This window comes from Urocitellus parryii, chromosome 6 (genome assembly GCF_045843805.1).
Source record: "Urocitellus parryii isolate mUroPar1 chromosome 6, mUroPar1.hap1, whole genome shotgun sequence".
NCBI classification, from domain to species: Eukaryota; Metazoa; Chordata; class Mammalia; order Rodentia; family Sciuridae; genus Urocitellus; species Urocitellus parryii.
Window position 1 is genome coordinate 116,760,746 of NC_135536.1, and position 211,517 is coordinate 116,972,262.

The 211,517-nt window shown below is 37.7% G+C and overlaps 2 protein-coding genes across 6 annotated transcripts; one reads left to right on the forward strand and one right to left on the reverse strand.

The window, feature by feature from the left end:
- The first annotated feature begins 9,057 nt into the window (after positions 1-9,057).
- On the forward strand, positions 9,058-117,028 carry Rec114 (REC114 meiotic recombination protein). Of its 2 annotated transcripts, XM_026387650.2 has the most exons (6): positions 9,058-9,216; positions 37,257-37,346; positions 98,855-98,938; positions 107,452-107,661; positions 112,159-112,245; positions 116,181-117,028. In XM_026387650.2, exons 1-6 carry the CDS (start codon positions 9,058-9,060, stop codon positions 116,343-116,345), a joined length of 795 nt encoding a protein of 264 aa, XP_026243435.1. In that variant the 3' UTR covers positions 116,346-117,028. The 2 variants fall into 2 exon arrangements, with proteins under 2 accessions (XP_026243435.1, XP_026243436.1); XM_026387651.2 differs by lacking the exon at positions 98,855-98,938.
- Positions 97,993-183,798, reverse strand: Nptn (neuroplastin). 4 transcript variants are annotated; one of them, XM_026387647.2, is made up of 8 exons: positions 148,822-149,163; positions 143,771-143,942; positions 139,491-139,585; positions 127,579-127,715; positions 125,883-126,156; positions 118,845-118,866; positions 117,995-118,069; positions 97,993-98,321 (listed from the first exon to the last, which is right to left on the reverse strand). In XM_026387647.2, exons 1-7 carry the CDS (start codon positions 149,147-149,149, stop codon positions 118,009-118,011), a joined length of 1,089 nt encoding a protein of 362 aa, XP_026243432.1. In that variant the 5' UTR covers positions 149,150-149,163; the 3' UTR covers positions 97,993-98,321; positions 117,995-118,008. The 4 variants fall into 4 exon arrangements, with proteins under 4 accessions (XP_026243432.1, XP_026243433.1, XP_026243431.1 ...); XM_026387648.2 differs by lacking the exon at positions 97,993-98,321 and adding an exon at positions 116,448-117,464 and having other exon boundaries at positions 118,845-118,854; XM_026387646.2 differs by lacking the exon at positions 97,993-98,321 and adding an exon at positions 116,450-117,464.
- Positions 183,799-211,517: the final 27,719 nt, after the last annotated feature.

Sequence of the window (211,517 nt, forward strand, 5' to 3'; positions counted from 1 at the left end):
CATAAATGGGAGTTATATCATTTCTTTCTGCAAAGATGCTCTGCCTGGGGAGAGGTGCCCTGTGGCTAGGGTTTTACCCTCACATTTTGAGAGGGTGTTCTGTTTATAAACTTTCAATTAACCCATCTGTTTTCAGCCTCTCACCCCACTCCTGCCCTCTGGAGATACAGCCATCTCTGCTGACATTTTGGCTTTTTTCCAGGGTTCCTCCTTCCCCCTGAATGCTCCAGGCTGCAGCTTCCTCTGCTCTTCTTTATCAGTTACCTTTCCTCATATAGTTCTTAAAAAAATACTTTAGACCTTTATTTTATTTACTTATTTTATATACTGCTGAAGTATAACATCATAAAGAAACATACAATTCTATGCAGTTGCTCATCATTTGCAAAAGCTATATTCTGTAAAGTCACCACGAACACTGAATGAGTGACGGCTGAACCATGGCTCCAGGCAAAAAATAGGATCAGGCTCCTACAGGCCTCTGGTCACATTATCATCAACCAAGCCACATATGACCTTGTTTTATGGGCTTCTGTTTAATGACACCACGCTTAGTATCTATGTGGTTGATTCATTAACATCAAACTTACTGCCAGCATCACTGTAACTTCTGCCTGATTAAGACTTCACTGTCACACGCTTTCCTGTGTAGGCACATCACAGTCTTGTACATCAGACCACACTTCAGCACTGTGATCGGTGTCCATTTTAAACAATGGAATCGTTCACACACACACACACACACACACACACACACACACACACACATATACAGGCAAGAAACAAGCAAATAATCCCTTCCTCCCCGCAAACAACATAGTGCTACATAGACTGTGAAAAAGACATGGGTTGACAATATGAGAGCTGAAACAAACGGGCAGAACGTCATTTTATCTGACCTCAGCTGGGAACATGTGTGATGACTCAAATGTTTCTCCTCACTGTATACGTCTACAGATGGCCACCAAGCTCACTAAGTATTGGTTTGTGTTTACAAATGAATATTAATGAGTAGGTAAATTTGCCAATACACAATCAGTGGATAATGAGTAGTGATTATACATAAAATAAGACTTTTTGCAAAGATAGGGTGCCGGGTAACAAGGACACAAGTCAAGAAATATAACATTTCCAAAATCTCCTTGGGCTCTCTTCTGAGTATAACCTCCATCCTGATTTTTTTTTTCACAGTACAGCATTGGAAATGAGTGTTATGCACTCATGTGTGTTTAGTTTCTTTTTTCAATGTGATGTTATTTACTATGTAGTGAAGTTCATACTAGTATTGGTTGTTTTAAAGCCTTTCTGTTCGTCTGTTATATACAATTAATTTGTGAGAAATGAATTTGTATTCCTATTTTGCTTCTGATGCTCATCTTTCCTGGAACTGTATTTCCTCCCATTTTGGACTTTTGAATTCCAGGGTCATTTTAAGTGGGAAGCTTTCTATATTTTTCCATCTTTCTTTACTTTCTATTAGTGGAGTAGTGCACTCCTGCCTCCCCCACGTCCTCCAACCCCATCCAGAGCTAAGTTCTATAAGCTGTTTCAGAATACCTCTTCTGCTGCCACGCTGGGGACAGTCAGTCCCAGGCCCTGTAGGAGGTTTGGCTCAGGTTCTGCTCATACCATTATCAACATGTCTCGTTCAGCCCCTGTGTTCCTGGAAATAACTCCACCGAGCAGTAGGGTGGCAGCCTAAAAGGGGTATCCACTCCAGCTCCTTGGCTTCCTGCCGAGGGCCTGATTCTATTCCACGTCTGGTATGGAGCTCTTTGTTTCCTGTTTTTCTGCCAGAACCTAGAATGACCCTGGATTCCTTTTTGCACACAACTGTGGATTTCTAGTTCCAGAGATACTTGCCCTGTCTTTGATCCCAGTTTTCTCCTTTGGGTTATCTTTTTTATATTTGACCTGTCATTGCTATGTATCTGGAGAGAAGTTATTGAAGAGAGAAATTAACTATATAATGCTGCCTCAAAGTCTGTATTGCTTTGTTTCATCAGAGAATAACAAAGCCACTTTTATCCTGAAATAAATAAAGTGATATTCAAGAATCTCCACCTATGTGGAAACAATCCAAATGTCCATCAACTGAGAAATGGATAAATGTGATGTGGTATATCTATTCAATGGAATACTAGTCATCCATTAAAAAGAATGGATACTTATTCACCCTATAACATGAGTGAACCTTAAAAATATCATGCTGGGGGTGGAGGGCTGGGTTTGTGGCTCAGTGGCAGAGTGCTTGCCTGGCATGTGTGAGGCACTGGGTTCTCTTCTCAACACTGCATATAAATAAATAAAATAAAGGTCCATTGACAACTAAAAAAAAATATGCTGGGCTGGGGGTGTAGCTCACTGTAGAGTGCTTCACACTTGCCTAGCATGTGTGAAGCCCTGGTTTCAGCACTGGCACTGCAATCATCAACAAGAAAACATTATTCTAAGTAAAAGAAGCCAAATATAGAAGGCCATATATTGTATAATTCCACTTATATGAAATATTCAGAATAGGTAAATTCATAGGAATAAAAAGAAAATTGGTGGTTTCCAACAGCTGGAGAGAGGGAATTAATGGAACTGACTGCTGATGGACAAGCGGTTTCTTTTGGGGGTGATGGAAACATTCTGTAACTAGATAGTGGAGATGATTGGACCATATTATCAGTGTAGTGAGTATACATCGCAATTTTACACTTTAGGAGAGTTAAAATAATGAATTTTGCATTATGATGAATTTTACCACAAGAAATAAAAGAGATGATCTACCCTTTTGTATACCTTCCTAACTGCTCATTTGAGTTTATCACTCTTCATTTGCACCAACACAATCCTGGTTCTTATCTTTATTGAGCATCTTTCATATTATGCTAGGAATTATTTTCTTTGTGTATGTTCCTCTATCAACCCGGAAGCATTTTCAAGAAAAGACCTGCAACCTATTCAGTCCAAGAAATCTTTGCTGAATAAACGAATGAACAATTTAGTCAAACTGACATGACCACTCCAAAACAAAACAAAACAAAAAGTCATTCTTCCTCTGGGTCTCTCAGTTTGTCCTTAGAATTATCTCTTGGGGAAAGGATTTTCATTCTGAAACATGGTGATGCCCTCAGAGGCAAAGCTTTAAGTTGAGGAAACAGTGTAAGCATCCCCAACTATTCCCAAAGGTCCCCTAAACTGAGTTCCCAAGTTCACACAGTTCTAACCTAACATCAGCTAGAGGTATAGTCGCAATGGCTTCAGGCTAAATTATTCAAAGGGTTCCCAGCAACTAAACTCAAAATGCTTTTGCTGAGTCACTCTCCAGCACAAAGTCTTTTCTTTATGATCTTTCATCTGTCCTCTGAGGGGTAAATTGCAAATTTCGCAGCCTCACTGTACAGAGGTGGGCTAAATGATTTCTCTAGGGTCAGGCAATAAACTATGTAATAAAGGATGCATCAAATTAGAAAAGATTTCTAGGGGGTCCACGTTCCTGTATTGACCATGTCATTATAACTGCCAGGGTTAGACATTCCACACTACCAGATTAAGGTTTTGAGACACAAAATTTTCTCCTTTAACTTTAGCATCAAAGCATGAGGATATAAAGATGGGAAAGGGTTATTAACTATTTCCCTGTGTTAGTCCTTTATGCATGTAAAGTGATTTTTAAATCACCCCTTTTCTCTCATTTGCAGTCCTTTCACTGAAAGAAAAATTGGGAACCTACCCTGTGCCAGGAACTTGAGATCGCAACATAAATCAAATACAGTCCCTCTCTTCAAGGTGTGAGTTCCTAGTTCTGTAGGATTTACTTCTGATGCCAACCCACCTTTGTAAAGTGTGCTCCCAAATTTACCATCTGGCAAACAATATTTACTAGCTTATTATTCTCTGTGCTTTTAATAAATGGGAAAAGTCAGCATTAATCTCTTTTCATGTTGTGCCAATGAACAGCGCAGCCTGTGGACAAGTTGGGATTTTCTGTATTGCATAGAAATCCTTTCAATTACCTGCAATGGAGCAGCTGTTTTTTGTATGTGAAAGATAGAAACAAAAATAATTGCTTTCTAGCGTGAGTATAAGTTCCATGGGAACACCCCTCTATACACAGCAACCCCAGGTCTGACAGCTCATCTGGCTTCACTGATGCAATCAGGAAAACCCCTCAGTCCCCCATAGTGCTCTGCAGTTCTCAACCACTCTGTGTGCTATTGCTGAGGGACACAGGAGGAAGAGTGAAGGTGCAGATTCCTCTGTCATTCAGTCACCTAGGGGACCCAAGGAAACAAGAGCCATCATTTCCTTTACTGACTCAATAGCCTAGGGATGGCTAGGGTCCCTAATTTGCTTTGAAAGAGACATGCTAGGGTTTCAAAACCAGTTCTGCAGTGTCTTCCTGAAATGATGCTGATTATCACCTTCAAAAGAGAGTTACACAGTAAAAGGATTTTGGACAAAAAAAAAAAATTTAGGGAAGTAAATACTTTTTTTTTTTCTTTAAACTTCAGGGGCCAGTCCCCCCCCCCCCTATCTGGTAACAGATGTTTTAGCTCAGAGTCACCTGTCATTTATTAGTTTGGACCACAAATGTTGTTCTGTTACTGCTTATCAGCAAGGCATGGGAGGGTCTTCTTTGGATGTGAGAATGACTTCTTCCTCTGAATGCCTTTTGCACCGCGAGCTTGCATGTAACTATATTAATCTAAATCTTCCCGGGGCAAGGACTGCTGGTCTTGCTTTTTACCATCTTAGTTTATGCTTCCCCAGAAGCAGATCCTGGAAGAAGGATTCAAGTGCAAGTAATTCATTTAAGAGGTGATCAAAAGAAAACTGGTAGGGGAGGGAGGCAAAGAAGGTAAGTTAGGAAACAAATTAACAAACCTTCTCCCCAAACCCCTACCATGTGGAGCTAAATCCCCCTGGGGTATTCTGGAAAACAGGATATAACAGAAACCTCAGGGTTACTCCACTTGAGGAGTGAGGAAACTGAGATATTTATATGCCAATTTCCATCAGTAGTTGGCTGAAGCCTGATCCTATGACACAGTAAGTGACTATCCATATGGAAAGTATTGAATATCTGTCCTTACTTCATTCCACACAAACAATTAAAAGCAAGAAGGAACATATGCCTAGATGTAAAAGTTCAAAACATGAAGTTTCTAGAAGAAAACTTTCAAAGAATATGTGTACAACTTTAGAGTCAGTAAGATTCTTTTAGTCAGAATGTAACATGCACACACACACACACCAAAAAAAAAAAAACCTTGACAATTTAAGAAAGTAGTTCATCAAAATTGAATATTTGCTTTTTGCAAAACATTGTTGAGAAAATTAATAGGCAAATCAGAATGAGGCAGTATTTTTATTATAAATATCTAACAAAGGACTGTTATCTAGAATATATAAAGAATTTTTACAAATAAATAATGGTAAAAGATTTGAAAACATTTCACAATCTAAGATACACAAATGGCCAATAAGCCATCTGAAATGGAACTCAACATGATTCATCATCAGGGAAATGCAAATTAAGATCACTATGAGAAATCACTGCACACTCACCAGAGTGGCTAAAATTAAAGATGACAATGCAAATGTCACCCACTATGTAGAACAACTGGAACTCTCATGTTTTGCTCATGGCAGTACAAAATGGTACAACCACTACCGGAGAACTCTTTGGAAGTTTTTTTTTTTTTTAATAAGAAATTAAAATAAGAAATAAGAAATTAAATATGAATCTTTCTAGGTCCCAGCAATTCCATTTGTATGTACTTATTGAAAACAAATACCAGTGCATATCTACAAAACAGACTTGTACAAGAATGTTCATAACAGCTTAAATAAAAACACATTGGAAAATAATACAGATGTCCACCAACAAGTGACAAGCAAATTGTGAAACAGTCATACACTAGAATACTATTCAGCATTAAGAAAGAATGAACAGGGGCTGTGGCTCAGTGGTAGCACACTTGCCTGGTATGTGTGAGGCATTGGGTTCGATTCTTAGCACCATGTATAAATAAATAAAAAAATAAAGATCTATCAACAACTAAAAAAATATTTTTTAAAAAAAGAAAGAATGAACAATTGATACAAAATGAATGCAGCTAAAAGAAAAAAATTACACTGAGCAAAGAAGCAGATATAAATGGGTACATTCTGTATGGTTTCAAATATAAAGACCCAGGACAGGAAAGCTTAACTATGTGATAAAAATCAGACAAGTGGTTGTCCTTGTTGAGTCGGGGGTTAACTGAAGGGAGGTACTTACATGGAAATTTGGGGGGTTTTAGAAATGCTCTATATCTTATTTTGTATGATGGTTACATGAGTGTACATAAATGTCAAAACTCATAACTGAGGCTGGGGTTGTGGCTCAGTGGTAGAGTACTCGCCTAGCATGTGCGAGGCCCTGGGTTCGAGCCTCAGCACCATATAAAAGTAAAGGTATTGTGTACAACTACAACTAAAAAATAAAAATCAATAAAAAATAAAAACCATTAAAAAAACTCATAGCTGAACATTTGAGATCTGTGCTATTTATTTATTTATAGTGCTGGGGATTGAACCCAGGGCCTTGTGCATGTGAGGTGAGCACTCTACCAACTGAGCTATATCCCCAGCACTGAGCTTTGTGTTGTATGAAGTTGTACCTTAATAAATATTACAGTTTACTTTTTTAAAAAGAATGGATATTGAACATTAAAAATATGAAGTGATTTGTTAAGTGTTTTCCCCCACCCCATCCCACTCCTACAGTGTAAGCTGTAGGAGGGCAGAAGCTCTGTTTTATTCTCTACAGTATCCCCAGTGTCTTGTACATTGCTTAGGTCCCCTTGAGGGTTGTTAATATTATAAATTTGTATGAGCCTCCGTGGACTGAGCAGTGGCTTTATCATATCTCCCTTTGCAGACATTACCTGTTCTTGGCAGACACTGGTGGCCCCAGAAGCTTGAGTGCAGGTGCATTGTCTAGGAAGAGAGCTTGCAGGTGGGAACCCAGCAGGGCCCTGGGTGTCCTTGGGCACTGACAGGGTCCCAACTGTGAGCACCATCTGCTCCTGTGAAGGGTGTCTGACAGCAGCTGCAGCCCTGGACCTGGAAGGTGAGTGCCTCTGAGACCCAATGTCAGGCTCCCATTCCCATCCTCCCTTCCTATAGCAAGCCCATGGAAAGTCACTTTAACCCTGGAAACAGAAAATATCAACACATGTACTACTTTGCAATCTACCAAGTGTTTTCCCATGTATGTTCTTATTTTATCCTCTCAATGACTCTGAAAGATTAGTGATTTAATAACCTTATTTTACAGAGAAGTTAAATGACTTCTTCAAGGTCACACAGCTGGCAAGTGACAGACTTGGGATTCCAACCAAGCTTTTAACCATGTCCTACTATATTAAGTACAGTGTTGCTGTGTCATTTAAGGACCTTCAGAAGAACTTTCTGAAATCTGACTCCTTCGGTAAGCTTTGCTGGACTAATGAAAAGATAACGAACTCCCCTTGCCTTTAATCCAACTTATTCCATATGCCACTGAGCAATTAACTGGACTATCACTAGGATAGTGTCACTCCCCTGTCCATATTTTCCACATTTCTCACTACCTACCATGAGAAATCCATGCTCCTTAGCTGCTGTTCCATAATCTTTTGCCCCAACTCGCCTTTGTAATCCCCTCTTTCTTAAAAAAAACAGTTTTATGTTCTTTCTAGTTATGTCATTATCCTCATCTCTGCACCTTTGCTCCTCACCTCCCCCTGCATCAGGAATACCAGTTTCATCCATCCCTTGGGAAATCTCACCCTTCAAGTCCTAACTCAAATACCACTGCATTCCCAGTTGGTAGATTTTTACTTTATCTGAATCCTTAGAGTTCATGAACTGTCAGGTATCATTATGTTTGTACCTTGTTTTGTTTTCCTATTAGATCCTGAGGTCCCAGAAGTGAGATGGATACCTTACCCCTTTCTATAACCAGATGCTGACTGACATAGTTATTTGCACACTGTGGATACATGATGCTTTGTAGAGTGAATAAATTACCACCTTCCCAAACATTGTCTATGCATTTAATATACTTTGGTGTGCATAGTTTAAAAAATAGTTTGTATTTTATCTTATATTTGGTTAACATAGCCTCCACCCTCTGTATACTTTGCTTCTGACTTGACACAGACTCTATGAATGCCTAAATTCTTTGCAAGTTGGGGTTGACACTTGGGAGAAATTGTAGAATTCGCAGTTCTATTCTGGCTCTGCCATTCACTCACTGTGTAACCTTGCATAAATCACGTCTACTCTCTGGACCTTATTTTGTCTCCCTCTATTCCACGGGGGTAACACTCCCCATTTTGCTTCTTCAGTTCACCACAAGGTTATTGTAAGGTAAATGAAATAACAGATGTAGAAGTGCTTGGTCCACTATAAATCACACAGAAATGTCGTTTAGTTGCACCTGCTGCTTTTGTTGCGGGCCGCCCCCTACCCATCTGCTACTTTCTTGGGATGAAAAAAAAAAAAAATGACAGTCTGGGGTAGTATTACAGGGGGAACAAAATGATGAGAAAATAAATCCACTCCTTGAATGACTGGTAGAACTGGGGCTGTTATGGTGAGGCCGGGATACTGTCATCTGAAAGGCTGCTGCAAAGAGGGAAACCCTTGTAGGCAGCCTCAGGGATGGGGCTTGGTCAGGGTACAGCAGTTACGAGGAGTCAGCCAGTTTGCAAAATTTCCCCAAGAGTCAGAGCTGCTGGACAGTGACATGGGCTGCCTGAGGGAAGGTGAGGGCCCCATTCCATTGCTGCAGCCACAAGACCTACTATCATATAAGTATCACAACCTGCCTCAAAGCAGAAATCGAGATCATTTCTGCTGGGCACGTATGGAGAAAAGAGACCCTAAGGCCTTAAGTACCCGCTAGGAGAGCATCCAGAGCCTGCCTATTGGCTTCTGCTGAGGGGAAGGGTGGGTCTTGGATTGCTTCGCTTTCTGATTGGCTAGCTGTACAGATTGGCAGGTCCCAGCAGGCTATGCGTGACAGACCCAGACATGGCGCAGGCGGGAAAAGTGGCCGTGGGCCTTGGCCTTCCCGGAGGAGAAGCTGCACAGTGGCCACTGCAGCGGTATGGCCGATTCATGCTGTTGGGTACCGGAGAGCCACCTGGTCCTGGCTCAGAAGTTGAGCAGAGCGCTTCCACCACGTGGAAGGTGAGGCCAAAATTCAGGCATGGCTGCCTGCTCACAACCCGGGGGAGACAGTACCATGACCAGTGGTCGCAAAAGGATAGGAGGAGAGGACACAGAAGGACAGGCATGTTGAGGAATGGGCAAGCCGACAGCTTACATAAGATGTGTGTGTAGTAATAAGCATAATTGGAATCCACTATAATCTCAAAATAATTATGCAAGGGAATAGTAAACATTCTTATATTAAACAAGTTATTGAGCTTCAGACATATGCTTAGACTCTATTCAGGGTGCTACGGTTCTAGCGATGAGCAAGATATAAATGGCTTCTATCTATGTAAATTATGGAAGTGAAGTTTGAATCATCCATAACCAAGTTGTCATGCTCTTTGATACTCAAGCACTCACACAGGACTAAATTTGAATTTTAGCTTCCTATGTGCGTGTATATGTGTGCGCCAAGCCCTGGCCCAACAGGTATTGACCCAGGGCTTCCTGCCCTGCATGCTAAATGCATGCTTTACCATTGAGCCAAATTGCCAGTCCCTGAGTTCAAACTTTGCCACTAATTTCCATGTACTTGATTAAGCCACTTAATCTCTGTATCTTGTTTTATCCTAAAATAAAAATATCTTAATATCATCTTAATAACAGAGAAAATAGATAATAGATAGCAGTCCTATCTTATAGGATTGTTTTGAGAATTAAATCACTAATATACATCAATCACCTAAAATGATGCCTAGTATATATTAAGTTTTCTAAGGGCTTGCTGTCATTATTTTTTGGTCTGGTGGTATGTTTTAACACCATCGATTACCTGTCATTCAGTTACCGTGGTTTGATTGATTGTTTGATGTGGACCCTGGGGTTTTGGATTAAGGACACACACTTGTACAAGATGTGTGTGCATGTTTTGTGTATTTTGGGCAACGGTAAGTAAAAGAAGAAAACAGATATTCTAGGTAGAAGACACAACATGCGGAAAGGCTCCACACTTGAAAAAAAAAATCTCAACATTATAATGTTTAGCGAGAAGGCCAATAGGTGTTTAGGAAACAAAGGGAATGATAGCATGAGGTGAGGCTTTCTGTGGGGGCAGGCAGATGTCTTGTGAATATTATCTAAAAACCAATAAGAAACCACTGAAAAGATTTAAGCAGGAGCATTTTCATCTCAAAGATCACTCTGGCTGCAGTGTGGGGGAATATGAGTGGATTCAGGTAGGTCATATAGAATATTGTTGCAGTGTTGTAGAGCAGAGATGGTAATGGCTTAGACCTGGGGATGGCAGTAGAGATGGGGAAATTGGGTATGTATTTTAGAGACCAAAAATGATAGGATTTGATGATGAATTGTATGTGAGTGGTGAAAGTAAAGAACTGCAGTGTTTCTGGCAGAAGCAACTTGGTAAACTGTTGGGAAAGAGAAGCAATGGGGGAGGAACAGTGAGGGAAAGATCCAGGACTTCGATTTTGAATGCATTGAGTTTAATGTTTATTAAGCACCCAACTGTAGGTAGTTGAATATACTGTTCTGGATTTAGAAGACAGATCTGGGCTAAAGAAGTGAAGGTGTGAGTTAGTAGCATAAAGGTGATATTTATAGCCTGGGATCACATGAGATTCCAGAACCAAACCCCAAAGTAGTCCAACATCTGTAGGTCAGGTAGAGAGGCTATAGCCTCCAAAGAAGATTGACAAGGGACAGAGAGTTGGGTAGCACCCAGGAAAATAAAGGTTCATCAATGCTAACGAGTTATGTCAAGGAGAGAAAGACTGATTAACTTTGTTGAATGATGCTGCAAAATGAAGAAAATAATGACTAAAGGATGTCCATTGCATTTAGCCCCATGATGGCCCTTACAGTCTTTGCCAAGAGAAGCTTCAGTGGAGTGAAGGGAGTAGAAGCCAATAGGAGTGGACTGAAGAGTGAGGAAATGAAGTCAAAGTACATAGACAATTCTAAGAGGTTTGGCTTTGAATGTGAGTAGAGATAGGGCATCACTTTCTAGAATATTAGAATAAAGAGCTCTCCTAAAAGCTTGAAATCAATAGACCTATTAAAAAAAAACATTAGGGCTGGGGATGTGGCTCAAGCGGTAGCGGGCTCGCCTGGCGTGCGTGCGGCCTGGGTTCAATCCTCAGCACCACATACCAACAAAGATGTTGTGTCCGCCGAAAACTAAGAAAAAAAAAATAAATATTTTAAAAAATTCTCTCTCTCTCTCTCTCTCCCCCTCTCTCTCTCAAAAAAAAAAAAAACATTAAATACCTAGTTGTGCTCTCGTGGAACTTTGTGTACTGAAAAATAATATAGTCTGAAAATACAAAAATGGATGAGAAAGAGTTAAATTCAAGGATGATGGATCTATAATTGAATTTTATAAAAAGCTGTGTTTGTTTGAGGACATATTTAACTTTTGAGACTGCTCCAATAGGTTTTTTAATAACTTAAAACTTTTTAACCCTTTCTTCTAAGACATCTGGTTTGGGTGCACTGTCTCTGAAGCTGGGTAACTCTTACATTGCAAACCAGAAGCCATGGACATTTGACCATTTTAAGAAACTGATTGTTATTACATTTGTTTCCCTTTGCAAAGCTCTTCATAATTGTTTAGAAGGAACAGCACTTTTCAGCAGTTTTCAAATGTTTGGCATGAAGCCATGGCCACAGTGACAAGAGATGAAGCTGGCTTTTGCAGAGCTTTTGAAAACTGAACATTTGTACCTTCCTTTGAATCTGTGCCGAACCATCCTGCCCGCTGTGATCAGTTTCAGCTTAGGTTTGTCATTTTTTTAAATGAAAGAGAAATAAGATTTGTTCTATTTTATGGACATTGTGACTGTTGTGCAGTAATAATAATAAAAGATGATGCCATCTAAAGACCTGTACTCTCTCAAGTCCCATGTGAATTTCTTATTTTAAAAACATGTGGTACCTGCAGTAAAAATATATGTTAGGTAAAGCACAGAAATATATTATAGTGGAGGATAGAATCATTCTGATAATTTTTTTTGTAACTTTTTTCTCTAAAGAAATTTCGGGTTCAACCTTGGATAAACCTATTTTGAATTTTTTCTTTTTTTCTCCCCAGATTATGGAGAAAATCTCTTCTCCTGGCTCTGTACTATATAGTTGCTTAATTACAGAGAAGACTTTCATCACACTGGCCACATGCTAAGACAAAAATGTCAACCCAAGAGAAAAAATGAATAGTATAACAAGACTATTAAGACTTGAAGTCCTAGTTGAGGGATAAGATGAAGTCTGAGATATAAAGATTCATACACACACACACACACACACACACACACACACACACATGTGTATATATTGATATCTAGCATATATATGATTTACTTCTCTGAATTGAATTATTCTTATTAATAAGCAAATAAACTTTTCTGACAGTTAAAAAAAAAGGTGAGAAAAAAATACCCCACAACAGTTTACTGTATTGTGCATAGAAATCATCTAAGGATTTTGTTAAAAATGCAAAATCTGACTCAGTCAGAATAGATTTGGTATGGGGAATAGGATTCTGTAGTTCTAACAAACTCCCAGGTGACAATGATGCTGTTGGTTTGAGGACCATGCTTTGAGCAATGGGGGTATACAGGACCTTGGATGAAGTGGGAAGCCATGTAATAAAATTAATTTATGGAGTTAGGGTAAGTTAATCAGATTCATAGTGAATATGCAGATATTTTATTAATAAGGTTAATATTTAAACCATCTGAAGTCATTTAAGTGGAATGAGCAAATGAAATACAAACTTGAAGTTGATTTTTGTTCCTTACATCTGTTGGCCCAGCCTTTCTGAAATGATTATCATAATAACAGATTGGTCCATTTTATGTATTTTATGGCTGAATATAATTTAGTCTACTAATTTGAGAATAATTTTGAAAGGTGATGTTAATTGCAGGTTGCTTTTAAATTAAAATTTTACCATGTTTTTCAGGTTCCAAGTATTCCTCAGACATGCCCTAATTGGTCGAACCTGACAACTTCTTAAGATTATTTTTTCCTTTCAAAGAGAAAAAAAATCATTCTTTAATTTTTATAGGAAGAACTTAAAATAATTGCCCTACTTAGAAATGAAGAAATAGAATATGAAGTTTGTACTTAACTTTTAAATGTGGGTTCAACATAAGATATACTTTGGGTTCCTTTTTTCCCTTTTGTATGCCTAGTGTCTGTAAACTACCCAGCAAATGATAGGCACTTAGTAAATGTTTTTGCATGTGTGTATGGTAACTTTTCTTATGATAATGTGATATTATTAAATGATAGTTACTATTTATTGTTTGTTTTGGCTTATTTATTATAGTAGCCCTGTGAAGCAAATATTATCATACCCATCTTACAGATAAGTGAACTAAAACATGGAGAGGTTCATTGGCTTTTCCAGGAATACAGAGATAAGTTGGGAAGAAATAATTCAGATCCTGGTTTTCCTGTCTCAAAAGCTTTCGCTTTTAATTATTATGCTGCTTGCCTTAGAAGTGTTAATATTTCATATGGGGAATAGCAGTGAAATGATGTGGAGGAGGAATTTTGAGATTAGCACACAGGGTGAAAATAACAAAGATGACAATTTTGTGTTTGTTTATAAGGAAAATTTAAGATTCAGTAAAATTCCAAGGAAATTACTCTTTAAAATACTAAAATAATAGTTCTTTGCATGCCTGATGACTTTTGATTGGATCCCTATTGTGAATTTTTCCTTGTTGGGTACAGGATATTTCTGTATTCCTATAAATATTCTTAAGCTTTTTTTTCTGGGATAAGTTACTTGGAAACAGTTGGATCCTTTCAAGTCTTGCTTTTAAACTGTGTCAGGTGTGACCAGAGCAGTACTTGGTCTAGGGCTAATTTTTTTTCCCCATTCCTGAGGCAGAACTCTTTATTCCACTCAATGCCCCATAAATTAAGAGGCTTTTTTGTACTTGGTGATCAGAACAGGTTTTATTCCCTGCCCTGTGTGAGTGCTAAGGATTGTTTCCTTAAATCCTTTCAGTTGATTCTTTCCCCAGCCTCTGAGTTTTCTCACAAATAAATGCTTATCTGTACTCAGGTGAAGGGTGGAGCTTTACAAGCATCTGAAGTTCACTCTGAGTGCCACTCTCTCCTATCTGATATTCTGTCCTGCAAACTCTAGCCTTTCTGACCTCCTTGAATTTTCAGCTCTGTCTTCTAAACTCAGGGAGACCTTGCCAGGCCATGCCTGGCTTTCTCCTCTTTACACTTCAACCTGGAACTATGATGTTACTTGGTGATATAGTCTTATGGGACCACCGTTTTATATGTGGTCCATGTTGATTGAAACATTGCTAAGCAGCCAAGATTGTATTAGAGGATTCAAGTTGCAGGATTACAAGAATAAGTAGGACCTGATCGCTGGAGCCAGGTACCCAAGGTGGGCAGACTTCTTTCATCAGAGCCTCTCCGGCTGCTTGTTGGAAATGCAGCTTCAGGTCCCTGGGCTAGACCTACTGAATCAGAGCCTCTGGAGTGGCTCTCATGTGATTCTTTTGTACTGAAGCCAGTTCTTATGCCCCAATTCTGAAGGAAGGGTGGGGAAAGAGGGAACAATTAACAAGGTAGTACTGATGTTACAGCCAAAATGCTATGCAATTTATATTTTCTTAAACCTTTTCCCATTTATTTTTCACAGATCTTTAAGTCTTATGATATTATAGACAAGAAGCTGAGGCCCAGCTAGGTTTAAATAGCTTACCAAAGGTTAACGTAAAAAGTGGAACTGATTAAAAAACTCCAGTCTTATTTAAGCCAATCCTCATTGTGCTCTGTGCTGCTACTTCCTATGTTAGTTTCTTCTCTCATAAGGATGTAGAAGTCTCATCAAGAATTATTATTCTTTCCCAGAGCATGCTTTAATTAATTAATTATTTTAAAAAAATTTATTATTTTTGGTACTGGGGATTGAACCCTGGGGGCACTTGACCACTGAGTCACACTTTATATATATGTATAAATATATGTGTGTATATATATATATATTATATATATATATAATATGTGTGTATGTGTGTGTGTGTGTATATATACGCACACACATATATATACATACACATACACATACTATATATATATTTTTTTTTCTTTTAATTTAGAGATAGGGTCTTGCTGAGTTACTAAGTGCCTTGCTAAGTTTCTGGGGCTTGCCTTAAACTCAAAAATCTTCCTGCTTCAGCCTCTGGAATTATAGGCATGCACCACTGTGCCCAGCTTTATTTTTAAGAGTTAGGTTATATTTTATACTAGTTAGGATTAAGTTTGGCTGTTAGTGACAGAAAATGCAAAACAACAATTAAGTAAAATGACCGTTTATTTTCACATTAATCCAGAGCTTGTATGACAGTCCAGTGTCAGGAACTGAGGCTCCTTCCACTTTATTCTTCTGTCATGCATGGCTATGGTCTCATAGTCTGAGACAGAATTAATATTCGACATCTTATGGAGGAGCAGATGAAGTACATGAAGGGTACACATTTGTGATCTCTGTTATGGTTTGAATATGAGGTGTCCCCAAAAGTGCCTGTGTTAATTCAGGAGGTAAAATGATTAGATTATGAGAGCTGTAATCTAATCAGTAGATTAATCCATTTGGTGTATTAATCATTTGAAAGGACTACTGTACTGAGTGGTAACTGTAGGCAGGTGGGATGTGGCTGGAGGAAATAGGTCTCTGTGGGTATTTGGGGGAATTATATCTTGTCCCCCTGGCTCCTCTTCACTGTCTTCTTCCCAGCTGCCATGAGCTGATTGCTTTACTTTGCCACACTCTTCTACCATACCATGATTTTCTGCCTTACTTCATACCCAGAGCAATGGAGTTAGCCAACCATAGACCAAGACCTCTGAAACCATGAGTCCAAAATAAACTTTTCCTCCTCTAAATTGTTTTTGTCAGATATCTTGGTCACAGTGATAAAAAACTAACACAGTTTCCTAAGGAAACTGTAGGCCACCATGTGACACTTCCTCCTACAACATAGTTGCCAGAACTTAGACCTATGGCCAGGCTAGCTACATAGATAGCTGATGTTTGCAGTCTGTATTCCCTGAGGTCATGTGTCTAGGGAAAAGCCAGGGGTTCTATTAGCATATAAGAAGGAAAAAAACTGATAGTTGGCAGTTTGTACACATCTTTTTCTTTTGAATCTGGAAACTACTAAGAAATGAAGACATTCATGGAATTCCTGATTGGAACTCAAAAAGCATTTTTTAAATTTTTTTTTTATTTTTTACGTGTAGTTGAACACAATACATTTATTTATTTATTTATTTATTTATTTATTTATTTATTTATTTTTATGTGGTGCTAAGGATCGAACCCAGGGCCTCACACGCGCTAGCTGAGCACTCTACCACTGAGCCACACTCCAGCCCCAAAAGGCATTTCTAATAATAGTACCATGGCTTGGATATGGTTTGGGTGTGTTCCCCAAAGGTTGATGTGATGGAAGCATGGTGCCCAGTGTGGTATTGTTGAGGTGATGTTACCATTAACAGTTGAAGTCTAGAGCATGGTAATTAAGCTATGGGGGCAACAGTCCCAGAAGGGATTAATGCTTGTCTCACCCAGTAGGTTCTCATGAAAACTAAGATGAGGTCATCCCATATGCTTGGTCCTTTTTGCACTTAGCCATTTTTTCTTTCTGTTTCTCAATTGTTTTATAATGTGGCCGAGGACCCTCACCAGAGGCCACAAGGGGAGCCACCTGATCTTTAGAGTTAGTTACTTTCAGCCTCTCAAAATATGACATAAATAAAACTTCCTTATAAAGTACCCAGCCTTGGGAATTTTAATATAACTACATAAAATGGACTAATAGAAATAACCCTTATTTAGTGCATAAGTACTGTAAGCAAATATTTAGCTTAGTGCTTGGCAGATGGCCCCAAAATATTATTGAATGAATGAATGAATCAAAATCAGGCATTCTGCTAAGCATCTGATCTCACATAGAAGATTAGAAGATTATCAGATAATGCTATAAGGTGGATATTACTATTTTTATTTTACAGATAAGGAAATTAATTATTCTTCTATACAGCAAGGCTGGGATGTGCTCCTAGGTGTATCTAATTCCAGATAATGTCTTTTATAAAGTGGTAGTTATTACTGGTATTCACCAAATATATTTAGATAACAAATCTCTTACCTCTGGAAGTTAAGTGTGTCATATACCTGGTTTTGGCCAATGAAATCTAAGTAGGATTAGTAAATATCTTGAGCAGAAGTTCATGGGCAGAAGCTTTAAGAGCCAGTGCCCAATTCATCTTGTTCTTTTCCTTTGGCAGATATAACTTCTCTGTTAGGTTCTATACTGAGAGTTATGGGCAGCATGAGGTAGAGAGTGAAGACAGGTAGAGTGAGGATAGATGGGTGTGTATACAAGAAATAAACCCGCTTTGTGGGGGGGCACTAATTTCTATAGCATATTCCATTCTATACTGACTGATAGATACAGAAAAGTATTTGTGTATTTGTGGTTATGTTCAATTGGATTATATGTCATATGCTTTGTAGATTGTACAGACTTTGGAGGAAGAACCTTTAAGCTGATGTTCTTTTTTTCTTCTATAATAGAATCTTGTTTGTTCCAAAGCACCAGTTTATAAGTACATATTTCTACCTTGGGGTCAGTGTCTGTTCTTGTCCTTCAAAAACAAAAGCTTAATTTTATTGTGTAACAGACATAGTTTTCATAGGCGCCATGGCTTATTTATATAATATGATTCAAGGTAGACAAATAGAGTGAAGACAGTTTTCAGCTTAGTGGTTTATGGAGTTTGAGGAAGTTATGATTGAACATAAGGCTCAGTAGTATTAAAATTCATTTATTTTTAGGATTTATCCCTCACCTACAATGTGTCGGACACTGTCCCAAGCTCCTTAGAGATAGTTAAGCCAACAACACTGAACTAGGCAATTAAGCTCAGGTACCTGCTAGTGTGGAATATAGAGTGCATCTCACTTTGCTAGCGATAACACTGTAGTTGAGTAATACATTAAAGTATTTGTTTACATGATTTAGAAATACAATTTGGATATTGGGACTGTTGAGAGCTTAAATGGGCTTTGTGAATGAATAGAAGAAAGCACCTATGAGGATAGCAGAGGTGACTGTGAGAGTTGTAGATACTTAGGTAGGATAGGTGTGCCAATGGGAAGATCTACTTTCTGGTCTAATTGGTGATTTTTGTAGAATTTATTAGTCTGGGAAATTATATATATATATATATATATATATATATATATATATATATGTGTGTGTGTGTGTGTGTGTGTGTAAATGTATGTAGTTATTTTAGTTGTTGATAGACTCTTTATTTTATTTATATGTGGTTCTGAGAATTGAACCCAGTGCCTCACACAAGCCAGGCAAGTGTGCTATCACTGAGCCCCAGCCCCAGCCCTTTGTCTGGGAAATTTTTAAGGATGTTTTGAACATATTGTAGAAGTGTCCTAAGATTATCTGTTGTAGAAAGAATACTAATCAAGGGTCCTGGATTGGCAATTTTAAAAACATAAAGAGCTTGCCTACTCCTAAATTGCATGGAAAGTATGTTTAGTAGATACATAAGTTAACTCTTGGAGCTGGGTTTAAAAAGACTGCTGCTTTCATGATCTGAAATCTTAGGGATATGTGATAAAAGGAGGGAAATCATGCCTCATTCTTTAGGAATATGAGATCATTTTTGTAGATTCTGAAAGAAAATTCACCATGTATATGAAGTTACTTTGGGGGTGCTGGGATGGGGAAGGTCTGGGGGTTATTGCTCTTGTAATTGTTTTCATTAATTACTGTTAAGACTCTGCATTTTTGTGAAAATAATTTAAAAAGCTGAATTTTACAGTTTGGTAATGAGTACGTAGTGGGAACATGCTTGTTAGCATAATATACTCCATAAGTTTGCTGAAATACATTTGAGACTCTTTAGCTACCAAGAGTCAGTGGGGAAGCAGTTAATAGCCTACTTAGTAATTCTGCATATTTTAAATATTTTTAAAGGCATAAATCAGCAAGTTGGGCCAATATATAAAACTGTGACATTGTTTTTGTGGGGGGGCACTAGATATTTAACCCATGGGTAGAACCACACTCCCAGTTCTTTTCTTTAGTTTTTGAGATGAGGTCTTGCTAAGTTGCCCAGGCTGGCCTCAAACTTGCAATCCCTGAGCCTCAACCTAATGAGTTGCTGGGATTACAGATATGTGCTACTGTGCCCAGCAGCTGTGACACTTTTTGAGGGGTCTTTAAAGCAGAAAACAAAACCCTTAAGTACATAATCTAATTCATTACAGTATGAAGTATAGTCTATTTTAGCTGTTCATGCAGATATAATTTACTTTAGGCTAAGTATATTTGAAATACTTTTCTCTATTCTCAATGGAGTTATTTTTTTAATGTTCTTTTCTCATGTTTATTTTTTCCACATTTTTATTGGTGCATTATAGTTGTACATAATGATGGAATTTGTTGTTACATATTTGACATGCACATACTGTAACAATATAATTTCAACAGTATCACTCCCCAGCACTCCCCGCTCCCTTCCCACCTTTTACCCCTTCATCCCTTTCCTCTCCTGAGCTACCTTTGATTTTCTTTTTTTTCCCTTTGATTTTCATGAGATCCACCCCACCTTTCTTTTCCTTTTTCCTCTGTAGCTTTTGTGTATGAGAGAAAACATATTCCCCTTGATCTTCTGAGTTTAATTTGTTTCACTGAACTTATGGTCTTTAGTTCCATTCATTTTCCTGCAAATGACATAATTTCATTTTTCTTTATGGCTGCATAAAACTCTGTTGTGTGTGTATACCATATTTTCTTTGTCTCAATGGAGTTCTTTTAACATTTTTTGTTTCATTTTAGATTTCTCTTATAATGCTGTGTACGCAAATACATGCATATATTGATGAGAAGATTCTCTGTTTATTTAATCAGTGTATAAGCTGTGCACTGTTTATTTAATGTATAAGCCTGTGATAGACAGGTTCCGATTTATATCTCTGCTATTATGTTAATGGCAAAACAGTGCAATAGATGGATCAGGTTGATGCAAATCATAAACTGTGTTTAGGTTAGCAACTGGAATGAAGATGTGATTGTGATTCTTGTTCTCTGTTATACCTTAAAGTTAATCTTTTTTTTTTTTCTGTTGTAACTTGGTCTTTAGGGATAAACTTCTCTTTGAACTTTCATATTGCATTAATGTGAACTTTCCCATGAAATGTTAAATTATCACTCATTAAAGGTATTTCCCAAAAGTCAGAAACAGTTTTACCCTCTTCAATATTTGATTATGTTAGGTGTCCTAATACTGGAAGTTTTCTGTAGAATTAGGACATTACACTCAAATCCGAAGTGTAATTTCCTTGACCTATGTGCTAAGCTGAATATTTTCCTTAGCCTTGATTTCACCTGGCCAATAAAGAACATGGAAACCTCTTGTAACATTTCATTCTAAATAATTTCAAGCATAATTAGAGTTGGAAAGAATAGTAGATTGAATATATAGAGATATGTATGACGTGTGTGTGTGTGTGTGTGTGTGTGTGTGTATATATATAAAATTATCCAGTGTTATGGTTTGAATGTGAGGTGTCTTTCAAAAGCTCATGTGAGAGACAATACAAGAAGATTCAAAGAAGAAATAATTGGGTTATTATAGCCTTAACCCAATCAGTGAATTAATCACCTAATAGGATTAATTGAATAGTGATTGAAGGTGGTAGGGTGTGGCTGGAAGAGGTGGGCATTGATGGTGTGCCTTTGGGGTATATATTGTATTTGACAAGTGGAGATCCCTCTCTCTGTTTCCTCATCATCATATGAACTGTTTCCCTCCACCACACTTTTCTGCCAAGATGTTCAGGCTCACCTTGAGCCCCAAGGAATGGAGCCGCTATCTTTGGACTGAGACCTCGGAAACAGCCCTCAGATAAACTTTTCTTCCTATATAGTTGTTCTGGTCACAGCAGTGAAAAAGCTGACTAAGGGTCTGGGATTGTGGCTCAAAGGTAGAGTGCTCACCTAGCATGCATGAGGCACTGGGTTCAATCCTCAGCACCACATTAAAAAAAATAACTAAAATAAAGATATGTGTTCATCTATAACTAAAAAATCAAATATTTTTTTAAAAAGAAAAAGCTGACTAAAACACCTAGCTTCAAGAATTACTAACTGATGGGCTTGTGGGCTGAGGAGATCTGGGTTTGATCCTTGCACCACAAAAATAAGCAAGACATCCCACCAAAAACCAAACAAAATAATGATATTACCCTTGATAACAAGTCCTTATCAAGTAATCAGTACTCCAATTTCAAGTAGTCTCTCATGAGTGTCCTAATTCTTTAAACAGGTCCACACATTGTGATTGGTTGGTGAATTTTTTTACTCTTTAGGTTTTCCATTCGTCTATTTCCCCCACTCTGCCTCTCTCCCTTCCTTACAGTTTATTTGTTGAAGAAACAAAATTGTTATGAACATTCTTAAAAGTCTGGATTTTACTGATTGCATCTCTCTGATGTAGTATAAGGTGTTCTTTAGTACTCAGAATTTCTTATGAAAGGTAGTTGAATCTAGAGGTTGATTAAGTTCAGGTTGATTTCTTTGGGGCAAGATTACAGATTATGTTGTTTGGTTTCCTTCTGTTAGGAGGTATGTAATGTATATATCCCTCTTTTTTTGACATAACTGTTGATGCCTACATTAATTAGGAGCTATAGAATGTTGATGTAATTTTATCATTTTTCTTCATTTATTGCCTGGAATATTTCTGTAAAGAAAAACTTCCCCATATCAACTGTAGGTTATCTGGTGGTCAAATTGGATAGGAGAAGTAAAATAATGCTTGATTTTTTCCTTTCATTTACAGGAAACAGGTTAGTTCCCTAGAATCTGTTAGCATTCAAGTAGGACATTTTTTTTTAATTGGAAGCTTTTAAGATCTTTTCTATGCTTGGAATTCAGGAATTTCATCAGAATGTGTCTAGTTGTTGATTTTTCTTCCACCCTATTAGTGACTGGAACTTGACCCCTTTCCATCTTCTTTTTTTTTTTCCAAATATGACTGTAGGATTTCTTTTTTTTCTTTTTTTAATTGGTTGTTCAAAAAATTACAAAGCTCTTGACATATCATATTTCATACATTTGATTCAAGTGGGTTATGAACTCCCATTTTTACCCTGTATACAGATTGCAGAATCACATTGGTTACACATCCACGTTTTTACATATTGCCATACTAGTGACTGTTGTATTCTGCTATCTTTCCTATCCTCTACTATCCCCCCTCCCCTCTCCTCCCCTCTACCCCATCTACTGTAATTCATTTCTCTCCCTTGATTTTTTTCCCTTTCCCCTCACATCCTCTTATATGTAATTTTGTATAACAGTGAGGGTCACCTTCCATTTCCATGCAGTTTCCCTTCTCTCTCCCTTTTCCTCCCATCTCTCATCCCTGTTTAATGTTAATCTTTTTCTCATGCTCTTCCTCCCTGCTCTGTTTTTAGTTGCTCTCCTTATATCAAAGAAGACATTTGGCATTTGTTTTTTAGGGATTGGCTAGCTTCACTTAGCATAATCTGCTCTAATGCCATCCATTTCCCTGCAAATTCCATGATTTTGTCATTTTTTAGTGCTGAGTAATACTCCACTGTGTATAAATGCCACATTTTTTAATCCATTCATCTATTGAAGGGCATCTAAGTTGGTTCCACAGTCTAGCTATTGTGAATTGTGCTGCTATGAACATCAATGTAGCAGTATCCCTATAGTACGCTCTTTTAAGGACTTCAGGGAATAGTCCGAGAAGGGCAATACCTGGGTCAAATGGTGGCTCCATTCCCAGCTTTCCAAGGAATCTCCATACTGCTTTCCAAATTGGCTGCACCAATTTGCAGTCCCACCAGCAATGTACAAGTGTACCCTTTTCCCCACATCCTCGCCAGCATTTGTTGTTGTTTGACTTCATAATGGCTGCCAATCTTACTGGAGTGAGATGGTATCTTAGGGTGGTTTTGATTTGCATTTCTCTGACTGCTAGAGATCCTTTCCATCTTCTTAAGTCTCATGTCTTTCTACCATTATGGGATAATTTATTCGGTTATTTGTTTTATCAGTGCCCTTCCTTAGTCTGTTTTCCTACATGCACTTTAGCTCTTGTCATTAACATTTGTACTCCTGGTTCTGAATCTTTCATCGAGGTGAAGGGGGAGGTTACCAGGGATTGAACCCAGGGGCACTTAACCACCCAGCCACATCCCCAGCCCTTTTCTATATTTTATTTAGAGACAGGCTCTCACTAAATTGCCAAAGTCCTTGCTAAATTGCTGAGGCTGGTTTTGAACTCCGGATCTTCTAGCCTCAGCCTCCTGAGCCGCTGGGATTACAGGCACATGCCACCGTGCCTGGATGTTTTCTGAATCTTTGTTTCATGTATCTTACATTGTTACACATGGTTTCTTCTATGTAGTTTTGCTCTGCATTTCTAAATATTTCTTCTACTTGATCTTTCAGACTATTTATTTGGTCTCAGCAGTGTCCATACAGTTCTTAAGTATCTATTGATTTTTTTTATCCATAAAGAGTAGTTTTAGCTCTAAGATTCTCTTTATGTGTTATTAATAATAATTATTTTTTGATTCAAGCTGTTGATCTCCTCCAGTGGTTTTCCCTTGCTGTTTTATGGCTCTTTGACACTGGGCCTCAAATCTTTCAATGGATACTTTTAAGTGGTAAGTATTGGGAGATGCAGGAATCACAGTCTTTTGGGCCTTCTGCAGAGGAATCTAATGTTGGGAAAAGTGTAAACAGCAGCCATACCCCAGAGAGAAACCCCAACATGGCGTCTAAGGACTTCTTCTTCCTACCTTCTTCTTCTCTGCAGTGGCGCGAAAAGTTCCCGCCCTTGTGAATTCTCCCGCCGGCGCTAAAATTTTAAACCTCGCTGGCGGGAACCTTAGCCCCAATGAGAACTAATTCCTGGGCGCGGGAACTGATATCTGGAAGAACTTGCCAATAAATGGGTGTCCTGCCATTTATCTAAGCCCTACCATCTCCCCTTTAGTTCTATATAAGCACACAGCTTTTTGCAATAAAATTGGAATTCTCCCGGCGAAGTGTCTTTGCGTGGGGATTCCTTTCACTAAGGACTTGGGTTAAGTTATCCAGCTGTAACATAACTCCTTAGAGACCGGTAGACCAGTGGGCAGGCTTTCCTTAGAACTACAGCATTGTCTTCTACAGGGCTCCTTGCTCAGGTTTCCAGGGCCTCCCTTGTTACAGATGGGAAAACTTTATACCAGCTGCTTTTGTCTGGACCCTAAGATTTCATTCCACCATTTAGGTCCACTTGATGCTGATCTTAATAACTGACTAAGGAGAAGTAACTGGTATTTTGATTAGATTGGCAAAGGGAAAACCACAGAGATGCAACTAAGCTACCATTTTTCCTGAAACCTTTAAAATATCTTTTTCTTTCTATGCTGGGGATTAAACCCAGGAGTGTTTTATCACTGAGATACATCCCCAGTTGTTTTTATTTATTTATTTTATTATTGAGATGGGGTCTTGCTAAATTGCTGAGGCTGACCTTGAATTTGTAATCCTTCTGCCTCAGCCTCCCAAGCCACTGCTATTATAGGCATGTGCCACTGTGCCCAACTCTCTTAAAAGTTCTTAAGTTAGACTTTTTGAAATTATATGAGTTCACTATATAGACTCTTTGAATAAAGTATTGCAGAAGATATCTGAAAAAATAGTAAGCCTAGACTCCTTTTCTCCAGATATCTGGTTAACTCTCTCCTGCTTTGAGGTCTTTGCTAAAGGCTAACCTTCTCAGTGATGCCTACTCCCCCCTCCCCATTTATATTCTAACTTCTGTGCCCTGTCTTTGCCTTCCAGTCCCCTTACTCTACTCAGTTTTCCCCTTAGTTCTTAGCATTATCCTATATGGTAGATTATTCATTATTTTCAGTGATATGCTTAGAACATCTGACACCCAGAATGAACAATTTTTAATACCTTCCTTCCTAAGTGAAATCATTTTCAGAATTATGAAATTAAGTGAATAATGACATTCATTTATTATACAGATAGTGAAAAATTTCTCAAGCTTTGTTATAATCATATCAGTTAAATATATAAGAAAAAATACATATTATAGTATAAGGCAGGGGAAAAAATCATAGCTAACTAAATTAGTGCAACTACTCTGGAAAACAATATGAATATTCCTCAAAAAACTAGGAATGGAACGACCATATAATTCAGTATATATCCACTCCTTGGTATATATTAAAAAGATTTAAAAATCAGCCTACTACAGTGACACAGCCACTTCAGTATTTATAGCAGTACAATTCACAATAGCCAACCTTTGGAACCAACCTAGGTGCCCTTCAACAGATGAATGAATAAAGAAAATGTGGTATATAAACACAATGAGGTATTATTACTCAGCTACAAAGAAGAATGAAATTATGGCCCATACCAGTGAATGAATGGAACTGGACGCTATCACTTCAGTCTCTTTTTCGAGACTGAAGTAAACCAGTCTCAAAAAGTCAAAGGTCGAATATCTCAGATATGAGGAAGCTAATCCAAAATAAGGACAGTGGAGGAATAAAAAAGAAAGAAAAAAAAAGGAAGAGAGAAATTTCATCAAAATGGAGGAAAGATCAATAAAATAGATGAAGGGAATCGAGGAGGCAGAAGAAAAGGAAAGGGGAAGAACTATGGAATGATTTGACCAAACTTTTGTATTTATATCTATGGATGTGGCATGATGGGTCCCAACATTGGGTATATCTACAGGACACTAATTGAAAAAAAAAAACATAAACTGTAAATGAATTGAAGAGGGATTAGTTGGAGGTGAAGAGTGGGGGGAGGTTCTAAGGACTGAATTGGAGCAGGTTAACAAAAAAGAATTTTAAAATGTGTCTGGATGCGGTGGCGCATGTGTGTAATCCCAGCAGCTCGAGAGCTGAGGCAGGAAGATGGAGAGTTCAAAGCCAGCATCAGCAATGGTGAGGTGCTAAGCAACTCAGTAAGACACTGTTTCTAAATAAAATTCAAAATAGGGCTGGGAATGTGGCTCAGTGGTTGACTGCTCCTGAGTTCAATCCCCAGTACCCCCGCACCAAAAGAATTTTAAAATGCAACAAAAAACAAACCCACAACTATTTAGGCAATCAAATTACTTTTTTATTTGTTTGCAGTACTGAGGATTGAGGGTCACATACATGCCATGCAAGTGCTGCTACCAGTGAGACCCATCCCAGCCCTTTTTAAATTTTTTATTTTAAGATAGTCCTGGTGAATTGCACAGGCTGGCCTCTAGAAAAGCTAGGATTCTAGGCATGCACTACTACACCCAGCAGCAATTGTTTTTATTTACTAATTAACTGAACTTTGATTCTGTGGTTACAGGCTGATATAAGTAATTAATTGCCCATTAACAAGTGATTTTTATTTTTTAATAAAACTGAACATCTCCAAAAGTACAATTTAGGCAAATACTCATAAAATTACTGTTTTATTTATTTATTTTTTGTTTGTTTGTTTTTAATTTTTGAAACACTTAACAATATAGAAAGCATAAATTTCATTGTTAAAGGTATCATTCAAATTTAGTCAGATATTTTGAGTGTGAACTAAAATTTGCGCTTCACCAAACAGAAATATTATCTTCCTTTCTGCACTATATTTCATTGTTTTAGATTTAAAGCACAAAAAAAAAGTACCAAAAGATCCCATAAAATAACAGAATTAGTGTAGTCCAAATTGTTTCATGGTCTTTAAATTATTGTGCTCTTTTACTTTTTAAACCTACCATTCAAATGCAGAAGACTGTTAGTACCAAAGGATTGGAGAAGAGAACTGCATTCTAAGACAAGATTCTAAAAAAAGACTGGAGAGAGGTCCTTCATGTGAACCAGGCTCAGGTATAACAAAAATTCTGAACTACTCTTTAAACAAATTATGCAGCCAGATCTGCCTGGATGTGGCCAGCTCTAACTAGAAGTTGCCTAGGGAACTTCTGTGTAGAAAACAATTATGTAAGAAGCAATAATAAAAACCTGATAATTTGACATTTACGTAGTATTATTTAAACTCAACAGATACTGCAGCAGTTACAGTTGACCTTTGAACTGCCTGGATCCACTTATATCCAGATTATTTTTTGGAGATTTGTGACAATTTGAAAAAAACTCAGACTAACTATATAGCTTAGAATTATCAAAAAATTAAGGTAAAGTTAGATATATTATTTATGTTTAAAATATATGAAGATAATAGCCTGTTTTGTAATTTACTACCAAACAATAAGTGTAAAATTTTTAATCAAAATTTATACATACAAACAGACTGTATATGGCACCTTTCACAGTTAAGAGAATGTAAACAAATGTAAACATTCAGTATTAAATTAGTAGTGCATCAAATTAACTATAGTACATCCTGTACTACTATAATTTCATAACCACCTGTTGTTATTGCAAGTGTTCCAAGTGTCCACTTAAAACCCCCCGTGATGCTGATAATCTCTGTTGGAGCAGTCTGTCTCTCTAGTAAATTGCCTGTCACAGTAAAAAATCATCTCCTGGGGGTTCTCGCATATTTTTCACATTTGAAAATGATTATTGTAGTAAAAAGTGATTTCACAGGTTTTCCGGAGTATTTAATACATGTGACTTACAAAATATGTTAATTAACTGTTTGTTATTTGTAAGACTTAGTACTTCACTAATTATATTTATTGTTATTGTCTGTCCCTTTCTTTAAATCTCCATCCCACAATAGCTCCATTAGGGCGGGGAAGTTTGTTTTTGTTCCAGCTAGAATAGCATTTGGCATCTAGTAGGTGTCCAACATGTATTTGTTGAACTAACAAAGGAATGAATGAAGCTTAAGGTCAAAGGGGCTTTCCTTCTGTGTTTTTAAATTTTTCTGTCCCAAATTATTTTGGAGAGGGATCTGTACATAGTGGGTACTTTGTTAATGTTAACTGAATAAATGAAATGTTTGGTATATGGTCTCTTTGGACCCTAGCATTTCCACATAAGTTTTAGAATTAGCTTAATTTCTAGAAAAAGTTTAGGGTTTGATTTAGATTAGATAGATCAATTTGGGGATAAAAACCATCTCTACTACTACTTTCCCATTGCTGCTGTAACAAACTACCACAAACATCACTTAAAACAACACACATTAATTCGTTTATAGTCTGGAGGTCAGAAATCTAAAATGGATTTAATGGGGTTGAAATCAAGGCTGCATTCCTACTGGAAGACCACTCCATTTCTTGCTTTGTCCAAATCATAGAGACTGTCTGCATTCCTTACATCTGCCTTCTATCTCCAGTGTTAGAAGCCACATTTCTTTCTTTCTGCTTCTGCCTTTCCCTTATAATGATTCTTGTGATTACATTGGGCCCACTTGAATAATACAGGATAATCTCCCATTTTAAGATACCTAATCACATCTCCAGAGTTCCTTTTATCATGTAAGATAACATATTCACAATATTAGAACATGATACTTTTAGGGGACCATTACTCTTATCTACCAATATCTTAATATTACTAAATTTTCCTATCCATGTATTTGAGTTTTTAAATTTCAATTTTCAATGAGCTAGTCTTTCATTTTGCTCATTATATTTATCCCTAAGTGTGTGTGTGTGTTTATGTATGTATTCATGTGTGTATTTCGGGGGATTGACCAGGGTCTCACTAAGTTGCCCAGGCTGGCCTCAAATTTGTGATCCTCCTGTGCTGCGGTTACAGATGAGTGCCTCTGCACTGGCATATACTTAAGTATTCCATATTTTTGATATTGTTGTATATTTTAATACTTCTGAAAATAAATTCTATTTTTCTCTCTCTTTCTCCATTCATATATGTTTGTATGATTTTAATTATTGGTTTTATGCATATAGCCTTACTAAAATTCACTTACTTGTTCTAGTAAAATCAGTTGAATCTTCTACATAGACAATCATACATTCTATAAATGGAAAGTTTTACTTCTTTCCAGTATAAGTGCTTTTTATTTCTTGAATGATTGCATTGATTAAAACCTCCAGTAACGGGGCTGGGGTTGTGGTTCAGTGGTAGAGTGCTTGCCTAGCACATGTGAGGCACTGGGTTTGATTCTCAGCACCACATATAAATAAATAAAATAAAGGTCCATTGACAACTTTAAAATATTTAAAAAAATACAAAACCTTCAGGAACAATGTTAAGTAGCAATATTGAATAGAAGCAGATATTGATGAGAGCAGATATCTTGTATTATTTCTTATCATGGGGAGAAATCTTCACTATTAAATATGAGGTTAGGGCTGGGGATGTGGCTCAAGCGGTAGCGCTCGCCTGGTATGCGTGCGGCCCGGGTTCGATCCTCAGCACCACATACCAACAAAGATGTTGTGTCCGCCGAGAACTAAAAAATAAATATTAAAAGTTCTCTCTTCTCTCTCTCTCTCTCTCTCTCTCTCTCTCTCTCTCTCTCTCTCTCTCACTCTCTCTTTAAAAAAAAAAAAAAGAGAAGCAACTGTGAGATCATGGGGAGTACTTATCTCCTGTAAAGGATCTTGGACTCTACCCTATATGCAATGGAATGATAGAGAAAATAAATGAAGCATCAAATTAAAAAAAATAAAAATAAATATGAGGTTAACTATAGGTTTCTTATAGATACTCTGTGAGTTTGAAAATCAGGAATGGATGTTGGATTTTCATCAGATGCTTTTTCTACAATCTCATCTATTGAGGTGATTATATAGGTTTTTTTTAAAGTATGTAAACAGGTGAATGACACTGAGTTCAAAATGCTTCCGAATTTCCCTTTTAATTTCTCATTTATCTACACATTATTCAGAAGTACATTAGTTTCAAAATATTTGGGCCATTTTTCAGAGATCTTTGTTATTGAATTCTAATTTAATTCAGTTCTCAGAGAACGTTTGTTTTTATTTGGCTTTAATTGACAGAATTGTACATATTTATGGAGTCCAATTTGTTGTTTTGTACATATATATTGTATAATAATCAAATCAGAACTTTAGCGTATTCATACCTCATACATTTATCTTTTCTTTGTAGTAAGAACATTCAAAATCCTATCTTCTAGCTATTCTAAAATATTCAATGCAATATTATTAATTATAGTTATCCTACTGTACAATAGAACACCCGAACTTATTCCTGCTACCTAACTGTAACCTTGTACCCATTGGCCAGTATTTCCCTGTCTTCCTATCCCCACTTCTTTCCCCAGTCTCTGGAATTACTCTTCTACTATTTTTGTGAAATCAAATGTTTCAGATTCTATTATGAATGAGAGAATTTGTCTTTTGGTGCCTGGCACATTTCATCCATGTCGCTACAAATGACAGGATTTTATTCTTTTTTTCCATGCTGGTTATTTCTGGAACATACATTCATATGAGAACATAGCCAGTAGTGGGATTGCTGGATCATACATTTTAGTTCTTTTAATTTTTTGAGGAACCTCCTTTCTGCTTTCCATCATGACTCTATTAATTTAAATTCCCAACAGTGTACGAGAGTTCCTCCACCCGCCACCCCCCTCCCACATCCTTATCAGCCTTTGTTCTTTTTTTTGATAATAGTAACTCTTAGGAGAGTGAGGTGATGACCTCATTGGGGTTTTAAATTGTATTCTTCAAAGGATTAGTGATGTCAAATTTTTTTCATATAACCTGTTTGCCATTTGTATGTGCTCTTTTGAGAAATGTCTCTTCAGGTCCTTTGTCCATTTTTTAACTGGATTGTTTGCTGTTTTTGCTGTTGTTTGAGTTCCTTGTAGTTTGCAAATATATTCTCCCATTTTGTAGATTGTCTCATCACTCTGCTAATTGTTTCCTTTGCTGTGCAGCCATTTCTTACTATGATGTAATTCCATTTGCTTATTTTTGCTTTCATTGCCTGTGCTTTTGGGATCCTTATCCTATCTCAGACCAGTGTCATAGAGTATTTCTCCCCTTTTCTTAGTAGTAGTTTGGGCTATTACATTTAAGTCTTTTTTAATGTTTTATTTTTTAGATGTAGATGGACACATTATCTTTATTTTATTTATTTATTTTTATGTGGTGCTGAGGACCGAACCCAGGGCCTTGCACATGCCAGGTGAGCGCTCTACTGCTGAATCACAACCCCAGCCCCTATACTTAAGTCTTTAACCCATTTTGTGTTGATTCTTCTGTTTTTTTTTAATTTTTTTATTTGTTCTTTTTAACTATACAAGACAGTAGAATGTGTTTTGACATATCATATATACATGGAGTATAACTTCCCATTCTTTGGTTGTATATGATATGGAGTTCCAAATATTTATATATGAACATAGGAAAGTTATGTCCAGTTCATTCTACTATCTTTCTACCCACTTCCTTTCCCTTCATTCCCCTTTGTCTAATCCAGTGAACTTCTATCCCCCAACCCTTATTGTGTGTTAACATTCACATATCATTTTGGGGGGTTGGCTTATTTCATTTAGCATGATAGTCTACAGTTCCATCCATTTACCAGCAAAAGACATAATTTTGTTCTTTTTTAAGGCTGAGTAAAATTCCATTATGCATATATACCACATTTTCTTATCCATTCATCTGTTGAAGGTCACCTAGGTTGGTTCCATGGAGCTTAGCTATGAGTATGTGTGAACCCTTTTTCCCACATTCACACTAAAATTTATTGTTACTTGTATTCTTGATTATTGCCATTCTGACTGGAATGAGATGGAATCTCAGTGTAGTTTTAATTTGCATTTCTCCAATTGCTAGAGATGTTGAACATTTTTTCATATATTTTTTGAACATTTGTATTTCTTCTGTGAGGTGCCTGTTTGGTTCCTTTGCCCATTTATTGATCGGGTTATTATTTCTTTTTTAGTGTTAAGTTTTTTGAGTTCTTTGTATATCCTGGAGATTAATGCTGTATCTGAAGTTCAGGTGGCAAAGATTTTCTCCCACTCTTTTATATATATATATATATATTTTTTAATTATAGTTGGACACAATATCTTTATTTATTTTTATGTGGTGCTGAGGATCTAACCCAGTGCTTCAACATGCAAGGCGGGCACTCTACAACTGAGCTACAGCCCCAGCTCCAGATTTTCTCCCATTCTATAGCCTTTTCTTTGTTGTGAAGAAGCATTTTAGTTTGATACCATCCAATTTATTGATTCTTGATTTTACTTCTTGCGCTTTAGGAGTCTTGTTGAGGAAGTTGGTTCCTAGGCTGACCTGATGGAGAGTTGGGCCTACTTTTTATTCTAGTAGGTGCAGGGTCTCAGGTCTATGTCCTTGAAACACTTTGAGTTGAGTTTTGTGCAGGGTTAAAGATAGGGGTTCAATTTCATTCTGCTACATATGGATTTCCAGTTTTCCCAGCACCATTTGTTGAAGAGGCTATCTTTTCTCCAAAGTATGTTTATGGTGCCTTTGTCTTGTATGAGATAACTGTATTTAAGTGGGCATGTCCTGTGTTTTCTCTTCTGTTTCATGGGTCTTTATCTCTGTTCTGGTGCCAATACATGCCATTTTTGTTACCATAGCATTGGATTATAATTTAATGTCTGGTGTTGTGATGCCTCCTGCTTCACTTTTCTTGTTGATGATTGCTTTGGCTATTCTGGGCCTCTCATTTTTCCACATTGTTTTATTTTAAAATTGCTTGTGTTTTTATATTTAAAACATGTTTCTTTCAGGCAGAAAATAGCGGTCTTGTCCCCCCCACCCCAATCCTTACAACCTCTGCTTCTAGTTGGGCTTTTTAAATCATTTGCATTTATTGTGATTATTGATAGGGTTAGGTTTAAATTTATCATTTTGATATTTGTTGTGTAGTTATCCCATCTGTTCTTTATTCTTCTTGTTTTTATTTTGCCTTCTTTTGAAATGAGTATTGTTTATAATCCCACTTTCCAATTATATTTTAAGGATATTTAAATAATTAATTCTCATATAATTACTCATATAATTACTATTTCCAGTATTCTTCATTCCTTTACAGAGATCTCAGCTTTCATCTGATATTATTTTCCTTCTTCCTGAAGGATTTCCTTTAATGTGTGTGTATTTGTGTGTGTGTATGTGTGTGTGTATTTTTTTTTAATCGAAGATCTGCTGGTAATAAATTCTTTCTGAAAACGTCTTTGTTTCCTTTGAAAATCTTATGTTTTAATTTGTTGTCTTCATTGGGAATTTCATATTCACTTTTCCAGTCAAAAAAGCATTATGTGCTTATTAGATACTTACGGGTATTAGGTACCTATTATGTTGCCAGGTATTCTCCTAGACATTTGGATATATAGCAGTGACCAAATCAGGGGGGAAAAACTGTCTTAATAGAAATTAAATTTTTCTTGGGGTAGCAGATAACAAATAAGTCAATATAAAGTGAACAAAAAAGCAATAAGAGCTATGGAGAAGGGAATAGGAACATTCTGGTTGGGTTGTGGGGATTTTCATGGGCTAGTTAGGAAAACCACAGGATGAGAACAGAGAGGCAGTGAGGGTTGGATTATGGAATGTCTCACAGGAATATTAAATGAAGTGAAAGGTCACTACAGGGCTTTGAATCAGAAATGACTTGATCTGACTTAAGTTTTAAAAGGATTACTGTGGCTTCTATTTTGAAAATGAACTGTGTTGGAGAGTGGGAGCAAGAACACAGTGAATCAGGAGGCTGGTATAATAATCCATTTAGCAATGATGACAGTAATTCAGACCTGTGAGAAGTGGTTGGATTCTGGATATCTTGAAGGTCAGTGTGAAGGATTTGCTAATGGATTGGATATGGGTATGAGAAAAGGAGCAGGTAATGATTCCATGGCTTTGGCCTAAAGAAATGGATGGATAGAATTATTTTTCGAGGTGGGAAAACTAAGAGTCAGATGCCTGCCTCCACCTAGCATATGATGGGTACTTTTAAAATATTGGATGAATCCATGTATGAGGAGGTTATGAATTCAAGATTAGGGCTGTTAATTTTGAGATGACTGTCAGACCATTACATGGAGATGTGGACAGGGCAATTAGAGGTAACATTCTGGAGAGCAGGAGAGAAGTCCAAATTGGGATTCTTGTGCAAGTCACTGGTTGCCACTTGGAAGAATTATAAAATATTTGTGGAAGGAAAACTATCCCATTTATAGTAACATCAAAAAATAAAATACTTGAGAATAAATTTTAAAAAAAGAGGTGAAAGACCTCCACAATGAAAACTACAGGGCCCTAAAGAAAGAAATTGAAGAAGACCTTAGAAGATAGAAAGATCTCTTATATTCTTGGATAGGTAGAATTAATATTGTCAAAATGTATATACTGTCAAAAGTGCTATACAGATTAAATGCAATTCCTATTAAAATTACAATGACATTCTTCATTAAAAATATAAAAAGCAGTCATGGAATTTATTTGGAAAAATAAGAGGCCCAGAATAACAAAAGCAATCCTTAGCAAGAAAAGTAAAGCAGGAAGCATCACAGTACCAGATGGTAAATTATACTACAGAGCTACAGTAATAAAAACAACATGGTATTGACACCAAAACAGACATGGAGACGAGTGAAACAAAAGAGAAAACACAGGACATGCCCACATAAATACAATTATTTCATATTAGCCAAACACACCATAAACAGCTTTGGAGAAAAGATAGAAAATGGTGCTGAGAAAACTGGAAATCCATATGTAGAGAATGAAATTGAACCCCTATCTCTAACCCTGTACAAAACTCAACTCAATGGCTGGGGTTGTAGCTCAGTAGTAAAGCACTTGCCTAGCATGTGTGAGGCATTGGGTTTAATTCTCATAAATAAAGCACATAAATAAATAAAATAAAGGTCCATGGGCAACTAAAAGCAATATATATATTTTAAAAACCTCATAGTGGATAGAGGACATAGACCCAATATGAGAAAAAAATATTCACCAATAAAAACAGAGTGACAACCAGAGATATGAAAAATTGTGCTCAATATGTGTGATATGCATTCTGTAATGCATTCTGCTGTCATATATAACAAATTAGAACAAAAAAGAAACATACACATACACAAAACAGAGTGAAAGAATAAACTGTGGTATGGTCACTGAATAGTATTCTACAATAAGGAAAAAAAATGACATGCAACAGTGTTTATGAAGCCAAACAGAAAAAGTATTTCTGTATGATTCTATTTTTATAAATAAAACTAAAGTATGTTATTAGAAGTCAGGATGGACATTATTAGAGGGGAGGAGAATGTAAATAGTGGTTAAACAGTGCTGGGAGCTCTTCTGGAAGTCTGGTAATGTTTTACTTTCCCCTGGTAGTGGTGATTTATTTGCTTGATTATCCTTCATTGAGCTGCACATTTAGTTTTGGATACTTTTTGGCATACATGTTACATTTTTTTTAAAAAAATGTTAAACTGTCATGTTAATGTACCTCCTTGGGAAAAATCTGTTGTCTAGGCTCTAGTTTTCCAAGCTGTGCTTGAGTCCTGGCTATCCTCTTTCTAAGTGGTCATGAATTATAAAAGGTAACCTGTGTAAACTATGGTGGGAAGATTGTTCCACAAGTAACCAGGCTCCCAATACTGGGAAAGAGGCAGAATAGCAGTCACTGAAAGAATTAGTGCAGAGCTAAGCCTGATTCCCTTGACATCGAAAATTTTTATTATTAAGTTTGTGCTTTAAAATGAATTAGAACTCAATAGGAAATTGTGCATGGAAGTATAACATTAAAGCTCCAAAACCTGTATACATAACTATAAGATAGAGCATTATTACTCAATAGATTACAGGACATTATAAACATATATCTTAAGTTGGGTTAGTTATGTTAATTATTTTGCTCTTTTAGCATTAAGGTGTGCTATAATTTCTCCTTTATACAAAGATGTTTGTCTTCTAGTGTTTATTCAAACTATTAAAGTAACCTACATAGTACAGTTACTTAAGAACCAAATCCTACGCTTACATATGTATTGGTCATGTCCTCATTGATACTTCAGTTGCCTCAATTTCTTACCACAGTTCAAATAGTTAGCACTATAGACCAAATCTAACAATATAAAATTTAAGAGGGATAAATGCAAGGCCTTACAAGGTTTAAGATGAAAAAAAGGAAAAGTATAAGTTACCAACATGGGTGATAAATTTCAGGGTGTTAATTTATTTAAGATCTACCTCTTCAATGAGACTGCCCCTGAAAAGGTTAATGATTGTAGGCTGCACTGCTTCAGTAATAGGAGATAAAACTAGATCATAGCAAGATTATGGTAAATTTGTGGTATCATGTTTTGTGTGACATTGACAAACTATAGCTCATCCAAAGGAAGGCTGCAGATTTCAAGAGGTTGTGAAAAATGGATTATTTGGCTGAATAAACTAGGACCCTGAAGTATCATAACAACTTTATAAGGCATTATCTCCATTTTATAGAGGAAAATTGAGGCTCAGAGAGAATAAATTATTTATTAAAATGTATGTAATTGAAAAGTGGTTGGCTCAGGACCCAGATCTCTTTTTTTATAATTTGTTTATTTATTATAATTTGTTATGCATAGCAACAGAATGCATTTCAATTTATAGTACACATATAGAGCACAATTTTTCATTTCTCTGGTTGTACATAAAGTAGAGTCACACCATTCGTGTCTTCTTCAATAGATGAATGGATAAAGAAACTGTGGTATATATACACAACGGACCCACATCTCTTGATTATTAATCTGGTATTCTTTCTGTTTAAAAATATTGGTGTTTAATTTTATTTCTTAAAAGCTTAGCTGTTGTCCCAGGAAATATGAGGAAAAACTTGAAGCTATGAGGGAAAGGCTACAGATTAAATGAAAGGCAAGGGAACATTCAGGGTAGGGAGAATGTTTCTCATATTTTCTCTGTTTGAGAAAATAGTTGGATTGTTAGAATTATGTTTATTAGTATTACAGAAACATTTTTTTAAACATATTTTTCTCTTTTTCAAGGTTTTCGATTCCAATGAAGAATCTGGGTATCTTGTTCTCACCATAGTTATATCTGGTCACTTCTTCATTTCCCAGGGACAGACACTACTGGTAGGTCTTATGCCTAATTATTATGCAAATGTGTTTCTTTATCTTCTTAGTTTTACATTCATTTTTGTACCCTCAAACTTCTTCATTCTCACTGAAATTCTGTAAGTTCAACAAATTAAGCATTATCAAACATGCTATAACAGTAGAGAGAGAAATATACTGTATATCACCTGCTCTAAAGATGTTTAGGATTTAGTGAATCAAAGTATATCAAAGGATTGAGATTAACCACTATGATAAATTTTTTTTTAATTGGGGAGATTGATTTGAAGAAAGGCTAGATGTATAGAAAAGGCCAGAGGGCTTTCCAGGTAGGGAAAACAGCATATGCAGAGGGAATGGATTTGAGGAATTAGCTGAACGAAAACCAAGGATGTTGTTATTGATTGGTAGACTCCTCCAAAAAATTCTTATTTATGAAGAAGCATTTGTTCTTTACTCTGTGTATGTATACATTTTAGAAAATTTTAGAATTAAGAAATATGTGAAATAAAAAATAAGAATAATCTTGCTTACAAGTTTAGGGTTTTTTTAGTATATTGAAATAACAAAGAATTATTAACTCTTAATCAAAAAAATCATATAAGTAGGGAAAGGTTGAGGCTGGGGTTGTGGCTCAGTGGTAGAGCACTTGCTGCGCATGTGTGGGGTACTGGTTCAATCCTGGGCATCACATAAAAATAAATAAAATAAAGGAATTGTGTCCATCTACAACTAAAACTATTTTTAAAAAAGAAGGGAAAGGTTATAGAAGGATATTACATCATTTGGCCATGAATAATGTTTACATAGGCATAATAAATTCAAATAACAAATATTTCCTGAATATATACCTAGATGTAGTTTACTCAATTAACAAGTATTTATTGAACACTCTTGTACACTAGGCATTTTAACTTGGGAACTAGTGACATAGCAGTGAACAGTACAGACAAAAATCCCTGTCATTGTGGACTGTCGTCATTCTAGTGAGGAGAAACATTAATAAGCAAATAGGCCAAATATATTTAAAAGACATTAATTTTTTGGTGAATCCCTTACATGTTCTGCTCTGATATGATGGTGATGGTAGGGTATATTGTGATGATTCATCTTTCTACTTAAAGGAAATATGGCTTTATCCCTGAATGTGAAGTGACCTGCAGAGTCATCTTTGTGCTCCTCATGACTTTTAAACTGCAGTATGAGTTGCACTGTTTTGTTTTGTCTGCCACTGTCAGGGCCTGCATTCCTTGCACTTTAGATGTTTAATGAAGAATACTCCAGACCATAGCCGTAGGGATGCCTAGCACATCTAGTTCTCCCTTTCAGTGTTATAGGTCTTTGTTGAATGGTGATATTAATACAGCTTGACTTCCTCAGGATTGTCTCTGCTCCATCTTTTTTGCACAGTTGTGTCATTACAAAATGGTCAGAGTTTCTTTGTATCATATGTGGAATGATTTTTGCAATGCAGTTAAATAACCAAGTTTATTAAATTCCAAGATAACCACTACTGAGAAATAGAAGGGTAATTCTTAACTCTACAACTTGATGCATTCATATGTGCATCTGTAACTTCAATATTGAGTAATAAAAAATCTTGTACTGTTATGTGTAACTAATTAAAACAAAAAAAAATAAAAATAAAAAGTAAAAATTAAAAAAATTAAAAAACAAACAAACAAAAAAATCTTTAAATAAGCTTTTGTTTGTGTATGTTTTTATCTTTCTTTGGTTAAATGCCTAAGAAAGGAAGGTACGTACTGGTGGGTCAAATGAAATGTCTCTTTTTAACTTTATAGGAAAGTACAAAACAATTTTCTAAAGTTGCAGTTCCATAAGCACTGTGTGAGGGTTCTACCTGTTCCATATACTCACCAATGCTTGTTGTTGTTTTTTTTTTTTTTTAACTATTCTAGTACCCAGTAATATCTCAAGGTCGTTTTAATCTGTTTTTCTTTAATGACTAATGAAATTGTGCATCTTTTCATGTGTTTGCTTGTCATTTGCAGGTCTCATTGGTGCAGTGTTTCTTCCTGTCTCTTAACTATTTTCAGTTGAGTTGTTTACATTCTTGTATTCGAATTATAAAAGTCTTTGTTTCAGTTACACCTCTTTTTATCAGAGCATGTACTGCAAATATTTCTCCAGTTTGTGGCTGGCATTTTTATTTTTTAGTGTCTTTTGAAAAACAAGTTTAAAATTTTGAGGTTCATTTTTTTCCTGTTATGATTCTTGCTCTTTGAATGCTATTTAATCAATTTTTATCTACTCCAGGTTTACAAAGATTACTATTTTCTTCTGGTTTTAAATAGTTGTAGCTCTTATATTTAGGCCTGTGGTATATTATTAAATGTTTAGTATTATTTGCTAATATTATTTTTATTTTGTATAGAATTCTTTCCCTCAAAGCAATGTGACACTGATAAAAATTATTTTATTATACAATATAATCATGGATCTTAGGGAATTTACATTTTAAATCATTGAGTTAATTTTTAATGTATGGTGAAGTTAAGGATTTGGGCTTGCTTTTTTACATGTGGATATCAATTATTCTGGCAGCATTTATTGAAAAGACAGCTTTTCCTCCCTTGTTGAATTACCTTAGCACCTTTATTGAAAATCAATTTGCTAGGTTTATTTCTGGACTCTTTTCTGTTCTGCTGACTTATATGTCTATCCTTATTCCTGATTCTTGATTATTTTTGCTTTCTTATAATTTTTGATATCAAGTAGTATAATTCCTCCAATTGTGTTCTTTTTCCAAGTTGTTTTGGCTATTCTAGGTTATTTGTATTTCCATATACATTTCAGAGTAAGCTTTCCTACAGTAAAGCTTGCTGGAGTTTTGATTGGGACTCCTTTGAATCTACAAATCAATTTGGGGAGAATTGACTTCTTATTATTGAGCCTTCCAAACTGTGAACATGTTTTAACTCTCCATTTATTTTTATCTTTAATTTTTCTCAGGAGTGTTTTGTGATTTTTACACTACAGGTCTTACACAAACTTTGCTAAATTTGTCCAAATATTTCAATTTTTGTTATTGTAAATAGTAAAAATAGATATACAATAGTTTTTTGCTGGTGTGTAGGTAGAGACATGGGGTCAGTAAATATTAAAAAACCAGTTGTATCCTCATCTATTAGTTCTGTAGCTTTTATGTAGATTGCTTAGGATTTTCTACATAAATGATCTTTTGTCAGCAAGTAAAGAGAGTTTGACATTCTTCCTTACCAATCTGTGCACTCTTCTGACCCCCTCTACACTCTTTCTCCAGATTACACTGACTAGGACATCTTTTATAGTATTGAATAGAAATGGTGAGATTTGCTGGGTATGGTGGCGCATGTCTGTAATCCCAGCAGTTTGGGAGGCTGAGACAGGAGGATTGTGAGTTCAAAGCCAGCCTCAGCAAAAGCGAGATGCTAGGCAACTCAGTGAGACCCTGTCTCTAAATAAAATACAAAATATGGCTGGGGATGTAAAGAATGGTGAGACTTGACCTCCTTTCCTTGTTCCTGATCTTAGAGGGAAAGCATTCAGTCTTTTCACCATTAAGTATAAAGTTAGCTATAGAGTTTTTTGTGGATGCACTTTAGAAAATTGAGGAGTTCCCTTCTATTCCTAGTTTTCGAAGAGATATTATTCCCTCTTTCAGATTCTGATTATTTTTAAATAAAATTTGTGTATGTATTTAAGGTATCGAGTGTGATATTTTGATATACATTGAAATTATTACTATAATCAAGCTAGTTAACATGTCATCACCTGATATAGTTACCATTTTGTGTGTGGATGTGTATGGTGAGAATACTTAAGATCTGTTCTCCTAGCAAACTTAAAGTACACAGTATACTATTAACTGTAGTCACCATGCTTTACCTTAAGTCTCTAGAATTTATTCATCCTACACAACAAAAGCTTTAAATCCTTATGCCAACATCTTCTATTTCCTCTTTACCATCTCACCACCCCTAGTATTCACCCTTCTACTATCTATTTGTATGGATTCAACTTTTTTTAAAACATATTTTTAGTTGTCAATGGACCTTTATTTATATGTAGTGCTGAGAATCGAACCCAGTGCTTCACACATACTAGGCAAGCGCTCTACCACTGAGCTACAACCCCAGCCCTGGATTCAACATTTTTAGATTCCATATATAAATGAGATCTTGAAATATTTTTCTTTTTGTGTCTTGCTTAATTCAGTTAGAGTATGTACTCCAGGTTCATCCCCATTGTCAAAAACGTGTAAATGTATGCATGCATTACACTTTCTTTATCCATTTATCCATTGATGGACATTTAGATTGTTTCCATTTCTTGGCCATTGTGAATAGTTAGTGCTGCAATAAATGTGAGTGCAGATGTGTCTTCCAAATATCATTTCTTTAGATACATAGCTAGAATTGGGATTGCTGGATCATACAGTAGTTATTTATTAATTTATTTATAGAATTTTCATACTGTTTTCCATAGTGGCTGTACCAATTTATATTCTCAGCAACAGTGTATAAAGGTTTCCCTTTCTTCACATCCTTACCAACATTTATCGTTTGTCTTTTCAATAATAGTCATTCTAAGAAGTAGGAGGTGACACTTCATTGGGGTATTGATGGTCAGTTATGTTGACAACCTTTTCATAGGCCTGTTGGTTATTGGTCTTTGGAAAATTATCTATTCAGGTCTACTAAATTTGGATATTAATCATCCCCCAAAGGTCCATGGATTAAAATGTTCTATATTTATATTCTCAAATTTTTGTTGAAGCTGCACCTCTTTTCCCCCTCCCCAAAAGTCATTTATTTCAGGGAAACTGATGGCTAGGGCCCAATAACAGCTTTGTGTGTATGATAATGTTTTTTATAGAAATTCCGAAGTCAGCAAAGCTTTGGGCTTTCTACTTGGTCTTGAGTAGCTATTTAAACTTAAATATTAAGTATTCAGTTCTTAATGAATCAACCTTTATAGCAGAAGTACTTATAGAAGGTCCTTGTTCTCAAGAGTGATATTAGTGGGAAGTTGTGGAATCTTAAGAGGGGGGCTTAGTAGGAGGTCTGGTCTTTGGGGAAGTGCCCTTGAAGGGAATAGTGCCAGTCCCTTTCTGTTCCTCTGTTTTGCTTCCCAGCCAAGAGGTGAACAGTTTTGCTCTGCCGTGTGCTCCCACTATGATGTCTGGCCATAGGCCCAAAGCAGTGAAACCAACTGATCATGGACAGGAACTTCTAAAACTGTGAGACTATCGCATGTACTTATTATAGTGATAGAAAGCTGGTTTAACACAGGGTCTTTTGCCCACATGTAAATTGAATTATTTGTTTTTGCCATCAAATGAGTTCTATATTTTGGATATTGATCTCTTCTCAGATTTACGGTTGCAAATATTTTCTTCGTTTTGTAGAGTTGCCTTTTCATTTTGTTAGTTGTTTTCTTTGCCATTGTTTACTGAGTTTTTAATCGTGAATAGGAGTTGAATTTTCTTTTTTTAGTTTTGCTAATATAATTTTAAAAGTATTCAGTTCTACTGAATCAATTTTTAATGTAGAAGTACTTGAATTTTAAAATCATATATATGTGTGTGATTAAAAAGTAAGAATACATATTTAAGGGCTGGGGATGTGGCTCAAGTGGTAGCGCGCTCGCCTGGCATGCGTGCAGCCCGGGTTTGATCCTCAGCACTACATACAAAGATGTTGTGTCCATTGAAAACTAAAAAATAAATATTAAAAAATTCTCTCTCTCTCTAAAAAAAAAAAAAAAAAGAATACGTATTTAAGAAGTATTTTACTCCCTAAATTAAAGAGCAGCTTTTGTCAGTTCATATAATTTATTCACAGTATTTTCTGGGTTCCACAAAAAATCAACACATAGAAAAGCAAACACATTTGGATTATAACACATTTCAATTGTAATTTTATGCTGATATTATATTTACATATTCTTTCCCCTCATGCTAATCTGGTTATGATATATTTTTAGACTTTTTCTCATAAAAGGTAGAAACAGGACAGCTATGAAAAGTTTTAGCCACTTCTATTTTAGTTTGAGAATCTAATTTTTGGCATGGATTGAAATGTACTATATTTATACTAACAAATTTTTGTCGAAGCTGCACCTATTTTCCTCCTCCCAAAAAGTCATTTCTTTCAGGAAACTGATGGCTAGAGCCCAATAACAGCTTTGTGTGTGTGATTTTCTTTTTAAAACAGAAATCCAAACAGGTCAACAAGGCTTTGGGCTTTCTGCTTGATTTTAAGTAGCTATTTTAACTTAATTCCCCTTCAGCTTCATAGGGTTCTGATTCTACCTCCTCTGAGGCCCATGGGAACTTAATGCTTAACATATTGTTTACTAATTCTATAAGTTTCCATTTTTCTTATTCATTTAGTATCTGCATTCAGCTGGGATGTCACTGCTGGAGGGCATCATAAGACCTACCACTAGGCCATTCCATTGTTATTTATGTCAAAGGGTTGATATAGTAAGGAGGCTGAGAGATTGGTTCTGTATCTGTCTTGGACTTGGGCTCAACTGACTTCTCCTTTACTGGTCTTAGTATTTGAATACCAAGACCTTGGCACTTTGGGGCTTTTATAACTTTTTTTTCTGTTTGTGGTAAACACACATAAGATTTACTTTTAACCATTTTTAGGAGTACATGTCAGTAACATTAAACACATGCCTCATTGTGCAACCATCAGCATCATCATCATCTATCTCTAGAACTCTTTGCACCTTGCAAAATTGAAACTGCCCATTAAAAACTCTCTACTTCACCTCCCACTCTTGGTAACCACTGTTCTACTTTCTATGAATTTGACTACTCAGGTACCTCATATAAGTGAAATCATACTACAGTATTTGTCTTTTGAGATTGTTTTATTTTACTTAGCTTAGCATCCTTAAAGTTCATCTGTGTTGTAGCATGTATCAGGGTTTGTTTGGATTTTTTTCTGGAGAATATATTCTATTTTATTTAAATACTACATTTTGTTTATCAGTTCATTCATCAGTGGACACTGGATTGCTTCTACCTGTTGCCTGTTGTGAATATTGCTCCTGTGGACATGAATGTTTAAGTCTCTTTGAAACCTTGCCTTCAGTTCTTTTGGGAATGTACCCATAAGTAGAATTGCTAGACCATATGATAGTTCTATTCTTAATTTTTTTGAGAAGGTGCCATACTGTTTCCCATAGTGGCTATGTCAGCAGTGTATAGGGTTTCATTCTCTCCTCCTCCTTACCAACACTTGTTATTTTCTGGGTTTTTTCTTCTCTCTTTATGGGGCTGGGGGTGTAGCTCATTGGTAGAGTACTTGCCTAATATTCAGTAAGCCCTGGGTTTGATTATTAACACAGCAAAAAAAAAAAATTACAGTAGCCATTCTAGTGGGTATGAGATGTCATCTCATAGGTTTTGATTTGCATTTCTTTAATTACTGGTGAGGTCAGGCATTTTGTATGTGCTTTTTGGCTATTTATGTATCTCTAGAAATATACCTATTCACTTTTCTGATTGGACTGGGGATGTAGCTCAGTGGTAGAACATTTACCTAGCATGTTTATTAAGACCATGGGTTTGATCCTCAACATCATAAAAAAAAAATTTTGACTGGGATTGTTGAGTTGTGGGATTGGGACTTTTCCCCCATACACTATAATTACACTGTCATTTCCTTCCACACACATGCATATATACAAACATATACACAACTACTGAATATAGTTTTTTTTGGGGGGGGATGCTAAGTCTCTGTTGATCTTCTCCTGTCTCTTTTTTTGCCTTGGGCTAGGTAGGTGTAGGCTGAGCACTGTGAGCCTTTTTATAATTTTTTTTTTTTTTTAGGGAGGCCATTCTAGTGGGTATGAAATGTAGGGTTTTGGAAGTTTGGCTTTTCTGGGGCACAGAGCTCTAGACCTTGGTGTACCCTCTTCCAGTTGACCTTAGGTGTGAAATGGCTACTGTCACCTGCTTCTTTGCTACCAATTTGGCCTCTCCTTTTCTGGTGCTGGAGCTCCCTTCAATGGGCTATCATTTTTCCTTACATCTTAAACCTTCTTTTAAAAAGTGGAATAATTCAAACTCCTTTTGGGAGTATTTCTCCAAATTGAAAAACAGTCTATTCATCACCCTTTTGGGCTTAGAAGTTGTGAAGCCAAAGACTCAAGCCATGGTTCTGAAGATATTCAAGTAGAGCAAACTATTTCCCAAGACTTTAGCTGCTATTTCCAGCCACTCCTTTTTATCTCAGTTGGTTCCAATCCAGCTGGAGTGTCTTCACCTGAATAAAATTATGCCTGAGACACAGAAGTTAAATAGTCTCAGGAAAATTTTAATTCTATTTGTTTGGGAAACATGGGTCATCCTGGAAATTATGAGAGTCATGGTGTTTTGCTTTAGTTTTAGTTTCCCTTTGTATTTTTCACACCCAGCCCAAATATTCTTCTAAAAGAAATGCTCTATTTACCAGTAAAAATGTTTTATTCTTATTTATGTGAACCTTAAATCCTTCAAATACTAATTTTAATTGACTTAGTTTTTAAAAAGTCCATATCAGTCTCAATTTCAGAATTTTCTAAGAGCAGCAATTTAAAAAGTCATTCACACAGTTATTCTCTTTAAATTGGAACCCATCTTTTCTTTGGCTGCTTTTTTCTAAGGGATAAGAGAACACATAGCTCTTTATAACTTTGTCACCTCTTCTCACACTTAAAAACCACTGATATCAATTTAACTTCATTGTTTTTCTGTGTCTTGTTATCTTTCTTTCTTTTTTTCCTGGTACCAGGGATTGAACCCAGGGGTGCTTAACTACTGAGCTATATCCCCAGTCCTTTTTAAATATTTTATTTAGAGATAGGGTCTCACTGAGTTACTTTGGGCCTTGCTAAATTGCTTAGGCTGGCTCAGATTGTTGCTCAATATTTGATCTTTCATCTCCTGTTTTAAATATACATTTTTTCTGTATTTAAGTTTATATAGCACAGTTTCATATGGTACAATTTTGATTAAAACTTCTATTTCTAGTTTTGTTTTCAAAACTGTGTTTTCTCTTTTATTTTGGTTACAGAATTTTGACATAGATCCTGATTTTTTTTTCTCCTTCTCTTCTTCCTACTTCTATCCCCAATTCATTTCCCCCTTTTCTTTCTCCTACTTCTTGTCCTTTTTTTGTATTCATCCTTATACATGGAGACATCTCATCTAGAGAGACCAGAGGGTGGAATCATGTGCAGTAACCTCACTGTCCTTGAATATAGATAGATTTTCCTTTAAAATATTACAAAAGAGATCTGGTTAATAAAAATTTCCATTTTGTTCATCCAGAGAGCCTTTTTTGTTTGTTTGTTTTTAGATATATATGACATTGTATATTTTGACATATTTTACGTACATGGAGTACAATCCAACCTAATAAGGATCCCATTCTTGTGGTACATAATGTAGAGTTACACTGGTCATGTATTCATATATGAGCAAAGGAAAGTTATTTCCAATTCATTTTGTCTTTCCTATTCCCATCCCCCTCCCTTCTTTTCATTCCCCTTTGTCAAATCCAGTGAACATTTATTCTTCCCCTCCCTACCCTCCCTTGTTGTGGATTAGCATCCATATATAAGTCAGAATGTTTAGCCTTTGGTTTTTTGGAAGTGGCTTATTTCACTTAGCCAATATAATGAAATATAATATACTGTATACTCCAGTTCCATCCATTTACCAGCAAATGTCATGATTTCATTCTTCTTTATGGCTGAGTAATATTCCATTGTGTATGTATACCACATTTTCTTAATCCATTCATTTGTTGAAGGGCACCTAAGTTGGTTCCCTAGCTTGGCTATTTGTGATTTGAGCTGCTATGAACATTAATGTGGCTGTGTCACAGTAGCATGCTGATTTTAAGTCCTTTGGGTAAAAACCAGGGAGTGGGATAACTGGATCAAATGGTGGTTCCACTTCAAGTATTTGAGGAATCTTTATGCTGCTTTCTATAGTGGTTGAACCAATTTGCAGTCCCACCAGCAATGTATGAGTGAACCCCCACATCCACGCCAACTTGTATTGTTACTTGTATTCTTGATTATTGCTGTTCTGACTGGAATGAGATGGAATCTCAGTGTAGTTTTAATTTGCATTTCTCTAATTGCTAGAGATGTTGAACATTTTTTCATATATTTTTTGAACATTTGTATTTCTTCTGTGAGGTGCTTGTTTGGTTCCTTTGCCTATTTATTGATCGGGTTATTATTTCTTTTTTAGTGTTAAGTTTTTTGAGTTCTTTATATATCCTGGAGATTAATGCTGTATCTGAGGTTCAGGTGGCAAAGATTTTCTCCTGTTCTATAGGCTTTTCTTTGCTATGAAGAAGCTTTTTAGTTTGAACCATCCCATTTATTGATTCTTGATTTTATTTCTTACACTTCAGGAGTCTTATTGAGGAAGTTGGTTTTTAAGATGACCTGATGGAGTGTTGGGCCTACTTTTTCTTCTAGTAGGTGCAGGGTCTCGGGTCTAGTGCCTATGTCCTTGATTACTTTGAATTGAGTTTTGTGCAGAGTGAGAGATAAGGGTTCAGTTTAATTCTGCTACATATGGATTTCCAGTTTTCCCAGCACCATTTGTTGAAGAGGCTATCTTTTCTCCAAAGTATGTTTATGGTGCCTTTGTCTTGTATGAGATAACTGTATTTATGTGGGCATGTCCTGTGTCTTCTGTTCCATTGGTCTCCATGTCTATTGTGGTGCCAATATCATGTTGTTTTTGTTACTCTAGTACTGAAATATAATTTAAGGTCTAGTGTTGTGATGCTTCCTGCATCACTTTCTTTTTTTTCTTTTTTTTTAAGAGAGAGTGAGTGACAGAGAGAGAGAGAGAGAGAGAATTTTTTAATATTTACTTTTTAGTTATCAGTGGACACAATATCTTTGTTTTTTTTGTATGTGGTGCTGAGGATCAAACCTGGGCCGCATCCATGCCTGCTGGCATGGTAGACAGATCACCCCAATTGGAGGAGGGTCCCAGCCACCACCCGAGCCACATCCCCAGCCCCAGGAGACGCATTTGCTAGGAAAAGACATACATAGACTGAAGGTGAAAGGTTGGGAAAAATCATATCACTCATATGGACCTCGGAAACAAGCAGGAGTGTCCATACTCATATCAGATAAAATAGATTTCAAGCCAAAGTTAATCAAAAGGAATAAAGAGGGACACTACATACTGCTCAAGGGAACCATACACCAACAAGACATAACAGTCATAAATATATATGCCCCAAACAATGGTGCAGCTATGTTCATCAAACAAACTCTTCTCAAGTTCAAGAGTCTAATAGACCACCATACAATAATTATGGGAGACTTCAACACACCTCTCTCACCACTGGACAGATCTTCCAAGCAAAAGTTAAATAAAGAAACTATAGAACTCAATAATATAATTAATAACCTAGACTTAATTGACATATATAGAATATACCACCCAACATCAAGCAATTACACTTTTTTCTCAGCAGCACATGGATCCTTCTCAAAAATAGATCATATATTATGTCACAGGGCAACTCTTAGAAATTATAAAGGAGTAGAGATAATAACATACATCCTATCTGATCATAATGGAATGAAACTGGAAATCAACGATAAAAAAAGGAAGGAAAAATCATGCATCACTTGGAGAATGAACAATAGGTTACTGAATGATCAATGGGTTATGGAAGACATCAAGGAGGAAATTAAAAAATTCTTAGAGATAAATGAAAACACAGACACACATATCGAAATCTATGGGACACAATAAAAGCAGTTCTAAGAGGAAAATTCATTGCTTGGAGTTCATTCCTTAAAAAAAGAAAAAACCAACAAATAAATGATCTCACACTTCATCTCAAAATCCTAGAAAAAGAAGAGCAAAACAATAGCAAAAGTAGTAGAAGGCAAGAAATAATTAAAATCAGAGCTGAAATCAATGAAGTCGAAACAAAAGAAACAATTGAAAAAATTGACAAAACTAAAAGTTGGTTCTTTGAAAAATTAAATAAGATCAACAGACCCTTAGCCATGCTAAAGAAGAGAAGAAGAGAGAGAACTCAAATTACTAGCATATGGGAAGAAAAAGGCAATATCACAACAGACACTTCAGAAATACAGAAGATAATTAGAAATTATTTTGAATCCTTATACTCCAATAAAATAGAAGATAGTGAAGGCATTGATAAATTTCTTAAGTCATATGATCTGCCCAGATTGAGTCAGGAGGATATACACAACCTAAACAGACCAATATCAACTGAGGAAATAGAAGAAGCCATCAAAAGACTACCAACTAAGAAAAGCCCAGGACCGAATGGGTATACAGCAGAGTTTTACAAAACCTTTAAAGAAGAACTAATACCAATACTTTTCAAGCTATTTCAGGAAATAGAAAAAGAGGGAGAACTTCCAAATTCATTCTACGAGGCCAACATCACCCTGATTCCTAAACCAGACAAAGACACTTCAAAGAAAGAAAACTACAGACCAATATCTCTAATGAACATAGATGCAAAAATCCTCAATAAAATTCTGGCAAATCGGATACAGAAACATATCAAAAAGATCGTGCATCATGATCAAGTAGGATTCATCCCTGGGATGCAAGGCTGGTTCAATATACGGAAATCAATAAATGTTATTCACCACGTCAATAGACTTAAAGATAAGAACCATATGATCATCTCGATAGATGCAGAAAAAGCATTCAACAAAGTACAGCATCCCTTTATGTTCAAAACTCTAGAAAAACTAGGGATAACAGGAACATACCTCAATATAGTAAAAGCTATCTATGCTAAGCCTCAGGTTAGCATCATTCTGAACGGAGAAAAATTGAAGGCATTCCCTCTAAAATCTGGAACAAGACAGGGATGCCCTCTCTCACCACTTCTGTTCAACATAGTTCTCGAAACACTGGCCAGAGCAATTAGACAGAGGAAAGAAATTAAAGGCATAAAAATAGGAAAAAAAGAACTTAAATTATCACTATTTGCAGATGACATGATTCGATACCTAGCATACCCAAAAGGGTCTACAAAGAAACTACTAGAGCTAATAAATGAATCCAGCAAAGTGGCAGGATATAAGATCAACACGCATAAATCAAAGGCATTCCTGTATATCAGTGACAAATCCTCTGAAATGGAAATGAGGACAACCACTCCATTCACAATATCCTCAAAAAAAAAAAAATACTTGGGAATCAACCTAACAAAAGAGGTGAAAGACTTATACAATGAAAACTACAGAACCCTAAAGAGAGAAATAGAAGAAGATCTTAGAAGATGGAAAAATATACCCTGTTCATGGATAGACAGAACTAACATCATCAAAATGGCGATATTACCAAAAGTTCTCTATTGGTTTAATGCAATGCCAATCAAAATCCCAACGGCATTTCTTGTAGAAATAGATAAAGCAATCATGAAATTCATATGGAAAAATAAAACACCCAGAATAGCAAAAGCAATTCTAAGCAGGAAGTGTGAATCAGGCGGTATAGCGATACCAGACTTCAAACTATACTACAGAGCAATAGTAACAAAAACAGCATGGTACTGGTACCAAAACAGGCAGGTGGACCAATGGTACAGAATAGAGGACACAGAGACCAATCCACAAAATTACAACTATCTTATATTTGATAAAGGGTCTGAAAGCATGTAATGGAGGAAGGATAGCATCTTCAACAAATGGTGCTGGGAAAACTGGAAATCCATATGCAACAAAATGAAACTGAATCCCTTTCTCTCGCCATGCACAAAAGTTAACTCAAAATGGATCAAGGAGCTTGATATCAAATCAGAGACACTGCGTCTGATAGAAGAAAAAGTTGGCTCCGATCTACATATTGTGGAGTCGGGCTCCAAATTCCTTAATAGAACATCCACAGCACAAGAGTTAAAAACAAGAATCAACAAATGGGACTTACTCAAACTAAAAAGTTTTTTCTCAGCAAGAGAAACAATAAGAGAGGTAAATAGGGAGCCTACATCCTGGGAACAAATTTTTACTCCTCACACTTCAGATAGAGCCCTAATATCCAGAGTATACAAAGAACTCAAAAAATTAAACAATAAGAAAACAAATAACCCAATCAACAAATGGGCCAAGGACCTGAACAGACACTTCTCAGAGGAGGACATACAATCAATCAACAAGTACATGAAAAAATGCTCACCATCTCTAGCAGTTAGAGAAATGCAAATCAAAACCACCCTAAGATACCATCTCACTCCAGTAAGATTGGCAGCCATTATGAAGTCAGACAACAACAAGTGCTGGCGAGGATGTGGGGAAAAGGGTACACTTGTACATTGCTGGTGGGACTGCAAATTGATGCGGCCAATTTGGAAAGCAGTATGGAGATTTCTGGGAAAGCTGGGAATGGAACCACTATTTGACCCAGCTATTCCCCTTCTCGGTCTATTCCCTAAAGACCTAAAAAGAGCATACTACAGGGACACTGCTACATCGATGTTCATAGCAGCATAATTCACAATAGCTAGACTGTGGAACCAACCTAGATGCCCTTCAATAGATGAATGGATAAAAAAAATGTGGCATTTATACACAGTGGAGTATTACTGTGCATTAAAAAATGACAAAATCATGGAATTTGCAGGGAAATGAATGGCATTAGAGCAGATTATGCTAAGTGAAGCTAGCCAATCCCTAAAAAACAAATGCCAAATGTCTTCTTTGATATAAGGAGAGCAACTAAGGACAGAGTAGGGAGGAAGAGCCTGAGAAGAAGATTAACATTAAACAGGGATGAGAGGTGGGAGGGAAAGGGAGAGAGAAGGGTAATTACATGGAAATGGAAGGAAACCCTCATTGTTATACAAAATTACATACAAGAGGAAGTGAGGGGAAAGGGAAAAAAACAAGGGGGAGAAATGAATTACAGTAGATGGGGAAGAGAGAGAAGATGGGAGGGGAGGGGAGGGGAGGGGGGATATTAGAGGATAGGAAAGGCAGCAGAATACAACAGACACTAGTATGGCAATATGTAAAACAGTGGATGTGTAACTGATGTGATGCTGCAATCTGTATACGGGGTAAAAATGGGAGTTCATAACCCACTTGAATCAAATGTGTGAAATATGATATGTCAAGAACTATGTAATGTTTTGAACAACCAACAATAAAAATTTTAAAAAAGAATCATTATTTTGTTAGCACAGTATCAATTGTATATTGTAGTTATTTATCCACCTTCCTCTGCCATTGTTTCTAAGAGAAATTTTTTTGATTTCCTAGGTTATTGTTTGATATACTGCAAGATATACTGCACAGTTATTTCAAATGCTTTTTTTTTCTTTTAAATTTTTCTCTTTTTTTTAGTTATACATGATAGTATACATGATTGTATTTTGACACACTGTGCATACATGGAGTGTAACTACCCATTCTTGTGGTTGTACCTAATGTGTCCAGATTGATCTTACCATGTGTTGCACAAATCCTGTTAACACTTTTGTCATATGAATGGCATTCATTCCTAGTTCCTAGTATTGATACAGATCTCTCCCAATTTGTATTTGTTTTAGCATTTTAGTTTTGGAATAAAGGTATGAGTTAAAAGCCTCTGTTCAGTTTTTTTTTCAACTAAAATATTGTAAATAACACAAAAAATATGCCTTTTCTCTCTGTAGGGTAATGAACAGTTAAAGTTTTGCAGTTTTTTAGGTTAGGTTATCCATGATACCTCAGATGAGGTTGTTTCTGTAATTGGGTGCTCTGCTATCAGTAGGTTAGAATATCCAAATATAAATCAAGGACATTTATGTAGATGTAAATAATTCACTTTCTGTAGTGGATCAGACAAATGAAGCACTTTAACTGGGCGGCTGAAGTATAGATCTTTGACCTAAGCTTTGTCACACTAAGTGTTTCATGGAAAGAAGTGAGTGTATCTATCCAGCGCCACTGAGATGGTAATAGCTCTGATAAGGAATTCAATTATCCAGCCTGCTTTGCTTTTAAAACTAGAATTATGCATTGTTCTTTTGCACTTACATTGTGACCTTTATATGTTCTTCTTGTTCTTCTTTCATTAGGGACTACTTCTTGACAATAAATTTTGAAAAAGCTCTGTTATATATTTAGTATGAGAATCTTAAGCATGTGAACCAGTAATATTGACCATTTGATTTTTTCCCCCTCTCATTTTTTCTCTGTAAAGTGAGTCTTAACTTTGGAAAAATGCTTTTGCAAGGGTTCTGTTCACAAAAAGAGTAATTTTCACATTTAAAAACCCAAATGCTTTTTTCCTCCTCTTTTTTTTTTCATTTCCTAACATATTGAAGTCAAGCGTATTTGCCAGATTTTGTAGACTGTGTATTTTTAGAGCTCCCATTTAGTTTACTAGGTTTGTAGTTTGAAAGAAAAAGTGCCAGTTTGAGGCGAAATTCTGGTCGATTCCTGAAGGGTATGTTGAAAGTTGCATCAATATATACCTCAGTAGTTATCTGTGGTATGTTGTACCATTAGTGTCATAAACTGAAAGAAAACATTATAAATGTTAGAGACTTAGTGCCGTTCTTAAAGAGAAAAGTTTTCTTATTATTTTTGACTACAACAAAATAATTATTAGATTTACTTATATATCTTTTTACTCTCTTATCAAATTACATGAGAGCTTAATTATTTGATCATGTTCTTCCAGGGTTCTAAATTCCTTCTCTCATTAAGATCCCATAGAATTTAGGGTCTTTTTGAAAATGGACCATTGGTACAATATGCCTCCTCCCCCAGGATTCAAGTCTACACTAGTTTCAATTTGGATTAGCTTTATTTGTATTCTTTTAAAATAGTAAATCTTTTTATTATTGGAGAAAAGTCATTTTTAAAAAACATTAATCATTGATGAAGGGGAAATGTACATATTTTACTATGACTATTACTACTAAACTTTTAAAAACTTTAATATTTTGAAATGTTTACTACATCAGTGGAGCTTATTAGAGAGGCTGTAAAAATAATATAAGGAATTTCCATATATTATTTGCCCATCTTCCCAAATATTAACATTTAGCATAGAATAGTGATGAGAACCAGAGACAATACTATTACATTTGCCTACAGACCTTATTGAACTTTCTGCCATTGTCTTATGATCTTTTTGCTGGTTCAGGGTCTAAGTAGGATCCTATATTGCATTTAGTTTTCTTTTCATAAATTTATTTTTAACAGATACATAAAATATAAAGATGCTATATATTAATAAGCTAATGTGATGTTTTGATACATATATACATGCATTTAGTCTTTATGTCTCCTCAGACTCCTGCAGTCTGGTAAAGTTTCTTGGTGTTTGTTTTTTATGACCTTGAAATCATCAAAGAATACTGGCCAGTTATTTTGTAGAGTGTCTCTGAAAGATAGAAGAGATGTTCAACCCTTCTTCCTTCATCTCAGGAGGTTCATGATATTGATATGTCTTATTGCTGGTGACATTAACCTTGGTCACTTGTTTAAGATGGTATCTATCATCTTCCTCCACTATGTGCTCTTTTTCCCTTTGTAATTAATTAGCATCTTGTGAGGAGATATTCTGAGGTATGCAAATATCCTGTTTCTCATTATTCTTTTGCCCACTAATTTTAGCATCCATTGATGTTTCTTGCCTCCAACAGTTGTGCTCTAATGTATGCTAAATGGCAATTTTCTATTCCTATCATTCCTTCTATGTTTATTAATTGGAATTCTTTTTTAATAAAGGTCTGTCCCAATTATTTATTTTATTATATTAGTATGGACCCATGGATACTCATTTTATTCAATAGGCTACCATTCATTACTATCATTTTGCCCCTAGCATCATGTTATCAGTTATAATATCATGCTTCTTATTTCCCATGTACCATGAAATTTTAGGCAAAATATTCAACAATTTTTACCTTTAGTGCTTCAGTAGTAAAATGGGAATAATTTTTGCTCTACTGTACATAAAATAGATTTGTCAACTATAAAATGTGATACAAATGATAATATTGTCATTCTTTAGTTGCTTAATGTCTGTGGGTGATCAGAGAACAGAGTTTCTTTTTAGGCAAAGACTGGAGAGGTAATTCTTTTAGACACCCACTTGTTTCTGTAGGGAGGCCTAAGAACAAAGGTGGAGAGAACCAGGTATGGAAATCAGAGGCAGAAGGAAGCCAAAAGCGAATCTTAGCACGGGGAGTAGCATGCATTCTCACATTCTGCTTTGTGTAATCAATTCTTTGTGAATTTCCCAAAATATTAACCGACAGTAAATCTCATTCTTTGATTATATATTAGTTTTGAAAACTCCCTTGATCCATATAGCAAAATATATTGTGAAATTGAATGTGGCTTATAAAACATTAACTTACTTTTTTTCTGTACCCTAAATTGTTGTTTGGTTAGGAAATGTCATCTCCAATATACTTTATTAAGGATATGTGAAACATACAAAACCATATGGTGTTGTGAATGTTATTGTTCTTGGCTCTTTTCCAGTTTTGCCTTGTGAGCCTTCTTAGGTACCTACAACAATATTGTTTGTACAAGTCCTTGATGTGACTTTTTCTTATTAAGTTTTTGAATCAAAACATATATCCACTGCCCAAGATCATTTATTCCTTCACCCTGTTTGCTGTAGGTATTTAGAGGATCTATTGAATGCTAAATTTGTAATTTAACTTGTTTCCCACCCCCCTGTCTTTAGGGATGCAGGTTTTATTTCTTCCTGTCACAACAAGCAGGCAAAAAATAGTAGACTAAGCTGCTAAGTAGGTCGACCTGCCTGAGCACCGTGAGGTGGCAAATTCTAATGAGATTTCCTAACTTCAGCAGTTATCAGCAATGGGAACAGGGAGTAGAAATAGCAGTATTTGAACTTCAAATATCTAAGGAAGAATAAGTGAGTTTCCGCTTTGTTTAACATTTGTAACTGAGAAAATAGACTTCACACCATAGTGGGGTTTTTTCCTATTTTATTTTAATGAATATGACCAAATAAAGTCATGAAACTGGAGTGGGGAGAAAAAAGAACAGATCAGAGTGAATGATTATATTAGTGGATTTAGGCTACTTCAGTTGGCATCTGTGTGTTCTCTAAAATAGTAAAAGATTAGAAATAGACTTGCTTCACTCTGTGTATGTTCATAAAAGCTAACAGAAGGTATTAAGCTATTAAGGGATGCCATTTGTGCCAATGATTTTGAGGATGGATGTCCCCAAAAAGTGGATTTGTAAAATCCATGGAAACATCAAATCAATGAGAAATGTTGTGAATGAACTTCAAACTTTGGTCTTTAGCTTGGCTTTTTTCTTGGCCTTAGTTTGGAATTTCATATTTTTGTTGGTCTTGAACTGTTGACCTGTTTGCAGTATGGTGTTCAGCTGAATTCTCCCATGTCACTGGCCTACCAAGTACTTAAAACTCCCCAGATGACAACAGCAAGGGCAGTGGGCATGCTCTTGGAACACCTGTTACAGTGTTACTTCTGAATTAATTACTCTGATTCATTTCATTTCATTTAACCAATTGTGAGGGGCAGTGATTATGGAAAAAAATATTTTTAGTTGCTCTGAAGCTCTGTGGAGAATGTTTGAAATAGCAAAATTAAATATTTATTTACCAGAACTCAGTTTGACCATTTATTCTCTAATGTAGCCCTTTGTTGTAAATCTTTTAGCTTGGTTAACAAAGAACAACTGTAAGGTAGTTTTTAACTAATCATATTAGAACCAAATATTTTCAACACTGTTCTCTTCTTTATTACTAGGCCCTTATTATCTCTTGTCAGGGTTCTTTCAGTAACTGCCTACCGATCACTTTAATTTAGTCTGTACTGATATTTGAATGATCATTGTAAAATGCAAGTCCAGTTAGGTCATTATAGTTCCTCCCCACCCCCATGCTGTACTGGGGACTGGACCCAGGGAACCTCAACCACTGAGCTACATCTCCAGTCCTTTTTTTTTTTTTTTTTTGAGACAGGATCTTGTGAAATTGCTGAGGCTGACCTCAAACTTTCTATCATCCTGCCTCAGCCTGTCAAGTTGCTGGTATTATAGGCATGTGCCACTTTACCTGTCTGTTTATAGTTTCTTTAATGACACTCACTTGCCTTAGGCTAAAATTCAGCTTTCTTAGTATGGAATGTAGGATCTTTTTTTTTAAAATATTTTTTAGTTGTTGATGGACCTTTATTTTATTTATTTGTATGTGGTGCTGAGAATCGAACCCAGTGCGTCACACATGCTAGGTAAGCGCACTACCACTGAGTCACAACCTCAGCCCCCCCCTCCATTGGAATGTAGGATCTTAATGATCTAGGAATCTTTGGCTTTTCAGTCCAAAGAATAACATTTCCCCAAATGACTTGTGATTCCCTGAAAACTGTAGGTTTCGTTCTCATTTTTTAATGTTTCTCTGCCTGGAATTCCATTGTCTTATTGCTTACTTCCCGGTAATGCTTCAAGACACAATTTAAACTTCTAAAAAACTTTTTATTATGAATATCGTCAAACATACAAAAAACTAGAGAGTTTAATATCATAAAACTTTATGTGACAGGGACACAGCCACATCAATGTTTATAGCAGCACAATTAGCCAACCTAGATGCCCTTCAATGGATGAATGGATAAAAAAATGTGACATTTATACACAATGGAATATTACTCAGCACTAAAAAAGAATAAGATCATGGCATTTGCAGGGAAATGGATGGCATTAGAGCAGATTATGCTAAGTGAAGTTAGCCAATCCCCCCAAAAACAAAGGCTAAATGTCTTGTCTGATATAAGGGAAGTGACTCAAAATGGGCTAGGGAGGAAGAGCATGAGAAGAAAATTACCTCTAGATAGGGAAGAGAGGTGGGAGAGAAAGGGAGGGAGAATGGGAATTGCATGGAAGAGGGAAGGAGACCCCCTTCGTTATACAGAATACAGGTATGACGATGTAAAGGAAAAAAAAAAAGAAGTGGGTCACATTAGATTGGGTAGAGAGAAGTGATGGGAGGAGAGGGGGAGGGGGGAATGGAAGGACAGCAGAATAAAATAGACATCATTATTGCTGTGGGTACGTTACTACATAACCAATGTAATTCTGCAACCTGTACACTCAGAAAAATGAGAAATTATATCCCGTCTGATTCAAATACATGCTTTGTCAAGATCATTGTACTGTCACGTGTAACTAATTAAAACAAACAAACAAACAAAAACCCTTATGTGTCCATTACCCAATTTCCAAGTATCAACATTTAGCAACATTTTTTTTTCAATTTATCTTTATTGGAGCCCTCCAGGACTTCCTAAGCAAAGTAAGCCACTCCTTCCCTGTGTTCTCCTTAGCACCTTTACCATTCTGCTCTTACAATGCTTTGCTACCATTACCTCTCATTTACCTCTCTCTCCCTCTGGATTGTAAATCCCTTAAGAGTAGGTATCAGGCTCTTTTCACCTGGTGTTCTCTGTGTCTGGCATAGATACTGACACATAATAGATGCCTAATAAATATGAACAATGGGTTAAGCCAATCTCAAGCCCTCTTCATCTCCACTTGCTATCATCTTTTCCTCTTTGATTCCCAGAAATGGATACATAAAAATAAATGTGTTGCCCCAAAGAAGCCAGATACAAAAGACTGTGTGGTGTGTGTGTGTGTGTGTGTGTGTGTGTGTGTGTGTGTTTTATGTTCTCAAGAAAAGGCAGAACTAATCTATGGTCATTGAAGTCAGAGGTGTGGTACTTTGATAGCAGGTGAGGGTGGGGCACTGTTGAAGTGATCATGCATGAAGGAGCCTTTAAGATTAATTGACCTGGGTGATTGTCGCGACCCCTTGCCCGCAAGGAAGACGCAACTCAGGAATCTTCTTTCAGCAGTTTATTCAGGTCCTTGATACTTTTTCTTCTTTCAGCAGTTTATTCAGGCCTTTGTTTTGACATGTCTTTTAGCTTCTACTGCTACTCCTACTACTACTTCTACTGCTACTCCTACTGCCACTACTCCTACTACTACTACTACTGCCACTACTACTACTCCCGTGTGCCCCAGCCTTAATAAAGCAGATAAAGCCCCAATGCACAACTGCCACGTGGACTTTTCTCATAGGGTGCCAAGTCACAGCGTGCCAATTCATTCTGATAAGGAGTTGTTTGTCACAGACTACAGGGGAAACCAGCGCCATCTTGTAATGGCGGCCACAGTTCACAGAAACGGCTCACCACAGGTGATGGTTAAATATATGTGTATAACATATATCAAGTGGGCTGGACGCTGTGGTGCATACCTGTAATCCCAGTGGCTGGGGAGGTTGAGGCAGGAAGATCACGAGTTCAAAGCCAGTCTCAGCAATGGTGAGGTGCTGAGCAACTCATTGAGACCCTGTCTCTAAATAAAAAATACAGAATAGGGCTGGGGATGTGACTCAGTGGTTGAGTGCCCCTGAATTCAATCCCCAGTACAAAAAATACACACACACACACACATATGTATTTAAATGGTATACTTAAGATTTACTTTCCTTGTTATTTGTAAGTTGCACCATGATTTAAAAAACATATTCCTTTATTTATTTTCTTGTTAGAATCATCATTTTCTTGATAGCCTAAATTTAAAAACTGGGAGTAGCTCCAGGCTCCTTCTCCTGCCTCCTCTCCTCTGATGAGTCCATTTTGTAAATAGCATATGAATATTTTCATTCTTATTCATCCCCAGTACCTTTGCCCCTTAGTATGCAAACCAGCCTGTGAACTGGCTCACTTTGTGTAAGGTGTCCCCCTGCCTTAAGAGTTGAGGAAGGGAGTCATCTGGCTTACTATCCACTTAATAGCAGTTCTGGGTGGGACTTGCCTCAAAGGAGTTGTAGTTTGGAAAGGCAGTGATCCACATTGCTAATATAGATTATATGAGAATTTAAATCATGTCCACTAAGTCATATACATAAGAATATCCACATGAATAAGGATGACATTAAAGTAAAAAAACTTCAAGTACTATTTTTGTTAAGTGTGTGTCATATGCAGCACATTCATGAGGGTGTACTGTTCAATCTGGTCAAGTAAATGTTAATTGAAATTTAAAAGAGAGGGTTGGGGTTGTAGCTCAGTGGCAGAGTGTTTGCCTAGCATGTGTGAGGCACTGGGTTCAATCCATAAAAAATAAATAAATAAAATGAAGGTATGCTGTCCATCTACTGATAGACTCAGCCTGATTTTCTCTTAAAATTGGGAGCCATCTTGCCACAAAGCCATGAAAAGATAATTTCGGCTTTACTATAAATTACTGCAAATTCTGAACCTGCTTGGAATGCCTGCCCATGCCTTGAACTCACCCATGCTTGGCTCTCTGACCAGATAGCAGCCCTCTCTGAAACTTTAGTGACTCCTCATAAATCTTGGCCTTCCCTGGCCAGATAATGACCCTCTCTGAGGCTCTAATGACCTTCATAAATTCTGATGTTGGGGCCAGCAAAAATGTAAACTAGCCTTTGTGTTATGCTCCTCAGAATTTTGTTATCTGTAATCCTTTGTGTTACTTTCTGGGCTGCAAGAAAGCTGCGGTGCTGTCTTGTTCCCTCTGTTTTTGTTGGGAGAGGCAGCCCGACCGTCGAAATAATAAGCTTGCTTTAATTTGATTTTAATTAGAGTCAGTGGTCTTTTCTTGCATCCTGGTCTAACACTACAACTACAAAGTTTTTTTAAAAAAATTAAAATAGACAAGTTATTATTAAACATGGAAAGTGTATAGGACAATTTAGGGCAAAATACATTTTACACAAAGATTCCTTGTCATTTTCCTTCTACTGAAGGAAAGGTAGTGAAAGTAAAAGTCAATGGAAAGGTCCAAAACAGATGAGAATTCATCCTTTAAGGTTTTTCTAGTTTTATTATTGAGGAAAGACAAAACTGACTCACTTTTAAGAAAGTTTATTTTTTTTTATTCTTCAAAATATGTTTTAAAGAGCCAGAGAGCAGGTGATAAGATGCAGTTCAACAATTAGAGCTGTGGGTATTTAGATATATTCAGTTCCTGGATAGAGTATATTTTCTTGTGAAATTATTATTTTTAAAAATACATTTACTTATTATTTATTTGTTTGTTTTATGGGGTGCTGAGGATCGAACCCAGAGCCTCACACATGCTAGGCAAGTGCTCTACCACTGAGCCACAGTCCCAACCCCATGAAATTATTTTATTAAAATCATATTCTTGCCAGTCATGGAAGCACACATCTGTAATCCCAGAGACTCGGGAAGCTAAGTTCAAAGTCAGCCTCAGCAAAAGTGAGGCTAAGCAACTCAATGACACCCTGTCTCTGGGGATGTGATTCAATGGTCGAGTACCCCTGAGTTCACTCATAAAACAAACAAAGAAACAAATAAGTGAATGTATTTTTAAAAAATGGTACCAAAAAAAGAAGAAAGAAAAAAAATCATATTCTTTTGTAAAGATTCTCAGGATTTAAGAGAGAGAGTTCTGTTGTGAAAAGTATACCTCTATGAGTATTGATCCTAGTTAGGAGAGCCAGTGATTTTAGTTTTAATATAATATTTGTATACTTTATATTCTCCATGTCATTGTTAAATAATAAATCTTATGGAAAATAATGAAAATGTCAAAGATGAAGATTAAATTTCTATAGTAATATCACTTTATCACACTAATTAGTTTTTTTAGTTCATTTAATAAGTTTAGTACTAAAATTTGATCAGGGCATAAGTATTTAAATTTTTTACATTGATTTTTTTATGAAATCTTAGTCCATTTTTAAAGTACTGTTATCTCCCCCCCAACTATTTGCATACTGTTATTTGCATAAAGGATAATCTGTTCAAGAATCTAGTGGTACAGAAATTAAATAATTTTATTTGGACCATTTAGGGAATTATCAAGGAAGATTGAGGCTATTTAAAGATATTTTGTTATGAAACTATTTCAACAAAATAGCAAAAAAACATTATCTACCACCCAGCTTTAACCAACCTAATATTTTTCACCATGTGCTCTAATTCTTATTGAAGTGATTGCATTGATTAGAGAGATGTGGATTAAAATCCCATTGAGATACCACTGCATATCCATTGGAATAGCCAAGATTAAACAAAACCACAAATTAAACCTAAACATTTGCATGGATACAAACTTTACTGCTGGAAATGCAAAATGGTAACAGCCACTTTGGCAAAAATTTTGGCAGTTTTTTATAAAGTTAAATGTGTTTTTAATAATAAGACTTAGCAGTAAAGCCTCTAAGGTGTTTGTTCAAGTGAAATGAGAATGTATTTTCAACACAAGAATTGGTTTACAAATGCTTGGAGAGTTTTTATTCTTTAGCCTCCAAACTGGAAACAACCCAACATCATTTACCTAGTGAAGATATAAACACAACTGTGGCCCATCTTTGCAGTACTACTCAGCAGTGTAATACTCGGACTGTTGATTTGTCCAACAACATAGGTGAATCTTACATGCATTTGCAAGTGAAAGAAGCCAGAATCAAAAAATATGTACTGTGTCATGTCATCTATCTAACATTCTGGAAGAGGGCAGAAAAAGACAAGTAATTGCCAAGGACTTAGATTAGGGGGAGGAGTTAGGGATTATTGCAAAGTGCAGCAGGTAATTTGGGGGATGATGAGAATGTTATTTATCTTGATTATGGTGGTGAATACACAACTGTGGTTATTTGTCAAACTCAGAACTCGACACTAAAAAGGGAAAATTTTACTGTAAATTATACCTTGATAAATCTGACTTAAAATTTTTTCCTATCTTAAAGATATAACTAAAATGTCTACAGGTTAAAAAAAAAGCACTATGATGTCTTGGATTTGCTTCAAAATTGTCTTGTAGCAGAGGTAGAGATGAAATGAAATTATCCATGAAGGAAGTGTAGTTACATTAGTTACATTGATGAGTGCACATGTGTTTCTTTTATTATTCTCTCTACTTTTCTATGTGTTTAAAATGCCTAATGATATTTTTTATTGTTGTTAATCTGAAGGATGTAAAATGGAATCTCATGTTTTAAAATTTATTTTCCTGAATACAGTGGACTTTAGCATATTTCATATTGGCAATTCAGATTTTCTCACTTATGAATTGTTTTTGCATGTATGTGTGTCATGTGCCCATTTTCCTACTAGCTTGTTTGTCTTTTACATATTGATATTAGACCTTTATATATTCTGAATACCAGTCCTTGGGCAGTAATGTGGATGATAAATCTCTTTTCCTAGTCTGATTGACTTTTCAATTGGTTTATAATAGCTTTGCTATATCTTAATTTTAATTTTTATGTAGTTGGATGCATCTATTTCTTTGTGCTTTGTGTGTTGATATAGTGTTTCAGAAATTCTGTAGAAATATTTTCATATTTCTGTGTTTTTCATATATATGTTGAAAGAACGATCAAGACTTGCCATCGGAGAAAATGCCCGTTTATTGAGGCAGCTCTGCTTATTTATAGAGCGGGGGTGGTCTGACAGTTGAAACAGTTTACCAATTTAAAGGTTTTGGTAGCTGGCATGGGGTGCGTTCTAATTGGTGGGTAAGGATCATGAGAATCAGCAGGACTCACCATTGGATGGCTCTTCTTCGGGGATGGGGAGGTTAGTCTTTGAAGTGGGCGATTCCCAACATATGTCTCTATCCTTTCAGAATTTATCTTTGTGTATAGTGTATTATAGTGTTCATTTTTTCATCTGGACACTCAGTTGTCTTTACATTCTCATTTGCTATCAGTTTGGAATGCACCTTACAGCATTTCATCACTTGACTGCCTGATTCCTTTCCTGGATTAGATCCTATTTGACAAGAAGAGTCCTAGTCCTTCCTTCCTTCCCACAACCAGAAGTTGCTTCCCTTCCTCTTGGGTTGCTTAGAACTATTGTGGATGCCTACTGCTTTGGCTCTGCTTCCCTTCCATAATGGGTCAGTTATTATTTTTCCTCAAGAATAATACTTGGTGGGAGTTGAGCTGATCTATAATAAACTGTTTTAAATCACTTTTACTTAATAAAGCATGGATTGTGCACATTAATATGTATTGTGTAAAAATTTTCATGGGTTTTGTTTTAAGGGTTTCTTTTTTAGATAATATATATGTTTTATTGTAGTCTATTTTAATGTGGATTAAGAAACCCTGAACCTTACATTGCCTAAATTTCCCTGAACCTTATATTGCCTAAAATTGCATCCTCCTTTCTAGTAAGACTAGATTACATTCTTTTCCTTGTTGATGCAAGGTTCCTCTTGTACATCTGTGTTTGTTGTCTTCACAAATGATTCTTTTCTTCTCTCCTGCCTGTTGGTCTTCTTAGCTAGTCTGTGACCTCCACGTCTTATTTATCTTTGAATCCCATTTACTTTGCCCAGCTACTAAAATATAAGTGCCCTAAATAAGTGTTCATGGATTATCTTATCTATGATTATTATATTCTTCAAGTATCAAAGTTTTAAATTTTTTTCTATAATTTAGTTTGACACAGTGTTATTGTTATCCTACCATGTATACTCACAACTTGTTTGTCTCAAATTTGCTAATGTCACTAAGATTCTTATCAAGATAGGATTTTGTTTTTTGTCCTTTGGCTCTGCATGTAAAATTATAATTCATATAAAATTTCCTGGTTGCACATTGACTTTTACAGCTATCGAGCACCATGCTCTTAGTTTGAAAAGGTTCTTTTTATTTTTATTCCTGTGATGGAGCACTTGAAGAGGATGTGTCTGAGAAATGTGGTTTGTGCAGAGCACATTCCTTTTGAATCAACGAAGAATGAACATTCCCACTGCTTTTTCCTTTTTGTAAATATTTTCATTGATTTAATCATTTTATACAGAAAACCTCTAAAAGTAGAATTATTATTACTCATGGAGTAGGCTCCATAAATGAAAAGCAAGGAAAATTGTGTTATTTCTTAGAAGCTAAAAGCTTTATTTATTTATTTTTTGCATCTGGTCTTTTATCACATTTATTTTCTAATAATGGAGGATACTGAGAACTGAGAAATAGGGCTCTGAGTTGTGACCCTTCTTTTTTTTTTTTTAACTTTGCTATGTTGCCTTGATTCTGCTTTTAATGTCACTTATTATTGTCTAAGGTGTACTGAAATAGCAAGAGGTGGCAATTTACCTAACTCAGCTGGTTCACTGTGCTGTTATAATTACTACTACCTGTGAAATCTAAAAATTAAAAGTTTAAAAAGATGCCTGTGGTGCTGATATAATATGGTTGAAGTGCCACTAGAAATGAATGCAAGTGGAGCACTCTTTTGAATTTTTCAAGAATTAAATCAAAAATCGGTGTTAACTGTGAACAATGTAGGTATACTTGGTTGATAAATACTACTGTTAAATTCAGCCATATATATTTTCTATTCAAAATTAAATCCAGTTATTTGTAGAATCAATGTTGTTACAGTTGTAAATTTTTGGGGGGGGGATAAATATAAACGAGTGAGTGGGTTTCATAAATCAAAAATGTCTTATATTCCTGAGAGGCTAATGATTACACAAATTTAGAGGGCTCCTTGGAACATCAACAGTAAGACAGGTCTGAGACAAAATACTTATGAGTTTGTGTACAGGCACCATAACTTCTGACCTTATAAAGGATTTTTAAATCACCAAAAAAAAAAGATGAATAGATAGTGACCATATAAAAATGGTCTATCACCAAACTTAAAAAAAATGAAATCCATAATCAAACTTAAAAAAAAAAGTCTCAGGGTAAAAAGTCCTTTCTAAATCAGTCTATGAAAGTAAAAATTAATAAAGTTTGCCATATAAAAAATCAAAACCTTCTACATAGAGAAAAAAAACCATTTTAAAAAGAAAACTGATAAAATATTAACTTAAGACAAAGTGTTCATTTCTTGTTTATATAATGTCCATAAATCAATTAACTATAACCTAGTTAAAACGGGCAAAGAAAACCAGATTTGGTGGTACATGCCCATGATCCCAACTACTCAGGAGACTGAGGGCAGGAGGATTGCAAGTTCAAGGCCAATCTGAGCAACTTAGCCAGACCTGTGTCAAAATAAAAAATGACAGAGCTAGCTCAGTGGTAGATGGCTTGCCTCACATGCATGAGGCCCAGGGTTCAATCTCCAGTACTTGGGGGGTGGGGGGGGTGGGGGGTGGGGGGAAGCATACAAGGAGACTGTCTACATCAAAGGAGTTTGTGTATGTGTAACTAGATAAATGTATATCACAAATTTATAACCTGCTTATATGACATAGAGTATATGTAAGATATGTAAGGGCTTCACAAGCATTTGGTTTTCAGTGGTTGCCCTCAGGAAAACGAACTGCATGGTTGGAGGATAGGAATGAGAAGAGGACTTACTCTTTTGATTTTATATGTGTATTAAATATGAAATACTTATCTATTACATATACTACATTTAAATATATTTACCCTTATGTATATTTTTTATGTTAAAAGTCTAAAAATAATATTTAGAGCATAAAATGACTTTTTGTTGTAACAAAGAGCTCACTCAAATTAACAAAAGTAATAAGACTGGGGTAAATAAGCAAACACATATGAGCAAGCACTTACAAAAGAGAAAACTGAATGAGTAAACATATAGAGATGTGTTTAGTCTCAGTAATAGCCAGAATAAAGCTTCTTGGGAAACTGTTCTCAATCAGGTATCATTTCTCCCTATCACTACAGTATCTTGTACTTGCCCTTGTTGTGGCATTTAACATCTACTGCAATCACTACCTTGTTTGTTGTTTTTCCTGTCTATACCTCAAAACTACAAGCTCTTTGAGGTCAGAGATTGTGTCTTCTGTTATTTTCCCCCAAGTCTGCCATTGTTTCTGGCAACAGAGGGCTATTTGTTGTATGATTAAATGGATAGAGTAAATAGGAATTGAAGAAATTAAAATCAAATGTTTTCATTTGTTTAGTAAGGGAAAATTAAATTTTAATACACAGTGTGCATATTGATAAGAATGTGGTGAAAATATTATCCTTATTATTGCTAGTGGCATAATGCATTGTTTTTCTAAAATGTTTTCATTATTTGCTAATATTTATCAAGACCCCTCCCAGCAGGTCCATAGTTATCAACCTTTGACCTAATTCTATTTTCAGAATCCGTCTTAAAAAGAATAATTTAAAATGTAAAAATATATACATTAAAAAACATTCATTACAGTATTCTTCATAATAGGAATAAAGTGGAAGTATCCATAAGAGCCAACACTAAAGTGATGTTTTTTAAAAAGTTATTGGTACCATACGGGAGGGATTAAAAATTATAATCCTTACAAAAATTTAGCAGCATGAAGAAATACTTATGAAATATGTTAAATAAAGACAGTAAAATGTTAAATAAAGACAGTAAAATGTTAAAGACAGTAAAATTTAGAATAAACTTACTTTAATAAAAATAGCAAAATATAAAGAAAGACTAGAAGGAAATATTTTAAAATGAGGAAACAGAAAGGAATGCCTGTCTGTTATAACTAGAATATTTAAGTACAGTGACTAAAACTCCCTTTCTTAAAAAAAAAAAAAAAAAAAAAAGTACTTGGATAGGTACTGCCAATGTTTGCATTTGACACTGACAGGTTTATTTTTTTCTTTAGATATATCAATACTTTCAAATATCTTTTCTTTTTTTGGTTGAAGTCTGGGAGATTTTTGACAGGTTTATAATTATTTTATTTTTTAAAACTAAAATACTTACATATCTCAGCAAATATAGTAAGATCTTATTCTTACCTCATTGCTACAGGTATTGTCTTGATGATGTTGTTTACAAATTCCCAAGGTACCTTGACAGTTGACTCTTGTGGGCTGCTATCAACTGAATTGTGTCTTCCCCGAAATTCCTCTGTTGATAGCCTAGCTCCAGTGTGATGGTATTTGGAGGTATTTGGAGGGGTAATCAGGTTTGGATGAGATCATGATAGTGGAGCCCAGGATGAGATTAGTGCCTTCATAAGAAGAGAAGGAGAAGGAAATCTGTCTTCCCTCTTTCAGAGCACATACCCAAGAAAGGTGGCTGCCTATAGGACAGGTCATGGGTGCTCATCAGACATCCAGCCTGATAGCATCCTGATCTCAAAGCTCCCAGTCTCTGCAATTTTTTTGTTTTTTGTGTGTTTGTTTGTTTTGGTACCAGGGATTGAACCCAGGGGGGCACTTAACCACTGAGTTGCATCCCCAGCCCATTTCTGTATTTTATTTAGAGACAGAATCTCACTGAGTTGCTTAGGGCCTTGCTAAGTTGCTGAAGCAGGCTTTGAATTCGAGATCCTCCTGCTTCAGCCTCCTGAGTCTCTGGGATTACAGGTGTGACCCAATGAGCCTGGCCAGCCTCCACAATTCTGAGAAGTAAATGTCTGTTGTTTAGGCCATCCTGTCTATGGCATTTTGTTTTAGCAAACTGACTTAAATTGTAGGCAATTTTTCATGAATACAGAATGATGCTGAAGGTACACAGTAGCTACTTTTATATTTTGTCCACATCCATTTTTTAAAAATATTTTTTTAGTTGTAATTGGACACAGTACCTTTATTTGTATGTTTGTTTGTTTGTTTTAATTAGTTACACATGACAGTACAATGATCTTGACAAAGCATACATTTGAATCAGATGGGATATAATTTCTCGTTTTTCTGAGTGTACAGGTTGCAGAATTACATTGGTCATGCAGTCACGTATATACCCACAGCAATAATAATGTCTATTTTATTCTGCTGTCCTTCCATTTCCCCCTTCCCCACCCTTCCCCTCCCATCTCTTCTCTCTACCCTATCTAATGTGACCCACTTCTTTTTTTTTTCCCTCACATCTTCATAACTGTATTCTGTATAACGAAGGGGGTCTCCTTCCCTCTTCCATGCAATTCCCATTCTCCCTCCCTTTCTCTCCCACCTCTCTTCCCTATCTAGAGGTAATTTTCTTCTCATGCTCTTCCTCCCTAGCCCATTTTGAGTTACTTCCCTTATATCAGACAAGACATTCGGCATTTGTTTTTTGGGGATTGGCTAACTTCACTTAGCATAATCTGCTCTAATGCCATCCATTTCCCTGCAAATGCCATGATCTTATTCTTTTTTAGTGCTGAGTAATATTCCATTGTGTATAAATGCCACATTTTTTTATCCATTCATCCATTGAAGGGCATCTAGGTTGGCTCCACAGTCTAGCTATTATGAATTGTGCTGCTACGTTGATGTGGCTGTGTCCCTGTAGTATGCCGTTTTTAGGTCTTTTGATTGTAGTCCAAGAGGAGGAATAGCTGGGTCAAATGGTGGTTCCATTGCCAGTTTTCCAAGGAATCTCCACACTGCTTTCCAAATTGGCTGCACCAATTTGCAGTCCCACCAGCAATGTATGAGTGTACCTTTTTCCCGCATCCTCGCCAGCACTTGTTGTTGTTTGACTTCATAATGGCTGCCATTCTTACTGGAGTGAGATGGTATCTTAGAGTAGTTTTAATTTGCATTTCTCTAATTGCTAGTGATGGTGAGCATTTTTTCATATATTTGTTGACCTTTGTTTATTTACTTTTATGTGGTGCTGAGGTTCGAACCCAGCGCTTCGCACGTGCTAGGGTGAGTTCTCTACTGCTGAGCCACAACCTCAGCCCTGTCCACATCATTTTATTAAGAAGGAACAGAACATAACAGTTTCTACAGCTTTAAGCTATCAAGAAAATTAAGGTTCTGATTATTAATGTTTTAAGTTTCCGGGGAGCAGGGGATGTAGAGCAAGACCCACCAGTAACCTGATAATAGCTCACCACTAATGTTTATAGTCTTCAGCAGTCTAACAAAAGAAATAGATTTCCCTGGGAGAGTTAAAGTGTAAAAATCAAAGATAAGGAGATAAGATTGTTCCCAGGCTGAGTCCCAAAGAAAGATAAATTAAGACAGGCCAGCAGAACCTGGAGAGTGTACTAATGAATGAAAGACCTGAGGATATGAAAGTGAGACAGCATTCTGGGCCAGGTCTTACTTAGGCACTGTAAAAGATGCTTATGGCTCCAGGATTTTTGTTTCTTGAAAGACCACTCCTGTCATTCCCATTTCTTCCAACATTGCACTGGGGAGGAACTTGAGAGCACCTCACTGGGACAGAGGCTCATTCTTGTCCTTGGACCTTATAGGTCCTAACTTGCCCTTATGATTTTTTTGGCAGTTGATGATGTTCAAAAGTCTTTCATTTATCAAGTAGGTATGTGATGTTTATATACTTCACCTTTCCCTTGTATTTCTTGATAGGTCATGTAAAAGATTTGGTTTTTAATCTTGAGAGCAGTAAGACTTTAAACTGGGGAGTGCCAGTGCCAGGTATGTTTCTAGATATAAGCGGTATCTCTCTCTCATTGTATTTCTCATGGTAGTATGGGACAGAGGAGGAGTGGGCAGGAGGACACAAGATGCCTACAAGGGAGGCTAGAAAGAAGATGGTAGCTTGGATGATGGTGGACTAGATTGATTAAGGAGCTATTTAAGAGTGAAAATCAACAGGACTAGTGGCAGTTTAGAAATGAGAGATGGTGGGAAGAGATGTGTGAAGGCTTCTGGCTTATACAGCTCATCTGGAGGTGGCTTCCGGAATTCACTGAAGTTAGGATCTTCAGAGAAGAGCCAGGGTTGACAGCAGGAATTTGTGATGCCACATATCTGGTTTAGACCATTTGAGTTGGAGGTGTCTTTGAGATACTTAAGCAGGGATGTCAGTTCTACTGTCTTTTAACCATTAGCCTTCTTTGAAGGTCAGAGAGGGGTCTGTGCTGGAGACATGATGTGGGAATCATAGATTTAAATTGAAATTGAGATGGATGTGGGGGAAGATAATCTGGCAAAAGGCAAAAGAATGACCAAGAGAATGAGGACAGTAAGGAGAATAAGATTGCAAAGGAGGGAAAGAAGGAGCTGTCAGGAGTAGAGGAAAGCTGGGAGAGGGTGAGGATCATAGAAGCCAAAACCAAGTGTTCTGAAAAAGAAGGAGTGGTCAACTGTTTTCTCTTATATACAGTAAGAGAAAACAGTTTTGTTAATTGCTATATTGCTAAATGAGGAGGTGTGGAGTTGTGGAATTGGTATGACACTTGGATAGGGAAATATGGATGGATAACTAAGCAGTGAAAGAACTGAATCAGATTTTCTATTATGCTTCTTTAGTTATATGTTAAATTCTTTGAGTTGTAAATAACAGAAACCCAAACAGGTTCCTTTAAACAAAGTAAACTTATTCATCATGAAATTTAAATGTTCAAGGATAGGAGTGGCCTTCAACACAATTGAATCTAGGAGCTCCAACAATATTACTAAGATGTTTCTCTATGTCTCTGTCTGTCTGTCTGTATTTGTGTCTGTGTCTATATCTCTGTTTCTCTTTCTCTCAGTTCTGCTCTGCTTTCCTGTAAAGAAAGGTCTCTCCTGGTGGTCCCTGGCAACTTCAGGCCTATTTTATCCTTATGGTGAATAATTCTAGTATGAGAATGTCTCCTTTCTAGTTGCAGTAAATAGTCCCAGGGTTTATTTGGATTTTATAAATTTACATGCTTATTCATAAACTTAGTCACTTAAGTGAAAAGCAATTAGATATGCTGACACATGCTCACCTCCAGAGCAGGATTGGGTAAGGAAATAGCCTTGTCTGAATTATGTGAATAGTGGGAGACATGATTTCTCAAAGGAAAATTAGGATGTTGTTTCCAGTAGAAGCATGCATGAGAGGCAGGCAAAAACACCTGTTAGCAGTCTTTGGCCCAGTATATTGAACACCTGCTTTTGCAGTACACTTTAGAATGGATCTACCCAGTATCCGAGGCAGGAACATCACAAGTTTGAGGCCAGCCCTGGCATCTTAGGGAGACCTTGTGTCAAAAAGAAGTAGTGGGTGGGATGGTGGTGGCGCTGAGAATATAACTCAGTGGGAGAGTGCCCTTGAGCTCAATCCCCAGTACTGGAAGAAAAATAATAAAAATTACAGTGATTCTCTCATAAGAATTAAGGCTGGTAGCTCTTCATATAAGTTATAGCAGTATATAAATCCATCCATCCTTTCAAATTAATTAATTAATTAAGCAATAATGGGAATCGAATCCAGGGGCACTTTACCACTGAGCTACATCCCTACCCCTGTGGTTCCCTTTTTTTTACTTTCTATTTTGAAGCAAGATTTCCCTAAATTGCCCAGGCTGACCTTGAATTTACAATCCCCTTCTCTCAGCCCTCTGAGCAGCTGGGATTACAGGTGCTTTTTCTTTTTTTAAAATTTATTTATTTACTTATTTATTTAGAAGTTGTAGATGGACATCCAGCCCTTATTTTATTTGTTTATTTTTATGTGGTGCTGAGTGTCAAAACCAGTGCCTCACATGTGCTAGGAAACTGTTCTGCCACTGAGCTACAGCCCCAGCCCAGTATGCAGGTTTTTTTTTTTTTTTTTTTTTTAAGTTCATTTTTTTAATTTCTTTTTTTTTTTGGTTTAACATTTATTGTTTCTGAGTATATTTAAATCATTCTGAGAAATGAATATTCAATTTCTTGATTGAAAACTGGCATCTAACAGTGAAAAATAAACTTTTACATGGTGATCTGATATCAGTGGATTCAGTTAGAGGACCAACTTTATGATCGAGGTTACTTTGCTTCTTTATAATAGATCTTGTGTTTGGAGTTCTGCTTAAAGATGACTCCAGTAAAATATCCATCAAGATTACAGAATTTAAAATAAACATTATTTGTTTTTTTTTTTTTTTTTTTTTTTTTTTTATTGGTCGTTCATAACATTACATAGTTCTTAATACATCATATTACACGGTTTGATTCAAGTGGATTATGAACTCCCGCTTTTACCCCGTATACAAATTGCTGTATCACATCAGTTACCCTTCCATTGATTGACATATTGCCTTTCTAGTGTCTGATGTATTCTGCTGTCTGTCCTATTGTCTACTATCCCCCCTCCCCTCCCCTCCCCTCCCCTCCCCTTTTCTCTCTCTACCCCTTCTACTGTAAATCATGTCTTCCATTTGTATTCTCTTGACTTACCCCTCCTTACCTCTTATATGACATTTTGTATAACCCTGAGGATCGCCTTCCATTTCCATGCAATTTCCCTTCTCACTCCCTTTCCCTCCCACCTCTCATCCCTGTTTACTGTAAATATTCTTCTCAAGCTCTTCGTCCCTACCCTGTCCTTGTTTACACCCCTTATATCAAAGGAGTCATTTGGTATTTGTTTTTTAAAGATTGACTAGCTTCACTTAGCATAATCTGCTCTAATGCCATCCATTTCCCTCCAAATTCTATAATTTTGTCATTTTTTAATGCAGAGTAATACTCCATAGTGTATAAATGCCACATTTTTTTTATCCATTCATCTATTGAAGGGCATCTAGGCTGGTTCCACAGTCTTGCTATCGTGAATTGAGCTGCTATGAACATCGATGTAGCAGTGTCCCTGTAGCATGCTCTTGTTAGGGCTTTAGGGAATAGACCGAGAAGGGGAATAGCTGGGTCAAATGGTGGTTCCATTCCCAGCTTTCCGAGAAATCTCCATACTGCTTTCCAAATTGGCTGCACCAATTTGCAGTCCCACCAGCAATGAACAAGAGTGCCCTTTTCCCCGCATCCTCTCCAGCACTTATTGTTGTTTGACTTCCTAATGGCTGCCAGTCTTACTGGAGTGAGATGGTATCTTAGGGTAGTTTTGATTTGCATTTCTCTGACTGCTAGCGATGGTGAGCATTTTTTCATGTACTTGTTGATTGATTGTATGTCCTCCTCTGAGAAGTGTCTGTTCAGGTCCTTGGCCCATTTATTGATTGGGTTATTTGTTATCTTATTGTCTAATTTTTTGAGTTCTTTGTATATTCTGGTTATTAGGGCTCTATCTGAAGTGTGTGGAGTAAAGATTTGTTCCCAGGATGTAGGCTCCCTATTTATCTCTCTTATTGTTTCTTTTGCTGAGAAAAAACTTTTTAGTTTGAGTAAGTCCCATTTGTTGATTCTATTTGTTAACTCTAGCGCTATGGGTGTCCTATTGAGGAATTTGGAGCCCGATCCCACAGCGTGTAGATCATAACCAACTTTTTCTTCTATCAGATGCCGTGTCTCTGATTTAATATCAAGCTCCTTGATCCATTTTGAGTTAACTTTTGTGCACGGCGAGAGATAGGGATTCAGATTCATTTTGGTGCAAATGGATTTCCAGTTTTCCCAGCACCATTTGTTGAAGATGCTATCCTTCCTCCATTGCATGCTTTTAGCCCCTTTATCAAAAATAAGATAGTTGTAGTTTTGTGGATTAGTTACTGTGTCCTCTATTCTGTACCATTGGTCCACCCGCCTGTTTTGGTACCAGTACCATGCTGTTTTTGTTACTATTGCTCTGTAGTATAGCTTGAAGTCTGGTATCGCTATACCGCCTGATTCACGCTTCCTGCTTAGTATTGTTTTTGCTATTCTGGGTCTTTTATTATTCCATATGAATTTCATGATTCTTTTATCTATTTCTACAAGATATGCTGTTGGGATTTTGATTGGCATTGCATTGAACTTATAGAGAACTTTTGGTAATATCGCCATTTTGATGATGTTAGTTCTGCCTATCCATGAGCAGGGTATGTTTTTCCATCTTCTAAGGTCTTCTTCTATGTCTTTCTTTAGGGTTCTGTAATTTTCATTGTATAAATCTTTCACCTCTTTTGTTAGGTTGATTCCCAAGTATTTTATTTTTTGGGGGATATTGTGAATGGAGTAGTTGTCCTCATTTCCGTTTCAGAGGATTTGTCGCTCATATACAGGAACGCCTTTGATTTATGCGTGTTGATCTTATATCCTGCCACTTTGCTGAATTCATTTATTAGCTCTAATAGCTTCTTTGTAGACCCTTTTGGGTCTGCTAGGTATAGAATCATATCATCTGCAAATAGTGATAATTTAAGTTCTTCTTTTCCTATTTTTATGCCTTTAATTTCTTTTGACTGTCTAATTGCTCTGGCCAGTGTTTCGAGGACTATGTTGAACAGAAGTGGTGAGAGAGGGCATCCCTGTCTTGTACCAGATCTTAGAGGGAATGCCTTCAATTTTTCTCCATTCAGAATGATGCTGGCCTGTGGCTTATCATAGATTGCTTTTACAATATTGAGGTATGATCCTGTTATCCCTAATTTTTCTAGCGTTTTGAACATAAAGGGATGCTGTACTTTGTCGAATGCTTTTTCTGCATCTATTGAGATGATCATATGGTTCTTATTTTTAAGTCTATTGATGTGGTGAATAACATTTATTGATTTCCGTATATTAAACCAGCCTTGCATCCCAGGGATGAATCCTACTTGATCATGATGTATAATTTTTTTGATATGTATTTGAATCCGATTCGCCAGAATTTTATTGAGGATTTTTGCGTCAAGGTTCATTAGAGATATTGGTCTGTAGTTTTCCTTCTTTGATGTGTCTTTGTCTGGTTTCGGAATCAGGGTGATGTTGGCGTCGTAGAATGAATTTGGAAGTTCTCCCTCTTTTTCTATTTCCTGAAATAGCTTGAAAAGTATTGGTGTTAGTTCCTCTTTAAAGGTTTTGTAAAACTCTGCTGTATACCCATCCGGTCCTGGGCTTTTCTTAGTTGGTAGTCTTTTGATGGTTTCTTCTATTTCCTCTATTGTTATTGGTCTGTTTAGGTTGTCTATATCCTCCTGGCTCAATCTGGGCAGATCATAGGACTCAAGGAATTTATCTATGCCTTCACTATCTTCTATTTTATTGGAGTATAAGGATTCAAAGTAATTTCTGATTATCTTCTGTATTTCTGAAGTGTCTGTTGTGATATTGCCTTTTTCATCCCGTATGCTAGTAATTTGGGTTCTCTCTCTTCTTCTCTTCGTTAGCATGGCTAAGGGTCTGTCAATTTTATTTATTTTTTCAAAGAACCAGCTTTTAGTTTTGTCAATTTTTTCAATTGTTTCTTTTGTTTCAATTTCATTAATTTCAGCTCTGATTTTAATTATTTCTTGCCTTCTACTTCTTTTGCTGTTGTTTTGCTCTTCTTTTTCTAGGATTTTGAGATGAAGTATGAGATCATTTATTTGTTGGTTTTTTCTTTTTTTGAGGAATGAACTCCAAGCAATGAATTTTCCTCTTAGAACTGCTTTCAATGTGTCCCATAGATTCCGATATGTTGTGTCTGTGTTTTCATTTAACTCTAGGAATTTTTTAATTTCCTCCTTTATGTCTTCTAAAACCCATTGATCACTCAGCAACCTATTGTTCATTCTCCAGGTGATGCTTGCTTTTTCCTTTCTTCTTTTATCATTGATTTTCAGTTTCATTCCATTATGATCAGATAAGATGCATGGTATTATCTCTACCCCTTTGTATTGTCTAAGAGTTGCCCTGTGACATAGTATATGGTCTATTTTTGAGAAGGTTCCATGTGCTGCTGAGAAAAAAGTGTAGCTACTTGATGTTGGGTGGTATAGTCTATATATGTCAATTAAGTCTAGGTTGTTAATTGTGTTATTGAGTTCTATAGTTTCCTTATTTAACTTTTGTTTGGAAGATCTGTCCAGTGGTGAGAGAGGTGTGTTGAAGTCTCCCATGATTATTGTATGTTGGTCTATTAGACTCTTGAACTTGAGAAGAGTTTGCTTGATGAATACAGCTGCACCATTATTTGGGGCATATATATTTATGATTGTTATGTCTTGTTGGTGTATGGTTCCCTTGAGCAGTATGAAGTGTCCTTCTATATCCCTTTTGATTAGCTTTGGCTTGAAATCTATTTTATTAGATATGAGTATGGACACTCCTGCTTGTTTCCGCGGTCCATATGAGTGATATGATTTTTCCCAACCTTTCACCTTCAGTCTATGTATATCTTTTCCTATCAAATGCGTCTCCTGTAGACAGCATATTGTTGGGTCTTGTTTTTTGATCCATTCTACTAGCCTGTGTCTCTTAATTGGTGAGTTTAAGCCATTAACATTTAGGGTTATTATTGAGATATGGTTTGTTCTTCTATCCATATTTGTTTATTGATGTTACTAAACCTGATTTGTTATCCTCTTTGCCTACTTTCCCCCCTTTACTGTCCTACCTCCCATTGTTGGTTTTCAATGTTGTTTTCCATTTCCTCTTCCTGTAATGTTTTGCCAAGGATTTTTTGAAGAGATGGTTTTCTAGCTGCGAATTCTTTTAACTTTTGTTTATTGTGGAAGGTTTTAATTTCATCTTCTAACCTGAAGCTTAATTTCGCCGGATACACGATTCTTGGTTGGAGCCCATTGTCTTTCAGTGTTTGAAATATGTTATTCCAGGATCTTCTAGCTTTCAGAGTCTGTGTTGAGAGATCAGCTGTTATCCTGATTGGTTTACCCCTAAATGTAATCTGCTTTCTTTCTCTTGCAGCTTTTAAAATTCTCTCCTTATTCTGTATGTTGGACATCTTCATTATAATGTGTCTAGGTGTGGATCTCTTATGATTTTGCACATTCGGCGTCCTGTAGGCTTCTAGGATTTGGGATTCTGTCTCAATCTTCAATTCTGGGAAGTTTTCTCGTATTATTTCACTGAATAGACTGTTTATTCCTTTGGAATGGAGCTCTGTGCCTTCCTGTATCCCAATGACTCTTAAATTTGGTCTTTTGATATTGTCCCATAATTCTTGGATGTTCTGCTCATGGTTTCTTAGCAGACTTGCTGAGCTGTCTATGTTCTTTTCCAGTTGAAATACTTTGTCTTCATTGTCTGATGTTCTCTCTTCTAAGTGATCTACTCTGCTGGTAGTATTCTCAATTGAGTTTTTAAGTTGGTTTATTGTTTCCTGCATTTCTAGAATTTCAATTTGTTTGTTTTTTATTACCTCTATCTCCCTGTGAAATTGATCTTTGACTTCCTGGATTTGTTTGTCAATGTGATCTTTCATTGTCTGATTTTGCTGTCTCATGTCTTCCTTGAGACTCCAGATCATCTGAAGCATATATATCCTGAACTCTTTATCTGATATTCCATCTGTTGCAGCTATTACCTCTTCTAAAGTTGAGTTGACCTGCATTGCTTGTGGTCCTTTCTTTCCTTGTCTTTTCATACTGCCCGCGTTTCTTTCTGCTTGGTGCAACTGTTGTGTTTTGAAATTTACCCCCTATTTATTTATGTTGCTCTTGTATACTTGAAAAGTCTCCCTTGCAGGTGCGGGCGGCGGCTGTGCCCCTACTCCAATTGGGGTGACGTGTCTATCACGCTGGCGTCTCTCTGGGCCTGTTCTGGGAGTGGAAGGCGGCTCTGCTCTGTCCCTATTCCAATTGGGGTGTCGTGACTACAATGCTGGCAGATCGCTGGGCCTCTTCCGGGCGTGGGCGGTGGGCTTGGCTGGTGGGATTCCACCTAATGGCAGTCCCTAACCTCCCTGCTTGCTAATTAATGGCTTCTCTGAGGCGCCACGCCTTCTGTAACTGCGGGGCAGGCCGCGCGAATCAGTTGGCCTGGATCTCCGGGGTCCTGCTGCTGGCTGTGTTGATGTTACAAGCTGTTGGAGAGTGGTGGTGTATTCTTCAGCTTTCCCGGATGGTGGCCACTGACTGCCTGGATGGAGTGTCCGCTGTTTTGATGTTGCACTCTGAAGGAGAGTGGCGGTGTATCCTTCAGCTTTCCCGGATGGTGGCCGCTGACTGCCTCGGTGGAGTGACCGCTGTGGGGGATGGGACTGTACCGCTTTCTTCCCCTTCTGAGAACCCGAGCTCGGCCCAAGGGTCCGTGTGGGCTTGGCTGGTGGGATTCCACCTAATGGCCTTCCCTAACCTCCCTGCTTGCCAATTAATGGCTTCACTGAGGCGCCACGCCTTCTGTAGCCGCAGGGCAGGCCACGCGAATCAGTTGGCCTGGCTCTCCGGGCCCTGCTGCAGGCTGCTGGGATCCCTGGCACTCTATCACTTTGATTCTTTCTGCTTGCCCCTCCCCCAGCGCTGGCTAGCCAGGTTTCCTTTTGGCTGCTACTGGGAGGAGGGGTTGGAGGTCAGGTGTCTCTGGTTTCCCCCTAGCCTGTATGGAGGCTCAGCTTGATACTCCCTCTCCCGGCAAGCCTAGGAGAGATTTTATGCGAATTCCCGCTGTCTGGGGGGTGAGCTGAATGACACCGACCTGTTTTGAAGTCGCACTCTGAAGGAGAGTGGCGGTGTATCCTTCAGCTTTCCCGGATGGTGGCCGCTGACTGGCTCGGCGGAGTGTCCGCTGTGGGGGATGGGACTGTACCGCTTCCTTCCCCTTCTGAGAACCCGTGCTCGGCCCAAGGGTCCGTGTGGGCTTGGCTGGTGGGATTCCACCTAATGGCCTTCCCTAACCTCCCTGCTTGCCAATTAATGGCTTCACTGAGGCGCCACGCCTTCTGTAGCCGCAGGGCAGGCCACGCGAATCAGTTGGCCTGGCTCTCCGGGCCCTGCTGCAGGCTGCTGGGATCCCTGGCACTCTATCACTTTGATTCTTTCTGCTTGCCCCTCCCCCAGCGCTGGCTAGCCAGGTTTCCTTTTGGCTGCTACTGGGAGGAGGGGTTGGAGGTCAGGTGTCTCTGGTTTCCCCCTAGCCTGTATGGAGGCTCAGCTTGATACTCCCTCTCCCGGCAAGCCTAGGAGAGATTTTATGCGAATTCCCGCTGTCTGGGGGGTGAGCTGAATGACACCGACCTGTTTTGAAGTCGCACTCTGAAGGAGAGTGGCGGTGTATCCTTCAGCTTTCCCGGATGGTGGCCGCTGACTGGCTCGGCGGAGTGTCCGCTGTGGGGGATGGGACTGTACCGCTTCCTTCCCCTTCTGAGAACCCGTGCTCGGCCCAAGGGTCCGTGTGGGCTTGGCTGGTGGGATTCCACCTAATGGCCTTCCCTAACCTCCCTGCTTGCCAATTAATGGCTTCACTGAGGCGCCACGCCTTCTGTAGCCGCAGGGCAGGCCACGCGAATCAGTTGGCCTGGCTCTCCGGGCCCTGCTGCAGGCTGCTCCAGTATGCAGGTTTTTATGTGGACATATATTTTCATTTTCCTAAGTGTGAAATGACCGTGTTGTAGTATAGATATTTTAACTTTTTAAGAAACCACTAAACTTTTCTAAAATGGTTGTGCCATACCATACACTGATACTTATAAAATAACTTTTGAAAACATTTTTGCTAATCCTATTATCATCAATTTCTGAGTTTGTTTCTATTGACGTATTTTTCTTGAGGGTGTGAGTCATTGATGATGATCTAGTAATTTCATCTATTAATTTTTGTATTTTTGATATTGGTGATTGAACCCACAGGTGCTTTAACACTGAGTTGCATCCCCAGACCTTTTTATTTTTTATTTTGAGACAGGATCTAAGTTGCTTAGGGCCTCACTCAGTTGAGGCTGACCTTGAACTTGCAATCCTCCTGCCTCAGCCTCTTGAGTTGCTGCTGAGTTTATAGGTGTGTACTACCTTGCCTGTCTAGCAATTTTTGATCAGATATCAGATATTTTCAGTGTTATATTGCTGAGTGCTGGTTCTTGTTGTATCCCTTTAAAGAATGCCCCTCCCAGCTAGCCATTAAATTACTTGAAAACAGTTTGACCTTTTGAAGCTTGTTTTCTCTTTTAGGGTGGATCTGTAGTAGCCTTTACCCTATAGCCATGTAGTAATACTTCTAGGGTGTGCTTTCTGCTGAAGGTCCTCTGTATCCTGTGAAGTTTATTCTCTAACTAGTTGAAATTTAAATTGTTCCCAGACCTGTGGAATTCTAGGACTGTTTGGTTTACACTTCCTGGAACTTGTTTTTCTAAAAGCTGTTCTTTCTCATTCTGCAAACAAACAGATGCTATTCAGCCAGAGACTCAAGGACCCCTTGTGTTTCTGAATCGGTACCTCTCAGTAGTAGTCTCTCAGGGACTTGACCCTGCAAATTCCAGCCAGGTCAGCCTCCTTGACTTTCCTCAACTGATTGAGATTACAGATTCTGTTTGGATTTCTCTTTTCTGTTCCTCATAACAAAAATTCATTCCAGGCAGAAAGCCCGGGTGATGATAGGACTCTCTTCATTCTCTTTATTAAGTTATTATGGCCCTGAACTACCTGTTTTTCATTGTCTGAAAATAGTTGCTGCAATCTTTTAGTTGTTTATGACAGGAATAGATTTTGTTTTGTTTTTGGTACCAGGGATTAAACCCAAGGGCACTTAGCCACTGAGCCACATTCCCAGCCCTTTTTATGTTTTATTTAGAGATAGGGCCTCACTAAATTGCTGAGGCTGACTTTGAATTCCCAATCCTCCTGTCTCGGTTTCCCAAGCGGCTGGTGTACTACCACACCTGGCTAGGAATAGAATTATTATTTTGAGGGTGGTTTACCAGGGATTGAACTCAGGGGCACTCAACCACTGAGCCACATCCCCAGCCCTATTTTGTATTTTATTTAGGGATAGGGTCTCACTGAGTTGCTTAGTGCCTCACTTTTGCTGAGGCTGGCTTTGAACTCCTGATTCTTCTGCCTCAGCCTCCTGAGCCGCTGGAATTTTAGGTGTGTGCCACTGCACCTGAAGAAGTAGAATTTTTGACCCCCTTATTTCTCTTAGGCAAAAATGGCATGATAGTTTTTTAATTTCCTCAAAATAAGATGACTAGGCATTCCTGTGAACCTCCAAAATAACTGATATCCAGAAGACCTGTGCGATCTCATCAGCTGCTCAGGAAGAAACAGGGAAGCATCAGAGCCTTAGGTATCTGGAGATGGACTCTAGAGTCAATTTGAAAAGAACCTTATTAACCAAAGAAAGGCAACTTAAGGATCAATAATTGCAGTGGTTAGAAACACAAAATATATTTAAATTTATGAGTCCAAATGATGCTAAAAAAAAAACCCTCATTGTCATCTTTGCAGGATACTAAGAAACCATATTTTTAAATCTGGCAAATACAAGAAATTAAGTGAGCATTTATCCTGCCTTTGCTATTTTTACTTAGAGTAACAAAATAGTTGATGAGGCAAAATTCCCCTTTATAGATATTCAAGCTCATAAATGGAAAATGAATGGAAAAATTAAAATATCATTTTGCAACCTCTGATGAATTAATGAGTGCAGGCAGTGATCATCAATAGTGCTAACCTCACAATGTTATGCTTGAGTTCGTGACCCCCAAAAGACCACCAGGGACCAAGATCGATGTAAGCAGCAAAGAGGCATTTATTGCATATTGCAAGCTAGCTCCGTCCTCTGTGCACATAGCAACTGGTGACGCTGAGAAGCCCCAAGCCCAGGGTTTGCAGCTGTTTTATACACTCTCTGGGGAAGGCAGGGACTTTACATACATCATAGCATCTCTTAGCAAATCATCACATAACACAGGAAACTCATAAAACAACTCTAAAACATGATTAGTACATTCACTGGCAGGAACAAGTTGGGTAAGGGTGATTGGTTAGTACAAGAGGGGGATTCATTTGAACTGATTGGTTTAGGCCATGAGGGGAGTATATGCTGAACTACATGGTTTCCCAACATGTTATCAACCACCATAAACTACTGGGAGGGTCATCTGGCATCCTAGGTATTTTCCCTGTCTCATGCTGATTGGTGGTTGCTAGGGGGTTGCTATGGGTCCTCACCTAGCCTGACTGAGTCAGGAACACCTAGCTCCACAGATCTCTCCTGTTATTTGTAGATAAACAACTCAGCAGGGTGGGTATGTGCCTAGGAGTGCTCTGTGGGTTTTTCCAAGGACAAGGGTCATACCCCCTTCCTTGGACAGGCTTTGCTCTGAGGTAGAGGTTGCTTTCTCAAAAATGGAGTCACTTCAGTTTCTCAACACATCACTGCCTAGGAAGGAGTCATACAAAAACTGAGGTCAAACAAACAAACGTGAATTTGATTATTTCTCCATCTGACTACCAATCTATAAGGATTCTAAGAGACAAGGGTGAACATTAAAAGACACTATGGAGTTAGAGTAACAGAATTTAACCAGGGTGAGTCTTGGGCAGAAAACATGGCTGGCCCATTGTTTGTTTTTGTTTATATATTTTGAGCTACAATTACAAATTTTAGTGGATGAGAAAATTAAAAAGAATAAAAATCATGAAATTCCAATATCAGTGTCCATAAGTAAAATTTTGTTGGAACACAGCCATGCACCATGTATTGTGTATGTCTGCTTTCATGCTGTAGGCTGGAGTTGAGTAGATACCACAGAGACTATGTGGCCCATGGTGCCTGAAATATTTATTTCCTCATTTTCCCTGTATAGAAAGAAACTTCTCAGTCCCTGATTTAGAGAACTAGTGACTGAAATTTCTTCAACAAAAATTTGCAAGGATCTGGCGAGGTGGCATATGCCTGTAATCCCAGTAGCTCAGGAGGCTAAGGCAGGAGGATCATGAGTTCAAAATCAGCCTCACCAACAGCGAGGCACTAAGCAACTCAGTGAGACCCTGTCCCAAAATAAAACACAAAATAGGGCTGGGGATGTGGCTCAGTGGTTGAGTGCCCAACTCAACAAAAAATGCAAGGAAAGAAGACAAAAGGGGAACTTACTCTGAAGGTTTGAAGTAAGAGACTTCAGAGACATATCAATCAAGTATCACAATACATGTACGTTATTTGGATCCTTACTCAAAAAATGAAAGTGTAGAATAAAAAGCACAAGATAATCAGGGAAATGTGAAAGCAAGAAAGGTATTTGGTAACATTAAGGAATTGTTCTTTATTTTTTCAATACTGGGGATTAAAACCCAGGGGCACTTTACCACTTAGCTCTATCCCCAGCTCCACCTCATTTTTTTTTTTTTTTTTTTTGAGACAGGGTCTTACAAAGTTTCCCAGGCTGCTTTGAACTTGTGAGCTTCCTGACTCACTCCCCTGATTCACTGGGACTCCTGTATATATAGTTTTAAAATTATATTATAGTTTCTAAAAAATAAATCAACTATCTAAAAAAGTTTTTAAAAATCAATTCAAAAGCTATTTCCTCTGGTTGTATACAATCCTGAAGTTCAGCCAACTCCCCTGACCAACTCCAAGGGGACAAGGGACCCTAAAAACACCTTTTCCTATTCCAAGCCCTTCCCTTCCTGCTGTAAGCCCCATAAAAGTCCCACACGGTTTCTCCTCAGACCCTTCTCCTGTCCCCTCTGTGGGTCTGATCGAGTTCCACTGGGGAGTGATATCTCAATAAAGCCTCATTCAGTGGCCCTTTTAAATCTGCCTCCTTTGGTCGCTACCTGCCTTGCCTGATCTGACAATTTGAACCTCACAAACCTTAGGCTCCAGAAAATGAGTCAGAAACAACCCTAAAACTTAAGCCAGGATCTAATTTTTAAATAAATCACCTGGCACCGAAACATCTTCGCACATTCACTAAGAAGCCCTTTTGGTACTCAGGGCTTGGGGACTAGGTGGATTGTCAAATGGTTAGTCATCAAGTTATTTTTGTAACCTTAGTCTCCTATCCTGTTTTCCTCTGAATCAGAGTATTTGTAGCTGGTGTGAATGAACACTTTTGTCATTTACATGAAAGTAAAATATTGTGTCTTCTTCAAAGCATTTATGAAGTCATACCTGGAATGGTTTTGAAGCCAGTTTACCTCTTAAATATCAGTGACCCTCTCCCCACCATGACATCTTCCTGGCTGATTTGCTCACCCTGGTACACAAAGTCAGAACTGAGTGGCATCTGAGCCACTAAAGTGATCAACTCAGTGACAGTTCCATAGCAAGGGAAACAGATCTGTGAGGGCAAGGACACTGGTGGGTTTTCCCACTATTTTTTTAATAGTTTTTTTAAAAATATATCTTTATTTTATTTATTTTTATGTGGTGCTGAGGATCAAACCCAGGGCCTCGCACGTGCCAGGCGAGCACTCTACCGCTGAGCCACAATCCCAGCCCCTTTCCCACTGTTCTTGAACTTCAATTTTTACTTTTATCTCTGCATCCATTTTATTTAGATCCTTTTTTCCCCCTTCCCTTGATGGTTTCCTTTTTATTTATGGTAACTCTTAATTATGTGTGATAACATGGGCCAAGGAGAACATGGGTCACTGGAATCTAAAAATGGACTTCACAGTGCATAGTACATGAAGTTGATGTGAAGTTGCAGCACCCACCTTGGAATCGTGATTCCACTGCACCTTGGGGAGACTGTGCCAGAGCTGGACATGATGAAAGGACAGTCAAAGTTTCATTGGAGGAAAGAGGAGATGCCAGAGAGCGATGCTTTTTTTTTTTTTTTTTTTAAATTTCACAGACATGTTGGATACAATGATGAATGGAACATAGCTCTTGCTGTCACAGAGTTTTCAGTGAGGTGGGGGCTAGAAGGAGAACACAGGTAGAGGGGCCAGCACAGACATGGAGGTGGCATTGTGCAGTACTTTCCAGTTGCTGGATTCCATGCAGGCTTTTTTAAAAAAGTATTTTTTTAGATATTGACAAACCTTTATTTTATTCATTTATTTATATGTGGTACTGAGAATCGAACCTAGTGCTTCACACATGCTAGGCAAGCACTCTACTACTGAGCCATAACCCCAGCCCCCGCCCCATGCAGGCTTTTCAGCCCTTAGTTTTACTTCATCCTTGTGTGTCACCTGACACTGGCGATCATTTGCAACTTGAAACTAATGCCTCTCAACTTCTATACTGCTCTGTCTTGGATATAGGCTCCTGCTCTTTTGTCCGATGGTAAATTTTATTTCCTAGAGTTCTCTACTCTTTTCCTTCCCATCTTATACTATCAATTTCCAGCCACTTTTCACTTATTTATTTGATTTGACAGGACTGGGGATCAAGCTCTAGGCCTCTATGCAAGTATTCTACCACGAGCTATGTCCCTAGCCCTCATTATTTATTTGTTTATATTTTTTGAGACAGGTTCTCACTAAGTTGCTGAGGCTGGCCTTGAACTTGGTATCCTCCTGCCTCAGCCTCCTGAGTAGCTGGGATTATAGGTCTATTCTATTGTGGTAAGTTCTTCAGTCATTTTTCTTTCTTTCTTTTTTTTTTTTTTTACAGAAACCAAAACTTTATTGTCTCACAGCCCTGGAGGACAGAAGCCTTAAATTTAAGTGTTAACAGAATCATGGTGTCTTTGTCTAACATCTCTTTTGTAGTTTGTGGTGCTATTGGTTCTCCTGGGCATTCCTTACATAGGAGTGGAACTTATATAGGACTGACATTGGAACTATGGCGTAGTCTCTCACATCATCACTCCAGTCTCTGCCTTTAATGCTCCATGGCTGCCTTCTCTGTGCTTCTTTTAATTTTTTTTATAAAGACATTAGTCATAGGATGAGGACCCACCTTATTCTGGAATGATCTCAGTTTTTTGTGGTTTTTTTTCCCCTGCATTTTATTTTATTTTTAAAATTGGAGTAAAGTGTTGTATGTGTATTGAGATATAGGAGAACACTATCTTAGTAGAATCTAAGTAGTATCTTAGAAGGTGGATGGCAGGATAGAATATTAGAGACTAAGCTGAGTGATTTTAGGGCATGTCTTATAAGGCCAGCATCTAATTTGGATTGGGCAGATTTTTTTTTTCATTTTTTAAAAATTTTAATTTGTTATATATGACAGCAGAATGCATTAGAATTCATAATACACATATAGAGCACAAGTTTTCATATCTCTGGTTATATACAAGTAGAGTCACACCATTCTTTTCTTCATACATGTATTTAGGGTAATGATGTCCATCTCATTCCACCGTCTTTCCTACCCCTATCATACCCCCTCCCTTCCCCATCATCCCTCCCTTTTTCCCCTTTGCCCTATCTAGAGTTCATCTAATCCTCCCATGCCCCCCCACACATATTATGAATCAATATTCTTAAATCAGAGAGACATTTGGTGTTTGGGGATTGGCTAACTTCACTTAGCATTATATTCTCTAGCTCCATCCATTTACTTGCAAATTCCATGATTTTATTCTCTTTTAATCTCAATAACATTCCATTGTGTATATATACCACATTTTCTTTATCCATTCATCTACTGGAGGGTATCTAGGTTGGTTCCACAGTTTAGCTATTGTGAATTATGCTGCTAGAAACATTGATGTGGCTGTGTCCCTATAATATGCTGTTTTTAAGTCCTTGGGTATATACTGAGGAGTGGGATAGCTGGGTCAAATGATGCTTCCATTTCCAGTTTTCCAAGGATTCTCCATACTGTTTTCCATATTGGCTGTACTAATTTGCAGTCCCACCAGCACTGTATAAGCATGTCTTTTTCCCCACATCCTCGCCAACACTTATTGTTGTTTATATTCTTAATAGCTGCCATTCTGACTGGATTTAGATGAAATCTTAGAGTTGTTTTGATTTTCATTTCTCTAATTGCTAGAGATGTTGAACATTTTTTCATATATTTGTTGATTGATTGTTATCTTCTCCTGAGAAGTGTCTGTTCAGTTCCTTGGCTCATTTATTGATTGGGTTATTTGGTTTTTTTGGTGTTAAGATTTTTGAGTTCTTTATATATCCTAGAGATTAGTGCTGTATCTGACATGTGTGTGGTAAAAAATTGTTCCCAAATTGTAGGCACTCTATTCACCTCACTGATTGTTTCTTTTGCTGAAAAGAAGCTTTTTAATTTGAATCCAGCCCATTTATTAATCTTGTTATTAATTCTTGCGCTATAGGAGTCTTATTCAGGAAGTTGGGGCCTAATCCGACATGATAGAGATTTGGGCCTACTTTTTCTTCCAATAGACGCAGTGTCTCTGGTTTAATTCCTAGGTCCTTGATCCACGTTGAGTTGAGTTTTGTGCATGATGTTAGATAGGGATTTAATTTAATTTTGTTGCATATGGATTTTCAGTTTTCCCAGCACTATTTGTTGAAGAGGCTATCTTTTCTCCAATGTACGTTTTTGGCACCTTTGTCTAATATAAGATAACGGTAATTATGTGGGTTAGTGTCTGTGTCCTCTATTTTGAACTATTGGTCTACAAGTCTATTTTGGTGCCAATAGCATATTGTTTTGTTACTGTTGCTCTGTAGTGTAGTTTAAGGTGTGGTATAGTGATGCTACCTGCTTCACTCTTTCTGCTAAGGATTGCTTTAGCTATTCTGGATCTCTTATTTTTCAAATGAATTTTATGACTGCTTTTTCTATTTCTATGAGGAATGTCATTAGGATTTTGATGATAATTGCATTAAATCTGTATAGTGCTTTTGGTAGTATGTTTATTTTTGACTATTAATTCTGCCTTTCCAAGGTAGATCTTTCCATCTTCGAAGGTCTCTTTAATTTCATTCTTTAGCATTCTGTAGTTTTCGTTGTAGAGGTCTTTCACCTCTTTCATTAAGTTGATTCCCAAGTATTTTTTTTAAGGCTATTGTAAATGAGGTAGTTTTCCTCATTTCCCTTTCAGAGGATTTGTCACTGATATACAGAATGCCTTTGATTTATGGGTATTGATTTTGTATCTTGCTACTTTGCTGAATTCATTTACTAGTTCTAGAAGTTTTCTGGTGGAATTTTTTGGTACTTCTAGGTATAGAATCATATTGTCAGCAAATAGGGCTAATTTGAGTTCTTCTTTACCTACTGTATCCCTTAAAAAATCTATCTCCCTTTAAATTCTTTTGTCTGTCTAATTGCTCTGGCCAGTGTTTCAAGCACTAGGTTAAATAGAAGTGGTGAAAGAGGGCATCCCTGCCTTGTACCAGTTTTTAGAGGGAATGCCTTCAATTTTTCTCCATTTAGAATAATGTTGGCCTGGGGCTTAGCATAGAAAGCTTTTACGATGTTGATATATTTTCCTGTTATCCCTCATTTTTCTAGTATTTTGAACATGAAAGGGTGCTGTATTTTGTCAAATATTTTTTCTGCATCTATTGAGATGATCATATAATTCTTGTCTTTAAATCTATTGATGTGATGAATTAGACTTATTGATTTCTGTATATTGAACCAACCTTGCATCCCTGGGATGAACCCCACTTGATTGTGGTGTACTATTTTTTGATGTTTTTTTATTCTATTTGCCAGAATTTCATTCAGAATTTTTGCATCTTTGTTCATTAGAGATATTGGCCTTAAGTTTTCTTTCTTTGATGTGTCTTGGCCTGGTTTTAGAGTCAGGGTGATATTGGCTTCATAGAATGAGTTTGGAAGTGCTCCCTCTTTTTCTGTTTCCTGAAATAAATTGAAGAGTGTTGGTATTAGTTCTTCTTTAAGGTCTTGTAGAACTTGGCCTATGTATCCATCTGGTCCCGGGCTTTTCTTGGTTGGTAGGCTTGTGATGGTATCTTCTATTTCATCACTTGAAACTGATCTGTTTAAATTGTGTATATTATCCTAATTCAATTTGGGTAAATCATATGACTCTAGAAATTTGTCGATGCCTTTTATATTTTCTATTTTATTGGAGTACAAGTTTTCAAAATAATTTCTAATTATCTTCTGTATTTCTGTAGTGTCTGTTGTGATATATCCTTTTCATCATATATGTTAGTAATTTGAGTTTTCTCTCTCTCTCTCTCTCTCTCTCTCTCTCTCTCTCTTCATTAGCATGGCTAAGGGTCTGTCAATTTTTGTTTTTTCAAAGAATCAACTTTTTGTTTTGTTAATTTTTTCAATTGTTTCTTTCGTTTCAATTTCACTGATTTCAGCTCTGATTTTAATTATTTCCTGTCTTCTACTGCATATGGTGTTGATTTGTTCTTCTTTTTCTAGGGCTTTGATATATAATGTTAAGTCATTTATTTGTTGGCTTTTTCTTCTGTTAAGGAATGAACTCCATGCAATTAACTTTCCTCTTAGTACTGCCTTCATAGTGTCCCAGAAATTTTGGCATGTTGTATCTGTGTTCTCATTCACCTCTAAGAATTTTTTAAATCTCCTCCTTGATATCTTTTGCAACACATTGTTCATTCAGTTGCATATTTTTTAGTCTCCAGGTGTTGGAGTAGCTTTTATTTTTTTATTTTATCATTGATTTCTAATTTCATTCCATTATGACCTGATAGAATGCAGGGTAATATCTCTGCTTTTTTATATTTGCTAAAAGTTGCATTGTGGCATAATATATGGCCTATTTTAGAGAAGGATCCATGTGCTGCCGAGAAGAAAGTGTATTCGCTCGTTGAAGGATGAAATATTCTATATATGTAGGTTAAGTATAAGTTATTGATTGTATTATTGAGTTCTATAGTTTCTTTGTTCAGCTTTTGTTTGGAAGATCTATCCATTGGTGAAAGGTGTGTTAAAATCACCTGGAATTATTGTGTTGTGGTCTATTTGACTCTTGAACTTGAGAAGAGTTTGTTTGGTGAATGTAGATGCTCCATTGTTTGGGACATATATATTTATTATTGTTATGTTTTTTTTTTTTTTTGATGAATGGTTCCCTTAAGCAGTATGAAATATCCTTCTTTGTCCCTTTTGATTAACTTTGGCTTGAAGTTTACTTTATTTGATATGAGGATGGAAACCCCTACTTGCTTCTGCAGTCCATGTGAGCAGTATGATTTTTCCCAACCTTTCACCTGCAGTCTGTGGATGTCGTTTCCTATGAGATAAGTCTTTTGGAGGCAGCATATTGTTGGGTATTTTTTTAATCCAGTCTGCCAGTTGATGTCTTTTGATTGGTAAGTTTAGGCCATTAACATTTAGGGTTATTATTGAGAAATTATTTGTATTCCCATCCATTTTTCTTTATTTTTGGTATTTAACTTGACTTGATTTCTCCTTTGATTAGTTTTTCCTTTAGTGTAATACCCCCCTTTGCTGATTTTCATTGTTGTTTTTCAATTCCTCTTTATGGAATATTTTGCTAAAGATGTTCTATAGTACAGGCTTTCTAGTTGTAAATTCTCTTAATTTTTGTTTATCATAGAAGGTTTTTATTTCATCATCAAATCTAAAGCTTAATTTTGCTGGATATAAGATTCTTGGTTGGCATCTCTTGGCTTTAGGGATTGAAAAATCTGCTGATACACAAATTGGTTTCCCCTATATGTGATCTGATTCCTCTCTCTTGTGGCTTTCAAGATTCTATATGCTAGGCATTTTCATTATAATATGCCTTGGTATAAATCTGTTGTAATTTTGTAGATTTAGTGTCCTGTAAGCATCTTTTATTTGATTTTCCAATTCATTCTTCATGTTTGGGAAATTTTCTGATATTATCTCATTGAAGAGATTGTGCATTCCTTTGGTTTGAAACTGTGCCTTCCTCTATCCCGATAGCTCTTAGATTTGGTCTTTTGATGCTATCCCATAATCCTTGGATATTCTGCTCATGGTTCCATACCATCTTCACGGTGTGATCAATTTTATTTTCCAGATTGTATACTTTGTCTTCATTATCTGATGTTCTGTCTTCCAAATGATCTTCTAGTCTGTTGGTGATGCTTTCTCTTGAGTTTTTGGTTTGGTTTATTGTTTCCTTTATTTCAAGGATTTCTGGTTTTTTGTTTTTTTTTTTTTTCAGAATCTCTCTTTCTTGAAGTAACTTTTGCTACCTGTATTTGCTCCCTTATCTGTTTATTGGTGTCATCAATGGTTGCCTATATTTGCTCTCTTATCTTTGTTGGAGTGATGAATTTTTGCCTGTATTTGCTCATTTAGGTCGTTTAATGCACAGATCATTTTAATTATGAACATTCTGAAGTCCTTCTCTGACATTTGATCAACTGTGCTATCCATGGGTTCTGTTATTGCAGTATCTTGGTTTGTTTGGGGCACTTTCCTCCCTTGTTTTTTCATGTTTTCTATGTGATTTCCTTACTTGTAGTGTGGATCTGAGGTATTACAGTTTCTACCCTATAATCTTGTAGTATCTGTGTAGATTATCTGTATCTCACCTTGGTGTTGGGCTTCCAGATCTGCCAGTGTCCCAGGATGGATGCTACTGCAACTCTAGGTGGTAGCGGCAATAGCAAGAGGTAACTTGAGAGAGAGCAGTGGAGGTGCCCAAGATGGATGCAACGTCTTTCAGAGATGGGGCTGAAAGGTGGGCCTTTTACTGGCTTTGGGATGCCGGCTCCAAGATGCAGCTGTTTCTAGGTCCTGTCTGTTGTCCCAAGGTAGAGGCTACTGCATGGGGAAGGCTATGGGGATAACTGCATTGTCTCAAGATTAAAGTGGATTAGACCTGAGCTCCCAGTGCTGGTGGGGGTGGGGGTGAAGTGAACCCAAGCTTACCCTGGACCCTGGCTCTTGTGCAGGTCAGCAAGGCGGATCTCTTTTTTGCATTTAATTAATTAAATTAATTAATTTAATTGTAATTAATTTAATTAATTTTAGTAGCTGGGCATGGTGGCGCATGCCTGTAATCCCAGCCACTCAGGAGGCTGAGACAGAAGGATCAAGAGATCACAGCCATCCTTAGCAATGGCGAGGTGCTTAGCAACTCAGTAATACCCTGTCTCTAAATAAAATACAAAATAGGGCTGAGGATGTGGCTCAATGGTTGAGTGTCCCCGAGTTTAATCCCAGATACAAAAAAAAAAAATTTAGTTCAGTCATTTTTCTATTTCATCTATTCCAAGGATCATGATTGACTCTCGTCAGTTGTCAGTAGCCTCTTAACATCAGTGATTCTGATCTAGTTGGGAGTAGTATCCCAAGCATCAGTCAGAGAAGCTGATTTGACACATGTCCTCATCCCATTGGGCAAATTCTGTGGTTTTGTTTTTGTTTTGTTTTTAGCCCTTGCACAGCAGCCAGCCATTGTCAGAGCTCAGTGACAGTGTCTTAGCAGGGCCTTGCATGCTGTGGAACACAGAGCAGGTCACCTTACTGTGAGAAGCACACTGTGAGTGACCTGCACTCACCAGACAGACAAGCTTTAAAAGAGTTGCTAACAGGGTTTACACAAGAGTTGAAGGAAATACTCATGCATGAGAGACAGAAGCCAAGTATTAGAGATTTATATGCACCAAGGTATTTGGACTTTATCCTGCAGATGTTTCTTGTAGTGGGGGTGTGTAGGGGAAAAGGGATGGCACACTCAAAAGAAGCGACTGCAGCAAGTTTTTGTTTTTTATAACTACGGCAGTAGTATAGACAGATTGTGGAAAGAATTGGGCCTGGAGGAAGGGGGCCATTTAGAGTATTGTGGTAATTCTGGGGAGAAATAATGGGCAGCCTGATGTGGGCAGTGACAGTGTCAATGGGGAGAATGGCAAGATGGAAAAGCTGTTAGGGGCTAGGATTGCTAAGACTTAGAGATTGATTGGTATTGAGAGAGGAGTAAGAAAAGGAGTCAAGCATGGTACCAGATCCGTCACTTCAGGGACTGATGGTGCTCAATGCCATTTGCAGAGTCAGCAGCAAGCATGGAGGGAGCTGTAGAGTTCTCAGATCTGTGGAGCAGCAAGAAGAGATGTCCCATTAGACTAGAGATAGGAGGGGACAAGGTGAGGGCAGGGCTAAGAGCTAAGCATTTCTCTTTTCATAAACTTTCAATTTTAGAGTAGTTTTAGATTTACAGAACAGTTGTAAAGATAGTAGAGTTCCGTAAACTGATCATTTTTTTAGGTTCTGCTTCTACCTCTTCCTTATGCTCATGCCATATTGGTAATCTTGTTTGCACAAATGTTCTCCTATACATAAGAGACAGTGTAAAAATCAGAGCGGTATAAGGCATACAGTGGAAACTTACTCCCACCCCTGCCCCATTCACACTATTCCTTCTCATTCCCTACAGACACCTTTTAGTTACTTGTGTATCAGTCCTTCCTGTTTCTCTATGCAAATGCAAGCAAATAAGAATATACATTCTATTTCCTCCTTTTCTTATACAAAAGGAGTTTTGAGACTGGTTTATAAGAGCTACACTGTCCAAGAAGGTCACTACAAACCATATGTAACCAGCTACTGAGCAATTGATATGTGCTCACTTCCGGGATTGATGATACAACTAAAAAATTGAATTTTAAATTTTATTTCATTTTAATTTAGACTTAAAGTGGAAGCAATGTAGAAACTTCATTTCAAACCTGACTTTACTGATTTTACTGTTTTGTTAGGGTTAGGACTACATTTCACTTTAACCCTCAGTAATACAGTGTTATGCTCTAAACTATACACCTCAATTTTAAAGATTTAAGTTTCTTTTTTGTAGTCTCACTAATGTTTTAATATAAGGTAAAATAAACATTTTTAATAGATTAGATAAAATAAAATATTAATATTCAGCCAATTTCCTTTTGTTTCTTAAAGTGATTCTATAAAATTTTGTGTATGTGGAGAGCACTGATACAGAGCTTTCATTACTTTTTATAATTGTATAGTATTCCATTGTACATAGTACCATAATTAATTTAACAATTTCACCTAGATGTGCACTGAGTTGTTTTCAGGGTTTTTTTTTTTTTTTTGGGGGGTAAGTTAAGAAATGCTTAACCTTGTCCATTTATCATTTCACATGTGTGCAGGTTGATCTGTAAAATGAATCAATGCCCAGCACTGGGGTTGCTAGGACAGAGGTTAGTGTTTTTGTAATTTTGATATTACTAAAAATTGTCCTGTATCTATTTGTAATGATCCTCTAGTAATGTGTGTGAGTTTCCCCATATACTGCCATTTGAAACTATAGTTATTTATATTTGGGTAATATAAAAATAAATTTCTTACTAATTCTGAGAGCATTTAAGAAGAAATTGCAGATGCCTTGCCTAGCTTCTTTTTCTGTTTTAAAAAAAAGTAAAGAATACCTACTATTGGTGCTAAAAGTCTTATTAAAATTTGCCTTTTAGAATTGAATTCTTTTTTAAAAAATGAAAATGAAGAATTAGCCCAAACTGTTTTCCTGGAAGTAAATTTCTATTCAAGGTCCAACTTTCATCATACTTAGATTTAGAAAGAGGGATTTGGGGAAGACTCAAATGGATAAGGAACATTTTCTTTTATTTTCCAAGAGTTAAAAATTTCTTGAATTATTCCAGTAGCCCTCCCTGGCTGTAATGGACTCATATTTCAGCAGAAAAAGGCAGTTTGCTTGCAATTTCTTTGCATAACTGTCCATTAAATGGCCTCTGGATTAATTTTACTATATGCTAAAATACATTCTCACGTAGGCTGCTTCACCAAGGACTGACCACATAATTAGAGTTTCAGAGTTGTCATAATCATTAGATAGTCTGTTCTATTTAGTTTATTAAAAAGCTGCAGAAAAAAAAATCTCATCTTTTCACTTTTTTTTTTCTTAAGCAGCAAAGAAGGGTTTATTGTGAGCTAGCTCGGTCCTCTGCGCGCACACAGCAACTGGTGACGCTAAGAGGCCCTGAACCCAGGGTTTGTAGTAGTTTTATACACTCTTTGGGGAAGGCAGGGACTTCACATACATCATTATGTTTTTCCCACATCCATCACACACTGTGGGAAAAACATAAAACAACTCTAAAACATGATTAGCACATTCACTGGCGGAATTGGTTGGTAAGGGTGATTGCTTAGTACAAGTGGGGGATTCATTTGAACTGATTGGTTTAGGCCATGAGGGGAGTATATGCTGAACTACGTGGTTTCCCAACATGTTATCAACCACCATAAACTACTGGGGGGTTCATCTGGCATCCCAGGTATTTTCCCTGTCTCATGCTGATTGGTGGTTGCTAGGGGGTTGCTATGGGTCCTCACCTAGCCTGACTGAGTCAGGGAAACCTGGCTCCACAGATCTCTCCTGTTATTTGCAGACAAACAGCTCAGCAGGGTGGGTATGTGCCTAGGAGTGCTCTGTGGGTTTTTCCAAGGACAAGGGTCACACCCCCTTCCTTGGACAGGCTTTGCTCTGAGGTAGAGGCTGGTTTCTTATTCCCACCTTTGTCTGGAAACTTGGGAACCAATCATAGTTCCCTAAGTTGGGGGCCTATTTGGGCAGGCTCTACATCTTTTTTTTTTTTTCAATTTTTTTTTGAATTTTTTTTTAATATTTATTTTTTAGTTATTGGCGGACACAACATCTTTGTTTGTATGTGGTGCTGAGGATCGAACCCGGGCCGCACACATGCCAGGCGAGCGCGCTACCGCTTGAGCCACATCCCCAGCCCCGGCTCTACATCTTAATAAACAGTAACCCTCAGGGAACAGTCTTCAGCTTCCCAGACTCACTCAAAATTGGCCTCCTAGATCCAGTCTGACTCAATTTACCTATCTACACTATTTCTGACTTCATTCCCCCCTCTAATTTTAAGAACTCCTTATTGCTGTAAGGAGAAGGGGCGATGGCTCATTCTGGCTACTTCAGAGCTGAGAGGGGGCATTGAATGTGAGGGGGCTCGACGACCTGGGGGACGACGTGGGGGATGTGAATTTCCTTTTAGAAGTCAGTTCCATTTGAAGTCTGGTTGGGGAAAAACAGGTTGTCATCTGAGGATGGGTGCTTCATACAACTTTAGAATACCAGCTTGCTATAATTGCTCTTTTAAAGCTTCTACCTTACAGACTTGTATACTGGCCAGGTTTTCATCACCTCTCGATCGGGGTGTCTGGGGCTTATAAGGGGGATCCTGGACGAGTCTCCATATGTTATGCTCAAATTCCGGACCCCCAAAAGACCACCAGAGACCAAGATTGATGTAAGCAGCAAAGAGGTGTTTATTTCGAGCTAGCTCGGTCCTCCGCGCACACACAGCAACTAGTGACACTGAGAGGAATCTTTTCACCTTAAGGAGCAGACCAACTGCCCTCTCTGCCTTTTTTGTTATGCCTCCCCTCACCTCACAGATGGAAATGAAGAACTGAACATTCAGTATCCAGAAACAAGCAACTTCAAATTTTCCATTCATAATAATCTGAAAATAAGATTCTTGTGAAGAGAAATGTCACTATGTTGTGAGGGATGTGCCAAATAAGTTCATAAATTAGTATAATGAAACACATGTTTCTTGTGAATAGAAAAAATCACATTTTGGCAAATCCTAGCGGCACATAAATGCATTTTATTGCAAATGTGATTATGGACATTTACTGTTGGGGGATTTTCTTAATTCTCAGTATGCAAAGATTAAGAAAGAGAAAAAAAAATGTTGACTGCTGATGTTGATCATGAAGAAGAGCAGCTGGACACAGGGCCTGTGTGTTGAGGTCACCTCAGTGATGGGTGCTATTGGGTCATTTCTACTCTGTGGAAGTTAAAAAACAAAAAGATATACAACTTGTCTGTGTGTGTGTGTGTGTGTGTGAGTGAGTGTGAGTGAGAGAGAGATATCTTTAAAATTCTTTTTCTGTTCTAATTAGTTATACATGACCATAGAATGCACTTTTGATACATCATATATAAATGGAGTATAATTTTTCATTCTTTTGATTGTACATGAGGTAGAATTCCACCAGTCATATAGTTATATATGTACATAGCATAATAATGTCTGATTCATCCTAGTATCCTTCCTCTGCCCATACTCTCTCCCCTCCTTTCATTCCCCTCTACCTAATCTAAAGTAAGTATTCTTCCCTAGTCCCCCTGACCCCTATTGTGAATTAGCATCCACATATCAGAGAAAACATTTGGCCTTTGGTTTTTTGGGATTGACTTATTTCATCTAATATGATAATCTCCAGTTCCATCCATTTACTGGAAAATGCCATAATTTCATTCTTTAAATCTGAGTGACATTCATATATATATCTTTTTAAAATTTATTTATCTATTTAAGTGCATCTCAGTTGGTTCTATAGTTTAGCTATTGTGAGTTGAGCTGCTATAAATATTGATGTGTCTGTATCACTGTAATATGCTGATTTTAAGTCCTTTGGGTATAAGCCGAGGAATGGGATAGGTGGGTCCAATGGTGGTTCCTTTCCAAGTTTTCTGAGGAATCTCCAGGTGGATCAAAGACGACGTGGGGGATGTGAATTTCCTTTTAGAAGTCAGTTCCATTTGAAGTCTGGTTGGGGAAAAACAGGTTGTCATCTGAGGATGGGTGCTTCATACAACTTGGGCACTAGACCAGAGACCCTGCATCTAATAGAAGAAAAAGTAGGCCCAAATCTTCACCATGTTGGCTTAGGATCTAAAGCACAAGAAGTGAAATCAAGAATCAATAAATGGGATGGATTCAAACTAAAAAACTTATTCTCAGCAAAGGAAGCAATCAGTAATGTGAAGAGAGAGCCTACAGAATGGTAGAAAATCTTTACCACCTGCACCTCAGATAGAGCACTAATCTCCAGGATATACAAAGAACTCAAAAAACTTGACACCAAAGAAACAAATGACCCAATCAATAAATGGGCTAAGGAACTGAACACACACTTCACAGAAGAAAATATACAATCAACAAATATATGAAAAAATGTTCAACATCTCTAGCAATTAGGCAAATCAAAACTAAGATTTCATCTCACTCCAGTCAGAATGGCAATTATCAAGAATACAAGCACCAGTAAATGTTGATGATGATGTGAGGGAAAAGGTACACTCATACATTGCTGGTGGAACTGCAAATTGGTACACAACTTTTTAATAGGAAACAGCTATACCATAATTGTTCCTCATGTCCCTTTTTGCTTCTGTTGCTAATTTTGCCTAATTACTTTGTTGCAGGAAGGCTTTTCACTCGTTGATAGCAAGAACTGGTTGAAGATCGTAAGACGCATGGATTGTCTGTTGTTTGGCACAACGATAAAGGCAAGATAAAGTGGGCTGTGTAGCCAACTATTTTTAAGCTAATGATCAGTCTTTTCTCATCTCCAGTGTGTGAATGGTGGAGTATATGGGGCTTCTCTCTGTAGAAAATGGGTGCTGGGAAGAACACACATGTTGAAGAAGGGTTTGCATTGTGAGCCAAACATGAAACTAGGGCTTATAAAGGCAGAAGCCTTGGTAGCAGGAGGATATCTCTAAAGTGAAAGACTTTGGTGGATTTGTCACCATGTGTCAAGTGGAGCTGTGCAACCTTTCTCAGTCCCCCAAGCACAAACCGGGAAGAGATGGCATACAGCATGGGTTGGCTTACTCCTTAGATGTTTTAAAAGGTGTATATAGTTGAATGCTTCACTGAATATGTCTTTTTAGTTTTTCCCTGTTTAATATTTAAAAATATAATTCCCCTTTATTTGCCTTCTAGCTGTATTAAACATAAAGAACGAACCTCATCAAAGAAACATGCAAATGAATCACCTGGATTATTTTCTTTCATAACTATAAAAGATTATTTTCTTTTATAACTATAAAAACCAGTCTGTTATCACTGAGTAAATAATATTGAAATTTATGTGAAAGATACTAATTTTCAACGAATGTGTAGACCTTGAGAATTGAAAGAGGAAGAAGTCTTCAGGTGCATCTAATGGAGGGGTCTTACCCTGGGGTGCACAGACCTCCAGATGGTCCCCATAGAGTTCAAGGTATCCATGAACTTGCAGGGATTTTCACTGACCTCTAATTGAAATTTATCATTTCCTTCTATTTTTGAATTTAGTTTACAGAGCATAGTAGTGTTAGACCTTCCCATCAATGGCCATCACAGGTAATTTCATATCACATTATAGTTATTTGAGATATCTCAGATGTCATTTATACTCATCAAACCTCAAAATTAAGATGGTTATTAGTTCTACTTTTAAATCCTTTTATTGAATATGTTAATAAAGAAGCATATCCTATCAGTTCACAAATTAGTGTTTTAATATTGTGATAAACTAATTTACTATAATTGGTTGTTTTTCTTTGCCTTTTATCTGATTAAAAGCATTGTTCTGAGAAAGATTCACTGTCTCACCAGACTACCAAAGGGTTCTGGGGCACACATTCCAAAACGTTCAAGAACCCCTGTCTAAATTTTACATATGAGGAAACTGAATTAGATGTAAGCCAATAGCCAAGGTTAAGACTAGCTCTCAGGGAACCAGCTGCCCATTGGTCTTCTGACTCTCAGCTTAGGACTGGATGAATGTTTCGGTGTTTTAAAAGTCACCCATGTTCTTTGTTTGATATTTGATTTTTAATATTTTCTAATTCCATATTATTATTTAAAAATTTTTTTTGTACTAGAAATTGAACCCAGAGCCACATCCCCAGTGCTTTTTTATATTTTATTTTGTGACGGGGTTTTGTTAAATTGCTGGAGCTGGCTTTGAACTTACAATCCTCTTGCCTCAGTATCCCAAGCTACTGGGATTTCAGGTGTATGACTCTGTGCCCAGATTATTAAAAATTTTAGAGAAGTATAAAGTGCAAAGTAAAAACCAACTGTAATGTGACTCCTCAAAAGTAACCATTATTAACATTTTAGAATTTTGACTAGGCATACATTAGGACTGTGTTCAGATGAATGTAACAGAAAACTCAGCTATAATGACCCCCCCCCCCGACACACACACATAGTTCTTTTTTTCACTTAATAAGAAATGAAAGCCAGATATGGTGGCACATGCCTGTAATACCAGCTACTCAGGAAGCTGAGGCTGCAGGATCCTATGGTTGAGGTCAGCCTTAGCAACTTAGTGAGGTCCTGTTCTCAAAATGAAAAATTAAAGGGGCAGGAGATGTAACTCACAGGTAGAGCACCTCTGGGTTCAATTCCTAGTACTATAAATAAATAAATAAATAAATAATTTTAAAATAGGCCATTTCCAGCATTGGTTTAGCAGCTCAGCAGTGTCAAGCTCAATGTCTCTCTCGGCCTGTTCCTCACAGTTGTAAAATGGCAGTGGCAGCTCAATTATATTTCCATTTGAGAAAGGTCAGCATCTCCTATAAGGTTCTCTCCCTCCAGCAACCCCTAGATGTCTGCTATGTGTCTGTCACAGACTGCAAAGACTAGTGTTTAGTTTTTCCAGTCTCTCCTTTGGATTGACTTGTGGCAATTAACAGTGTCTGCCATATACATAATTCATAAAAATAAGATTGTAATATTCTGCTATTGTGTCATATAGCATTAAATCAGGGACATTATATCAAATTATTATGTAGTCTTTAAAAACATTCATAATAGCTGTGTAGCATATTACTCTTTGAATACACCATGATTTAACTAATCTCCAATTGTTCACTATTAAAAATGTTCTGATTTTCATTAAATTTAGAGGGTTCTTGAAATAGAAATCCTAGAAGTATGAACATTTATTTTGTAAATTTGCCCTCCAGATAGGTTGTCCCTGTTTCTACTGCACTAGCTGTGTATAGAATATTCACTTATCCAGATCCTCTCCAAGACAGTGATATAATTTAAATTTACCAACTAGATTCTAATTTGAAGTAGAAATGAGCATATTCCTTTAATTTGCATTTCTTTTGATTCCTAATGAGAGTGAACATTGTTAGAATCTGTACTTCTTCTGAGAATCATCTACTTTTTTTGCTTTAATTCTTAAAAGTATTTAGATACTATGTGTATAGAGTAATCTGCATAGCTATATGTTTTAATATAGTTGAGTATATATCACATATAGATATTTTTAAAATATTTAAGGCTGGAATGGGGAACAACTAGAGACTCTGGAGCCTGAGGCAGGAGGATTGAACGTTCAAGACCAGCCTCAACAACTTAGCAAAGCCCAAAGCAATTTAGTGAGACCCTGTATCAAAGTGGAGAATAAAAAGGGCTAGAGGTGTGGCTCACTGGTAAAACACCCAGGGTTCAATCCCTAGTATAAAAAAAAATTAAGGTTGGTAACCTTTGGCTTATGTTCCTTATCTCAAAAGATATATATCTTTTGAGATAAGGAACATAAGTAAACATACATAAGTTGTTGAAGCTGACCTTAAGAATTTTTTGATGATTTTGTCTGTCCTAGGCTTTGAGGTTATATATATAAGATATATATCCTGGATATTGAGCCCAGGGGTGCTCTACCACTGAGCTACATCCCCAGCCCTTTTTATTTTTGAGACAGGGTCTTGCTAAGTTGTTGAAGCTGACCTTAAACTTGGGATTCTCCGCCTCAGCCTCTCAAGTCTCTGGGATTTTAGGTGTGTGCTATCGCACCGGCTTCAGGAAGTAGATTAAACATTAAGTACAACTCTAGCTGTTGATTGTATATTCTTTACTATGTAAGGGAGATGTTCTTTCAATAATAGTTTATTTGCTAATACTTTTTCAATATTACATATTAAATTTTAGCAAGTGCTTTTTGAGTCTATCAAGATGATATTGTTTTTCCTACCTTTGATCTATTGACTTGATGTCATATAATAATATTAAACCATCAGCTGCAGGGGGAGAGGGGCGGCGCTGGGGTTGTGGCTCAGCAGTAGACCACTTGCCTAGCACGTGCAAGGCCCTGGGTTTGGTCCTCAGCACCACATAAAAATGAATAAATAAAACAAAGGTATTGTAAAAACAAAACAAAAACATCATCAGATGCTTCTTTTTCCCTTACCTGTCAAGGAGTATTTTTGGTGCTTTTTGCCTTGGATAACTTTTAGTTACTAAGTATTATGTAGCACACACTATTGTTTAAACGGATGGATGTTGGAAGCAAAATTTCATTCTTTTAACAGAAGTTTAATAAAACTTAAATTCTGTAGGTAATACACATTATATTTCTTTTCTCTCTGGATTAACATTCATAGATTTGAATAAATTATGTCTTTTAAGGGAGGTTGAAATCACAGATTGAGTAAATTATGGCTGTTTTTTTTTTTTTTTTTTTTTTTTTTTAGCAATTCTGAGCAAATAGATCCTGGCTTATCAGCTAATGGTAGACATAATTCTTTATCTGAAGGGCACTTTGGGCTCAAAGGAGTGAACCTAAGCTACTGTTCTCTTTTACTTCTCTCCCCTAATGGCCATTGAAGAATTTTTTGATGATTTTGTCTGTCCTAGGCTTTGAGGATATGTTTCGAAGTAAAGAAAATACTCAAGTTCATCCTCTGGTCTTATTAAGTCCATTTTATATTACTTTAGTTAGCTAACAGTTCTGAGGGTCTAAGACCACATCTGGTGATGGTCCTCTTGCTGTCAGAATCCTGAAATGGCACAGGGCATCACCTAGCAAGACCCAGGGAGCACACACTGTCTAGCCTCTCTTCCTCTTCTTGTAAAGGATTCAATCCTAGGGCTCTGCCCTCATGAATTTATCTAATCCTAATCACTTCCCAAAACACACCTTTAAAGAGCAGTCAGATTAAATGTCCACCCTCTCAATGCCTTGTGGTGGGGACTAAATTTCAACACATGATCTCTTGGGGGACTCATTCAAACCATATCCAAGTCATAGCACTGGTTAAGTCCTTTATTGGTACTTTGCCATGTATTTTCTGTAGTTTAGGAAGTCACCATTAGTGATGAAGAAAATTTCCATTTGGGTATCCTGGTGGTGCTGGAGACGTTATAGATCTAGGTGATGAATCTGAAACCAGTAGAAAAGCCCCTGAGTTTGAGACCTCTGATATCTCCCTTGCTGTTCTGTGATGTAGTGCTACCTGGGTGCTACCTGTATCCCAGGTGCCTGATGCCTGTCAGCCATCTGCTACAGAGGCTGTAGATAAAGCATGCCTGCAGCAGCACATAGGGGCTTGCTCTCTCCTTAAATTGAAGTCTTGGTTTTCTTGTACATGTAGTTAAGTGTAAAAGAGATTGGCACTTGTCCTTAACTTTTGTTTCCTCAAGAAGTCTGTGCAAGGTTAGGGTTGTGGCTCAGCGGTAGAGTGGTCGCCTAGCATGTGTGAGGCCCTGGGTTTGATCCTCAGCACCACATAAAAAATAAATAAATAAAAATATTGTGTCCAACTACAACTAACTAAATAAATAAATATTAAAAAAGAAGTCTGTGCAAAATGGCATTTTCTATAAGTTCTTATAACTTGAAATTAAGTATTTGGTAGTAAGGTGCATACAACTTATCATGTAAACCACAACTTAAAATATAGTAATTATGAGCTGACCTCCTTAGATAATCGAAACTGGAAATTTGGGGCACTTCATGACTGTGGGTATAATTCATTTCGAAGCAAATTGTTCTTTCTGTCTTTTAAGTATTAGTATTACAAAAAAACATCTCTTCAAGCCAAGCAGTCCTTTTGGTTATCCATTGTGATACCCCATGACATTAAGGATGTATGATGAAGATATAACTTGTTTTCAGATTTTTTTTCTGATGTACATTGGCTTTATCTTGGGTCCACATGCATTGAAAGGCGTATTTCTGGCTTCAGATGATAAGCTGAAATTCTGAGAATTTTATAGAAGCAAACATGGAACAAGACCATCAGATATATAACCTCCTACCTTTTTGGAAGTACACTCCAAAGCAACCTTAACTATCCAAACTGATACTTCCTGCCTGGAATCTTGCTCCCTCCCTCCCTCCCTTGCTTCCTTTCTTTCTCTCTCTCTCTTTTTTTTTTTTTTTTTTGGTGGTGGTAGTAGAGGGTGTTGGGCCTCATGCTTGCTAGGAGGGCTCTACCACTGAGCTACACCCCAGCCCTACCAAACTGATTCTTAGTACACTCACATGTAGGTGCCTCTAGACTTACATAATTGGTCTCAGATTTTTTATTCTGTTTATAATTAGTATCTGTCTGCATGTGCATACAAGCTTTTCAGCTGGCTATGAAGTACAAGTTTTGATGTGTTGTTACTCAAAAGGTTAATTAGACAATTATAAAATCCTAATAGATATTAATAATAAAAGCAAACAGATATTACTACAAGCTGAAAGTATAATTCTCTTATCAGTTCTTTTCCCTTCCTCAGGGAAAGTTAGCTTTTAATTACTCTTCATAATTTGGGGATTATTCATCCAAGAGAAAACTGGCTAAGGGTATTGAACAGGCAATACACAAAAGAAAAAAATACAAATGACCAGTAAGTGTAAGAAAAATGTTCAGCCTCATTGGGCATGGTGGCTCACGCCTATAATCCCAGTTATTTGGGAGGCTAAGGCAGAATGATGGAAAGTTCAAGGCCAGCTTCAGCAACTCAGTCAAAATAAAAACAAAAAAGTGGTAGAGTGTCCCTGGGTTTAATCCCCAAAACCAGAGAGGGAGAGGGGGAGGGAGGAGAGGGAGGGAGGAGAGGGGGGGGGAGGGGAGGGGGGGGAGAGGATAATTCAACCTCACTTGTAATCAAAGAAACAAAATTTTTATCATCCATGTTGGTTAAAGTTAAAAGGAATAAGAATCTCCAGTGTTGGAGGGTTCAGGGAAATGGGTACATACTTTTAGTGGGAATAAATTGATCCTCTCTTGCTACAGGGCAGTGTGGCATTATGTACCAAACTATGAAATACACATATTCTGTGACCCAGCAAGTCTGCTTTTAGGCATTTATATACAAAGATGTATGTATAAGTGTGCTTAACTCAAAGCTTTTGGTTTATAATAGGAAAAAAGGGTGGAAATAACCTAAATGTTTGTCAGTAGGGGGCCAGTTAAATAAAGAAATACTCTTCAGCCTTTCAAAGTAATGAGGTACACTTCTATTTTTACATACTTATTGTTAAATAAAAAATTAGGTTACAGAACAGCAGTGTGGCTTAAAATATACGTACACATTATATATAACATATATTATGTATTATATATTTTTACATATTTATGTACAATTTTGTTATTATATGTATATAAAACGTGCATGCATATGAGAATATTTCTTTTTCATAGTTTTTTCAGTATCAAAGGGGGTAATGATAATAGATTACTTTTACATGCAAGGAAAAAATTAATTCAAACTTTCCAAAAGAAGCCAACATTATCAATAAAAAGGGGTAGGGACATCTATTCTTCTGACTGTGATACCTTACCATTTCTGAGTCATGCCAAGTGCCCCAGAACCTAAACACATGGCTTTGCTTAATGGATTTTTAAATTATTTGTGAAGTCCTGGGAATTGAATCTAGGATCTCTTCATGTTAGGCAATTCTACACCACTAAGCTACACCCCTAGCCCCTTGATGAATGTACTGAAATAGTATAAATTGTGAGTAGGAAAATCAGGGACTATTTGCTGATAGAAACTTTCAGGATTTCAGTGGCTTAATTAGAAATGTTTTCATAGTAGCAATGTGGTTTATATATTCACTAAGTGAAAAGGACTGTCACTATGTTGATATTGGCACCTGCATTTCTTTACAGAAGAAACTGAACAAATACAGTCCTGTTTGGGGTAGCTTTTATCCAAGTTGACTCATCTACACTAGGCAGAATATTAGCTAGAAAGAGGATACTACTACTAAACTAATGATTCTGTGTTATGTTACAGTTTAGGTCTGTTTTTTAAACTTACAATCAAATAACTTTGTAGTTGGCAGTTTTTACTAAAATTTTAATGGCATCTGTTCACACAGGGACTGGGGTCTTTAATTTGTTGTATGAGTTACATCCCTTGGCAAATTAGCAAAGGGACATAACTTATTTGCTAATTTGCCAAGGGTTGTAACTCATACCAAATTAAAGACCCCAGTCCCTGTGTGACTTGTGTGGTGGTCTGGCCTCCTAAGGAATAAAGGCACTAGAGATTATTTATGACATTTGCCGTCAGCATTTGCCTGTACCCTCTTCTCCAGTACTAGTTAAATTCACTGCCTTGTTTAATGTGGCATCTACCAGGTTTGTGCTTTCATTTTTTCAGTTTAGAAATTTTTTTGTTGAGCCAGATTATACAGCATTATCCTGATTCTCCATTTAAGGAATTTGAAGCTCTAAATTTTGTATTCCAAAGCAAGACAAAGCATTGATCTTCCATTGCAGCCACTATAGTGACCTTCCTTGTCTTTATGTACAGACTTTTCCATTTTTGCTGGTATTAGTTCCCTAAGGGAAATGAATTTCAGTATGAGGAATAACTTCCAGAGGGAGAAGGAAACAAATTTTTGATTTCTCTGTACCTCCACTAACAAGCAAGGATTATTGCTTCCACATGTGCTGTTCTGCCCTTTCCAGGCAAAGGGAACCCACTCACTAGAAGACCCTACAATAAATCAAACTCAAGGTGGGGTGCAGTGGTGTACGCCTGAAATCCTAGCTTCTTGGGAGAATGAGGCAGGAGGATTATGAGTTCAAAGCCAGCCTCAGCAACTTAGCAAGGCCCTGAGCAACTCAGGAGACCCTGTCTCTAAATAAAATATAAAAAAAGGACTGGGGATGTGGCTCAGTGATTCAGCACCCCTGGGTTCAATCCCTGGTACCAAGAAAAAAAAACATGATCAAGTGATACGACAAGGGTCTCTCAGGATAACTTTTGATTTGTCAAACAGAATAAGAGCCGCATGTTTCGCATACAGTTTGGTGGGGAGTCCAAGGAACAAGCGCTGGAACACTGCTGCAACTGTGTGCAAAACCTGTCCCAGTATGTAACTGTTCAGATGCCCGAGGGAATCATTCAAGAGCTCCGGCCAAGACCTGGCCCATGGGCAGGTGGAAGCCCAGGGAAGGACTGTGCAAAGAGGTCCCCAGTGCAGCATGGGGTAAGTATGCTGGGCGTTGGCCATTCAGGAAACCTGGCAGTGTAATGTGTGGATGGGCCCCCGAATCTCAAGAGAATTGTCAGACCTATTGGGTTTGTAGTTCAAAGATACTTAATGTTGAGTGACTTTAAAATTGGAAGGCCAGTAACCACTGTAGGTGATTATAATCCTAGAAATGAGACAGGGAGTCTCAGCTGCATTCTGGGTGTCACTACAGAACAGTGCTTCCCAATGTGTGGTCCATGGACCCCTCTCTTGAGGCCCTTTCACCTAGCCCACAGGTTGTTATTTACATAATAATAAGACATTGTTTGCCATTTTCACTGTCCACATGGATGGGACAAACACATCCTGAGTACAGCTACTGTCAGTACAAACCAAGCAGTGGCACCATGCTATGCCAGCAGTCAGATTCTTCACTGGTTACTCCAGTAAAAACAACCGTGTTTTTTTTTTTTCAGGAAAGCACCTGAGTGGCACTTGCATCGTGAGCTGCACTGACTGTTCTCTTGTGGTGCATTTATCACTGCACCAGGGTACCCCTGACACAAAGGTCATTCAGATTTGGGTGTTTGATGGAGGCCTTCTCAAAATGAATGAAGTGAGCCTCTCACTACAGGATAGCAACTGGTAGTATTTATTGACAATGATAAAATGGAAGCTTTCAAGTAGAAGTTAAAATCTTGGAAAGCTTGTGTCGAAACCATATGAGCTTCACACTTTCCTAATCCAGGTGACTTTTCTGAGGGTGCTTAATCAACTTTTTTTTTTTAATAAATAGATGACATCATGAAATGTGTCAACCTTTGGAAGTTTTGTGTAGTTCATTGAACTAATATTTTCCAAATGACCTGTGCATTAGCTACAAAATTATATGTGGATAAAACAGCTGTTCAAAATGCTAGATAGACCAGTGGATTTTAGTGTAACAGTAGTTCATTACTGTGGTTTCAGATTTTATGTTGCATAAAACATTTAAACAACCACCACTTACGATTGGGTATCATATCAAGAATACCTGCAATTATATGAAAAAGCTGTTTTAAAATACTCAGTCTTCCATCTTCATGTGTGTGTAAGGTCAGATTTTGTTTGAGTAGTAACAGCAGATTGCATGCAAAGGCAGATAGAAGAATCCAGCTACTTTTTATTGAGCTAGATGGTAAAGAGATTTATAGAAATCTTTACATTTTGTTTTTAGAAAAGTGTTATTTTTATAAAAATGTTTTTAATGTTAATATCCAATGAGTTTTAAGTGAGTAAAGTTTTAATTTATAACTCAAGTGAGGTGAGGCCCTCAGTATCATATGAGAGTGCAAGAGGATCTAGAGAAAGTTTGAAAGTGTGTATCTCAGCATTTCTTGGGCACAGCCCCAAATGTTAAAATGAGCATCTACCTCTACTCTGGAGATGGATTTCCAGTTCCAAGTTGGGCTTTTTGTTTTCTACTTTGAGAAGTGATTTTCCAAAGTCTGGTTTTCCAATCCCTTCATCTCCTTAGTTCCCCTTCACCAAGACAATTCATTTTTGCTGTTTGTTCACAAAATTTCTTTTCATTCACCTTTTGATGTGAATATAAATGTACACTGTCTGTATTGTCACTCATAATTTCTCTTAGGTGAACATTAATTTACATTGTAAAGTTTTTTTCATTAAGCATGGGCTGATTTCCCTCTGAATGTGTTTGGTTTGCCAGATTCTGGTGTTTTAGAATTCTTTCCCTTCATTTGATCTTCTTTGTGAAAATGCTGGAACTTGTCTCACAGACACTGGATCCAATTACATACAATGTGCCTCATCAGCTCCTGCTATATTCTTTAATAAGAGTGCTCTCCATACAAATGGGATGGGATGGTTTACTGTGAAGTCCTTTATTGCTTATGAGTCCTTGCCCTCAAACTGGAAAGTTTTCATTGGCCATTAGATTCAGATTATGTATAATTTACCCAATGCCTGGAGTGCAGCAGCAGGAACCCAATAGGATCCATGGTTTGGGAACTAAATTTGGAATGCCTTATAAAAGTAATGAAGACACATCAGGCTACTTAATTATCTAAATATTTTAAAATACAAGATAAATTGCAGTTGTACCCCATGGCGATGCATGTAGGCTGAGTTGTGAGCTAGTGCAGATGAATTCTCCAGCTCTCTAATTTTAAATGCTGGTCCTAATGTCTACACAGAAATACCCTGAAAGTGGTTAGAAAGCTTTCATGTATTTTCTTGGGTCTATATTCAGGGACTCTTCTGATACGTAACTTGCTGTTCTGACTAGATGAGAGAGCATGATATTGTACAAAGACCACAGGCTTTGGGATCCAAACAGATTGAAGCTAGAATCCTGGCCCTAGTTCTTGGTAGCTCTGTGATCTCTGCAAGCCACCAAGCCTCAACTGTAGAATGGCGAAAGTAAATTTTTGCATAGAAAAGAATGAGTACTGCGCCTGCTAAACCTAACCTAAATAATAACCCCATTATTGCTATTATTTCCAGTATTGTTACCTTTTCAGATCTGCCTTTCCTTGCAAATGAACCAATTAGCATCCAGGTCAAGTAGGGAGAAGGTTCTGGGTACACAACTGCTGGTGCCCTGGTGGCCACTTTCTGCTGGACTTTTTATGCTAATAAAGGGAAGAGTTCACATGCAAACTGCAATCCCCCTTCCTGTCTTTCCCAACCTCCATTCTGGGGTGGGATGGGGTGCTTCACAATATCTGTAGAGCAGAAGACAAGTAGGAGAGGTCAGTTCTGGACTGCAGACATAGAGGTACTGCCTAGAACATTGTCTTCCTAATGACAAATTCTCAGATGGGCCCCTAATGGTTAGTGTACACATTTGGTGTCATGATCCTTTTCTCAGAGTCCACCTGAAGAGTTGTAAGGTGTGGCCAAGTTCTGGCCACCCAGGTGTCATTTTTCCAGTACCTATATATGTTTTAGTCTAAAATAGTTCCCTTCTTTGCAAATAGGGATAATTCCATGTCTATTTAAAAGTTCTTGAGTCATTTCCTGGCCCCTGTTGTAGTTTTTACTTTTCCTCAGCCTTGTAATTTTGTTAATTGCGGCCTAACCAGGTGTTTCTGAGGGCTCCTGAGGCAACCCAGCCCACCCCAGAATAGAAGGTAGGAAAGATAGGAAGGGGGGGGGGCTGAAGTTTGTATGTGAACTTCCTCCCTTTGTTAGCATAAAAAGTTCAGAAAAAAGTGGCCATGGATGCTAGCAGTTGGATACAAAGAATCCTCCTTTTCTCTGCAGTTGGTGGGGTGGACCGCCTCTTCCTAGAGCACACTAGCCTCAAGGGCTTCAGTCCCACTTGGCCAGTGTTTTTGGCATAGAATTTTGGGTAACATTGTTCTCAGTTGTTTGAAATTGTGCAAGCTGAATTTATAGGTATCCTAAGAAAACTCAAATATTAGACCTGGAAGACTAGATATATTAATTTCTTTTTATAAATGAGAAAACTGAAGAAATTCAACAGAGAAATAGGGCTTGTCTATGGGCCCTTTCTATCAAGTGCCTTGGTCTTTTTGCTCAGTTTAACATTGACTAGTTTTGTTTTCTTCCTTTCTGCCCCCCCATTTCTTTTGATACTTCCAATTTTCTACCTTCTCTCAACAGGCAGGTGTCACACAGAAGAGAGAATCTGGCATTCTCTGCCTCCCCTATCACATTGTTAGCTCACCTAATGCAAGAACACTGCTTGGCTGGAGATAGCAACTGCCACAAGTGTCTCTGGACAAGCATTGAGTGAGCAGCAGCTGGACCTTGCCCCTCTAGACTCCTCACATTATTCCCGCAGAGCCACCAGTTTCCCTTCCTGTGACAAGCACTAGCACATCCTCCCTTCCAGTGCTGAGCTGCAGGGTGACCAGGCTTCCTTGCTTGGTTCTCACTAGGTTTTATGCTACTAGGGTGCAGGATCTCTAGCTGGATCCTTAACTCCCATCCCCACATTGCACAGTGTCTAATATAGAGTACATACAAACAGTTATTGAGTGGGAATATCTAGGAATTTTATTGAACGCATTCCTTCAGAATGTCTGAAATGAAAAAAAAAGTTTTATTAAAAACACAGTTGTCTCAAAATTATAGAATTTTTCTTTTCATTTTGCATTTCTGCGACCAACACATTACACTGAATAGCAAGTTTTAGAAGGTGCAAATATGTCAGTCAGAAGCTGGGCCTCGTCTGTCTGCACAGAGGCCAGCACAGTAACACTGCCTACCTACCTGGGTGCTGCTATGACTCTTGGGCCAGGCCTTTGTGGGCCCAGCCAGAAGTGTCTGATGAGAAGGTAGCTAACAGCCCAATAGACACTGAGAACACTAGGAATAGGTACTTCTACGTGGTAGATAAGTAACCCATTACCAGCATGGACCTACATGGAGCATGACTAACGATTGCTTTACTGACACTCTTTTATTTGAAGAGAATGTATGTCCACTTCAATGGCCTGTGTCTTAAGTCTAGTCTCCTAACTACATGTTTTATTCTAGTCCCACCAGAACATGGAACAGCAGAGGTGTGTGGCAGCCAGCACAGGCACTGCAGAGGAAAGGACCTCAGTGATGCAGTTAGCTCAGGTAGAGCCTGTTTCTATGTTGTGTTCTTGTCATGAAAAGCAATGGTCCCTGAGAATTTGTATTTCTGTTTACTAGAACAGAAACCTAAATCGTTTAAATAGAAGGTAATGTCAGAAACAGGCCACTGTCATCCACCCCTACTGTGAGATTAGACAGCAAGGCACATATGCAAAAAAAGCCCTAAGGAAATAAAGAGTTGAACATCAGATATAGTTTAATCACCATTTTCCCAAAAAGAATAAAGGGAACTGTTCTAAAACAATTAGCAAAGTGAATGTGGAACTAAATCTCTAGAGGTTTCTGTAGGGACAAACTCTTGAGTGCTCAGACCTCAGCTAAGGGTATGTAGGAGTCACTTAAGCTTCCTAGACTGCTTTCAGACAGTTCCTGACCTCTTGCAGTTTACTATCACCAAAGTGTCCTCCTGCAAAAACCTCTTCATTCAGAATCACAACTGCTTGATGTTCTCTCTGCTGGGAGCTCCATGAAGACTGTCTCCTTCATCTTGGCTGCACTGGGCAGCAGGTGCTCAAACCAACAACTTGTGCTTTCCACAGAATTCTGCATAGAGTTCATCAATATTCAGTATTCAGTGGTATAGAAGATATGGGCATTTGTTCCATTTGGCTTACCACTAACTTACAATAAATGGACATTCACAAAATAAATAACTTGAGATAAAAGATTTGGACTGAGGGGTGCAGCTGAGTGGTAGAATACGCGTTTACAATGTGTGACGCCTAGTTTCAGTCCCCAGCACTCTGCCCCCCAAAAGACACAGACTTCTTGTCTGTTTCTTTTAATAACCCAACAACTGTGACAAAAATTTAAAACTAATTTTTTCAGCAACAGGGCAGACTTCAATGTCCATATTGGCCTTGGGGTTAGGGGTTGAATCACAGTTTCCAATAATACTCGAAATGCAAAAAGTCAAGGAGAGAGGCAGGGTGTAATGTCCTCACAAGGGAGGTATCAGTAGCCTAGTTTATTTATATAGTATAGAAGAACTATATACAAATGAGAAACAGCATGAGGCTGGCCTTGAGACTCAGTTATGAATTTGCTCTAACCTTTTGGACAAGTGATCCTATGTAAACTGATAAAACTTTTTAGAAGGCAATTTAGCAAAATATATCCAATTTAACATTTCATTACCTATAATTCCATTTCAGCTACACAAAAATATATACATGGTGGTTCATTGGCTCCAGCTCTGTTGGGAGCTGCTAACTTTTGGCTCTTTAGTTATTGTATTGATTCTTCACATTAATCCTCTGAGGTATGTGGTTTAATTCCTTTTATATGGATGGCATTATTTAGTGCATAGTGTACAATTGACATTTCTCTAGGAGCTATAATAGAAATTATGTTGTTTTTAACAAATTGGGAACAACATAATGTTCATGTAATAGGATATTGAGTAGCTGAAGTGGTGGGATTAAAATGTAATTAATAATAGTGATGTTGCCCCTATCACTGACAGGGAAAGATAAAACAAAACAAAAAAAAAATGCCTTGTAGTAAGTGGCTGTAAGTCTGATGTATAATCCCAGCAACTCAGGAGATAGGCATGAGCAAAGCAAGGTGAAACCTTGTCTCAAAAAAGGGCTGGGAGCTGGGAGCAGTGGCACATGCCTGTAATCCCAGTGATGGAGGAAACTTAAGGTGGGAGTACTGCAATTTTGAGGCCAGCCTCAGCAGCTTAGTGACACTCATAATAAAAGGAGCTAAAAATGTTACTCAGTGGTAAAGCACCTTTGGGTTCAATCACCAGTACCAAAAATGAAAAGAAAAAGAAGGCTGGGGATATAGCTCAGTAGTGGGGCACTCCAGAGCTCAATCCCTTGTACTACAAGGGAAACAAGGAAAGCAAACAAACCCCAAACAACTACAAAACAGCATCATGACCACATTTCTGTAATAAACACATCACTACTTTTGGAAGGATATACACTGGCATGTTAAAAGTGGCTCTCAATAGTGAATAGGGCTCCAAGTTGTTTTCATTTTCTTCTATATAAATTTAGGTAGAATGAAAAGCTGATATGAATTTTAGCAAAGTAAATTTCTATTATAGCTCCTAGAGAAATGTCAATTGTACACTATGCACTAAATCATGCCATCCATATAAAAGGAATTAAACCACATACCTCAGAGGATTAATGTGAAGAATTAATACAATAACTAAATCAAAGAGCAGCTCCCAACAGAGTTGGAGCCCACCATTATCACCACAGGGGTTCAGAATTGCCAGATCTTCCAATTATCAAGCACAGTCAGATTTTATTTAAACTCTCCTAATAACACTGGCAATTTACTCAACTGGTTTTCTTGGGGGGGGGGGGAGTAGGGCAGAGTACAGGAATTGAGCCCAGCTCTTAACTGAGCACTTAACTACTGAGCCATATCCCCAGCACCCCGCCCCCCTTTTTGAGACAGGGTCTCACATAGTTGCTTAGGGCCTAAATTGTTGAGGCTGGCCTCGAATTTCTAATCCTCTTGCCTCAGCCTCCAGAGTGGCTGGGATTACAGGCCTGTGCCAATGTGCTTGGCTACTCAACTAGTTTTAAAACACTACAAATTACCAGAGAAAACATACAAATGTAGGGGAATGCAAATTAAAATCACAATAGATATCACTGTATACTTACTAAAACAGCTAAAATTAAAAACTTACAACACCAAGTGCTGGATGGATGAGGAGCAATTGAACAGGAATACTACTGATGATATAGCCACTATGAAAACAGTCTGGCAGTTTCTTACAAAGTTAAATATATACTTACCATATGACCAGCAGTCCTACTCCTAGGTGTTTACCCAAGTGAAATGAAAACCTGTGTTCACACCAAAACCTGTATATGAACATTTATAGCAGCTTTATTCATAATTGCAAAAAGCAAAACAACCCAGTCTTCAATCAGAGAGTGCATAAGCAAACTGGTACATCCAAACAATAGATACTTAGCAATAAAAAGAAATAAACTCTGCATATACTTAACATAATCTCAAATGCATATGCTAAGTGAAAGAAGACAGATTCATTCAGATGCTCCTCAACTTAACAATGGGGTTATATCCTGAGAAAACCATTGTAAATTGAAAATATCCTATGTCAAAAATGCATTTAGTATACCTAATCTACAGAACACATTTACACTATAGAATGTTGGTGGTATCCCCTTGTGATCCTATGAGTGATGGGGAGCTGCAGCTCACTGCTTACCACTGCCTGGGTAGAGATCAAAATGTGAAGTACAACATGTATTACATTATTTATCATCATGAAGTACAAAATTTGTAAGCTGACCCAGAGTAAGGCAGGTACTGTTTGTACTATGATTTCATTTAGAGTATATGCCATTTTAGAAAAGGCAAAACTATAAGGTATGGTGATCAGTGGTTACCTATATTAAGGGTTTGACAAAAATGAGGGAATGTTGGGGGATGTGAAATGTTCTGTATTTTGTTTTGACTATTTATCAAAACCCTTATATAGCTGAAAAATGGCATGTGTGAGCTAATTGTGTCCTTTAGGCATTCAGTTTGTACCCTCTCTTTCTTCCCTTCAGAACCTAGCTTCCACATGATGAACTACTCCCACCCATTTGGCCACCTATGTGGTGGGAAGATGAACTAAGCTAGAGAACTATATCCATTGATAGGTTTCTTGTCAGTCCACACAAGTCCACACACAGTATTTATTAGCAAAATCTCAACTTTACAGATCATTTGAACAACATGTCTGAAATACTTTCCTTAACGATACAATCTTATTTGCTATGTATTCAGGAAATTATAAATACAAAATGGTGAATTTAACAGTAGAACTATCTCTTTGTAAAGCTAACAACTAATTCTTTGGTATGTGTGTTTTCTTACTCAGGGTTTTACTTTTTCTCCAATAATAAACTATTCTTCTGGTATCCCTGCAGTCTATCCTGGCATCGGAGGAGCTGCCCCTTGTCTATGAACAGTCTGCCTGGGGTGTGGAAGAGTTGGGCCCCTTTCTGCGCTTATGCCTCATGGATCAAAACTTCCCAGCATTTGTGGATGAGGTAGAAAAGGAACTTAAAAAGCTGACGGGGTTAAGAAATTAATGTTCTATGTAAATGCATAAACCTAAGGAACTTCCAAAGTATTGAAAAATGCTTTCTCCTAAAAAGTTAAAGATAGTAAAGAGTATTATTCCAAACACCTTTTGTCAATGTTTTATTGTTAAAAACAGGTGAATCCACTTTTTTAATACATCACTGCACTTCAACAATTACACAAAACACAAGTACATGCATCTATAGTTACGTACTGCATGAGAACCTGGTCAGGTTATAAAATCTACCATCAATCATTAATCAATGTGAAAAAATAGTGTCAAAGCAAAAAGTATAACTAGAGTTGCATAGAGTTTCACCATGCTATAACATCTCAAGGTTATTGAAAACAAAAGGTAAATTATAAAATTTGCCTTGGATCAAATATACAAGAATAAGGTTCAATACATCAGTGCAAAAGGATTTAAGAATTTACATGATTTAACAGAAGAAAAAATAGTCACTTAAAAGCAATCATACATATATACTGCAATTCATTATATCCCTTCAGTGGACTATTCCATCATCTTATTAAAGTTGTAGGTTAAGCCCTTAAAATTACAGACTTCAGAATTTATAAATTATCTATCTTTATGTACCATAACTGCACATTTCCTCATCTGACAACATACAATAAGGAATGAATATCAGCATTTTAAACATGAAACAAGCATTTATTTTATTTTGGATTTCTCCCACCCCAAAAAATATAAATATATATATATATATTTATATATTGTATATATCTGTAGGTTTTGAGTACTTTACAAAAATGTATCACTAGATGGCAGCAGTGCATTTTAGAGCTTTGCCAATTGAACAGCTGCTTTAAGTAAAAAATGGCGCATGCACGATCTGGTCCTCAGAGGACCTTTTCATTTCTATTTAAATATTTTAACAAAGGAAAGAAAGCAACATTCACAGCACATCAAGCCCAAAATAGTTTACACCTTCTACACTGAAGCACTGTTTAAAATGTACCTGGCTAGGTCACCCTTATAGGAGAGGCTAAATAAGGCATGCTTTAGACGGTCATTGTGGTGTTGCTCACTTTGAAAAGGGAGACCAAAGAGGTCCAAGCAAAAATTTAGCAGGTCATGATGCCACCAGTTTCAGGAACCTAAAGATCTGTGAGGGGAAAAAATGTATTCAGAAATTAAAGGGAATATGCACTGTCCCTCAGGACTATACCAAGCACCACATAAAATAAACTTTGATTCAAACAGCATGCTCAGGGATGTGGTGTGAAATTCTGATCTCCATGTGCCTAAGAGAATGGTATCCAGCCCTGTTGCTTCTTGGTCACTGTCCCTGTCCTTGCCCTCAGAAGTAAAGCAGCACTAACAGGCCTCTAGGAACAATTTGCCTAAAGTGACAATTTACTCTTTTTCTCTTTTTTAAAGATATAAACCAAGTAGTGCAAAGTATTTATTTTGAAACATCATATGTATTCTGAAATGGAATTTATGTAAAAGCTGAAAAATGTTCCTTTCTGCCACTAAATTGAGCAGAGAACTTGTTTCAGCAGAACCAACTGCTCTGAAATGAACTTAAAAGGTCTTACCACATAACACCAACTATTGAATTTGTAACAAGGTCAACAGAGGTAAAATGCAATTGAATATAATTTTTTTAAATTTCTAGAAGGCCATACTTACATTATAAGCAGTACTTAATTTGTGTTTCTCTGGCGCAAGTTTTTATCTTTGTGATTGTTGGTAGAGTTGGTTTTCCTTTGGAGGAAAAATTGCATTGTGAGTTAAACTAGTAACAATGTTTGAAACACATGGAAATACAGGGACTCTTTCACTTACTGCCATCCCTGGTGTAAGAAGAAACTTTACTGCACAATATTAGTTTGTAACAATATACCTTATAAAAAGTACCTACATAACTTCAATTAATAGATTCTTTGACTCCCAAGGCAGACAACATATAGGCAGCTTGCCCTTTGATTTCTAAACTATATTTCAGAACTATAAAAGTGAGAGTAACATTTACTTCACTGAACATCCCTGTTATTTTTCAATTGATAAAAGACAACCATCAACTGGCTGTTCTGTACCTTCAGTCATTAACTAAGTACTTGCATCTTAGTCCCTAACTCGAGGATAGATTGCCAGACTTGGACTGATCCTACACTTGCAGCTCCATCTCTCTTGGATAGCAGTAATTGTTAATGGAGCTAACCAGTTGATCCATGCTATCTTATAATCCAGATTGAAATTAACTTAAAACTTTAGGCCTCTCATATTAAGCATGCGTAACGTGCAAAATTTTAACAACTTTTTACACATTAATACACTTGCATGGCTAAAAACAAGATTGCAACCTGTCCTGGGAATCAAAATGGTCTGCAGTCTTTGTCTGGTTAAGAAGTCTATGTTGCAACGATATTTCTACTCACTGTCTTCCCCTAAGAATTTAGCTACTCCATTTGACAAAACTGTAAACACAAGATAATTCAATCAGAAACTATTAAAAGTCAGTGTCCAATAAAGTACTTACATTGGCCCAGCTGGTTCATCATCTATATGGGTGTTCAATTTTTAATAAATCCACAAAAAATAAGAGAAAGAAGAAAATTATTAGATTCTGCATAAGGATTAATAGGATAGCTTACTGCAAGTAGCAGACATGGCTATTCATAGCATTTATTAAAGGCCATTCCATCTGGAGGTGCAAAACACTCATGGAGTTATTATTTCTAGATTCAAGTTTTAATGGCAGGTATGTTGTTTCAATGGTTTTAGTTAACACTTTGAATGCTTGTCATGAAAAACTGCAACTGTAGTGGACAGACAGGCTGAAATATCATTATACTCATCTTGTCCCCAAGTTCCAGTGGTTCACTCTTAAATAGATGAGAAGACAAACCAACATTTCAGTTGTAAAATCCTGCTGTTTGTTTTCTTGTGGTGAATGCATGCAGTTTTGGCTCAATCCTGCAATGTAAATGGATGTGTAAATCCTATATGTTTAGCCACACATCCTTACTTCCCCAAATGGCACTGTTTTTCTGTTTTTGGAATCTTTAGGAGAGTCTTTAAGTCTGGAGATTGAGAAGAGGAAGCCATCATAGTTCAAGCTAATGCTGAGTCAGCCATGCTGGACTATGCCAGCAATTAGCATATGCATACCAGAGGATGTTGAGACACTTCAGGGAGAGCTGAATAGTGACATCCCTCTAGAAAAGAGGTCAGATAGAAAGACTGGCTCACTCTTGTGCCCTGACCAAAACCAGAACACCCAGGAGATATCTTTTTTTAAATCAAAAGGCTTATGAGCTCAGAAGCCTTTTCAAATTGATACTTTATGGTTCTCATTAGGTTTTCTTTCATGTTTCAACTAAGGGCAACTTGATCCCTTTCAAGAGGAGATATACACTTTTTTTTTTTTTTAAATCCACAAAGGGGAGGGAAACAAGTTCGTGCTCTTAGTTTGTTTTTCCTAAATGATTCAGAACAGTTTGATTTTGCTGAAGGGTTCTAGAAAAACTCTCAGCAGGATTCCACAAGGGGGCTTGGTGCACATGAAGCAATTATGGAGGTTACAATCTCAGTGTAGGCATCTGCAGGAGCACATGTTGGGAGTAATGTCTGTCAGAGGGAGACATTGCTCCACCTGTTCCTTCCAGGCAACGGAGAGGCAAAGCCACCGCCAGCACACACAAGTGACTGGAGCAAAAAAAAAAAAAAAAGGATTTAAAAAAAAAAAAAGAAAGAAAGAAAGAAAGAAAAAAAGAACCAACCACAAACCAATGACTCATAAGCCAAAACAATAGGCTAGTGACATACCAGTGTCCACAGGAGTCCATTACTAACAATGGTACACTATCAAAACAGGTACAGCAAACAACATACGACTCCAGGACACCCAAGACATATATGTGTGCTGTGTGTGTGCGCAGTGGAAAGATACAAAGACATACCAAGTACTAAGACACACAAGCCCAAACTAAACCCTTCCCTCACGACAGCCTACTGCTCAGCATCCGGCCAAGCCAGCTCAGCTACATGCTAGGAGCTAAGCACCTCAGGGATTTGAAGACAACACAGGAGCAACTTAAAAGTATTTTTAGTGCTCTAGATGTGCATCCCAAAATACAAAATTCTAATACAAGGAAACCAAATTGAATATATCACCAATTTAGTCCCAACTTTAAAATAAAAAAAGGGAAGGGAGAATCACAATAGCCACTATTCTTTTCAAAGCATGACACTATAGGCAACCAACCCAAGCACCTCAGAACACAGGCTTTTTTTCTTTCTTTTTTGGTGGGAGGGTATTCTCTGGTGCCAGATTAGAAATGTCACTTTCCAACCTAACAAGATAATAACATGCAAAGGGCTTACATGTAGGTATTTCAGCAACAGTGCCTCTGGCATAGCTGCCATGCCTCTGAGTGGAGCAGCCATGATTCCACACTGGGGTCTAAATCCCAGGAGCCCTCTCAAAGTCTCCCCAGATTCACTTTCACACTGACAAAGAACAAAGAGCCTCCTGTCTCCCTTCTCTCCTGCACTGAGTTACTAAGTGCAGCACCACTCTCCTTTATAGGTCATACAATAAATAGGTAGGTAGGTAGATAGATAGATACCAAAATAATGACTTGACCCCTAAAAGGGAAGTCAGGAGAGAGGGAAAGAACAGAACTACAGAAAAAAGGTACAAAAATCAAAGTAAATGAGGATTAAACAGCAAACTGAAATCCAAATTAGTTGTGAAAGTGAATGAAGTAACTTGAAGAAAAGTGTTAACATATGAACTGTGCATCATATAGACTGAAGCGGAGATTTAAACAAACTCCAAAAGCATGCATATCGCTCACTTACCACCATGTTTTAAGGGTTTGATGCAATTGAGGGGGGAAAAAAAAGAAGTCATAGTAACCGACAAACATCAACACACCCCCAAACCCTCAGGCCAAAAGAGCTGCCTAACAATGACTGTTCTCTCCACCTGGGAATTACTCACAGCCACTGGCTAAATGAGAGGAAGAGGACTGGGGGGAAAATGGAAACAAAGATGCTTCTGGAATCCACATGGTGAGAATGAAGTTCTTGGTGGAGCTGCTGCACACACTGGTTTTCTGCATGTTTAAAATTTCCCCACTGAGAGGTACCATAGCCCTCCTCTCCCAACACCCACCTCATAATCTAGAAAGTGTGCTCTGTGATGTGTAGTAAATAACAGATTGCCTGAAACAGGATCCCCTCCAAAAATGATAGCTTCAGAGTCAAAACAACCCAAGAGCTGACTCTGGTCAAAGTTCCTTCATCATTGCATTCACATCACTGAAGAAAAGGTTTTATATTTCTAAATCCACTTAAAATTTTGCCTGGTTTCAGCAGAGTAGCATTAACTAAGAGATTCATGATCACTTCCAAGTTCCTCCTTTGTTTGGTCCTATTGCATTTTTTCTTTAAGGTAACTTCTTACTGATAAAATGACCCCTAGTCAAGAGACAGTGAATATGTTCTGGATGTTGTTTTAAAAAGTCACGTTTCTTTTTCAACTTCCACAGTGTGCCATGAAGCTTCATATGCTACCAAATGTTTTGACCAACTAGTAGATTTGGGAATACTGGAAGACCTCGTTAAAGTGTCTAAAAGAGCATGGATATATCAGATATATCAAAACACTCTTATAAAATAAAACCTCAAATATCTTCTCCACCAGTAACTTAATGTTAGAGTCATTTTGACTTGCTTATGAAAATTATCCCAGTGTGAAAAAGAAACTCTTGATGCCAGCACATTTCTTAAATCATTTCCTATTATTTAATTTTAATGCCTGTGAATCCACTAAAGTGTACAGTAGATCTGAAGGCCCCAGTGACTGCTCAGGTTCATCACCCCATTACCCAGGGGGCTCAGAGAGCACATTTCCCAGCAGCCCGAGAGCACATATCAGTTGCTCTTTACTTTAGCAGAAAGCCAACACAGGTGGGCTCCAAACATGTGTTCAACTGTAACATGAATGGATGGCTAGACTGTTTAACTAATTTTGGAGGAACATACTCAAAGTGAAAAACCAAAGCTCTGATTTGGCTCCATGATTCGCATGTTTCTAAAAACACACATCGATAATCCTACAAGACAACTTATTGGGTGCTGATCCTCCAACTATAACATACTAAAGCATACAAATACTAGATGTCATTTATAAAAAGACATGGGTCTTTTTTTTTTTCTTTTAAAGCAGCTGAACCTCAACGTTCAGCTAAAGCGGTATTTGCTTTTCTAGTGGAACACAAACTGTTTAAGTTCAAATGTATTTTTACTTTTATACTTAGTCTAAGAACTCACAGAATGCCCCTTACGGGAATACTATGAGTTCATATAAAAAAGTTCAGTGCATCTGAAATAAACTAGGTTTTGTCACTGCTCTTGCAAGCCACTTTAAAATGGCATATATTCCACTATAATGAGCACTACCAGGCCTAGTTGGTTGAAATGAAGAATGTGATCCTGGCGCTTTAAAGAATGATAATTCCCCATGCCCTCTCTATGAAAGAAGAATCTATTTGACAGAGAAAAGGTACATTAGGCCTTAAAAACAAAAAATCCTTCCCAATTTCAAAGTGGCATAAATAAGCCAACACAGTGCCACAATAGTTATATATAAAAATTCACCACCTTGAACAACCAAGTTCATATAAGATAAAATGTATCTCTTCATCCTCAAAAGGGTGTACACATATAATCTACATTTAAATTTGGGAAGGAGCAAATGGGAAGAAAGTGTATATGTGGTACTGGTGGAAGTGAGATGGCAGTAGCTAGTACCATTTTTTGCTCAACAAATTTTGAGCACATCATTGATGCCTTCCCTTCAATATCAACAACAAAAATCAACAAGTTTCTGACAAAATGCAGGGTATAAGCCTCTGGTCTGGTTAGTATGAACTGACTAAAGAAGAAAAAGCAAGAGCATAAGAAAGCTCACTCACATTTTTTTTTTTTTTAAATGATTACTTTCAGGGTAGAAAAGAAGGGAGGTGGAAACAGAGAAGTTTGAGAGAAAGAGGTCGAGAAACAAAGGAGAAAACTGGAATGAAAATGCTGGAGTGAGGGTAGGGATGTTGAGATGGAGAATGGAGCCTGAATCAAACTGGCTGTCAGGAAGGGAGGGAGAGAAGGCAAACACTGTAATCATTCTAGCATCAAAGATTTTTCACCCCAAGTCAACAACAAAGAAGTATTAAAAGCTGCTTGCATTACATTATTCCTAAGAGACAAGAGCAAAGAAGTTTAACTTTGCACTTACCCTGTAGTCATCTCTCTTTATGTAGGATTCTTTCACTGTCTATAACAATTTAGTTTAAGAGGTTACTTTCCCTCCAGGAAGTTGTTCAGAAGCCTGGCTGGCCATAGATGTCTCCTATAACAAACTGGACTCCCCATTTGATTAACCAATGAACTCCTAGGAGAAGCAGTCAGCCTTGTCTAAAAAATTCTAAATGAGTTTTTAGAGCCTATCTCTGCCAATTCTTTCCTGCCTGTGTGCTCTTCAACCTGTGCAAAGGACAGGCTGAGAAAAAGCAGTATTTGGCAAAGCAATATGTAGCACTGTGGGAGGGATGCAAAAGCCCTTGTCAGGAAGGAGGCATAACTGCTCCCAAAGAGCACATGAAAACCAGGCAACTCTTCTCTCCCTTTACTCTCAAGTCTAAATATAGGTGCACTCTGTGTTGGGAATCCTAATATATAGCAGAAAAGGGAGAAATCTCAAGGAAAAACCATTAGGGATACATGAAAATCCCATGAAGTAGTTTTACTTCATAGCATAGGAAAGTAAAACTCCTGGGGGACCATCCTCTATCTCAGAGAAACTAGACCATGTATTTACAAAGGTCTCTCTGCTTCCAGTCGACACCCACCCCATTCCTCCATTCAATTCACTGCTGAAAGTACATTCAAAGAGGCATCCATCTACCAGGTCTTCCTACAGGTATCATAGTGTCAACAAAAATCTCTTCATCAATCTCAGCACTCATTCAAATACTCACTCTACTTAGTGCAGACAAGAGATTTAGAGCTGCTGAGAAGAAAAGAAAAGGAAGTGGCTGGTGCTCTCAAACATGTCCTTTTCAGAGAGTCTAAAAGTCATTGGCATGCCTTTGAAGCTCCTCCACTCTTTTCAAGGGATCAAGAAACCTGTGTTTGCCAAATATACAAAGGCTGCAGTCCTATTGCTCAGCCACAGAGACAGTCAACCCTGGGGTAGGATACTGTGCCACGGGTACATAAACATAATCCCCAGAACTGGTGATCCCACCATCACTCCAGATCAGTTTGCACTGAGCTTAGTGACACACACTTCTGGTCTAGCTTGGCAGCAAAGCAAGTGTTGGCAATGGTTGGTTAGGCATTTTTCTTTTTGCCAGTGATATGAAAGGATGGAAGAGTGGGAGGGTGGGGGTATAGAACTATTAGGAATCTGATGTTCTGATAGGAGTCTCCATAAATAGTTTCCCCCTGGTTTTAATCAAAGGGTTAAAAAATGAAAATCTATGACCAAAAAAATACAACAATATCCTAAAGCTTTCCTGATTCCAGGCTTGTCCAATAAGAGAAGACATCAGCTGTTACCTCTACAGTGCTTAATGACTCACCATGATTCTACTGCTACTGTCACTCTACTCTGCGACCCTGGGCCTGCCTTGAGACATGGGCTCCAGGTCCAGGTATTAGCACTTAGCTATCTTAAACTGGGAGGAGGGATACATCAGACACTCTCCACTGTTCTTCTCTTTGCAACACAGGCAGAAGAGCCATATGGTAGAGAATAATGAAAATCTACCAAAGAGACCAATCAAGGAACCACAGGGCAGCTTGTTCCAATGGCTTTCCTAAGATAGTCTGACTTGGACTGGGACTATTACTTACAGGAGTTATACCAGTCAACCATCTGACAACCAGTTAGATACTTTAAATCTGCCTGAATGAACAGGTGGCCTACCATCTTGGGGTGGCTTCCAGGCTTGACCTGGATTCTCTTCAAGCTTAGCTGCCTTATGATCTATATTGAAGGAAGACAAAGCTCAACAAGGAGACTGACAGCTGTTCATTTACCACAAGGCCTAAAGGGCAGAGCCTAGGATTTGGAGGATACCTAAAGAGGGAGAAAGCATATTATAGCTACTGATGCCTAATATAAAAAAATCTGAGCCAGGCACAGTGTCACATGCCTGTAATCCCAGTGGCTTGGGAGACTGAGGCAGAAAGATCATGAGTTCAAAGCCAGCCTCAGCAATGGTGAGATGCTAAGCAACTCAGTGAGACCCTGTCTCTAAATCAAATACAAAATAGGGCTGGGGATGTGGCTCATTGGCCAAGCACCCCTGAGTTCAATCCTCAGTACCACTCCACATACAAAAAAACAAAGATCTGAGAGGTAGGGAGTTAGGAATAAAATTTTTCCTTCTTTTTCCTTTTGGAATGTTTGAGAATCCCAACATCCATATAGTCTTCTTTGGGTGTTTAGAAACCACCCCAAAGAACCAAATCCAACATTACTGTTCTGTAGGTATGCTCTTACCGTCAGGAACCTCATCTGGCCTCTTCCTCTTCTCATACACAACAATGATCACTACAAGGATGATGATTTCAGCCAGAATTCCCAAGAAAGGCCAGAGTGGGGCCAGGTGGCTTCGTACCCTGAGGATGGTGAACACTGAGGCGGAGCCAATAGAGTTAGTAGCATTACATTCATACTCTCCGGGATCTTCTGTGATCTGGAGGTTTATAATACTCAACTCTGTATAATTCTCCTTGTTGATGATGAAGAAGCGACCAGAGGCATTGCCAATATCCTGCAGAAAAAAATGGGGAACACAAAGGTCAGAGTAGGTGAGCCAGTGATCAAGGGAGGGTAAAGTTCTCCCTCTTACCAGGACACTGGTGGAAATGAGATGGCAGTATCTAGTACCATTTTTGCTCAGCGAATTTTGAGTACATCATTGATGGCTTCCCTTCAATATCAACAACAAAATCAACAAGCTTCTACAAAAGCAGGGCATAAGCCTCTCATGTGCTAGTCTTCCAGACTCTTCCAGCTTCCACAGAGTGCAGGTTTACTGGTATAGATTGATGACATAATTAATGCTACTTCAAACACCCGATGAGAAACTACAGCAGGAAGAAGATGGGGAAGGAGCAGCACAAAGGACTCCCCTATTCCTACATCTGGGAACCCCAGCCCTGTCTCTTGACATCAGAATTAGCACAAGAATTTCATGATTCATGGGTCCTAAGAGATCTCCTTAAACTTCTTTCACAATGCTAAGAACAATTTCTTAGGGCAGGTAAAATTCCCAACTTTCCTTTCCTTTCTGGACTATAAGGTTAAAGAAGAGATTATTCCATCAATCAACAATTATCTACTAATGCACACTACATATTTTATATCCTACTAAAGGGAAGGTCAGAGAGGGAGAAGTATAAACAAAATGCACAAGGAGCTTAAGCTCAAGAGGGAACAGACATCCAAAGGGATGACTGACTACAGGAATGTATTTTTTTAAGAGAAGTCCCATGAAGAAAAGGGGACCTGAAATGTAAAAAACTAGATATGGCTGTCGATTTTGCCACTGACTCTAAAGACTGTTAATCAAAGAGGATGCCTAAAAAGCATAGTGTTGAATATATAAAAACCTGGGGTTAGGAAGAATATATAGTACCTGCTCACTAAAAAGGAAAACTGGTCAAACAAAAAGTAGGAGGGTTTAAGGCATTGTCCAAACACCATCAAAAATCATCCCACAGGTTGAAAAAGATGTTCTCTTTGAACTTTTGTATAGCAAACATTGTCCAATACCAGTGCCTAAGCTTGCCCTTTACCCTTCTTGGGTTGTATCAGTATTTCTGAGTTCTAGGAATATACTTATAACTGCCTTCAATCTTACCAAAATCAAAACATACTCTAATGGACTGGAATAGTAAAATATTTAAAACAGGCTTGGATCTTTCTGTGTCCTATCCTGAAGGCAATCAATCTAATCCCTTACCAGATAGACAGCTTTAACAAATCATGTACATAGTCCATGCTGGATAGAGATTGTCCTGCAGATTCAGATGTAAAGCATTCATCACCCTAGAAAGGATGATTCAAGCCTTGTACACATCCAAGAGTATAGGTGTTGAAGCAACTGGTCCAGATGTCTGGACGTCCCTAGTAGAAACTCCAGCAACCACAGAGACTCAGGCACCAAGAGCCAGGGCTGCTTCCTACTCACTGAGAGCACACCATTCTCCTCCTTCTTGCGCCATATCCACTCTGGGTGGGGATAGCCAACTGACTTGCAGTACATTATGGCATCCTGCCCCTCATTCTTGTTCTCACTCCGTTTATGGCCAGTGATGTCAGGAGCAGCTGTGGGAAAAAAAAAAAACCAGTTACCACAGGAGCCTACTCTAAATAGGTTACAAAGGCCTAACCTACTGGCTCAGAGTCTTGCTTCTAATATAATTGGCCTTTAGGCACCCTTCCTATTCAGCTTTGATAAAGAGCATTTCAGACAGGATAATGGAGCCAATTCCATTCCTCACCCCTACCCACCAAAGCATCAGAGCAGGTACCAGGGTTATTAACATACGAAGTTCTACTCAAGTAGGTGATTCTCCAACTTACAGGAAAAAGATACAAGTCCAATGGCCCTAAATTTCCTCCTCTTTAAAGAAAATGCAAACAAAAGTCATTATCATCTCTGAAGAAAACCAGGGTTTTTCTTCAAATACTTGCACTAATAACAACTATAGATCATGTCAAATATCACATACTCCCCTAAGGGAAACAAAGAGGCTTGAGGTCAAACATTTGCAATCAAGGTACATAAAAACAACAAGTGCTTAGATAAGGTACTCCATAAGTATAAATGACCTAGGTTCTCCCAGGAAAGAATGAAAGAAATGGATGAACAGGAAATTCAACCAGTGTCTCATATGCTTTTGTTAATAGTTTAACAATCTGACCAGAGCTGGGGCTGTATCTCTGGGCAGAGCACTTGCCTAGCACATGTGAGGCACTGTTCGATCCTTAGCACCACATAAAAATAAATAAATAAAATAAAGGCATTCTGTCCATCTACAATTACAAAACAAAATTTTTTTAAAGAACCTGACTTGCCTTGCTGGGCATGGTGGCACATGCCTGTAATCCCAGTGGCTCTGGAGGCTGAGGCAAGAGGATTGGGAGTTCAAAGCCAACCTCAGTAATGGTGAGGTGCTAATAAGCAACTCAGTGAGACTGGGACTCTAAATAAATAGGGCTGGGGATGTGGCTCAGTGGTCAAGTGCCCCTGAGTTCAATCCCTGGTACTGGTACCCCCATCCCTTAAAAAAAAAAAAAAAAAAAAAAAGGAATCTGACTTGATTACCTCATTTGCAACAATCTTGATGAACCCAATTCTGGAGTTCCTAGAGGCTGTTGGGCTTTTCTACTTTTAGAGATCACACAGGAACAAATAAACTGTACCTATAATCTAAAACTTAGGTCAGTTTCAATGATCCAAGAAGCCTGAGATGGGGCTAATTCTTTGAATAATCTTTTAACTATACTTTCCACTAATGCTGGACCAGTTACAGGAACCTGATAGCAGTGAAATTCAAAGTAGGCTAGACTTTACTGTTGGCCAAAGTAGGGAAGAAAATCAATAGGACTTTGTTCAAATTCCAGTTTTGCTGGCTCTTGACAAATTCCATGCTTTGTTTCTATTCCCATTATCAAACAGAGATAATTCTTAGCCACACTACCTCCCTGTTCCTTTTTTTTTTTTTTTTTTGTATCAGGGGTTGAAGCCAAGGGAACTTAACCACTGAGCCACATCACCAGCGCCATTCCCCTTTTATTTTTTATTTTGAGATAGGGTCTTGCAAAGTTGCTTAGGACCTTGCTAAGTTGCTGAGGCTGGCTTTGAACTGGCGATCCTCCCACCTCAGCCTTCCTAGCTGCTCCCTGTTCTTGAATAGATAAATAAGATGTCAAAAACATTCATTTTGAGGCTGTAAAGTCCTGTAGAATTGTATTGTATGATGGACTGACATCAGGTACTACCTCTGATGAGCTTGCTTTTCTTGGCTTAAGAGTCCAAAGTTCTACTACTCACAGACTGTGCTTCTTAGTCTTGTACTTAACTTCTAGAGGCATCTGGACATGAATGAAATGAACAAAAACCCAAGCTGTCTCTACAACCAATCCTTGCTAAACTGAGGCTTGTTCAGGACCACTTAGTGTGTGAAATGTTTCCTAGACTGGGTGTTATAAAGGAAACCTCATTTTGTTTTTCTAGGAAAAATTCTTTACTACCAAAGGGAGTGATCAGGCTAGCTCTATCTTGTCCTAATCCAAACTTTCTCCACTGCCACTTTATCACTTCTCAGGCCTACTGGTTATCCTTCCTTAGAGATTTCTTCAGCCAAATACTATTACTCCAAGGAGTAAGTTCCAAAGCCATATCTTAAAACACCATCAAGGGGAAACTGAAGGACATAGTAAGCAGAAGAGCTAACACACGTTGCCTCCAACTTTGTTTCACTCACTTGACAAGCATCTGTTGAACATACCCTACATGCCAGAGATGATAACAAAAGGATCAGAAAAGGTCTTTCTGATGTGAAAATAAGGAGTAGGGCATGCATATGTGTAGAGAGAACACTCCAGGTAAAGAGAAGCAAAGGGCTTGAGGCAGGTGTGTGTTTATTATATACAAGGAACAGTAAAGAGAAGTTTGGATGGAACACAGTTCACAAGAACACAGGGATGAAATCTGAAAGACTGTGGACCCAGACTGGATAGGACTTGGTAGGCCACTACAATGACTTTGGGCATTTACACTGAGTCTGTTAGAAATCACTAGTGCCGATTACATGCAAATATGAAATGATCTGTATGCTTTCACTGACTCCCTATGGCTATTATATGGACAACTGTACATATACAACAGTGGAAGCATGACCAAACTAGGATGCTACTTGAGTAATCCAGACAAGGGTGTGGGTGGTATCCATGGTTCACATGAAGGGAGTAGCAGTGGAAGTGGGGAGAAGTAATAAGACTCTAGGTATATTTTGTAGGTTGAGTTAATATATTTATTAATGACTTAGATATGGGACAAGAGAGAAAACGGAGCCATGGATGACTCCAAGATTTCGGCCTGAGTAATTAATTAATCATTAAGAATGGAGTCGCCAATTACTAAGATGCTGAGGACAGTTTTTGTTTGATTATTCTTGTTTTGTTAGGGAAGAAAGCAACAGTGGACAGGACATGTTAAGGTTAAGAAGCATATTTAATGAAGTTGTCACCTAGGCAGCTGAATATTAATTCTGGAACCTCAGGGAAGTGCTCTAGAGTGAAGATATAAATTTCAGAAATCAGCTTATCTATGGTGTATTTTCCCATTTTCACTCTCCTCTGCCTCAAAGAGAATACTATGGGCCATATATAAGGCCAATGTCATTAGCACTAGTTAAGTACTATAGTTAAGTACTATTAGCTTTTGCTTTGGGTTACACATTAGAACCACCTAGAAGGCTTAAAGTTAAGTTGGCAGAGTGCTCTATGGCCTCTAAAAAGTCATTTTTCTGAAAGAGCCCAGACTTCAAAGGTCAGGAATGGGGAGAAGGGTAGGAATGGTTTTCACTCTTGCCTTGGTATTCAGGAGGAGGAAAATGCCACCTTCCTTTTCATTCATCTAGCGAATTATTCTACAAAGGTTTCTACTTAGAGATGGAACAATGGCCTTAAAAGCACCTTTTTTGGCCATGTTTACAGAGCATAAGCCTATAAGAAAATCTTTTCATTAGTTATATCAACTAATGTTTTTTTCCTCATCTTACCAAAGAGTACTGTGTGAAGTATTTCCTCTACCTAATGGACTACAAAAAATAATGCCCTGATTATCTTGGATGAAGGGAAGTATCACTACTATACTAGGTAGAGAGAAAATTAACCTAAGCCACACCACTCTACCCCTAAAGGAAGTGATTATAATAACTGTGACTTTTGCCTTTGGATCAATAGAAAAGGTGTGTCACTTCTATCTTTTATGGTAGCTGCTTGCTTAATCAAAATGCCTGTTCCTGTCCCACCTGCTGGGCAGGACAGAGCACCCACAGAAAGAAAGGTAACTGCGCAATCAGAGTATATATGGTGGTCAGAGACAGGCCCGTTAGGGCTGAACCACCAGTAACGGTTTTAAAATAGTACACAAATTCCCTGATACATTGCCTTTCAAGAGATGAAGCATAATTCCCCTTAAATGTTAGGACTAGCTTTAGTGACTCCCTTCTAATGAGTAAAATAAAGCAACTCTGAAAATGTTCACAAAAGGCACTGTGGTTTTCTAGTCTCTGTCATCACACACTCTGAGGGGATGTTAGCTGCCATGCTAGGGGGTTGCTCAAAGAGCATATGGAGAAGCCCTCAGAGTCCTGCCAACAGACTTGTGAGGGAGCCACCTTTGAGAGTAGATCCATGAGCCCTAGCCAAGACTTCAGATGAGTACACCCCAACAAACAGCTTGAATGAATTCTCAGGAAAGACTGAAACAGAAACCCTGCTAAGCTGCTCCATGATCCCTAATCCAAGGAAATTATGACATGAAAAGTGTTTTTCTAAGCCACTAGGTTTTGGGATAATTTATTACACAGGAATAGATATACTAAATGATGAAGTAGATATTACCCCATTTTTATAAATTGGGAAACTCAGTTTAAAGAAGTTATTTAGTGTCTAAAATTATACTGTTAGTAAATGGTAAAACTGGAATTCAATTCAGGGTTGTTATCACTCAAGAAACTATGCAATTTTGTACTTTACTATAGTGAGGGGAAAATAAATCAGCATAGGGTTGACAAAAATTGAAATATTTAATATGCATTACTGATAACTGCACAGTAAAATGCCCAAATGTTATTTTTACTTATAGATGTACCAGAAGTCTCTAGACCTGATGTGGGACTGATTTACCTGTCAGAATTTAACTACCTCATATAGTATAATGTATGGACCAGAATAGAGCTTTGGATCTGGTCACTTTTAAAAAGCTCTATTACTCACCAATCAATTAATCTAAGGTTGATCATTTAAACTCTGAGTTTCAATATTTACTTTCATAAAAGGGAAATAATACCCACATATTTCACAGAGATCTTGTGGGGATTAAAGTATACCACTATACTAAGGTTAGAGCTCAGGATCAAAAAATAGAACTCAGATTTGAGCTATCAGGGAAAGGAAAGGCAAAGGCTTAGACTCCAGCATTATTAGGTCTAGGCAATCAAAAAGGTGCTGATTACTATGTGCTTTCCCCTCTTGATGACATAAACAGGATTTCTGTTGTGACTCTAACAGTTTAATCAGGTGAGATATTGACAAATTATATTGATTAATGGCCTTTTTTAGTGCCTCACCTTAAATGGGCTTGCCATTTAACAAGGCACCCCTTGACCAGGTCTGCTGGTTTGAGGAGTCTCACTATGCCTGTGTATCATGAAAGAGAGCAAACAATCCTTCCTTCCCTTTACCCTCTCAAGGGGGCATAGACTGAGTGGCAAGAGTAAGGGGAAGGAACAACAAAGAGACCCACTTGGAATATTATTCTCTCTGGCCTTGTCTGTCACACTGTCTAATCATGTAAGTTAATGGATATCCTTCCAGTACCCTAATGAATGGCAATGCAGGGATCCCAAAACGTCTCAGTAATCCAGCAGCACTTGATTCATTTTCATTTTCTGGGGAATCTGGGCTTTTGGCCTGTTCTTCAGTACCCTCTGTTTGCCTGACTTCCCTGTACTTAGAAGAAAAGTAACCAGCTTCTCTGCCAGGCAGTATGTCAACTCAGGCAAGGAGGCATGTTCAGATGAAGCTGATATTAAATAAAGTTAACAGAAGAGACCTGAAAAAGGGACCAAGGAATGAGGCCTCATACATAGACTGTATCTGGTGCTTACTTTTCAAAGCAAACTTATAACCTAGCAACTCTTTTGCACAAATAATCTACTCTTAAAAGTGTTATCAACAAGTGTGTTGTTTCTAAGTAAACACACTCATTCTCTACAGTCTTTTTGCTTTTTTTATGCAATCTATCCAATACCAGAGATACCTCATTTTTGCTGCAGGCAAAATAAGGCTGTACAGAAAGCAGAGGGAGAGCAAAGATTTACTGCTAGCCAAGGGACTATGAGGAGGAATATAGGAAGAAATCTGAGAATGGTTCAGAGGAAAATAAGAAGGATATATGCTTTTGGCTCAAGAAGCATTCTCCACAATGTGTAGACTCATCATTGATTGTGAAGATTCAACAATCCTAGGACCGGTACTGCCTTCTGCAGGTAAAACCACTAAGACGACACACAAGTTTCCTCAAAGACAGTGGTTCTCAACCTTGGCTGAACACTATAATTATCTGGGATGGTTTTAAAAAGTATGATGCCCAGGCCACGTTTCAGACAAATTAAAGTTTGAGAATCAACTGCTCAAACACTTAAGAAGTCCTACTTGAGAAGTCCTTGAAAGCATGATAATAATACCTTGAAGCTCTAGGACATTTTGAACGTCAGCCTTAGCCCAAATAACTATCTCTACTCTCCCTCCCCCCACCTTTTCAGGGTGCTATCCTTGACTTTTCCTGGCACCAGTGATAGAAGTCAGAGACTACAAAGAGGGAGTGTTCTCATGAGACAGGGAGATGAATGGGTGGAGGTGCAGGGTGAAATGAGGTAGAACTCTCAGGTTGGAAAGTTACAGTCATCACCACTAGGAAAATGAGTTTAGAATTCCTTGCCTTTAGTATACAGACTTATCAGAGCTGTACAGAACAAAAGAACCTTAAAGATCATCTAGGGCAGGGATTGTGGCTCAGCGGTAGAGTGCTCACTTAGCATGGGCAGGACCCAGGTTCGATCCTCAGCACCACATAAAAAAATAAAATAAAATAAAGGCATTGTGTTGTGCCCATCTATACCTAAAAAAAAAATAAAAATAAAAAAAGATCGTCTATCTCTCATCCTATTTCATCTAATACTTGGGAAGCTGAGGCCCAGAGAAGGAAAAGTGACTGGTCAGGGTCACATCAAGTTTAATGACAGAGCCAAGATTAGAACCCATTTCTTCTCTCAGTCCAAGGCGTTTTAATCATTACATGCTGAACGCAGCAGTATGGTTTTATGCTTAGGAGCAGTCTCTGGTGTTAGAGTGCCTGGGTAAGAACCTGGCTCCACTGGCTAAGTCTGTCACACTGGATCAGTCGTTTAATTCCCCTGAGCTTTGATTTTTCTCATCTGGAAAGTGGAGATTACAACAGCATGTACCCCACACATCTGTGAGGACTGAAAGAGAGGAAAGGAACAAATAGTGTTGGCACATTGTAAGTGGGCAATAATGTTAGTTGTTCTAATTAAGAAAAGTCAGAATAGCACCCTGAAAAGGAGGGGGAAAAAAGAGTAGAGATAGTTATTTGGGCTAAGGCTGATGTTCAAAATGTCCTAGAGCTTCAAGGTATTATCATCATGCTTTCAAAGACTTCTCAAGTAATCACAATTCTGGATCAGCTTTAGCATATGCTCTGACCTAAATGATGTCACAATCTCTAAGCATCTTCACCAATCAAACTAGCTATATTTCCTTCACATCAAATGAAGAAATGACTCTGAAAATGCTGCACATAGTGACGGGACTGTACAAATATGAAATGTGTATTATTCCTCTCAATAATGATATTCACTTTCACCACACAATCCACGTCAGCCAGTTTGGACTGTGATCTGTCACCTATAAGGCATGTTAACAAGCAGGAAACAGGGAAGTAATGAAAAGGCCTCTTCTAGAAATCCTAAAATTCATTCCTAAAAAAAAAATCTTAAAGTGCAAAAGTGCAAAAAAAAAAAAAAAAGCTAACAGGTAGGAAGGAAAAAAAAAAAAAAGATCAATTTGGCTTTTGTAGCCACCAAAAGACTGAAACTCGTTAAGAATATCCAGGGAACAGTGAGAGATGGTCCTAGTATGTCTCTAGGTTCAAACTTTTCTGGGTTGGAATGTACCTCACATGAGAGTCAGTGGTACATTTTCTGTCAAGGATTTGGTAACTACTAAGACCATTTAATACAAATAGCATTAAAATTCAAAAGGTTGAGAGATAAAAAGACAGGGCTTGGGAATCCTGGCAGAAATTTTCTTTTTACTTTGTAAATTACATAGAAATTTTAAATTTGCTTTTTTATGAGCATATTTTTTTCAATTTTAGAAAGTGAAGGGCTCAAAGAGAGAGGGAATAAGAGGCAAAGAGTTGAACAATTATAGGGCTAAAAATTTTCAAAATCTTTGTAGAGCTTTCGTAAATCCTCTATAAGATGAGGAAGCCACAGCCTCTGAAGTGTCAAAAAACCAGGAGCAATGCCTTCCTTGGAATGAGCTAAGCAGATCCCTGAGAGGCTGGGTTTAGGGGCAAAGGTCACATGGCTATTTCCCCTCTCCTACACAGCCCTGCTCTGTCTTCAACCTCTGCATCTGCTCAGGTCACCTGCCAATTACCTAAGAAACATAACCCTTAACTGTACAGTATCTTTCTTCTTAAACTGTGCCTCATCCTTGTCTTTTATAAAAGATGGGAGAAAAAACCTACTTCAGATGCAAGGCCTTCATCATTGGGAGATGATATCACCATCAAAATTCTTTCTTGACAGCAATCTATAGGCTAGGGAGAAAATGCATGGTCATCTTCAGTCTACTCCCAGACACATGTCCCTCCTGATGCCTGTAGCCTTCTTTTCTTTTGTACACCACAGGTAATTCAAGATTTGGTAATTTGACAAATAATACCCAGTTCATAGTTAGGTTAATTCCTTCACTCCCCAAACACCCCCCAAGAGATGTTCTGAAAGACAGGAAAAGCAAGAAGGGAAAAAAGGGCTGAATGTACAATAAATACATTGGTTTGACTGCCTTAGAAATATAAGAAATATACACATATGGTCTGAATTAAATTACCCTGAAGTGCTGATGCAGTTAAAGCCATAAATGGGAAAGATTCTCAGAGCCTTCTTTCAGCAAAGAGGTCACTTATGTTCCCAGAATTTCTCTGTTCTTAAGTACAATCACCTCTTACCTGTCAGTTACTCAGCAAAATTGTCAAATCACTGTAAATATAAAAAGTTAACTGTCTCTAACCCCACCCTGGAGGTACTGAGGGAAAAAAATTAGAGTTTATATGACAATGGTTTGGGAATTAACACACACTCCACTCTAAATGTATGGAGTGTGCCTCTACCACTTTTTTCTGCCCAACCATGACTGGAAACTAGCTTAGAATATGATCTTGAGCCTATATAAACTTAAACTTAATATAGAAAAAGCCAAATACTCAGTCTTTACTCGACTCAACTATCCATAACCTGAAACACTAAGACATTAATTATTTAGCTACTTTGCCCAAATGTTGGGGGGAAAAAAGATTAGAATTCCTTAGGAATTTTCTTCAGAGATTTAACAAAGAAATTATCTACCCAAGAACAAGCTTTAGAATCTCATAAAACAATTTTTCTCAAGGCCTGCTTCCTTAAAATAAGGATACCACCGCCTACTCCATCTTCCTTATTGTAGGGTGGTACAGTAAAAATGCAATGTGCAATCAGCACCTTGAATATGATACCATGTAACAGATACCATGCATGTCTTAACTTCTATCTGAAAACACTCCTTCCAGCAGCCTCCTCTTCTCTGTCCCTCTCCACTACTGCTTCATATCTGCTTAAAAAAAAAAAAAAAAAAAAAAGTGAAGAAAAATATCTCTGGGGCTGCTGAACCCCACTTTTTAAGGCAGTCAAACCAATGGAAAAACTTATCTCTGTCTCTACACTTAAAGTGTTATCTAGAAATCATTAACTCCAAATCCATAGGACTACAGTTAGCCAAGACTTGCATTATGTGTAATTATCCCTCAAGTTGAGGACCACTAGCTAGACACACCACTTTCCCCTTCCCTCATCTATCCTGCTCTCTATACTTGGGAATTTATGCTCAAAGCTCAGCCAGGAACAATGCAGCATTTCATACAAAGCAACAGTCTTCCCATATAGCACAGCTCGTCTAAGCTGGGGAAGGTCCTTGATGGCTTAGAGAAAACAGTTTCTCACAACCTTCTTCCTCATGTTGAACAAATGTGGCATTCTTCAAAAACAGAGAGGAATCTAGATCCCTCCATGAAAAGGGAGAACTCAAATGCCAGGTTCTGGCCTGTTGGAACCTATAACCACTGTAACTCCCATCCTTGAGGCATTCAAAATTAAAGTCTGGCAGCCAGAAGAGGCAGTGACCTATACCTTCTTCAACTCAGAATGTTGGAATCACATCACCAAGCTATTACTTTCATTTTATACCATGTAAGGGAAACTCTGAATGTGACTAAGCCTTTTATTTATGTATTTATTTATTTTTTAGTTTTTCTATCTGTTCTTTTTAGTTATACATGACATAGAATGTATATTGACATATTATACATACATGGAGTAAAACTTTCCATTCTTCTGGTTCTACATGATAAATTACATTGGTTGTGTATTCATGTATGAACATTGGAAAATAATATCTTATTCATTCTACTATCTTTCTTACTTCCATTCCCCCTGCCATTCATTCCCTTTGTCTAAATCCAAAGCACTTCTATTTTTCCCTTACCCCCTACCCTGTTATTATGAGTTAGCATCTGCATATTAGAATATTCAGTCTTTGGTTGGGGGATTTGACTAAGCCTTTCTTTTCTTTTCTTTTTTTTTTTTGTACAGGACATAACACCTTTTATTTATTTATTTTTATGACACTCACGAGGCAAGCCTTTCTTAAATCTGCATTGTTAATCTTATAAATATTTTAAGGAAGACCCGAATACTTGTTACATAGGCCCTTACTTTTTCCTAAATCTATCCTTCTAGCTTCTAGAAATGAGCATATGGATTTAAAGGACAAGTTTAGGTCCTTCGTAAGCAAAATGAAAAACACTAAAAATAAAAGAATTCCTCTTTTCAGTGTGACCTCAAATAGTAGACCTGCCTCCCCCTGGTCATTTTATAATAATGGAAAAAACACTGGATGGGGAATTGAGACCTGGGCCCTAGGCCAGCTCTGCCAAAAAACTCACCAGAGAACACAGAGCTAGTGGTTTCACTTTTCCTGTGAGTAACAGAAAAACAGATTAATGATGTTACTAGGTGGTTCTAACTTTTATAGTTCTATTTACCCTTCTTAAAACTCTTTAAGACTCATCTTTATGATGCCATATACCCACAGGCACATTTCTAATGAATTACCTACAAACAGCTTATATTCACCTTGCATACTATACTTTCCCAAATCCTGTTAGCCCACTGGAACCCTACGTAATAATACCTGTAAGGTGATATTCTAAGAGCTCTACCTAAGATTGGGCCATATGAGTTGCCAACATTTAAACATTTCTGTTGTATAAAAACAGCAATTTTGTAAAAATATACTTTTTAAAATTGTCAATGGGTATTTACTTTACTTATATATAGTGCTGAGGATTGAACTCAGTGCCTCTCACAAGCTAGGCAAGCACTGTTACACTGAGCCACAACCCCAGCCCCTAAACAGCAATTTCTTCAATTCAAACCTACTCTATTAATTTTGGGGGGAAAGGTGGGGTATTAGGGATTGAACTCAGGGGCACTTGAACACTGAGCCACATCCTCAACTCTTTTTTGTATTTTTATTTAGAGACAGGGTCTCTAAATAAGTGCCTCACTTTTGCTGAGGCTGGCTTTGAACTCACAATCCTCCTGCCTCAGCCTCCCAAGCTACTGGGATTACAGGTATGTGCCACAGTGCCCAGCTTATTAAATTACTTTTAATCCTCCTACCAAACTCACAAGATAAATACTGCTGATATCTTCATTTTACAAACAAGGAAACAGAAGCATAGAAAACCCAGTAACTTGCCAAAGTCACACAGGTAGTGTTTGGGTTTGCATTTAAACCCAGTCAGCTAGGCTCCTGAGTCTGGGGTCCTAACCATAATAATACATTGCTTCTTGAAATGTAAAAAGGTAAAAAAAGAAGAACCGAACACCAGGAGTCCAGACCAAAGTAAAGTCCCAGGAGTAAGATACTGACACCTCAGCCTCTGCTGGGTCATACCTTTCACTTCAATGGTGGCATTTGCTTTAGGAGCGCTGACAAAATGGTATACGCAGTGGTATTCGCCTGAATCCTCAGCTCTTGGCTTATTGATCCTGTAGAGATGGGAAGAAAAATGAAGTGAGGTTAACTGGGAATGGTTAAAACATAAACAAAAAGAGACTTAAAAGGAGCAAGCAGAGACCATGCTCTCCAAATCCTGTTCTTTGATGCAAAACTCACTTCTTCCTAACTGAAAGCAAAAACCTCCCTCTGTATATCCCAAAACATTAATGCCTTATTCCTTACTGGGTGCCAGGAATAAAGACATGGAATGGACCATGGTCCTTAACCTTAAGATACTCCAGTCCAATGGGGGAAACAAACTACAAAGTTAAGTAATTAAAATATAATGCCACACAAAGTACTATAATTTATACTTAGTACAGTTTATATACAACCATCACTAAAAACTTCTTGGTTCCAATCAGAAAACTAAGAGCAGAAGAAACAAACAAAACAAGCCTTTTTGAGCTTTTCTAAAGATCTTATTTAGAAGCATGCCTTTCAGGTAAGTCTACTACTCACTAACAGGACTCAGGTATAATTTGTTGTTTTTCTGCTTTCAAGCAAAGAACCAAATCTGCCAACAAAGAATTAGCCACAGAAATGTAGTTTTAAAGAAGGCCCTGCATGATCTGGTTCCTGCCTACCACCCTAGCCTCCCTCATCTCATACCAATTTCCAGCCATGCTAGGTTTTTGTGTTTTTTTCCCAAAGTGCCAAGCTTATTCCTACCTCAAAACCTTCATACAAGACGTTATTTTACATGAAATATTCTTCCCATTACTCTTAGCCTACCCAACTCCTTTTCCATTAGGTCTGGGTTTACATGTCACTTCCTCCCAGTCCAAATGTAAATTTCATCCTCCTCCTTGACATTCTCTCTCATACTATCCTATGATTCTTCACAGCACTTATTACCATGTGTAATTAATTATGTATCTATGTGATAATCTGATTAATGTCTGATTTCCTAACAGATCAAGTTCTATGTAGGTAGACACTGTTTAATTAGAACACAGTTCTATACCCAGCACCTTACTTGGTGCTAGAGTACAGTAGATGAATGAATGAATGACTAAATGACAGGAATAACTGTCAAGAAGCATGTGTGGCCAGAATAGCATGTCCTTCCTCTCAATCTTACAGGTGAGCCCAAATAAGTTTTCTTGCCCCTGGGAGCCAACTCCATTCCACCTCAGTAGACTCTGGTCTACATATACATATACCAAACACATGTAGAAAGGGTGGTTAGCAATAACAGAAAACAGGATAAATAATCTCCAGATCATAGGATACTTACATAAGACTGAACTCCTGTTCTTTTGCTCAGTCATTAAAATATGATACTTGTGATGATCAAATCTCCACTGCACTAATTAATGTCTAATAGAAACTCCCAATCTTGTCTACTGACTGGCCCAAAAGCATCTACTCATCTCAACGTTCATTCAAAAAAAAGAAACACAGGTTAAGGGGCTGGGGTTGTGGCTCAGTGGTAGAGCATTTGCCTAGCACATGCGAGGACCTGGGTTCGATTCTCAGTACCACATAAAAATAAATAAAATGAAGGTATTGTGTCCAATACAACTAAAAAAAATGAATGTTTAAAAAAAATGAGAGAGATTATAGATTGAGGAGATGCATAGCTCATCCTCAGGACTGTCTATAAATATCCACAGCAGGAGACCATTCTAAGAGGAGTAGTCAAAATATCTTCCAAATTGACACAAATGCATTGTTTTAAATCTATATGTTCCCAGTAAGAAGAGACACACAAATAAGCTCCTCTTAATAAGTACTCCAGAATTTGAAGGAGAAAGAGTAGCTGTATCTTCAGGGCTCAGACAAACTCTAAGTTCCTTTAGAAATACTTGGGAATAAGACTCCCAAGCTTGAGGCCATGTCTAGGGCACAAAATCTCCCTACACCATTCCCCGGTGGACTCACTATTGGGAAGAAATTGAAACCAATAGAGGGTTGGGGATGTAGCTCAGTGATAGATAACTTTCCTAATACTCACAGGGTCTTGGGTTCAATCTCTACCACCAAAAAAATAAAAAATTAAAGAAAGAGAAGAAGAAAAATTGAAAATGACAGAGAGTCAAAGAGAAAATGTTTCCTATAAGGTAGGCAGAAGCAGGCTTCTCAAATTGGCTCCATGGCTAACTTATTGAATAGCCAAGTTGTTACTCCAAAAAAATGCAGAATCCCTGGAAAACTCTGGTGATGCAAAACATCCCTGAAGAGCTTCAGATAAGTCAAGAGAAAAATAGGGGAAGAGGCACTTTAGAAACAGGTCAAAATCTCCATAACATTAACAGCTCAAAGCTTTGTGGGCAACTGCACAAAATCCAAGAGAAGTATGACTGGATGTCTGCCACCTTGAAAGAGATATTATAAAAAACAGATCTGTAAAACTAATGGATAGACCATGAATAAATGCCTTCCATTCCACTCAACATTGTAAACTGATTTAACCCTTTCCAAGCTATCAAGGATATAGCCAAGGCTCTATTTCCAGTATGTTATCAGAAGAAACTACAGCGGAAAAAGGTTAACCAATATACCACTAAATAGTATGGAATAGCGGGAAGAAATTTTTCAAAAAATAATTCTAGAAAGTCTGAAGACTTGGAACATTGCTTTGGTTCTAAAACTTATTAAATATATTATTTGGCCTAAAAGCAGGCAAGAATTATTCTTTGAGTCTTAGTTTCCTCACCTGAACAAAAGGAAGAGGATCTACAAATTCATGTGGATTAAATAAGGGGTTGACAAGATCTCAATGCTGCAAAATACTGGAGAATGTCCTTGCTACTACTGCGCACACAGGCTTTCCCAGCCTCACTCCAGTGTTTATTCCTTATATTTTTATCAACCTGCCAAGCAGGTTTAGCTGATCCTTTTTCAGATCAATTTCCAAACAGAAACATACTTAAGAAAGCTAAGGTGCTATGCATTCTAAATTATCCAAAAAGCACACCAAATCTTTGGTTGCCAGATAACTCAGACCACCAAGTATGGTCCTTTTTTCAGAGGATATTCCCAGGCCACCATCCTTACTATAGTTTACCAAAAGGCCCTGTATCTGCTGTTTCTGACCAGGTGATGGTGATATTAAACACTCTTAAAAAGTGATTCATGGGGCTGGGGTTGTGGCTCAGTGGTAGAGCACTTGCCTGGTTTCCATCCTCAGCACTGCATATAAATACATAAATAAATAAAAGATCCATTTACAACTAAAAAATTTTTTTTTAAAAAAAGGTAATCCATTAGGGTACCTACCCAGTAGAATAATCACTTGGAGAGACTCTTACTTTAATAAGAGGCTCAAAGCTGATTTTGATCTGATCCCTCAAATCACTGGATTATGTCGAGAGACCTGAATTTTAACCGTGACTCTACTGCTGACTATGTCTTGTCCTCAATTTCTCTTTTATCAGAGTAAGGGGAAATCTATGGCTCTCAAACCTGGGTACTTAGTAGAATCATTTGGAAATCTTTACTAAAGATTCTTGAACCTCACATCAGATATACTGGACTAGACTATCCAGGAGAGGAACAAATATATCTCATATCATAGTTCATAGTTTAGTAAATACTTAAATTCACTGAAATAAAAGTTCACTTCCCAGTACCTTCCCTCCCTTTTCTTTTCTTCTTTGCTCCCACAATTCTACTACCCTAATCTACTGATCTCCCTTCTATTATTATTATTATTATTAGTGCTATGATTTTTATTTTAATTAGTGCATTATAATTATATATAAGTGGAATTTGATATGGCACATCTGTACATGGACATAGCATTTATTTGGTAAATTATGTGCATGTATGAATATAGCATAATGAATCCCATTATTATGTGCAATTATAATGCACCAATTTAAAAAGAGAAAGAAGTGAAAGGAAAAAGTTTACATTGCATTTGTTAAATAATGGCCTCAGACTAATCTTTTTAACATCTATATGTAAACTCCTAATAAGGCTTGAACAGCATTAGTAAGAAAGGCCTGTAGAGAAACAAGTCGAACGTGTCAATAAATAGGTAACAGTTTAAGAAACATTTCAATTCACTGTGAGAAAACAGTTCCCAACGCACCTTTTAAACATCATTCTCAGATTCGTCATTTCAACATGTGTATGTAAAGTCTTAATGATTATGACTTACAAAAAGTCAAGTAAGCTCAGCCACACTCCCACCCATATTCCAAAGAGGTGCTAGCCCCTCTCACCTGTATTCCATGTTGCTGGCATTCTTACGAGTGGCAGTCAATTCTACCCCATTCCTTGTCCAGTAGCTGTATGTAAGTGTGTGAGAGCTGGAGGTGAGGTTACACTGCAAGGTGACAGGGAGGGCAGGGCTGTCTCGAATAATGACTTCTTCACTGGTGACAATTCTTGGCTCTGCAATTAGAGTGTACAATGATAGGGGGCCAGAGCTTTCCATTGTCTGTAACCCTGGCCTTAGAGTTGGGTGGGATAGGAAGGGGAAATTAGAAGAAAAGGGAGGGCAGACAGGACCACATGAGGACTTTCACTTTATCACTTTGGAGGAAGTCAAAAAAGGAAAAACAATGATTATAAGCAAATGACCACTAGTGCAGACAAAGCCTGAAGACCAGTTGGCCTAGACGTGAAAGAATGGGAATATTACAGGTATATGTACTGGCAACAATTTTTGAATACCACCTTTTTCTGATATAAGAATCATCGACCAATTCAGCTTCAACTAGAAAACCAGGCTTTACTTTGCAGTTCTAAAAACAAAGGCAATATCATTTCTATAACTAATAAATTCTCTATGAGAGTCATTGGAGTCTACACCTATTGGAACAGTAATAAGTGTAATTAAATAATACATGTATGGCTTTCCCCACATTTAAATCTGTTAAACCTGTGGCAAACCATTCATGGCCATTATTTATGCAAAAAAAGTGTATATCCTAAAAGCAAACTTCCCACTGGAAGTCTCTTGAATTTTCTGAATTTTAAGGAGGGAAAATTCTTAAAGAACTATCAGTTCTTCTTCTCTTCAGCCCATATTTATTCCCAAAACATTTTTTTTCCACAATTGCACTTTAAAACATTCAATTTCAAAATAATACACTATAGTGCAATGTCTTGGAATTATGAGCTACAAGAATTTTAGAGCTGCAAGGCCCTAAGAGTTTACTAAATACCTCTTTTCAAGAGCTAGAAAGGTGAAATGACAAGGCTGTAATTATTGTTAGTGGCAAAAATGGACCTAGAAAACACATCTGATTGAATTCTCTATCCCTTACCCCCACCCCCCAAAACACACACCTCACCCAAACTTCGAACCTAAGGCAAGTTATGTAACTTTACTTTCTAGTTCTATCCTGGGCTTAGATAAACTGGGATCACCAGTTTACCTACAAAAATAACCTATATATTAGTCAAATATAACACGGCAGAAAAACTTTAAGTCACACTATCATTCCTAGAAGGCTTATCTTTAAAGCATTTTGAAATCTTCGTTGCTATATTAAAGTTTGGAGGTTTCTAGGTTATCCTATCTTTTGTTGCTATTATTATTAGTCTTTAATCTTTTCCTAGGCTATTATTTTTCTATTTTTGGTCAAACATTTTCAGGTGAGGTCTACACTAACCATCTTTTCTCATCACATTAAGGGATATTTATTTGTGCGCCCCCCAGTTCTTTCTCAGAAACCCATGATTGACTTCCCATTACCCTGTATCTGACTACTTCCTGCCTATAGCAGCTTCCTGTCCCAAGCATTTTCCCTTTGCCATTTTATGTAATATAGTTCTGATTATGAAGAACAGAATTATCTTCCTCTACTGGAACCATTCTGTTGTTGTTCAGGGAGGGGAAGAGGATGGAACAGTCATGGGATACTTGGAAAACATAATGCCTTAAGATCTCCTAACCAATTTAACATTTCTAACTACAAAGTTTATATTGTCAAACAAACTTGTGATAAAGCAAATCCGTAAGTTTTTCAATTAACAAAGTGGTTCTATTAATTTCCAATTCTAGCAAAAGGATAGTGGTTATCTTCCATTCAGCACTGGTTCTTATCAGTAACACCAAACAGGGTCTCTATGTACAGATAATGGAGGCATAGCAGCCACTAAGACAAAAGCAGATGCATGTGAACATGTTAGCGCAGTGGTGTCCCCATGGTTTCCAAGACACACTGGACAGAAGCCAAATCCCTGGGCCTTAAGAAGTAGAGCTGAATGGCTGCAAACCCTGCAATGAAAGGCGCACACACACCATCAGCAGAAAGCATCACAATTCCAAGAAAAATCAAAACCAAGCAAAAACAAAAGAGGAAAAAGAACCAGTACTCCACAGAAGAGAAATTAAAAAAAAATATCAAGGCAACATTAAAATCCAAACACACTTTCAGGTTTTTACTAAATTTTTATTATCCGATTTCATTTTCCGCCCCGCTTGGGACTCTCCTTTGGTTTCTTCTTCTCAGATTGCACTGAGAAAGGCTGAACTCTGAGAATGAGGCCAAGAGTTTCCAGATGTTTAAATACAAGGAGGCCAAAATAAATGCTATTCTTACCTGTAGCGATGCAAATGACCATTGCAGCTCAGGGAGATTAAGAAGTTGATGAAAGTAATCTGGTAGACATTCTGCCAAGAATTCTTGGAAGGCAAAGGAAAGCACTTTTCCCCTTAATGTTAAAAGATCCATGAGAGAGTCAGTTGGGAGCAAGTGGATAATTTAAATAGGCTTAAACATGATTCTGCAGCATAGGAGGGTTGTGGGGTAGGTAGCCTGCCTCCTATGTATTGCTGTATATGGAAACCAGTACTTGACCAATCCTTGGCCATGGCGCCATATCTGCATTCTGCACCCAGATGAAGGTGGGACTTTTATTTCTGTGGCCAAGTACTGTCCAAAGTTCGAGAGAGATGAACATTTAGGAGAAGTTCAAACATTTTTATCTGCCACTGACTTTTATTTAGAAGCATCAGGTAGGAGACCCTTATCCTAGTCATCATGTATAAAGAAAATGCTATGGCCACAGAGACACCCTAAAAACAGGGCACATTTCTCTTCCTGCATTACATCATTCAAAGAACTTTGGGAAAAGTATTGCCAGGGGGTTATTCTTAGAAGACTTCAACCTCCCCAGAGAGGCAATTTCTTCTTGGATGCCTAAGATAAAACAATTACAGTTGAATTTAGGGTGTTCATGAAAGAAAAAAAAGGGGGGGTAGGGAGCAACAAACAGCTAACTTGGGTTGAGTGACTGATTGGGAAGTCTAGAGTAAGAATGACTGGCCAGGATTTGATTAACTACATACAAACACTCTTAAGGCAGGAAGCTTATTTCTAAGTAAATGGGAGAATGCTGTGTACTTCTGGGATTGATGGGTAGGCACCTCATCTTTTTCTAGCCCCCAGGCCTAGCCTTTCTAGCTATGAGCCAGGCTCTTGGAAGAATAACTACCAAATGCCCAGTCCTGTCCATGCCTAAACTTCTGCAGACTTTTGTGGCCATATGAGAAATTCTGATGTTATAAGGAAAGGAGCAAGGGGACAGGAGAAGGAGGCGTGCAAGGGAAAAAATTGTTAAAAAGAAAAGAAAAGAAAAGAAAAATTGCTGGGTTAATGTTCCCCATTTTCACATAGACAAGGTTTTCTTTTCCCCCTTTACAGAGCAGGTTCTCTGATTCAACAGTGCCAACTGCAGCAGCCTATCCTCTCTCTCCTCTAAGGCCTATCCCAACCCCCACAGAAATCTTCCCCAAATAGCTACAAAGAACAGACATTAATGTGCTATTTTCCATATGCAGATTCAGAGCCCATGTCACATTACCTCCCGTGTTATTACAAAATTCCTCATAAAATAGTACTTTATTACTTTTACTCTATCAGTCAGGTCTTTAAGCTAGAAGTGGCTATAGGTCTCTCACTGAGCCCTTGAAGATAATGTGATAAATCCACATTCTTCTTCTATCAAACAGAGAATGTAACCTCAATTATAACTAGGTCTAAGATGGGGCTGAAACACTTCCTGGTCAAGAGCATTAGTTCTATGGTGCCTCTTCCTCCTGTCATACAAAGCAAAAGTCACTTTCCAGAAAAAAGAAGTGAGCACAAAAGCTGCTATGTCAGATGTCTCACTTGTGCCTACTATAATAGATGAAGGGGAGAATTCTGACCCCTATACTCAGCTTACTCCATCACTCTGAGAAATAGTGTTGTATTTAAGACATATCTTTCTTTAAGACATAAAGAGAAGGCCATTGTGTATGGCTTCCAAACTACTTCAGAGGCTGCCATCCTCTGGTATGAGGAACACTGTGCCAACAGTCATCAAAGTCAAACTATTTGTAAATAGAAATCAGATGCAACTGGACTTTGAGACATGGTGATGGGGCTTTAAAAATATATTTTGCAGCTTTGTATCACCTAGCTCCTAATGGCAAGCAAGACATGGAAGTAATCTTGGGCTGCTGCTTAAAAACAAACAAAAAACAGGGAAATGAATGTATAGGCCCAGTGAGGGATGTACTGCTGCAGTGGAGGGTTGCTGTCAGAGAAGAACATGCCACTGTTTTAGAAAAGAAAAAGAGCTAAAACTATGGAAATATCCAAGCTTATGTGCCATCCAACAATCAAAACACATCACCACACTGCACCCATGGCAACATTCCCATCACAGAACAGGATGACACTAAGTTACAGTGAGGGAAGAGGCTGGGCAGACACAAACTTAAAACCATAGAGGTGAAGGCAGCTACTCAGAGAGCTTCAAACAGATGAACAGAAGAAATAAAAAGTAGTTAGACTGGGGAGAGAAACAAAAATAGAAAGGCACCAGAGGAGAAACCAGCAAAAGGATAGCAGGAAACCTACTACAAAATTAAAGGGAAGGGAAAGAAACAATTTCAACACTACCCTTGTTTGACTGCCTGGTTTTATATTTGATTTTTTTTTTTTTTAACTTCCCCAGTTCTCCCTTCCCACCTCTCCCCAACACGGATGATTTTGGACAGTCATGGATTTCCTCAAGTTCTTTGTTCCTGAAGAGAAAGACACAGAGAAGGGTGGGGAAATAAGGGAGGCAGAGAGGACGGCAAAGAAGAAAAAAAAAAGTTGCCACAGATGTTTTCATACACTACAACCAGAAGGGTCGTGGGTTTGAAAAAACGAAGACAAGGGGTGGGGTGAGCGATCATACTGGGGAAGAGGAAAAGGTAGCAGAAGGGAAGGGTCATCGGGCCACCTCTAATGACTACAGTACTACTACTGTAGGGTGCTGGACTCACTCTGAAGGACGCTTATGGTGGCCTGGGCTCGAATCCATGTTATGGAGGGGTTTTGCCTCAAGTCATTCCTCTTGGGGTCGTTGCTGGCCCTGCACTCGTAAGTCCCAGAGTCCTCCAAGGTGAGCCGGGTTATTCTCAGCACACTCACGCCGTTTGACCCGTAGGCGGTGTTTACGGTGACACGGCGCTTCCGAGCACCGTCCCACAGCTGTCTGAAAGACTCTGCCCGGTTGACTTCTGCGTACCACCACTGGATCTCTGGCGTGGGACTCCCGACCACGTCACAGTACAGCTCAAAGGCGTCCCCCGTGAGCTTAGTTTCTGACATGGGCGACTTGACAAACCCAGCTAGAGGGAGGGGGAGCAGGAATGCAGTGACAGGCCAACCAGAAAAAAAAAAAAGAATCAACAGGTGTTAATAGTAATTTAAAGAAAAGAAAAAAGCAAATGAGTTGCAAAGAACAAAAAAGGATTCATTTTTAAACTATAAAGAGACAGTAATAGCAATTCATACAAGCTTTTAGAAGAAGAACCACCCTGGGAAGCTTATGAAGCAAAGGCAGGCCAACTGCAAGCTGGGGCAGCCCAGGTGCTGGCCAGGCAGAAGCAAGCCCACTGGAAAGCATTTTAGCAATGGGCCCAGCTGGTAGGAATGAGAAAGCCTCAGGTTTTGGGAAAGAGCCTCTTTCCTTAGAGCATAAACCATTACCTTTTCAAACTCAAGCAAGTGATGAAAGATAACCAGAAGTGGCAGTAGGTTTATATGCCAAGTCAGGATCTCTCTTTTAGATGTGTAAGCATTTCATTTGAGATGCAATGTCTTTAGTAAGCCTCAACAAGAAGTATTATCTGACCTACTGGTATCTTCTCTTGGGACTCAAGAGTCCCAAATTTTGGCTGAAAGGTAGCACATTTCTCTCATGCAGGATTCTACCATGAGTTTAGATTTGATTTTCCCCACCTCCTATTCTTTCAGAGGCCTATGACCAAAAAAAAAAAAAAAAAAAATAGCGCAGTTTTCTATAACCAGTCAGCTTCTACTTGAATGCAGATCCTCAGGCACAGAACTGGACACTTCACAGCAGACTGAGAATTACTATTGGGGTCAGCTCAGGAGTTGACCCAGCAGTTAACAGCAACCCAATTCATTGCTAGTGAATACAGGGAATATGCCCTCCATAATTCCATACAATTAGAAATATCTCCTGAAAATGCCATGCTTTCTTACAGGCTCTCTCTACCTAGTCTAGTTGCCTGACTTCTAGAAGCAGCTTAAAAAGATGAAGTATGTACAGTGAAGAATTAAAACTAAATTCTAAGGAGAAGGCCAGGTCTCGGCCAACACTGCCAGGCACAGCCCAGGAAATAAAGTTGATGCCTATTTCCACTTGCCCATAATTTGTTTGAGGTTATACTTCCATAAGACAAAGTGGCAATGGCAGAGAGTAAAATCATCATTGTCTTCTTCATTCAGGCTCATTGGAAAAACTTGGGAGTTAGGCCCACAGGAAAAGAAATCATAGTATAAGCATACTTTCTCTCACTCATTCGCTCCACCTAGGGTTCATGCAGCATTTCTGCCAATTCAGGTAGTGTCCTAAGATAAGGGCAAGAAGCTAAAAGAGGGCGTTTTAAGTGGCTTGGCAACTTCCTTTTGGAGTTGTGGCTCATGAGCTAAGAAAGTTCCCCTGAAGTGAGCAGAGTGGGGTCAGGAGCTACCAATAGTAGACTAAGAATATTCTGGAGAGAAAGAATAAAGTAGAACAGTGTTCCTACAGTCCAGAAGCCAAGAATGTAATGGGGCTAACTGAAAATGGAGGTTGCTAAGTGGGAACATTTGTTTATATCCAAAGTAATATTTGCCTTCGGAGATAAACCCCACCCCATGGATCTAAGAATGCTAAGGGAAGTGCTATACTTAACTCAAGTAGAGGTCAAGACCTCAAGACCTCCAAATTCATACTAGTCTTCCAATTACTGAAATAGAATCTGGAGATCACAGAAATATACTAACTAATTAGACTAAATGTTCTGGCTTGAATATGTTACTCTAAACTACCTCCTTCAAATTCACATTTGTTCCTTGTAATAAACAGAGACCCCAAATAGATAAACAGATGTCATTCTCAGACACAAAATTTTTAGAATTGCAGAAAGGAACCTTCAAAGCCCTATATGAAGAACAGAGCTCACTGGCAGATAAAGGAACTGGCAAAACAAGGAACCTTGTTCTCAGTCTCAAAAGACCCCCTGCCCATCTGGAAAGACAATGCCAACAAATATACAGTCAAGGCAAAAGAAGCTGGTTTCATTCAATTTATTACTTTTAACAGAGAAAACTGAGTATTAATAAATCCCTGGAATACAGTAAAGAGTATTACTCTGCTTTAATCCTACTCTTGACCATTAAGTATCGATGATCACAAATTGTCTTTTCACATTCCTTGGGAACCTCAGGAGTTTGTATCCTCTCAAATGCTGTAATTATGCACTTGATTATGCACTGGAAATCTGTTAGTGGATTTGTTTTGCATATTTTTCCTTCTTCTGAATTGCACTTCAAAGCAGGCTTACACTTAAAGACTGCTTATCAAACTGTTGATCATGCTAATATAAAAGAAACGTTCAGAATCACCATGAACCCATCCAATTCCAGTGTAACCCCAAATCCAAATATCACACAATTCAAAGGAAGCTGAGAAACAGTCTGAATGTGATTCCCACTACACAAAACTAAGCAAGTCACTCAGCCTAACCATGCCATCCCCAAGAAGACATCCTATTAAGGAGGAAGAAATGTTAATTTGATGCAGTTCTATTTTATATCTATTATCAAAACAAATAGGACTAGGTCAAAACTGTTGTTTGAACTGGTAAATTATATGATGTATATTTAAACAAATTTGGTTAAGAATGACATTTAAAATCCCTTAAAATACTGACAATGAACATCTTTCTATGCTCTTTTCAAAGATCATTATAAGGGATGGGGGTTGTGGCTCAGTGATAGAACACTTGCCTGGCACATATGAGGCACTGGGTTCAGTCCTTAACACACCTAAAAATAAATAAAATAAAGGTACTGTGTCCATCTACAACTAAAAATATTTTTAAACGGCCATTATTATTAGGCTTATACAAAGAGGTAACATTTTCTAAGTATATATATTGGGCAATGTGCTAAACACTTTGCATTCATTATCCTCACAACTGCTTTATAGATATGTACACTTTTATCCCCTTAAATATGCGGAGACTAAGGTCCAAAAAGTTAAATATTTTGCCCATTCACAAGCTAATAATAATAGGAGTTTGCCTGGAATCCAGATGTGTCCAAAGCCAAAGCACAGTATCAACAATTTCCCCAAATGCAATCAACATGTCTTGCAAGACAGGAAAAACTTCAGTAGTTATTAAAAGATAAAGATAAGCCAGGCACGGTAGCACATGCCTGTAACCCCAGTGGCTCAGGAGGCTGAGGAAGAAGGATCACAAGTTCAAAGCCAGCTTCAGGAACTTAGCAAGGCTCTAAGCAACTCAGGGAGACCCTATCTCTAAATAAAATATAAAAAAGAGCTAGGGATATGGGTCAGTGGTTAGGCACCCCAGGTTCAATCCCTGCCCGCCCCTCCAAAAAAGATACACTTCGTCGCCATTTAAATAAATAAATTATTCCTAGCCACAAAAACTAGGGACCCTCCACCGGAACATGCAGCACCCTATGACCAGTAACTCCTTAAAATTACTATCTATCTCACTAAAGGATGCAGGAAGAGGTGCAGAGTCAAAGATTTCCTAAAACAACTGGGGCGGTGGGGGGTAAACAATGAGAAAACAAAGGAAAATATGATTCATTCATTCATTCATTCATTCTGTGTGTGTGTGTGTGTGTGTGTGGTGCTGGGGACTGAACCCAGGGCCTTGTGCATGCAAGGCAAACACTCTACCACTGAGCTATATCCCCAGCCTGAAAAGATGATTCAAAGGCAAGAAATATCCCTAATTCTGAGGATCCCAATGCCCTGGTTTTGAGAATACTGGCTTCAGAGGAGGAAGGAACTTAAGACATTCGATATGTTTCTGTGAATATTACAATAAAGGGCAGATCTGACCGGTTTTTTTTTTTTTGTTGTTGTTGTTGTTGTTGTTGTTGTTTTGGTACTGAGGACTGAACCACTGTACTACATTCCTAATCATTTTTTTTTTTTTCCAGACAGGGTATTGCTAAATTGTCCGGTCTGGTCCTGAATTTGTAATCCTCATGCCTCTGCCTCTGGTATCACTGGGAGTACAGGTGTGCACAACCATGCCCAGCCAGATTTTTTTTTAACATTTTTATAAAATTTTACATTTTGCAAAGTGTGTGCATATAGACCTCATTTCACTCACATAGTTCTGTAAAGTTCATAGGGCAAATATAGAGGTAGGTTCATGACTTGCCCAAGAACACACAGGTGGCTAATCCTGACTGAAACTGGGACTAGAATGGAAGTCTTCAGCTCTTAGAGTTCTTTCCAATAAACTGCACTACCTCTACACAAACCAACTATGGGATTTATGTATGGATAGCTGAACACCCATCAAAAATTATAAAAATAAATCTATTTCTCCTCCAAACAGTAAGGAAAGAAGAGTGTAAAAAAAAATTCTCTAAAACAGTACAGTGAAATTACAATTAGCAAGGGAAAGTTATTAGCAACCATCCACTTCATTATCTATCCAAAATTAGCTCCAATTCAGGAGAAAAACCAGCTCTCAGAAGCAGTTACACAGTAAGCTACCTTTCTCACTGCCCTTCCTTTCATTACCAAGGGCTTTCAAACAAGTATATACCCTCAGCACAAAAGCACACAAGTGCTTAGAGTTGGAGGCCATTAGAGAAGCATCTCTTTGATCTCCAGATCAAGGTTCACCCACTATTTTGGAAAAAGCCTAAATTTTAGAATAATCATGTCTACCTCAACTCCACACCCTTCCCAGCTATCACCTCCACCCACAGTCTAAGCTGGGCTCAGATCTGAGTTTTAAGAAAATATCACTATCAATGCACTTAGTTCCATAATGACAGGGAAACTGAACAGTGGCTACTGGCTTTGGTGGAGGGAGAGATTAAAAGCTGGGGTCAGGGGACAGCAGAAGCAAAGCATTAAAAATGGAGACAGCAAAACCAGGAAAAGTTGAATGTAAAATTGCATAACTAAAGTTGGGGGATGGGAAGCAGAGATGACAGCTGGGGCTAGCAGCCGGAGAAAAGGAGGAGCTATCTGGCAAAAAAAAAACACACTGATGTGTGGCAGAGAGTGAGAAGAAAAAGGGAACACAGAAGAGAAAGTTGAGCCCAATCCCCAGAGAACTGCTTTTACATACACTCTAAAGGAAGAAGGGTGTGGGGGGCGGTGGGGGGACACTAGCCTAACCCTATTCAAGGAGGGATCACCAGTAGTTTTTATAGTCAAAATTCTCATTTACCTCCAGGGCAACCACAGAACAAGTAATAAGATTGACTTCTCACTTCTCTCACCTGACTTCTGCCAAGGTCAGGCCTTTAAATCTTGCCTTCTTTTGTCTTTTTTTATTTAATAGCTATTCTCTTCAAGCCCCCTTTACCACTAATTCCTTGTGGGTAGCTCATGCTGTTCCTTCCTTTATGCCTCACAATAAGGAGAAAATGACAGCCAGGGACACAAGAACATTCCCCTCTCTCTTTACCCCCACCCTCAACACACACACACAAATTCAAATCATCTACCTCAAAAAAAAAAAAAAAAAAAAAAAAGACTAAGCAAGACCCACTGACATATAAATGTAGTTTTAGGGACTATTTCAAATTTGTCTGAATGACTAATAACAGCTGTAAGGCTGTCACCGACTTTAGCCTCCACAAACTACTATATAGCCTGCCTATCCTTATTAAGAAACAGATCATTTATCCTTATTACCAAAGGCAGATCAGAAGTCCATCTGCACTTGGTTGTGTTCCAACCAATGGTTAAAGGCAGGCCTGAAGCCTTGGGAATGGATGGAAATAGGGTAACCTCATTCTCTGTGGCAGGAAGATAATATATGGGTCTGATCTCATGGATTAATCTGATATCTTGGTTGAGATAGCAGCTATTACAAAGCATTTTCCAAATTCTAACTGCTCCTTTCACAGCTGCCTTAATCAGGCAGATATGATAAAAGTCTGGAAATTAAGATCATTCCCATCACTAACTTCTAAAACAGGGCCCAACCTTTGTTCTGAAATTTTACTATCCAAAACGACTAAAGGATTGTGATTGGCCTATATTAACCAGATTTCTGCTTTGGAGAAAGGGAAGTCTATTTGGTGCCAAGAAAAACTATATAATTTAGTGATTAAAAGTAGCAAACTCTAAGGGGCTGGGGATGTAGCTCAGAGGTAGAGCACTTGCCTAGCATGTGTGAGGCCCTGAATTCAATCTCCAGCAGCGCAAAAAGAATTTAAAAAGAAAGAAACTGCAGAGCTTAAAAAGGTTGTCTGGGTTCACATGAGGCTCTGACACTAATTGTATACCCTTAGGCAAATGACCTAACCTTTAAATTTCACTTCCCAAACCTGTAGAATAGAGCTAATAATAGCAGCTACCTTACAGGGATTATTGTAGGGATTACATAAAATAATACAGCTTCAAACAGTGCCTAGCACTGGCACATAATAAGTGCTCAATAATATTACTTATTACAGTATGTCTCCATAGAAATAAGTGCTAAACAGGCCACTTGCAGCAGCCTTCAGCACTGCTTCACAACAGGTTAGGAAGCAAAGCTTTATATTCAAAATGAATTTAACTTAGAATCCAACTTCTTCAAGAAACAATAGAATTAACATTTACCTTTCAAATAAAATGAGAACCAAAATGGAAATTTAACTGTAAAAGGCAATGAAAAGAAAGAAAATTCTTTATTCCTTCCTAACTTTTGAGCAAACTAGAATGAGGAGAGTGATAATAGACCCAAGGACTTGGCAGACTTCACTGAAGTTATAAACCATTATACTGAGATATTATGAACAATACAGAAAGCCTAAGAATAAAAAAATGGAAAAAAAAAAAAAAAGAAGAATAAACCTTCTGCCAGGCGCATTGGTGCAGGCCTGATTTCCCAGCAGCTTGGGAGGCTGAGGCAGGAGGATCACAAGTTCAAAGCCAGCCTCAGCAAACCCAGGTGTTAAGCAACTCAGTGAAACCCTGTCTCTAAATAAAATACAAAATAGGACTAGGGATGTGGGTCAGTGGCCGAGTACCCCTGAGTACAATCCCCAGTACCGAGAGAGAGAGAGAGAGAGAGAGAGAGAGAGAGAGAGAGAGAGAGAGAGAGAGAGAATATGAATATAAACCTACCAATTATGTATCAGATTAACAATGATATGTATGTAGGAAGATAATGGATATTAGGTCAAACTGTAAATTCACAAAATTTAAAAGGGCATTAGAGGATTTTGAACCAAGTTAGATTAATTTTAGCCTAAAAAAGAGAGTTACTTTTTGTCCAAGTAGTTCTACAACTTAAATTCTCTTAACTTTGCATAGTTTCAAGTGCCACCTACTATAATTACAGGTAGTTGTGAAAGTCATGTACCATATGTATGTAGATGATATCTGTAAACTGTAAAGCATTTAACATTCTAAACAAATGTTAAAATATATGAGAACAGACAAGAGATAAGCATCTGATGTGACTGATTTCCTTCAACAAGGATTTTCATTCAGCTTTGTTGTCAATTTCCACTGACAATCTAAAAGTATAATCTTAGATTCATGGGTCTGAAAAAGTCAATGATCAAAAAAAAAAAACAAGTATGATTAAAAGTCACCGGCTCTTCTCATCCCATAAAAACACATACAGGATTTCAGAAGAGATTCGGATCCCGGGTTTGACACTCTTAAATCTAGATTGCACACTGATGAATAGAGAGTTCGTCTTACATGGAAATGAACCATGATTTATAACATATAGGCTATGTTCTTCAAGTTCTTCAACCTTAGCTTCCTAATTGAGAAATGGGGACAATAATTCCTATTGTAAGGTCATGGTGAGGTTCACAGGAACAATATATATAAAGAGCTTATAACCTATAAAGCTACAAATGCAATAATATTCAAGGGGAATTTTATGCTAACATTCTACTCCGTAACTTAAAGAACAATTTAAGCTAGTCCTGAGTATTCTGTGGAGGTTACATCAAAAGCAGTTGGAAGAAAATGGTAGCAGGGCTCAGAGATTTACCCAGGGGTTGACTACAGGACTGACTTTATCTGAATCTTTCAAATTTTCAAAAGAAGAAAGCATTGAAAACCACCAATTCAAAGAATTTCAATGTTTCAAACAGAAAGTGACATTAAAATAATGTTGCCAGCAATAAGTAAAAATGATTTAAAATAAATTCCAGCTTAAACAGAAAATAAAGCTCTTATAAACATAGAATTTGACACCAAACCCAAAATAACAAAATGAAGTGGAAAACTTTTAACAGCAGAGAAGAATTAGCTCAGAGTGAGCCTTTCTTGCATTTCTTCCTGCTTGTCTCATATGTTCCAAACATATTCCATGTTTGCATATTCCTTGTGCAGGCTCTAAGATATCAGGGAGATTGTTATCAGGAAACATACTAGCAAATTCTAGTCACTTAGTCTATGCTTTTATTGTCCTCAGGTAAATGGCTCCATTATCAAAAATATTTCTTAAGACTAACAATATTTCTTCCTCCAGGGGAATTTAATATTGAGCAAAGAAAGTCAGATCCAAAAAAAAAAAAGTGAGGCTAAAAATAATATCAGGTCCCATTCTGACTTTGACATCTAAATGATCACAACTTCTTAAAAACTAAGGATGGGTCCAAGGGAGTAAACTGCTGTGAAACTAGTTTTTTGTTTTATTTTGTTTTTCCATTTTAAGAAACTTAGGGCTAGGTGCAGTCGCACACTCCTGTAAACCTAGAGATTTCAGAACTAAGACAGGAGGATCACAAGTTTGAGGTCAGCCTGAGCTTAGTGAAACCCTGTCCCAAAATAAAAAAATAAGGAATGGGGATGTTAACTGGTGGTAGAGCACCCTTGGGTTCAATCCCCAGTACCTCCTCCAGAAAAGGAATACAAAAACAACTTTCTAATTCCACAAAGTGAGCTCAAGCTTCTGGTACACAAGGGGAAAAACTAGTTTTTTCAATCTGTTTGTATCTCAAAGAGTGCTTTAATGAAAAGTTTGATTCAAGCAGTGAAACCCTCACATATTTAAACAAACATACATAAAAACTCTCTCATTGCAAAAGACTACTAAAAATAGCTATGGACTGGACTGGGGATGTGGCTAAAGCGGTAACGCGCTCGCCTGGCATGCGCAGGGCACTGGGTTCAATCCTCAGCACCACATAAAAATAAAATAAAGATGTTGTGTCCACTGAAAACTAAAAAATAAATATTAAAAAATTCTCTCTAAAAAATAAATAAATAAATAAATATTAAAAACAATTCTCTCTCTCTCTCTAAAAAAAAAAAAGCTATGGACCAATCTACAACTACACCCAAAATGGTGCTTTGAGGCCAGAAACAATTTAAAAACAACAGGGGCTGGGGATGTGGCTCAAGCGGTAGCGTGCACGCCTGGCATGCGTGCGGCCCGGGTTCGATCCTCAGCACCACATACAAAGATGTTGTGTCCGCCGAAAACTAAAAAATAAATATTAAAATTCTCTCTAAAAAAAAAAAAATAAAATAAAATAAATAAAAACAAACAACAAAATGAAGTTACAATGCATTTTTAAAATATTTTAATTGTTGATGGACCTTTACTTTATTTATTAAATTATTTATACGTGGTGCTGAGACTCAAACTCAGTGCTAGGCAAGTGCTCCAGACTGAGCCACACCCCAGCCCACAAAGCATTTTAAGATCATGCTGTAGTTAGGATTTATTAAAGGTAAAATGAAAACAATGTTAGAAATGTTGAACATTCCAGTTTGACAATGATTCTCTGCTAGATCAAAATTCAACTGAGCTTCTGAACTTTCTGATATGCCCATGCCCTTGTAAAATTCAGTTTTAGCAAAGAACCCTATACTAAGACAAGTTAAGAAGAAACTTCCCATCTTCAACATATAATCACCCTCAATAATAACTGAGCAGGTTTCTCATCCTCTGCCATGCCCCAAGTGAGGTCTGATCCCTCTGGTTTGTCTTCAGTAAGAATCCTGTTAAGTCTCTTCAACCAGAATCTTCCTTACTTCTAAATGTCTCCTCCTAGCAAATTTCCACACACTGACCACCACACTGCTCTTTGGCTATAAATTCCTCTTTGTAAATGCTGTATTCAGAGCTGAATCAAATCTCTCCCCACTTTAAAATTCCACTGCAGCAGTCTCTATACCTATGTGGCGGTCTGAACAGTCTTATTCACTATACTTTAACAAGCATAACTGAATACTTTTTTTCTTTAACAAGTTATATAAGTCATTCTCAAAAGCTATGAGTAATGACTAGTCAAGAGCTAATCTTATTACATTTTCTATAAAATGCACTTGTCTATTGAGTCAGTATGATTTCTGATGACAAGCTCACTTTCTCTATCAACATACTACAATCAGGATTTAAATGTTAACAATAACACAATTCATGTCATTCTTCCATCATCATATATCCCATGAGTATGCCAATGAACACAAGCAGCCAAGCTAATCACCTGAGTATAATCTAGAAGATATTTTAATTCCAAATGGTAGAAATCCTCCACCTCCTTTTTAAAAAACAGTCATTCACACTGAGTCAATTAACTTCACAGAGGGAAATTCAATCTTTGAATCACATCCTAGGATGTTAGGTAATATCAATCCTGGTCTTCCAAGCTAATGAATTATTTCCAAGGCATAAATAGCTTATAGTGAAAACCATATTGGGAACAGTTATTATACATCAAAGACAATACTTTCCTTACTTAAGATAGCAATACATTAGAGCAGTGATTCTTTTTTTTTTTAATTTTTGTGTGTGTGTGTGTGTGTGTGTGAGAGAGAGAGAGAGAGAGAGAGAGAGAAGTTTTTTAATATTTATTTTTTAGTTTTCGGCAGACACAACATCTTTATTTGTACGTGGTGCTGAGGATCGAACCCAGTGCCGCACGCATGCCAGGTGAGCACGCTACCGCTTGAGCCACATCCCCAGCCCAAGCAGTGATTCTTAAACCTTTCCATGTATCAGAATTATCTGAAGAGTTTACTAAAATACTGACTGCTGGCCGCACCCCGCCCCAAAGTTTCTGAGTCAGTAGATCTGAAGTGGGGGCTGAGATTTTGCTCTATATAGGTACTCAGGTGATGCTGGTGTTGCTGATCCAGGGACCACCCTTCGACAACTAATGTCTAAGAGATCTGAAACTGTTAACATTTTTATCGTGTTCAAATGGAAGGTCTGGAGCTGTGGATCACTGACTGGTAGAGCACTTGCCTAGTATGTGTGTGGCACTGAGTTTGATCAGCACCACATATAAATAAATGAATCAAATAAAGGTCCATTAACATCCAAACAGAGGAAAAATAAGGGCAAAGAAGCCACATGGAGCTGGGCACAGTGGCACACACCTATAATCCCAGCTGCTCGGGAGCCTGAGGCAGGAGGATTGCAAGTTCAAAGCCATCCTCAGCAAAACTGAGGTACTAAGCAACTCAGTGAGACCGTCTCTAAATAAAATACAAAATAGGGCTGGGGATGTGGGGTCAGTGGTCAAGTGCCCCTGAGTTCAATTCCCAGTACCCCCCACCACACACACACAAAAGCCACATGGATATTTCTGAGACCATATAAAGACTCTCCCAGCAGTTGAGTCTGTAAACCATGGCCAAAAAAAGAAAAGCAGCAAAAACGGATGCTTAAAGAACTGTGTCATTCACTATGACTCCAAAACAATAATTTCATCTTACATTTTTCAGTTTACCAATCTATAAATTGAGAACATGCCTTCAACTCAATTTACCACTTACCAGGTAGTATGCACAGGGGTAACTGAACTTTGTTCCTAATTCTCAACCTTGCAAAATGTAAGACACAAGAATAATCAAAATACAAATGATAATGACTCTTTCTGTTACAGATATACTTAACAGGAATAGATATGAGAAGTAACCAATTTTGCTGAGGAAGAGAGCTGTTATGCACCTAGAACATTTATGCTGATATATACCCAGAAATCCATTCTAAATCTAGCTTTATCCAGGGGTGAGGAAGAGACAGTCCTGTTCTGGGCAAGATAAACTAACGTGAACAGTGTTGAGAAGTGGTAGGAAGGAGCAGTTCTGGTTAAAAGCAGAAAAATTCAACATTCTTTGAATGTTATTATATCCAAAGCACCTGTTAAGTGCTCAAGCTACTCAGAAAATAGGGCAGACTACATCAGACACACCTCACAATTTAGGAAGGAAAGGCATCCTGTAAGCTATGAAGAGCATGTATTCCAAAGCTATGCAGCTTGGGCTTCTTCTCATAGAAAAATGGGTGTGAATAAGCTAGCTGCTGGCAGTACAAAGGACGTCAGAAGTAAGGAAATAAGTCAGGAAGGAGTTGGGAAGTTCATTCAATAATCCAAATGAAAAATGAGTCAACTAATTAAGAGTGTCTGTGGGAATGTTGAGAAGGTGATGAATGAGAAATGTTCACAAGACACAACTAAGTGAACTTGTTGAACATGGGATAGAGTGAGAAACCATAAATGGAATAAGGGAAGGCAGGCTGAGAATTGTTTTTGGAGGAATATACAGGGTAAGTTATCCTGCTGAGACGTCCAGACATAGTTAAAAATAAGTATCTAAAATCCAGAGAGGTGGAGGCTGGAAACATGCACTAGGGAATCATCTGCACAGGCAGAAGCTGAAACCCTGGGAGAAGATTAAATCATTCATGGTGGATGAAAATGAGACGGAAAATGGAACTTACGTACGTAATTATTATTCTTTCCAAATGACTCAGCACTGAATGCAATGCACTTTTATTAGTGTAAAATAAATCAAATTAGAAACTACTTGCTTTGCATATCTGGAAAAATACTTTTAATGATGATAGGTAAACACTTTATTCTTCTTTTCACATATTTGATGTCAATGTTCAGACAGAAGGCACAATATCCAAACTAGCAGCAGCACTGGGCTCACTTGAGTAGAATGTATGAAGCTATTAGCCTCTGCAAAGAATCCTCAACCTTTCAGAAAAACAGCACTCATTTGATTGACTTTGGAAATGCTTTTTGTTGGAAGAGGGGCAGGAAAAAACCAAAAACCCAAAAAGCTAACACATAATTCCAAGCAAATTTCCTCAACTTTTAGAAAGGGAAACGTATGAAATCTCAGCCTAAAGCCCAAGGATAAACTGGATCCATCCTATACTAAGAGTACTATAATGAGTACAGTAATGGCTGAGGCAGGAGCCTGATCATGAGTTCAAAGCTGGCCTCGGTAACTTAGCCAGGCCCTAAGCAACTTGGCAAGACCCTATCTCTAAATAAAATATTTTTAAAAGGGTTGGGGGCCCCTAGGTTCAATCCCCAGTACCAAAAAAGAAACACACACACCACACACACCACAGACATTTCTAGGGAAAATATCAACAGAAATATTGATTTCTATTATAGACTGTGATAAAGTTCATTAGTATTACCATTGTGTTTATACTCTTTTTCCTACCTTCTGGTCGTCTTCAATACTTCTGTAAAGATTAACCAGGTGATTCTGGAAAATAAGGATGTGACTGACACAGACAAGTGACCAAGAGACTCTCCACTTCAAAAATGACATGAAATAGGAAATTTCCTTGTCTCTTCTAGGATCCAGTGGTCTCTCAATTTAAACAAATTAAGACTACTCAACTGAAATTAAGAGTCTTACTTTGAACTTTTAAAAATGTTATAAAAAGTTATGAAATAAGACAAATTTGGCTCCTTTATTTATAGTCTATACTAACAAGGTGTTGAAACTGCAAACTTTCCTATCACTTAAGTCATATTAGTAGCAAAAACTACTTTCATGGAGAGATTAAGCAACAGTCTAAGAAATACTTAGTATTTTACACTATTTATGAAAACCTGTATTTCTTCCCAAATTCTCAACAACTCACATAGTTATAGTTCATTCAGTAACATAGAACAAATCGCTTTTAAAGCAACAAGCAATTTTACCCTCATAAAATGGGAATTTATCATATATTCACAACCCATTGTTAAAAAGAATTTTAAAATTCTACTTGTAGAATTTAGTATGCATTCTAGATAGATAATACTTTCTTAAAATCAAAATATACTTGCTTAAAATCAAATATACTGCCAAACAAATATTATTTAGCACTAGAAAGAAATAAGCTAGCAAGTCATGAAAAGACATGGAGGGACCTTAAATACAAATTACTATGTGAAAGAACCAGCTTAAAAAAGCTATTACACAGAATGATTCTAGTATGAGATATTATGAAGGCAAAACTAAGAAAGCAGTAGAAAGACCAGTAGTTGCCAGGAGTTAAGAGATAAACAGGTAAGGCACAGATAATTTTAGGGCAGTGAAACTACTGGTACTATAACAGTGGATACATATCATTTAATGCTGTGTCAATCTAGCTTCATCACCTGTAACAAAAATACCAACCTGGTGGTGGATCCTGATTGTAAGGGAGGTTGTATAGGTATGGGGGCAGTAAATATGGGCGAACTCTCTATGTGTACCTTCTATTCTTTTTTTTTTTTTTTTTTTTTTTTTTTGTGGTGCTGGGGATTGAACCCAGGGCCTTATGCATGCAAGGCAAGCACTCTACCAACTGAGCTATATCCCCAGCCCCTTCTATTCATTTTTGCTGTGAACCTAAAATGATTCTAAAATTTCAAGTCTATATATTTTTTTAAATAAAAAGTTTTAACTGAAAAATACTTCCTAATCAGGTACTGAAATTAGTTGCCTTGGGACTGAGTACACTGATCATAAATTCAAAAAGCAAAATGAAAGATAAATGTAAAACTACCTGTGAGCAAAGAGAATTTGCTTCAACCCAGACATGCTAGTTAAATCCATCTGTCTTCTGTTTCTGACTGAAGAACAGAAAACACAGGATGTTTTTCTAGCTTGAGATCTCCCAGGCTTTTACTTGGTTAATCTTAATGCCCTCCCAACACCATTAAAAGGAAATCTTTCATCTTAAGGAAAAGAATGCTGCCCAATATACAAGGAAATTTCATAAGCCTTCATTATGTCAAGTACCCAGGAGCAGATGTTATACTTACAGGTACAGTAACTAGGACGCTTCTGTGAAAGGAATGCTATTAATAATTGTGATGCGGCAACAGGCACAAATTGAGAATCATGGTTACTCAACTTAAAAGGAACCTAAAGGATGTATTGTATAATATAAAGCAATTAGAGTAGAGCCACCCCAGAATAAAGCTTCAGGTCAATTAACTTCCAATTCTAAATACAGTTGATTTTCCCAAGAACTCTGAACAACAATTTTCAAAAAAACCTTGTAATTATTAAATATTTGTGTCTCAGACTCAAATATATAAAGTTCTTCAAGGCACTTCCAAATTCCTGGTTTTTTATTTCTATTTCTGGGGTTGTGGCTCAGAGGTAGAGCGCTTGCTTCGCATATGTGAGGTACTGGGTTCAATTCTCAGCACCACATAAAAATAAACAAATTATAAACAAGATAAAGGTATTGTGTCCAGCTACAAAAAATAATCTTTAAAAAATCTTGGGCTGGGGTTGTGGCTCAGCGGTAGAGCGCTTGCCTAGCATGCATGAGGCACTGGGTTCGAAAATAAAATATAAAGGTTTAAAAAAAACTGGTATCTTCCACCTTATTCTTCTACATTTAATATTACTTGATACTTATATAAAAACAATTATGTATGTGTATGTACAGAGGGATAATTTTACCACTAACCAGAATCTCTTGTCTTTATAAATTATAGTACATAAATCAAGGCCCTATTGCCCAAACAGAAGAAAATATCTCTTAATTTTAAATACAGTCTATGTAAAGATTAATGAACCCTAATAGTATCAGAGTATTGTCTTAGCAGTATCAGGGTATTATCATATCTAGTAAAATCATAACTTGGTAGAAGACAGGACAAGACTGTGTAGGCTAGCACTGACTATAGAATGTATTATTCTGTACTGACAGATGTGTTAGAAATGAACATCAAACTTTATGGTAATAAAATGCTGAACATATATCAATGTAAACTGTGATTTTTAAAAAAAAGAATATTAATGTATAGAAATAATTTTACTTAATAAATATATATATACACATACATAGATATGTAAAAACCTAAATACTCAATTCCCTCATGTATTCAATCAAAAGATTAGAATAAATGATTTCTAGGATACTTTCAGCTCTAATATTCTACAAACCTACATTATTAGGAAAAGTCAATTAATTGAAATAAAGTAATGAGGAAAAAATAATAAATTTTAATAGATTATAAATTATTTGGAAATGAGGATATGTCTCTCACATTTTATATCTCTACAATGCCATGCTATATAATACACTCAATGTTTGTTTAAAAAATGATGAAAAGTAAGATTCTCATTAACTGAGGATTAAGAATAAATTATTTTTAAACCTATTAACAACTTAAGCCAGGCATGGTGGCGCATACCTATAATCCCAGCAGCTCAGGAGAATGAGGCAGGAGGATTTTGAGTTCAAAGCCAGCCTCAGCAAATTAGCAAGAGGCACTAAGCAACTCAGTGAGATCCTGTTTCTAAATCAAATATAAAAAGGAGCTGGGGATGTGGGTCAATGGTTAAGTGCCCTTGGGTTCAATCCCAGGTACAAAAAATAAAAAATAAAAAACCCTTAAAATGCACTGGAAATCATTAGTACATTCATAAACAGTAAAATAAACAAAACCATGTTTCTTTGTTGATATTCTTTTCTGAATATCAATAGAATCTTATGTTGTAGGAAATTAGATTTTGATAATATTTTAAACTTCTTATAGATATCCCAGCAGTTACTTTTCATTGAAAAAACTAAACCCCAAGGCAATTAAAACTGAGTAGAAAATAGATTTTTAGGGGCTGCAGTTGTGGCTCAGTGGCAGAGCACTTGCCTAGCATGTGTGAGGCACTGGATTCAATCCTCAGCACCACATAAAAATAAAAAATAAAGGTATTGTGTCTATCTCCAACCAAAAAAATTTCAAAAAAAATTTTTTTAATCTGAGATTTTATTTTACAGTTAGAATAAAATTTCTCTTTTTCAAATTACTCTGACATGGTATTCATCATCAATTCTAAAAGAGAAGTTCAGATTTTCTGCAAACCTCCTAGACTCAAAAAATACAGCCTAGAAATCTCTTTTTTTCTTTTAAGACCAACCCTGAAGAAAACCACTGTGCAAACTTGAGTAGAACATTCTTAAAAAAAAAATGAAGAACATTTCAAAAGATACTGAACATGTAACTAATATCATTGAAAGCAAATTCATTATAAAGCAACTGATTACCTATGCGTCAGACATAATGCAAAGTATATCATACAATTTAATTTACTACATAACAATACAATCTATCACTTTAAAGATTATTCCCGTTCTACAGAGTACAGTGACAGGATGCATACTCTGGCAGTATAATTCCAGAGGCTACAACACTATACTGTACTGCCTCACCAACAGCAATGCTTTGTTTACTACAGACAATTAAAACTAAATAATATCCTATAGACACTATTTAATACAAGAACATTTTATCTTGGAATGACAGGGAAACAAGTCATTCTATTTCTTTCTTATAAGGGAATCAGCTCAGGCCTTTATTACTACACATCCATTCCCCAATTATCTGAGTTACCTGTGCTACAGAAATTCTATGTAGACACAAGAGTTTAAAAAGTGTTTGGCATAACTAATTGGGACTAATACTTTAAGCCGGTGTTCCTAACTAGTAAAGTAGAACCTTATAGCTCTCCAGTTCTTCCTAGCAGATCTCCATGGTGGTTGCTGAAACCACATACCCTAACACTTTCTTTCCATGAAAAAGGGATGAAAATAGTGTTTTCCTCTCCTTTCCAAACAGGAACTTAACAGAACACCTCTGCACTCTCCTATCATGTGCATATTCCTATATTTCAAAACTCAGGGTAAATGACAAGTAGCTCTTTCCCACAAATGGGCTGACAAACATTGTAATAAAAATTATTTTATTAAATCCATTTTGTATAGGATGATTATTTTGTAAAATTTTATAGATTCTACCTTAAAGGAACTGTCTTGTTCTTTTGGTCTTATTTCATCCATGTGTAAGTATTTTAACCACTGACTGCAAAGTATACATAGGACCCCTTCCATGCAGGTATAAAAAGGATAGCAAAATTATTTCTAGAATGCTTTTGCTGAAAATTAGGTGTCCCAGAAATTATCCATATGGCTAAAACATTAAGTGTTCGAATATTCAAGATTCCTACCCAAAAGAATGACTGGGGATTAAAAAAAAAATCAGTGATATATTGTTTTTTTCTACATTATTATTATTATTATTATTATTATTATTTTAATGCAGCACTAGGGAGTGAATTCAGCATCCCACATGTTAGGCAGTGCTCAGTCACTAAGCTAGCTATACTCCTACCTTGTTCTTTTCCACTTAATGAAGCTTTTCCCTATATGGAATAAGAGAGGCCTTCTTAGAAGGCAAATTTCATTATCAAGAATGGGGCATCATCAGTATAACTTAAATATCTGTCAAGCCAATTACTATATTGAAAAAAAGAAAATTTTAAAAATCAAGATGAATTATAACAGTTAATACTTCTACATGAAAAGCATCACAGTATGTATGTATTTTCAGAGAACATGTTTTGCAAGTATACACAACTACTATCAGTGCTTATTCCTGGGGAGTAGAAATCAAGGGGTAAAAGTGCTGCATTAAAAAAAATAATAATAATAAAGTAGAAAAGAACAATATATCATTGAATTTTTTTTTAATCCCAATTCTTTTGGGTAGACATCTTGAATATTCGAACACTTACTCGAAACACCTACATGTTATTTTAAAGTTTAATGTAAGTCCTTTCATAATTTTAAAAAATCCAGTAACTTTTCCATTCTTTCAAAACAAATGAAATAATTTTAAGTAAAAATGTTGATTAGCCACTATCCAATGGAGGGTCATCTTCCTATCTGCTGATATTCCCTCTTACAGTTACATCTATTCTTTGAAAATTAAACCTGATAGTGAAATTTGGTATATATTTTGCTATACGTTTTGTTTGCAAACTTTAGCAGCAGAAAGGTTTTTTTCTTTCTTTTCTTTTCTCTTCCTCAAACTTGCAATCTTCCTGCCTCAGCTTCCCAAGTTGCTGATGCCCAGCTTTTCTTTCTCTTTCTTTCTCTTTCTCTCTCTCCCCCTCCTCCTCCTCCTCCTCTTCTGCTACTTAAGACAGTGATCTAAATGGTTAGAGCAATTTCAAGAAACATGTTTTTTTCCCACATTCTCATATTTCTGTTTCTATCTTTGTTTCCTTCACAGTATGATTTTGAGTCCTTCAAAGAGACTCAGAGAATTCTAAGCAGAGAATTTAATGACAAGCTTATGTATCTGGTTTCCTCAAGCTCACCTAGTACTACTGGGCCTATCAAGTTTTTCCAAAGGTGTATTTTGAGAACTTAAGACTTGATACAATTCTTTCAGTGACAGATAGTATTACAGAATGGTAAGGTGACACTCTAAAATGCCACTAAAGACACATTCCACCCAAACTCTCCCACTCTGGCTTTTAAAAGCTACTAAAATATACATGTTATTGAACTACAAATGCCAGAAAGCTTTTACTTCTGGTAATTTCTGAGCAATTTTCACTATAGTTTAATGTTCCTAAAACAAGAACTGCTACTTTCTATACTCATAAGAGGCTTTTGTTTTGATTTTTCCCTTTGATGAATATCAAAATTCGCCCTTTCATCTTCCAGGTACAAAATCTGGTTACTCCCTATCACTACCCCCATCCCATAATTGAATTTTAATGTCTACCTGTCACTGGGTAGCAAATTATATACTCCATGGGCAGACAGTTCAGAAGGTTTGATGTACAATAGTAAGTGGTAGCCTTGCAGGAAAACACTAAAATTTACCAGCCCACAGAAAGTACCTCATAGTCCCCAATCAATATTCATTACTAGCCGTCTGCCTGGAATTCTTTCTGCCTTGATGTCCAGATCCATCAGGAATTAATTTCCTTTGTGACTAGGCCTTGAAGACTAGCTGAGCTGTTTCTGAAAAATATGAACATTATGACCCTGTGAGGATTAAAAGATTAAAAAAGAATATTAGAAAAAGCTCTACCATAAAAGAAAATCTTTAAATAGCTACAAGGAAATGCAAAAATACTCAGAAGTCCCAGATGCAAACACTCCTGATCAAAGACACCAGTCAACAAAACTTTTTATTATAAGCATACTAGAATATACCATCCCTCTGCCTAAAGTGAATTTGAATAAATAAAGACTTAAAAAGAGCCAAATCTATAACAACTGAAGACACCAGATGAAACAGAACCAAGGAGGTATGGGGAAGAGAAGAAAATTAAAATGTAAAATATAGGAAGAAAAAATATTTTAAAAATCATACACACACACATACAGTGTGTATAGACATATTACAAACGTGTGTGTGTCTGTGTGTGTGTGTGTGTGTGTGCGCCCGCACAAATGCCTATATGTGATTATGTGTACACAATATAACCAGGGAATAGATCTCTTTAAAGGACTCAAGATCATATTGTGAAGGAAAACAAAGATAGAAACAGATATATAAGAATGTGGGGAAAAAAAAACATGTTTCTTGAAATTGCTCTAACCATTTAGATCACTGTCTTAAGTACTAAACAAAAAGAAAAAGAAGAGGAGGAGGAAGGAAGGAAGGAAGGAAGGAAGGAAGGAAGGAAGGAAGGAAGGCAGGCAGGCAGGCTGGGCATCAGCTACTTGGGAGGCTGAGGCAGGAAGATTGCAAGTTTGAGGACAGCCTCAGCAATGTAGCAAGGTCCTAAGTAATTAAGTGAGACCCTGTCTCAAAATTAAAAATAAAAAGGACTAATGGTACTGCTCAGTGGTTAAGTGCCCCTGTGTTCAATCCCCAGCACCAAAAAAAGAAAGACAAAAAAAAGAAAAAGAAAAAAACCTTTCTGCTGCTAAAGTTTGCAAGCAAAATATATACCATATTTCACTATAATCATCACTACCACATAATTGTAGCACCCTATTTGTTTTTCCCAGCCCGAAAACTCGTTTATAACTTTTTATCCCATAATTACTGTATGGTAATATTCTGTTTCTTATGCTGCTTAAAAGGTAAACAAAAGGCTGGGGTTGTAGCTCAGAGGTAGAGCACTTGCCTAGTACATGTGAGACACCAAGTTCCATCCTCAGCACCAGATAAAAATAAAATAAAGGTATTGTATCCCTCTACACTTAAAAAAAAAAAAAAAAAGGTAAACAGAACAGCAACATTCCTAGTAGCATAGGGGGTTGCATTTTTTCTTCTCATGCACTGCAAGGTGAAAGCCTAGAATCCTCAGCATGTGAGAAATATCACTATATTTCCAAAGGCCAAGCTGTATGGTTTGTTTAAATCCCTGCAGATCTAAGGCTATACACATCTTATATGAGAGTAGCACTGAGGACAGTGTCAGATAACAAAACCAATGATAGTGATGCAGAATTTTCAGACACAGAGACTTCAATTTTATAATTCCATATTTTTCAACACTGTGGTAAATTTTCTCAAGTGTAATATTTCAACTATAATGCACAAATCAATAACAACTTGTTTTTTTCCCAGACCAGAAAAATGTTTGCTAAGCTGTCAGAAAGAACATAAGAAATGATGCATGTTGATTTGGACTAGTTAATTTTATCCATATATTCGTGAATAGTCCATGCATCCTAACCTTTCACCAAAAACAATTTAGTAATAAATGATTTTTAAGTAAAACGGGCACACATTAAAAAAAAAAAAAGCTTCAAATGGTTGCATCCCATTTTTGCAAAAAAACAAAAATGACATAAAATTTGTGACAATTACATAGTGAAATATGACATGCCTCTATAGCATTGTACAAGAACCCAGAAAACATGGTTTCAAAATATTCACTGAAATAACTAGAAGAAAATCATACACCAGACTTTCCTAGTAAAAATCATGTCACTAAATTTCTATCCTAAAACATGTTACTTCTATGGTACAATCTAATTTTGAGGTGGAATAAATTACTGTAGTATTTAGCAAATTACCTGCTCCAAGATTACTTCAAAAATAAAGATCATTACTATTAGGTATACGCTAATGTTAAAAGCTACCCTGAAAGGCTAAGAAAGGTGATCTACTAAAATAGTTTGGAAATCAGCATGTTACTGTTGTAAGCATCAGGTTCCAAGTACCCTAAATGGTATTTCATGTGTTAATCAAAACAGTTCATTTTAATTACTTCCTTGCTTCTGTTAAAAATTAGAGAGGAATAAAGGGGGGTACAAATATTCCTATGTTAAAGATTTCAAATTTCAAAACCGTTTCACTATAAAAACACACAGCTAGCTTTCAAACAATAGATTAAAAATAAATCAAGATAACTGAATGCATCTAGGCACAGAGAAAATTTTATCAATTACATATCAGGTCAGGTATAGGTACTTTATGTATGCAATCTCATTCTAACCACCTTCTGTGAGTTGTGCATTATGCCTAATACATGAGGAACAGAAGCTAAGAGAGATTATTAAGAGATTTGCCAAATATCAGGATTCCAATCCAATCTCTGAGGCTGCAAAATTCACAATATAATCCTTTTGTGAAGTGGCTGCAAAATGGGGGCCATTGACAGTTTTATTTGACCAGCACAGAGTTTTTACAAGTCCACCTTTCAGTGTTTTCAAAGCACAAATTTTCCAAATTAGTATATGGTATTTTCGCCTCACTCCAATGGTAAATGAGTTCAAAATTTATGCTTTCATTCATGTTAACCAAAAGCACAAAGGCAAGTAAATAGCTGCTCTCCTTGCCTTTCCATTTCTAGAAAAGGTGTGGCTCTGACCAACAGCAGTCCAGGGGACTAAGTGCTACAATCCTATATCAGAGGTACTTACAAGTGCAGTATCAAAAGGGGAAATTTTTTTTTTCTGGGAACTGAACCCAAGGGAACTCTACCACTAAGCATTCCTCAGTCCTTCTCTCTCCCTCTTTTTAAAAATTTTTATTTTATTCTTTATTTTTGAGACAGGACCTTGCTGCTGAAGGACTAAACTGCTGAAGCTGGCCTCAAACTTGTGATTCTCCTGCCCCAGTCTCCTGATTCCCTGGAATTAGAATTATCCTTAATAGGGGCTGCTTTTCCTTTTATAAGGAGTTTTTGCAAATTTGGGAGGGCACTTTTTTGTTGATACAATGACTAAAATGGCACTACTGGTCCCAAGGATCCTTAATATCCCACGAAGTAGGGAAACACACAACAAATAATTGTGCTTCTTCCTACACAAACTTTCAAGCGACAGTCAAGAAGATGGAAAACTTGTTCTAAGCCAAGAACCTGTTTTAAACATGACACAAAGTACTCTTGCACAGTTTTAATCATCACTCAGTATTCCAGGAATGCAATTAGGGTAAAGTGAGGATAGATTGTTCTTTGTTACATTTGGAATTTTACCAAGAGTTCCCCGCTTTTCAGGAAATCACATAATCAATATCAATTCCACCTATAATACCTGAGTCACCATTATAACACAACTCTATCAGTTAACATATGTATGTAATTGTTACATTCTAACTGTTACATTCTTAGTTTTTCTACATACAGTGTGCTGTTTTATTATCTTCCTGGGTAACCAGACCTAAGCAATTAATAAATTTTAATAGCATGCATGAGGCCCTGGGTTTAATCCCCAGGGGAAAAAAATAAAAATAAAAACCACTACCAAAAACCCTCATGAAATCATGGTTTTTCTTAGGATTAAAATTTAACTGTAAAGAAATTATATCCCTAGACTGCTGCTAGGTGCAAAGAGCTGGGGCTGGTCTTGTCTTTCACCATTGGGAGCCTCATTAACGGTAAAGAAATTATATCCCTGGACTGCTGCTAGGTGCAAAGAGCTGAGGCTGGTCTTGTCTTTCACCATTGGGAGCCTCATTCTGCCCTCACTCAGCTCCTATACCAAATAGGATATCATGATGAATAAGACCACACCCATAACTACCCAGTGCCACTATGAGATAAGAACATGCCCAAAGTACCCACCCTCTGCCATCACAGATGGCGGGCCCCACCTTGTAGTGGCTGAAGAAACTATAAGTACTTCCACTAAAAAGGAGAAGATCCTTCCCCGAATAAAACAAGCAAACTGGGGAGGGGGGAGAGGGGGGAGGAATGGAGGCGGGGGAGGGAGAGAGAGACAGGGGAAGAGAGGGAGGGAGGGATGAAATTAGCTGGGCACAGTGGTGCCCGCCTGTAATCCCAGTGGTTTGGAAGGCTGAGGCAGAAGGATCATGAGTTCAAAGGCAGCCTCAGCAACTTATTGAGGCCCTAAGCAACTCAGAGAGACCCTGTCTCTAAATAAAACATAAAAAAGGGCTGGGAATGTAACTCCGTCATTAAGTGCCCCTGATTTCAATCCCCAGTACCAAAAAAAAAAAGAATAGAAATTACTTCCTTGGTTTGCAAAGCTAACATCCACTTTCCTTTGACTGTCTAAATCAAGTGACTATGATTCAGCAACTCAAAATTATTCTGAACTCACTAGGAAGAAAAGGGTATTGTCAGTTATTTATTCATTCATACCATTTTCTTCTTCAAAGCCAAGAATATGGTATATTCCAAGCCTCTGGTCAAATATATGAAAAAGGACAAGCCTTTAGCTAATAGCCCAGAAACATTCTTATAATCAATGATCAGGCAATAATACCCTAAGTTTTAAAGTATTTTCCGTAAGAGGGAAATTGCTCAAAAATAGCCTAAAGCCCTTTGCTCATCTGCTTTCTGAAAAGTTTTAATTTTCAGAGGATAAATTTAAAAATTACTCTGTCAAATATAAGGCAGATTAACTAAAGAAAACATATAGAACTGTGATGCAACCAAAATAAAACATCACTATCCTAAAAACTATATCCTCTCATACAAAATGTTCATTGTAACATAATTTTGCCCATATTAAATCTACTTCAAGGGCTGGATTTGTGGCTCAGCAGTGGAGAGCATGTCTAGCACATGTAAGGCGCTGGGTTCAATCTTCAGCACCACATAAAAATAAATAAATAAAGGTTTAAAAAATCTACTTCAAAAAGATCTCTTTTAATACACAAAAGCTCAACAAGTTACAAGCTTCTATGTCTTTTAAGTTGAAATGGAAGGTCAAAATAGCAAAAATAAATAAATAAATAAATGGTTACCAGATTTAACAATAAAAATTTATCTGAAATGTAACTGGGCATGCACATTTTATCTGGCAACTGGCAATCTTCTACTCTTCCAACTAAAGTGAGCTCCCATCCTTTGGGAGGTCATAAAACACTAGCTCCCACTCCTAAAAGACAGGGTGGGGCTTTAGCACAACAGAATTTTGGCTAATAAAGTATTAGGAGTTAGGATGAAAGTGCTGTTTTCCAGGTGGTGAGGCTTTCTTAATCGTTCATATTTACCACAGAAAAAAGGAAGGTCTAATTTCTAACAGCCAAATGTTAAACTTTTACTGGTTCTGACCAAAGTCTAGTAAGCTGGTTATTCTACTGGGTATTAAACAGATTGGAAGAATTTCATAATTTAGGTTTATGATAACAACAAAAAGAAATTGTTTATGAAGGTTATAGTAAACAGGATCCTATTTAAAATATTACAAGCAGTTTCTAAAAGCTACTTTAAACGATTTCAAAGTTAAACTATCATTTTTCTTGAATTCATAATCAGAACTTTAGCATCAGAAACATACTAATTTCTGACCCTTTAAAAATTGTCTGGAAAATTCATTACATTCCACATTAATTTCCATATTTTTCCCCTCTCCTGAGCTACTAAACAGTTACTAGGTAGAGTAGAAAAAGCTCCTCCCTTTGTTTTATGAGGTCCCTATCACCAGTCCTTTGCCCTACTTAAAATGATTCTGACAATGAGTGAGCACAAACAATTGCTAGTTTCATTAAAATCATCTTTTTAATATTAAACCTATCCTTTTCTTCCACATGATTTAGGCCTTTGCTCTTTGATACAGCCCATCCATCTTTGGAGACTGCCTAATTCCCTTACTTCATTTACACTGCTACCTTGAAGGTATTAATAGATAATCACATCCCCCTTATGCTCCCTTTTCCTATGTTTAGCTCCTTCAGGCTTTTCTCCTAAATCTTAAGCTTCCATCAGAATAGAACTATCTATCTTTTCCTAAACATGGTTAGAAAGTATTCTTAATTATTTGGAGTTCAATCTTAATAAGAAAACTATAACACTATTAGTAGTACCTTAATTTTAACACGATCACTGTTATTTGTCTAAGAGTAGTTCAATGACAGTTCACTGCAAGCTATTTAAAACCTCTTTATGCTTGCTTTTTTCCAGGTAGCAGCTTCCTGGTTTGCATTAAGACCACTTACTTCATATCCCTTGGTGAAAGACTTGAAATTCAGCATTAATGATTTCAGTGCTGGAACTGTGTTGTTTTGTTTTTTGTTTTTTCCTTCAGCTGCTCCATAATGGTCCACAAATCTACTAAACTTGTATAATTAAAAAAAAAAAAGCCAGCTGTGTGTGGGGGTACATGCCTTTAATTCAACTATTATGGAGGCTGAGGCAGGAGGATCACAACCTTGAAGCCAACTGGAACAATTTAGGCCCTATCTGAATAAAATTTTAAAAGGGGGCTGTGGCTCAATGGTAGAGCACTTGCCTAGCATGTGCAAGGCCCTAGATTAAATCCTTGGTACCACATACACATAAAAACAATAAAAAAAAAAAAATCTAAGTTAAATTTAACAAATTCCTGCATGCAATATGGATTGAGAAGTATTTTCATAGACAGTAGCAAACAAAGAAGAACATCTTGTTGCCCTTTTCTCCCTACCAGAAGCAATATTTAAAATCAAGAAAATAATCTTGCTACTCTAGGACCTTAAACCCAAAAGGCAGATGATCTTTTGTCATGATCCTGCTTCCCCTCTCCCTCCCTTCCCTTGGCCAGTATTCAAGTCAATCTGTACTCACCAGAAATGTGCCTGAAACAGCATTACAGTGAGCATTCAGATAAGAATAAACAGTAATACTCTCATCCCTGTACTCAACCAATAACTCAAAGGCAGGGGCTAGATAATAAGGAACACAAATTCTAATTTAAAAGAAAGGATAACTAAACATACTGGAAGAAAAGTTACATTTTGATTATGATATTAAAATTTCTGCGGTTTCACTCCCCCCCTTCTGGTTAAAAATAAGGGGCGAGAGAGAGTACTTATATAAAAAAATGACTAATGTGTGATCTTTACAATGTACTTTCTTTACTAACAAGGACTAGTAACATCATATGCTGATATTATTGATAAACATTTTGTGAAAATCCTGTTTATAAAAAACATCAGATTATTCCTAGACTAATAAAGTATATGAAAAATAAAACAAAATTCAAAAACTACCCCTTCAGTGAAAATGCTGGTTTTTAAACTAAATCTCACAGCCCACTAATGAGCTGTAAAATCAATTTAGGTGGTCACTATGGTTATCTTAAATACATCCATATAGAACAGGGATAGGCATTGGTTTACTAAATGTTTTATATACTATGTATGTAACAATGTTATGTTCTTACTTTAGTCACAAACTTTTTGTATCTGGGTCAGAGACCAAAAAAAGAAAAAAGAAAAAGCTTTAAAGCTTTTTTCTAAAGCGCTCTTGTATTTTTGAAGTTATTTCAACATGATTACTTGTGAATATTCCATTTTACTAACAAACTAAGCCCTGCCAACTGTATTTTAGATTCTGGAAAATTCCAGTTTGAAATGAAAAAATTACAGTTATCTTTTAATTAATAAGCAGTAAGGATGTAAAGGATAACTATTGAAGCTAGATTACAGTGTATAGGGGTTTACTACATCATTTGCTCTATTTTTGCATGTTTGAAATTCTAACAAAAATACAAAAGAAAAGAACAGTAAAGAAATGGATCTAACAGATAATAATTACAACAAATAAATTTATAAATTGGGACCGTTAAACATGCTGTTTCGGGCTGGGGTTGTAGATCAGTAGTGAAGCGCTTGCCTTGCACACATGAGACGCTGGGTTCAGTCCTCAGTACCAGATAAAAATAAAGGTGTTGTATCCATCTACAACTAAAAGAATGTTTAAAAACAAAACATGTTGTTTCTAAGGAATATCAATCTAGGAACTTCCATGGATTTAATTCAGGTAACGTTTGGATTGCCTTCTTCAACTACAACAGACTGGTTTAGAGGTCTTAAATACAAAAGGAATAGATGAAAATAAGTCACATGTAACTTAAAAAAAAAAAAAAATACCTAAGAGGACAAAGTAACATAAATAACAATAGTTCAGTGTTATTTCATTATCTTATTAGTCAACCTTCAACTAATAGAAAGGAAAACAAAATACCTACCTACCTGATAGGATTTTTCAATTCTTAATTGTTTTAATTCATGCTGGCAATTTTCCCAGCAAGTTTAATATGAGATCTCTGTTTAACAGATACCATTCTGCCTTCCTTGAACAAGAACTCCAAGTGTTGTCTGAAGTAGATTTTAAGGCAGTCAGATTTCAAAAAAGTACATGCCTTAAAATCAATTTCATTATTTCTAAAAGTAAATTCTAAAAATGTTTTAAAACAGTATTATCTCTCTGGGTTCTTTTCCAATTGGAGAAAGTGCCTAAGCACTGTGCAATTTGTAAAACTAGAAGTGAATTTTAGACATCATCTAATCCAATGATAGCTAATACTACCATCAGGAAAAAATGAAGAACCAATGGCATAATTTGTATACGCAAACACACTCTTACCTATCCATTTTTATGTATCTTACTAAACCTGTAACATTGTGCCTTGTTAGTATTCCATCAGAAAAGGCACTGACGTTTTGTCATGATTTTGTATTTAATCACATTAAGAATTTGAGTATCACTTGGATATGATTAAAACCATTGGTATGGGCTGGGGAGGTATTCAGTGGTAGAGCATGTGCAAACCCTGCGTTTCCTCCCCAGCACCACAAAAAAACAAAACAAAATAAAATACTAGTATAATTTGGGACTTAATGTTTTCTCAAAATAGAACCTTACACAACATATAGAACCCTGACAATCTGAGAATGATTTCACATTATCATTTACATTTCACTGTCTAGTCAATTTGAAGTAATACCCAAGTTCTATCAATGATAAAACAAAGGGAAACAAAGCATATCCAAATTGATATACTTCTCAAAAACACCATAAAGCAGGGTATAAAGCTCCAGTAATTAACATTATTTGGTAAGAAGACCAGTCTTAAAACATTCCATAATTGTTTCCAAAACAGCAGAAGAATATCATTTAGCACTTTTTAATATGAGAAACATAACACAGTATGTTTCCATCAAGCTGATCACATCTGTTTTAAAGAACAGATAAGACTTGAGGTTTTGGTTGTTGTTCCTGCTGAAAAAAAGGAAACAAAACAAAAAGCCAGCATGTTTCCGGGGAACATTAAATATGTCTCCCGCCAACTCAACTGTGTGCAAATTACAGTGGATACTTAGGAAGTTCTTTATTTAGTAAACCTTATTGCCATTCAGATAGACTAAATTAAAAGGTTCTAAGTGATCAGGTCAAATAACCTCAAGTTAATTAGGTTTTATTGAAAAAAAATTTTTATTTTTTGTTTGATTTTTACGAAAATCAAACAAAAAAGTTAGGCCTACTTTCAATGTTAGATAAAACACTAAGTTGAAATTAGATACAAATTTTGACTCCTGCCCCCAAGCTAAATGAATTCTAGAAAAACAGATACATTTTACATGTGTACTCACTCTTTTATAAATTTAATAATCAATATCACTGAGATAAAGTTTTTTATATGGTATCACTTTTACATTCAGTGAATTTCTTTATATATAAGCCTATAAAATAGTTTGTATTCAATTAATTTTATTGGAGAGGTTTTCCTCTTTTCCCAAAGCTAATTCTTAGCATCTAAAAGTATTAATTGAAGAAAAATCCACCAAAACTTCACAAACAAGTTTAAAAATGCATTATCTAAGTTTCTTAAATTAAACTCCATATTATCAGTGTCATTTTTTAATTATATAAAATGCTTTGTTTATGAGGCATACTAAAAACCAAGCCAGTTAGGTACAGGAGGTAATTCTGCACCTTTGTTTTAATTTCACTGTGTCAATTTACTTTAAAGTCCTCTGTTCTAGACTTATTCTGACAGCTTTTATCTTTCCAGATGCTCCTTAAATGAAGATTCATCCCCCATTCTTATATCCTGCTTTTTCCTGGTATTACTGAAGTCTTTCTTCTGTCTTTTCCTTTCTCCTACAACTTCATTCTCTATGCCTGATCCTGTCTAGATTGGGCTCACTGTAACAATAAACTAAATAAAATGCATCAGAAATTTGTTCACAAATCTCACTTTTTCCAAAACAGCATAATTTTATACAAACTTTTATTGAACATCTCCTGTATGATTCAACAAACCTTGGTTGTTTCTCTCCACATTTCACTTTATAGATGCTAACACCTTATCACCCTCCCATATTGTCTGATATTTAAAAACAAAACAAACAAAAAAACCTTTACACTGATGGAGCAAAGTTTCAAATTTCACATATAAAACACCTTACTTTCAAAAAGCTACCTCAAATTAATTAAATAAAAAAACGACGTCCAAACAGAGCACATTTTTAGTCACATGTGGTTATCTCTGAAGGCCTAATTAAGTACTTTTTATTTAAAAAATAAAGATATTATATAATATAATGTGCTAACAAAAACATTTTTATAAAGACAGTACAATAACATGTTGCCTTTTATTAGTGTTTAAAGGTATATTCCACAGGAGAATGTTTTACATCAGAACGGTATAGATAAGAAAAAGAAAAGGCTTTTCTTAAAAAAGTCTACTTTTTCATGAGGATCTGAATAACTAGTACAAAATCAGACCTGTAATGAACTTCAATCTTAATCTGTGTCAAATAAATTCACTCTGGAGCACGATTATTATATTTTAAGTAGGTTATTTTTCCCCTTATATTGTTTTTAAAAACCTTGGTATATTCACAGATTTAAGTTCTACATTCCCCCCTCCCCTCTCCAATTTGGCCACAGCCACCCTGTAAAACAAACCCATGAAAAGATCCTGAATGTAGAAACATGGCCTTTCCTCCCAGACTCCTGATCAACTTCTCATGCCTGGGTGCTCCACTGATATCAATTGTGATATTTTTAGTCAATTGCTTGAGAGATTGAAAGCAATATGATCTCCTGAGGAAAGTCTTTAGTTCAAGGAAAACTTCTGGTCAAATCTTATTTGGATTAATTATATTAAAATCTGTTACATGATGTTTAGCATGTCATTTGTCTTAAAACAAAAAGCCAGCAGGTTTCTAGGGAACATTAAATATGTCTCCCACCAACTCAACCATGTGCAAATTAAAGTGGATACTTTAAAAAAAATAATTATATATATATGTATGTATGTTGTATATATAGCAAAAGCACAAATCTCTGTTTGGAGTCTTCAAAGACCCATTTACTTTTTATTCAAGATGACAGAAGCACTAACAAGTGTTCAGAATATACATACACATGAAGAAAAATAAAGAATAATGTTAGTGATCCAATGTCAGGCATTGAAACTAAATCTCCATTATCTCATTTAATCTTCACATTCTCCCCAGGAGATTGTAATCCCCATTTCAGAAATGAAACTGAGGCCTGCCTTATTCAAGGTCACTCAGCTACAAAAAGTAGAACTCAAACCAAGTTCTATGGGAGTCCAAAGCCTGTGCTCTTGATCACATTATACAGGCTGGTTTATACTTACTCAATTTTAAGTAAAGCTTTCAAATGTCTTATGTTTCTTCCTTAAAATGAACCACATCTTTGAGGATACATACAAAAATCAACAAATAAGGATTTTACTTGAAACTGTTTTTTCAAGTCTACATGTTTGGATAGGAAACAAAATCCATCTGAATGAAAGCCCTGAATCCATATGGTAATGGTCACACACTCATTTTGGAGCTGAAGAGATCTTGGGGGTCATCTAATCCAAACTCTTGATTTTAGGAATAGTGAAAACAGGGGCCTTTTGAAAAACATTTATTCTCAACATAAACTACCAGATTCTCAATCCAGAAATACTTTTTTTGAAACATCCTTTTCATAAATAATCTAACATTTTTACATCATACAGAATATAATATCCCTTTCTGAAACACTAAGAAAAAAAACAATTTAATGACATGAAGTCAGACCACTGCAGGACTATCCTACTAATTTTAAGTTTGTATATTATCATAAGGTATGTTATAGAATGCTATAAAATGGCATCCTTAACTATATAAACTCAAATTCAAAAAACAGGCATTTCTTCCTTGAATTCAATTTGTACATTCATTTGGGTCAACTACCCGATGATCTTCATTTTTCTGTCATGTCATGTGATTGAATTCAAGCTCATTTCAAGAGAAAGGCTGTTCTACACTGTATTTAGAACACACATCACTGACAGAAGCCAGATGTCTTTGAAGACCCATCCAAAAACCTTGCTTTAGTTGCTAAGAAACTACAATTTCACCATAAATCATCAAAAGGAGCTATGCCAGCTGAGTTTAAACACATAAGATCGAGAATCTCACCTATTGTACAAACAAACCAAGCTATTTCCATAAATTGAATAGCCAAAATCAAAATTAGGTTTAACTCCTTCTGTAAGCATAGACAAAAACCTGATAAGACAAATCAGATTAACTCTACTGTGTCTTCCACAGTGGCTTCACACTTGGAGGAAAACAGGAAAAAACACCCATTGTACTTAGCATATTCAAACACAAGAGAAAGAAAAATGTCTTTCCTAACTCCCTCTGCCCCCCACAGTGATTATCCAAAACCATAAAGCATATATAAAATTTGAAAAATACAATTTGGTACAATACTTTTATTTAACCAATGATGTTTTTTCAATCCTGTGACATATTTTCGTTTTAATATTCAACATTTAAGCCTGGTTTCTCTGATTTTTTTTTAAACTGAAGTCATTTAAATTTGAGTCCTTTTTACAAGAGTAATTTGAATTGCTCTATCAAAACAATAAACACTGAGATCAGTAAAAAAAAATAATAATTTATATTTCATTCTCCAGCACTGATTTTTTTTCACATTAAAAAACTTTAAACCTCTAAATATCGGTTTCCACAACAGCAGAAACAGACTCACACTCCTAGTCTTGCTTCTGAAAGATCAATTCAGCAGTTGAACTGGTAACACATGCCTTCAACCGGAATCTATTTTGCCTAGACGCCCCCATGCCTATGATTCCCAACCATTTCTCCATCTTCTCTAAAGAACGTCAGTTCAAAACCAAGTTCTCTTATTTCCACTGTACCCCGCATTACCCAGAGGCTACTTTTATATTCCTCGCAAATAACATCTTTTCAGATATTGAAACTCTTCCGTCCTGAAACTTTTAGATCTGAAAAGCCTACTTCCTCCACATCCCTCTGGGCAGCAACTACCCTTCATCCCACCACCGCACAGTCGCAGCTGTGTCCCTGCCTTTCCAAAGGCCCATCCAATACCACAGTCTCCTGTCACAACTCATTGAATGCCCTCCCTTCCCTAATATATCCTCCTGCATTTTATTCCCTTCCATGATTTCTAGTTTCCTCATACCCTCGTCTCTGTACCCAGACACCCTTACTTTTCTAATATTTCCCCTACCTCAATTTCACCTCTTTCTCCCCATCCTCCCGTTCATTTTCATCTCCTTATTTAGAAACTCCTTTTTGCACTCCCAACCACTAAACTAGAATGCACGGCACTCCACCCTCTTTAGCAAACCCAACCCTCTTCCCTCCGCTCCTTTGGAGACACACTGCTGCTTCTCGTACAAGGTCCCCTACTGCAGTCAACCCACTCCTTTATCTTGCCCCCACCCCCACATCCAAGGTTCTCCGATTCTACACCCCCTCCTTAGGGTTCTAGTACTCAATTCACTCAATATTCTTCATGACCTTCCTCATTTTCCCCTTATTTTTAAAAATGTCACCAATTTTACGGGGCCCAAACAGAATTCTAGTCGATCCCAGTGCCCGGGAATCCCGTTCTTTCGGGGAGCCGACCGACACCATCCCTCCACCTCCAAGAACACAAACGCCTGTCTCCCGTCACCGTCTATAAGAAATGCGCCCCCTCCTCATCCGCCCCCGCTACTCCACCTCCTCAAGTTGGCTTCCTCGGTGTCCCCTCGCCTACCCGGAGGGACAAGCGAGGTGGAGCCCCAAAGTCGCCAACACGTAGGGCTCACATCGGACGCCCCCACCTCTCCAACAGGCGGTCTCCGGAAGACCTTACACCCGCACCTCTTCAAACCCCTGACCACCATCTTCTCCTCAGACCCGCAGCCCCTCAGACTCCCGCCCGGCCCCCTTCCCCTGGCTCTGGCACCCCCTCCGGGCCCGGATCAACTCCTTCAATAGCAGACCTCCCACAGCCCCCGCCCGGCCCGCCCCCGGCGCCCCGCTTACCGTTCTGAGCGGCGACTGGCCCTGGGAGGAGGGAGCCAGAGACCAGCAACAACGAGAGGGCCAGGGCGCTGGGGAGCGACGGGCCCGACATCCTCCCTAGCAGAAGACCGAACGCCTAATGGGCCGGGGCCGGAGCCAGGGCAGGGGAAGGGAGGGGAGGGAGGGAGGGGGCGGGCGAGCGCGCGAGGGAGTAAGCGAGGGAGGAAGCCGCGACTCCGCTCCGTCCTTCCCCGTCCTCCTCCTACCGCCGCAGCGCCCAAGCCTCGCGAGACCTGCGCTCCGGGCCGTGGGCGGCTGAGCAGGAATAATTGAAAAGCTCGCGAGAGAAAGAGGCTTCGTCTGATATTCCCGCCCCTCAAACTCGGTGTCTCCGCCCCTGCAGAAACTGATTGGTCTAGCGTGTTGTAGGTCACGTGCTAAGGCGCTTCTGGCCACGTGACGGGGCTAGGGGACGCTCCGCCTGCTTTTCTGGCGGTGGCGAACTGGGAAGTGAGCCTTTCGTTTACTCATCTCTGCAACGGGCGTTCCCGTAAATAACTGGAAGCGTTGGGAACACAATACATTTCCTTAGCCGTGCGTTAGCGCTCTTGGCTGTAAAATTTGATACGCCATCTCCGCTTTTATGCTTCATCTCCGTGTCTCCTATCAATTCTGTATCCCCTATCAATTCAGAGCTACTTCTTCCTTCTAGACTTCGACTATAGACCTCTACCGATAACAGACCCCAGCCTCCCCTCGCGTATATTTCACTTCCAGACAAAGTGTTGCGCTTTGCCTTCCTGCCTCGACATCTGTTCTGCCTGCCTGCCTGAAATGTCCTCCTTTTCCACCCCTGCCTACTCCCTGCACCCCGGGTTTGGCCTTATTTTAGCTCCGCAGTCTTTCAGGGCCAGAAGTTCATATGTCCATAGACACAATTCCACAAGGAAGTCATCATGTACCAATTTATATAAATACTCCTCGGAATTGTTTATCTAGTACTTGCTGTGTACCAGACACGATGAAATCCATGTGAGAATACAGTTCCTGTCCTCACAGAGTTCACAGCCTAATCCGTCAGAGGAGTGAGGAAGAGCCAAATGACTTATAGGGCATCCAACAAAGCCCTGTGGAGGTTTATTGGCTATATGGTCACTACTGGTTTCATGAAAAGTTTGGAAAATGTTCTTATTTAAGGGTGTTTTTTTGTACTACCTTCAGTGCTGGTGGTTGGCAAAGGAATTTCTACTGCTTGGCTCATCTCTGAGTCACAGCAGACATCCTGGGGAATGTCTGGAGTAAAACAATGAGGAGCCAAGTGAATAGTCCAGCTGCCCTGACGATTCAAAAAGAGGGCTTGGAGAACCTGGAGGAAGGAGATCCTCACATTCTCTGAAGCTAATGTAGTCTCAAGCTTTCAACAGGAACTAGACAGCTGGTAGTTCCAGATTGAGCTTTCTAGCAAGGGCTAGGACTATAACTATGAAATGTTGTAGATTGAAGTGAAAACTAGATTTCTTCAAAATCTCAGGTGTGTGAATCCAAAAAAAAAAAAAAAGAAAAGAAAAGAAAAAGTTGGCATGTATCTTCATCTGAACAAAGGCCCTTACACAGCCCTGTAAGAAGGACTATCAAAGTTGATGGAAGCTTTCCTTGATGCAGTCATAGTAACCATAACAAATATTCTCTATTTGATCCTTGCAGCAGATGAGCCTTATAAAATTGTTTTGTGGAAAGGGAAATTGAGGCTGAGAGAACAAGACCTGCCCAGGGGCTCAAAGTGTTTGTGTTAATCATTAATGCCAAACAGTCTGGTTTACCTGCTTCTAGGCTCATGAGAGAAGTGCATTTTCTTGCCCTTTTGAAGTTGGGAGTGGCATGCAACTTATTTTCAGTCAGTGAAATGTGAGAAGTGACATGCATCATTTCCAAGCAGAAGACTTGGATTCAAAACCTGGAGCACTTCCAGCACATTTAGGGTTGCATACTCCTTGCCTTGGGGGTGATTGGTAATCAATGATGATGAACACACATGTCAACGTGAATCTTATGTCTGCCTGGGTTCTTGAGTTAGCAAGATAAGCTAAGCCCTGCTGACAACCCACATAGCCCAGATAGCAACTGCTGAGTTAAGCTGCTGAGATCAGGGATGTTTGTCCAAAGAGCATAACCTGGACTATTCCATTTGGGGAAAAGATCAAATTCAAGTCCACCTCAGCACCACCACTAGCATTTATTAGTTATGTGGCCCTTGGAAGGTGACCTCTCTTTGGCTTATTTGTCTGTAAAGTGTAGCTAACGATAGTTCCAACCTCATAAGACCACAAAAGGAATAAATGAGTAGACTTTTGTGCAATGTTTAGAACAGTTTCTGGTACATAGAAAATGCTCCAATTTTGATAATAGTGATAGTACTCCAACTCTGACTCTGGCCTAGTAAATTTTTCCAACTGTGTCATGCTTACCAAAAACATTCAGGAAGAAAAATGTTAAGGATGGGTGTGATCAATCAACTCTCAAAACATGAAGTCAAGAGGAACCTTTTTACACTGAAGAAAATGTCACCAAATCTCACATGATAGTTGCTGTACTTTCAGTCTTCTTCTGTAGCAGTAATACATGATAAACAAAATTTACATTAACTCAGTTTTCTTTAAAGGAATTTAGGGATTTGAATTTTTGTTGTTAATATTTATGTACACTGAAAAATCTCTTCAAGTATAGCTTTGCCAAGTGGTCGCTGAGCTTCATTGCAATACCTCAAAAGAGCCCTAGAGGTCCTCAGAGGTCAGGCTGAGACATTTTTCCTGGCCTGGAAAAACGACTTTGGAGGTGGACTTTCCTGTGTTGATATCGCCCCCTGGTGGAAAGACCTGTAATAAAACATTCCCAATCGAAAGGCTTCGCTTGTGTTAATTTGGTGTGGTTCACTGAGCCATTGGAAGGATGTCTGTCAGAAGAATACAGTAATAATATTCCTAAAGTTCCTAAAGTTCTTTGAACTTCCTATTGGAGTTCCCTCTTCCTCCTGGAAAGTTCTTGTTCCTTGAAAGTTCTTGTATTCAGATATTCTACCCTGCCCATCTTAATTGCTGTCATCTTCTGACTTTCCAGTCAATATAATTTTTTCCCTTCCCCTTCCAACTCCTGGTACCATCCTTGAACTCCATAGTGAATCCAATTACCCATATTAATGTATAGGTGCATGCAAAAACTTTCTCGATCAGACCTCAAATATTCAGAAAATAATACCAAGAATTAATAAATGGGATAGCATTAATTTAAAAGCTTCCTTCTTCTCATCAAAGGAAACAAAAACATGAAGAGAAAATCTACAGAATGGGAAAAAAATCTTTGCTAGTTATTATTCTGACAGATGATTAATATACAGACTATAGCAAGAATTCAAAAAACCTATTAATAAATGGGCTAATGAACTAATCAGGCATTTTTCAACAAATATATGAAAATATATTCAGATGTTGAACATTGTTAATGATGTATTAACAATTAGGGGAATGCAAATAAAAACTACACTGAGATTTTATCTCAGTCCAGTTAGAATGGCAACCATCAAAAATACATATGATAATAAATGCTGGAGAAGGTGTGGAGAAAAAGAAACACTGTTGATGGGACTGTAAATTAATACAACCACTATAGAAATCAGTATAGAGCTTCCTTAAAAGATTAGGAATAGAACCACCATATGACCCAGCTATCCCAATCATTGGTGTTTATCCTAAAGAATTAAAGTTGGCATACTATAGTGAGATGTGCATATCCATGTTTATAGCAGCACAATTTACAATAGCCAAACTCTAGAAGCAGCCTAGGTGTCCATCAATGGATGAATGAACAAACATATACACCCAATGGAGCTCTGTTCAGCCATAAAGAAGACTTAAATGTCATCTTCAGGAAAATAAATGGAACATGAGAACATCATGTTAAGCAAAAAAAGCCAAACTCATAAAGTCAAGGACCATTTGTTTTCTCTCATATGTGAAAGCTAAAGAGGAAATAGGAAAAGAAACGTGGGGTGAGGAGGATCTAATGGAAATCAAAAGATTAGTAGAGAAAAGGAAGTGGGGAAGGAGGAGGAGAGAAAAAGGAGAAATATGGGGGGGGGAATATTGCCCAAATTATATTGAATTATATTGTCATACTATGTACATGTGCAAATATGTAACATGGAGTCCCACTATATGTACAACTATAATACACAAATAAAGACTGGAAAAAAATAAAATATTGTTATTCTAAAAAAACTCAAGTTAATGACCAGCCTGATTATTATTTACTATCTTGGTATCTCAATTTTTCTACCTTCTCATATCCAGCAATCTTTTCCTCACCTAAGTTACACCCTTAACATTTTAATAATACCCTCAAAGAACTCCATCTTTAACATGTGAAAAGGTGATACTCCACTCTCCATTCACCACCACTTAGCCTGTGGGTTCCTTGTGTTAAGACCCTATTTCCTCCAATTCTTCAGTCTCATTAAGACTGCTGATCTGCTAATCCCACCAGTTTCTCTTTGTCCATTCTTCATTTCCCTCATGGTCCAGTTTAGAGCCCATAGCTCATCATTACAATCATTCTCTTGTCGCCTCGGTCTCCAGAATATTTCTGGGAAAATCACAACCTGGCTGAGCACTACAGTCTAAAATGAGCTGCTGAAGGTTGCCAGAGAAAAATCATACACAGGATGAATGATTTCATTTTGAATTAGTGATCTCAGAGCTCAAAAGAGAACTCATCCTCACCCATTGATTCCACCCTTTCATAAGTGACAAGCATGAATTTGCAAGTACAATGGTCACATGCAAGAAATGCCTATTGCTTTCTCTGAATTAAATTTAATCTATTCTGATCACCTTTCTGCTAAGATGACAAGAAATTCAACTTGGGTCATTCTGAGCCTTCCTCCCTAATTCCTAGTTATATGAAATTCCTGGGTTCTTATGGTAGATATTTGCTTTTGTTATTGTTGTTAACTGTGATCACTGCTCTGTGTCCATTGCCCAGGCCCGTACAATCCCTCAAAGTGAATGGTTTGGTGCTACACACCACCCCCTGCAGCAGCCTCACTCCACACCACATTCCTGATGAACCCAGCCTAATTCCATCTTAAGATTGGGAGCCATCTCGTCACAAAGTCATGAAAAGTTAATTTCTGTTTCTCTATAAATTACTGAGATTTCTAAACTTTGGAATTCCTGCCTGTGCTCTAAACTCACCGGTGCCTGGCTCTCCTTGACCAGATAACAACCCTCTATGAAACCTCAGAGGTGCCTCATGAATTCTGATGTTGGGATCTGAATTTACTCCCTACCTTGAAATATCATGCCATATAATCTGCTATCTGCCCTTGTGTTACATTTGCCAGAACCCTGTTAGCTATAAGTTCCCAAGACACACACCCCCCCCCCGTTTGTAACTTTTTATGCTATATAAACCTTATTTTTCCCCTGAGAGCTGAGCTGATCTCTCTAGCCTGGTTTTGGGAGAGACAGTCGCTGGCCAGCTTTCTTTGTGTACACAAAATAAGCTTGCTTCAATTTGATTTAAATTGGAGTCGGTGGTCTTTTCTTTGTGTCGTGATTCAACAATTCCCTTTCAGTTCTTGGTGACTGCTTTGCTGCTTCTTACTTTGGGGCCTTTTGTGTACTTCGTTCTTTTTGTCCAGATTGCTTAACTCTCCATCCTCTTCACCTGGTATACTTCTCATCCTTTAAATGTCAGCTTCAAATCATTCTTCCCATTATGAAAATTAGCACCAATGTGAGGTACCACTTTATACACACGAATGAAAGTTAAGAATTTTTAAAACCTAACCGGTACACCTATAATCCTAGCAATTCAGGAGGCTGAGGCAGGAGGATCACAAGTTCAAGGCCAGTCTCAGCAACTTAGTAAGACCTTGTCTCAAATTAAAAAATAAAAACAACTGGAGATGTAGCTCAGTGGTAGAGCACCTCTGAATTCAATCCCCTGTAAATAATAATAATAATCTTTTTTAAACCTAACAGTACAAATGTTGGTGGGAATGTGGAACTCATGCATAGTACGCATTTTAAAATGACAGCACTACCTTGGAGAACTGTTTGGCAGTTTATCATAAAGTGAAAGACATACCTAATCTATGACTAGCAATTCTACTTCTGTATCCCCACAGTCTGAGATATGAAAACACAAAATGATTAGTATAAGAATGTTCACAGCAGTTTTACATAATAGCCACACAAAGAACAACCCACATACTGTAATCATCAACAGGTGAATGGATAAACAAACTGTGGAAGAGTCATATCATGGAATACAATGTAACATAAAAAAGAAAATGAGGGCTGGAGATATGGCTCAGCGGTAGCGTGCTCGCCTGGCATGCGTGCGGCCTGGGTTCGATCCTCAGCACCACATACCAACGAAGATGTTGTGTCCGCCGAGAACTAAAAAATAAATATTAAAAAAAATAAATAAATAAAAAAGAAAATGAACTACTAATACATGGCACAGTAGAGATGAATCCTAGAAAAATAATGCAGAGTGAAAAAAAATGAACACCCCCCCAAATAAAAGAATATATATTGTATAGTTCCATTGATACCAAGTTCCAGGATAGGCTAAACTAATCTATATAGAAAGAAAAATAGGCTAAATTAATCTATATAGAAAGAAAAATCTGTATCAGTGGTTTCTTGGAGTGCAGAGAAGATTGATGAAAGGTGTATGAGGAAATGTTCTGGACTGATAGAAAATTCCACATCTTTATCTGGGTGATAATTATGCTGTTGCGTACACTTATCAAGACTTGTTGAACCTATACCTCAATTTAAAAATGAAATCAAAAATCATCTTCTGGTCAGGGAAGCCTTTGTTGGTCTCCCTAACTCAATTAAACCTCACTGTTGCATACATTCCTGTTTTCACACACTTCTCCTTCATAGCACTCATCACTGCAGGGATTTTACACTTATAGGTATGGTTTGTTTTTTGTTGCTTGCTTGCTTGCTTGCTTGCTTGCCTCTGGCTCCTTCTCTAGACCTCCATGAGAAGGCTACTGTGATCCAGTGCCTAACACATTGCCTGGCATACAGTGGGTGTTTAATAACTGTCTTTGGGTGAATAGGTGAGGCACACAGCTGGATTCAGAATCAAAGGCTCCTGACTGGTTTAGAGTTCTTTCCACTCTACTGCTCTGACAATAGAATCTCTTCGATGCCTCAAAGCCCAACTGTAATCCTACATGTTCTGGGAAGTCATCACCATTCACCATTCATTCATTTCTCATTAATTCTACAAATGTTCAGTGCCTGTTCTGTGCAAGGGTCTGAGTATACAATGGTGAACATCTTACACTGCAGTGGGAAACATAGACAATGATGAATAAAAATGGCAATTCCTGAATTATAATTTTGGTCTGTGGTAAATGTAGACATATTGGACATAAGAGAGTATATTATAGGGAAACCTACTTGAGTCCGGGGTGGGAAGAGTGGACAAGAAATTCTCCTGGAGAAAGGCACAGTGCTGGACTCTGAAGAATGCTTAAGAGTCACTCAGGCAAAGATGGGACAGGCATGGGCAGGAGAGGTCTGTTCCCAGGTGAATGTGAAGGTTCTGAAGCAGAAAGGAGCTTATCAAAGTGTGCAGAGGAGTCCAATGTGCCTAGAGCTCAGAGAGTAAGGGGAAAGGGTCCAAAAGGAGGCTGAGGCTGGAAGAAGGTGCTGGGGCCAGATCAGGCAACACCTCGAGCCCATGTGAAGGATTCGAGACTTCAGTCATCTATTAAGAAAACTGTAGGTTAGTACAGAACCTCCTCAGTTGGCCCTGAAGGAAACTGAGTAGGAGGGCATGGTGGTGCATGCCTGAAATACCAGCCACTTGGGAGATTAAGGTGGGAGAATTGCTGGAGCGCCAGAGTTCAAGTTGAACCCAGGAGTTCAGGACCAGATATCCAGACATCCTAGGCAACACAGCAACACCCTGTCTCAAAAGAAGCACACACCAAAATAAGTAAATAAAGAGTATATTGCAACCAAAGGAATAGTTAAGCTGTGTTCTCTTTAATCCAGATCACAAGTTACTCTCTGTTACCACTTTTTTTCTATTACTAACAGTTTTTAGCTGCCCCCTCCAGACTCAGCTGTGCTGTGGGGAATTTAAAGAAGGGCCATGTGTCCCTCGGGTTAGACCATAAAGGGGAAGAAACCTTCCCCTAAGGCTGTGGTGTGGTGGCTGCTGTCTCCATGTGGAAAGTTAATGAACCACAGAAAACAGATACCAATGTGGTGGATCGTGAGGGAGGATGGGTTATCCCTCCAGACAAGGAGACTCTGGTGATTACCAGATGACTAGCCCTCGGAGCTTCCTTTCTCCTCTCAGTATCATTGAAAATTGTTATCAACCCTTGCATGTTAGGTTAATTTCACACATCTCCATATCCAGCCTCTCATCTTACAACAGGAGTTTATTTAACAACCCTGCATGTCGCAGCTTTTCTCAGTTTAGAAAAGTTTTCCATATTACTTCACTTGGTTATCACAACAACCCCATTTCATAAACAAGATAGCCAGGGCTCAGAAAGGAGAAAGACCTGTTCCCAGTCCCTAGCAGATAATAAAAGAAGATTTTTTTTTTTAAAGAGAGAGGGAGAGAAGAGAGAGAGAGAATTTTAATATTTATTTATTTATTAATTTATCGGCGGACACAACATCTTTGTTTGTATGTGGTGCTGAGGATCGAACCCGGGCCGCATGCACGCCAGGCGAGCCACATCCCCAGCCCCTAAAAGAAGATTTTGAATATAAGTCTTTTGGACCTTAATGGGAATATACTGAAGATTCAAATACTCTGAGTCACCATCCAGGGGAAGACAGTCTCTTGCATGACCCTCTTCTGGCAGCATGAATCTTGCCTGAGGATTAAGCAATGTCCTTGGGCAAGTTTTCCATTCAAGGTCTCCTAAGGTTAGCACAACACTATGCCAGTAATTTCGAATTCTCTTTTCTTTTCTTTTTTTGGTGGTGCTGGTGATTGAACCCAGGGCCTTTTACATACAAGGAAAGCTCTCTGCCAACTGAGCTATATCCCCAGCACTTGGGATACACATTTATTTAGGAAGTGCCTTGGGTATCATCTCTACTCAGATGATCAATGAAGGGATGGGACAGGGCAACTCAACAGCCAAGTTACACTCTCCATGTTTTAGGTTGGATTTTAGGGTCTAAAACATAACACCATTTAATCCTTGCTCAAGTTTAGAAACAATTCAGAGACATAGGAGTAGGCATATGGTGATATTGGAGGACATGGATGGGTTCGCTGGCCACATGAGCTGGTTAACACTTTGTCCCTGAATTTGGCAGATGTATCCAGGCAGAGACACTGGCAATCCAACTATCACAAGATAGCCAGGGCTCTGACACTGAAAAACTTAGATGATTATGGAGAAGTGGAACCAAATAACCTGCTCTCTGACAGGGGCAGGTCTGAAGCTCGCTCAAGTCTTTCTGCCACATTTGCTTACCAGAAAACTCACTCCAGAGCCCATGAGAGAAGCAAGTAAAAGGAGGCCACGAATGTTACAATAATGAAATGATTCTGAGTGGCTACACATTAGAATCAACTGGGGAGCTTGAAAAAAAGTACCGGTACTAAAATAGGTATATACACTGATGTCCAGGTCCCAGGCTCAGAGATTTCAATTTAATTTTCTGGGATGGGGCCCAGCTCATGCAGCAGAGTGGTGTGCTCTAATATAATGCAAATGCTCTGCATTTCATGCCTTGGTGCACATTAAGTCACCTGGGGAACTTAAAAAAAAATATATCCCCATCTTTAGAACTCATCGATTAAATCAGAATCTCTGGAGGGGAGACTTAGTATGTTTTTAAACCTCCCCAGGTGATTCCAATATATAGTCAAAATTGAGAATGGGTGTTCAAATGAAATCATGTTGTCTCAAATTTGAGTATGCAGTGGAATCAAAAGGAAGTTTTGTTAAAAGACAGATCATTGGGCCCCCATCTCCAGAATTTCTGATTTGGTAGACCTGGGATTGGATCTACGTCCTGCATTTCTTCTCTGCATTTCCAACAAGTTCCCCAGGAATGCTGATGTTGTTGGTTTGGAGACCACACTTCGAGAACTGTCCCAAGTGTTACCTCCCTCAGATGACACAGCCATTACGAGGCCTTAACTTTCATCTCTAAAGCTCTCTAAAATAATAATTATGTCAAAATTGGTGAAATTGGCCCACTTGGTGTTTCAAGAGGGTTAATGGGTTTTAATTTTATAATAGAGGGTTTGCCATACTGTGGCTAGTGTCAGAATGCCCAAGGGCTATTATTTACTGTTAATTTTCCAGTGTCTAGCATGGTAAGTGGCACAGGGTAGAGTGTCAGTAAATATTATAAATGGTTTGATTGAGATATAATTGGCAAAAACCAAACTGTACATACTAAAAGTATGCAATTCCGGGGACTGGGGATGTGGCTCAAGCGGTAGTGCGCTCGCCTGGCATGCGTGCGGCCCGGGTTCGATCCTCAGCACCACATACCAACAAAGATGTTGTGTCTGCTGAAAACTAAATAAATAAATAAATAAATAAAATCTTAAAAAAAAAATAAAAAATAAAAGTATGCAATTCCGTAAGTTTAGGATTTTTTTAAAAATATTTATTCTTAAGTTTTTTTTCAGGTGGACACAATATCTTTATTTTACATTTACGTGGTGCTGAGGATTGAACACAATGCCTCGTGCATGCTAGGCGAGTACTCTACCACTGAGACACAACCCCAGCTCCAAGTTTAGGATTTTTATACACTCCAATGAATAGGTACAGATTGTCAGATTGGATTTTAAAAGGCTCAACTATGTGCTATTGAAAAGATAACCATTTCAAACATGAAGCCACAAATAGATTTAAAGTAACAGAATTGAGAAAGTATCCCATGCAGATATTAATTAAAGGAAAACTGGAAAGACTATATTAATATCAAGTAGATTTTGGAAGAATATTATCAAAGAATAATGAAGAGATTACATAATAACTATGGGGTCAAGTCACCAAGAGCACATAATAATCTGAAATTCTAGGTACATGATAATAGAACTTCAAAGCACATGAAGCAAAACCCGAAAAGTAAAATAGACAAGCCCACATTTACAGTTGGATATTTTAACATTTTCCTTTGAGTGATTGATAGAAGAATTAGACAAAAAAAATCTCTAAAGTTATAGAATACTTGTGTAACACCATTGATCCTATTTACATTCTCTACTCAAAAATAGTAGGATTTTTCATTCTTTCTAAGAGTACAGAGCAGTCACTAAGATAGACATTTTTGCAGACTATATAACAAGTCTCAGCAAATTTAAAAGTACTGAAACCATACAAAGTATGTGTTTTGATCAGAAAGGAATATCTTAGAAATCAATGAGAAAATCCCCAGATAATTGGAAATTGAACAACATACTTCCAAAAAAAACTCAGGAATAGATCATAATGGAAATTGTATATAGGGAATAGGGGAGGAAGGGAAAGGGAGGGGGCAGGGGATTAGCAAGGATGATGGAATATGATGGACATCATTATCCAAAGTACATGTGGAAGACTTGAATTGGGTGTCAACATACTTTATATACAAACAGAGATATGAAAATTTTTGGTATATATATGTAATAAGAATTGTAATGCAAAAAAAGTACATGAATTGGCATGAACATATTTTGTATACAAAGATATGAAAAATTGTGCTCTGTATGTGTAATAAGAATTGTAATGCATTCCACTGACGTGTATTTAAAAAAATAAAATCAATTAAAAAAGGAAATTCTAAAATATTTTTTGAATAATCCAGTATGTTATAAAGATATTTTAAAATAAGAAAAATATTTATTATATTTATATATATATTATCATTTCCAGTATTCTTTATTCTTATACATAGATCCAAATTTCCATTTGGATCATTTTTCTCCTGCCTAAAGACATCATTGACAAGTTTGCTGGTGATGAATTTTCTATGTATTTGTTTATTTGAAAAAAAAAATATTCATATTCTCCCTCTCCCGCTTCCTCTCTCTCTCTCACTCTCCACTGGGGATTGAACCCAGGGTCTCACACATGCTAGGCAAGTGCTCTACACTGAGCTCCATCCCCAGAGCTCATCCTCTCTTTTGAAGGGTATTTTTTCCAGGTATGGAATTCTGCTAAGTCAACAGATCATTTTTTTTTTCAATTCTTTAATGATTTTTTGGTCTCAAATAATTTCTAATGAGAAGTCTACTATTGTTGTGGTATAAACTAATCAATAAAATCAGTAAGAGTATAAGTTATAGGTTATAGTTGGTATTAGCTTGATCATATAGACATAAGGCTTATAGATATCAGTAGTAAAATGATGAGTAAATGAGATAACTGCAAGCATCAAATAAGTACTGGGATAGCGGTGAAGCCAGATTTAAAGTTAGGTAGTCAGTGTAGTTAGGTAAATCAGGTCTAACATCGAGTGAAATCTAAAATAGAGAGACCATGCAGAGAATGACTCAGGGAAAACACAGGACGACTCATGGAATGTTAATGAAGTCCCGAAAAGTCCCTAGGCCAAAGTCCACCTCAAAGAAGTGTTAATGAACAGCCCCCAACAGATTTGGGGATAGCCCATCCCAGAGAAATGATAAGCCCACCCCAAAAGGTGATAATTAAGTCTTTCCTGCCCTTTTGGCCCATCTGTGTCCCACCCCTCGGGCCCTCCAACCTACATTCCATCACCAAACCTTTAAAAAGGGGAACACATTTGCCCGCCAACTGGATTCCACCTCTTGGGTCCCCTTCTTCCTCCGGGAGAAGTCTTTTCTGCTGTCCTTTAATAAACTTCTAATCTCTACTCTGACCTTGCCTCGGCATGTGCTTTTCTGGTGTTATTCTTCAACATAGGGGAAGCAAGGACTCGTCACCAGCCAACAGCAGTAACAGCGGGATGGAGTTACTGTGGCTATATAAACCAAAAGCATGGCAGTAGGGACTCCATCTTAGCTGTTCTAGACTCCATCTTAGTTTTTCTGTTCTGCTCCTGTGAAGAGGGAACTGCATGACCCATTTCTCAGAAACAGAAACGAAAGCTGTCTTCTTATAAAAAATTGTTTTTCTGTACTTTATACCCCATAGAATGTCCCCAACTCAGGATATGATGGTGGTCATGGTGAGCTACATCCTGAGCTTGAGTACATTTATGGGTTTAGGAGACTTTGAAATAGATTATTGTCCCCGCTCAGCTGAAACTCAGGATAGTTGTTTAACACTTGCTGGACCCCAGATGTGGTTAACCAAGTTGTAAGCTAACGGCTCTTTTTAGCTTCTGTGACTTGCTTGCTTGCATGACACTTAGAAAAGCCCCTGAGTTGTGGATTTTGTCCTTGAATTCCCAAGACACAGGCCAGGAAGTTGCTGTTCTCCCACAGAGCATCAGTCTCTATGGGTGGGTGACAGTTGCTGGCCAGGTGAATAAAGCCCTTTTTTTGTTTGAATTTGGATTTAGAGTGTTTTCTGAGGCGGCTCCCCGTGACACTATAATTCTTGCCTTTGTCTCATTGAACATAATGGGTCTCTTTTTTTCTGGCTGCTGTTGGAATTTTTTTCTGATCACTAGTTTTTCAGTTTGGTTATAATCCTTCCTTCCTTCCTTCCTTCCTTCCTTCCTTCCTTCCTTCCTTCCTTCCTTCCTTTCTTCCTTTCTTTCTTTCTTTTTTTTTTCTTCTACTTGGAGTTCATTGAGAGTCTTGGATTTACAGGTTTACAGCTTTGATCAAATTTGGAAAATTTTTTATTTTATGCCATTATTTCTTCTGATAGGTTTCTGTCCCCTTACCCTTTTGTAGTTCCAGTTTTTATGTTCCAGTCTGATGTGTGTGTGTGTGTGTGTGTGTGTGTGTGTGTGTGTGAGTGTGTTGCAGTCTTCCTCTGAATGATTCTTTTTGGATAGTTATTGCTAGGTGTTCACAGTCACCAATGCCCCCCACCTCTCTCTCTCCCTCTTTTTTTTTTTTTATACCAGGTAATGAACCCAGGGGCACTTAACCACTGAGTCACATCCCCAGCCCCCCCCTTTTTTTTTTAAAGAGAGAGTGAGAGAGGAAAGAGAGAATTTTTTTTAATATTTATTTTTTAGTTCTCGGCGGACACAACATCTTTGTTTGTATGTGGTACTGAGGATCGAACGCATGCCAGGTGGGTGCGCTACCGCTTGAGCCACATCCCCAGGTCCCCAGCCCTTTTTTTATATAGAGACATGGTCTCACTGAGTTGCTTGGTGCCTCACTAAGTTACTGAGGCTGGCTTTGAACTCTCAATTCTCCTACCTCAGCCTCCCGAGTGGCTGGGATTACAGGTACTATTTAATTTGGTCTTAATCCAATCCTATTTAGATTTCATTTCAGATAATTGTATTTTTCATTCCTAGACATTCAATTTGAGTCTTTTAATGTCACCTCATTGTTTTGCTTTCTTTTCCATCATGAGCATATTTGTAATACTTAAAATAAAATTTATATGTTTTTGTGTGTATGAACCCAAACCCTTACACATACTAGGCAGGTATTCTACCACTGAGCCAAATCCTCAGCTCTTTGAAGATCTAAAATAACAGTCTAGAGTGTAGCTTAGTGGTAGAGTGTTTTGCATAGCACATCCAAGGTCCTGGGTTCAATTTCCAGCACTGCAAAAAGAAAAAAAAAAATTCAGTAGCTTCTTTAAAATACTCATCTATGGGGTGGGGATGTAGCTCAGCAGTAGAGCACTTGCCTAGAAAGTGCAAGGCCCTGAGTTCAATCCCAGCAACACATACACACACACACACACAAAAAAAAAAAAAAAATTCCTTGTCTACTAATTCCACCAATCTCGGTCATTTCTAGGTTCATTCCTAATGATCATTTTCTCTTTTGGCTATGGGTTCTATTTCCTGCTTATTTGCATGTCAGTGGTTTTTCATTGGATACCCTACATGGTAAATTTGATCTTACTAAAGGCCATTTTATTGTATTTCTTTAAAAGATTATTGAGCTTCATTTGGGCATGCAAGTTATGTGTATCTGTTTGATCCTTTTGAAACTTGCTGCTCTACATTCTTTTGGCATCAGAGCATCCATTTTCCCAAGTTTGATTAGGCCTCCTCTGAAGGCCCTCCCCCTCTGAGGATGCCCCATGTATTATAGTCTCTTTACTCTAGCTGGTGGGAACAAACACTAGACCCAGTTATGTGTGAGCTCCAGGAACTGGTTTTGACTCAGTGCTTTCCAGTGCTTCCTTCTTCAGCCTCAATGGAATTTCACCCTCAGCATGTACAGATCAGTACTCAGCTGATGGGAGTCTAGAGCTTTCTATTTATGCAGTTTCCTCCTCTCTGGTAGGAAGCAAGCTGGGCAATTATAGGACGCCCTACATTTGCTTCCCATCTCTCAGGAATTGCATCTCTGGGCTGTGTTGTTTCATATATTTTATCTTGTGTTCTAGTTGCTTCTAATGGGATTGTAATTTTTGCAGCACTTATTCCTTTATAGAAAGAAGTGGAAGTCAACTGCTTTTAACTGTTTCTCCTTTAGTTCTTCGAAACAGTTACTTCCATAAGTCCAAATAATATTCTTGAGCTAATATTTTAAATTTACCAACTTCCTGTATGAAGGATCAAGAGTTCACACTACCCTCCATATTTTCCCTCCCTTTTCCTGTTTTAATGTTATGAGGTTTTGTTATTTTAATTAATATTAATTATTTTATGTCTTTCAATAAGGTATTTCTCCCTCCATCATATTTTTAAAAATTTTTAAATTTAACTTAATTTTTTGGTACCAGGTACTGAACTCCCCCCGAGGCATTTTAACATTGAGCCACATCCTCAGCCTTTTTTTATATATATTTTATTTAGAGACAGCATCTCACTGAGTTACCTAGGGCCTCACTAAGTTGCTGAGGCTGGCATTGAACTCATAATCCTCCTGTCTCAGTCTCCCCAGCTGCTGGGATTACAGGAGTGCATCACCACACCCAGCCTTTCATCACCTTTTTTTTTTTTTTCACAATTTTTGTTTTGATGTTGATTGACCTTTATTGTATTAATTTGTTTATAAGTGATGCTGAGAATCTAATCCACAGCCTCACACATGCTAGGCAAGTGCTCTATCACTGAGCCACAACCCCAGCCATCACCTTTTAATAGTAATAGTATCTTTGGATCTTCAATTACTCTACTCATCCTTTCAACTCCATATCCTGACTTCCAGCTCCCTACTTCCACATTGCTGTAGTTGCTATCATTAATATTTTGTTGGATAAACAAGTTTAAATCTTCTGTACTTTGTCTACAGATTGATCCCAAAAGTTGAAAACTGATAAAAATTAATATTATCATTTACTGCAGAGCCAAGCTCTGTAATCAGCTTATATTTCCTTCTTTATAAGATCAACAACATGAGCCTATGATACTTGAAGGAGTCCAAGAGAAATGGATTCTGTTTCTCCCTCCCCACATTTGAACCAAGCCTGTCTTCCACATATTCTTTTTGTGTGTGTGCGCGCTCATGCTTTGTGTACAGGGATGGGGTTGAACACAGGAACCTGTGCATATTAGACAAGCACTTTACACTGAACTACATCCCACCCTTTTAAGTGTTTGGGGGGTTTTGTTTGTTTGTTTTTTAGTTTTGAGACAGGTTCTACCTAAATTGCTCAGGCTGGCCTTGAACTTGCAATCTTCCTGCCTGAGCTCCTGAATGCCTAGGAACAGATATTTGATGCGTGGGGTTACTGAAGCCATCCTGCATTAGGGAAGATGAAAACCAAATTCTAGGAATGAATGAACTGGAAAAAGAAGATGCTCAGAAACTTAAAGACATCCCTGCAAGGTTAAATCAATCATAAAATGTCTCTAAATAGACTTTTTGTGATGGGAGAAAAATAAAACCATATTTCTTTAAGCTGCCATTAGTTGCATTATAAGAGAATACATCAAGAATCCAACATCTTTTTCTTCCTTGGTTTTCACCTTCATGTTGCTTAATTATGTCCCTAAGAATCTCCCTCCTACAAAGTCTGTGAGACAGAAGCTTTCTTAGTTTTTGCATGTTAGAAAAATCCTTATTTTATTTCATACTTGATTGACAGTTGGAATGGGCAGACAATGCTAGCTTGAAAATAACTTTCCCTCAGAACTATTAAGGCATTGCTCTATTTTCTTCAAGCGTTAAATGATGAAAATTGTATTATTAATTTGATTTTTCTACGACTTAAAAAAATCTTTTAGAAGCTTTAGAAAACTTTATTTTGGGTGTTCTGAAATTTCACAGTGGTATGTCAAGGTATAGGTCTTTTTCATTTACTTTGCTCAATATTTGTGGGGATCTTTTAATCTGCAAGTCATCTCTTTACCACTCAGGATGAATTCTGACTTTTCATGTTCTTTTTATTCTCTTTCAGAATGTTTGATTTTCTGGGTCAATTCTTCTTCCACGCGGCCTGCGCAGTGGTTTCATTAATGAGGTTCTAGGCATAAAGTTAGTTAGACGAGATCGAAATAAAAACACAAGACTCAATTACCTTAATTCTATTGCTAGGTCCGAGATGGCTCCCCTCTCTGGTTTGCTCCTCTAGCCGCCCAGCAGGGCAGCAAGGATTACTCAGGGCTAGCAGGAGAGAGAGAGCGAGCGCGCCGGGGAGTAGCCTTTTATTAGGGAACCAGAGATTCAGGGGAGAATTCCATCCAATGAAGGTTGAGGGGGGGCTGCACTCCAAGGTCAGGGTCAGCGATTGGGTCCCCGGGGTCAGTGGTCAGGCACACCCCCACACGGATGGGCTCTCTCATCAGGAGAGGGACGGGAAAAACTTCGACATTTGCCAAAGTGCCTCAGACCCTCAACGGGAGGCACCCGATCACGTGTGAGAATGGCTCCCAACATATTCCCCCTTTTTTGTCTTAAAAATGAGGCGGCGGTTCATTCTCTGGAGTTCCTGGATTCTTGATTGGAAGACTCGCCATCCTATAGTTACAATACAGAAGAGAATTAACAGCAAAGAGAATAATCCAATAATGTACCAAGCGGAGTGTTTAAGAATATTTCCAGGATTGAATCCATTTAATTCCTTCAATATTTGGTTAGCCAAAGAAGAAGGATCTGAAAAATCAGCTTTATTATTTTGAATGTCTTGGATATGGTGATGAAGTTCCAGAATATCCAAGCTATTATTACTATCTTGCCAAATACCTAATAAATGGTTTTTAACCTTCTCCCAATCCCAGAGAGAAGCATTGTACTTGGCAGCTGTAACACATACATACTTATAATTAGCATGGCATTTAAGCCTCTCCTTAAATTTTAAGGCTGAAAGTTCATTACCTATGTCTATAACAGTTGCCTCTAAGGCGTTTAATTTAGTTTCAATCCTTTCATCAATATTTACTTGATTACGCAGAGCCTTGGAAGTATTTTGAGCTAAATTATTAAGAAATTTTGCATGCTGAATATTTTGAGACAACGTTAGAGACGCAGAGACTGTTGAGGCAATAAATGAGACCAGTGCTAAGACACCAACAATTATGACTCCCATAGCACGTTTAGGTCTTGTTAGCTGAGCATGAATTTGCTGCAAGACTTGTAAACCAGCATCAGCATACCATGGCTCTGAAATATTAGCAGGTAATAAAACAAAAGAGGGCTGATGAAGTATCAGCACTCCTTTTCCTCCATTATACCTAGTAATACAATTGGTTAGGTTGCACTTATTACAAGTAATAATATATCTGTCATCCATCCATTTAACTTTTACATTTCCAATAATTAAAACATAAGGAGATTGGACACAAGCTCTTAAGCCATAGCAAGATCCCTCTTTACAGTTCTTGCCGACAAATTTTGGTAAAGGCTTATCTGTAAAATGCAAATACTCTGAGGCAGCAATTAAGCGCCAAATATCTTTTTGAATACCTCCTTCACTATAAGTCAAAATATTACTGACAAATCCTGCAGGTGTCATAGCAGAATTTCTTCGTAATTGTCTTTTATCAATCTTTGGAGACCAGTCTAAAATATACCCACTATCTTTAGACACCTTATGTTGTACAGGAAAGGCATTTACACAATCCATCCATTTAGGAAAGGTGCCGATCTCAATTATAGAACTATTTGGACAGTGGGGTATCTGTGGAGGTTTTGCAGAAATGACTGGCTTGTTATGGGAAAGTCCCATGTTAATTACTGATCTAATATTAGGTTTTAAGTCCCCATAAATAGAATTATTTGTCAATCTAGGTTTACCAATCGCTGTCTTTTCTTCGAATGATACTTTCAGACAGCCAGCATGTTTATCATGTGACCAATACAAAGGTAATTGGGCACTGTAGCCAGAATAATTAAATCTAGTCACATGATTGGGAGTAATATGAGTATCTGTAAATCCTCCCATCATGAATGAGTCATTAGTAAATACTGGAATAGATTCTCCAGTCCACACAGCTGGGTGTACCAGGGGTGGATCTAGGAAATATGTCCAATAAGTGTCTACTTGATTCCCTTTTACCTGACAGCCCAGTAGGGCAATTACTGTCGCTACCATCAAGACTGGGGTCCTGTTCTTTCCTAGGCGTCGAAGTATTTGGGAAACCTGGGTTGTTAGCTTCTTTACGTCTTTCCACGAAATCAGCTTTTCGACTGGTTCAATCTGGTCTTTCTTCATCCTTTTCCGAAATCTCCTCCTTCTGGGTAGGGACTCCTTTGGGTCGATCCTCAGTCGCTTGAATCTGGGTTCTATCTCCTCCATGTCTGATAGCACGTTTAGGCACCCAAATAGGATGGAAAGAGCCTTCTGGGAAGATACAAGCATGGCCTTTTCCCCACATTATTACCGGATCTGGACCCTTCCACTGACCAGTCTGTAAGTCTTTCCACAGAACTCTGCCTAAGGGGCCTGTTACTGAAGGAGACATTTGTCTCTCAGCAGCAGTGTGACCTTCTGCATCACAGTTTAAAAAATTTAAAACAAACAAGGCATGATTAAGGCTATTTTGGGGAGTCACAATCCTATTCCCCCCTTTTAATTTTTGTAATTGAAGCTTAATAGATAAATGAGCTCGTTCCACAATGGCTTGACTTTGGGGGTTATAAGGAATTCCTGTTTTATGATTAATTTTAAATTCTTGGCAAAATTGTTGAAAAGAGCTTACGTAAGCTGGAGCATTATCTGTTTTAATCTGCATAGGGCACCCTAAAACGGAAAAAGCTGCTAAGCAATGAGAAATTACATGTTGAGCATTTTCCTTAGTACGTGCTGTGGCAAAAATAAATCTAAAATAAGTGTCCACTATGACATGCACATAACATTGCTTACCAAATTGAGGAATATGAGTTACATCCATCTGTTATATCTGATTTGGTTTTAATCCATGGGGATTTACCCCTGATGGCAGAGATGGAGTGTGAATAACACACTTTGGGCATTGGCTTACAATCTGATGAGCTTGTTCTCTGGTAATACTAAATTTTTTACGTAAGCTAGAAGCATTTTGATGGTGCAAGGAATGGGAAGCTAGTGCACAGTCATATGAAGACATCTGTTGACAAAAAGCTACTAACTTATCAATTTTGTCATTACCTGAAACTAGAGGTCCAGGAAGATTAGTATGGGCTCGAATGTGTCCTATGAAACATGGGTACTTTTGCATTAGCACTGTCTTTTGTAAATTATGAAATAATTCAAATAACTCCTGTGATGAAGTAAACCCAATCATTGAAGTTTCAATATTTTTGGTAACTCCGACTGCATATAAGCTGTCAGAATAAATATTAATAGGCTCATTTGAAAAGTAATCTAAGGCACAGATCAGAGCTTGAAGCTCTGCTCTTTGGGCAGAAGTATAAGAAGTTTGTATCACCTCTGTGTGAACACGACTGAAAAAACCTGCCTTACCGGAGTTAGAACCATCTGTGAACACCGATAAAGCTCCCTCTATTGGGTGAGCTCTTACAATTTTTGGAAAAATTAGTGATGTTAATGATGCAAATTGTATAATCTTATCACGAGGATAATGGCTATCTATCTGTCCAGGGAAATCAGCAAAAGCTATTTGCCAATAGTTAGAAGTTTGAAAAAGCCAGTTAGTTTGTTGAGCAGAAAATGGAATAATTATGATATCAGGCTCAAATCCAATTAATTGTAAAATCCTAGTTCTACCTTTAATTACTAATTGAGCTATAGAATCATGAAAAGGAATTAATGTTTTTTGAGGAGAGTGGGATAAATAAATCCATTCAATAACTCCTAATCTTTGCCATATGGCTCCTGTTGGGGTATGTTTAGTTGGAAATATTAACAAATACACTATTTCTTTAGGATCTATTCTAGTAAGCTGTGCATTTTTAATTGCAACTTCAACCTTTTTTAAGGCTGCCTTAGCTTCCAAAGTTAGCTGACGTGGAGAGGTTGGAGAAGGATTTCCTTGTAATATCTGAAATAAAGGACTTAACTCAGAAGTAGTTAGTTTTAAGGATGGCCTTAGCCAATTAATATCTCCCAATAATTTTTGAAAATCATTAAGGGTACGTAACTCCTTAACTCTTATCTGAAGATTTTGAGGACGGATTGTACGTCCTTGAATTATCTGGCCTAAATATTGAAAAGGAGACACCTTTTGAATTTTTTGAGGAGCTATACATAAACCCATTGCTGTAAGCGAAGCCTCTAACTGAGTAAAAATTTCTGAAAGTATCTCTGGATTAGCATGAGCCAATAATATATCATCCATAAAATGAATAATATATGCATCAGGAAAGCTATTCCTTATGGGATCTATTGCCTGATCAACGTACTTTTGACACAGTGTAGGACTATTACGCATTCCCTGAGGAAGAACCTTCCAGCAATATCTCTTAACAGGTTCCTTAAAATTAATTGCTGGGACAGTGAAAGCAAACCTTTCACAATCTTCAGGATGCAACCTTATAGAGAAAAAGCAGTCTTTTAAATCTATTACTATCAAGCTATAATCTAAGGGAATGGCTGTGGGGGAGGGAAGTCCTGGCTGTAATGATCCCATAGGTTGAATTGCATGATTTATTGCCCTTAAATCCTGTAGTAATCTCCAATTTTCTGACTTTTTCCTAATAACAAAAATAGGTGTGTTCCAAGGACTAAGCGTTGGTTCAATATGACCAGCCTGAAATTGTTCCTCAACTAATCTATGAATTATTTTAAGTTTTTCCCCTGAGATGGGCCACTGAGAAATCCATATAGGCTCCTCTGTGAGCCACGTGATTTTTTTAGCTGTCTTAGGGATCGGGGAAGTGCTCAGGGCCCCTAGTAAAAATTTTGGTTTGGAGCATTTACTAATCTTTGTCGTGGAGACTGGCTTGTAAACAGATACTCTTCCTGAAAGGTCTCCCTATCATCTCTAGGAAAATACCTCTGATTAACTTCCTCAACTGACCTTATAGAATTTGGAGTAACTAATAATAATCCCATTTTGGTTAAAATATCTCTTCCCCATAGGTTAGCTGGTAAAGACTCTAACACATAAGGCTTAAATACTCCACTGTTCCCATCAGAATCTTCCCAATGGAGATAGTTGGCACTTTGAGCAGGCTGTGAAACCTGTCCTATTCCCTCTAGGTTAGCTGGTGCTACATGCAAAGGCCAGTTTCTAGGCCAAAACCGACTAGACAATACCGAAATATCGGCTCTTGTGTCGATTATTCCTAGAAAATTTTTATTATTAATTGTAAGTTTTAATAAAGGGCGTTCTTGTCTTACTAACTGTGACCAATATACTCTGTCCGGCTGCTTAGAAACTGAATCTGCCGGCAGGTGCCTTTCAGAGACACAAGGCAATAATATTAATTGGGCAAAAGTATCCTTTGGGGTGAGTCTTAGGGGATAATTGGCTTTTACAGTAACATATAGCTGTTCTTTAAATCCTGAATCTATCACACCAGGTATTACCTTAATGGCTCCCTTCAAATTATTTCGTCCCAAAATTAAACCTACAGTATTATCAGGAAGCGGCCCGAAAATTCCAGTAGGAATTTGTTTTGGCCCCGTTTCAGGATTTAACTTAACTGTCCTTGAAGGTCCTAAGAAAACTGTCTGTGATCTCTGTCCCTGTCCCGGTAAAAATTGCGGACTGCTCTGGTCGGCGCCAGTGACGTCATACTGTGCGATCTTCCCTGGAATTCCCCATATTGTTGTTCGGCTCCCGCTAGGAGGAAAGGATGGCGGCGAGAAGGCGGGCTCATCCGCGCCATCTGAATCCTCCACATGGCGCTGTGAGTTTAAGTTCACATTTCTAACCTTTGGCTTGGCCCTTAGTGTCTTTGTTTTTAAATGGCTTAAGGGAAAGGGAATTAACTTAGCCTCAGGCTGATTCTCCATTTGAATAGACCTAACAGCTCCTTGAATGCCTTTTAAAAGGTCCTCAGGGGGCCATGAACTTTGGCCCATATATTTAAAAAGACAAACTTCTAGAGTTGTCCATGTTTTCTGTATATTTTCAATGCCTCCAGGTAATTCATTAGAAATACAAACTCTCTGTAACTTCCTTCCTAATTTCTCCCAAGTAAGTAAATTTGGAGATTCCTGTTCGCAAAACCAAGGACAATATTCACCTACAATCTTTAAAAATTGTAATAACTGAGTTTTCTTAATCTGTTTCCCTTTCTGATTAATTATACTGTCTAAAATAGTCAGGTACATTTCCTTATCAGTAGAAGTTGAATTTCCCATTTTAATTAATTTAATGTCTCTTTCCTTCAATAACTCTAGGTACTTTTGTGACCCAATGTCACTTCTTCCTTTATCTTTATCTTTTTCCTTTATTTCTTTATTTCCTTTTTCCTTATCCTTATATCTTTTTTCCTTATCTTTATAGCGCGTTCCCACTCAATCTAACTAATCTAGAATGCCCCCCTCGTGGGCGCCAAATCTTCCACGTGGCCTGCGCAGTGGTTTCATTAATGAGGTTCTAGGCATAAAGTTAGTTAGACGAGATCGAAATAAAAACACAAGACTCAATTACCTTAATTCTATTGCTAGGTCCGAGACGGCTCCCCTCTCTGGTTTGCTCCTCTAGCCGCCCAGCAGGGCAGCAAGGATTACTCAGGGCTAGCAGGAGAGAGAGAGCGAGCGCGCCGGGGAGTAGCCTTTTATTAGGGAACCAGAGATTCAGGGGAGAATTCCATCCAATGAAGGTTGAGGGGGGGCTGCACTCCAAGGTCAGGGTCAGCGATTGGGTCCCCGGGGTCAGTGGTCAGGCACACCCCCACACGGATGGGCTCTCTCATCAGGAGAGGGACGGGAAAAACTTCGACATTTGCCAAAGTGCCTCAGACCCTCAACGGGAGGCACCCGATCACGTGTGAGAATGGCTCCCAACAAATTCTCTCTTATCTTTTCTCTTAAAACTCTCATCCCTTTTGCTTTCTACTCTATGTTCTAACAGATTTCCTTCATCTGCCAATTCCTTTATTACATTTCTAACTTCAGCAATTATACTTAAAATTCTAGGAGCGATTTCTTATTCCATAACTGTTACATAGCAATCTGTACTTGTTTTATGGATATATATCATTTAAAAATCTCTCTGGAAATAGAGTTTATAAAGGTTTTCTCTACATTCTTTATTCCGCTTGAATCAGATTTTTTTAAAATATTTTTATTTGTAGATGGACACAATACCTTTATTTTGTTTAGTTTTCTTATGTGGTGCTGGGGAACGAACCCATGCCTCAGGCGTGGTAGGCAGGCGCTCTACCACTGAGCCACAACTCCAGCCCTTGAGTTAGTTTTTTTCTGGGATAGGGGGTGAGTGCTGAGGATTGAACCCAGGGGCTCTTTACCACTCAGCTACATTGCCCAGCCCTCTTTCTAAATTTTATTTTGAGATAGGGCCTCACTAAATTGCCCAGGTTGGCCTCAAATTTGCAGTCCTCCTGCCTTAGCCTCCTGTGTCACTGAGATTTCAGTCCTATGCTGCTGTGCCTATCTTGATCCAGTATTTTTTTAAAAATTTTGTTGTAGATGGACACAATACCTTTATTTTATTTATTTATTTTTATGTGGTGCTGAGGAGCAAACCTCACATATGCTAGGCAAGTGCTCTACCACTGAACTACAAACCCAGCCCTTGAGCCAGTATTTTATATATATATATATATATATATATATATATATATATATATATATATATATATATATATATATTTCATGGTCTTTTGCTTTTATTTGTATGAGCAATAGTCTATATTTGCTTTTTGATGTCTATGGAAGAGAAACAATGTTTTTTTTTTTTTTTCTGAACAGATGGTATGAATTCCCTGTATGTTTTATGAGTCTAACCCTGTTTTCCTATCTAATGTCTCCCTGAAGGAAAAGGCTAACCACAAGTTTCAGGGATAAAAGGATGAGATTTGTTATTTTTAGCAAGATTGGGCTTAGAGATGACTTTTAGAATCAAAAGGAAAGGGCCTTCTACTGAGCTATAGTTATTCACCTAACAACCTTTATTCTCTGTGGTTAATCCTTTCTGGCTGACCTCCAGTGAGTAGAGATAGCAAGGAGAGCGGTCTACGGAGGGCATCTTGGAAAGTTGCTATGGAAAGACGTCCACTTAACCTCTACTCCCCTCATAACTCTTCTCTCTTCACCTGCAAACTCCTGGGCTCTTCTGGAAGTACCAGATTCCTTCTCAGCCTCCAAACAGGAGGCACTTTCTGTCTCAAGCATGAGTAGATTTTGTCTGTGTTTGTTTGCCAGAAGTCTTGGAGTCTGTTATCTTGGGATGGTCCTCTTTCATTCCTTTTGTTCTATTCTATTGCAGCTTCAAGAGGAAGAAAATACCAATGTGCTTAGTCCGTCATCTTTGCTAAATTTTATTTTTAAATTTTCATTTGTCTTTATGAATGAGATTAATCTATAATTTTTTTTCCCTTCATGTGATCTTTCTTTGGTTTGAGTTCAGGTTTACAGAACTCAAACTTCCATGTTTTCCTATGCTTTGGGATAGTTGAATTCATCCAAACACTCATCCAAGAAAGTTTTGCATTACAGCCACCTGAAAATATATTCTAAAGCATAGATATCATTTGTCTTTGTGTAATCACAGGAAAAAATACAAAAGGATATACATAAATTAATACATGTACACATAAATTGATAACATTTGTCTCAGAACTACAGGGATTAGGGAGAAAAATCAAAGAGAATTACTTTTTTGTAATACACGTCTACATTGTTTGTTTTACAATCACTAAATATAACTTCTGAAATTGAAAAAAAAATCTTTATGGAAAAAATAGATTCCCAGGCCAAATTTTAGAGACTGTAGTTTATCGAGTGTGAGAAGCCAGAAAATATGTTTTTAAAATGTACCCAGGGTAGCTCAAAGGTGGAGTATGTACTTAACATGGGTGAGGTTCTGGGTTCAATCCCCACCACCTAATTAATTAATCAATTACTTAAGGACCCAAATAATTCTGATATGCAGCCAAGTTTGAAAACTGTAAGTATAAAGATTATAGGAACTGGGGCTGGGGTTGTGGCTCAGTGGTAGAGCACTCGTTTGGCACATGTGAGGCACTGGGTTCAATCCTCAGCACCACATAGAAATAAATAAATAAATAAAATAAAGATATTGTGTCCATCTACAACTAAAAAAAAATACTTAAAAAAAGATTGTAGGAATTACTTTTTCCTTGAAGATGTGAAATTACTTGCCTATAAAATCCTACAGGCCTGAGCATTGGTGGTGAAGGGAGGGGCAGGTGGTGGAAGGTGGTTCTTGACTTCTTTTTAACAATTATATGTCTTTCTTGGAAGGGATCAGAAAATGCCACCCTTAAATATGCCAGTTTGGTGTACTATTATTTTAAGCTGAAGGCATTTGAGAATCAACAGATGCAGAAAGCAACCTTCCCGGAGCTTCCTTTATCTGACAGAAAGAAGACTCTACTGAGAAGTGAGTAATGACAAAATCCCCTGTCCCAGGGATGGCTTATGGACGCAAAGAAGGCAGTCAGTGCCAGGAAGGGCTACACAAACCACCGACTCCATCAGTGTCTCCAGAAGTACCTTCCCATGGTTGGCTGCCTTTGGAAACCTAAAACCCTTTCCCTCTTTCTTATCACTTTTCTACAAATTCACTGTTCTTTGTTAAGGTGCTAGATAGGCCCACGCTCTAACCACCCCTAAGTGTTTCATCATTGAGCTCTTCTGTGCATTGTGCACTGCACATGCAAATGTACTGGTTACTTTTCCCTTATTTATCTTCTTTTCTTAGTTAATTTCTGGGTCTCCGGCCAGAGAAACTAGGAGGGAAGAGGAAAAAGTTTTCTCCTTCTCTCCTACAGTCTAGTTCTTCTGCCTCTTCTTGAATCTGTTGTTGGTACTTTATGCACTTCCTAAGAAATCATCCATTCTATTAAATGTATTCATAAAAAATTGGGTCTTACTAACTTCTTATTACCTTTGCAATCATTCTTTTTTATCTTTATTTCACACTCCTTTCTTCTCTCCCCCCTCTTTCTCTCTCTCTCTCTCTCTCTCTCTCTCTCTCTCTCTCTTTTATATAGTGGATTGAACCCAGGGGCACTTTACCACTAAGCTACATCCTTCTCCCTTTTTATTTCTATTTTGAGACAAGGACAAGATTTCATCAAGTTCCTAGGGTCTTGCTCAGTTGGTGAACCTGACCTCAAACTTGCCAACTTCTTGCTTCAGCCTCCCAAAGTTGCTAGGATTACAGGCACATGGACTTCTTTATTTTTTTTAAATGTATTACTGTGTTAAAACATTTATAACATAAAATTTGTCATTTTAATATTTTTAATTGTACAATTTTAAGCATAGTCACAATGTTATGCAACCATCATCACTATCCATTTCCAGAACTTTCTCATCATCCTG

Excerpts from the sequence above, each read along its gene's own strand:
- Nptn (XM_026387647.2), bottom strand. The coding sequence starts at position 149,149 with ATGTCAGAAACTAAGCTCACGGGGGACGCCTTTGAGCTGTACTGTGAC. Across the intron at positions 127,716-139,490 it reads TGCCACCATTGAAGTGAAAG|CTGCTCCTGACATCACTGGC; the intron begins GTATGACCCAGC and ends TTTTTCCCACAG. Across the intron at positions 126,157-127,578 it reads AGGAGAATGGTGTGCTCTCA|GATATTGGCAATGCCTCTGG; the intron begins GTGAGTAGGAAG and ends TTTTTTCTGCAG.
- Rec114 (XM_026387650.2), top strand. The coding sequence starts at position 9,058 with ATGGCGCAGGCGGGAAAAGTGGCCGTGGGCCTTGGCCTTCCCGGAGGA. Across the intron at positions 98,939-107,451 it reads TGTTTGGCACAACGATAAAG|AATAAGAGCCGCATGTTTCG; the intron begins GCAAGATAAAGT and ends TTTGTCAAACAG. Across the intron at positions 112,246-116,180 it reads CAGTGATGCAGTTAGCTCAG|TCTATCCTGGCATCGGAGGA; the intron begins GTAGAGCCTGTT and ends GTATCCCTGCAG.